At 34.3% G+C, this 288,358-nt stretch overlaps 84 non-coding genes across 84 annotated transcripts; all 84 read left to right on the top strand.

Annotated features, from left to right (window-relative positions):
• Positions 1–1,983: 1,983 nt before the first annotated feature.
• Positions 1,984–2,092, top strand: TRNAL-CAA (transfer RNA leucine (anticodon CAA)). Its single transcript has 2 exons — positions 1,984–2,021; positions 2,047–2,092. It is a non-coding gene; the product is annotated as a tRNA-Leu (tRNA).
• Positions 2,093–5,441: 3,349 nt separating this feature from the next.
• On the top strand, positions 5,442–5,550 carry TRNAL-CAA (transfer RNA leucine (anticodon CAA)). Its single transcript has 2 exons — positions 5,442–5,479; positions 5,505–5,550. It is a non-coding gene; the product is annotated as a tRNA-Leu (tRNA).
• Positions 5,551–10,053: 4,503 nt separating this feature from the next.
• TRNAL-CAA (transfer RNA leucine (anticodon CAA)) lies at positions 10,054–10,162 on the top strand. Its single transcript has 2 exons — positions 10,054–10,091; positions 10,117–10,162. It is a non-coding gene; the product is annotated as a tRNA-Leu (tRNA).
• Positions 10,163–48,100: 37,938 nt separating this feature from the next.
• On the top strand, positions 48,101–48,209 carry TRNAL-CAA (transfer RNA leucine (anticodon CAA)). The gene is made up of 2 exons: positions 48,101–48,138; positions 48,164–48,209. It is a non-coding gene; the product is annotated as a tRNA-Leu (tRNA).
• A 1,043-nt stretch (positions 48,210–49,252) lies between these two features.
• TRNAL-CAA (transfer RNA leucine (anticodon CAA)) lies at positions 49,253–49,361 on the top strand. The gene is made up of 2 exons: positions 49,253–49,290; positions 49,316–49,361. It is a non-coding gene; the product is annotated as a tRNA-Leu (tRNA).
• Positions 49,362–52,711: 3,350 nt separating this feature from the next.
• TRNAL-CAA (transfer RNA leucine (anticodon CAA)) lies at positions 52,712–52,820 on the top strand. Its single transcript has 2 exons — positions 52,712–52,749; positions 52,775–52,820. It is a non-coding gene; the product is annotated as a tRNA-Leu (tRNA).
• Positions 52,821–53,863: 1,043 nt separating this feature from the next.
• TRNAL-CAA (transfer RNA leucine (anticodon CAA)) lies at positions 53,864–53,972 on the top strand. The gene is made up of 2 exons: positions 53,864–53,901; positions 53,927–53,972. It is a non-coding gene; the product is annotated as a tRNA-Leu (tRNA).
• Positions 53,973–57,322: 3,350 nt separating this feature from the next.
• On the top strand, positions 57,323–57,431 carry TRNAL-CAA (transfer RNA leucine (anticodon CAA)). The gene is made up of 2 exons: positions 57,323–57,360; positions 57,386–57,431. It is a non-coding gene; the product is annotated as a tRNA-Leu (tRNA).
• Positions 57,432–58,474: 1,043 nt separating this feature from the next.
• On the top strand, positions 58,475–58,583 carry TRNAL-CAA (transfer RNA leucine (anticodon CAA)). Its single transcript has 2 exons — positions 58,475–58,512; positions 58,538–58,583. It is a non-coding gene; the product is annotated as a tRNA-Leu (tRNA).
• Positions 58,584–60,780: 2,197 nt separating this feature from the next.
• TRNAL-CAA (transfer RNA leucine (anticodon CAA)) lies at positions 60,781–60,889 on the top strand. The gene is made up of 2 exons: positions 60,781–60,818; positions 60,844–60,889. It is a non-coding gene; the product is annotated as a tRNA-Leu (tRNA).
• A 1,043-nt stretch (positions 60,890–61,932) lies between these two features.
• Positions 61,933–62,041, top strand: TRNAL-CAA (transfer RNA leucine (anticodon CAA)). Its single transcript has 2 exons — positions 61,933–61,970; positions 61,996–62,041. It is a non-coding gene; the product is annotated as a tRNA-Leu (tRNA).
• Positions 62,042–64,237: 2,196 nt separating this feature from the next.
• TRNAL-CAA (transfer RNA leucine (anticodon CAA)) lies at positions 64,238–64,346 on the top strand. The gene is made up of 2 exons: positions 64,238–64,275; positions 64,301–64,346. It is a non-coding gene; the product is annotated as a tRNA-Leu (tRNA).
• Positions 64,347–65,389: 1,043 nt separating this feature from the next.
• On the top strand, positions 65,390–65,498 carry TRNAL-CAA (transfer RNA leucine (anticodon CAA)). Its single transcript has 2 exons — positions 65,390–65,427; positions 65,453–65,498. It is a non-coding gene; the product is annotated as a tRNA-Leu (tRNA).
• Positions 65,499–67,695: 2,197 nt separating this feature from the next.
• TRNAL-CAA (transfer RNA leucine (anticodon CAA)) lies at positions 67,696–67,804 on the top strand. The gene is made up of 2 exons: positions 67,696–67,733; positions 67,759–67,804. It is a non-coding gene; the product is annotated as a tRNA-Leu (tRNA).
• A 3,349-nt stretch (positions 67,805–71,153) lies between these two features.
• TRNAL-CAA (transfer RNA leucine (anticodon CAA)) lies at positions 71,154–71,262 on the top strand. The gene is made up of 2 exons: positions 71,154–71,191; positions 71,217–71,262. It is a non-coding gene; the product is annotated as a tRNA-Leu (tRNA).
• Positions 71,263–73,459: 2,197 nt separating this feature from the next.
• On the top strand, positions 73,460–73,568 carry TRNAL-CAA (transfer RNA leucine (anticodon CAA)). The gene is made up of 2 exons: positions 73,460–73,497; positions 73,523–73,568. It is a non-coding gene; the product is annotated as a tRNA-Leu (tRNA).
• Positions 73,569–75,765: 2,197 nt separating this feature from the next.
• TRNAL-CAA (transfer RNA leucine (anticodon CAA)) lies at positions 75,766–75,874 on the top strand. The gene is made up of 2 exons: positions 75,766–75,803; positions 75,829–75,874. It is a non-coding gene; the product is annotated as a tRNA-Leu (tRNA).
• Positions 75,875–78,070: 2,196 nt separating this feature from the next.
• TRNAL-CAA (transfer RNA leucine (anticodon CAA)) lies at positions 78,071–78,179 on the top strand. Its single transcript has 2 exons — positions 78,071–78,108; positions 78,134–78,179. It is a non-coding gene; the product is annotated as a tRNA-Leu (tRNA).
• A 2,196-nt stretch (positions 78,180–80,375) lies between these two features.
• TRNAL-CAA (transfer RNA leucine (anticodon CAA)) lies at positions 80,376–80,484 on the top strand. The gene is made up of 2 exons: positions 80,376–80,413; positions 80,439–80,484. It is a non-coding gene; the product is annotated as a tRNA-Leu (tRNA).
• A 1,044-nt stretch (positions 80,485–81,528) lies between these two features.
• TRNAL-CAA (transfer RNA leucine (anticodon CAA)) lies at positions 81,529–81,637 on the top strand. The gene is made up of 2 exons: positions 81,529–81,566; positions 81,592–81,637. It is a non-coding gene; the product is annotated as a tRNA-Leu (tRNA).
• A 2,197-nt stretch (positions 81,638–83,834) lies between these two features.
• TRNAL-CAA (transfer RNA leucine (anticodon CAA)) lies at positions 83,835–83,943 on the top strand. The gene is made up of 2 exons: positions 83,835–83,872; positions 83,898–83,943. It is a non-coding gene; the product is annotated as a tRNA-Leu (tRNA).
• A 2,196-nt stretch (positions 83,944–86,139) lies between these two features.
• On the top strand, positions 86,140–86,248 carry TRNAL-CAA (transfer RNA leucine (anticodon CAA)). The gene is made up of 2 exons: positions 86,140–86,177; positions 86,203–86,248. It is a non-coding gene; the product is annotated as a tRNA-Leu (tRNA).
• Positions 86,249–87,291: 1,043 nt separating this feature from the next.
• On the top strand, positions 87,292–87,400 carry TRNAL-CAA (transfer RNA leucine (anticodon CAA)). The gene is made up of 2 exons: positions 87,292–87,329; positions 87,355–87,400. It is a non-coding gene; the product is annotated as a tRNA-Leu (tRNA).
• A 2,196-nt stretch (positions 87,401–89,596) lies between these two features.
• On the top strand, positions 89,597–89,705 carry TRNAL-CAA (transfer RNA leucine (anticodon CAA)). The gene is made up of 2 exons: positions 89,597–89,634; positions 89,660–89,705. It is a non-coding gene; the product is annotated as a tRNA-Leu (tRNA).
• Positions 89,706–91,901: 2,196 nt separating this feature from the next.
• TRNAL-CAA (transfer RNA leucine (anticodon CAA)) lies at positions 91,902–92,010 on the top strand. Its single transcript has 2 exons — positions 91,902–91,939; positions 91,965–92,010. It is a non-coding gene; the product is annotated as a tRNA-Leu (tRNA).
• A 1,043-nt stretch (positions 92,011–93,053) lies between these two features.
• On the top strand, positions 93,054–93,162 carry TRNAL-CAA (transfer RNA leucine (anticodon CAA)). Its single transcript has 2 exons — positions 93,054–93,091; positions 93,117–93,162. It is a non-coding gene; the product is annotated as a tRNA-Leu (tRNA).
• A 2,196-nt stretch (positions 93,163–95,358) lies between these two features.
• On the top strand, positions 95,359–95,467 carry TRNAL-CAA (transfer RNA leucine (anticodon CAA)). Its single transcript has 2 exons — positions 95,359–95,396; positions 95,422–95,467. It is a non-coding gene; the product is annotated as a tRNA-Leu (tRNA).
• Positions 95,468–96,511: 1,044 nt separating this feature from the next.
• Positions 96,512–96,620, top strand: TRNAL-CAA (transfer RNA leucine (anticodon CAA)). Its single transcript has 2 exons — positions 96,512–96,549; positions 96,575–96,620. It is a non-coding gene; the product is annotated as a tRNA-Leu (tRNA).
• Positions 96,621–98,816: 2,196 nt separating this feature from the next.
• On the top strand, positions 98,817–98,925 carry TRNAL-CAA (transfer RNA leucine (anticodon CAA)). The gene is made up of 2 exons: positions 98,817–98,854; positions 98,880–98,925. It is a non-coding gene; the product is annotated as a tRNA-Leu (tRNA).
• Positions 98,926–99,969: 1,044 nt separating this feature from the next.
• On the top strand, positions 99,970–100,078 carry TRNAL-CAA (transfer RNA leucine (anticodon CAA)). Its single transcript has 2 exons — positions 99,970–100,007; positions 100,033–100,078. It is a non-coding gene; the product is annotated as a tRNA-Leu (tRNA).
• A 2,197-nt stretch (positions 100,079–102,275) lies between these two features.
• TRNAL-CAA (transfer RNA leucine (anticodon CAA)) lies at positions 102,276–102,384 on the top strand. Its single transcript has 2 exons — positions 102,276–102,313; positions 102,339–102,384. It is a non-coding gene; the product is annotated as a tRNA-Leu (tRNA).
• A 1,043-nt stretch (positions 102,385–103,427) lies between these two features.
• Positions 103,428–103,536, top strand: TRNAL-CAA (transfer RNA leucine (anticodon CAA)). Its single transcript has 2 exons — positions 103,428–103,465; positions 103,491–103,536. It is a non-coding gene; the product is annotated as a tRNA-Leu (tRNA).
• A 2,196-nt stretch (positions 103,537–105,732) lies between these two features.
• TRNAL-CAA (transfer RNA leucine (anticodon CAA)) lies at positions 105,733–105,841 on the top strand. Its single transcript has 2 exons — positions 105,733–105,770; positions 105,796–105,841. It is a non-coding gene; the product is annotated as a tRNA-Leu (tRNA).
• A 1,043-nt stretch (positions 105,842–106,884) lies between these two features.
• Positions 106,885–106,993, top strand: TRNAL-CAA (transfer RNA leucine (anticodon CAA)). The gene is made up of 2 exons: positions 106,885–106,922; positions 106,948–106,993. It is a non-coding gene; the product is annotated as a tRNA-Leu (tRNA).
• Positions 106,994–109,189: 2,196 nt separating this feature from the next.
• On the top strand, positions 109,190–109,298 carry TRNAL-CAA (transfer RNA leucine (anticodon CAA)). The gene is made up of 2 exons: positions 109,190–109,227; positions 109,253–109,298. It is a non-coding gene; the product is annotated as a tRNA-Leu (tRNA).
• A 2,196-nt stretch (positions 109,299–111,494) lies between these two features.
• TRNAL-CAA (transfer RNA leucine (anticodon CAA)) lies at positions 111,495–111,603 on the top strand. The gene is made up of 2 exons: positions 111,495–111,532; positions 111,558–111,603. It is a non-coding gene; the product is annotated as a tRNA-Leu (tRNA).
• Positions 111,604–117,256: 5,653 nt separating this feature from the next.
• On the top strand, positions 117,257–117,364 carry TRNAL-CAA (transfer RNA leucine (anticodon CAA)). The gene is made up of 2 exons: positions 117,257–117,294; positions 117,319–117,364. It is a non-coding gene; the product is annotated as a tRNA-Leu (tRNA).
• Positions 117,365–118,407: 1,043 nt separating this feature from the next.
• On the top strand, positions 118,408–118,516 carry TRNAL-CAA (transfer RNA leucine (anticodon CAA)). The gene is made up of 2 exons: positions 118,408–118,445; positions 118,471–118,516. It is a non-coding gene; the product is annotated as a tRNA-Leu (tRNA).
• A 1,043-nt stretch (positions 118,517–119,559) lies between these two features.
• Positions 119,560–119,668, top strand: TRNAL-CAA (transfer RNA leucine (anticodon CAA)). The gene is made up of 2 exons: positions 119,560–119,597; positions 119,623–119,668. It is a non-coding gene; the product is annotated as a tRNA-Leu (tRNA).
• A 2,194-nt stretch (positions 119,669–121,862) lies between these two features.
• Positions 121,863–121,970, top strand: TRNAL-CAA (transfer RNA leucine (anticodon CAA)). The gene is made up of 2 exons: positions 121,863–121,900; positions 121,925–121,970. It is a non-coding gene; the product is annotated as a tRNA-Leu (tRNA).
• Positions 121,971–123,013: 1,043 nt separating this feature from the next.
• Positions 123,014–123,122, top strand: TRNAL-CAA (transfer RNA leucine (anticodon CAA)). Its single transcript has 2 exons — positions 123,014–123,051; positions 123,077–123,122. It is a non-coding gene; the product is annotated as a tRNA-Leu (tRNA).
• Positions 123,123–124,165: 1,043 nt separating this feature from the next.
• TRNAL-CAA (transfer RNA leucine (anticodon CAA)) lies at positions 124,166–124,274 on the top strand. Its single transcript has 2 exons — positions 124,166–124,203; positions 124,229–124,274. It is a non-coding gene; the product is annotated as a tRNA-Leu (tRNA).
• A 1,043-nt stretch (positions 124,275–125,317) lies between these two features.
• On the top strand, positions 125,318–125,426 carry TRNAL-CAA (transfer RNA leucine (anticodon CAA)). The gene is made up of 2 exons: positions 125,318–125,355; positions 125,381–125,426. It is a non-coding gene; the product is annotated as a tRNA-Leu (tRNA).
• A 1,043-nt stretch (positions 125,427–126,469) lies between these two features.
• On the top strand, positions 126,470–126,578 carry TRNAL-CAA (transfer RNA leucine (anticodon CAA)). Its single transcript has 2 exons — positions 126,470–126,507; positions 126,533–126,578. It is a non-coding gene; the product is annotated as a tRNA-Leu (tRNA).
• A 1,043-nt stretch (positions 126,579–127,621) lies between these two features.
• TRNAL-CAA (transfer RNA leucine (anticodon CAA)) lies at positions 127,622–127,730 on the top strand. Its single transcript has 2 exons — positions 127,622–127,659; positions 127,685–127,730. It is a non-coding gene; the product is annotated as a tRNA-Leu (tRNA).
• A 1,044-nt stretch (positions 127,731–128,774) lies between these two features.
• On the top strand, positions 128,775–128,883 carry TRNAL-CAA (transfer RNA leucine (anticodon CAA)). Its single transcript has 2 exons — positions 128,775–128,812; positions 128,838–128,883. It is a non-coding gene; the product is annotated as a tRNA-Leu (tRNA).
• Positions 128,884–129,926: 1,043 nt separating this feature from the next.
• TRNAL-CAA (transfer RNA leucine (anticodon CAA)) lies at positions 129,927–130,035 on the top strand. The gene is made up of 2 exons: positions 129,927–129,964; positions 129,990–130,035. It is a non-coding gene; the product is annotated as a tRNA-Leu (tRNA).
• Positions 130,036–132,232: 2,197 nt separating this feature from the next.
• Positions 132,233–132,341, top strand: TRNAL-CAA (transfer RNA leucine (anticodon CAA)). The gene is made up of 2 exons: positions 132,233–132,270; positions 132,296–132,341. It is a non-coding gene; the product is annotated as a tRNA-Leu (tRNA).
• Positions 132,342–133,384: 1,043 nt separating this feature from the next.
• TRNAL-CAA (transfer RNA leucine (anticodon CAA)) lies at positions 133,385–133,493 on the top strand. Its single transcript has 2 exons — positions 133,385–133,422; positions 133,448–133,493. It is a non-coding gene; the product is annotated as a tRNA-Leu (tRNA).
• Positions 133,494–135,689: 2,196 nt separating this feature from the next.
• TRNAL-CAA (transfer RNA leucine (anticodon CAA)) lies at positions 135,690–135,798 on the top strand. The gene is made up of 2 exons: positions 135,690–135,727; positions 135,753–135,798. It is a non-coding gene; the product is annotated as a tRNA-Leu (tRNA).
• Positions 135,799–136,841: 1,043 nt separating this feature from the next.
• On the top strand, positions 136,842–136,950 carry TRNAL-CAA (transfer RNA leucine (anticodon CAA)). The gene is made up of 2 exons: positions 136,842–136,879; positions 136,905–136,950. It is a non-coding gene; the product is annotated as a tRNA-Leu (tRNA).
• A 2,197-nt stretch (positions 136,951–139,147) lies between these two features.
• TRNAL-CAA (transfer RNA leucine (anticodon CAA)) lies at positions 139,148–139,256 on the top strand. Its single transcript has 2 exons — positions 139,148–139,185; positions 139,211–139,256. It is a non-coding gene; the product is annotated as a tRNA-Leu (tRNA).
• Positions 139,257–140,299: 1,043 nt separating this feature from the next.
• On the top strand, positions 140,300–140,408 carry TRNAL-CAA (transfer RNA leucine (anticodon CAA)). Its single transcript has 2 exons — positions 140,300–140,337; positions 140,363–140,408. It is a non-coding gene; the product is annotated as a tRNA-Leu (tRNA).
• A 2,196-nt stretch (positions 140,409–142,604) lies between these two features.
• Positions 142,605–142,713, top strand: TRNAL-CAA (transfer RNA leucine (anticodon CAA)). Its single transcript has 2 exons — positions 142,605–142,642; positions 142,668–142,713. It is a non-coding gene; the product is annotated as a tRNA-Leu (tRNA).
• Positions 142,714–143,756: 1,043 nt separating this feature from the next.
• TRNAL-CAA (transfer RNA leucine (anticodon CAA)) lies at positions 143,757–143,865 on the top strand. The gene is made up of 2 exons: positions 143,757–143,794; positions 143,820–143,865. It is a non-coding gene; the product is annotated as a tRNA-Leu (tRNA).
• Positions 143,866–146,062: 2,197 nt separating this feature from the next.
• On the top strand, positions 146,063–146,171 carry TRNAL-CAA (transfer RNA leucine (anticodon CAA)). Its single transcript has 2 exons — positions 146,063–146,100; positions 146,126–146,171. It is a non-coding gene; the product is annotated as a tRNA-Leu (tRNA).
• A 2,197-nt stretch (positions 146,172–148,368) lies between these two features.
• Positions 148,369–148,477, top strand: TRNAL-CAA (transfer RNA leucine (anticodon CAA)). The gene is made up of 2 exons: positions 148,369–148,406; positions 148,432–148,477. It is a non-coding gene; the product is annotated as a tRNA-Leu (tRNA).
• Positions 148,478–150,674: 2,197 nt separating this feature from the next.
• On the top strand, positions 150,675–150,783 carry TRNAL-CAA (transfer RNA leucine (anticodon CAA)). Its single transcript has 2 exons — positions 150,675–150,712; positions 150,738–150,783. It is a non-coding gene; the product is annotated as a tRNA-Leu (tRNA).
• Positions 150,784–151,826: 1,043 nt separating this feature from the next.
• Positions 151,827–151,935, top strand: TRNAL-CAA (transfer RNA leucine (anticodon CAA)). Its single transcript has 2 exons — positions 151,827–151,864; positions 151,890–151,935. It is a non-coding gene; the product is annotated as a tRNA-Leu (tRNA).
• Positions 151,936–154,132: 2,197 nt separating this feature from the next.
• Positions 154,133–154,241, top strand: TRNAL-CAA (transfer RNA leucine (anticodon CAA)). The gene is made up of 2 exons: positions 154,133–154,170; positions 154,196–154,241. It is a non-coding gene; the product is annotated as a tRNA-Leu (tRNA).
• A 2,197-nt stretch (positions 154,242–156,438) lies between these two features.
• On the top strand, positions 156,439–156,547 carry TRNAL-CAA (transfer RNA leucine (anticodon CAA)). The gene is made up of 2 exons: positions 156,439–156,476; positions 156,502–156,547. It is a non-coding gene; the product is annotated as a tRNA-Leu (tRNA).
• A 2,197-nt stretch (positions 156,548–158,744) lies between these two features.
• On the top strand, positions 158,745–158,853 carry TRNAL-CAA (transfer RNA leucine (anticodon CAA)). Its single transcript has 2 exons — positions 158,745–158,782; positions 158,808–158,853. It is a non-coding gene; the product is annotated as a tRNA-Leu (tRNA).
• Positions 158,854–159,897: 1,044 nt separating this feature from the next.
• TRNAL-CAA (transfer RNA leucine (anticodon CAA)) lies at positions 159,898–160,006 on the top strand. The gene is made up of 2 exons: positions 159,898–159,935; positions 159,961–160,006. It is a non-coding gene; the product is annotated as a tRNA-Leu (tRNA).
• Positions 160,007–161,050: 1,044 nt separating this feature from the next.
• TRNAL-CAA (transfer RNA leucine (anticodon CAA)) lies at positions 161,051–161,159 on the top strand. Its single transcript has 2 exons — positions 161,051–161,088; positions 161,114–161,159. It is a non-coding gene; the product is annotated as a tRNA-Leu (tRNA).
• Positions 161,160–162,203: 1,044 nt separating this feature from the next.
• Positions 162,204–162,312, top strand: TRNAL-CAA (transfer RNA leucine (anticodon CAA)). Its single transcript has 2 exons — positions 162,204–162,241; positions 162,267–162,312. It is a non-coding gene; the product is annotated as a tRNA-Leu (tRNA).
• Positions 162,313–163,356: 1,044 nt separating this feature from the next.
• On the top strand, positions 163,357–163,465 carry TRNAL-CAA (transfer RNA leucine (anticodon CAA)). The gene is made up of 2 exons: positions 163,357–163,394; positions 163,420–163,465. It is a non-coding gene; the product is annotated as a tRNA-Leu (tRNA).
• Positions 163,466–164,509: 1,044 nt separating this feature from the next.
• TRNAL-CAA (transfer RNA leucine (anticodon CAA)) lies at positions 164,510–164,618 on the top strand. The gene is made up of 2 exons: positions 164,510–164,547; positions 164,573–164,618. It is a non-coding gene; the product is annotated as a tRNA-Leu (tRNA).
• A 2,197-nt stretch (positions 164,619–166,815) lies between these two features.
• TRNAL-CAA (transfer RNA leucine (anticodon CAA)) lies at positions 166,816–166,924 on the top strand. Its single transcript has 2 exons — positions 166,816–166,853; positions 166,879–166,924. It is a non-coding gene; the product is annotated as a tRNA-Leu (tRNA).
• A 2,197-nt stretch (positions 166,925–169,121) lies between these two features.
• Positions 169,122–169,230, top strand: TRNAL-CAA (transfer RNA leucine (anticodon CAA)). The gene is made up of 2 exons: positions 169,122–169,159; positions 169,185–169,230. It is a non-coding gene; the product is annotated as a tRNA-Leu (tRNA).
• Positions 169,231–171,427: 2,197 nt separating this feature from the next.
• On the top strand, positions 171,428–171,536 carry TRNAL-CAA (transfer RNA leucine (anticodon CAA)). The gene is made up of 2 exons: positions 171,428–171,465; positions 171,491–171,536. It is a non-coding gene; the product is annotated as a tRNA-Leu (tRNA).
• A 6,809-nt stretch (positions 171,537–178,345) lies between these two features.
• On the top strand, positions 178,346–178,454 carry TRNAL-CAA (transfer RNA leucine (anticodon CAA)). The gene is made up of 2 exons: positions 178,346–178,383; positions 178,409–178,454. It is a non-coding gene; the product is annotated as a tRNA-Leu (tRNA).
• A 3,350-nt stretch (positions 178,455–181,804) lies between these two features.
• TRNAL-CAA (transfer RNA leucine (anticodon CAA)) lies at positions 181,805–181,913 on the top strand. Its single transcript has 2 exons — positions 181,805–181,842; positions 181,868–181,913. It is a non-coding gene; the product is annotated as a tRNA-Leu (tRNA).
• A 2,197-nt stretch (positions 181,914–184,110) lies between these two features.
• TRNAL-CAA (transfer RNA leucine (anticodon CAA)) lies at positions 184,111–184,219 on the top strand. Its single transcript has 2 exons — positions 184,111–184,148; positions 184,174–184,219. It is a non-coding gene; the product is annotated as a tRNA-Leu (tRNA).
• A 2,197-nt stretch (positions 184,220–186,416) lies between these two features.
• Positions 186,417–186,525, top strand: TRNAL-CAA (transfer RNA leucine (anticodon CAA)). Its single transcript has 2 exons — positions 186,417–186,454; positions 186,480–186,525. It is a non-coding gene; the product is annotated as a tRNA-Leu (tRNA).
• Positions 186,526–189,875: 3,350 nt separating this feature from the next.
• On the top strand, positions 189,876–189,984 carry TRNAL-CAA (transfer RNA leucine (anticodon CAA)). The gene is made up of 2 exons: positions 189,876–189,913; positions 189,939–189,984. It is a non-coding gene; the product is annotated as a tRNA-Leu (tRNA).
• Positions 189,985–192,180: 2,196 nt separating this feature from the next.
• TRNAL-CAA (transfer RNA leucine (anticodon CAA)) lies at positions 192,181–192,289 on the top strand. The gene is made up of 2 exons: positions 192,181–192,218; positions 192,244–192,289. It is a non-coding gene; the product is annotated as a tRNA-Leu (tRNA).
• Positions 192,290–193,333: 1,044 nt separating this feature from the next.
• On the top strand, positions 193,334–193,442 carry TRNAL-CAA (transfer RNA leucine (anticodon CAA)). The gene is made up of 2 exons: positions 193,334–193,371; positions 193,397–193,442. It is a non-coding gene; the product is annotated as a tRNA-Leu (tRNA).
• Positions 193,443–197,943: 4,501 nt separating this feature from the next.
• Positions 197,944–198,052, top strand: TRNAL-CAA (transfer RNA leucine (anticodon CAA)). The gene is made up of 2 exons: positions 197,944–197,981; positions 198,007–198,052. It is a non-coding gene; the product is annotated as a tRNA-Leu (tRNA).
• A 3,350-nt stretch (positions 198,053–201,402) lies between these two features.
• On the top strand, positions 201,403–201,511 carry TRNAL-CAA (transfer RNA leucine (anticodon CAA)). The gene is made up of 2 exons: positions 201,403–201,440; positions 201,466–201,511. It is a non-coding gene; the product is annotated as a tRNA-Leu (tRNA).
• Positions 201,512–203,707: 2,196 nt separating this feature from the next.
• Positions 203,708–203,816, top strand: TRNAL-CAA (transfer RNA leucine (anticodon CAA)). Its single transcript has 2 exons — positions 203,708–203,745; positions 203,771–203,816. It is a non-coding gene; the product is annotated as a tRNA-Leu (tRNA).
• A 1,044-nt stretch (positions 203,817–204,860) lies between these two features.
• On the top strand, positions 204,861–204,969 carry TRNAL-CAA (transfer RNA leucine (anticodon CAA)). Its single transcript has 2 exons — positions 204,861–204,898; positions 204,924–204,969. It is a non-coding gene; the product is annotated as a tRNA-Leu (tRNA).
• A 33,295-nt stretch (positions 204,970–238,264) lies between these two features.
• TRNAL-CAA (transfer RNA leucine (anticodon CAA)) lies at positions 238,265–238,373 on the top strand. The gene is made up of 2 exons: positions 238,265–238,302; positions 238,328–238,373. It is a non-coding gene; the product is annotated as a tRNA-Leu (tRNA).
• An 11,422-nt stretch (positions 238,374–249,795) lies between these two features.
• TRNAL-CAA (transfer RNA leucine (anticodon CAA)) lies at positions 249,796–249,904 on the top strand. The gene is made up of 2 exons: positions 249,796–249,833; positions 249,859–249,904. It is a non-coding gene; the product is annotated as a tRNA-Leu (tRNA).
• Positions 249,905–257,865: 7,961 nt separating this feature from the next.
• Positions 257,866–257,974, top strand: TRNAL-CAA (transfer RNA leucine (anticodon CAA)). Its single transcript has 2 exons — positions 257,866–257,903; positions 257,929–257,974. It is a non-coding gene; the product is annotated as a tRNA-Leu (tRNA).
• Positions 257,975–288,358: the final 30,384 nt, after the last annotated feature.

The raw sequence follows: 288,358 nt of genomic DNA on the forward strand, positions 1-288,358 counted from the left end.
TCCAATCAAGATCAAATTACATTAGAGTTAAATTAATTAAATTATTCTTAAATGATAAAGACACTATGATTAGTTTTAAAATTCTAAAGTTCAGTTCATATAGAAATTGGCTATTGAAATAATGTATTACATAGAAACAGAATTTGATGGCAGATAAGAACCACTTGGCCCATGTAGTCTGCTCCTTTTCATGTATCCTTTAGGCAACTTCAACCATATTTGCTCCTTACATTTCTCTTAAGGATATTCTTATGCCTATCCGAAGCGTGTTTAAATTGTTTCACCGTTTAGCTTCAACAACATTGGATGGGAGGCTTTTCTATTTATCAACTACCCTTTCTGTGAAGTAATTTTTCTTCAAATTTCCTCTAAGTCTACCTCCCTCCAGTTTCAGTGCATGTCCTCATGTTCTTGTACTTCTCTTCCTTTGAAGAATAAGTATTGTTTGCACAACATTCTTTTAGTATTCAGTAATCTAAACATAAAACACAAGAATAATTGGCATCGAAAGTATTTTAAGGCTCTTAGACTTTACATATAACATGATATACTATTTACTTCTAAGACAAACTAATCTGTTCTGCTAGGATGAAGACGTTAGTAAAGGGTGGCAACAGTAATTTTGAAGGATAACACTTTAGCTTGAGCCATTTTTCCTAAATAATGTTATTTAAGAAACAGCTTTTAGAGGAAATGCATTAATCTAAGATCTTGATTTAATGACCCCATTTTCAACAAGGCCAAATTATTTGTCAAAAACACAATCAAAAATATAAATAGTAAAATGATAAACCCTAACAGGAAGCAGGTTTGGACATACTGATGTGCATGTCAGGATGGCCGAGCGGTCTAAGACACCAGACTCAAGATTCTACTCTTCCAATTAATGGGAATTCTGGTCTCTGTAAAGAGGCGTAGGTTCAAATCCCACTTCTGACAATATATTCATGCTCTTTGGTTATGTTTTACACTCAAAATGACCGACATTGAGAAGTATGCTCAGGACATCCACAGTCTTTCAATCTTTCCTCTCCCAGACATTGATATCTTGATCCCATTTATTTCTAAGCAATATGAAGCACAATGATTGAATGAATTAAAGGGCATAGAAACTTTTAAAGACCTAAGAATTGATCGATTTTCCCATCTACATTCCAATAAAGATCAAATTACATTAGACTTAAATTAATTTAATTATTCTTAAATGATAAAGACACTATGATTAGTTTTAAAATTCTAAAGTTCAGATCATGTAGAAATTGGCGGTTGAAATAATGTTTTACATAGAAACAGAATTTGATGGCAGATAAGAACCACTTGGCCCACGTAGTCTGCTCCTTTTCATGTATCCTTTAGGAAACTTCAATCCTATTTGCTCCTTACATTTCTCTTAAGGATATTCTTATGCCTATCCCAAGCGTGTTTAAATTGTTTCACCATTTAGCTTCAACAACATCGGATGGGAGGCTTTTCTATTTATCAACTACCCTTTCTGTGAAGTAATTTTTCTTCAAATTTTCTCTAAGTCTACCTCCCTCCAGTTTCAGTGCATGTCCTCGTGTTCTTGTACATCTCTTCCTTTGAAGAATAAGTATTGTTTGCACAACATTCTTTTAGTATTCAGTAATCTAAACATAAAACAAAAGAATAATTGGCATCGAAAGTATTTTAAGGCTCTTAGACTTTACATATAACATGATATACAATTTACTTCTAAGACAAACTAATCTGTTCTGCTAGGATGAAGACCTTAGTAAAGGGTGGCAACAGTAATTTTGAAGGATAACACTTTAGCTTGAGCCATTTTTCCTTAGTAATGTTATTTAAGAAACAGCTTTTAGAGGAAATGCATTAATCTAAGATCTTGATTTAATGACCCCTTTTTCAACAAGTCCAAATTATTTGTCAAAATCACAATCAAAAATATAAATAGTAAAATGAAAAACCCTAACAGGAAGAAGGTTCGGATATACTGATGTGCTTGTCAGGATGGCCGAGTGGTCTAAGGCGCCAGACTCAAGATTCTACTCTTCCAGTTAATGGGAATTCTGGTCTCTGTAAAGAGGCGTGGGCTCAAATCCCACTTCTGACAATATTTTCTTACTCTTTGGTTATGTTTTACACTCAAAATGACCGACATTGAGAAGTATGCTCAGGACATCCACAGACTTTCAATCTTTCCTCTCCCAGACATTGATATCTTGATCCCATTTATTTCTAAGCAATATGAAGCACAATGATTGAATGAATTAAAGGGCATAGAAACTTTTAAAGACCTAAGAATTGATCGATTTTCCCATCTGCATTCCAATCAAGATCAAATTACATTAGAGTTAAATTAATTAAATTATTCTTAAATGATAAAGACACTATGATTAGTTTTAAAATTCTAAAGTTCAGTTCATATAGAAATTGGCTATTGAAATAATGTATTACATAGAAACAGAATTTGATGGCAGATAAGAACCACTTGGCCCATGTAGTCTGCTCCTTTTCATGTATCCTTTAGGCAACTTCAACCATATTTGCTCCTTACATTTCTCTTAAGGATATTCTTATGCCTATCCGAAGCGTGTTTAAATTGTTTCACCGTTTAGCTTCAACAACATTGGATGGGAGGCTTTTCTATTTATCAACTACCCTTTCTGTGAAGTAATTTTTCTTCAAATTTCCTCTAAGTCTACCTCCCTCCAGTTTCAGTGCATGTCCTCATGTTCTTGTACTTCTCTTCCTTTGAAGAATAAGTATTGTTTGCACAACATTCTTTTAGTATTCAGTAATCTAAACATAAAACACAAGAATAATTGGCATCAAAAGTATTTTAAGGCTCTTAGACTTTACATATAACATGATATACTATTTACTTCTAAGACAAACTAATCTGTTCTGCTAGGATGAAGACCTTAGTAAAGGGTGGCAACAGTAATTTTGAAGGATAACACTTTAGCTTGAGCCATTTTTCCTAAATAATGTTATTTAAGAAACAGCTTTTAGAGGAAATGCATTAATCTAAGATCTTGATTTAATGACCCCATTTTCAACAAGGCCAAATTATTTGTCAAAAACACAATCAAAAATATAAATAGTAAAATGATAAACCCTAACAGGAAGCAGGTTTGGACATACTGATGTGCATGTCAGGATGGCCGAGCGGTCTAAGACACCAGACTCAAGATTCTACTCTTCCAGTTAATGGGAATTCTGGTATCTGTAAAGAGGCATAGGTTCAAATCCCACTTCTGACAATATATTCATGCTCTTTGGTTATGTTTTACACTCAAAATGACCGACATTGAGAAGTATGCTCAGGACATCCACAGTCTTTCAATCTTTCCTCTCCAAGACATTGATATCTTGATCCCATTTATTTCTCAGCAATATGAAGCACAATGATTGAATGAATTAAAGGGCATAGAAACTTTTAAAGACCTAAGAATTGAGCGATTTTCCCATCTACATTCCAATCAAGATCAAATTACATTAGAGTTAAATTAATTAAATTATTCTTAAATGATAAAGACACTATGATTAGTTTTAAAATTCTAAAGTTCAGTTCATATAGAAATTGGCTATTGAAATAATGTATTACATAGAAACAGAATTTGATGGCAGATAAGAACCACTTGGCCCATGTAGTCTGCTCCTTTTCATGTATCCTTTAGGCAACTTCAACCTTATTTGCTCCTTACATTTCTCTTAAGGATATTCTTATGCCTATCCGAAGCGTGTTTAAATTGTTTCACCATTTAGCTTCAACAACATCGGATGGGAGGCTTTTCTTTTTATCAACTACCCTTTCTGTGAAGTAATTTTTCTTCAAATTTCCTCTAAGTCTACCTCCCTCCAGTTTCAGTGCATGTCCTCGTGTTCTTGTACATCTCTTCCTTTGAAGAATAAGTATTGCTTGCACAACATTCTTTTAGTATTCAGTAATCTAAACATAAAACACAAGAATAATTGGCATCGAAAGTATTTTAAGGCTCTTAGACTTTACATATAACGTGATATACAATTTACTTCTAAGACAAACTAATCTGTTCTGCTAGGATGAAGACCTTAGTAAAGGGTGGCAATAGTAATTTTGAAGGATAACACTTTAGCTTGAGCTTTTTTCCTAAATAATGTTATTTAAGAAACAGCTTTAAGAGGAAATGCATTAATCAAAGATCTTGATTTAATGACCCCTTTTTCAACAAGTCGAAATTATTTGTCAAAATCACAATCAAAAATATAAATAGTAAAATGATAAACCCTAACAGGAAGCAGGTTTGGAAATACTGATGTGCTTGTCAGGATGGCCGAGCGGTCTGAGGCGCCAGACTCAAGGTTCTACTTTTTCAGTTAATGGTGATTCTGGTCTCTGTAAAGAGGTATAGGTTCAAATCCCACTTCTGACAATATATTCATGCTCTTTGGTTATGTTTTACACTCAAAATGACCGACATTGAGAAGTATGCTCAGGACATCCACAGTCTTTCAATCTTTCCTCTCCCAGACATTGATATCTTGATCCCATTTATTTCTAAGCAATATGAAGCACAATGATTGAATGAATTAAAGGGCATAGAAACTTTTAAAGACCTAAGAATTGATCGATTTTCCCATCTACATTTTAATCAAGATCAAATTACATTAGAGTTAAATTAATTAAATTATTCTTAAATGATAAAGACACTATGATTAGTTTTAAAATTCTAAAGTTCAGTTCATGTAGAAATTGGCTATTGAAATAATGTATTACATAGAAACAGAATTTGATGGCAGATAAGAACCACTTGGCCCATGTAGTCTGCTCCTTTTCATGTATCCTTTAGGCAACTTCAACCCTATTTGCTCCTTACATTTCTCTTAAGGATATTCTTATGCCTATCCGAAGCGTGTTTAAATTGTTTCACCATTTAGCTTCAACAACATCGGATGGGAGGCTTTTCTTTTTATCAACTACCCTTTCTGTGAAGTAATTTTTCTTCAAATTTCCTCTAAGTCTACCTCCCTCCAGTTTCAGTGCATGTCCTCGTGTTCTTGTACATCTCTTCCTTTGAAGAATAAGTATTGTTTGCACAACATTCTTTTAGTATTCAGTAATCTAAACATAAAACACAAGAATAATTGGCATCGAAAGTATTTTAAGGCTCTTAGACTTTACTTATAACGTGATATACAATTTACTTCTAAGACAAACTAATCTGTTCTGCTAGGATGAAGACCTTAGTAAAGGGTGGCAACAGTAATTTTGAAGGATAACACTTTAGCTTGAGCCATTTTTCCTAAATTATGTTATTTAAGAAACAGCTTTTAGAGGAAATGCATTAATCTAAGATCTTGATTTAATGACCCCTTTTTCAACAAGTCCAAATTATTTGTCAAAATCACAATCAAAAATATAAATAGTAAAATGAAAAACCCTAACAGGAAGAAGGTTCGGATATACTGATGTGCTTGTCAGGATGGCCGAGTGGTCTAAGGCGCCAGACTCAAGATTCTACTCTTCCAGTTAATGGGAATTCTGGTCTCTGTAAAGAGGCGTGGGCTCAAATCCCACTTCTGACAATATTTTCTTACTCTTTGGTTATGTTTTACACTCAAAATGACCGACATTGAGAAGTATGCTCAGGACATCCACAGACTTTCAATCTTTCCTCTCCCAGACATTGATATCTTGATCCCATTTATTTCTCAGCAATATGAAGCACAATGATTGAATGAATTAAAGGGCATAGAAACTTTTAAAGACCTAAGAATTGATCGATTTTCCCATCTGCATTCCAATCAAGATCAAATTACATTAGAGTTAAATTAATTAAATTATTCTTAAATGATAAAGACACTATGATTAGTTTTAAAATTCTAAAGTTCAGTTCATATAGAAATTGGCTATTGAAATAATGTATTACATAGAAACTGAATTTGATGGCAGATAAGAACCACTTGGCCCATGTAGTCTGCTCCTTTTCATGTATCCTTTAGGCAACTTCAACCATATTTGCTCCTTACATTTCTCTTAAGGATATTCTTATGCCTATCCGAAGCGTGTTTAAATTGTTTCACCGTTTAGCTTCAACAACATTGGATGGGAGGCTTTTCTTTTTATCAACTACCCTTTCTGTGAAGTAATTTTTCTTCAAATTTCCTCTAAGTCTACCTCCCTCCAGTTTCAGTGCATGTCCTCGTGTTCTTGTACATCTCTTCCTTTGAAGAATAAGTATTGTTTGCACAACATTCTTTTAGTATTCAGTAATCTAAACATAAAACACAAGAATAATTGGCATCGAAAGTATTTTAAGGCTCTTAGACTTTACTTATAACGTGATATACAATTTACTTCTAAGACAAACTAATCTGTTCTGCTAGGATGAAGACCTTAGTAAAGGGTGGCAACAGTAATTTTGAAGGATAACACTTTAGCTTGAGCCATTTTTCCTAAATAATGTTATTTAAGAAACAGCTTTTAGAGGAAATGCATTAATCTAAGATCTTGATTTAATGACCCCTTTTTCAACAAGGCCAAATTATTTGTCAAAATCACAATCAAAAATATAAATAGTAAAATGATAAACCCTAACAGGAAGCAGGTTTGGACATACTGATGTGCTTGTCAGGATGGCCGAGCGGTCTAAGACACCAGACTCAAGATTCTACTCTTCCAGTTAATGGGAATTCTGGTCTCTGTAAAGAGGCGTAGGTTCAAATCTCACTTCTGACAATATATTTTTGCTCTTTGGTTATGTTTTACACTCAAAATGACTGACATTGAGAAGTATGCTCAGGACATCCACAGTCTTTCAATCTTTCCTCTCCCAGACATTGATATCTTGATCCCATTTATTTCTCAGCAATATGAAGCACAATGATTGAATGAATTAAAGGGCATAGAAACTTTTAAAGACCTAAGAATTGATCGATTTTCCCATCTGCATTCCAATCAAGATCAAATTACATTAGAGTTAAATTAATTAAATTATTCTTAAATGATAAAGACACTATGATTAGTTTTAAAATTCTAAAGTTCAGTTCATATAGAAATTGGCTATTGAAATAATGTATTACATAGAAACAGAATTTGATGGCAGATAAGAACCACTTGGCCCATGTAGTCTGCTCCTTTTCATGTATCCTTTAGGCAACTTCAACCATATTTGCTCCTTACATTTCTCTTAAGGATATTCTTATGCCTATCCGAAGCGTGTTTAAATTGTTTCACCGTTTAGCTTCAACAACATTGGATCGGAGGCTTTTCTATTTATCAACTACCCTTTCTGTGAAGTAATTTTTCTTCAAATTTCCTCTAAGTCTACCTCCCTCCAGTTTCAGTGCATGTCCTCATGTTCTTGTACTTCTCTTCCTTTGAAGAATAAGTATTGTTTGCACAACATTCTTTTAGTATTCAGTAATCTAAACATAAAACACAAGAATAATTGGCATCGAAAGTATTTTAAGGCTCTTAGACTTTACATATAACATGATATACTATTTACTTCTAAGACAAACTAATCTGTTCTGCTAGGATGATGACCTTAGTAAAGGGTGGCAACAGTAATTTTGAAGGATAACACTTTAGCTTGAGCCATTTTTCCTAAATAATGTTATTTAAGAAACAGCTTTTAGAGGAAATGCATTAATCTAAGATCTTGATTTAATGACCCCATTTTCAACAAGGCCAAATTATTTGTCAAAAACACAATCAAAAATATAAATAGTAAAATGATAAACCCTAACAGGAAGCAGGTTTGGACATACTGATGTGCATGTCAGGATGGCCGAGCGGTCTAAAACACCAGACTCAAGATTCTACTCTTCCAGTTAATGGGAATTCTGGTCTCTGTAAAGAGGCGTAGGTTCAAATCCCACTTCTGACAATATATTCATGCTCTTTGGTTATGTTTTACACTCAAAATGACCGACATTGAGAAGTATGCTCAGGACATCCACAGTCTTTCAATCTTTCCTCTCCCAGACATTGATATCTTGATCCCATTTATTTCTAAGCAATATGAAGCACAATGATTGAATGAATTAAAGGGCATAGAAACTTTTAAAGACCTAAGAATTGATCGATTTTCCCATCTACATTCCAATCAAGATCAAATTACATTAGAGTTAAATTAATTAAATTATTCTTAAATGATAAAGACACTATGCTTAGTTTTAAAATTCTAAAGTTCAGTTCATGTAGAAATTGGCTATTGAAATAATGTATTACATAGAAACAGAATTTGATGGCAGATAGGAACCACTTGGCCCATGTAGTCTGCTCCTTTTCATGTATCCTTTAGGCAACTTCAACCCTATTTGCTCCTTACATTTCTCTTAAGGATATTCTTATGCCTATCCGAAGCGTGTTTAAATTGTTTCACCATTTAGCTTCAACAACATCGGATGGGAGGCTTTTCTTTTTATCAACTACCCTTTCTGTGAAGTAATTTTTCTTCAAATTTCCTCTAAGTCTACCTCCCTCCAGTTTCAGTGCATGTCCTCGTGTTCTTGTACATCTCTTCCTTTGAAGAATAAGTATTGTTTGCACAACATTCTTTTAGTATTCAGTAATCTAAACATAAAACACAAGAATAATTGGCATCGAAAGTATTTTAAGGCTCTTAGACTTTACTTATAACGTGATATACAATTTACTTCTAAGACAAACTAATCTGTTCTGCTAGGATGAAGACCTTAGTAAAGGGTGGCAACAGTAATTTTGAAGGATAACACTTTAGCTTGAGCCATTTTTCCTAAATAATGTTATTTAAGAAACAGCTTTTAGAGGAAATGCATTAATCTAAGATCTTGATTTAATGACCCCTTTTTCAACAAGGCCAAATTATTTGTCAAAATCACAATCAAAAATATAAATAGTAAAATGATAAACCCTAACAGGAAGCAGGTTTGGACATACTGATGTGCTTGTCAGGATGGCCGAGCGGTCTAAGACACCAGACTCAAGATTCTACTCTTCCAGTTAATGGGAATTCTGGTCTCTGTAAAGAGGCGTAGGTTCAAATCTCACTTCTGACAATATATTTTTGCTCTTTGGTTATGTTTTACACTCAAAATGACTGACATTGAGAAATATGCTCAGGACATCCACAGTCTTTCAATCTTTCCTCTCCCAGACATTGATATCTTGATCCCATTTATTTCTAAGCAATATGAAGCACAATGATTGAATGAATTAAAGGACATAGAATCTTTTAAAGACCTAAGAATTGATCGATTTTCCCATCTACATTCCAATCAAGATCAAATTACATTAGAGTTAAATTAATTAAATTATTCTTAAATGATAAAGACACTATGATTAGTTTTAAAATTCTAAAGTTCAGTTCATGTAGAAATTGGAGATTGAAATAATGTATTACATAGAAACAGAATTTGATGGCAGATAAGAACCACTTGGCCCATGTAGTCTGCTCCTTTTCATGTATCCTTTAGGCAACTTCAACCCTATTTGCTCCTTACATTTCTCTTAAGGATATTCTTATGCCTATCCGAAGCGTGTTTAAATTGTTTCACCATTTAGCTTCAACAACATCGGATGGGAGGCTTTTCTTTTTATCAACTACCCTTTCTGTGAAGTAATTTTTCTTCAAATTTCCTCTAAGTCTACCTCCCTCCAGTTTCAGTGCATGTCCTCGTGTTCTTGTACATCTCTTCCTTTGAAGAATAAGTATTGTTTGCACAACATTCTTTTAGTATTCAGTAATCTAAACATAAAACACAAGAATAATTGGCATCGAAAGTATTTTAAGGCTCTTAGACTTTACTTATAACGTGATATACAATTTACTTCTAAGACAAACTAATCTGTTCTGCTAGGATGAAGACCTTAGTAAAGGGTGGCAACAGTAATTTTGAAGGATAACACTTTAGCTTGAGCCATTTTTCCTAAATTATGTTATTTAAGAAACAGCTTTTAGAGGAAATGCATTAATCTAAGATCTTGATTTAATGACCCCTTTTTCAACAAGTCCAAATTATTTGTCAAAATCACAATCAAAAATATAAATAGTAAAATGAAAAACCCTAACAGGAAGAAGGTTCGGATATACTGATGTGCTTGTCAGGATGGCCGAGTGGTCTAAGGCGCCAGACTCAAGATTCTACTCTTCCAGTTAATGGGAATTCTGGTCTCTGTAAAGAGGCGTGGGCTCAAATCCCACTTCTGACAATATTTTCTTACTCTTTGGTTATGTTTTACACTCAAAATGACCGACATTGAGAAGTATGCTCAGGACATCCACAGACTTTCAATCTTTCCTCTCCCAGACATTGATATCTTGATCCCATTTATTTCTCAGCAATATGAAGCACAATGATTGAATGAATTAAAGGGCACAGAAACTTTTAAAGACCTAAGAATTGATCGATTTTCCCATCTGCATTCCAATCAAGATCAAATTACATTAGAGTTAAATTAATTAAATTATTCTTAAATGATAAAGACACTATGATTAGTTTTAAAATTCTAAAGTTCAGTTCATATAGAAATTGGCTATTGAAATAATGTATTACATAGAAACTGAATTTGATGGCAGATAAGAACCACTTGGCCCATGTAGTCTGCTCCTTTTCATGTATCCTTTAGGCAACTTCAACCATATTTGCTCCTTACATTTCTCTTAAGGATATTCTTATGCCTATCCGAAGCGTGTTTAAATTGTTTCACCGTTTAGCTTCAACAACATTGGATGGGAGGCTTTTCTATTTATCAACTACCCTTTCTGTGAAGTAATTTTTCTTCAAATTTCCTCTAAGTCTACCTCCCTCCAGTTTCAGTGCATGTCCTCATGTTCTTGTACTTCTCTTCCTTTGAAGAATAAGTATTGTTTGCACAACATTCTTTTAGTATTCAGTAATCTAAACATAAAACACAAGAATAATTGGCATCGAAAGTATTTTGAGGCTCTTAGACTTTACATATAACATGATATACTATTTACTTCTAAGACAAACTAATCTGTTCTGCTAGGATGAAGACCTTAGTAAAGGGTGGCAACAGTAATTTTGAAGGATAACACTTTAGCTTGAGCCATTTTTCCTAAATAATGTTATTTAAGAAACAGCTTTTAGAGGAAATGCATTAATCTAAGATCTTGATTTAATGACCCCATTTTCAACAAGGCCAAATTATTTGTCAAAAACACAATCAAAAATATAAATAGTAAAATGATAAACCCTAACAGGAAGCAGGTTTGGACATACTGATGTGCATGTCAGGATGGCCGAGCGGTCTAAGACACCAGACTCAAGATTCTACTCTTCCAGTTAATGGGAATTCTGGTCTCTGTAAAGAGGCGTAGGTTCAAATCCCACTTCTGACAATATATTCATGCTCTTTGGTTATGTTTTACACTCAAAATGACCGACATTGAGAAGTATGCTCAGGACATCCACAGTCTTTCAATCTTTCCTCTCCCAGACATTTATATCTTGATCCCATTTATTTCTAAGCAATATGAAGCACAATGATTGAATGAATTAAAGGGCATAGAAACTTTTAAAGACCTAAGAATTGATCGATTTTCCCATCTACATTCCAATCAAGATCAAATTACATTAGAGTTAAATTAATTAAATTATTCTTAAATGATAAAGACACTATGCTTAGTTTTAAAATTCTAAAGTTCAGTTCATGTAGAAATTGGCTATTGAAATAATGTATTACATAGAAACAGAATTTGATGGCAGATAAGAACCACTTGGCCCATGTAGTCTGCTCCTTTTCATGTATCCTTTAGGCAACTTCAACCCTATTTGCTCCTTACATTTCTCTTAAGGATATTCTTATGCCTATCCGAAGCGTGTTTAAATTGTTTCACCATTTAGCTTCAACAACATCGGATGGGAGGCTTTTCTTTTTATCAACTACCCTTTCTGTGAAGTAATTTTTCTTCAAATTTCCTCTAAGTCTACCTCCCTCCAGTTTCAGTGCATGTCCTCGTGTTCTTGTACATCTCTTCCTTTGAAGAATAAGTATTGTTTGCACAACATTCTTTTAGTATTCAGTAATCTAAACATAAAACACAAGAATAATTGGCATCGAAAGTATTTTAAGGCTCTTAGACTTTACTTATAACGTGATATACAATTTACTTCTAAGACAAACTAATCTGTTCTGCTAGGATGAAGACCTTAGTAAAGGGTGGCAACAGTAATTTTGAAGGATAACACTTTAGCTTGAGCCATTTTTCCTAAATAATGTTATTTAAGAAACAGCTTTTAGAGGAAATGCATTAATCTAAGATCTTGATTTAATGACCCCTTTTTCAACAAGGCCAAATTATTTGTCAAAATCACAATCAAAAATATAAATAGTAAAATGATAAACCCTAACAGGAAGCAGGTTTGGACATACTGATGTGCTTGTCAGGATGGCTGAGCGGTCTAAGACACCAGACTCAAGATTCTACTCTTCCAGTTAATGGGAATTCTGGTCTCTGTAAAGAGGCGTAGGTTCAAATCTCACTTCTGACAATATATTTTTGCTCTTTGGTTATGTTTTACACTCAAAATGACTGACATTGAGAAGTATGCTCAGGACATCCACAGTCTTTCAATCTTTCCTCTCCCAGACATTGATATCTTGATCCCATTTATTTCTAAGCAATATGAAGCACAATGATTGAATGATTTAAAGGACATAGAATCTTTTAAAGACCTAAGAATTGATCGATTTTCCCATCTACATTCCAATCAAGATCAAATTACATTAGAGTTAAATTAATTAAATTATTCTTAAATGATAAAGACACTATGATTAGTTTTAAGATTCTAAAGTTCAGTTCATGTAGAAATTGGCTATTGAAATAATGTATTACATAGAAACAGAATTTGATGGCAGATAAGAACCACTTGGCCCATGTAGTCTGCTCCTTTTCATGTATCCTTTAGGCAACTTCAACCCTATTTGCTCCTTACATTTCTCTTAAGGATATTCTTATGCCTATCCGAAGCGTGTTTAAATTGTTTCACCGTATAGCTTCAACAACATCGGATGGGAGGCTTTTCTATTTATCAACTACCCTTTCTGTGAAGTAATTTTTCATCAAATTTCCTCTAAGTCTACCTCCCTCCAGTTTCAGTGCATGTCCTCGTGTTCTTGTACATCTCTTCCTTTGAAGAATAAGTATTGTTTGCACAACATTCTTTTAATATTCAGTAATCTAAACATAAAACACAAGAATAATTAGCATTGAAAGTATTTTAAGGCTCTTAGACTTTACATATAACATGATATACAATTTACTTCTAAGACAAACTAATCTGTTCTGCTAGGATAAAGACCTTAGTAAAGGGTGGCAACAGTAATTTTGAAGGATAACACTTTAGCTTGAGCCATTTTTCCTAAATAATGTTATTTAAGAAACAGCTTTTAGAGGAAATGCATTAATCTAAGATCTTGATTTAATGACCCCATTTTCAACAAGGCCAAATTATTTGTCAAAAACACAATCAAAAATATAAATAGTAAAATGATAAACCCTAACAGGAAGCAGGTTTGGACATACTGATGTGCATGTCAGGATGGCCGAGCGGTCTAAGACACCAGACTCAAGATTCTACTCTTCCAGTTAATGGGAATTCTGGTCTCTGTAAATAGGCATAGGTTCAAATCCCACTTCTGACAATATATTCATGCTCTTTGGTTATGTTTTACACTCAAAATGACCGACATTGAGAAGTATGCTCAGGACATCCACAGTCTTTCAATCTTTCCTCTCCCAGACATTGATATCTTGATCCCATTTATTTCTAAGCAATATGAAGCACAATGATTGAATGAATTAAAGGGCATAGAAACTTTTAAAGACCTAAGAATTGATCGATTTTCCCATCTACATTCCAATCAAGATCAAATTACATTAGAGTTAAATTAATTAAATTATTCTTAAATGATAAAGACACTATGCTTAGTTTTAAAATTCTAAAGTTCAGTTCATGTAGAAATTGGCTATTGAAATAATGTATTACATAGAAACAGAATTTGATGGCAGATAAGAACCACTTGGCCCATGTAGTCTGCTCCTTTTCATGTATCCTTTAGGCAACTTCAACCCTATTTGCTCCTTACATTTCTCTTAAGGATATTCTTATGCCTATCCGAAGCGTGTTTAAATTGTTTCACTATTTAGCTTCAACAACATCGGATGGGAGGCTTTTCTTTTTATCAACTACCCTTTCTGTGAAGTAATTTTTCTTCAAATTTCCTCTAAGTCTACCTCCCTCCAGTTTCAGTGCATGTCCTCATGTTCTTGTACATCTCTTCCTTTGAAGAATAAGTATTGTTTGCACAACATTCTTTTAGTATTCAGTAATCTAAACATAAAACACAAGAATAATTGGCATCGAAAGTATTTTAAGGCTCTTAGACTTTACTTATAACGTGATATACAATTTACTTCTAAGACAAACTAATCTGTTCTGCTAGGATGAAGACCTTAGTAAAGGGTGGCAATAGTAATTTTGAAGGATAACACTTTAGCTTGAGCCATTTTTCCTAAATAATGTTATTTAAGAAACAGCTTTTAGAGGAAATGCATTAATCTAAGATCTTGATTTAATGACCCCTTTTTCAACAAGGCCAAATTATTTGTCAAAATCACAATCAAAAATATAAATAGTAAAATGATAAACCCTAACAGGAAGCAGGGAATGGACATACTGATGTGCTTGTCAGGATGGCCGAGCGGTCTAAGACACCAGACTCAAGATTCTACTCTTCCAGTTAATGGGAATTCTGGTCTCTGTAAAGAGGCGTAGGTTCAAATCTCACTTCTGACAATATATTTTTGCTCTTTGGTTATGTTTTACACTCAAAATGACTGACATTGAGAAGTATGCTCAGGACATCCACAGTCTTTCAATCTTTCCTCTCCCAGACATTGATATCTTGATCCCATTTATTTCTAAGCAATATGAAGCACAATGATTGAATGAATTAAAGGACATAGAATCTTTTAAAGACCTAAGAATTGATCGATTTTCCCATCTACATTCCAATCAAGATCAAATTACATTAGAGTTAAATTAATTAAATTATTCTTAAATGATAAAGACACTATGATTAGTTTTAAGATTCTAAAGTTCAGTTCATGTAGAAATTGGCTATTGAAATAATGTATTACATAGAAACAGAATTTGATGGCAGATAAGAACCACTTGGCCCATGTAGTCTGCTCCTTTTCATGTATCCTTTAGGCAACTTCAACCCTATTTGCTCCTTACATTTCTCTTAAGGATATTCTTATGCCTATCCGAAGCGTGTTTAAATTGTTTCACCGTATAGCTTCAACAACATCGGATGGGAGGCTTTTCTATTTATCAACTACCCTTTCTGTGAAGTAATTTTTCATCAAATTTCCTCTAAGTCTACCTCCCTCCAGTTTCAGTGCATGTCCTCGTGTTCTTGTACATCTCTTCCTTTGAAGAATAAGTATTGTTTGCACAACATTCTTTTAATATTCAGTAATCTAAACATAAAACACAAGAATAATTAGCATTGAAAGTATTTTAAGGCTCTTAGACTTTACATATAACATGATATACAATTTACTTCTAAGACAAACTAATCTGTTCTGCTAGGATGAAGACCTTAGTAAAGGGTGGCAACAGTAATTTTGAAGGATAACACTTTAGCTTGAGCCATTTTTCCTAAATAATGTTATTTAAGAAACAGCTTTTAGAGGAAATGCATTAATCTAAGATCTTGATTTAATGACCCCATTTTCAACAAGGCCAAATTATTTGTCAAAAACACAATCAAAAATATAAATAGTAAAATGATAAACCCTAACAGGAAGCAGGTTTGGACATACTGATGTGCATGTCAGGATGGCCGAGCGGTCTAAGACACCAGACTCAAGATTCTACTCTTCCAGTTAATGGGAATTCTGGTCTCTGTAAATAGGCGTAGGTTCAAATCCCACTTCTGACAATATATTCATGCTCTTTGGTTATGTTTTACACTCAAAATGACCGACATTGAGAAGTATGCTCAGGACATCCACAGTCTTTCAATCTTTCCTCTCCCAGACATTGATATCTTGATCCCATTTATTTCTAAGCAATATGAAGCACAATGATTGAATGAATTAAAGGGCATAGAAACTGTTAAAGACCTAAGAATTGATCGATTTTCCCATCTACATTCCAATCAAGATCAAATTACATTAGAGTTAAATTAATTAAATTATTCTTAAATGATAAAGACACTATGATTAGTTTTAAAATTCTAAAGTTCAGTTCATGTAGAAATTGACTGTTGAAATAATGTTTTACATAGAAACAGAATTTGATGGCAGATAAGAACCACTTGGCCCACGTAGTCTGCTCCTTTTCATGTATCCTTTAGGCAACTTCAATCCTATTTGCTCCTTACATTTCTCTTAAGGATATTCTTATGCCTATCCCAAGCATGTTTAAATTGTTTCACCATTTAGCTTTAACAACATCGGATGGGAGGCTTTTCTATTTATCAACTACCCTTTCTGTGAAGTAATTTTTCTTCAAATTTCCTCTAAGTCTACCTCCCTCCAGTTTCAGTGCATGTCCTCGTGTTCTTGTACATCTCTTCCTTTGAAGAATAAGTATTGTTTGCACAACATTCTTTTAGTATTCAGTAATCTAAACATAAAACACAAGAATAATTGGCATCGAAAGTATTTTAAGGCTCTTAGACTTTACTTATAACGTGATATACAATTTACTTCTAAGACAAACTAATCTGTTCTGCTAGGATGAAGACCTTAGTAAAGGGTGGCAACAGTAATTTTGAAGGATAACACTTTAGCTTGAGCCATTTTTCCTAAATAATGTGATTTAAGAAACAGCTTTTAGAGGAAATGCATTAATCTAAGATCTTGATTTAATGACCCCTTTTTCAACAAGGCCAAATTATTTGTCAAAATCACAATCAAAAATATAAATAGTAAAATGATAAACCCTAACAGGAAGCAGGTTTGGACATACTGATGTGCTTGTCAGGATGGCCGAGCGGTCTAAGACACCAGACTCAAGATTCTACTCTTCCAGTTAATGGGAATTCTGGTCTCTGTAAAGAGGCGTAGGTTCAAATCTCACTTCTGACAATATATTTTTGCTCTTTGGTTATGTTTTACACTCAAAATGACTGACATTGAGAAGTATGCTCAGGACATCCACAGTCTTTCAATCTTTCCTCTCCCAGACATTGATATCTTGATCCCATTTATTTCTAAGCAATATGAAGCACAATGATTGAATGAATTAAAGGACATAGAATCTTTTAAAGACCTAAGAATTGATCGATTTTCCCATCTACATTCCAATCAAGATCAAATTACATTAGAGTTAAATTAATTAAATTATTCTTAAATGATAAAGACACTATGATTAGTTTTAAGATTCTAAAGTTCAGTTCATGTAGAAATTGGCTATTGAAATAATGTATTACATAGAAACAGAATTTGATGGCAGATAAGAACCACTTGGCCCATGTAGTCTGCTCCTTTTCATGTATCCTTTAGGCAACTTCAACCCTATTTGCTCCTTACATTTCTCTTAAGGATATTCTTATGCCTATCCGAAGCGTGTTTAAATTGTTTCACCGTATAGCTTCAACAACATCGGATGGGAGGCTTTTCTATTTATCAACTACCCTTTCTGTGAAGTAATTTTTCATCAAATTTCCTCTAAGTCTACCTCCCTCCAGTTTCAGTGCATGTCCTCGTGTTCTTGTACATCTCTTCCTTTGAAGAATAAGTATTGTTTGCACAACATTCTTTTAGTATTCAGTAATCTAAACATAAAACACAAGAATAATTAGCATTGAAAGTATTTTAAGGCTCTTAGACTTTACATATAACATGATATACAATTTACTTCTAAGACAAACTAATCTGTTCTGCTAGGATGAAGACCTTAGTAAAGGGTGGCAACAGTAATATTGAAGGATAACACTTTAGCTTAAGCCATTTTTCCTAAATAATGTTATTTAAGAAACAGCTTTTAGAGGAAATGCATTAATCTAAGATCTTGATTTAATGACCCCATTTTCAACAAGGCCAAATTATTTGTCAAAAACACAATCAAAAATATAAATAGTAAAATGATAAACCCTAACAGGAAGCAGGTTTGGACATACTGATGTGCATGTCAGGATGGCCGAGCGGTCTAAGACACCAGACTCAAGATTCTACTCTTCCAGTTAATGGGAATTCTGGTCTCTGTAAATAGGCGTAGGTTCAAATCCCACTTCTGACAATATATTCATGCTCTTTGGTTATGTTTTACACTCAAAATGACCGACATTGAGAAGTATGCTCAGGACATCCACAGTCTTTCAATCTTTCCTCTCCCAGACATTGATATCTTGATCCCATTTATTTCTAAGCAATATGAAGCACAATGATTGAATGAATTAAAGGGCATAGAAACTTTTAAAGACCTAAGAATTGATCGATTTTCCCATCTGCATTCCAATCAAGATCAAATTACATTAGAGTTAAATTAATTAAATTATTCTTAAATGATAAAGACACTATGATTAGTTTTAAAATTCTAAAGTTCAGTTCATGTAGAAATTGGCTATTGAAATAATGTATTACATAGAAACAGAATTTGATGGCAGATAAGAACCACTTGGCCCATGTAGTCTGCTCCTTTTTATGTATCCTTTAGGCAACTTCAACCCTATTTGCTCCTTACATTTCTCTTAAGGATATTCTTATGCCTATCCGAAGCGTGTTTAAATTGTTTCACCATTTAGCTTCAACAACATCGGATGGGAGGCTTTTCTTTTTATCAACTACCCTTTCTGTGAAGTAATTTTTCTTCAAATTTCCTCTAAGTCTACCTCCCTCCAGTTTCAGTGCATGTCCTCGTGTTCTTGTACATCTCTTCCTTTGAAGAATAAGTATTGCTTGCACAACATTCTTTTAGTATTCAGTAATCTAAACATAAAACACAAGAATAATTGGCATCAAAAGTATTTTAAGGATCTTAGACTTTACATATAACGTGATATACAATTTACTTCTAAGACAAACTAATCTGTTCTGCTAGGATGAAGACCTTAGTAAAGGGTGGCAACAGTAATTTTGAAGGATAACACTTTAGCTTGAGCTTTTTTCCTAAATAATGTTATTTAAGAAACAGCTTTTAGAGGAAATGCATTTATCAAAGATCTTGATTTAATGACCCCTTTTTCAACAAGTCCAAATTATTTGTCAAAATCACAATCAAAAATATAAATAGTAAAATGATAAACCCTAACAGGAAGCAGGTTTGGAAATACTGATGTGCTTGTCAGGATGGCCGAGCGGTCTGAGGCACCAGACTCAAGATTCTACTCTTCCAGTTAATGGGAATTCTGGTCTCTGTAAAGAGGCATGGGTTCAAATCCCACTTCTGACAATATTTTCTTGCTCTTTGGTTATGTTTTACACTCAAAATGACCGACATTGAGTGGTATGCTCAGGACATCCACAGTCTTTCAATCTTTCCTCTCCCAGACATTGATATCTTGATCCCATTTATTTCTAAGCAATATGAAGCACAATGATTGAATGAATTAAAGGGCATAGAAACTGTTAAAGACCTAAGAATTGATCGATTTTCCCATCTACATTCCAATCAAGATCAAATTACATTAGAGTTAAATTAATTAAATTATTCTTAAATGATAAAGACACTATGATTAGTTTTAAAATTCTAAAGTTCAGTTCATGTAGAAATTGACTGTTGAAATAATGTTTTACATAGAAACAGAATTTGATGGCAGATAAGAACCACTTGGCCCACGTAGTCTGCTCCTTTTCATGTATCCTTTAGGCAACTTCAATCCTATTTGCTCCTTACATTTCTCTTAAGGATATTCTTATGCCTATCCCAAGCATGTTTAAATTGTTTCACCATTTAGCTTCAACAACATCGGATGGGAGGCTTTTCTATTTATCAACTACCCTTTCTGTGAAGTAATTTTTCTTCAAATTTCCTCTAAGTCTACCTCCCTCCAGTTTCAGTGCATGTCCTCGTGTTCTTGTACATCTCTTCCTTTGAAGAATAAGTATTGTTTGCACAACATTCTTTTAGTATTCAGTAATCTAAACATAAAACACAAGAATAATTGGCATCGAAAGTATTTTAAGGCTCTTAGACTTTACTTATAACGTGATATACAATTTACTTCTAAGACAAACTAATCTGTTCTGCTAGGATGAAGACCTTAGTAAAGGGTGGCAACAGTAATTTTGAAGGATAACACTTTAGCTTGAGCCATTTTTCCTAAATAATGTTATTTAAGAAACAGCTTTTAGAGGAAATGCATTAATCTAAGATCTTGATTTAATGACCCCTTTTTCAACAAGGCCAAATAATTTGTCAAAATCACAATCAAAAATATAAATAGTAAAATGATAAACCCTAACAGGAAGCAGGTTTGGACATACTGATGTGCTTGTCAGGATGGCCGAGCGGTCTAAGACACCAGACTCAAGATTCTACTCTTCCAGTTAATGGGAATTCTTGTCTCTTTAAAGAGGCGTAGGTTCAAATCTCACTTCTGACAATATATTTTTGCTCTTTGGTTATGTTTTACACTCAAAATGACTGACATTGAGAAGTATGCTCAGGACATCCACAGTCTTTCAATCTTTCCTCTCCCAGACATTGATATCTTGATCCCATTTATTTCTAAGCAATATGAAGCACAATGATTGAATGAATTAAAGGACATAGAATCTTTTAAAGACCTAAGAATTGATCGATTTTCCCATCTAAATTCCAATCAAGATCAAATTACATTAGAGTTAAATTAATTAAATTATTCTTAAATGATAAAGACACTATGATTAGTTTTAAGATTCTAAAGCTCAGTTCATGTAGAAATTGGCTATTGAAATAATGTATTACATAGAAACAGAATTTGATGGCAGATAAGAACCACTTGGCCCATGTAGTCTGCTCCTTTTCATGTATCCTTTAGGCAACTTCAACCCTATTTGCTCCTTACATTTCTCTTAAGGATATTCTTATGCCTATCCGAAGCGTGTTTAAATTGTTTCACCGTATAGCTTCAACAACATCGGATGGGAGGCTTTTCTATTTATCAACTACCCTTTCTGTGAAGTAATTTGTCATCAAATATCCTCTAAGTCTACCTCCCTTCAGTTTCAGTGCATGTCCTCATGTTCTTGTACATCTCTTCCTTTGAAGAATAAATATTGTTTGCACAACATTCTTTTAGTATTCAGTAATCTAAACATAAAACACAAGAATAATTGGCATCGAAAGTATTTTAAGGCTCTTAGACTTTACATATAACATGATATACAATTTTCTTGTAAGACAAACTAATCTGTTCTGCTAGGATGAAGACCTTAGTAAAGGGTGGCAACAGTAATTTTGAAGGATAACACTTTAGCTTGAGCCATTTTTCCTAAATAATGTTATTTAAGAAACAGATTTTAGAGGAAATGCATTAATCTAAGATCTTGATTTAATGACCCCATTTTCAACAAGGCCAAATTATTTGTCAAAAACACAATCAAAAATATAAATAGTAAAATGATAAACCCTAACAGGAAGCAGGTTTGGACATACTGATGTGCATGTCAGGATGGCCGAGTGGTCTAAGACACCAGACTCAAGTTTCTACGCTTCCAGTTAATGGGAATTCTGGTCTCTGTAAAGAGGCGTAGGTTCAAATCCCACTTCTGACAATATATATATGCTCTTTGGTTATGTTTTACACTCAAAATGACCGACATTGAGAAGTATGCTCAGGACATCCACAGTCTTTCAATCTTTCCTCTCCCAGACATTGATATCTTGATCCCATTTATTTCTAAGCAATATGAAGCACAATGATTGAATGAATTAAAGGGCATAGAAACTTTTAAAGACCTAAGAATTGATCGATTTTCCCATCTGCATTCCAATCAAGATCAAATTACATTAGAGTTAAATTAATTAAATTATTCTTAAATGATAAAGACACTATGATTAGTTTTAAAATTATAAAGTTCAGTTCATGTAGAAATTGGCTATTGAAATAATGTATTACATAGAAACAGAATTTGATGGCAGATAAGAACCACTTGGCCCATGTAGTCTGCTCCTTTTTATGTATCCTTTAGGCAACTTCATCCCTATTTGCTCCTTACATTTCTCTTAAGGATATTCTTATGCCTATCCGAAGCGTGTTTAAATTGTTTCACCATTTAGCTTCAACAACATCGGATGGGAGGCTTTTCTTTTTATCAACTACCCTTTCTGTGAAGTAATTTTTCTTCAAATTTCCTCTAAGTCTACCTCCCTCCAGTTTCAGTGCATGTCCTCGTGTTCTTGTACATCTCTTCCTTTGAAGAATAAGTATTGCTTGCACAACATTCTTTTAGTATTCAGGAATCTAAACATAAAACACAAGAATAATTGGCATCAAAAGTATTTTAAGGATCTTAGACTTTACATATAACGTGATATACAATTTACTTCTAAGACAAACTAATCTGTTCTGCTAGGATGAAGACCTTAGTAAAGGGTGGCAACAGTAATTTTGAAGGATAACACTTTAGCTTGAGCTTTTTTCCTAAATAATTTTATTTAAGAAACAGCTTTTAGAGGAAATGCATTAATCAAAGATCTTGATTTAATGACCCCTTTTTCAACAAGTCGAAATTATTTGTCAAAATCACAATCAAAAATATAAATAGTAAAATGATAAACCCTAACAGGAAGCAGGTTTGGAAATACTGATGTGCTTGTCAGGATGGCCGAGCGGTCTGAGGCACCAGATTCAAGATTCTACTCTTCCAGTTAATGGGAATTCTGGTCTCTGTAAAGAGGCGTGGGTTCAAATCCCACTTCTGACAATATTTTCTTGCTCTTTGGTTATGTTTTACACTCAAAATGACCGACATTGAGAAGTATGCTCAGGACATCCACAGTCTTTCAATCTTTCCTCTCCCAGACATTGATATCTTGATCCCATTTATTTCTAAGCAATATGAAGCACAATGATTGAATGAATTAAAGGGCATAGAAACTGTTAAAGACCTAAGAATTGATCGATTTTCCCATCTACATTCCAATCAAGATCAAATTACATTAGAGTTAAATTAATTAAATTATTCTTAAATGATAAAGACACTATGATTAGTTTTAAAATTCTAAAGTTCAGTTCATGTAGAAATTGACTGTTGAAATAATGTTTTACATAGAAACAGAATTTGATGGCAGATAAGAACCACTTGGCCCACGTAGTCTGCTCCTTTTCATGTATCCTTTAGGCAACTTCAATCCTATTTGCTCCTTACATTTCTCTTAAGGATATTCTTATGCCTATCCCAAGCATGTTTAAATTGTTTCACCATTTAGCTTCAACAACATCGGATGGGAGGCTTTTCTATTTATCAACTACCCTTTCTGTGAAGTAATTTTTCTTCAAATTTCCTCTAAGTCTACCTCCCTCCAGTTTCAGTGCATGTCCTCGTGTTCTTGTACATCTCTTCCTTTGAAGAATAAGTATTGTTTGCACAACATTCTTTTAGTATTCAGTAATCTAAACATAAAACACAAGAATAATTGGCATCGAAAGTATTTTAAGGCTCTTAGACTTTACTTATAACGTGATATACAATTTACTTCTAAGACAAACTAATCTGTTCTGCTAGGATGAAGACCTTAGTAAAGGGTGGCAACAGTAATTTTGAAGGATAACACTTTAGCTTGAGCCATTTTTCCTAAATAATGTTATTTAAGAAACAGCTTTTAGAGGAAATGCATTAATCTAAGATCTTGATTTAATGACCCCTTTTTCAACAAGGCCAAATTATTTGTCAAAATCACAATCAAAAATATAAATAGTAAAATGATAAACCCTAACAGGAAGCAGGTTTGGACATACTGATGTGCTTGTCAGGATGGCCGAGCGGTCTAAGACACCAGACTCAAGATTCTACTCTTCCAGTTAATGGGAATTCTTGTCTCTTTAAAGAGGCGTAGGTTCAAATCTCACTTCTGACAATATGTTTTTGCTCTTTGGTTATGTTTTACACTCAAAATGACTGACATTGAGAAGTATGCTCAGGAAATCCACAGTCTTTCAATCTTTCCTCTCCCAGACATTGATATCTTGATCCCATTTATTTCTAAGCAATATGAAGCACAATGATTGAATGAATTAAAGGACATAGAATCTGTTAAAGACCTAAGAATTGATCGATTTTCCCATCTAAATTCCAATCAAGATCAAATTACATTAGAGTTAAATTAATTAAATTATTCTTAAATGATAAAGACACTATGATTAGTTTTAAGATTCTAAAGTTCAGTTCATGTAGAAATTGGCTATTGAAATAATGTATTACATAGAAAAGAATTTGATGGCAGATAAGAACCACTTGGCCCATGTAGTCTGCTCCTTTTCATGTATCCTTTAGGCAACTTCAACCCTATTTGCTCCTTACATTTCTCTTAAGGATATTCTTATGCCTATCCGAAGCGTGTTTAAATTGTTTCACCGTATAGCTTCAACAACATCAGATGGGAGGCTTTTCTATTTATCAACTACCCTTTCTGTGAAGTAATTTGCCATCAAATTTCCTCTAAGTCTACCTCCCTCCAGTTTCAGTGCATGTCCTCGTGTTCTTGTACATCTCTTCCTTTGAAGAATAAGTATTGTTTGCACAACATTCTTTTAGTATTCAGTAATCTAAACATAAAACACAAGAAACATTGGCATTGAAAGTATTTTAAGGCTCTTAGACTTTACATATAACATGATATACAATTTACTTCTAAGACAAACTAATCTGTTCTGCTAGGATGAAGACCTTAGTAAAGGGAGGCAACAGTAATTTTGAAGGATAACACTTTAGCTTGAGCCATTTTTCCTAAATAATGTTATTTAAGAAACAGCTTTTAGAGGAAATGCATTAATCTAAGATCTTGATTTAATGACCCCATTTTCAACAAGGCCAAATTATTTGTCAAAAACACAATCAAAAATATAAATAGTAAAATGATAAACCCTAACAGGAAGCAGGTTTGGACATACTGATGTGCATGTCAGGATGGCCGAGCGGTCTAAGACACCAGACTCAAGATTCTACTCTTTCAGTTTATGGGAATTCTGGTCTCTGTAAATGGGCGTAGGTTCAAATCCCACTTCTGACAATATATTCATGCTCTTTGGTTATGTTTTACACTCAAAATGACCGACATTGAGAAGTATGCTCAGGACATCCACAGTCTTTCAATCTTTCCTCTCCCAGACATTGATATCTTGATCCCATTTATTTCTAAGCAATATGAAGCACAATGATTGAATGAATTAAAGGGCATAGAAACTTTTAAAGACCTAAGAATTGATCGATTTTCCCATCTGCATTCCAATCAAGATCAAATTACATTAGAGTTAAATTAATTAAATTATTCTTAAATGATAAAGACACTATGATTAGTTTTAAAATTCTAAAGTTCAGTTCATGTAGAAATTGACTGTTGAAATAATGTTTTACATAGAAACAGAATTTGATGGCAGATAAGAACCACTTGGCCCACGTAGTCTGCTCCTTTTCATGTATCCTTTAGGCAACTTCAATCCTATTTGCTCCTTACATTTCTCTTAAGGATATTCTTATGCCAATCCCAAGCATGTTTAAATTGTTTCACCATTTAGCTTCAACAACATCGGATGGGAGGCTTTTCTATTTATCAACTACCCTTTCTGTGAAGTAATTTTTCTTCAAATTTCCTCTAAGTCTACCTCCCTCCAGTTTCAGTGCATGTCCTCGTGTTCTTGTACATCTCTTCCTTTGAAGAATAAGTATTGCTTGCACAACATTCTTTTAGTATTCAGTAATCTAAACATAAAACACAAGAATAATTGGCATCGAAAGTATTTTAAGGCTCTTAGACTTTACATATAACATGATATACAATTTACTTCTAAGACAAACTAATCTGTTCTGCTAGGATGAAGACCTTAGTAAAGGGTGGCAACAGTAATTTTGAAGGATAACACTTTAGCTTGAGCCATTTTTCCTAAATAATGTTATTTTAGAAACAGCTTTTAGAGGAAATGCATTAATCTAAGATCTTGATTTAATGACCCCTTTTTCAACAAGTCCAAATTATTTGTCAAAATCACAATCAAAAATATAAATAGTAAATTGATAAACCCTAACAGACAGCAGGTTCGGACATACTGATGTGCTTGTCAGGATGGCCGAGCGGTCTAAGACACCAGACTCAAGATTCTACTCTTCCAGTTAATGGGAATTCTAGTCTCTGTAAAGAGGCGTAGGTTCAAATCCCACTTCTGACAATATATTCATGCTCTTTGGTTATGTTTTACACTCAAAATGACCGACATTGAGAAGTATGCTCAGGACATCCACAGTCTTTCAATCTTTCCTCTCCCAGACATTGATATCTTGATCCCATTTATTTCTAAGCAATATGAAGCACAATGATTGAATGAATTAAAGGGCATAGAAACTTTTAAAGACCTAAGAATTGATCGATTTTCCCATCTACATTCCAATCAAGATCAAATTACATTAGAGTTAAATTAATTAAATTATTCTTAAATGATAAAGACACTATGATTAGTTTTAAAATTCTAAAGTTCAGTTCATGTAGAAATTGGCTATTGAAATAATGTATTACATAGAAACAGAATTTGATGGCAGATAAGAACCACTTGGCCCATGTAGTCTGCTCCTTTTCATGTATCCTTTAGGCAACTTCAACCCTATTTGCTCCTTACATTTCTCTTAAGGATATTCTTATGCCTATCCGAAGCGTGTTTAAATTGTTTCACCGTTTAGCTTCAACAACATCCGATGGGAGGCTTTTCTATTTATCAACTACCCTTTCTGTGAAGTAATTTTTCATCAAATTTCCTCTAAGTCTACCTCCCTCCAGTTTCAGTGCATGTCCTCGTGTTCTTGTACATCTCTTCCTTTGAAGAATAAGTATTGTTTGCACAACATTCTTTTAGTATTCAGTAATCTAAACATAAAACACAAGAATAATTGGCATTGAAAGTATTTTAAGGCTCTTAGACTTTACATATAACGTGATATACAATTTACTTCTAAGACAAACTAATCTGTTCTGCTAGGATGAAGACCTTAGTAAAGGGTGGCAACAGTAATTTTGAAGGATAACACTTTAGCTTGAGCCATTTTTCCTAAATAATGTTATTTAAGAAACAGCTTTTAGAGGAAATGCATTAATCTAAGATCTTGATTTAATGACCCCATTTTCAACAAGGCCAAATTATTTGTCAAAATCACAATCAAAAATATAAATAGTAAAATGATAAACCCTAACAGGAAGCAGGTTTGGACATACTGATGTGCTTGTCAGGATGGCCGAGCGGTCCAAGACACCAGACTCAAGATTCTACTCTTCCAGTTAATGGGAATTCTGGTCTCTGTAAAGAGGCGTAGGTTCAAATCCCACTTCTGACAATATATTTTTGCTCTTTGGTAATGTTTTACACTCACAATGACTGACATTGAGAAGTATGCTCAGGACATCCACAGTCTTTCAATCTTTCCTCTCCCAGACATTGATATCTTGATCCCATTTATTTCTAAGCAATATGAAGCACAATGATTGAATGAATTAAAGGGCATAGAAACTTTTAAAGACCTAAGAATTGATCGATTTTCCCATCTACATTCCAATCAAGATCAAATTACATTAGACTTAAATTAATTAAATTATTCTTAAATGATAAAGACACTATGATTAGTTTTAAGATTCTAAAGTTCAGTTCATGTAGAAATTGGCGGTTGAAATAATGTTTTACATAGAAACAGAATTTGATGGCAGATAAGAACCATTTGGCCCACGTAGTCTGCTACTTTTCATGTATCCTTTAGGCAACTTCAACCCTATTTGCTCCTTACATTTCTTTTAAGGATATTCTTATGCCTATCCCAAGCGTATTTAAATTGTTTCACCATTTAGCTTCAACAACATCGGATGGGAGGCTTTTCTATTTATCAATTACCCTTTCTGTGAAGTAATTTTTCTTCAAATTTCCTCTAAGTCTACCTCCCTTCAGTTTCAGTGCATGTCCTCATGTTCTTGTACATCTCTTCCTTTGAAGAATAAATATTGTTTGCACAACATTCTTTTAGTATTCAGTAATCTAAACATAAAACACAAGAATAATTGGCATCGAAAGTATTTTAAGGCTCTTAGACTTTACATATAACATGATATACAATTTTCTTGTAAGACAAACTAATCTGTTCTGCTAGGATGAAGACCTTAGTAAAGGGTGGCAACAGTAATTTTGAAGGATAACACTTTAGCTTGAGCCATTTTTCCTAAATAATGTTATTTAAGAAACAGCTTTTAGAGGAAATGCATTAATCTAAGATCTTGATTTAATGACTCCTTTTTCAACTATTCCATATTATTTGTCAAAATCACAATCAAAAATATAAATAGTAAAATGAAAAACCCTAACAGGAAGCAGGTTCGGATATACTGATGTGCTTTTCAGGATGGCCGAGTGGTCTAAGGCGCCAGACTCAAGATTCTACTCTTCCAGTTAATGGGAATTCTGGTCTCTGTAAAGAGGCGTGGGCTCAAATCCCACTTCTGATAATATTTTCTTACTCTTTGGTTATGTTTTACACTCAAAATGACCGACATTGAGAAGTATGCTCAGGACATCCACAGTCTTTCAATCTTTCCTCTCCCAGACATTGATATCTTGATCCCATTTATTTCTCAGCAATATGAAGCACAATGATTGAATGAATTAAAGGGCATAGAAACTTTTAAAGACCTAAGAATTGATCGATTTTCCCATCTGCATTCCAATCAAGATCAAATTACATTAGAGTTAAATTAATTAAATTATTCTTAAATGATAAAGACACTATGATTAGTTTTAAAATTCTAAAGTTCAGTTCATATAGAAATTGGCTATTGAAATAATGTATTACATAGAAACAGAATTTGATGGCAGATAAGAACCACTTGGCCAATGTAGTCTGCTCCTTTTCATGTATCCTTTAGGCAACTTCAACCATATTTGCTCCTTACATTTCTCTTAAGGATATTCTTATGCCTATCCGAAGCGTGTTTAAATTGTTTCACCATTTAGCTTCAACAACATTGGATGGGAGGCTTTTCTATTTATCAACTACCCTTTCTGTGAAGTAATTTGTCATCAAATTTCCTCTAAGTCTACCTCCCTCCAGTTTCAGTGCATGTCCTCGTGTTCTTGTACATCTCTTCCTTTGAAGAATAAGTATTGTTTGCACAACATTCTTTTAGTATTCAGTAATCTAAACATAAAACACAAGAATAATTGGCATCGAAAGTATTTTAAGGCTCTTAGACTTTACATATAACATGATATACAATTTACTTCTAAGACAAACTAATCTGTTCTGCTAGGATGAAGACCTTAGTAAAGGGTGGCAACAGTAATTTTGAAGGATAACACTTTAGCTTGAGCCATTTTTCCCAAAATATTGTTATTTTAGAAACAGCTTTTAGAGGAAATGCATTAATCTAAGATCTTGATTTAATGACCCCTTTTTCAACAAGTCCAAATTATTTGTCAAAATCACAATCAAAAATATAAATATTAAATTGATAAACCCTAACAGACAGCAGGTTCGGACATACTGATGTGCTTGTCAGGATGGCCGAGCGGTCTAAGACACCAGACTCAAGATTCTACTCTTCCAGTTAATGGGAATTCTGGTCTCTGTAAAGAGGCGTAGGTTCAAATCCCACTTCTGACAATATATTCATGCTCTTTGGTTATGTTTTACACTCAAAATGACCGACATTGAGAAGTATGCTCAGGACATCCACAGTCTTTCAATCTTTCCTCTCCCAGACATTGATATCTTGATCCCATTTATTTCTAAGCAATATGAAGCACAATGATTGAATGAATTAAAGGGCATAGAAACTTTTAAAGACCTAAGAATTGATCGATTTTCCCATCTACATTCCAATCAAGATCAAATTACATTAGAGTTAAATTAATTAAATTATTCTTAAATGATAAAGACACTATGATTAGTTTTAAAATTCTAAAGTTCAGTTCATGTAGAAATTGGCTATTGAAATAATGTATTACATAGAAACAGAATTTGATGGCAGATAAGAACCACTTGGCCCATGTAGTCTGCTCCTTTTCATGTATCCTTTAGGCAACTTCAACCCTATTTGCTCCTTACATTTCTCTTAAGGATATTCTTATGCCTATCCGAAGCGTGTTTAAATTGTTTCACCGTTTAGCTTCAACAACATCGGATGGGAGGCTTTTCTATTTATCAACTACCCTTTCTGTGAAGTAATTTTTCATCAAATTTCCTCTAAGTCTACCTCCCTCCAGTTTCAGTGCATGTCCTCGTGTTCTTGTACATCTCTTCCTTTGAAGAATAAGTATTGTTTGCACAACATTCTTTTAGTATTCAGTAATCTAAACATAAAACACAAGAATAATTGGCATTGAAAGTATTTTAAGGCTCTTAGACTTTACATATAACGTGATATACAATTTACTTCTAAGACAAACTAATCTGTTCTGCTAGGATGAAGACCTTAGTAAAGGGTGGCAACAGTAATTTTGAAGGATAACACTTTAGCTTGAGCCATTTTTCCTAAATAATGTTATTTAAGAAACAGCTTTTAGAGGAAATGCATTAATCTAAGATCTTGATTTAATGACCCCTTTTTCAACAAGGCCAAATTATTTGTCAAAATCACAATCAAAAATATAAATAGTAAAATGATAAACCCTAACAGGAAGCAGGTTTGGACATACTGATGTGCTTGTCAGGATGGCCGAGCGGTCTAAGACACCAGACTCAAGATTCTACTCTTCCAGTTAATGGGAATTCTTGTCTCTTTAAAGAGGCGTAGGTTCAAATCTCACTTCTGACAATATATTTTTGCTCTTTGGTTATGTTTTACACTCAAAATGACTGACATTGAGAAGTATGCTCAGGAAATCCACAGTCTTTCAATCTTTCCTCTCCCAGACATTGATATCTTGATCCCATTTATTTCTAAGCAATATGAAGCACAATGATTGAATGAATTAAAGGACATAGAATCTGTTAAAGACCTAAGAATTGATCGATTTTCCCATCTAAATTCCAATCAAGATCAAATTACATTAGAGTTAAATTAATTAAATTATTCTTAAATGATAAAGACACTATGATTAGTTTTAAGATTCTAAAGTTCAGTTCATGTAGAAATTGGCTATTGAAATAATGTATTACATAGAAAAGAATTTGATGGCAGATAAGAACCACTTGGCCCATGTAGTCTGCTCCTTTTCATGTATCCTTTAGGCAACTTCAACCCTATTTGCTCCTTACATTTCTCTTAAGGATATTCTTATGCCTATCCGAAGCGTGTTTAAATTGTTTCACTGTATAGCTTCAACAACATCAGATGGGAGGCTTTTCTATTTATCAACTACCCTTTCTGTGAAGTAATTTGCCATCAAATTTCCTCTAAGTCTACCTCCCTCCAGTTTCAGTGCATGTCCTCGTGTTCTTGTACATCTCTTCCTTTGAAGAATAAGTATTGTTTGCACAACATTCTTTTAGTATTCAGTAATCTAAACATAAAACACAAGAATAATTGGCATTGAAAGTATTTTAAGGCTCTTAGACTTTACATATAACATGATATACAATTTACTTCTAAGACAAACTAATCTGTTCTGCTAGGATGAAGACCTTAGTAAAGGGAGGCAACAGTAATTTTGAAGGATAACACTTTAGCTTGAGCCATTTTTCCTAAATAATGTTATTTAAGAAACAGCTTTTAGAGGAAATGCATTAATCTAAGATCTTGATTTAATGACCCCTTTTTCAACAAGTCGAAATTATTTGTCAAAATCACAATCAAAAATATAAATAGTAAAATGATAAACCCTAACAGGAAGCAGGTTTGGAAATACTGATGTGCTTGTCAGGTTGGCCGAGCGGTCTGAGACACCAGACTCAAGATTCTACTCTTCCAGTTAATGGGAATTCTGGTCTCTGTAAAGAGGCGTGGGTTCAAATCCCACTTCTGACAATATTTTCTTGCTCTTTGGTTATGTTTTACACTCAAAATGACCGACATTGAGAAGTATGCTCAGGACATCCACAGTCTTTCAATCTTTCCTCTCCCAGACATTGATATCTTGATCCCATTTATTTCTAAGCAATATGAAGCACAATGATTGAATGAATTAAAGGGCATAGAAACTGTTAAAGACCTAAGAATTGATCGATTTTCCCATCTACATTCCACTCAAGATCAAATTACATTAGAGTTAAATTAATTAAATTATTCTTAAATGATAAAGACACTATGATTAGTTTTAAAATTCTAAAGTTCAGTTCATGTAGAAATTGACTGTTGAAATAATGTTTTACATAGAAACAGAATTTGATGGCAGATAAGAACCACTTGGCCCACGTAGTCTGCTCCTTTTCATGTATCCTTTAGGCAACTTCAATCCTATTTGCTCCTTACATTTCTCTTAAGGATATTCTTATGCCAATCCCAAGCATGTTTAAATTGTTTCACCATTTAGCTTCAACAACATCGGATGGGAGGCTTTTCTATTTATCAACTACCCTTTCTGTGAAGTAATTTTTCTTCAAATTTCCTCTAAGTCTACCTCCCTCCAGTTTCAGTGCATGTCCTCGTGTTCTTGTACATCTCTTCCTTTGAAGAATAAGTATTGCTTGCACAACATTCTTTTAGTATTCAGTAATCTAAACATAAAACACAAGAATAATTGGCATCGAAAGTATTTTAAGGCTCTTAGACTTTACATATAATGTGATATACAATTTACTTCTAAGACAAACTAATCTGTTCTGCTAGGATGAAGACCTTAGTAAAGGGTGGCAGCAGTAATTTTGAAGGATAACACTTTAGCTTAAGCCATTTTTCCTAAGTAATGTTATTTAAGAAACAGCTTTTAGAGGAAATGCATTAATCTAAGATCTTGATTTAATGACCCCTTTTTCAACTATTCCATATTATTTGTCAAAATCACAATCAAAAATATAAATAGTAAAATGAAAAACCCTAACAGGAAGCAGGTTCGGATATACTGATGTGCTTGTCAGGATGGCCGAGTGGTCTAAGGCGCCAGACTCAAGATTCTACTTTTCCAGTTAATGGGAATTCTGGTCTCTGTAAAGAGGCGTGGGCTCAAATCCCACTTCTGATAATATTTTCTTACTCTTTGGTTATATTTTACACTCAAAATGACCGACATTGAGAAGTATGCTCAGGACATCCACAGTCTTTCAATCTTTCCTCTCCCAGACATTGATATCTTGATCCCATTTATATCTCAGCAATATGAAGCACAATGATTGAATGAAGTAAAGGGCATAGAAACTTTTAAAGACCTAAGAATTGATCGATTTTCCCATCTGCATTCCAATCAAGATCAAATTACATTAGAGTTAAATTAATTAAATTATTCTTAAATGATGAAGACACTATGATTAGTTTCAAAATTCTAAAGTTCAGTTCATATAGAAATTGGCTATTGAAATAATGTATTACATAGAAACAGAATTTGATGGCAGATAAGAACCACTTGGCCAATGTAGTCTGCTCCTTTTCATGTATCCTTTAGGCAACTTCAACCATATTTGCTCCTTACATTTCTCTTAAGGATATTCTTATGCCTATCCGAAGCGTGTTTAAATTGTTTCACCATTTAGCTTCAACAACATTGGATGGGAGGCTTTTCTATTTATCAACTACCCTTTCTGTGAAGTAATTTGTCATCAAATTTCCTCTAAGTCTACCTCCCTCCAGTTTCAGTGCATGTCCTCGTGTTCTTGTACATCTCTTCCTTTGAAGAATAAGTATTGTTTGCACAACATTCTTTTAGTATTCAGTAATCTAAACATAAAACACAAGAATAATTGGCATCGAAAGTATTTTAAGGCTCTTAGACTTTACATATAACATGATATACAATTTACTTCTAAGACAAACTAATCTGTTCTGCTACGATGAAGACCTTAGTAAAGGGTGGCAACAGTAATTTTGAAGGATAACACTTTAGCTTGAGCCATTTTTCCTAAATAATGTTATTTTAGAAACAGCTTTTAGAGGAAATGCATTAATCTAAGATCTTGATTTAATGACCCCTTTTTCAACAAGTCCAAATTATTTGTCAAAATCACAATCAAAAATATAAATAGTAAATTGATAAACCCTAACAGACAGCAGGTTCGGACATACTGATGTGCTTGTCAGGATGGCCGAGCGGTCTAAGACACCAGACTCAAGATTCTACTCTTCCAGTTAATGGGAATTCTGGTCTCTGTAAAGAGGCGTAGGTTCAAATCCCACTTCTGACAATATATTCATGCTCTTTGGTTATGTTTTACACTCAAAATGACCGACATTGAGAAGTATGCTCAGGACATCCACAGTCTTTCAATCTTTCCTCTCCCAGACATTGATATCTTGATCCCATTTATTTCTAAGCAATATGAAGCACAATGATTGAATGAATTAAAGGGCATAGAAACTTTTAAAGACCTAAGAATTGATCGATTTTCCCATCTACATTCCAATCAAGATCAAATTACATTAGAGTTAAATTAATTAAATTATTCTTAAATGATAAAGACACTATGATTAGTTTTAAAATTCTAAAGTTCAGTTCATGTAGAAATTGGCTATTGAAATAATGTATTACATAGAAACAGAATTTGATGGCAGATAAGAACCACTTGGCCCATGTAGTCTGCTCCTTTTCATGTATCCTTTAGGCAACTTCAACCCTATTTGCTCCTTACATTTCTCTTAAGGATATTCTTATGCCTATCCGAAGCGTGTTTAAATTGTTTCACCGTTTAGCTTCAACAACATCGGATGGGAGGCTTTTCTATTTATCAACTACCCTTTCTGTGAAGTAATTTTTCATCAAATTTCCTCTAAGTCTACCTCCCTCCAGTTTCAGTGCATGTCCTCGTGTTCTTGTACATCTCTTCCTTTGAAGAATAAGTATTGTTTGCACAACATTCTTTTAGTATTCAGTAATCTAAACATAAAACACAAGAATAATTGGCATTGAAAGTATTTTAAGGCTCTTAGACTTTACATATAACGTGATATACAATTTACTTCTAAGACAAACTAATCTGTTCTGCTAGGATGAAGACCTTAGTAAAGGGTGGCAACAGTAATTTTGAAGGATAACACTTTAGCTTGAGCCATTTTTCCTAAATAATGTTATTTAAGAAACAGCTTTTAGAGGAAATGCATTAATCTAAGATCTTGATTTAATGACCCCATTTTCAACAAGGCCAAATTATTTGTCAAAATCACAATCAAAAATATAAATAGTAAAATGATAAACCCTAACAGGAAGCAGGTTTGGACATACTGATGTGCTTGTCAGGATGGCCGAGCGGTCCAAGACACCAGACTCAAGATTCTATTCTTCCAGTTAATGGGAATTCTGGTCTCTGTAAAGAGGCGTAGGTTCAAATCCCACTTCTGACAATATATTTTTGCTCTTTGGTAATGTTTTACACTCACAATGACTGACATTGAGAAGTATGCTCAGGACATCCACAGTCTTTCAATCTTTCCTCTCCCAGACATTGATATCTTGATCCCATTTATTTCTAAGCAATATGAAGCACAATGATTGAATGAATTAAAGGGCATAGAAACTTTTAAAGACCTAAGAATTGATCGATTTTCCCATCTACATTCCAATCAAGATCAAATTACATTAGACTTAAATTAATTAAATTATTCTTAAATGATAAAGACACTATGATTAGTTTTAAGATTCTAAAGTTCAGTTCATGTAGAAATTGGCGGTTGAAATAATGTTTTACATAGAAACAGAATTTGATGGCAGATAAGAACCATTTGGCCCACGTAGTCTGCTACTTTTCATGTATCCTTTAGGCAACTTCAACCCTATTTGCTCCTTACATTTCTTTTAAGGATATTCTTATGCCTATCCCAAGCGTATTTAAATTGTTTCACCATTTAGCTTCAACAACATCGGATGGGAGGCTTTTCTATTTATCAATTACCCTTTCTGTGAAGTAATTTTTCTTCAAATTTCCTCTAAGTCTACCTCCCTTCAGTTTCAGTGCATGTCCTCATGTTCTTGTACATCTCTTCCTTTGAAGAATAAATATTGTTTGCACAACATTCTTTTAGTATTCAGTAATCTAAACATAAAACACAAGAATAATTGGCATCGAAAGTATTTTAAGGCTCTTAGACTTTACATATAACATGATATACAATTTTCTTGTAAGACAAACTAATCTGTTCTGCTAGGATGAAGACCTTAGTAAAGGGTGGCAACAGTAATTTTGAAGGATAACACTTTAGCTTGAGCCATTTTTCCTAAATAATGTTATTTAAGAAACAGCTTTTAGAGGAAATGCATTAATCTAAGATCTTGATTTAATGACCCCTTTTTCAACTATTCCATATTATTTGTCAAAATCACAATCAAAAATATAAATAGTAAAATGAAAAACCCTAACAGGAAGCAGGTTCGGATATACTGATGTGCTTGTCAGGATGGCCGAGTGGTCTAAGGCGCCAGACTCAAGATTCTACTCTTCCAGTTAATGGGAATTCTGGTCTCTGTAAAGAGGCGTGGGCTCAAATCCCACTTCTGATAATATTTTCTTACTCTTTGGTTATGTTTTACACTCAAAATGACCGACATTGAGAAGTATGCTCAGGACATCCACAGTCTTTCAATCTTTCCTCTCCCAGACATTGATATCTTGATCCCATTTATTTCTCAGCAATATGAAGCACAATGATTGAATGAATTAAAGGGCATAGAAACTTTTAAAGACCTAAGAATTGATCGATTTTCCCATCTGCATTCCAATCAAGATCAAATTACATTAGAGTTAAATTAATTAAATTATTCTTAAATGATAAAGACACTATGATTAGTTTTAAAATTCTAAAGTTCAGTTCATATAGAAATTGGCTATTGAAATAATGTATTACATAGAAACAGAATTTGATGGCAGATAAGAACCACTTGGCCAATGTAGTCTGCTCCTTTTCATGTATCCTTTAGGCAACTTCAACCATATTTGCTCCTTACATTTCTCTTAAGGATATTCTTATGCCTATCCGAAGCGTGTTTAAATTGTTTCACCATTTAGCTTCAACAACATTGGATGGGAGGCTTTTCTATTTATCAACTACCCTTTCTGTGAAGTAATTTGTCATCAAATTTCCTCTAAGTCTACCTCCCTCCAGTTTCAGTGCATGTCCTCGTGTTCTTGTACATCTCTTCCTTTGAAGAATAAGTATTGTTTGCACAACATTCTTTTAGTATTCAGTAATCTAAACATAAAACACAAGAATAATTGGCATCGAAAGTATTTTAAGGCTCTTAGACTTTACATATAACATGATATACAATTTACTTCTAAGACAAACTAATCTGTTCTGCTAGGATGAAGACCTTAGTAAAGGGTGGCAACAGTAATTTTGAAGGATAACACTTTAGCTTGAGCCATTTTTCCTAAATAATGTTATTTTAGAAACAGCTTTTAGAGGAAATGCATTAATCTAAGATCTTGATTTAATGACCCCTTTTTCAACAAGTCCAAATTATTTGTCAAAATCACAATCAAAAATATAAATATTAAATTGATAAACCCTAACAGACAGCAGGTTCGGACATACTGATGTGCTTGTCAGGATGGCCGAGCGGTCTAAGACACCAGACTCAAGATTCTACTCTTCCAGTTAATGGGAATTCTGGTCTCTGTAAAGAGGCGTAGGTTCAAATCCCACTTCTGACAATATATTCATGCTCTTTGGTTATGTTTTACACTCAAAATGACCGACATTGAGAAGTATGCTCAGGACATCCACAGTCTTTCAATCTTTCCTCTCCCAGACATTGATATCTTGATCCCATTTATTTCTAAGCAATATGAAGCACAATGATTGAATGAATTAAAGGGCATAGAAACTTTTAAAGACCTAAGAATTGATCGATTTTCCCATCTACATTCCAATCAAGATCAAATTACATTAGAGTTAAATTAATTAAATTATTCTTAAATGATAAAGACACTATGATTAGTTTTAAAATTCTAAAGTTCAGTTCATGTAGAAATTGGCTATTGAAATAATGTATTACATAGAAACAGAATTTGATGGCAGATAAGAACCACTTGGCCCATGTAGTCTGCTCCTTTTCATGTATCCTTTAGGCAACTTCAACCCTATTTGCTCCTTACAATTCTCTTAAGGATATTCTTATGCCTATCCGAAGCGTGTTTAAATTGTTTCACCGTTTAGCTTCAACAACATCGGATGGGAGGCTTTTCTATTTATCAACTACCCTTTCTGTGAAGTAATTTTTCATCAAATTTCCTCTAAGTCTACCTCCCTCCAGTTTCAGTGCATGTCCTCGTGTTCTTGTACATCTCTTCCTTTGAAGAATAAGTATTGTTTGCACAACATTCTTTTAGTATTCAGTAATCTAAACATAAAACACAAGAATAATTGGCATTGAAAGTATTTTAAGGCTCTTAGACTTTACATATAACGTGATATACAATTTACTTCTAAGACAAACTAATCTGTTCTGCTAGGATGAAGACCTTAGTAAAGGGTGGCAACAGTAATTTTGAAGGATAACACTTTAGCTTGAGCCATTTTTCCTAAATAATGTTATTTAAGAAACAGCTTTTAGAGGAAATGCATTAATCTAAGATCTTGATTTAATGACCCCTTTTTCAACAAGGCCAAATTATTTGTCAAAATCACAATCAAAAATATAAATAGTAAAATGATAAACCCTAACAGGAAGCAGGTTTGGACATACTGATGTGCTTGTCAGGATGGCCGAGCGGTCCAAGACACCAGACTCAAGTTTCTACTCTTCCAGTTAATGGGAATTCTGGTCTCTGTAAAGAGGCGTAGGTTCAAATCCCACTTCTGACAATATATTTTTGCTCTTTGGTAATGTTTTACACTCACAATGACTGACATTGAGAAGTATGCTCAGGACATCCACAGTCTTTCAATCTTTCCTCTCCCAGACATTGATATCTTGATCCCATTTATTTCTAAGCAATATGAAGCACAATGATTGAATGAATTAAAGGGCATAGAAACTTTTAAAGACCTAAGAATTGATCGATTTTCCCATCTACATTCCAATCAAGATCAAATTACATTAGACTTAAATTAATTAAATTATTCTTAAATGATAAAGACACTATGATTAGTATTAAGATTCTAAAGTTCAGTTCATGTAGAAATTGGCGGTTGAAATAATGTTTTACATAGAAACAGAATTTGATGGCAGATAAGAACCATTTGGCCCACGTAGTCTGCTACTTTTCATGTATCCTTTAGGCAACTTCAACCCTATTTGCTCCTTACATTTCTTTTAAGGATATTCTTATGCCTATCCCAAGCGTATTTAAATTGTTTCACCATTTAGCTTCAACAACATCGGATGGGAGGCTTTTCTATTTATCAATTACCCTTTCTGTGAAGTAATTTTTCTTCAAATTTCCTCTAAGTCTACCTCCCTTCAGTTTCAGTGCATGTCCTCATGTTCTTGTACATCTCTTCCTTTGAAGAATAAATATTGTTTGCACAACATTCTTTTAGTATTCAGTAATCTAAACATAAAACACAAGAATAATTGGCATCGAAAGTATTTTAAGGCTCTTAGACTTTACATATAACATGATATACAATTTTCTTGTAAGACAAACTAATCTGTTCTGCTAGGATGAAGACCTTAGTAAAGGGTGGCAACAGTAATTTTGAAGGATAACACTTTAGCTTGAGCCATTTTTCCTAAATAATGTTATTTAAGAAACAGCTTTTAGAGGAAATGCATTAATCTAAGATCTTGATTTAATGACCCCTTTTTCAACTATTCCATATTATTTGTCAAAATCACAATCAAAAATATAAATAGTAAAATGAAAAACCCTAACAGGAAGCAGGTTCGGATATAATGATGTGCTTGTCAGGATGGCCGAGTGGTCTAAGGCGCCAGACTCAAGATTCTACTCTTCCAGTTAATGGGAATTCTGGCCTCTGTAAAGAGGCGTGGGCTCAAATCCCACTTCTGATAATATTTTCTTACTCTTTGGTTATGTTTTACACTCAAAATGACCGACATTGAGAAGTATGCTCAGGACATCCACAGTCTTTCAATCTTTCCTCTCCCAGACATTGATATCTTGATCCCATTTATTTCTCAGCAATATGAAGCACAATGATTGAATGAATTAAAGGGCATAGAAACTTTTAAAGACCTAAGAATTGATCGATTTTCCCATCTGCATTCCAATCAAGATCAAATTACATTAGAGTTAAATTAATTAAATTATTCTTAAATGATAAAGACACTATGATTAGTTTTAAAATTCTAAAGTTCAGTTCATATAGAAATTGGCTATTGAAATAATGTATTACATAGAAACAGAATTTGATGGCAGATAAGAACCACTTGGCCAATGTAGTCTGCTCCTTTTCATGTATCCTTTAGGCAACTTCAACCATATTTGCTCCTTACATTTCTCTTAAGGATATTCTTATGCCTATCCGAAGCGTGTTTAAATTGTTTCACCATTTAGCTTCAACAACATTGGATGGGAGGCTTTTCTATTTATCAACTACCCTTTCTGTGAAGTAATTTGTCATCAAATTTCCTCTAAGTCTACCTCCCTCCAGTTTCAGTGCATGTCCTCGTGTTCTTGTACATCTCTTCCTTTGAAGAATAAGTATTGTTTGCACAACATTCTTTTAGTATTCAGTAATCTAAACATAAAACACAAGAATAATTGGCATCGAAAGTATTTTAAGGCTCTTAGACTTTACATATAACATGATATACAATTTACTTCTAAGACAAACTAATCTGTTCTGCTAGGATGAAGACCTTAGTAAAGGGTGGCAACAGTAATTTTGAAGGATAACACTTTAGCTTGAGCCATTTTTCCTAAATAATGTTATTTTAGAAACAGCTTTTAGAGGAAATGCATTAATCTAAGATCTTGATTTAATGACCCCTTTTTCAACAAGTCCAAATTATTTGTCAAAATCACAATCAAAAATATAAATAGTAAATTGATAAACCCTAACAGACAGCAGGTTCGGACATACTGATGTGCTTGTCAGGATGGCCGAGCGGTCTAAGACACCAGACTCAAGATTCTACTCTTCCAGTTAATGGGAATTCTGGTCTCTGTAAAGAGGCATAGGTTCAAATCCCACTTCTGACAATATATTCATGCTCTTTGGTTATGTTTTACACTCAAAATGACCGACATTGAGAAGTATGCTCAGGACATCCACAGTCTTTCAATCTTTCCTCTCCCAGACATTGATATCTTGATCCCATTTATTTCTAAGCAATATGAAGCACAATGATTGAATGAATTAAAGGGCATAGAAACTTTTAAAGACCTAAGAATTGATCGATTTTCCCATCTACATTCCAATCAAGATCAAATTACATTAGAGTTAAATTAATTAAATTATTCTTAAATGATAAAGACACTATGATTAGTTTTAAAATTCTAAAGTTCAGTTCATGTAGAAATTGGCTATTGAAATAATGTATTACATAGAAACAGAATTTGATGGCAGATAAGAACCACTTGGCCCATGTAGTCTGCTCCTTTTCATGTATCCTTTAGGCAACTTCAACCCTATTTGCTCCTTACATTTCTCTTAAGGATATTCTTATGCCTATCCGAAGCGTGTTTAAATTGTTTCACCGTTTAGCTTCAACAACATCGGATGGGAGACTTTTCTATTTATCAACTACCCTTTCTGTGAAGTAATTTTTCATCAAATTTCCTCTAAGTCTACCTCCCTCCAGTTTCAGTGCATGTCCTCGTGTTCTTGTACATCTCTTCCTTTGAAGAATAAGTATTGTTTGCACAACATTCTTTTAGTATTCCGTAATCTAAACATAAAACACAAGAATAATTGGCATTGAAAGTATTTTAAGGCTCTTAGACTTTACATATAACGTGATATACAATTTACTTCTAAGACAAACTAATCTGTTCTGCTAGGATGAAGACCTTAGTAAAGGGTGGCAACAGAAATTTTGAAGGATAACACTTTAGCTTGAGCCATTTTTCCTAAATAATGTTATTTAAGAAACAGATTTTAGAGGAAATGCATTAATCTAAGATCTTGATTTAATGACCCCAATTTCAACAAGGCCAAATTATTTGTCAAAATCACAATCAAAAATATAAATAGTAAAATGATAAACCCTAACAGGAAGCAGGTTTGGACATACTGATGTGCTTGTCAGGATGGCCGAGCGGTCCAAGACACCAGACTCAAGATTCTACTCTTCCAGTTAATGGGAATTCTGGTCTCTGTAAAGAGGCGTAGGTTCAAATCCCACTTCTGACAATATATTTTTGCTCTTTGGTAATGTTTTACACTCACAATGACTGACATTGAGAAGTATGCTCAGGACATCCACAGTCTTTCAATCTTTCCTCTCCCAGACATTGATATCTTGATCCCATTTATTTCTAAGCAATATGAAGCACAATGATTGAATGAATTAAAGGGCATAGAAACTTTTAAAGACCTAAGAATTGATCGATTTTCCCATCTACATTCCAATCAAGATCAAATTACATTAGACTTAAATTAATTAAATTATTCTTAAATGATAAAGACACTATGATTAGTTTTAAAATTCTAAAGTTCAGTTCATGAAGAAATTGGCGGTTGAAATAATGTTTTACATAGAAACAGAATTTGATGGCAGATAAGAACCATTTGGCCCACGTAGTCTGCTACTTTTCATGTATCCTTTAGGCAACTTCAACCCTATTTGCTCCTTACATTTCTTTTAAGGATATTCTTATGCCTATCCCAAGCGTATTTAAATTGTTTCACCATTTAGCTTCAACAACATCGGATGGGAGGCTTTTCTATTTATCAATTACCCTTTCTGTGAAGTAATTTTTCTTCAAATTTCCTCTAAGTCTACCTCCCTTCAGTTTCAGTGCATGTCCTCATGTTCTTGTACATCTCTTCCTTTGAAGAATAAGTATTGTTTGCACAACATTCTTTTAGTATTCAGTAATCTAAACATAAAACACAAGAATAATTGGCATCGAAAGTATTTTAAGGCTCTTAGACTTTACATATAACATGATATACAATTTACTTCTAAGACAAACTAATCTGTTCTGCTAGGATGAAGACCTTAGTAAAGGGTGGCAACAGTAATTTTGAAGGATAACACTTTAGCTTGAGCCATTTTTCCTAAATAATGTTATTTTAGAAACAGCTTTTAGAGGAAATGCATTAATCTAAGATCTTGATTTAATGACCCCTTTTTCAACAAGTCCAAATTATTTGTCAAAATCACAATCAAAAATATAAATAGTAAATTGATAAACCCTAACAGACAGCAGGTTCGGACATACTGATGTGCTTGTCAGGATGGCCGAGCGGTCTAAGACACCAGACTCAAGATTCTACTATTCCAGTTAATGGGAATTCTGGTCTCTGTAAAGAGGCGTAGGTTCAAATCCCACTTCTGACAATATATTCATGCTCTTTGGTTATGTTTTACACTCAAAATGACCGACATTGAAAAGTATGCTCAGGACATCCACAGTCTTTCAATCTTTCCTCTCCCAGACATTGATATCTTGATCCCATTTATTTCTAAGCAATATGAAGCACAATGATTGAATGAATTAAAGGGCATAGAAACTTTTAAAGACCTAAGAATTGATCGATTTTCCCATCTACATTCCAATCAAGATCAAATTACATTAGAGTTAAATTAATTAAATTATTCTTAAATGATAAAGACACTATGATTAGTTTTAAAATTCTAAAGTTCAGTTCATGTAGAAATTGGCTATTGAAATAATGTATTACATAGAAACAGAATTTGATGGCAGATAAGAACCACTTGGCCCATGTAGTCTGCTCCTTTTCATGTATCCTTTAGGCAACTTCAACCCTATTTGCTCCTTACATTTCTCTTAAGGATATTCTTATGCCTATCCGAAGCGTGTTTAAATTGTTTCACCGTTTAGCTTCAACAACATCGGATGGGAGACTTTTCTATTTATCAACTACCCTTTCTGTGAAGTAATTTTTCATCAAATTTCCTCTAAGTCTACCTCCCTCCAGTTTCAGTGCATGTCCTCGTGTTCTTGTACATCTCTTCCTTTGAAGAATAAGTATTGTTTGCACAACATTCTTTTAGTATTCAGTAATCTAAACATAAAACACAAGAATAATTGGCATTGAAAGTATTTTAAGGCTCTTAGACTTTACATATAACGTGATATACAATTTACTTCTAAGACAAACTAATCTGTTCTGCTAGGATGAAGACCTTAGTAAAGGGTGGCAACAGAAATTTTGAAGGATAACACTTTAGCTTGAGCCATTTTTCCTAAATAATGTTATTTAAGAAACAGATTTTAGAGGAAATGCATTAATCTAAGATCTTGATTTAATGACCCCTTTTTCAACAAGTCCAAATTATTTGTCAAAATCACAATCAAAAATATAAATAGTAAAATGATAAACCCTAACAGGAAGCAGGTTTGGACATACTGATGTGCTTGTCAGGATGGCCGAGCGGTCCAAGACACCAGACTCAAGAATCTACTCTTCCAGTTAATGGGAATTCTGGTCTCTGTAAAGAGGCGTAGGTTCAAATCCCACTTCTGACAATATATTTTTGCTCTTTGGTAATGTTTTACACTCACAATGACTGACATTGAGAAGTATGCTCAGGACATCCACAGTCTTTCAATCTTTCCTCTCCCAGACATTGATATCTTGATCCCATTTATTTCTAAGCAATATGAAGCACAATGATTGAATGAATTAAAGGGCATAGAAACTTTTAAAGACCTAAGAATTGATCGATTTTCCCATCTACATTCCAATCAAGATCAAATTACATTAGACTTAAATTAATTAAATTATTCTTAAATGATAAAGACACTATGATTAGTTTTAAAATTCTAAAGTTCAGTTCATGTAGAAATTGGCGGTTGAAATAATGTTTTACATAGAAACAGAATTTGATGGCAGATAAGAACCATTTGGCCCACGTAGTCTGCTACTTTTCATGTATCCTTTAGGCAACTTCAACCCTATTTGCTCCTTACATTTCTTTTAAGGATATTCTTATGCCTATCCCAAGCGTATTTAAATTGTTTCACCATTTAGCTTCAACAACATCGGATGGGAGGCTTTTCTATTTATCAATTACCCTTTCTGTGAAGTAATTTTTCTTCAAATTTCCTCTAAGTCTACCTCCCTTCAGTTTCAGTGCATGTCCTCATGTTCTTGTACATCTCTTCCTTTGAAGAATAAATATTGTTTGCACAACATTCTTTTAGTATTCAGTAATCTAAACATAAAACACAAGAATAATTGGCATCGAAAGTATTTTAAGGCTCTTAGACTTTACATATAACATGATATACAATTTTCTTGTAAGACAAACTAATCTGTTCTGCTAGGATGAAGATCTTAGTAAAGGGTGGCAACAGTAATTTTGAAGGATAACACTTTAGCTTGAGCCATTTTTCCTAAATAATGTTATTTAAGAAACAGCTTTTAGAGGAAATGCATAAATCTAAGATCTTGATTTAATGACCCCTTTTTCAACAAGTCCAAATTATTTGTCAAAATCACAATCAAAAATATAAATAGTAAAATGATAAACCCTAACAGACAGCAGGTTCGGACATACTGATGTGCTTGTCAGGATGGCCGAGCGGTCTAAGACACCAGACTCAAGATTCTACTATTCCAGTTAATGGGAATTCTGGTCTCTGTAAAGAGGCGTAGGTTCAAATCCCACTTCTGACAATATATTCATGCTCTTTGGTTATGTTTTACACTCAAAATGACCGACATTGAGAAGTATGCTCAGGACATCCACAGTCTTTCAATCTTTCCTCTCCCAGACATTGATATCTTGATCCCATTTATTTCTAAGCAATATGAAGCACAATGATTGAATGAATTAAAGGGCATAGAAACTTTTAAAGACCTAAGAATTGATCGATTTTCCCATCTACATTCCAATCAAGATCAAATTACATTAGAGTTAAATTAATTAAATTATTCTTAAATGATAAAGACACTATGATTAGTTTTAAAATTCTAAAGTTCAGTTCATGTAGAAATTGGCTATTGAAATAATGTATTACATAGAAACAGAATTTGATGGCAGATAAGAACCACTTGGCCCATGTAGTCTGCTCCTTTTCATGTATCCTTTAGGCAACTTCAACCCTATTTGCTCCTTACATTTCTCTTAAGGATATTCTTATGCCTATCCGAAGCGTGTTTAAATTGTTTCACCGTTTAGCTTCAACAACATCGGATGGGAGACTTTTCTATTTATCAACTACCCTTTCTGTGAAGTAATTTTTCATCAAATTTCCTCTAAGTCTACCTCCCTCCAGTTTCAGTGCATGTCCTCGTGTTCTTGTACATCTCTTCCTTTGAAGAATAAGTATTGTTTGCACAACATTCTTTTAGTATTCAGTAATCTAAACATAAAACACAAGAATAATTGGCATTGAAAGTATTTTAAGGCTCTTAGACTTTACATATAACGTGATATACAATTTACTTCTAAGACAAACTAATCTGTTCTGCTAGGATGAAGACCTTAGTAAAGGGTGGCAACAGAAATTTTGAAGGATAACACTTTAGCTTGAGCCATTTTTCCTAAATAATGTTATTTAAGAAACAGATTTTAGAGGAAATGCATTAATCTAAGATCTTGATTTAATGACCCCTTTTTCAACAAGTCCAAATTATTTGTCAAAATCACAATCAAAAATATAAATAGTAAAATGATAAACCCTAACAGGAAGCAGGTTTGGACATACTGATGTGCTTGTCAGGATGGCCGAGCGGTCCAAGACACCAGACTCAAGAATCTACTCTTCCAGTTAATGGGAATTCTGGTCTCTGTAAAGAGGCGTAGGTTCAAATCCCACTTCTGACAATATATTTTTGCTCTTTGGTAATGTTTTACACTCACAATGACTGACATTGAGAAGTATGCTCAGGACATCCACAGTCTTTCAATCTTTCCTCTCCCAGACATTGATATCTTGATCCCATTTATTTCTAAGCAATATGAAGCACAATGATTGAATGAATTAAAGGGCATAGAAACTTTTAAAGACCTAAGAATTGATCGATTTTCCCATCTACATTCCAATCAAGATCAAATTACATTAGACTTAAATTAATTAAATTATTCTTAAATGATAAAGACACTATGATTAGTTTTAAAATTCTAAAGTTCAGTTCATGTAGAAATTGGCGGTTGAAATAATGTTTTACATAGAAACAGAATTTGATGGCAGATAAGAACCATTTGGCCCACGTAGTCTGCTACTTTTCATGTATCCTTTAGGCAACTTCAACCCTATTTGCTCCTTACATTTCTTTTAAGGATATTCTTATGCCTATCCCAAGCGTATTTAAATTGTTTCACCATTTAGCTTCAACAACATCGGATGGGAGTCTTTTCTATTTATCAATTACCCTTTCTGTGAAGTAATTTTTCTTCAAATTTCCTCTAAGTCTACCTCCCTTCAGTTTCAGTGCATGTCCTCATGTTCTTGTACATCTCTTCCTTTGAAGAATAAATATTGTTTGCACAACATTCTTTTAGTATTCAGTAATCTAAACATAAAACACAAGAATAATTGGCATCGAAAGTATTTTAAGGCTCTTAGACTTTACATATAACATGATATACAATTTTCTTGTAAGACAAACTAATCTGTTCTGCTAGGATGAAGATCTTAGTAAAGGGTGGCAACAGTAATTTTGAAGGATAACACTTTAGCTTGAGCCATTTTTCCTAAATAATGTTATTTAAGAAACAGCTTTTAGAGGAAATGCATAAATCTAAGATCTTGATTTAATGACCCCTTTTTCAACAAGTCCAAATTATTTGTCAAAATCACAATCAAAAATATAAATAGTAAAATGATAAACCCTAACAGGAAGCAGGTTCGGATATACTGATGTGCTTGTCAGGATGGCCGAGTGGTCTAAGGCGCCAGACTCAAGATTCTACTCTTCCAGTTAATGGGAATTCTGGTCTCTGTAAAGAGGCGTGGGTTCAAATCCCACTTCTGACAATATTTTCTTACTCTTTGGTTATGTTTTACACTCAAAATGACCAACATTGAGAAGTATGCTCAGGACATCCACAGTCTATCAGTCTTTCCTCTCCCAGACATTGATATCTTGATCCCATTTATTTCTCAGCAATATGAAGCACAATGATTGAATGAATTAAAGGGCATAGAAACTTTTAAAAACCTAAGAATTGATCGATTTTCCCATCTGCATTCCAATCAAGATCAAATTACATTAGAGTTAAATTAATTAAATTATTCTTAAATGATAAAGACACTATGATTAGTTTTAAAATTCTAAAGTTCAGTTCATATAGAAATTGGCTATTGAAATAATGTATTACATAGAAACAGAATTTGATGGCAGATAAGAACCACTTGGCCCATGTAGTCTGCTCCTTTTCATGTATCCTTTAGGCAACTTCAACCATATTTGCTCCTTACATTTCTCTTAAGGATATTCTTATGCCTATCCGAAGCGTGTTTAAATTGTTTCACCGTTTAGCTTCAACAACATTGGATGGGAGGCTTTTCTATTTATCAACTACCCTTTCTGTGAAGTAATTTTCTTCAAATTTCCTCTAAGTCTACCTCCCTCCAGTTTCAGTGCATGTCCTCGTGTTCTTGTACATCTCTTCCTTTGAAGAATAAGTATTGTTTGCTCAACATTCTTTTAGTATTCAGTAATCTAAACATAAAACACAAGAATAATTGGCATCGAAAGTATTTTAAGGCTCTTAGACTTTACATATAACATGATATACAATTTACTTCTAAAACAAACTAATCTGTTCTGCTAGGATGAAGACCTTAGTAAAGGGTGGCAACAGTAATTTTGAAGGATAACACTTTAGCTTGATCCATTTTTCCTAAATAATGTTATTTTAGAAACAGCTTTTAGAGGAAATGCATTAATCTAAGATCTTGATTTAATGACCCCTTTTTCAACAAGTCCAAATTATTTGTCAAAATCACAATCAAAAATATAAATAGTAAATTGATAAACCCTAACAGACAGCAGGTTCGGATATACTGATGTGCTTGTCAGGATGGCCGAGCGGTCTAAGGCGCCAGACTCAAGATTCTACTCTTCCAGTTAATGGGAATTCTGGTCTCTGTAAAGAGGCGTGGGTTCAAATCCCACTTCTGACAATATTTTCTTGCTCTTTGGTTATGTTTTACACTCAAAATGACCGACATTGAGAAGTATGCTCAGGACATCCACAGTCTTTCAATCTTTCCTCTCCCAGACATTGATATCCTGATCCCATTTATTTCTAAGCAATATGACGCACAATGATTGAATGAATTAAAGGGCATAGAAACTGTTAAAGACCTAAGAATTGTTCGATTTTCCCATCTACATTCCAATCAAGATCAAATTACATTAGACTTAAATTAATTAAATTATTCTTAAATGATAAAGACACTATGATTAGTTTTAAAATTCTAATGTTCAGTTCATGTAGAAATTGACTGTTGAAATAATGTTTTACATAGAAACAGAATTTGATGGCAGATAAGAACCACTTGGCCCATGTAGTCTGCTCCTTTTCATGTATCCTTTAGGCAACTTCAATCCTATTTGCTCCTTACATTTCTCTTAAGGATATTCTTATGCCTATCCCAAGCGTGTTTAAATTGTTTCACCATTTAGCTTCAACAACATCGGATGGGAGGCTTTTCTATTTATCAACTACCCTTTCTGTGAAGTAATTTTTCTTCAAATTTCCTCTAAGTCTACCTCCCTCCAGTTTCAGTGCATGTCCTCGTGTTCTTGTACATCTCTTCCTTTGAAGAATAAGTATTGTTTGCACAACATTCTTTTAGTATTCAGTAATCTAAACATAAAACACAAGAATAATTGGCATCGAAGGTATTTTAAGGCTCTTAGACTTTACATATAACGTGATATACAATTTACTTCTAAGACAAACTAATCTGTTCTGCTAGGATGAAGACCTTAGTAAAGGGTGGCAACAGTAATTTTGAAGGATAACACTTTAGCTTGAGCCATTTTTCCTAAATAATGTTATTTAAGAAACAGCTTTTAGAGGAAATGCATTAATCTAAGATCTTGATTTAATGACCCCTTTTTCAACAAGGCCAATTTATTTGTCAAAATCACAATCAAAAATATAAATAGTAAAATGATAAACCCTAACAGGAAGCAGGTTTGGACATACTGATGTGCTTGTCAGGATGGCCGAGCGGTCCAAGACACCAGACTCAAGATTCTACTCTTCCAGTTAATGGGAATTCTGGTCTCTGTAAAGAGACGTGGGTTCAAATCCCTCTTCCGACAATATTTTCTTACTCTTTGGTTATGTTTTACACTCAAAATGACCGACATTGAGAAGTATGCTCAGGACATCCACAGTCTTTCAGTCTTTCCTCTCCCAGACATTGATATCTTGATCCCATTTATTTCTCAGCAATATGAAGCACAATGATTGAATGAATTAAAGGGCATATAAACTTTTAAAGACCTAAGAATTGATCGATTTTCCCATCTGCATTCCAATCAAGATCAAATTACATTAGAGTTAAATTAATTAAATTATTCTTAAATGATAAAGACACTATGATTAGTTTTAAAATTCTAAAGTTCAGTTCATATAGAAATTGGCTATTGAAATAATGTATTACATAGAAACAAAATTTGATGGCAGATAAGAACCACTTGGCCCATGTAGTCTGCTCCTTTTCATGTATCCTTTAGGCAACTTCAATCCTATTTGCTCCTTACATTTCTCTTAAGGATATTCTTATGCCTATCCCAAGCGTGTTTAAATTGTTTCACCATTTAGCTTCAACAACATTGGATGGGAGGCTTTTCTATTTATCAACTACCCTTTCTGTGAAGTAATTTTTCTTCAAATTTCCTCTAAGTCTACCTCCCTCCAGTTTCAGTGCATGTCCTCGTGTTCTTGTACATCTCTTCCTTTGAAGAATAAGTATTGTTTGCACAACATTCTTTTAGTATTCAGTAATCTAAACATAAAACACAAGAATAATTGGCATCGAAGGTATTTTAAGGCTCTTAGACTTTACATATAACGTGATATACAATTTACTTCTAAGACAAACTAATCTGTTCTGCTAGGATGAAGACCTTAGTAAAGGGTGGCAACAGTAATTTTGAAGGATAACACTTTAGCTTGAGCCATTTTTCCTAAATAATGTTATTTAAGAAACAGCTTTTAGAGGAAATGCATTAATCTAAGATCTTGATTTAATGACCCCTTTTTCAACAAGGCCAAATTATTTGTCAAAATCACAATCAAAAATATAAATAGTAAAATGATAAACCCTAACAGGAAGCAGGTTTGGACATACTGATGTGCTTGTCAGGATGGCTGAGCTGTCCAAGACACCAGACTCAAGATTCTACTCTTCCAGTTAATGGGAATTCTGCTCTCTGTAAAGAGGCGTAGGTTCAAATCCCACTTCTGATAATATATTTTTGCTCTTTGGTTATGTTTTACACTCAAAATGACTGACATTGAGAAGTATGCTCTGGACATCCACAGTCTTTCAATCTTTCCTCTCCCAGACATTGATATCTTGATCCCATTTATTTCTAAGCAATATGAAGCACAATGATTGAATGAATTAAAGGGCATAGAAACTTTTAAAGACCTAAGAATTGATCGATTTTCCCATCTACATTCCAATCAAGATCAAATTACATTAGACTTAAATTAATTAAATTATTCTTAAATGATAAAGACACTATGATTAGTTTTAAAATTCTAAAGTTCAGTTCATGTAGAAATTGGCGGTTGAAATAATGTTTTACATAGAAACAGAATTTGATGGCAGATAAGAACCACTTGGCCCATGTAGTCTGCTCCTTTTCATGTATCCTTTAGGCAACTTCAACCCTATTTGCTCCTTACATTTCTTTTAAGGATATTCTTATGCCTATCCCAAGCGTATTTAAATTGTTTCACCATTTAGCTTCAACAACATCGGATGGGAGGCTTTTCTATTTATCAATTACCCTTTCTGTGAAGTAATTTTTCTTCAAATTTCCTCTAAGTCTACCTCCCTTCAGTTTCAGTGCATGTCCTCATGTTCTTGTACATCTCTTCCTTTGAAGAATAAATATTGTTTGCACAACATTCTTTTAGTATTCAGTAATCTAAACATAAAACACAAGAATAATTGGCATCGAAAGTATTTTAAGGCTCTTAGACTTTACATATAACATGATATACAATTTTCTTGTAAGACAAACTAATCTGTTCTGCTAGGATGAAGACGTTAGTAAAGGGTGGCAACAGTAATTTTGAAGGATAACACTTTAGCTTGAGCCATTTTTCCTAAATAATGTTATTTAAGAAACAGCTTTTAGAGGAAATGCATAAATCTAAGATCTTGATTTAATGACCCCTTTTTCAACAAGTCCAAATTATTTGTCAAAATCACAATCAAAAATATAAATAGTAAAATGATAAACCCTAACAGGAAGCAGGTTCGGATATACTGATGTGCTTGTCAGGATGGCCGAGTGGTCTAAGGCGCCAGACTCAAGATTCTACTCTTCCAGTTAATGGGAATTCTGGTCTCTGTAAAGAGACGTGGGTTCAAATCCTACTTCCGACAATATTTTCTTACTCTTTGGTTATGTTTTACACTCAAAATGACCGACATTGAGAAGTATGCTCAGGACATCCACAGTCTTTCAGTCTTTCCTCTCCCAGACATTGATATCTTGATCCCATTTATTTCTCAGCAATATGAAGCACAATGATTGAATGAATTAAAGGGCATAGAAACTTTTAAAGACCTAAGAATTGATCGATTTTCCCATCTGCATTCCAATCAAGATCAAATTACATTAGAGTTAAATTAATTAAATTATTCTTAAATGATAAAGACACTATGATTAGTTTTAAAATTCTAAAGTTCAGTTCATATAGAAATTGGCTATTGAAATAATGTATTACATAGAAACAGAATTTGATGGCAGATAAGAACCACTTGGCCCATGTAGTCTGCTCCTTTTCATGTATCCTTTAGGCAACTTCAACCATATTTCCTCCTTACATATCTCTTAAGGATATTCTTATGCCTATCCGAAGCGTGTTTAAATTGTTTCACCGTTTAGCTTCAACAACATTGGATGGGAGGCTTTTCTATTTATCAACTACCCTTTCTGTGAAGTAATTTTCTTCAAATTTCCTCTAAGTCTACCTCCCTCCAGTTTCAGTGCATGTCCTCGTGTTCTTGTACATCTCTTCCTTTGAAGAATAAGTATTGTTTGCTCAACATTCTTTTAGTATTCAGTAATCTAAACATAAAACACAAGAATAATTGGCATCGAAAGTATTTTAAGGCTCTTAGACTTTACATATAACATGATATACAATTTACTTCTAAGACAAACTAATCTGTTCTGCTAGGATGAAGACCTTAGTAAAGGGTGGCAACAGTAATTTTGAAGGATAACACTTTAGCTTGAGCCATTTTTCCTAAATAATGTTATTTAAGAAACAGCTTTTAGAGGAAATGCATTAATCTAAGATCTTGATTTAATGACCCCTTTTTCAACAAGTCCAAATTATTTGTCAAAATCACAATCAAAAATATAAATAGTAAATTGATAAACCCTAACAGACAGCAGGTTCGGATATACTGATGTGCTTGTCAGGATGGCCGAGCGGTCTAAGGCGCCAGACTCAAGATTCTACTCTTCCAGTTAATGGGAATTCTGGTCTCTGTAAAGAGGCGTGGGTTCAAATCCCACTTCTGACAATATTTTCTTGCTCTTTGGTTATGTTTTACACTCAAAATGACCGACATTGAGAAGTATGCTCAGGACATCCACAGTCTTTCAATCTTTCCTCTCCCAGACATTGATATCCTGATCCCATTTATTTCTAAGCAATATGAAGCACAATGATTGAATGAATTAAAGGGCATAGAAACTGTTAAAGACCTAAGAATTGTTCGATTTTCCCATCTACATTCCAATCAAGATCAAATTATATTAGACTTAAATTAATTAAATTATTCTTAAATGATAAAGACACTATGATTAGTTTTAAAATTCTAATGTTCAGTTCATGTAGAAATTGACTGTTGAAATAATGTTTTACATAGAAACAGAATTTGATGGCAGATAAGAACCACTTGGCCCATGTAGTCTGCTCCTTTTCATGTATCCTTTAGGCAACTTCAATCCTATTTGCTCCTTACATTTCTCTTAAGGATATTCTTATGCCTATCCCAAGCGTGTTTAAATTGTTTCACCATTTAGCTTCAACAACATCGGATGGGAGGCTTTTCTATTTATCAACTACCCTTTCTGTGAAGTAATTTTTCTTCAAATTTCCTCTAAGTCTACCTCCCTCCAGTTTCAGTGCATGTCCTCGTGTTCTTGTACATCTCTTCCTTTGAAGAATAAGTATTGTTTGCACAACATTCTTTTAGTATTCAGTAATCTAAACATAAAACACAAGAATAATTGGCATCGAAGGTATTTTAAGGCTCTTAGACTTTACATATAACGTGATATACAATTTACTTCTAAGACAAACTAATCTGTTCTGCTACGATGAAGACCTTAGTAAAGGGTGGCAACAGTAATTTTGAAGGATAACACTTTAGCTTGAGCCATTTTTCCTAAATAATGTTATTTAAGAAACAGCTTTTAGAGGAAATGCATTAATCTAAGATCTTGATTTAATGACCCCTTTTTCAACAAGGCCAATTTATTTGTCAAAATCACAATCAAAAATATAAATAGTAAAATGATAAACCCTAACAGGAAGCAGGTTTGGACATACTGATGTGCTTGTCAGGATGGCCGAGCGGTCCAAGACACCAGACTCAAGATTCTACTCTTCCAGTTAATGGGAATTCTGGTCTCTGTAAAGAGACGTGGGTTCAAATCCCTCTTCCGACAATATTTTCTTACTCTTTGGTTATGTTTTACACTCAAAATGACCGACATTGAGAAGTATGCTCAGGACATCCACAGTCTTTCAGTCTTTCCTCTCCCAGACATTGATATCTTGATCCCATTTATTTCTCAGCAATATGAAGCACAATGATTGAATGAATTAAAGGGCATATAAACTTTTAAAGACCTAAGAATTGATCGATTTTCCCATCTGCATTCCAATCAAGATCAAATTACATTAGAGTTAAATTAATTAAATTATTCTTAAATGATAAAGACACTATGATTAGTTTTAAAATTCTAAAGTTCAGTTCATATAGAAATTGGCTATTGAAATAATGTATTACATAGAAACAAAATTTGATGGCAGATAAGAACCACTTGGCCCATGTAGTCTGCTCCTTTTCATGTATCCTTTAGGCAACTTCAATCCTATTTGCTCCTTACATTTCTCTTAAGGATATTCTTATGCCTATCCCAAGCGTGTTTAAATTGTTTCACCATTTAGCTTCAACAACATTGGATGGGAGGCTTTTCTATTTATCAACTACCCTTTCTGTGAAGTAATTTTTCTTCAAATTTCCTCTAAGTCTACCTCCCTCCAGTTTCAGTGCATGTCCTCGTGTTCTTGTACATCTCTTCCTTTGAAGAATAAGTATTGTTTGCACAACATTCTTTTAGTATTCAGTAATCTAAACATAAAACACAAGAATAATTGGCATCGAAGGTATTTTAAGGCTCTTAGACTTTACATATAACGTGATATACAATTTACTTCTAAGACAAACTAATCTGTTCTGCTAGGATGAAGACCTTAGTAAAGGGTGGCAACAGTAATTTTGAAGGATAACACTTTAGCTTGAGCCATTTTTCCTAAATAATGTTATTTAAGAAACAGCTTTTAGAGGAAATGCATTAATCTAAGATCTTGATTTAATGACCCCTTTTTCAACAAGGCCAAATTATTTGTCAAAATCACAATCAAAAATATAAATAGTAAAATGATAAACCCTAACAGGAAGCAGGTTTGGACATACTGATGTGCTTGTCAGGATGGCTGAGCTGTCCAAGACACCAGACTCAAGATTCTACTCTTCCAGTTAATGGGAATTCTGCTCTCTGTAAAGAGGCGTAGGTTCAAATCCCACTTCTGATAATATATTTTTGCTCTTTGGTTATGTTTTACACTCAAAATGACTGACATTGAGAAGTATGCTCTGGACATCCACAGTCTTTCAATCTTTCCTCTCCCAGACATTGATATCTTGATCCCATTTATTTCTAAGCAATATGAAGCACAATGATTGAATGAATTAAAGGGCATAGAAACTTTTAAAGACCTAAGAATTGATCGATTTTCCCATCTACATTCCAATCAAGATCAAATTACATTAGACTTAAATTAATTAAATTATTCTTAAATGATAAAGACACTATGATTAGTTTTAAAATTCTAAAGTTCAGTTCATGTAGAAATTGGCGGTTGAAATAATGTTTTACATAGAAACAGAATTTGATGGCAGATAAGAACCACTTGGCCCATGTAGTCTGCTCCTTTTCATGTATCCTTTAGGCAACTTCAACCCTATTTGCTCCTTACATTTCTTTTAAGGATATTCTTATGCCTATCCCAAGCGTATTTAAATTGTTTCACCATTTAGCTTCAACAACATCGGATGGGAGGCTTTTCTATTTATCAATTACCCTTTCTGTGAAGTAATTTTTCTTCAAATTTCCTCTAAGTCTACCTCCCTTCAGTTTCAGTGCATGTCCTCATGTTCTTGTACATCTCTTCCTTTGAAGAATAAATATTGTTTGCACAACATTCTTTTAGTATTCAGTAATCTAAACATAAAACACAAGAATAATTGGCATCGAAAGTATTTTAAGGCTCTTAGACTTTACATATAACATGATATACAATTTTCTTGTAAGACAAACTAATCTGTTCTGCTAGGATGAAGACGTTAGTAAAGGGTGGCAACAGTAATTTTGAAGGATAACACTTTAGCTTGAGCCATTTTTCCTAAATAATGTTATTTAAGAAACAGCTTTTAGAGGAAATGCATAAATCTAAGAACTTGATTTAATGACCCCTTTTTCAACAAGTCCAAATTATTTGTCAAAATCACAATCAAAAATATAAATAGTAAAATGATAAACCCTAACAGGAAGCAGGTTCGGATATACTGATGTGCTTGTCAGGATGGCCGAGTGGTCTAAGGCGCCAGACTCAAGATTATACTCTTCCAGTTAATGGGAATTCTGGTCTCTGTAAAGAGACGTGGGTTCAAATCCCACTTCCGACAATATTTTCTTACTCTTTGGTTATGTTTTACACTCAAAATGACCGACATTGAGAAGTATGCTCAGGACATCCACAGTCTTTCAGTCTTTCCTCTCCCAGACATTGATATCTTGATCCCATTTATTTCTCAGCAATATGAAGCACAATGATTGAATGAATTAAAGGGCATAGAAACATTTAAAGACCTAAGAATTGATCGATTTTCCCATCTGCATTCCAATCAAGATCAAATTACATTAGAGTTAAATTAATTAAATTATTCTTAAATGACAAAGACACTATGATTAGTTTTAAAATTCTAAAGTTCAGTTCATATAGAAATTGGCTATTGAAATAATGTATTACATAGAAACAGAATTTGATGGCAGATAAGAACCACTTGGCCCATGTAGTCTGCTCCTTTTCATGTACCCTTTAGGCAACTTCAACCATATTTGCTCCTTACATTTCTCTTAAGGATATTCTTATGCCTATCCGAAGCGTGTTTAAATTGTTTCACCGTTTAGCTTCAACAACATTGGATGGGAGGCTTTTCTATTTATCAACTACCCTTTCTGTGAAGTAATTTTCTTCAAATTTCCTCTAAGTCTACCTCCCTCCAGTTTCAGTGCATGTCCTCGTGTTCTTGTACATCTCTTCCTTTGAAGAATAAGTATTGTTTGCTCAACATTCTTTTAGTATTCAGTAATCTAAACATAAAACACAAGAATAATTGGCATCGAAAGTATTTTAAGGCTCTTAGACTTTACATATAACATGATATACAATTTACTTCTAAGACAAACTAATCTGTTCTGCTAGGATGAAGACCTTAGTAAAGGGTGGCAACAGTAATTTTGAAGGATAACACTTTAGCTTGAGCCATTTTTCCTAAATAATGTTATTTAAGAAACAGCTTTTAGAGGAAATGCATTAATCTAAGATCTTGATTTAATGACCCCTTTTTCAACAAGTCCAAATTATTTGTCAAAATCACAATCAAAAATATAAATAGTAAATTGATAAACCCTAACAGACAGCAGGTTCGGATATACTGATGTGCTTGTCAGGATGGCCGAGCGGTCTAAGGCGCCAGACTCAAGATTCTACTCTTCCAGTTAATGGGAATTCTGGTCTCTGTAAAGAGGCGTGGGTTCAAATCCCACTTCTGACAATATTTTCTTGCTCTTTGGTTATGTTTTACACTCAAAATGACCGACATTGAGAAGTATGCTCAGGACATCCACAGTCTTTCAATCTTTCCTCTCCCAGACATTGATATCCTGATCCCATTTATTTCTAAGCAATATGAAGCACAATGATTGAATGAATTAAAGGGCATAGAAACTGTTAAAGACCTAAGAATTGTTCGATTTTCCCATCTACATTCCAATCAAGATCAAATTATATTAGACTTAAATTAATTAAATTATTCTTAAATGATAAAGACACTATGATTAGTTTTAAAATTCTAATGTTCAGTTCATGTAGAAATTGACTGTTGAAATAATGTTTTACATAGAAACAGAATTTGATGGCAGATAAGAACCACTTGGCCCATGTAGTCTGCTCCTTTTCATGTATCCTTTAGGCAACTTCAATCCTATTTGCTCCTTACATTTCTCTTAAGGATATTCTTATGCCTATCCCAAGCGTGTTTAAATTGTTTCACCATTTAGCTTCAACAACATCGGATGGGAGGCTTTTCTATTTATCAACTACCCTTTCTGTGAAGTAATTTTTCTTCAAATTTCCTCTAAGTCTACCTCTCTCCAGTTTCAGTGCATGTCCTCGTGTTCTTGTACGTCTCTTCCTTTGAAGAATAAGTATTGTTTGCACAACATTCTTTTAGTATTCAGTAATCTAAACATAAAACACAAGAATAATTGGCATCGAAGGTATTTTAAGGCTCTTAGACTTTACATATAACGTGATATACAATTTACTTCTAAGACAAACTAGTCTGTTCTGCTAGGATGAAGACCTTAGTAAAGGGTGGCAACAGTAATTTTGAAGGATAACACTTTAGCTTGAGCCATTTTTCCTAAATAATGTTATTTAAGAAACAGCTTTTAGAGGAAATGCATTAATCTAAGATCTTGATTTAATGACCCCTTTTTCAACAAGGCCAAATTATTTGTCAAAATCACAATCAAAAATATAAATAGTAAAATGATAAACCCTAACAGGAAGCAGGTTTGGACATACTGATGTGCTTGTCAGGATGGCTGAGCTGTCCAAGACACCAGACTCAAGATTCTACTCTTCCAGTTAATGGGAATTCTGCTCTCTGTAAAGAGGCGTAGGTTCAAATCCCACTTCTGATAATATATTTTTGCTCTTTGGTTATGTTTTACACTCAAAATGACTGACATTGAGAAGTATGCTCTGGACATCCACAGTCTTTCAATCTTTCCTCTCCCAGACATTGATATCTTGATCCCATTTATTTCTAAGCAATATGAAGCACAATGATTGAATGAATTAAAGGGCATAGAAACTTTTAAAGACCTAAGAATTGATCGATTTTCCCATCTACATTCCAATCAAGATCAAATTACATTAGACTTAAATTAATTAAATTATTCTTAAATGATAAAGACACTATGATTAGTTTTAAAATTCTAAAGTTCAGTTCATGTAGAAATTGGCGGTTGAAATAATGTTTTACATAGAAACAGAATTTGATGGCAGATAAGAACCACTTGGCCCATGTAGTCTGCTACTTTTCATGTATCCTTTAGGCAACTTCAACCCTCTTTGCTCCTTACATTTCTTTTAAGGATATTCTTATGCCTATCCCAAGCATATTTAAATTGTTTCACCATTTAGCTTCAACAACATCGGATGGGAGGCTTTTCTATTTATCAATTACCCTTTCTGTGAAGTAATTTTTCTTCAAATTTCCTCTAAGTCTACCTCCCTTCAGTTTCAGTGCATGTCCTCATGTTCTTGTACATCTCTTCCTTTGAAGAATAAATATTGTTTGCACAACATTCTTTTAGTATTCAGTAATCTAAACATAAAACACAAGAATAATTGGCATCGAAAGTATTTTAAGGCTCTTAGACTTTACATATAACATGATATACAATTTTCTTGTAAGACAAACTAATCTGTTCTGCTAGGATGAAGACCTTAGTAAAGGGTGGCAACAGTAATTTTGAAGGATAACACTTTAGCTTGAGCCATTTTTCCTAAATAATGTTATTTAAGAAACAGCTTTTAGAGGAAATGCATAAATCTAAGATCTTGATTTAATGACCCCTTTTTCAACAAGTCCAAATTATTTGTCAAAATCACAATCAAAAATATAAATAGTAAAATGATAAACCCTAACAGGAAGCAGGTTCGGATATACTGATGTGCTTGTCAGGATGGCCGAGTGGTCTAAGGCGCCAGACTCAAGATTCTACTCTTCCAGTTAATGGGAATTCTGGTCTCTGTAAAGAGGCGTGGGTTCAAATCCCACTTCTGACAATATTTTCTTACTCTTTGGTTATGTTTTACACTCAAAATGACCGACATTGAGAAGTATGCTCAGGACATCCACAGTCTTTCAGTCTTTCCTCTCCCAGACATTGATATCTTGATCCCATTTATTTCTCAGCAATATGAAGCACAATGATTGAATGAATTAAAGGGCATAGAAACTTTTAAAGACCTAAGAATTGATCGATTTTCCCATCTACATTCCAATCAAGATCAAATTACATTAGACTTAAATTAATTAAATTATTCTTAAATGATAAAGACACTATGATTAGTTTTAAAATTCTAAAGTTCAGTTCATATAGAAATTGGCTATTGAAATAATGTATTACATAGAAACAGAATTTGATGGCAGATAAGAACCACTTGGCCCATGTAGTCTGCTCCTTTTCATGTATCCTTTAGGCAACTTCAACCATATTTGCTCCTTACATTTCTCTTAAGGATATTCTTATGCCTATCCGAAGCGTGTTTAAATTGTTTCACCGTTTAGCTTCAACAACATTGGATGGGAGGCTTTTCTATTTATCAACTACCCTTTCTGTGAAGTAATTTTCTTCAAATTTCCTCTAAGTCTACCTCCCTCCAGTTTCAGTGCATGTCCTCGTGTTCTTGTACATCTCTTCCTTTGAAGAATAAGTATTGTTTGCTCAACATTCTTTTAGTATTCAGTAATCTAAACATAAAACACAAGAATAATTGGCATCGAAAGTATTTTAAGGCTCTTAGACTTTACATATAACATGATATACAATTTACTTCTAAGACAAACTAATCTGTTCTGCTAGGATGAAGACCTTAGTAAAGGGTGGCAACAGTAATTTTGAAGGATAACACTTTAGCTTGATCCATTTTTCCTAAATAATGTTATTTTAGAAACAGCTTTTAGAGGAAATGCATTAATCTAAGATCTTGATTTAATGACCCCTTTTTCAACAAGTCCAAATTATTTGTCAAAATCACAATCAAAAATATAAATAGTAAATTGATAAACCCTAACAGACAGCAGGTTCGGATATACTGATGTGCTTGTCAGGATGGCCGAGCGGTCTAAGGCGCCAGACTCAAGATTCTACTCTTCCAGTTAATGGGAATTCTGGTCTCTGTAAAGAGGCGTGGGTTCAAATCCCACTTCTGACAATATTTTCTTGCTCTTTGGTTATGTTTTACACTCAAAATGACCGACATTGAGAAGTATGCTCAGGACATCCACAGTCTTTCAATCTTTCCTCTCCCAGACATTGATATCCTGATCCCATTTATTTCTAAGCAATATGAAGCACAATGATTGAATGAATTAAAGGGCATAGAAACTGTTAAAGACCTAAGAATTGTTCGATTTTCCCATCTACATTCCAATCAAGATCAAATTATATTAGACTTAAATTAATTAAATTATTCTTAAATGATAAAGACACTATGATTAGTTTTAAAATTCTAATGTTCAGTTCATGTAGAAATTGACTGTTGAAATAATGTTTTACATAGAAACAGAATTTGATGGCAGATAAGAACCACTTGGCCCATGTAGTCTGCTCCTTTTCATGTATCCTTTAGGCAACTTCAATCCTATTTGCTCCTTACATTTCTCTTAAGGATATTCTTATGCCTATCCCAAGCGTGTTTAAATTGTTTCACCATTTAGCTTCAACAACATCGGATGGGAGGCTTTTCTATTTATCAACTACCCTTTCTGTGAAGTAATTTTTCTTCAAATTTCCTCTAAGTCTACCTCCCTCCAGTTTCAGTGCATGTCCTCGTGTTCTTGTACATCTCTTCCTTTGAAGAATAAGTATTGTTTGCACAACATTCTTTTAGTATTCAGTAATCTAAACATAAAACACAAGAATAATTGGCATCGAAGGTATTTTAAGGCTCTTAGACTTTACATATAACGTGATATACAATTTACTTCTAAGACAAACTAATCTGTTCTGCTAGGATGAAGACCTTGGTAAAGGGTGGCAACAGTAATTTTGAAGGATAACACTTTAGCTTGAGCCATTTTTCCTAAATAATGTTATTTAAGAAACAGCTTTTAGAGGAAATGCATTAATCTAAGATCTTGATTTAATGACCCCTTTTTCAACAAGGCCAAATTATTTGTCAAAATCACAATCAAAAATATAAATAGTAAAATGATAAACCCTAACAGGAAGCAGGTTTGGACATGCTGATGTGCTTGTCAGGATGGCCGAGCGGTCCAAGACACAGACTCAAGATTCTACTCTTCCAGTTAATGGGAATTCTGGTCTCTGTAAAGAGGCGTAGGTTCAAATCCCACTTCTGACAATATATTTTTGCTCTTTGGTTATGTTTTACACTCAAAATGACTGACATTGAGAAGTATGCTCTGGACATCCACAGTCTTTCAATCTTTCCTCTCCCAGACATTGATATCTTGATCCCATTTAATTCTAAGCAATATGAAGCACAATGATTGAATGAATTAAAGGGCATAGAAACTTTTAAAGACCTAAGAATTGATCGATTTTCTCATCTACATTCCAATCAAGATCAAATTACATTAGACTTAAATTAATTAAATTATTCTTAAATGATAAAGACACTATGATTAGTTTTAAAATTCTTAAGTTCAGTTCATGTAGAAATTGGCGGTTGAAATAATGTTTTACATAGAAACAGAATTTGATGGCAGATAAGAACCACTTGGCCCACGTAGTCTGCTACTTTTCATGTATCCTTTAGGCAACTTCAACCCTTTTTGCTCCTTACATTTCTTTTAAGGATATTCTTATGCCTATCCCAAGCGTATTTAAATTGTTTCACCATTTAGCTTCAACAACATCGGATGGGAGGCTTTTCTATTTATCAATTACCCTTTCTGTGAAGTAATTTTTCTTCAAATTTCCTCTAAGTCTACCTCCCTTCAGTTTCAGTGCATGTCCTCATGTTCTTGTACATCTCTTCCTTTGAAGAATAAATATTGTTTGCACAACATTCTTTTAGTATTCAGTAATCTAAACATAAAACACAAGAATAATTGGCATCGAAAGTATTTTAAGGCTCTTAGACTTTACATATAACATGATATACAATTTTCTTGTAAGACAAACTAATCTGTTCTGCTAGGATGAAGACGTTAGTAAAGGGTGGCAACAGTAATTTTGAAGGATAACACTTTAGCTTGAGCCATTTTTCCTAAATAATGTTATTTAAGAAACAGCTTTTAGAGGAAATGCATAAATCTAAGATCTTGATTTAATGACCCCTTTTTCAACAAGTCCAAATTATTTGTCAAAATCACAATCAAAAATATAAATAGTAAAATGATAAACCCTAACAGGAAGCAGGTTCGGATATACTGATGTGCTTGTCAGGATGGCCGAGTGGTCTAAGGCGCCAGACTCAAGATTCTACTCTTCCAGTTAATGGGAATTCTGGTCTCTGTAAAGAGATGTGGGTTCAAATCCCACTTCCGACAATATTTTCTTACTCTTTGGTTATGTTTTACACTCAAAATGACCGACATTGAGAAGTATGCTCAGGACATCCACAGTCTTTCAGTCTTTCCTCTCCCAGACATTGATATCTTGATCCCATTTATTTCTCAGCAATATGAAGCACAATGATTGAATGAATTAAAGGGCATAGAAACTTTTAAAGACCTAAGAATTGATCGATTTTCCCATCTGCATTCCAATCAAGATCAAATTACATTAGAGTTAAATTAATTAAATTATTCTTAAATGATAAAGACACTATGATTAGTTTTAAAATTCTAAAGTTCAGTTCATATAGAAATTGGCTATTGAAATAATGTATTACATAGAAACAGAATTTGATGGCAGATAAGAACCACTTGGCCCATGTAGTCTGCTCCTTTTCATGTATCCTTTAGGCAACTTCAACCATATTTGCTCCTTACATTTCTCTTAAGGATATTCTTATGCCTATCCGAAGCGTGTTTAAATTGTTTCACCGTTTAGCTTCAACAACATTGGATGGGAGGCTTTTCTATTTATCAACTACCCTTTCTGTGAAGTAATTTTCTTCAAATTCCCTCTAAGTCTACCTCCCTCCAGTTTCAGTGCATGTCCTCGTGTTCTTGTACATCTCTTCCTTTGAAGAATAAGTATTGTTTGCTCAACATTCTTTTAGTATTCAGTAATCTAAACATAAAACACAAGAATAATTGGCATCGAAAGTATTTTAAGGCTCTTAGACTTTACATATAACATGATATACAATTTACTTCTAAGACAAACTAATCTGTTCTGCTAGGATGAAGACCTTAGTAAAGGGTGGCAACAGTAATTTTGAAGGATAACACTTTAGCTTGAGCCATTTTTCCTAAATAATGTTATTTAAGAAACAGCTTTTAGAGGAAATGCATTAATCTAAGATCTTGATTTAATGACCCCTTTTTCAACAAGTCCAAATTATTTGTCAAAATCACAATCAAAAATATAAATAGTAAATTGATAAACCCTAACAGACAGCAGGTTCGGATATACTGATGTGCTTGTCAGGATGGCCGAGCGGTCTAAGGCGCCAGACTCAAGATTCTACTCTTCCAGTTAATGGGAATTCTGGTCTCTGTAAAGAGGCGTGGGTTCAAATCCCACTTCTGACAATATTTTCTTGCTCTTTGGTTATGTTTTACACTCAAAATGACCGACATTGAGAAGTATGCTCAGGACATCCACAGTCTTTCAATCTTTCCTCTCCCAGACATTGATATCCTGATCCCATTTATTTCTAAGCAATATGAAGCACAATGATTGAATGAATTAAAGGGCATAGAAACTGTTAAAGACCTAAGAATTGTTCGATTTTCCCATCTACATTCCAATCAAGATCAAATTATATTAGACTTAAATTAATTAAATTATTCTTAAATGATAAAGACACTATGATTAGTTTTAAAATTCTAATGTTCAGTTCATGTAGAAATTGACTGTTGAAATAATGTTTTACATAGAAACAGAATTTGATGGCAGATAAGAACCACTTGGCCCATGTAGTCTGCTCCTTTTCATGTATCCTTTAGGCAACTTCAATCCTATTTGCTCCTTACATTTCTCTTAAGGATATTCTTATGCCTATCCCAAGCGTGTTTAAATTGTTTCACCATTTAGCTTCAACAACATCGGATGGGAGGCTTTTCTATTTATCAACTACCCTTTCTGTGAAGTAATTTTTCTTCAAATTTCCTCTAAGTCTACCTCCCTCCAGTTTCAGTGCATGTCCTCGTGTTCTTGTACATCTCTTCCTTTGAAGAATAAGTATTGTTTGCACAACATTCTTTTAGTATTCAGTAATCTAAACATAAAACACAAGAATAATTGGCATCGAAGGTATTTTAAGGCTCTTAGACTTTACATATAACGTGATATACAATTTACTTCTAAGACAAACTAATCTGTTCTGCTAGGATGAAGACCTTAGTAAAGGGTGGCAACAGTAATTTTGAAGGATAACACTTTAGCTTGAGCCATTTTTCCTAAATAATGTTATTTAAGAAACAGCTTTTAGAGGAAATGCATTAATCTAAGATCTTGATTTAATGACCCCTTTTTCAACAAGGCCAAATTATTTGTCAAAATCACAATCAAAAATATAAATAGTAAAATGATAAACCCTAACAGGAAGCAGGTTTGGACATACTGATGTGCTTGTCAGGATGGCCGAGCGGTCCAAGACACCAGACTCAAGATTCTACTCTTCCAGTTAATGGGAATTCTTGTCTCTGTAAAGAGGCGTAGGTTCAAATCCCACTTCTGACAATATATTTTTGCTCTTTGGTTATGTTTTACACTCAAAATGACTGACATTGAGAAGTATGCTCTGGACATCCACAGTCTTTCAATCTTTCCTCTCCCAGACATTGATATCTTGATCCCATTTATTTCTAAGCAATATGAAGCACAATGATTGAATGAATTAAAGGGCATAGAAACTTTTAAAGACCTAAGAATTGATCGATTTTCCCATCTACATTCCAATCAAGATCAAATTACATTAGACTTAAATTAATTAAATTATTCTTAAATGATAAAGACACTATGATTAGTTTTAAAATTCTAAAGTTCAGTTCATGTAGAAATTGGCGGTTGAAATAATGTTTTACATAGAAACAGAATTTGATGGCAGATAAGAACCACTTGGCCCACGTAGTCTGCTACTTTTCATGTATCCTTTAGGCAACTTCAACCCTATTTGCTCCTTACATTTCTTTTAAGGATATTCTTATGCCTATCCCAAGCGTATTTAAATTGTTTCACCATTTAGCTTCAACAACATCGGATGGGAGGCTTTTCTATTTATCAATTACCCTTTCTGTGAAGTAATTTTTCTTCAAATTTCCTCTAAGTCTACCTCCCTTCAGTTTCAGTGCATGTCCTCATGTTCTTGTACATCTCTTCCTTTGAAGAATAAATATTGTTTGCACAACATTCTTTTAGTATTCAGTAATCTAAACATAAAACACAAGAATAATTGGCATCGAAAGTATTTTAAGGCTCTTAGACTTTACATATAACATGATATACAATTTTCTTGTAAGACAAACTAATCTGTTCTGCTAGGATGAAGACGTTAGTAAAGGGTGGCAACAGTAATTTTGAAGGATAACACTTTAGCTTGAGCCATTTTTCCTAAATAATGTTATTTAAGAAACAGCTTTTAGAGGAAATGCATAAATCTAAGATCTTGATTTAATGACCCCTTTTTCAACAAGTCCAAATTATTTGTCAAAATCACAATCAAAAATATAAATAGTAAAATGATAAACCCTAACAGGAAGCAGGTTCGGATATACTGATGTGCTTGTCAGGATGGCCGAGTGGTCTAAGGCGCCAGACTCAAGATTCTACTCTTCCAGTTAATGGGAATTCTGGTCTCTGTAAAGAGACGTGGGTTCAAATCCCACTTCCGACAATATTTTCTTACTCTTTGGTTATGTTTTACACTCAAAATGACCGACATTGAGAAGTATGCTCAGGACATCCACAGTCTTTCAGTCTTTCCTCTCCCAGACATTGATATCTTGATCCCATTTATTTCTCAGCAATATGAAGCACAATGATTGAATGAATTAAAGGGCATAGAAACTTTTAAAGACCTAAGAATTGATCGATTTTCCCATCTGCATTCCAATCAAGATCAAATTACATTAGAGTTAAATTAATTAAATTATTCTTAAATGATAAAGACACTATGATTAGTTTTAAAATTCTAAAGTTCAGTTCATATAGAAATTGGCTATTGAAATAATGTATTACATAGAAACAGAATTTGATGGCAGATAAGAACCACTTGGCCCATGTAGTCTGCTCCTTTTCATGTATCCTTTAGGCAACTTCAATCCTATTTGCTCCTTACATTTCTCTTAAGGATATTCTTATGCCTATCCCAAGCGTGTTTAAATTGTTTCACCATTTAGCTTCAACAACATCGGATGGGAGGCTTTTCTATTTATCAACTACCCTTTCTGTGAAGTAATTTTTCTTCAAATTTCCTCTAAGTCTACCTCCCTCCAGTTTCAGTGCATGTCCTCTTGTTCTTGTACATCTCTTCCTTTGAAGAATAAGTATTGTTTGCACAACATTCTTTTAGTATTCAGTAATCTAAACATAAAACACAAGAATAATTGGCATCGAAGGTATTTTAAGGCTCTTAGACTTTACATATAACGTGATATACAATTTACTTCTAAGACAAACTAATCTGTTCTGCTAGGATGAAGACCTTAGTAAAGGGTGGCAACAGTAATTTTGAAGGATAACACTTTAGCTTGAGCCATTTTTCCTAAATAATGTTATTTAAGAAACAGCTTTTAGAGGAAATGCATTAATCTAAGATCTTGATTTAATGACCCCTTTTTCAACAAGGCCAAATTATTTGTCAAAATCACAATCAAAAATATAAATAGTAAAATGATAAACCCTAACAGGAAGCAGGTTTGGACATACTGATGTGCTTGTCAGGATGGCCGAGCGGTCCAAGACACCAGACTCAAGATTCTACTCTTCCAGTTAATGGGAATTCTGGTCTCTGTAAAGAGACGTGCGTTCAAATCCCACTTCCGACAATATTTTCTTACTCTTTGGTTATGTATTACACTCAAAATGACCGACATTGAGAAGTATGCTCAGGACATCCACAGTCTTTCAGTCTTTCCTCTCCCAGACATTGATATCTTGATCCCATTTATTTCTAAGCAATATGAAGCACAATGATTGAATGAATTAAAGGGCATAGAAACTGTTAAAGACCTAAGAATTGATCGATTTTCCCATCTACATTCCAATCAAGATCAAATTACATTAGAGTTAAATTAATTAAATTATTCTTAAATGATAAAGACACTATGATTAGTTTTAAAATTCTAAAGTTCAGTTCATATAGAAATTGGCTATTGAAATAATGTATTACATAGAAACAGAATTTGATGGCAGATAAGAACCACTTGGCCCATGTAGTCTGCTCCTTTTCATGTATCCTTTAGGCAACTTCAATCCTATTTGCTCCTTACATTTCTCTTAAGGATATTCTTATGCCAATCCCAAGTGTGTTTAAATTGTTTCACCATTTAGCTTCAACAACATCGGATGGGAGGCTTTTCTATTTATCAACTACCCTTTCTGTGAAGTAATTTTTCTTCAAATTTCCTCTAAGTCTACCTCCCTCCAGTTCAGTGCATGTCCTCGTGTTCTTGTACATCTCTTCCTTTGAAGAATAAGTATTGTTTGCACAACATTCTTTTAGTATTCAGTAATCTAAACATAAAACACAAGAATAATTGGCATCGAAAGTATTTTAAGGCTCTTAGACTTTACATATAACGTGATATACAATTTACTTCTAAGACAAACTAATCTGTTCTGCTAGGATGAAGACCTTAGTAAAGGGTGGCAACAGTAATTTTGAAGGATAACACTTTAGCATGAGCCATTTTTCCTAAATAATGTTATTTAAGAAACAGCTTTTAGAGGAAATGCATTAATCTAAGATCTTGATTTAATGACCCCTTTTTCAACAAGGCCAAATTATTTGTCAAAATCACAATCAAAAATATAAATAGTAAAATGATAAACCCTAACAGGAAGCAGGTTTGGACATACTGATGTGCTTGTCAGGATGGCCGAGCGGTCCAAGACACCAGACTCAAGATTCTACTCTTCCAGTTAATGGGAATTCTTGTCTCTGTAAAGAGGCGTAGGTTCAAATCCCACTTCTGACAATATTTTTTTGCTCTTTGGTTATGTTTTACACTCACAATGACTGACATTGAGAAGTATGCTCAGGACATCCACAGTCTTTCAATCTTTCCTCTCCCAGACATTGATATCTTGATCCCATTTATTTCTAAGCAATATGAAGCACAATGATTGAATGAATTAAAGGGCATAGAAACTTTTAAAGACCTAAGAATTGATCGATTTTCCCATCTACATTCCAATCAAGATCAAATTACATTAGACTTAAATTAATTAAATTATTCTTAAATGATAAAGACACTATGATTAGTTTTAAAATTCTAAAGTTCAGTTCATGTAGAAATTGGCGGTTGAAATAATGTTTTACATAGAAACAGAATTTGATGGCAGATAAGAACCACTTGGCCCACGTAGTCTGCTACTTTTCATGTATCCTTTAGGCAACTTCAACCCTATTTGCTCCTTACATTTCTTTTAAGGATATTCTTATGCCTATCCCAAGCGTATTTAAATTGTTTCACCATTTAGCTTCAACAACATCGGATGGGAGGCTTTTCTATTTATCAATTACCCTTTCTGTGAAGTAATTTTTCTTCAAATTTCCTCTAAGTCTACCTCCCTTCAGTTTCAGTGCATGTCCTCATGTTCTTGAACATCTCTTCCTTTGAAGAATAAATATTGTTTGCACAACATTCTTTTAGTATTCAGTAATCTAAACATAAAACACAAGAATAATTGGCATCGAAAGTATTTTAAGGCTCTTAGACTTTACATATAACATGATATACAATTTTCTTGTAAGACAAACTAATCTGTTCTGCTAGGATGAAGACCTTAGTAAAGGGTGGCAACAGTAATTTTGAAGGATAACACTTTAGCTTGAGCCATTTTTCCTAAATAATGTTATTTAAGAAACAGCTTTTAGAGGAAGTGCATAAATCTAAGATCTTGATTTAATGACCCCTTTTTCAACAAGTCCAAATTATTTGTCAAAATCACAATCAAAAATATAAATAGTAAAATGATAAACCCTAACAGGAAGCAGGTTCGGATATACTGATGTGCTTGTCAGGATGGCCGAGTGGTCTAAGGCGCCAGACTCAAGATTCTACTTTTCCAGTTAATGGGAATTCTGGTCTCTGTAAAGAGACGTGGGTTCAAATCCCACTTCCGACAATATTTTCTTACTCTTTGGTTATGTTTTACACTCAAAATGACCGACATTGAGAAGTATGCTCAGGACATCCACAGTCTTTCAGTCTTTCCTCTCCCAGACATTGATATCTTGATCCCATTTATTTCTCAGCAATATGAAGCACAATGATTGAATGAATTAAAGGGCATAGAAACTTTTAAAGACCTAAGAATTGATCGATTTTCCCATCTGCATTCCAATCAAGATCAAATTACATTAGAGTTAAATTAATTAAATTATTCTTAAATGATAAAGACACTATGATTAGTTTTAAAATTCTAAAGTTCAGTTCATATAGAAATTGGCTATTGAAATAATGTATTACATAGAAACAGAATTTGATGGCAGATAAGAACCACTTGGCCCATGTAGTCTGCTCCTTTTCATGTATCCTTTAGGCAACTTCAATCCTATTTGCTCCTTACATTTCTCTTAAGGATATTCTTATGCCTATCCCAAGCGTGTTTAAATTGTTTCACCATTTAGCTTCAACAACATCGGATGGGAGGCTTTTCTATTTATCAACTACCCTTTCTGTGAAGTAATTTTTCTTCAAATTTCCTCTAAGTCTACCTCCCTCCAGTTTCAGTGCATGTCCTCGTGTTCTTGTACATCTCTTCCTTTGAAGAATAAGTATTGTTTGCACAACATTCTTTTAGTATTCAGTAATCTAAACATAAAACACAAGAATAATTGGCATCGAAGGTATTTTAAGGCTCTTAGACTTTACATATAACGTGATATACAATTTACTTCTAAGACAAACTAATCTGTTCTGCTAGGATGAAGACCTTAGTAAAGGGTGGCAACAGTAATTTTGAAGGATAACACTTTAGCTTGAGCCATTTTTCCTAAATAATGTTATTTAAGAAACAGCTTTTAGAGGAAATGCATTAATCTAAGATCTTGATTTAATGACCCCTTTTTCAACAAGGCCAAATTATTTGTCAAAATCACAATCAAAAATATAAATAGTAAAATGATAAACCCTAACAGGAAGCAGGTTTGGACATACTGATGTGCTTGTCAGGATGGCCGAGCGGTCCAAGACACCAGACTCAAGATTCTACTCTTCCAGTTAATGGGAATTCTTGTCTCTGTAAAGAGGCGTAGGTTCAAATCCCACTTCTGACAATATATTTTTGCTCTTTGGTTATGTTTTACACTCAAAATGACTGACATTGAGAAGTATGCTCTGGACATCCACAGTCTTTCAATCTTTCCTCTCCCAGACATTGATATCTTGATCCCATTTATTTCTAAGCAATATGAAGCACAATGATTGAATGAATTAAAGGGCATAGAAACTTTTAAAGACCTAAGAATTGATCGATTTTCCCATCTACATTCCAATCAAGATCAAATTACATTAGACTTAAATTAATTAAATTATTCTTAAATGATAAAGACACTATGATTAGTTTTAAAATTCTAAAGTTCAGTTCATGTAGAAATTGGCGGTTGAAATAATGTTTTACATAGAAACAGAATTTGATGGCAGATAAGAACCACTTGGCCCACGTAGTCTGCTACTTTTCATGTATCCTTTAGGCAACTTCAACCCTATTTGCTCCTTACATTTCTTTTAAGGATATTCTTATGCCTATCCCAAGCGTATTTAAATTGTTTCACCATTTAGCTTCAACAACATCGGATGGGAGGCTTTTCTATTTATCAATTACCCTTTCTGTGAAGTAATTTTTCTTCAAATTTCCTCTAAGTCTACCTCCCTTCAGTTTCAGTGCATGTCCTCATGTTCTTGTACATCTCTTCCTTTGAAGAATAAATATTGTTTGCACAACATTCTTTTAGTATTCAGTAATCTAAACATAAAACACAAGAATAATTGTCATCGAAAGTATTTTAAGGCTCTTAGACTTTACATATAACATGATATACAATTTTCTTGTAAGACAAACTAATCTGTTCTGCTAGGATGAAGACGTTAGTAAAGGGTGGCAACAGTAATTTTGAAGGATAACACTTTAGCTTGAGCCATTTTTCCTAAATAATGTTATTTAAGAAACAGCTTTTAGAGGAAATGCATAAATCTAAGATCTTGATTTAATGACCCCTTTTTCAACAAGTCCAAATTATTTGTCAAAATCACAATCAAAAATATAAATAGTAAAATGATAAACCCTAACAGGAAGCAGGTTCGGATATACTGATGTGCTTGTCAGGATGGCCAAGTGGTCTAAGGCGCCAGACTCAAGATTCTACTCTTCCAGATAATGGGAATTCTGGTCTCTGTAAAGAGACGTGGGTTCAAATCCCACTTCCGACAATATTTTCTTACTCTTTGGTTATGTTTTACACTCAAAATGACCGACATTGAGAAGTATGCTCAGGACATCCACAGTCTTTCAGTCTTTCCTCTCCCAGACATTGATATCTTGATCCCATTTATTTCTCAGCAATATGAAGCACAATGATTGAATGAATTAAAGGGCATAGAAACTTTTAAAGACCTAAGAATTGATCGATTTTCCCATCTGCATTCCAATCAAGATCAAATTACATTAGAGTTAAATTAATTAAATTATTCTTAAATGATAAAGACACTATGATTAGTTTTAAAATTCTAAAGTTCAGTTCATATAGAAATTGGCTATTGAAATAATGTATTACATAGAAACAGAATTTGATGGCAGATAAGAACCACTTGGCCCATGTAGTCTGCTCCTTTTCATGTATCCTTTAGGCAACTTCAATCCTATTTGCTCCTTACATTTCTCTTAAGGATATTCTTATGCCTATCCCAAGCGTGTTTAAATTGTTTCACCATTTAGCTTCAACAACATCGGATGGGAGGCTTTTCTATTTATCAACTACCCTTTCTGTGAAGTAATTTTTCTTCAAATTTCCTCTAAGTCTACCTCCCTCCAGTTTCAGTGCATGTCCTCTTGTTCTTGTACATCTCTTCCTTTGAAGAATAAGTATTGTTTGCACAACATTCTTTTAGTATTCAGTAATCTAAACATAAAACACAAGAATAATTGGCATCGAAGGTATTTTAAGGCTCTTAGACTTTACATATAACGTGATATACAATTTACTTCTAAGACAAACTAATCTGTTCTGCTAGGATGAAGACCTTAGTAAAGGGTGGCAACAGTAATTTTGAAGGATAACACTTTAGCTTGAGCCATTTTTCCTAAATAATGTTATTTAAGAAACAGCTTTTAGAGGAAATGCATTAATCTAAGATCTTGATTTAATGACCCCTTTTTCAACAAGGCCAAATTATTTGTCAAAATCACAATCAAAAATATAAATAGTAAAATGATAAACCCTAACAGGAAGCAGGTTTGGACATACTGATGTGCTTGTCAGGATGGCCGAGCGGTCCAAGACACCAGACTCAAGATTCTACTCTTCCAGTTAATTTGAATTCTTGTCTCTGTAAAGAGGCGTAGGTTCAAATCCCACTTCTGACAATATTTTTTTGCTCTTTGGTTATGTTTTACACTCACAATGACTGACATTGAGAAGTATGCTCAGGACATCCACAGTCTTTCAATCTTTCCTCTCCCAGACATTGATATCTTGATCCCATTTATTTCTAAGCAATATGAAGCACAATGATTGAATGAATTAAAGGGCATAGAAACTTTTAAAGACCTAAGAATTGATCGATTTTCCCATCTACATTCCAATCAAGATCAAATTACATTAGACTTAAATTAATTTAATTATTCTTAAATGATAAAGACACTATGATTAGTTTTAAAATTCTAAAGTTCAGTTCATGTAGAAATTGGCGGTTGAAATAATGTTTTACATAGAAACAGAATTTGATGGCAGATAAGAACCACTTGGCCCACGTAGTCTGCTACTTTTCATGTATCCTTTAGGCAACTTCAACCCTATTTGCTCCTTACATTTCTTTTAAGGATATTCTTATGCCTATCCCAAGCGTATTTAAATTGTTTCACCATTTAGCTTCAACAACATCGGATGGGAGGCTTTTCTATTTATCAATTACCCTTTCTGTGAAGTAATTTTTCTTCAAATTTCCTCTAAGTCTACCTCCCTTCAGTTTCAGTGCATGTCCTCATGTTCTTGAACATCTCTTCCTTTGAAGAATAAATATTGTTTGCACAACATTCTTTTAGTATTCAGTAATCTAAACATAAAACACAAGAATAATTGGCATCGAAAGTATTTTAAGGCTCTTAGACTTTACATATAACATGATATACAATTTTCTTGTAAGACAAACTAATCTGTTCTGCTAGGATGAAGACCTTAGTAAAGGGTGGCAACAGTAATTTTGAAGGATAACACTTTAGCTTGAGCCATTTTTCCTAAATAATGTTATTTAAGAAACAGCTTTTAGAGGAAGTGCATAAATCTAAGATCTTGATTTAATGACCCCTTTTTCAACAAGTCCAAATTATTTGTCAAAATCACAATCAAAAATATAAATAGTAAAATGATAAACCCTAACAGGAAGCAGGTTCGGATATACTGATGTGCTTGTCAGGATGGCCGAGTGGTCTAAGGCGCCAGACTCAAGATTCTACTTTTCCAGTTAATGGGAATTCTGGTCTCTGTAAAGAGACGTGGGTTCAAATCCCACTTCCGACAATATTTTCTTACTCTTTGGTTATGTTTTACACTCAAAATGACCGACATTGAGAAGTATGCTCAGGACATCCACAGTCTTTCAGTCTTTCCTCTCCCAGACATTGATATCTTGATCCCATTTATTTCTCAGCAATATGAAGCACAATGATTGAATGAATTAAAGGGCATAGAAACTTTTAAAGACCTAAGAATTGATCGATTTTCCCATCTGCATTCCAATCAAGATCAAATTACATTAGAGTTAAATTAATTAAATTATTCTTAAATGATAAAGACACTATGATTAGTTTTAAAATTCTAAAGTTCAGTTCATATAGAAATTGGCTATTGAAATAATGTATTACATAGAAACAGAATTTGATGGCAGATAAGAACCACTTGGCCCATGTAGTCTGCTCCTTTTCATGTATCCTTTAGGCAACTTCAATCCTATTTGCTCCTTACATTTCTCTTAAGGATATTCTTATGCCTATCCCAAGCGTGTTTAAATTGTTTCACCATTTAGCTTCAACAACATCGGATGGGAGGCTTTTCTATTTATCAACTACCCTTTCTGTGAAGTAATTTTTCTTCAAATTTCCTCTAAGTCTACCTCCCTCCAGTTTCAGTGCATGTCCTCGTGTTCTTGTACATCTCTTCCTTTGAAGAATAAGTATTGTTTGCACAACATTCTTTTAGTATTCAGTAATCTAAACATAAAACACAAGAATAATTGGCATCGAAGGTATTTTAAGGCTCTTAGACTTTACATATAACATGATATACAATTTACTTCTAAGACAAACTAATCTGTTCTGCTAGGATGAAGACCTTAGTAAAGGGTGGCAACAGTAATTTTGAAGGATAACACTTTAGCTTGAGCCATTTTTCCTAAATAATGTTATTTAAGAAACAGCTTCTAGAGGAAATGCATTAATCTAAGATCTTGATTTAATTACCCCTTTTTCAACAAGGCCAAATTATTTGTCAAAATCACAATCAAAAATCTAAATAGTAAAATGATAAACCCTAACAGGAAGCAGGTTTGGACATACTGATGTGCTTGTCAGGATGGCCGAGCGGTCCAAGACACCAGACTCAAGATTCTACTCTTCCAGTTAATGGGAATTCTGGTCTCTGTAAAGAGGCGTAGGTTCAAATCCCACTTCTGATAATATATTTTTGCTCTTTGGTTATGTTTTACACTCAAAATGACTGACATTGAGAAGTATGCTCAGGACATCCACAGTCTTTCAGTCTTTCCTCTCCCAGACATTGATATCTTGATCCCATTTATTTCTCAGCAATATGAAGCACAATGATTGAATGAATTAAAGGGCATAGAAACTTTTAAAGACCTAAGAATTGATCGATTTTCCCATCTGCATTCCAATCAAGATCAAATTACATTAGAGTTAAATTAATTAAATTATTCTTAAATGATAAAGACACTATGATTAGTTTTAAAATTCTAAAGTTCAGTTCATATAGAAATTGGCTATTGAAATAATGTATTACATAGAAACAGAATTTGATGGCAGATAAGAACCACTTGGCCCATGTAGTCTGCTCCTTTTCATGTATCCTTTAGGCAACTTCAACCATATTTGCTCCTTACATTTCTCTTAAGGATATTCTTATGCCTATCCGAAGCGTGTTTAAATTGTTTCACCGTTTAGCTTCAACAACATTGGATGGGAGGCTTTTCTATTTATCAACTACCCTTTCTGTGAAGTAATTTTCTTCAAATTTCCTCTAAGTCTACCTCCCTCCAGTTTCAGTGCATGTCCTCGTGTTCTTGTACATCTCTTCCTTTGAAGAATAAGTATTGTTTGCTCAACATTCTTTTAGTATTCAGTAATCTAAACATAAAACACAAGAATAATTGGCATCGAAAGTATTTTAAGGCTCTTAGACTTTACATATAACATGATATACAATTTACTTCTAAGACAAACTAATCTGTTCTGCTAGGATGAAGACCTTAGTAAAGGGTGGCAACAGTAATTTTGAAGGATAACACTTTAGCTTGAGCCATTTTTCCTAAATAATGTTATTTTAGAAACAGCTTTTAGAGGAAATGCATTAATCTAAGATCTTGATTTAATGACCCCTTTTTCAACAAGTCCAAATTATTTGTCAAAATCACAATCAAAAATATAAATAGTAAATTGATAAACCCTAACAGACAGCAGGTTCGGATATACTGATGTGCTTGTCAGGATGGCCGAGCGGTCTAAGGCGCCAGACTCAAGATTCTACTCTTCCAGTTAATGGGAATTCTGGTCTCTGTAAAGAGGCGTGGGTTCAAATCCCACTTCTGACAATATTTTCTTGCTCTTTGGTTATGTTTTACACTCAAAATGACCGACATTGAGAAGTATGCTCAGGACATCCACAGTCTTTCAATCTTTCCTCTCCCAGACATTGATATCCTGATCCCATTTATTTCTAAGCAATATGAAGCACAATGATTGAATGAATTAAAGGGCATAGAAACTGTTAAAGACCTAAGAATTGTTCGATTTTCCCATCTACATTCCAATCAAGATCAAATTATATTAGACTTAAATTAATTAAATTATTCTTAAATGATAAAGACACTATGATTAGTTTTAAAATTCTAATGTTCAGTTCATGTAGAAATTGACTGTTGAAATAATGTTTTACATAGAAACAGAATTTGATGGCAGATAAGAACCACTTGGCCCATGTAGTCTGCTCCTTTTCATGTATCCTTTAGGCAACTTCAATCCTATTTGCTCCTTACATTTCTCTTAAGGATATTCTTATGCCTATCCCAAGCGTGTTTAAATTGTTTCACCATTTAGCTTCAACAACATCGGATGGGAGGCTTTTCTATTTATCAACTACCCTTTCTGTGAAGTAATTTTTCTTCAAATTTCCTCTAAGTCTACCTCCCTCCAGTTTCAGTGCATGTCCTCGTGTTCTTGTACATCTCTTCCTTTGAAGAATAAGTATTGTTTGCACAACATTCTTTTAGTATTCAGTAATCTAAACATAAAACACAAGAATAATTGGCATCGAAGGTATTTTAAGGCTCTTAGACTTTACATATAACGTGATATACAATTTACTTCTAAGACAAACTAATCTGTTCTGCTAGGATGAAGACCTTAGTAAAGGGTGGCAACAGTAATTTTGAAGGATAACACTTTAGCTTGAGCCATTTTTCCTAAATAATGTTATTTAAGAAACAGCTTTTAGAGGAAATGCATTAATCTAAGATCTTGATTTAATGACCCCTTTTTCAACAAGGCCAAATTATTTGTCAAAATCACAATCAAAAATATAAATAGTAAAATGATAAACCCTAACAGGAAGCAGGTTTGGACATACTGATGTGCTTGTCAGGATGGCCGAGCGGTCCAAGACACCAGACTCAAGATTCTACTCTTCCAGTTAATGGGAATTCTGGTCTCTGTAAAGAGGCGTAGGTTCAAATCCCACTTCTGACAATATGTTTTTGCTCTTTGGTTATGTTTTACACTCAAAATGACTGACATTGAGAAGTATGCTCTGGACATCCACAGTCTTTCAATCTTTCCTCTCCCAGACATTGATATCTTGATCCCATTTATTTCTAAGCAATATGAAGCACAATGATTGAATGAATTAAAGGGCATAGAAACTTTTAAAGACCTAAGAATTGATCGATTTTCCCATCTGCATTCCAATCAAGATCAAATTACATTAGAGTTAAATTAATTAAATTATTCTTAAATGATAAAGACACTATGATTAGTTTTAAAATTCTAAAGTTCAGTTCATATAGAAATTGGCTATTGAAATAATGTATTACATAGAAACAGAATTTGATGGCAGATAAGAACCACTTGGCCCATGTAGTCTGCTCCTTTTCATGTATCCTTTAGGCAACTTCAACCATATTTGCTCCTTACATTTCTCTTAAGGATATTCTTATGCCTATCCGAAGCGTGTTTAAATTGTTTCACCGTTTAGCTTCAACAACATTGGATGGGAGGCTTTTCTATTTATCAACTACCCTTTCTGTGAAGTAATTTTCTTCAAATTTCCTCTAAGTCTACCTCCCTCCAGTTTCAGTGCATGTCCTCGTGTTCTTGTACATCTCTTCCTTTGAAGAATAAGTATTGTTTGCTCAACATTCTTTTAGTATTCAGTAATCTAAACATAAAACACAAGAATAATTGGCATCGAAAGTATTTTAAGGCTCTTAGACTTTACATATAACATGATATACAATTTACTTCTAAGACAAACTAATCTGTTCTGCTAGGATGAAGACCTTAGTAAAGGGTGGCAACAGTAATTTTGAAGGATAACACTTTAGCTTGAGCCATTTTTCCTAAATAATGTTATTTTAGAAACAGCTTTTAGAGGAAATGCATTAATCTAAGATCTTGATTTAATGACCCCTTTTTCAACAAGTCCAAATTATTTGTCAAAATCACAATCAAAAATATAAATAGTAAATTGATAAACCCTAACAGACAGCAGGTTCGGATATACTGATGTGCTTGTCAGGATGGCCGAGCGGTCTAAGGCGCCAGACTCAAGATTCTACTCTTCCAGTTAATGGGAATTCTGGTCTCTGTAAAGAGGCGTGGGTTCAAATCCCACTTCTGACAATATTTTCTTGCTCTTTGGTTATGTTTTACACTCAAAATGACCGACATTGAGAAGTATGCTCAGGACATCCACAGTCTTTCAATCTTTCCTCTCCCAGACATTGATATCCTGATCCCATTTATTTCTAAGCAATATGAAGCACAATGATTGAATGAATTAAAGGGCATAGAAACTGTTAAAGACCTAAGAATTGTTCGATTTTCCCATCTACATTCCAATCAAGATCAAATTATATTAGACTTAAATTAATTAAATTATTCTTAAATGATAAAGACACTATGATTAGTTTTAAAATTCTAAAGTTCAGTTCATGTAGAAATTGGCGGTTGAAATAATGTTTTACATAGAAACAGAATTTGATGGCAGATAAGAACCACTTGTCCCACGTAGTCTGCTACTTTTCATGTATCCTTTAGGCAACTTCAACCCTATTTGCTCCTTACATTTCTTTTAAGGATATTCTTATGCCTATCCCAAGCGTATTTAAATTGTTTCACCATTTAGCTTCAACAACATCGGATGGGAGGCTTTTCTATTTATCAATTACCCTTTCTGTGAAGTAATTTTTCTTCAAATTTCCTCTAAGTCTACCTCCCTTCAGTTTCAGTGCATGTCCTCATGTTCTTGTACATCTCTTCCTTTGAAGAATAAATATTGTTTGCACAACATTCTTTTAGTATTCAGTAATCTAAACATAAAACACAAGAATAATTGGCATCGAAAGTATTTTAAGGCTCTTAGACTTTACATATAACATGATATACAATTTTCTTGTAAGACAAACTAATCTGTTCTGCTAGGATGAAGACGTTAGTAAAGGGTGGCAACAGTAATTTTGAAGGATAACACTTTAGCTTGAGCCATTTTTCCTAAATAATGTTATTTAAGAAACAGCTTTTAGAGGAAATGCATTAATCTAAGATCTTGATTTAATGACCCCTTTTTCAACAAGTCCAAATTATTTGTCAAAATCACAATCAAAAATATAAATAGTAAAATGATAAACCCTAACAGGAAGCAGGTTCGGATATACTGATGTGCTTGTCAGGATGGCCGAGTGGTCTAAGGCGCCAGACTCAAGATTCTACTCTTCCAGTTAATGGGAATTCTGGTCTCTGTAAAGAGACGTGGGTTCAAATCCCACTTCCGACAATATTTTCTTACTCTTTGGTTATGTTTTACACTCAAAATGACCGACATTGAGAAGTATGCTCAGGACATCCACAGTCTTTCAGTCTTTCCTCTCCCAGACATTGATATCTTGATCCCATTTATTTCTCAGCAATATGAAGCACAATGATTGAATGAATTAAAGGGCATAGAAACTTTTAAAGACCTAAGAATTGATCGATTTTCCCATCTGCATTCCAATCAAGATCAAATTACATTAGAGTTAAATTAATTAAATTATTCTTAAATGATAAAGACACTATGATTAGTTTTAAAATTCTAAAGTTCAGTTCATATAGAAATTGGCTATTGAAATAATGTATTACATAGAAACAGAATTTGATGGCAGATAAGAACCACTTGGCCCATGTAGTCTGCTCCTTTTCATGTATCCTTTAGGCAACTTCAATCCTATTTGCTCCTTACATTTCTCTTAAGGATATTCTTATGCCTATCCCAAGCATGTTTAAATTGTTTCACCATTTAGCTTCAACAACATCGGATGGGAGGCTTTTCTATTTATCAACTACCCTTTCTGTGAAGTAATTTTTCTTAAAATTTCCTCTAAGTCTACCTCCCTCCAGTTTCAGTGCATGTCCTCGTGTTCTTGTACATCTCTTCCTTTGAAGAATAAGTATTGTTTGCACAACATTCTTTTAGTATTCAGTAATCTAAACATAAAACACAAGAATAATTGGCATCGAAGGTATTTTAAGGCTCTTAGACTTTACATATAACGTGATATACAATTTACTTCTAAGACAAACTAATCTGTTCTGCTAGGATGAAGACCTTAGTAAAGGGTGGCAACAGTAATTTTGAAGGATAACACTTTAGCTTGAGCCATTTTTCCTAAATAATGTTATTTAAGAAACAGCTTTTAGAGGAAATGCATTAATCTAAGATCTTGATTTAATGACCCCTTTTTCAACAAGGCCAAATTATTTGTCAAAATCACAATCAAAAATATAAATAGTAAAATGATAAACCCTAACAGGAAGCAGGTTTGGACATACTGATGTGCTTGTCAGGATGGCCGAGTGGTCCAAGACACCAGACTCAAGATTCTACTCTTCCAGTTAATGGGAATTCTGGTCTCTGTAAAGAGGCGTAGGTTCAAATCCCACTTCTGATAATATATTTTTGCTCTTTGGTTATGTTTTACACTCAAAATGACTGACATTGAGAAGTATGCTCTGGACATCCACAGTCTTTCAATCTTTCCTCTCCCAGACATTGATATCTTGATCCCATTTATTTCTAAGCAATATGAAGCACAATGATTGAATGAATTAAAGGGCATAGAAACTTTTAAAGACCTAAGAATTGATCGATTTTCCCATCTACATTCCAATCAAGATCAAATTACATTAGACTTAAATTAAATAAATTATTCTTAAATGATAAAGACACTATGATTAGTTTTAAAATTCTAAAGTTCAGTTCATGTAGAAATTGGCGGTTGAAATAATGTTTTACATAGAAACAGAATTTGATGGCAGATAAGAACCACTTGGCCCACGTAGTCTGCTACTTTTCATGTATCCTTTAGGCAACTTCAACCCTATTTGCTCCTTACATTTCTTTTAAGGATATTCTTATGCCTATCCCAAGCGTATTTAAATTGTTTCACCATTTAGCTTCAACAACATCGGATGGGAGGCTTTTCTATTTATCAATTACACTTTCTGTGAAGTAATTTTTCATCAAATTTCCTCTAAGTCTACCTCCCTTCAGTTTCAGCGCATGTCCTCATGTTCTTGTACATCTCTTCCTTTGAAGAATAAATATTGTATGCTCAACATTCTTTTAGTATTCAGTAATCTAAACATAAAACACAAGAATAATTGGCATCGAAAGTATTTTAAGGCTCTTAGACTTTACATATAACATGATATACAATTTTCTTGTAAGACAAACTAATCTGTTCTGCTAGGATGAAGACCTTAGTAAAGGGTGGCAACAGTAATTTTGAAGGATAACACTTTAGCTTGAGCCATTTTTCCTAAATAATGTTATTTAAGAAACAGCTTTTAGAGGAAATGCATAAATCTAAGATCTTGATTTAATGACCCCTTTTTCAACAAGTCCAAATTATTTGTCAAAATCACAATCAAAAATATAAATAGTAAAATGATAAACCCTAACAGGAAGCAGGTTCGGATATACTGATGTGCTTGTCAGGATGGCCGAGTGGTCTAAGGCGCCAGACTCAAGATTCTACTCTTCCAGTTAATGGGAATTCTGGTCTCTGTAAAGAGACGTGGGTTCAAATCCCACTTCCGACAATATTTTCTTACTCTTTGGTTATGTATTACACTCAAAATGACCGACATTGAGAAGTATGCTCAGGACATCCACAGTCTTTCAGTCTTTCCTCTCCCAGACATTGATATCTTGATCCCATTTATTTCTAAGCAATATGAAGCACAATGATTGAATGAATTAAAGGGCATAGAAACTGTTAAAGACCTAAGAATTGATCGATTTTCCCATCTACATTCCAATCAAGATCAAATTACATTAGAGTTAAATTAATTAAATTATTCTTAAATGATAAAGACACTATGATTAGTTTTAAAATTCTAAAGTTCAGTTCATATAGAAATTGGCTATTGAAATAATGTATTACATAGAAACAGAATTTGATGGCAGATAAGAACCACTTGGCCCATGTAGTCTGCTCCTTTTCATGTATCCTTTAGGCAACTTCAATCCTATTTGCTCCTTACATTTCTCTTAAGGATATTCTTATGCCAATCCCAAGCATGTTTAAATTGTTTCACCATTTAGCTTCAACAACATCGGATGGGAGGCTTTTCTATTTATCAACTACCCTTTCTGTGAAGTAATTTTTCTTCAAATTTCCTCTAAGTCTACCTCCCTCCAGTTCAGTGCATGTCCTCGTGTTCTTGTACATCTCTTCCTTTGAAGAATAAGTATTGTTTGCACAACATTCTTTTAGTATTCAGTAATCTAAACATAAAACACAAGAATAATTGGCATCGAAAGTATTTTAAGGCTCTTAGACTTTACATATAACGTGATATACAATTTACTTCTAAGACAAACTAATCTGTTCTGCTAGGATGAAGACCTTAGTAAAGGGTGGCAACAGTAATTTTGAAGGTTAACACTTTAGCATGAGCCATTTTTCCTAAATAATGTTATTTAAGAAACAGCTTTTAGAGGAAATGCATTAATCTAAGATCTTGATTTAATGACCCCTTTTTCAACAAGGCCAAATTATTTGTCAAAATCACAATCAAAAATATAAATAGTAAAATGATAAACCCTAACAGGAAGCAGGTTTGGACATACTGATGTGCTTGTCAGGATGGCCGAGCGGTCCAAGACACCAGACTCAAGATTCTACTCTTCCAGTTAATGGGAATTCTTGTCTCTGTAAAGAGGCGTAGGTTCAAATCCCACTTCTGACAATATTTTTTTGCTCTTTGGTTATGTTTTACACTCACAATGACTGACATTGAGAAGTATGCTCAGGACATCCACAGTCTTTCAATCTTTCCTCTCCCAGACATTGATATCTTGATCCCATTTATTTCTAAGCAATATGAAGCACAATGATTGAATGAATTAAAGGGCATAGAAACTTTTAAAGACCTAAGAATTGATCGATTTTCCCATCTACATTCCAATCAAGATCAAATTACATTAGACTTAAATTAATTAAATTATTCTTAAATGATAAAGACACTATGATTAGTTTTAAAATTCTAAAGTTCAGTTCATGTAGAAATTGGCGGTTGAAATAATGTTTTACATAGAAACAGAATTTGATGGCAGATAAGAACCACTTGGCCCACGTAGTCTGCTACTTTTCATGTATCCTTTAGGCAACTTCAACCCTATTTGCTCCTTACATTTCTTTTAAGGATATTCTTATGCCTATCCCAAGCGTATTTAAATAGTTTCACCATTTAGCTTCAACAACATTGGATGGGAGGCTTTTCTATTTATCAATTACCCTTTCTGTGAAGTAATTTTTCTTCAAATTTCCTCTAAGTCTACCTCCCTTCAGTTTCAGTGCATGTCCTCATGTTCTTGAACATCTCTTCCTTTGAAGAATAAATATTGTTTGCACAACATTCTTTTAGTATTCAGTAATCTAAACATAAAACACAAGAATAATTGGCATCGAAAGTATTTTAAGGCTCTTAGACTTTACATATAACATGATATACAATTTTCTTGTAAGACAAACTAATCTGTTCTGCTAGGATGAAGACCTTAGTAAAGGGTGGCAACAGTAATTTTGAAGGATAACACTTTAGCTTGAGCCATTTTTCCTAAATAATGTTATTTAAGAAACAGCTTTTAGAGGAAGTGCATAAATCTAAGATCTTGATTTAATGACCCCTTTTTCAACAAGTCCAAATTATTTGTCAAAATCACAATCAAAAATATAAATAGTAAAATGATAAACCCTAACAGGAAGCAGGTTCGGACATACTGATGTGCTTGTCAGGATGGCCGAGTGGTCTAAGGCGCCAGACTCAAGATTCTACTCTTCCAGTTAATGGGAATTCTGGTCTCTGTAAAGAGACGTGGGTTCAAATCCCACTTCCGACAATATTTTCTTACTCTTTGGTTATGTTTTACACTCAAAATGACCGACATTGAGAAGTATGCTCAGGACATCCACAGTCTTTCAGTCTTTCCTCTCCCAGACATTGATATCTTGATCCCATTTATTTCTAAGCAATATGAAGCACAATGATTGAATGAATTAAAGGGCATAGAAACTTTTAAAGACCTAAGAATTGATCGATTTTCCCATCTGCATTCCAATCAAGATCAAATTACATTAGAGTTAAATTAATTAAATTATTCTTAAATGATAAAGACACTATGATTAGTTTTAAAATTCTAAAGTTCAGTTCATATAGAAATTGGCTATTGAAATAATGTATTACATAGAAACAGAATTTGATGGCAGATAAGAACCACTTGGCCCATGTAGTCTGCTCCTTTTCATGTATCCTTTAGGCAACTTCAACCATATTTGCTCCTTACATTTCTCTTAAGGATATTCTTATGCCTATCCGAAGCGTGTTTAAATTGTTTCACCGTTTAGCTTCAACAACATTGGATGGGAGGCTTTTCTATTTATCAACTACCCTTTCTGTGAAGTAATTTTCTTCAAATTTCCTCTAAGTCTACCTCCCTCCAGTTTCAGTGCATGTCCTTTTGTTCTTGTATATCTCTTCCTTTGAAGAATAAGTATTGTTTGCTCAACATTCTTTTAGTATTCAGTAATCTAAACATAAAACACAAGAATAATTGGCATCGAAAGTATTTTAAGGCTCTTAGACTTTACATATAACATGATATACAATTTACTTCTAAGACAAACGAATCTGTTCTGCTAGGATGAAGACCTTAGTAAAGGGTGGCAACAGTAATTTTGAAGGATAACACTTTAGCTTGAGCCATTTTTCCTAAATAATGTTATTTTAGAAACAGCTTTTAGAGGAAATGCATTAATCTAAGATCTTGATTTAATGACCCCTTTTTCAACAAGTCCAAATTATTTGTCAAAATCACAATCAAAAATATAAATAGTAAATTGAGAAACCCTAACAGACAGCAGGTTCGGACATACTGATGTGCTTGTCTGGATGGCCGAGTGGTCTAAGGCGCCAGACTCAAGATTCTACTCTTCCAGTTAATGGGAATTCTGGTCTCTGTAAAGAGGCGTGGGTTCAAATCCCACTTCTGACAATATTTTCTTGCTCTTTGGTTATGTTTGACACTCAAAATGACCGACATTGAGAAGTATGCTCAGGACATCCACAGTCTTTCAATCTTTCCTCTCCCAGACATTGATATCTTGATCCCATTTATTTCTAAGCAATATGAAGCACAATGATTGAATGAATTAAAGGGCATAGAAACTGTTAAAGACCTAAGAATTGATCGATTTTCCCATCTACATTCCAATCAAGATCAAATTACATTAGAGTTAAATTAATTAAATTATTCTTAAATGATAAAGACACTATGATTAGTTTTAAAATTCTAAAGTTCAGTTCATGTAGAAATTGACTGTTGAAATAATGTTTTACATAGAAACAGAATTTGATGGCAGATAAGAACCACTTGGCCCACGTAGTCTGCTCCTTTTCTTGTATCCTTTAGGCAACTTCAATCCTATTTGCTCCTTACATTTCTCTTAAGGATATTCTTATGCCAATCCCAAGCGTGTTTAAATTGTTTCACCATTTAGCTTCAACAACATCGGATGGGAGGCTTTTCTATTTATCAACTACCCTTTCTGTGAAGTAATTTTTCTTCAAATTTCCTCTAAGTCTACCTCCCTCCAGTTCAGTGCATGTCCTCGTGTTCTTGTACATCTCTTCCTTTGAAGAATAAGTATTGTTTGCACAACATTCTTTTAGTATTCAGTAATCTAAACATAAAACACAAGAATAATTGGCATCGAAAGTATTTTAAGGCTCTTAGACTTTACATATAACGTGATATACAATTTACTTCTAAGACAAACTAATCTGTTCTGCTAGGATGAAGACCTTAGTAAAGGGTGGCAACAGTAATTTTGAAGGATAACACTTTAGCATGAGCCATTTTTCCTAAATAATGTTATTTAAGAAACAGCTTTTAGAGGAAATGCATTAATCTAAGATCTTGATTTAATGACCCCTTTTTCAACAAGGCCAAATTATTTGTCAAAATCACAATCAAAAATATAAATAGTAAAATGATAAACCCTAACAGGAAGCAGGTTTGGACATACTGATGTGCTTGTCAGGATGGCCGAGCGGTCCAAGACACCAGACTCAAGATTCTACTCTTCCAGTTAATGGGAATTCTGGTCTCTGTAAAGAGGCGTAGGTTCAAATCCCACTTCTGACAATATATTTTTGCTCTTTGGTTATGTTTTACACTCACAATGACTGACATTGAGAAGTATGCTCAGGACATCCACAGTCTTTCAATCTTTCCTCTCCCAGACATTGATATCTTGATCCCATTTATTTCTAAGCAATATGAAGCACAATGATTGAATGAATTAAAGGGCATAGAAACTTTTAAAGACCTAAGAATTGATCGATTTTCCCATCTACATTCCAATCAAGATCAAATTACATTAGACTTAAATTAATTAAATTATTCTTAAATGATAAAGACACTATGATTAGTTTTAAAATTCTAAAGTTCAGTTCATGTAGAAATTGGCGGTTGAAATAATGTTTTACATAGAAACAGAATTTGATGGCAGATAAGAACCATTTGGCCCACGTAGTCTGCTCCTTTTCATGTATCCTTTAGGCAACTTCAACCCTATTTGCTCCTTACATTTCTTTTAAGGATATTCTTATGCCTATCCCAAGCATATTTAAATTGTTTCACCATTTAGCTTCAACAACATCGGATGGGAGGCTTTTCTATTTATCAATTACCCTTTCTGTGAAGTAATTTTTCTTCAAATTTCCTCTAAGTCTACCTCCCTTCAGTTTCAGTGCATGTCCTCATGTTCTTGTACATCTCTTCCTTTGAAGAATAAATATTGTTTGCACAACATTCTTTTAGTATTCAGTAATCTAAACATAAAACACAAGAATAATTGGCATCGAAAGTATTTTAAGGCTCTTAGACTTTACATATAACATGATATACAATTTTCTTGTAAGACAAACTAATCTGTTCTGCTAGGATGAAGACCTTAGTAAAGGGTGGCAACAGTAATTTTGAAGGATAACACTTTAGCTTGAGCCATTTTTCCTAAATAATGTTATTTAAGAAACAGCTTTTAGAGGAAGTGCATAAATCTAAGATCTTGATTTAATGACCCCTTTTTCAACAAGTCCAAATTATTTGTCAAAATCACAATCAAAAATATAAATAGTAAAATGATAAACCCTAACAGGAAGCACGTTCGGATATACTGATGTGCTTGTCAGGATGGCCGAGTGGTCTAAGGTGCCAGACTCAAGATTCTACTCTTCCAGTTAATGGGAATTCTGGTCTCTGTAAAGAGACGTGGGTTCAAATCCCACTTCCGACAATATTTTCTTACTCTTTGGTTATGTTTTACACTCAAAATGACCGACATTGAGAAGTATGCTCAGGACATCCACAGTCTTTCAGTCTTTCCTCTCCCAGACATTGATATCTTGATCCCATTTATTTCTAAGCAATATGAAGCACAATGATTGAATGAATTAAAGGGCATAGAAACTTTTAAAGACCTAAGAATTGATCGATTTTCCCATCTACATTCCAATCAAGATCAAATTACATTAGACTTAAATTAATTAAATTATTCTTAAATGATAAAGACACTATGATTAGTTTTAAAATTCTAAAGTTCAGTTCATGTAGAAATTGGCGGTTGAAATAATGTTTTACATAGAAACAGAATTTGATGGCAGATAAGAACCACTTGGCCCATGTAGTCTGCTCCTTTTCATGTATCCTTTAGGCAACTTCAACCATATTTGCTCCTTACATTTCACTTAAGGATATTCTTATGCCTATCCGAAGCGTGTTTAAATTGTTTCACCATTTAGCTTCAACAACATTGGATGGGAGGCTTTTCTATTTATCAACTACCCTTTCTGTGAAGTAATTTTCTTCAAATTTCCTCTAAGTCTACCTCCCTCCAGTTTCAGTGCATGTCCTCGTGTTCTTGTACATCTCTTCCTTTGAAGAATAAGTATTGTTTGCTCAACATTCTTTTAGTATTCAGTAATCTAAACATAAAACACAAGAATAATTGGCATCGAAAGTATTTTAAGGCTCTTAGACTTTACATATAACATGATATACAATTTACTTCTAAGACAAACTAATCTGTTCTGCTAGGATGAAGACCTTAGTAAAGGGTGGCAACAGTAATTTTGAAGGATAACACTTTAGCTTGAGCCATTTTTCCTAAATAATGTTATTTTAGAAACAGCTTTTAGAGGAAATGCATTAATCTAAGATCTTGATTTAATGACCCCTTTTTCAACAAGTCCAAATTATTTGTCAAAATCACAATCAAAAATATAAATAGTAAATTGATAAACCCTAACAGGAAGCAGGTTTGGACATACTGATGTGCTTGTCAGGATGGCCGAGTGGTCCAAGACACCAGACTCAAGATTCTACTCTTCCAGTTAATGGGAATTCTGGTCTCTGTAAAGAGGCGTAGGTTCAAATCCCACTTCTGACAATATATTTTTGCTCTTTGGTTATGTTTTACACTCACAATGACTGACATTGAGAAGTATGCTCAGGACATCCACAGTCTTTCAATCTTTCCTCTCCCAGACATTGATACCTTGATCCCATTTATTTCTAAGCAATATGAAGCACAATGATTGAATGAATTAAAGGGCATAGAAACTTTTAAAGACCTAAGAATTGATCGATTTTCCCATCTACATTCCAATCAACATCAAATTACATTAGACTTAAATTAATTAAATTATTCTTAAATGATAAAGACACTATGATTAGTTTTAAAATTCTAAAGTTCAGTTCATGTAGAAATTGGCGGTTGAAATAATGTTTTACATAGAAACAGAATTTGATGGCAGATAAGAACCATTTGGCCCATGTAGTCTGCTCCTTTTCATGTATCCTTTAGGCAACTTCAACCCTATTTGCTCCTTACATTTCTTTTAAGGCTATTCTTATGCCTATCCCAAGCGTATTTAAATTGTTTCACCATTTAGCTTCAACAACATCGGATGGGAGGCTTTTCTATTTATCAATTACCCTTTCTGTGAAGTAATTTTTCTTCAAATTTCCTCTAAGTCTACCTCCCTTCAGTTTCAGTGCATGTCCTCATGTTCTTGTACATCTCTTCCTTTGAAGAATAAATATTGTTTGCACAACATTCTTTTAGTATTCAGTAATCTAAACATAAAACACAAGAATAATTGGCATCGAAAGTATTTTAAGGCTCTTAGACTTTACATATAACATGATATACAATTTTCTTGTAAGACAAACTAATCTGTTCTGCTAGGATGAAGACCTTAGTAAAGGGTGGCAACAGTAATTTTGAAGGATAACACATTAGCTTGAGCCATTTTTCCTAAATAATGTTATTTAAGAAACAGCTTTTAGAGGAAGTGCATAAATCTAAGATCTTGATTTAATGACCCCTTTTTCAACAAGTCCAAATTATTTGTCAAAATCACAATCAAAAATATAAATAGTAAAATGATAAACCCTAACAGGAAGCAGGTTCGGATATACTGATGTGCTTGTCAGGATGGCCGAGTGGTCTAAGGCGCCAGACTCAAGATTCTACTCTTCCAGTTAATGGGAATTCTGGTCTCTGTAAAGAGACGTGGGTTCAAATCCCACTTCCGACAATATTTTCTTACTCTTTGGTTATGTTTTACACTCAAAATGACCGACATTGAGAAGTATGCTCAGGACATCCACAGTCTTTCAGTCTTTCCTCTCCCAGACATTGATATCTTGATCCCATTTATTTCTAAGCAATATGAAGCACAATGATTGAATGAATTAAAGGGCATAGAAACTTTTAAAGACCTAAGAATTGATCGATTTTCCCATCTGCATTCCAATCAAGATCAAATTACATTAGAGTTAAATTAATTAAATTATTCTTAAATGATAAAGACACTATGATTAGTTTTAAAATTCTAAAGTTCAGTTCATATAGAAATTGGCTATTGAAATAATGTATTACATAGAAACAGAATTTGATGGCAGATAAGAACCACTTGGCCCATGTAGTCTGCTCCTTTTCATGTATCCTTTAGGCAACTTCAACCATATTTGCTCCTTACATTTCTCTTAAGGATATTCTTATGCCTATCCGAAGCGTGTTTAAATTGTTTCACCGTTTAGCTTCAACAACATTGGATGGGAGGCTTTTCTATTTATCAACTACCCTTTCTGTGAAGTAATTTTCTTCAAATTTCCTCTAAGTCTACCTCCCTCCAGTTTCAGTGCATGTCCTCGTGTTCTTGTACATCTCTTCCTTTGAAGAATAAGTATTGTTTGCTCAACATTCTTTTAGTATTCAGTAATCTAAACATAAAACACAAGAATAATTGGCATCGAAAGTATTTTAAGGCTCTTAGACTTTACATATAACATGATATACAATTTACTTCTAAGACAAACTAATCTGTTCTGCTAGGATGAAGACCTTAGTAAAGGGTGGCAACAGTAATTTTGAAGGATAACACTTTAGCTTGAGCCATTTTTCCTAAATAATGTTATTTTAGAAACAGCTTTTAGAGGAAATGCATTAATCTAAGATCTTGATTTAATGACCCCTTTTTCAACAAGTCCAAATTATTTGTCAAAATCACAATCAAAAATATAAATAGTAAATTGATAAACCCTAACAGACAGCAGGTTCGGATATACTGATGTGCTTGTCAGGATGGCCGAGCGGTCTAAGGCGCCAGACTCAAGATTCTACTCTTCCAGTTAATGGGAATTCTGGTCTCTGTAAAGAGGCGTGGGTTCAAATCCCACTTCTGACAATATTTTCTTGCTCTTTGGTTATGTTTTACACTCAAAATGACCGACATTGAGAAGTATGCTCAGGACATCCACAGTCTTTCAATCTTTCCTCTCCCAGACATTGATATCCTGATCCCATTTATTTCTAAGCAATATGAAGCACAATGATTGAATGAATTAAAGGGCATAGAAACTGTTAAAGACCTAAGAATTGTTCGATTTTCCCATCTACATTCCAATCAAGATCAAATTATATTAGACTTAAATTAATTAAATTATTCTTAAATGATAAAGACACTATGATTAGTTTTAAAATTCTAATGTTCAGTTCATGTAGAAATTGACTGTTGAAATAATGTTTTACATAGAAACAGAATTTGATGGCAGATAAGAACCACTTGGCCCATGTAGTCTGCTCCTTTTCATGTATCCTTTAGGCAACTTCAATCCTATTTGCTCCTTACATTTCTCTTAAGGATATTCTTATGCCTATCCCAAGCGTGTTTAAATTGTTTCACCATTTAGCTTCAACAACATCGGATGGGAGGCTTTTCTATTTATCAACTACCCTTTCTGTGAAGTAATTTTTCTTCAAATTTCCTCTAAGTCTACCTCCCTCCAGTTTCAGTGCATGTCCTCGTGTTCTTGTACATCTCTTCCTTTGAAGAATAAGTATTGTTTGCACAACATTCTTTTAGTATTCAGTAATCTAAACATAAAACACAAGAATAATTGGCATCGAAGGTATTTTAAGGCTCTTAGACTTTACATATAACGTGATATACAATTTACTTCTAAGACAAACTAATCTGTTCTGCTAGGATGAAGACCTTAGTAAAGGGTGGCAACAGTAATTTTGAAGGATAACACTTTAGCTTGAGCCATTTTTCCTAAATAATGTTATTTAAGAAACAGCTTTTAGAGGAAATGCATTAATCTAAGATCTTGATTTAATGACCCCTTTTTCAACAAGGCCAAATTATTTGTCAAAATCACAATCAAAAATATAAATAGTAAAATGATAAACCCTAACAGGAAGCAGGTTTGGACATACTGATGTGCTTGTCAGGATGGCCGAGCGGTCCAAGACACCAGACTCAAGATTCTACTCTTCCAGTTAATGGGAATTCTGGTCTCTGTAAAGAGGCGTAGGTTCAAATCCCACTTCTGACAATATGTTTTTGCTCTTTGGTTATGTTTTACACTCAAAATGACTGACATTGAGAAGTATGCTCTGGACATCCACAGTCTTTCAATCTTTCCTCTCCCAGACATTGATATCTTGATCCCATTTATTTCTAAGCAATATGAAGCACAATGATTGAATGAATTAAAGGGCATAGAAACTTTTAAAGACCTAAGAATTGATCGATTTTCCCATCTGCATTCCAATCAAGATCAAATTACATTAGAGTTAAATTAATTAAATTATTCTTAAATGATAAAGACACTATGATTAGTTTTAAAATTCTAAAGTTCAGTTCATATAGAAATTGGCTATTGAAATAATGTATTACATAGAAACAGAATTTGATGGCAGATAAGAACCACTTGGCCCATGTAGTCTGCTCCTTTTCATGTATCCTTTAGGCAACTTCAACCATATTTGCTCCTTACATTTCTCTTAAGGATATTCTTATGCCTATCCGAAGCGTGTTTAAATTGTTTCACCGTTTAGCTTCAACAACATTGGATGGGAGGCTTTTCTATTTATCAACTACCCTTTCTGTGAAGTAATTTTCTTCAAATTTCCTCTAAGTCTACCTCCCTCCAGTTTCAGTGCATGTCCTCGTGTTCTTGTACATCTCTTCCTTTGAAGAATAAGTATTGTTTGCTCAACATTCTTTTAGTATTCAGTAATCTAAACATAAAACACAAGAATAATTGGCATCGAAAGTATTTTAAGGCTCTTAGACTTTACATATAACATGATATACAATTTACTTCTAAGACAAACTAATCTGTTCTGCTAGGATGAAGACCTTAGTAAAGGGTGGCAACAGTAATTTTGAAGGATAACACTTTAGCTTGAGCCATTTTTCCTAAATAATGTTATTTTAGAAACAGCTTTTAGAGGAAATGCATTAATCTAAGATCTTGATTTAATGACCCCTTTTTCAACAAGTCCAAATTATTTGTCAAAATCACAATCAAAAATATAAATAGTAAATTGATAAACCCTAACAGACAGAAGGTTCGGATATACTGATGTGCTTGTCAGGATGGCCGAGCGGTCTAAGGCGCCAGACTCAAGATTCTACTCTTCCAGTTAATGGGAATTCTGGTCTCTGTAAAGAGGCGTGGGTTCAAATCCCACTTCTGACAATATTTTCTTGCTCTTTGGTTATGTTTTACACTCAAAATGACCGACATTGAGAAGTATGCTCAGGACATCCACAGTCTTTCAATCTTTCCTCTCCCAGACATTGATATCCTGATCCCATTTATTTCTAAGCAATATGAAGCACAATGATTGAATGAATTAAAGGGCATAGAAACTGTTAAAGACCTAAGAATTGTTCGATTTTCCCATCTACATTCCAATCAAGATCAAATTATATTAGACTTAAATTAATTAAATTATTCTTAAATGATAAAGACACTATGATTAGTTTTAAAATTCTAAAGTTCAGTTCATGTAGAAATTGGCGGTTGAAATAATGTTTTACATAGAAACAGAATTTGATGGCAGATAAGAACCACTTGTCCCACGTAGTCTGCTACTTTTCATGTATCCTTTAGGCAACTTCAACCCTATTTGCTCCTTACATTTCTTTTAAGGATATTCTTATGCCTATCCCAAGCGTATTTAAATTGTTTCACCATTTAGCTTCAACAACATCGGATGGGAGGCTTTTCTATTTATCAATTACCCTTTCTGTGAAGTAATTTTTCTTCAAATTTCCTCTAAGTCTACCTCCCTTCAGTTTCAGTGCATGTCCTCATGTTCTTGTACATCTCTTCCTTTGAAGAATAAATATTGTTTGCACAACATTCTTTTAGTATTCAGTAATCTAAACATAAAACACAAGAATAATTGGCATCGAAAGTATTTTAAGGCTCTTAGACTTTACATATAACATGATATACAATTTTCTTGTAAGACAAACTAATCTGTTCTGCTAGGATGAAGACGTTAGTAAAGGGTGGCAACAGTAATTTTGAAGGATAACACTTTAGCTTGAGCCATTTTTCCTAAATAATGTTATTTAAGAAACAGCTTTTAGAGGAAATGCATAAATCTAAGATCTTGATTTAATGACCCCTTTTTCAACAAGTCCAAATTATTTGTCAAAATCACAATCAAAAATATAAATAGTAAAATGATAAACCCTAACAGGAAGCAGGTTCGGATATACTGATGTGCTTGTCAGGATGGCCGAGTGGTCTAAGGCGCCAGACTCAAGATTCTACTCTTCCAGTTAATGGGAATTCTGGTCTCTGTAAAGAGACGTGGGTTCAAATCCCACTTCCGACAATATTTTCTTACTCTTTGGTTATGTTTTACACTCAAAATGACCGACATTGAGAAGTATGCTCAGGACATCCACAGTCTTTCAGTCTTTCCTCTCCCAGACATTGATATCTTGATCCCATTTATTTCTCAGCAATATGAAGCACAATGATTGAATGAATTAAAGGGCATAGAAACTTTTAAAGACCTAAGAATTGATCGATTTTCCCATCTGCATTCCAATCAAGATCAAATTACATTAGAGTTAAATTAATTAAATTATTCTTAAATGATAAAGACACTATGATTAGTTTTAAAATTCTAAAGTTCAGTTCATATAGAAATTGGCTATTGAAATAATGTATTACATAGAAACAGAATTTGATGGCAGATAAGAACCACTTGGCCCATGTAGTCTGCTCCTTTTCATGTATCCTTTAGGCAACTTCAATCCTATTTGCTCCTTACATTTCTCTTAAGGATATTCTTATGCCTATCCCAAGCGTGTTTAAATTGTTTCACCATTTAGCTTCAACAACATCGGATGGGAGGCTTTTCTATTTATCAACTACCCTTTCTGTGAAGTAATTTTTCTTAAAATTTCCTCTAAGTCTACCTCCCTCCAGTTTCAGTGCATGTCCTCGTGTTCTTGTACATCTCTTCCTTTGAAGAATAAGTATTGTTTGCACAACATTCTTTTAGTATTCAGTAATCTAAACATAAAACACAAGAATAATTGGCATCGAAGGTATTTTAAGGCTCTTAGACTTTACATATAACGTGATATACAATTTACTTCTAAGACAAACTAATCTGTTCTGCTAGGATGAAGACCTTAGTAAAGGGTGGCAACAGTAATTTTGAAGGATAACACTTTAGCTTGAGCCATTTTTCCTAAATAATGTTATTTAAGAAACAGCTTTTAGAGGAAATGCATTAATCTAAGATCTTGATTTAATGACCCCTTTTTCAACAAGGCCAAATTATTTGTCAAAATCACAATCAAAAATATAAATAGTAAAATGATAAACCCTAACAGGAAGCAGGTTTGGACATACTGATGTGCTTGTCAGGATGGCCGAGCGGTCCAAGACACCAGACTCAAGATTCTACTCTTCCAGTTAATGGGAATTCTGGTCTCTGTAAAGAGGCGTAGGTTCAAATCCCACTTCTGACAATATGTTTTTGCTCTTTGGTTATGTTTTACACTCAAAATGACTGACATTGAGAAGTATGCTCTGGACATCCACAGTCTTTCAATCTTTCCTCTCCCAGACATTGATATCTTGATCCCATTTATTTCTAAGCAATATGAAGCACAATGATTGAATGAATTAAAGGGCATAGAAACTTTTAAAGACCTAAGAATTGATCGATTTTCCCATCTGCATTCCAATCAAGATCAAATTACATTAGAGTTAAATTAATTAAATTATTCTTAAATGATAAAGACACTATGATTAGTTTTAAAATTCTAAAGTTCAGTTCATATAGAAATTGGCTATTGAAATAATGTATTACATAGAAACAGAATTTGATGGCAGATAAGAACCACTTGGCCCATGTAGTCTGCTCCTTTTCATGTATCCTTTAGGCAACTTCAACCATATTTGCTCCTTACATTTCTCTTAAGGATATTCTTATGCCTATCCGAAGCGTGTTTAAATTGTTTCACCGTTTAGCTTCAACAACATTGGATGGGAGGCTTTTCTATTTATCAACTACCCTTTCTGTGAAGTAATTTTCTTCAAATTTCCTCTAAGTCTACCTCCCTCCAGTTTCAGTGCATGTCCTCGTGTTCTTGTACATCTCTTCCTTTGAAGAATAAGTATTGTTTGCTCAACATTCTTTTAGTATTCAGTAATCTAAACATAAAACACAAGAATAATTGGCATCGAAAGTATTTTAAGGCTCTTAGACTTTACATATAACATGATATACAATTTACTTCTAAGACAAACTAATCTGTTCTGCTAGGATGAAGACCTTAGTAAAGGGTGGCAACAGTAATTTTGAAGGATAACACTTTAGCTTGAGCCATTTTTCCTAAATAATGTTATTTTAGAAACAGCTTTTAGAGGAAATGCATTAATCTAAGATCTTGATTTAATGACCCCTTTTTCAACAAGTCCAAATTATTTGTCAAAATCACAATCAAAAATATAAATAGTAAATTGATAAACCCTAACAGACAGAAGGTTCGGATATACTGATGTGCTTGTCAGGATGGCCGAGCGGTCTAAGGCGCCAGACTCAAGATTCTACTCTTCCAGTTAATGGGAATTCTGGTCTCTGTAAAGAGGCGTGGGTTCAAATCCCACTTCTGACAATATTTTCTTGCTCTTTGGTTATGTTTTACACTCAAAATGACCGACATTGAGAAGTATGCTCAGGACATCCACAGTCTTTCAATCTTTCCTCTCCCAGACATTGATATCCTGATCCCATTTATTTCTAAGCAATATGAAGCACAATGATTGAATGAATTAAAGGGCATAGAAACTGTTAAAGACCTAAGAATTGTTCGATTTTCCCATCTACATTCCAATCAAGATCAAATTATATTAGACTTAAATTAATTAAATTATTCTTAAATGATAAAGACACTATGATTAGTTTTAAAATTCTAAAGTTCAGTTCATGTAGAAATTGGCGGTTGAAATAATGTTTTACATAGAAACAGAATTTGATGGCAGATAAGAACCACTTGTCCCACGTAGTCTGCTACTTTTCATGTATCCTTTAGGCAACTTCAACCCTATTTGCTCCTTACATTTCTTTTAAGGATATTCTTATGCCTATCCCAAGCGTATTTAAATTGTTTCACCATTTAGCTTCAACAACATCGGATGGGAGGCTTTTCTATTTATCAATTACCCTTTCTGTGAAGTAATTTTTCTTCAAATTTCCTCTAAGTCTACCTCCCTTCAGTTTCAGTGCATGTCCTCATGTTCTTGTACATCTCTTCCTTTGAAGAATAAATATTGTTTGCACAACATTCTTTTAGTATTCAGTAATCTAAACATAAAACACAAGAATAATTGGCATCGAAAGTATTTTAAGGCTCTTAGACTTTACATATAACATGATATACAATTTTCTTGTAAGACAAACTAATCTGTTCTGCTAGGATGAAGACGTTAGTAAAGGGTGGCAACAGTAATTTTGAAGGATAACACTTTAGCTTGAGCCATTTTTCCTAAATAATGTTATTTAAGAAACAGCTTTTAGAGGAAATGCATAAATCTAAGATCTTGATTTAATGACCCCTTTTTCAACAAGTCCAAATTATTTGTCAAAATCACAATCAAAAATATAAATAGTAAAATGATAAACCCTAACAGGAAGCAGGTTCGGATATACTGATGTGCTTGTCAGGATGGCCGAGTGGTCTAAGGCGCCAGACTCAAGATTCTACTCTTCCAGTTAATGGGAATTCTGGTCTCTGTAAAGAGACGTGGGTTCAAATCCCACTTCCGACAATATTTTCTTACTCTTTGGTTATGTTTTACACTCAAAATGACCGACATTGAGAAGTATGCTCAGGACATCCACAGTCTTTCAGTCTTTCCTCTCCCAGACATTGATATCTTGATCCCATTTATTTCTCAGCAATATGAAGCACAATGATTGAATGAATTAAAGGGCATAGAAACTTTTAAAGACCTAAGAATTGATCGATTTTCCCATCTGCATTCCAATCAAGATCAAATTACATTAGAGTTAAATTAATTAAATTATTCTTAAATGATAAAGACACTATGATTAGTTTTAAAATTCTAAAGTTCAGTTCATATAGAAATTGGCTATTGAAATAATGTATTACATAGAAACAGAATTTGATGGCAGATAAGAACCACTTGGCCCATGTAGTCTGCTCCTTTTCATGTATCCTTTAGGCAACTTCAATCCTATTTGCTCCTTACATTTCTCTTAAGGATATTCTTATGCCTATCCCAAGCGTGTTTAAATTGTTTCACCATTTAGCTTCAACAACATCGGATGGGAGGCTTTTCTATTTATCAACTACCCTTTCTGTGAAGTAATTTTTCTTAAAATTTCCTCTAAGTCTACCTCCCTCCAGTTTCAGTGCATGTCCTCGTGTTCTTGTACATCTCTTCCTTTGAAGAATAAGTATTGTTTGCACAACATTCTTTTAGTATTCAGTAATCTAAACATAAAACACAAGAATAATTGGCATCGAAGGTATTTTAAGGCTCTTAGACTTTACATATAACGTGATATACAATTTACTTCTAAGACAAACTAATCTGTTCTGCTAGGATGAAGACCTTAGTAAAGGGTGGCAACAGTAATTTTGAAGGATAACACTTTAGCTTGAGCCATTTTTCCTAAATAATGTTATTTAAGAAACAGCTTTTAGAGGAAATGCATTAATCTAAGATCTTGATTTAATGACCCCTTTTTCAACAAGGCCAAATTATTTGTCAAAATCACAATCAAAAATATAAATAGTAAAATGATAAACCCTAACAGGAAGCAGGTTTGGACATACTGATGTGCTTGTCAGGATGGCCGAGCGGTCCAAGACACCAGACTCAAGATTCTACTCTTCCAGTTAATGGGAATTCTGGTCTCTGTAAAGAGGCGTAGGTTCAAATCCCACTTCTGATAATATATTTTTGCTCTTTGGTTATGTTTTACACTCACAATGACTGACATTGAGAAGTATGCTCAGGACATCCACAGTCTTTCAATCTTTCCTCTCCCAGACATTGATATCTTGATCCCATTTATTTCTAAGCAATATGAAGCACAATGATTGAATGAATTAAAGGGCATAGAAACTTTTAAAGACCTAAGAATTGATCGATTTTCCCATCTACATTCCAATCAAGATCAAATTACATTAGACTTAAATTAATTAAATTATTCTTAAATGATAAAGACACTATGATTAGTTTTAAAATTCTAAAGTTCAGTTCATGTAGAAATTGGCGGTTGAAATAATGTTTTACATAGAAACAGAATTTGATGGCAGATAAGAACCACTTGGCCCACGTAGTCTGCTACTTTTCATGTATCCTTTAGGCAACTTCAACCCTATTTGCTCCTTACATTTCTTTTAAGGATATTCTTATGCCTATCCCAAGCGTATTTAAATAGTTTCACCATTTAGCTTCAACAACATTGGATGGGAGGCTTTTCTATTTATCAATTACCCTTTCTGTGAAGTAATTTTTCTTCAAATTTCCTCTAAGTCTACCTCCCTTCAGTTTCAGTGCATGTCCTCATGTTCTTGAACATCTCTTCCTTTGAAGAATAAATATTGTTTGCACAACATTCTTTTAGTATTCAGTAATCTAAACATAAAACACAAGAATAATTGGCATCGAAAGTATTTTAAGGCTCTTAGACTTTACATATAACATGATATACAATTTTCTTGTAAGACAAACTAATCTGTTCTGCTAGGATGAAGACCTTAGTAAAGGGTGGCAACAGTAATTTTGAAGGATAACACTTTAGCTTGAGCCATTTTTCCTAAATAATGTTATTTAAGTAACAGCTTTTAGAGGAAGTGCATAAATCTAAGATCTTGATTTAATGACCCCTTTTTCAACAAGTCCAAATTATTTGTCAAAATCACAATCAAAAATATAAATAGTAAAATGATAAACCCTAACAGGAAGCAGGTTCGGACATACTGATGTGCTTGTCAGGATGGCCGAGTGGTCTAAGGCGCCAGACTCAAGATTCTACTCTTCCAGTTAATGGGAATTCTGGTCTCTGTAATGAGACGTGGGTTCAAATCCCACTTCCGACAATATTTTCTTACTCTTTGGTTATGTTTTACACTCAAAATGACCGACATTGAGAAGTATGCTCAGGACATCCACAGTCTTTCAGTCTTTCCTCTCCCAGACATTGATATCTTGATCCCATTTATTTCTAAGCAATATGAAGCACAATGATTGAATGAATTAAAGGGCATAGAAACTTTTAAAGACCTAAGAATTGATCGATTTTCCCATCTGCATTCCAATCAAGATCAAATTACATTAGAGTTAAATTAATTAAATTATTCTTAAATGATAAAGACACTATGATTAGTTTTAAAATTCTAAAGTTCAGTTCATATAGAAATTGGCTATTGAAATAATGTATTACATAGAAACAGAATTTGATGGCAGATAAGAACCACTTGGCCCATGTAGTCTGCTCCTTTTCATGTATCCTTTAGGCAACTTCAACCATATTTGCTCCTTACATTTCTCTTAAGGATATTCTTATGCCTATCCGAAGCGTGTTTAAATTGTTTCACCGTTTAGCTTCAACAACATTGGATGGGAGGCTTTTCTATTTATCAACTACCCTTTCTGTGAAGTAATTTTCTTCAAATTTCCTCTAAGTCTACCTCCCTCCAGTTTCAGTGCATGTCCTTTTGTTCTTGTATATCTCTTCCTTTGAAGAATAAGTATTGTTTGCTCAACATTCTTTTAGTATTCAGTAATCTAAACATAAAACACAAGAATAATTGGCATCGAAAGTATTTTAAGGCTCTTAGACTTTACATATAACATGATATACAATTTACTTCTAAGACAAACGAATCTGTTCTGCTAGGATGAAGACCTTAGTAAAGGGTGGCAACAGTAATTTTGAAGGATAACACTTTAGCTTGAGCCATTTTTCCTAAATAATGTTATTTTAGAAACAGCTTTTAGAGGAAATGCATTAATCTAAGATCTTGATTTAATGACCCCTTTTTCAACAAGTCCAAATTATTTGTCAAAATCACAATCAAAAATATAAATAGTAAATTGAGAAACCCTAACAGACAGCAGGTTCGGACATACTGATGTGCTTGTCTGGATGGCCGAGTGGTCTAAGGCGCCAGACTCAAGATTCTACTCTTCCAGTTAATGGGAATTCTGGTCTCTGTAAAGAGGCGTGGGTTCAAATCCCACTTCTGACAATATTTTCTTGCTCTTTGGTTATGTTTGACACTCAAAATGACCGACATTGAGAAGTATGCTCAGGACATCCACAGTCTTTCAATCTTTCCTCTCCCAGACATTGATATCTTGATCCCATTTATTTCTAAGCAATATGAAGCACAATGATTGAATGAATTAAAGGGCATAGAAACTGTTAAAGACCTAAGAATTGATCGATTTTCCCATCTACATTCCAATCAAGATCAAATTACATTAGAGTTAAATTAATTAAATTATTCTTAAATGATAAAGACACTATGATTAGTTTTAAAATTCTAAAGTTCAGTTCATGTAGAAATTGACTGTTGAAATAATGTTTTACATAGAAACAGAATTTGATGGCAGATAAGAACCACTTGGCCCACGTAGTCTGCTCCTTTTCTTGTATCCTTTAGGCAACTTCAATCCTATTTGCTCCTTACATTTCTCTTAAGGATATTCTTATGCCAATCCCAAGCGTGTTTAAATTGTTTCACCATTTAGCTTCAACAACATCGGATGGGAGGCTTTTCTATTTATCAACTACCCTTTCTGTGAAGTAATTTTTCTTCAAATTTCCTCTAAGTCTACCTCCCTCCAGTTCAGTGCATGTCCTCGTGTTCTTGTACATCTCTTCCTTTGAAGAATAAGTATTGTTTGCACAACATTCTTTTAGTATTCAGTAATCTAAACATAAAACACAAGAATAATTGGCATCGAAAGTATTTTAAGGCTCTTAGACTTTACATATAACGTGATATACAATTTACTTCTAAGACAAACTAATCTGTTCTGCTAGGATGAAGACCTTAGTAAAGGGTGGCAACAGTAATTTTGAAGGATAACACTTTAGCATGAGCCATTTTTCCTAAATAATGTTATTTAAGAAACAGCTTTTAGAGGAAATGCATTAATCTAAGATCTTGATTTAATGACCCCTTTTTCAACAAGGCCAAATTATTTGTCAAAATCACAATCAAAAATATAAATAGTAAAATGATAAACCCTAACAGGAAGCAGGTTTGGACATACTGATGTGCTTGTCAGGATGGCCGAGCGGTCCAAGACACCAGACTCAAGATTCTACTCTTCCAGTTAATGGGAATTCTGGTCTCTGTAAAGAGGCGTAGGTTCAAATCCCACTTCTGACAATATATTTTTGCTCTTTGGTTATGTTTTACACTCACAATGACTGACATTGAGAAGTATGCTCAGGACATCCACAGTCTTTCAATCTTTCCTCTCCCAGACATTGATATCTTGATCCCATTTATTTCTAAGCAATATGAAGCACAATGATTGAATGAATTAAAGGGCATAGAAACTTTTAAAGACCTAAGAATTGATCGATTTTCCCATCTACATTCCAATCAAGATCAAATTACATTAGACTTAAATTAATTAAATTATTCTTAAATGATAAAGACACTATGATTAGTTTTAAAATTCTAAAGTTCAGTTCATGTAGAAATTGGCGGTTGAAATAATGTTTTACATAGAAACAGAATTTGATGGCAGATAAGAACCACTTGGCCCACGTAGTCTGCTACTTTTCATGTATCCTTTAGGCAACTTCAACCCTATTTGCTCCTTACATTTCTTTTAAGGATATTCTTATGCCTATCCCAAGCGTATTTAAATAGTTTCACCATTTAGCTTCAACAACATTGGATGGGAGGCTTTTCTATTTATCAATTACCCTTTCTGTGAAGTAATTTTTCTTCAAATTTCCTCTAAGTCTACCTCCCTTCAGTTTCAGTGCATGTCCTCATGTTCTTGAACATCTCTTCCTTTGAAGAATAAATATTGTTTGCACAACATTCTTTTAGTATTCAGTAATCTAAACATAAAACACAAGAATAATTGGCATCGAAAGTATTTTAAGGCTCTTAGACTTTACATATAACATGATATACAATTTTCTTGTAAGACAAACTAATCTGTTCTGCTAGGATGAAGACCTTAGTAAAGGGTGGCAACAGTAATTTTGAAGGATAACACTTTAGCTTGAGCCATTTTTCCTAAATAATGTTATTTAAGAAACAGCTTTTAGAGGAAGTGCATAAATCTAAGATCTTGATTTAATGACCCCTTTTTCAACAAGTCCAAATTATTTGTCAAAATCACAATCAAAAATATAAATAGTAAAATGATAAACCCTAACAGGAAGCAGGTTCGGACATACTGATGTGCTTGTCAGGATGGCCGAGTGGTCTAAGGCGCCAGACTCAAGATTCTACTCTTCCAGTTAATGGGAATTCTGGTCTCTGTAATGAGACGTGGGTTCAAATCCCACTTCCGACAATATTTTCTTACTCTTTGGTTATGTTTTACACTCAAAATGACCGACATTGAGAAGTATGCTCAGGACATCCACAGTCTTTCAGTCTTTCCTCTCCCAGACATTGATATCTTGATCCCATTTATTTCTAAGCAATATGAAGCACAATGATTGAATGAATTAAAGGGCATAGAAACTTTTAAAGACCTAAGAATTGATCGATTTTCCCATCTGCATTCCAATCAAGATCAAATTACATTAGAGTTAAATTAATTAAATTATTCTTAAATGATAAAGACACTATGATTAGTTTTAAAATTCTAAAGTTCAGTTCATATAGAAATTGGCTATTGAAATAATGTATTACATAGAAACAGAATTTGATGGCAGATAAGAACCACTTGGCCCATGTAGTCTGCTCCTTTTCATGTATCCTTTAGGCAACTTCAACCATATTTGCTCCTTACATTTCTCTTAAGGATATTCTTATGCCTATCCGAAGCGTGTTTAAATTGTTTCACCGTTTAGCTTCAACAACATTGGATGGGAGGCTTTTCTATTTATCAACTACCCTTTCTGTGAAGTAATTTTCTTCAAATTTCCTCTAAGTCTACCTCCCTCCAGTTTCAGTGCATGTCCTTTTGTTCTTGTATATCTCTTCCTTTGAAGAATAAGTATTGTTTGCTCAACATTCTTTTAGTATTCAGTAATCTAAACATAAAACACAAGAATAATTGGCATCGAAAGTATTTTAAGGCTCTTAGACTTTACATATAACATGATATACAATTTACTTCTAAGACAAACGAATCTGTTCTGCTAGGATGAAGACCTTAGTAAAGGGTGGCAACAGTAATTTTGAAGGATAACACTTTAGCTTGAGCCATTTTTCCTAAATAATGTTATTTTAGAAACAGCTTTTAGAGGAAATGCATTAATCTAAGATCTTGATTTAATGACCCCTTTTTCAACAAGTCCAAATTATTTGTCAAAATCACAATCAAAAATATAAATAGTAAATTGAGAAACCCTAACAGACAGCAGGTTCGGACATACTGATGTGCTTGTCTGGATGGCCGAGTGGTCTAAGGCGCCAGACTCAAGATTCTACTCTTCCAGTTAATGGGAATTCTGGTCTCTGTAAAGAGGCGTGGGTTCAAATCCCACTTCTGACAATATTTTCTTGCTCTTTGGTTATGTATGACACTCAAAATGACCGACATTGAGAAGTATGCTCAGGACATCCACAGTCTTTCAATCTTTCCTCTCCCAGACATTGATATCTTGATCCCATTTATTTCTAAGCAATATGAAGCACAATGATTGAATGAATTAAAGGGCATAGAAACTGTTAAAGACCTAAGAATTGATCGATTTTCCCATCTACATTCCAATCAAGATCAAATTACATTAGAGTTAAATTAATTAAATTATTCTTAAATGATAAAGACACTATGATTAGTTTTAAAATTCTAAAGTTCAGTTCATGTAGAAATTGACTGTTGAAATAATGTTTTACATAGAAACAGAATTTGATGGCAGATAAGAACCACTTGGCCCACGTAGTCTGCTCCTTTTCTTGTATCCTTTAGGCAACTTCAATCCTATTTGCTCCTTACATTTCTCTTAAGGATATTCTTATGCCAATCCCAAGCGTGTTTAAATTGTTTCACCATTTAGCTTCAACAACATCGGATGGGAGGCTTTTCTATTTATCAACTACCCTTTCTGTGAAGTAATTTTTCTTCAAATTTCCTCTAAGTCTACCTCCCTCCAGTTCAGTGCATGTCCTCGTGTTCTTGTACATCTCTTCCTTTGAAGAATAAGTATTGTTTGCACAACATTCTTTTAGTATTCAGTAATCTAAACATAAAACACAAGAATAATTGGCATCGAAAGTATTTTAAGGCTCTTAGACTTTACATATAACGTGATATACAATTTACTTCTAAGACAAACTAATCTGTTCTGCTAGGATGAAGACCTTAGTAAAGGGTGGCAACAGTAATTTTGAAGGATAACACTTTAGCATGAGCCATTTTTCCTAAATAATGTTATTTAAGAAACAGCTTTTAGAGGAAATGCATTAATCTAAGATCTTGATTTAATGACCCCTTTTTCAACAAGGCCAAATTATTTGTCAAAATCACAATCAAAAATATAAATAGTAAAATGATAAACCCTAACAGGAAGCAGGTTTGGACATACTGATGTGCTTGTCAGGATGGCCGAGCGGTCCAAGACACCAGACTCAAGATTCTACTCTTCCAGTTAATGGGAATTCTGGTCTCTGTAAAGAGGCGTAGGTTCAAATCCCACTTCTGACAATATATTTTTGCTCTTTGGTTATGTTTTACACTCACAATGACTGACATTGAGAAGTATGCTCAGGACATCCACAGTCTTTCAATCTTTCCTCTCCCAGACATTGATATCTTGATCCCATTTATTTCTAAGCAATATGAAGCACAATGATTGAATGAATTAAAGGGCATAGAAACTTTTAAAGACCTAAGAATTGATCGATTTTCCCATCTACATTCCAATCAAGATCAAATTACATTAGACTTAAATTAATTAAATTATTCTTAAATGATAAAGACACTATGATTAGTTTTAAAATTCTAAAGTTCAGTTCATGTAGAAATTGGCGGTTGAAATAATGTTTTACATAGAAACAGAATTTGATGGCAGATAAGAACCATTTGGCCCACGTAGTCTGCTCCTTTTCATGTATCCTTTAGGCAACTTCAACCCTATTTGCTCCTTACATTTCTTTTAAGGATATTCTTATGCCTATCCCAAGCATATTTAAATTGTTTCACCATTTAGCTTCAACAACATCGGATGGGAGGCTTTTCTATTTATCAATTACCCTTTCTGTGAAGTAATTTTTCTTCAAATTTCCTCTAAGTCTACCTCCCTTCAGTTTCAGTGCATGTCCTCATGTTCTTGTACATCTCTTCCTTTGAAGAATAAATATTGTTTGCACAACATTCTTTTAGTATTCAGTAATCTAAACATAAAACACAAGAATAATTGGCATCGAAAGTATTTTAAGGCTCTTAGACTTTACATATAACATGATATACAATTTTCTTGTAAGACAAACTAATCTGTTCTGCTAGGATGAAGACCTTAGTAAAGGGTGGCAACAGTAATTTTGAAGGATAACACTTTAGCTTGAGCCATTTTTCCTAAATAATGTTATTTAAGAAACAGCTTTTAGAGGAAGTGCATAAATCTAAGATCTTGATTTAATGACCCCTTTTTCAACAAGTCCAAATTATTTGTCAAAATCACAATCAAAAATATAAATAGTAAAATTATAAACCCTAACAGGAAGCACGTTCGGATATACTGATGTGCTTGTCAGGATGGCCGAGTGGTCTAAGGTGCCAGACTCAAGATTCTACTCTTCCAGTTAATGGGAATTCTGGTCTCTGTAAAGAGACGTGGGTTCAAATCCCACTTCCGACAATATTTTCTTACTCTTTGGTTATGTTTTACACTCAAAATGACCGACATTGAGAAGTATGCTCAGGACATCCACAGTCTTTCAGTCTTTCCTCTCCCAGACATTGATATCTTGATCCCATTTATTTCTAAGCAATATGAAGCACAATGATTGAATGAATTAAAGGGCATAGAAACTTTTAAAGACCTAAGAATTGATCGATTTTCCCATCTACATTCCAATCAAGATCAAATTACATTAGACTTAAATTAATTAAATTATTCTTAAATGATAAAGACACTATGATTAGTTTTAAAATTCTAAAGTTCAGTTCATGTAGAAATTGGCGGTTGAAATAATGTTTTACATAGAAACAGAATTTGATGGCAGATAAGAACCACTTGGCCCATGTAGTCTGCTCCTTTTCATGTATCCTTTAGGCAACTTCAACCATATTTGCTCCTTACATTTCACTTAAGGATATTCTTATGCCTATCCGAAGCGTGTTTAAATTGTTTCACCATTTAGCTTCAACAACATTGGATGGGAGGCTTTTCTATTTATCAACTACCCTTTCTGTGAAGTAATTTTCTTCAAATTTCCTCTAAGTCTACCTCCCTCCAGTTTCAGTGCATGTCCTCGTGTTCTTGTACATCTCTTCCTTTGAAGAATAAGTATTGTTTGCTCAACATTCTTTTAGTATTCAGTAATCTAAACATAAAACACAAGAATAATTGGCATCGAAAGTATTTTAAGGCTCTTAGACTTTACATATAACATGATATACAATTTACTTCTAAGACAAACTAATCTGTTCTGCTAGGATGAAGACCTTAGTAAAGGGTGGCAACAGTAATTTTGAAGGATAACACTTTAGCTTGAGCCATTTTTCCTAAATAATGTTATTTTAGAAACAGCTTTTAGAGGAAATGCATTAATCTAAGATCTTGATTTAATGACCCCTTTTTCAACAAGTCCAAATTATTTGTCAAAATCACAATCAAAAATATAAATAGTAAATTGATAAACCCTAACAGGAAGCAGGTTTGGACATACTGATGTGCTTGTCAGGATGGCCGAGTGGTCCAAGACACCAGACTCAAGATTCTACTCTTCCAGTTAATGGGAATTCTGGTCTATGTAAAGAGGCGTAGGTTCAAATCCCACTTCTGACAATATATTTTTGCTCTTTGGTTATGTTTTACACTCACAATGACTGACATTGAGAAGTATGCTCAGGACATCCACAGTCTTTCAATCTTTCCTCTCCCAGACATTGATACCTTGATCCCATTTATTTCTAAGCAATATGAAGCACAATGATTGAATGAATTAAAGGGCATAGAAACTTTTAAAGACCTAAGAATTGATCGATTTTCCCATCTACATTCCAATCAACATCAAATTACATTAGACTTAAATTAATTAAATTATTCTTAAATGATAAAGACACTATGATTAGTTTTAAAATTCTAAAGTTCAGTTCATGTAGAAATTGGCGGTTGAAATAATGTTTTACATAGAAACAGAATTTGATGGCAGATAAGAACCATTTGGCCCACGTAGTCTGCTCCTTTTCATGTATCCTTTAGGCAACTTCAACCCTATTTGCTCCTTACATTTCTTTTAAGGATATTCTTATGCCTATCCCAAGCGTATTTAAATTGTTTCACCATTTAGCTTCAACAACATCGGATGGGAGGCTTTTCTATTTATCAATTACCCTTTCTGTGAAGTAATTTTTCTTCAAATTTCCTCTAAGTCTACCTCCCTTCAGTTTCAGTGCATGTCCTCATGTTCTTGTACATCTCTTCCTTTGAAGAATAAATATTGTTTGCACAACATTCTTTTAGTATTCAGTAATCTAAACATAAAACACAAGAATAATTGGCATCGAAAGTATTTTAAGGCTCTTAGACTTTACATATAACATGATATACAATTTTCTTGTAAGACAAACTAATCTGTTCTGCTAGGATGAAGACCTTAGTAAAGGGTGGCAACAGTAATTTTGAAGGATAACACATTAGCTTGAGCCATTTTTCCTAAATAATGTTATTTAAGAAACAGCTTTTAGAGGAAGTGCATAAATCTAAGATCTTGATTTAATGACCCCTTTTTCAACAAGTCCAAATTATTTGTCAAAATCACAATCAAAAATATAAATAGTAAAATGATAAACCCTAACAGGAAGCAGGTTCGGATATACTGATGTGCTTGTCAGGATGGCCGAGTGGTCTAAGGCGCCAGACTCAAGATTCTACTCTTCCAGTTAATGGGAATTCTGGTCTCTGTAAAGAGACGTGGGTTCAAATCCCACTTCCGACAATATTTTCTTACTCTTTGGTTATGTTTTACACTCAAAATGACCGACATTGAGAAGTATGCTCAGGACATCCACAGTCTTTCAGTCTTTCCTCTCCCAGACATTGATATCTTGATCCCATTTATTTCTAAGCAATATGAAGCACAATGATTGAATGAATTAAAGGGCATAGAAACTTTTAAAGACCTAAGAATTGATCGATTTTCCCATCTGCATTCCAATCAAGATCAAATTACATTAGAGTTAAATTAATTAAATTATTCTTAAATGATAAAGACACTATGATTAGTTTTAAAATTCTAAAGTTCAGTTCATATAGAAATTGGCTATTGAAATAATGTATTACATAGAAACAGAATTTGATGGCAGATAAGAACCACTTGGCCCATGTAGTCTGCTCCTTTTCATGTATCCTTTAGGCAACTTCAACCATATTTGCTCCTTACATTTCTCTTAAGGATATTCTTATGCCTATCCGAAGCGTGTTTAAATTGTTTCACCGTTTAGCTTCAACAACATTGGATGGGAGGCTTTTCTATTTATCAACTACCCTTTCTTTGAAGTAATTTTCTTCAAATTTCCTCTAAGTCTACCTCCCTCCAGTTTCAGTGCATGTCCTTTTGTTCTTGTATATTTCTTCCTTTGAAGAATAAGTATTGTTTGCTCAACATTCTTTTAGTATTCAGTAATCTAAACATAAAACACAAGAATAATTGGCATCGAAAGTATTTTAAGGCTCTTAGACTTTACATATAACATGATATACAATTTACTTCTAAGACAAACTAATCTGTTCTGCTAGGATGAAGACCTTAGTAAAGGGTGGCAACAGTAATTTTGAAGGATAACACTTTAGCTTGAGCCATTTTTCCTAAATAATGTTATTTTAGAAACAGCTTTTAGAGGAAATGCATTAATCTAAGATCTTGATTTAATGACCCCTTTTTCAACAAGTCCAAATTATTTGTCAAAATCACAATCAAAAATATAAATAGTAAATTGAGAAACCCTAACAGACAGCAGGTTCGGACATACTGATGTGCTTGTCTGGATGGCCGAGTGGTCTAAGGCGCCAGACTCAAGATTCTACTCTTCCAGTTAATGGGAATTCTGGTCTCTGTAAAGAAGCGTGGGTTCAAATCCCACTTCTGACAATATTTTCTTGCTCTTTGGTTATGTTTGACACTCAAAATGACCGACATTGAGAAGTATGCTCAGGACATCCACAGTCTTTCAATCTTTCCTCTCCCAGACATTGATATCTTGATCCCATTTATTTCTAAGCAATATGAAGCACAATGATTGAATGAATTAAAGGGCATAGAAACTGTTAAAGACCTAAGAATTGATCGATTTTCCCATCTACATTCCAATCAAGATCAAATTACATTAGACTTAAATTAATTAAATTATTCTTAAATGATAAAGACACTATGATTAGTTTTAAAATTCTAAAGTTCAGTTCATGTAGAAATTGACTGTTGAAATAATGTTTTACATAGAAACAGAATTTGATGGCAGATAAGAACCACTTGGCCCACGTAGTCTGCTCCTTTTCTTGTATCCTTTAGGCAACTTCAATCCTATTTGCTCCTTACATTTCTCTTAAGGATATTCTTATGCCAATCCCAAGCGTGTTTAAATTGTTTCACCATTTAGCTTCAACAACATCGGATGGGAGGCTTTTCTATTTATCAACTACCCTTTCTGTGAAGTAATTTTTCTTCAAATTTCCTCTAAGTCTACCTCCCTCCAGTTCAGTGCATGTCCTCGTGTTCTTGTACATCTCTTCCTTTGAAGAATAAGTATTGTTTGCACAACATTCTTTTAGTATTCAGTAATCTAAACATAAAACACAAGAATAATTGGCATCGAAAGTATTTTAAGGCTCTTAGACTTTACATATAACGTGATATACAATTTACTTCTAAGACAAACTAATCTGTTCTGCTAGGATGAAGACCTTAGTAAAGGGTGGCAACAGTAATTTTGAAGGATAACACTTTAGCATGAGCCATTTTTCCTAAATAATGTTATTTAAGAAACAGCTTTTAGAGGAAATGCATTAATCTAAGATCTTGATTTAATGACCCCTTTTTCAACAAGGCCAAATTAATTGTCAAAATCACAATCAAAAATATAAATAGTAAAATGATAAACCCTAACAGGAAGCAGGTTTGGACATACTGATGTGCTTGTCAGGATGGCCGAGCGGTCCAAGACACCAGACTCAAGATTCTACTCTTCCAGTTAATGGGAATTCTGGTCTCTGTAAAGAGGCGTAGGTTCAAATCCCACTTCTGACAATATATTTTTGCTCTTTGGTTATGTTTTACACTCACAATGACTGACATTGAGAAGTATGCTCAGGACATCCACAGTCTTTCAATCTTTCCTCTCCCAGACATTGATATCTTGATCCCATTTATTTCTAAGCAATATGAAGCACAATGATTGAATGAATTAAAGGGCATAGAAACTTTTAAAGACCTAAGAATTGATCGATTTTCCCATCTACATTCCAATCAAGATCAAATTACATTAGACTTAAATTAATTAAATTATTCTTAAATGATAAAGACACTATGATTAGTTTTAAAATTCTAAAGTTCAGTTCATGTAGAAATTGGCGGTTGAAATAATGTTTTACATAGAAACAGAATTTGATGGCAGATAAGAACCATTTGGCCCACGTAGTCTGCTACTTTTCATGTATCCTTTAGGCAACTTCAACCCTATTTGCTCCTTACATTTCTTTTAAGGATATTCTTATGCCTATCCCAAGCGTATTTAAATTGTTTCACCATTTAGCTTCAACAACATCGGATGGGAGGCTTTTCTATTTATCAATTACCCTTTCTGTGAAGTAATTTTTCTTCAAATTTCCTCTAAGTCTACCTCCCTTCAGTTTCAGTGCATGTCCTCGTGTTCTTGTACATCTCTTCCTTTGAAGAATAAATATTGTTTGCACAACATTCTTTTAGTATTCAGTAATCTAAACATAAAACACAAGAATAATTGGCATCGAAAGTATTTTAAGGCTCTTAGACTTTACATATAACATGATATACAATTTTCTTGTAAGACAAACTAATCTGTTCTGCTAGGATGAAGACCTTAGTAAAGGGTGGCAACAGTAATTTTGAAGGATAACACTTTAGCTTGAGCCATTTTTCCTAAATAATGTTATTTAAGAAACAGCTTTTAGAGGAAATGCATAAATCTAAGATCTTGATTTAATGACCCCTTTTTCAACAAGTCCAAATTATTTGTCAAAATCACAATCAAAAATATAAATAGTAAAATGATAAACCCTAACAGGAAGCAGGTTCGGATATACTGATGTGCTTGTCAGGATGGCCGAGTGGTCTAATGCGCCAGACTCAAGATTCTACTCTTCCAGTTAATGGGAATTCTGGTCTCTCTAAAGAGGCATGGGTTCAAATCCCACTTCTGACAATATTTTCTTACTCTTTGGTTATGTTTTACACTCAAAATGACCGACATTGAGAAGTATGCTCAGGACATCCACAGTTTTTCAGTCTTTCCTCTCCCAGACATTGATATCTTGATCCCATTTATTTCTCAGCAATATGAAGCACAATGATTGAATGAATTAAAGGGCATAGAAACTTTTAAAGACCTAAGAATTGATCGATTTTCCCATCTGCATTCCAATCAAGATCAAATTACATTAGAGTTAAATTAATTAAATTATTCTTAAATGATAAAGACACTATGATTAGTTTTAAAATTCTAAAGTTCAGTTCATATAGAAATTGACTATTGAAATAATGTATTACATAGAAACAGAATTTGATCGCAGATAAGAACCACTTGGCCCATGTAGTCTGCTCCTTTTCATGTATCCTTTAGGCAACTTCAACCATATTTGCTCCTTACATTTCACTTAAGGATATTCTTATGCCTATCCGAAGCGTGTTTAAATTGTTTCACCATTTAGCTTCAACAACATTGGATGGGAGGCTTTTCTATTTATCAACTACCCTTTCTGTGAAGTAATTTTCTTCAAATTTCCTCTAAGTCTACCTCCCTCCAGTTTCAGTGCATGTCCTCGTGTTCTTGTACATCTCTTCCTTTGAAGAATAAGTATTGTTTGCTCAACATTCTTTTAGTATTCAGTAATCTAAACATAAAACACAAGAATAATTGGCATCGAAAGTATTTTAAGGCTCTTAGACTTTACATATAACATGATATACAATTTACTTCTAAGACAAACTAATCTGTTCTGCTAGGATGAAGACCTTAGTAAAGGGTGGCAACAGTAATTTTGAAGGATAACACTTTAGCTTGAGCCATTTTTCCTAAATAATGTTATTTTAGAAACAGCTTTTAGAGGAAATGCATTAATCTAAGATCTTGATTTAATGACCCCTTTTTCAACAAGTCCAAATTATTTGTCAAAATCACAATCAAAAATATAAATAGTAAATTGATAAACCCTAACAGGAAGCAGGTTTGGACATACTGATGTGCTTGTCAGGATGGCCGAGTGGTCCAAGACACCAGACTCAAGATTCTACTCTTCCAGTTAATGGGAATTCTGGTCTCTGTAAAGAGGCGTAGGTTCAAATCCCACTTCTGACAACATATTTTTGCTCTTTGGTTATGTTTTACACTCACAATGACTGACATTGAGAAGTATGCTCAGGACATCCACAGTCTTTCAATCTTTCCTCTCCCAGACATTGATATCTTGATCCCATTTATTTCTAAGCAATATGAAGCACAATGATTGAATGAATTAAAGGGCATAGAAACTTTTAAAGACCTAAGAATTGATCGATTTTCCCATCTACATTCCAATCAAGATCAAATTACATTAGACTTAAATTAATTAAATTATTCTTAAATGATAAAGACACTATGATTAGTTTTAAAATTCTAAAGTTCAGTTCATGTAGAAATTGGCGGTTGAAATAATGTTTTACATAGAAACAGAATTTGATGGCAGATAAGAACCATTTGGCCCACGTAGTCTGCTCCTTTTCATGTATCCTTTAGGCAACTTCAACCCTATTTGCTCCTTACATTTCTTTTAAGGATATTCTTATGCCTATCCCAAGCGTATTTAAATTGTTTCACCATTTAGCTTCAACAACATCGGATGGGAGGCTTTTCTATTTATCAATTACCCTTTCTGTGAAGTCATTTTTCTTCAAATTTCCTCTAAGTCTACCTCCCTTCAGTTTCAGTGCATGTCCTCATGTTCTTGTACATCTCTTCCTTTGAAGAATAAATATTGTTTGCACAACATTCTTTTAGTATTCAGTAATCTAAACATAAAACACAAGAATAATTGGCATCGAAAGTATTTTAAGGCTCTTAGACTTTACATATAACATGATATACAATTTTCTTGTAAGACAAACTAATCTGTTCTGCTAGGATGAAGACCTTAGTAAAGGGTGGCAACAGTAATTTTGAAGGATAACACTTTAGCTTGAGCCATTTTTCCTAAATAATGTTATTTAAGAAACAGCTTTTAGAGGAAATGCATAAATCTAAGATCTTGATTTAATGACCCCTTTTTCAACAAGTCCAAATTATTTGTCAAAATCACAATCAAAAATATAAATAGTAAAATGATAAACCCTAACAGGAAGCAGGTTCGGATATACTGATGTGCTTGTCAGGATGGCCGAGTGGTCTAAGGCGCCAGACTCAAGATTCTACTCTTCCAGTTATGGGAATTCTGGTCTCTGTAAAGAGGCATGGGTTCAAATCCCACTTCTGACAATATTTTCTTACTCTTTGGTTATGTTTTACACTCAAAATGACCGACATTGAGAAGTATGCTCAGGACATCCACAGTCTTTCAGTCTTTCCTCTCCCAGACATTGATATCTTGATCCCATTTATTTCTCAGCAATATGAAGCACAATGATTGAATGAATTAAAGGGCATAGAAACTTTTAAAGACCTAAGAATTGATCGATTTTCCCATCTGCATTCCAATCAAGATCAAATTACATTAGAGTTAAATTAATTAAATTATTCTTAAATGATAAAGACACTATGATTAGTTTTAAAATTCTAAAGTTCAGTTCATATAGAAATTGGCTATTGAAATAATGTATTACATAGAAACAGAATTTGATCGCAGATAAGAACCACTTGGCCCATGTAGTCTGCTCCTTTTCATGTATCCTTTAGGCAACTTCAACCATATTTGCTCCTTACATTTCACTTAAGGATATTCTTATGCCTATCCGAAGCGTGTTTAAATTGTTTCACCATTTAGCTTCAACAACATTGGATGGGAGGCTTTTCTATTTATCAACTACCCTTTCTGTGAAGTAATTTTCTTCAAATTTCCTCTAAGTCTACCTCCCTCCAGTTTCAGTGCATGTCCTCGTGTTCTTGTACATCTCTTCCTTTGAAGAATAAGTATTGTTTGCTCAACATTCTTTTAGTATTCAGTAATCTAAACATAAAACACAAGAATAATTGGCATCGAAAGTATTTTAAGGCTCTTAGACTTTACATATAACATGATATACAATTTACTTCTAAGACAAACTAATCTGTTCTGCTAGGATGAAGACCTTAGTAAAGGGTGGCAACAGTAATTTTGAAGGATAACACTTTAGCTTGAGCCATTTTTCCTAAATAATGTTATTTTAGAAACAGCTTTTAGAGGAAATGCATTAATCTAAGATCTTGATTTAATGACCCCTTTTTCAACAAGTCCAAATTATTTGTCAAAATCACAATCAAAAATATAAATAGTAAATTGATAAACCCTAACAGACAGCAGGTTCGGACATACTGATGTGCTTGTCAGGATGGCCGAGCGGTCTAAGGCGCCAGACTCAAGATTCTACTCTTCCAGTTAATGGGAATTCTGGTCTCTGTAAAGAGACGTGGGTTCAAATCCCACTTCTGACAATATTTTCTTGCTCTTTGGTTATGTTTTACACTCAAAATGACCGACATTGAGAAGTATGCTCAGGACATCCACAGTCTTTCAATCTTTCGTCTCCCAGACATTGATATCTTTATCCCATTTATTTCTAAGCAATATGAAGCACAATGATTGAATGAATTAAAGGGCATAGAAACTGTTAAAGACCTAAGAATTGATCGAATTTCCCAGTTACATTCCAATCAAGATCAAATTACATTAGAGTTAAATTAATTAAATTATTCTTAAATGATAAAGACACTATGATTAGTTTTAAAATTCTAAAGTTCAGTTCATGTAGAAATTGACTGTTGAAATAATGTTTTACATAGAAACAGAATTTGATGGCAGATAAGAACCACTTGGCCCACGTAGTCTGCTCCTTTTCTTGTATCCATTAGGCAACTTCAATCCTATTTGCTCCTTACATTTCTCTTAAGGATATTCTTATGCCTATCCCAAGCGTGTTTAAATTGTTTCACCATTTAGCTTCAACAACATCGGATGGGAGGCTTTTCTATTTATCAACTACCCTTTCTGTGAAGTAATTTTTCTTCAAATTTCCTCTAAGTCTACCTCCCTCCAGTTCAGTGCATGTCCTCGTGTTCTTGTACATCTCTTCCTTTGAAGAATAAGTATTGTTTGCACAACATTCTTTTAGTATTCAGTAATCTAAACATAAAACACAAGAATAATTGGCATCGAAAGTATTTTAAGGCTCTTAGACTTTACATATAACATGATATACAATTTTCTTGTAAGACAAACTAATCTGTTCTGCTAGGATGAAGACCTTAGTAAAGGGTGGCAACAGTAATTTTGAAGGATAACACTTTAGCTTGAGCCATTTTTCCTAAATAATGTTATTTAAGAAACAGCTTTTAGAGGAAATGCATAAATCTAAGATCTTGATTTAATGACCCCTTTTTCAACAAGTCCAAATTATTTGTCAAAATCACAATCAAAAATATAAATAGTAAAATGATAAACCCTAACAGGAAGCAGGTTCGGATATACTGATGTGCTTGTCAGGATGGCCGAGTGGTCTAAGGCGCCAGACTCAAGATTCTACTCTTCCAGTTAATGGGAATTCTGGTCTCTCTAAAGAGGCATGGGTTCAAATCCCACTTCTGACAATATTTTCTTACTCTTTGGTTATGTTTTACACTCAAAATGACCGACATTGAGAAGTATGCTCAGGACATCCACAGTCTTTCAGTCTTTCCTCTCCCAGACATTGATATCTTGATCCCATTTATTTCTCAGCAATATGAAGCACAATGATTGAATGAATTAAAGGGCATAGAAACTTTTAAAGACCTAAGAATTGATCGATTTTCCCATCTGCATTCCAATCAAGATCAAATTACATTAGAGTTAAATTAATTAAATTATTCTTAAATGATAAAGACACTATGATTAGTTTTAAAATTCTAAAGTTCAGTTCATATAGAAATTGACTATTGAAATAATGTATTACATAGAAACAGAATTTGATCGCAGATAAGAACCACTTGGCCCATGTAGTCTGCTCCTTTTCATGTATCCTTTAGGCAACTTCAACCATATTTGCTCCTTACATTTCACTTAAGGATATTCTTATGCCTATCCGAAGCGTGTTTAAATTGTTTCACCATTTAGCTTCAACAACATTGGATGGGAGGCTTTTCTATTTATCAACTACCCTTTCTGTGAAGTAATTTTCTTCAAATTTCCTCTGTCTACCTCCCTCCAGTTTCAGTGCATGTCCTCGTGTTCTTGTACATCTCTTCCTTTGAAGAATAAGTATTGTTTGCTCAACATTCTTTTAGTATTCAGTAATCTAAACATAAAACACAAGAATAATTGGCATCGAAAGTATTTTAAGGCTCTTAGACTTTACATATAACATGATATACAATTTACTTCTAAGACAAACTAATCTGTTCTGCTAGGATGAAGACCTTAGTAAAGGGTGGCAACAGTAATTTTGAAGGATAACACTTTAGCTTGAGCCATTTTTCCTAAATAATGTTATTTTAGAAACAGCTTTTAGAGGAAATGCATTAATCTAAGATCTTGATTTAATGACCCCTTTTTCAACAAGTCCAAATTATTTGTCAAAATCACAATCAAAAATATAAATAGTAAATTGATAAACCCTAACAGGAAGCAGGTTTGGACATACTGATGTGCTTGTCAGGATGGCCGAGTGGTCCAAGACACCAGACTCAAGATTCTACTCTTCCAGTTAATGGGAATTCTGGTCTCTGTAAAGAGTCGTAGGTTCAAATCCCACTTCTGACAACATATTTTTGCTCTTTGGTTATGTTTTACACTCACAATGACTGACATTGAGAAGTATGCTCAGGACATCCACAGTCTTTCAATCTTTCCTCTCCCAGACATTGATATCTTGATCCCATTTATTTCTAAGCAATATGAAGCACAATGATTGAATGAATTAAAGGGCATAGAAACTTTTAAAGACCTAAGAATTGATCGATTTTCCCATCTACATTCCAATCAAGATCAAATTACATTAGACTTAAATTAATTAAATTATTCTTAAATGATAAAGACACTATGATTAGTTTTAAAATTCTAAAGTTCAGTTCATGTAGAAATTGGCGGTTGAAATAATGTTTTACATAGAAACAGAATTTGATGGCAGATAAGAACCATTTGGCCCACGTAGTCTGCTCCTTTTCATGTATCCTTTAGGCAACTTCAACCCTATTTGCTCCTTACATTTCTTTTAAGGATATTCTTATGCCTATCCCAAGCGTATTTAAATTGTTTCACCATTTAGCTTCAACAACATCGGATGGGAGGCTTTTCTATTTATCAATTACCCTTTCTGTGAAGTCATTTTTCTTCAAATTTCCTCTAAGTCTACCTCCCTTCAGTTTCAGTGCATGTCCTCATGTTCTTGTACATCTCTTCCTTTGAAGAATAAATATTGTTTGCACAACATTCTTTTAGTATTCAGTAATCTAAACATAAAACACAAGAATAATTGGCATCGAAAGTATTTTAAGGCTCTTAGACTTTACATATAACATGATATACAATTTTCTTGTAAGACAAACTAATCTGTTCTGCTAGGATGAAGACCTTAGTAAAGGGTGGCAACAGTAATTTTGAAGGATAACACTTTAGCTTGAGCCATTTTTCCTAAATAATGTTATTTAAGAAACAGCTTTTAGAGGAAATGCATAAATCTAAGATCTTGATTTAATGACCCCTTTTTCAACAAGTCCAAATTATTTGTCAAAATCACAATCAAAAATATAAATAGTAAAATGATAAACCCTAACAGGAAGCAGGTTCGGATATACTGATGTGCTTGTCAGGATGGCCGAGTGGTCTAAGGCGCCAGACTCAAGATTCTACTCTTCCAGTTATGGGAATTCTGGTCTCTGTAAAGAGGCATGGGTTCAAATCCCACTTCTGACAATATTTTCTTACTTTTTGGTTATGTTTTACACTCAAAATGACCGACATTGAGAAGTATGCTCAGGACATCCACAGTCTTTCAGTCTTTCCTCTCCCAGACATTGATATCTTGATCCCATTTATTTCTCAGCAATATGAAGCACAATGATTGAATGAATTAAAGGGCATAGAAACTTTTAAAGACCTAAGAATTGATCGATTTTCCCATCTGCATTCCAATCAAGATCAAATTACATTAGAGTTAAATTAATTAAATTATTCTTAAATGATAAAGACACTATGATTAGTTTTAAAATTCTAAAGTTCAGTTCATATAGAAATTGGCTATTGAAATAATGTATTACATAGAAACAGAATTTGATCGCAGATAAGAACCACTTGGCCCATGTAGTCTGCTCCTTTTCATGTATCCTTTAGGCAACTTCAACCATATTTGCTCCTTACATTTCACTTAAGGATATTCTTATGCCTATCCGAAGCGTGTTTAAATTGTTTCACTATTTAGCTTCAACAACATTGGATGGGAGGCTTTTCTATTTATCAACTACCCTTTCTGTGAAGTAATTTTCTTCAAATTTCCTCTAAGTCTACCTCCCTCCAGTTTCAGTGCATGTCCTCGTGTTCTTGTACATCTCTTCCTTTGAAGAATAAGTATTGTTTGCTCAACATTCTTTTAGTATTCAGTAATCTAAACATAAAACACAAGAATAATTGGCATCGAAAGAATTTTAAGGCTCTTAGACTTTACATATAACATGATATACAATTTACTTCTAAGACAAACTAATCTGTTCTGCTAGGATGAAGACCTTAGTAAAGGGTGGCAACAGTAATTTTGAAGGATAACACTTTAGCTTGAGCCATTTTTCCTAAATAATGTTATTTTAGAAACAGCTTTTAGAGGAAATGCATTAATCTAAGATCTTGATTTATTGACCCCTTTTTCAACAAGTCCAAATTATTTGTCAAAATCACAATCAAAAATATAAATAGTAAATTGATAAACCCTAACAGACAGCAGGTTCGGACATACTGATGTGCTTGTCAGGATGGCCGAGCGGTCTAAGGCGCCAGACTCAAGATTCTACTCTTCCAGTTAATGGGAATTCTGGTCTCTGTAAAGAGACGTGGGTTCAAATCCCACTTCTGACAATATTTTCTTGCTCTTTGGTTATGTTTTACACTCAAAATGACCGACATTGAGAAGTATGCTCAGGACATCCACAGTCTTTCAATCTTTCCTCTCCCAGACATTGATATCTTTATCCCATTTATTTCTAAGCAATATGAAGCACAATGATTGAATGAATTAAAGGGCATAGAAACTGTTAAAGACCTAAGAATTGATCGAATTTCCCATCTACATTCCAATCAAGATCAAATTACATTAGAGTTAAATTAATTAAATTATTCTTAAATGATAAAGACACTATGATTAGTTTTAAAATTCTAAAGTTCAGTTCATGTAGAAATTGACTGTTGAAATAATGTTTTACATAGAAACAGAATTTGATGGCAGATAAGAACCACTTGGCCCACGTAGTCTGCTCCTTTTCTTGTATCCTTTAGGCAACTTCAATCCTATTTGCTCCTTACATTTCTCTTAAGGATATTCTTATGCCTATCCCAAGCGTGTTTAAATTGTTTCACCATTTAGCTTCAACAACATCGGATGGGAGGCTTTTCTATTTATCAACTACCCTTTCTGTGAAGTAATTTTTCTTCAAATTTCCTCTAAGTCTACCTCCCTCCAGTTCAGTGCATGTCCTCGTGTTCTTGTACATCTCTTCCTTTGAAGAATAAGTATTGTTTGCACAACATTCTTTTAGTATTCAGTAATCTAAACATAAAATACAAGAATAATTGGCATCGAAAGTATTTTAAGGCTCTTAGACTTTACATATAACGTGATATACAATTTACTTCTAAGACAAACTAATCTGTTCTGCTAGGATGAAGACCTTAGTAAAGGGTGGCAACAGTAATTTTGAAGGATAACACTTTAGCATGAGCCATTTTTCCTAAATAATGTTATTTAAGAAACAGCTTTTAGAGGAAATGCATTAATCTAAGATCTTGATTTAATGACCCCTTTTTCAACAAGGCCAAATTATTTGTCAAAATCACAATCAAAAATATAAATAGTAAAATGATAAACCCTAACAGGAAGCAGGTTCGGATATACTGATGTGCTTGTCAGGATGGCCGAGTGGTCTAAGGCGCCAGACTCAAGATTCTACTCTTCCAGTTAATGGGAATTCTGGTCTCTGTAAAGAGGCATGGGTTCAAATCCCACTTCTGACAATATTTTCTTACTTTTTGGTTATGTTTTACACTCAAAATGACCGACATTGAGAAGTATGCTCAGGACATCCACAGTCTTTCAGTCTTTCCTCTCCCAGACATTGATATCTTGATCCCATTTATTTCTCAGCAATATGAAGCACAATGATTGAATGAATTAAAGGGCATAGAAACTTTTAAAGACCTAAGAATTGATCGATTTTCCCATCTGCATTCCAATCAAGATCAAATTACATTAGAGTTAAATTAATTAAATTATTCTTAAATGATAAAGACACTATGATTAGTTTTAAAATTCTAAAGTTCAGTTCATATAGAAATTGGCTATTGAAATAATGTATTACATAGAAACAGAATTTGATCGCAGATAAGAACCACTTGGCCCATGTAGTCTGCTCCTTTTCATGTATCCTTTAGGCAACTTCAACCATATTTGCTCCTTACATTTCACTTAAGGATATTCTTATGCCTATCCGAAGCGTGTTTAAATTGTTTCACTATTTAGCTTCAACAACATTGGATGGGAGGCTTTTCTATTTATCAACTACCCTTTCTGTGAAGTAATTTTCTTCAAATTTCCTCTAAGTCTACCTCCCTCCAGTTTCAGTGCATGTCCTCGTGTTCTTGTACATCTCTTCCTTTGAAGAATAAGTATTGTTTGCTCAACATTCTTTTAGTATTCAGTAATCTAAACATAAAACACAAGAATAATTGGCATCGAAAGAATTTTAAGGCTCTTAGACTTTACATATAACATGATATACAATTTACTTCTAAGACAAACTAATCTGTTCTGCTAGGATGAAGACCTTAGTAAAGGGTGGCAACAGTAATTTTGAAGGATAACACTTTAGCTTGAGCCATTTTTCCTAAATAATGTTATTTTAGAAACAGCTTTTAGAGGAAATGCATTAATCTAAGATCTTGATTTATTGACCCCTTTTTCAACAAGTCCAAATTATTTGTCAAAATCACAATCAAAAATATAAATAGTAAATTGATAAACCCTAACAGACAGCAGGTTCGGACATACTGATGTGCTTGTCAGGATGGCCGAGCGGTCTAAGGCGCCAGACTCAAGATTCTACTCTTCCAGTTAATGGGAATTCTGGTCTCTGTAAAGAGACGTGGGTTCAAATCCCACTTCTGACAATATTTTCTTGCTCTTTGGTTATGTTTTACACTCAAAATGACCGACATTGAGAAGTATGCTCAGGACATCCACAGTCTTTCAATCTTTCCTCTCCCAGACATTGATATCTTTATCCCATTTATTTCTAAGCAATATGAAGCACAATGATTGAATGAATTAAAGGGCATAGAAACTGTTAAAGACCTAAGAATTGATCGAATTTCCCATCTACATTCCAATCAAGATCAAATTACATTAGAGTTAAATTAATTAAATTATTCTTAAATGATAAAGACACTATGATTAGTTTTAAAATTCTAAAGTTCAGTTCATGTAGAAATTGACTGTTGAAATAATGTTTTACATAGAAACAGAATTTGATGGCAGATAAGAACCACTTGGCCCACGTAGTCTGCTCCTTTTCTTGTATCCTTTAGGCAACTTCAATCCTATTTGCTCCTTACATTTCTCTTAAGGATATTCTTATGCCTATCCCAAGCGTGTTTAAATTGTTTCACCATTTAGCTTCAACAACATCGGATGGGAGGCTTTTCTATTTATCAACTACCCTTTCTGTGAAGTAATTTTTCTTCAAATTTCCTCTAAGTCTACCTCCCTCCAGTTCAGTGCATGTCCTCGTGTTCTTGTACATCTCTTCCTTTGAAGAATAAGTATTGTTTGCACAACATTCTTTTAGTATTCAGTAATCTAAACATAAAATACAAGAATAATTGGCATCGAAAGTATTTTAAGGCTCTTAGACTTTACATATAACGTGATATACAATTTACTTCTAAGACAAACTAATCTGTTCTGCTAGGATGAAGACCTTAGTAAAGGGTGGCAACAGTAATTTTGAAGGATAACACTTTAGCATGAGCCATTTTTCCTAAATAATGTTATTTAAGAAACAGCTTTTAGAGGAAATGCATTAATCTAAGATCTTGATTTAATGACCCCTTTTTCAACAAGGCCAAATTATTTGTCAAAATCACAATCAAAAATATAAATAGTAAAATGATAAACCCTAACAGGAAGCAGGTTCGGATATACTGATGTGCTTGTCAGGATGGCCGAGTGGTCTAAGGCGCCAGACTCAAGATTCTACTCTTCCAGTTAATGGGAATTCTGGTCTCTGTAAAGAGGCATGGGTTCAAATCCCACTTCTGACAATATTTTCTTACTCTTTGGTTATGTTTTACACTCAAAATGACCGACATTGAGAAGTATGCTCAGGACATCCACAGTCTTTCAGTCTTTCCTCTCCCAGACATTGATATCTTGATCCCATTTATTTCTCAGCAATATGAAGCACAATGATTGAATGAATTAAAGGGCATAGAAACTTTTAAAGACCTAAGAATTGATCGATTTTCCCATCTGCATTCCAATCAAGATCAAATTACATTAGAGTTAAATTAATTAAATTATTCTTAAATGATAAAGACACTATGATTAGTTTTAAAATTCTAAAGTTCAGTTCATATAGAAATTGGCTATTGAAATAATGTATTACATAGAAACAGAATTTGATCGCAGATAAGAACCACTTGGCCCATGTAGTCTGCTCCTTTTCATGTATCCTTTAGGCAACTTCAACCATATTTGCTCCTTACATTTCACTTAAGGATATTCTTATGCCTATCCGAAGCGTGTTTAAATTGTTTCACCATTTAGCTTCAACAACATTGGATGGGAGGCTTTTCTATTTATCAACTACCCTTTCTGTGAAGTAATTTTCTTCAAATTTCCTCTAAGTCTACCTCCCTCCAGTTTCAGTGCATGTCCTCGTGTTCTTGTACATCTCTTCCTTTGAAGAATAAGTATTGTTTGCACAACATTCTTTTAGTATTCAGTAATCTAAACATAAAACACAAGAATAATTGGCATCGAAAGTATTTTAAGGCTCTTAGACTTTACATATAACGTGATATACAATTTACTTCTAAGACAAACTAATCTGTTCTGCTAGGATGAAGACCTTAGTAAAGGGTGGCAACAGTAATTTTGAAGGATAACACTTTAGCTTGAGCCATTTTTCCTAAATAATGTTATTTTAGAAACAGCTTTTAGAGGAAATGCATTAATCTAAGATCTTGATTTAATGACCCCTTTTTCAACAAGTCCAAATTATTTGTCAAAATCACAATCAAAAATATAAATAGTAAATTGATAAACCCTAACAGACAGCAGGTTCGGACATACTGATGTGCTTGTCAGGATGGCCGAGCGGTCTAAGGTGCCAGACTCAAGATTCAACTCTTCCAGTTAATGGGAATTCTGGTCTCTGTAAAGAGGCATGGGTTCAAATCCCACTTCTGACAATATTTTCTTGCTCTTTGGTTATGTTTTACACTCAAAATGACCGACATTGAGAAGTATGCTCAGGACATCCACAGTCTTTCAATCTTTCCTCTCCCAGACATTGATATCTTGATCCCATTTATTTCTAAGCAATATGAAGCACAATGATTGAATGAATTAAAGGGCATAGAAACTGTTAAAGACCTAAGACTTGATCGATTTTCCCATCTACATTCCAATCAAGATCAAATTACATTAGACTTAAATTAATTAAATTATTCTTAAATGATAAAGACACTATGATTAGTTTTAAAATTCTAAAGTTCAGTTCATGTAGAAATTGACTGTTGAAATAATGTTTTACATAGAAACAGAATTTGATGGCAGATAAGAACCACTTGGCCCACGTAGTCTGCTCCTTTTCATGTATCCTTTAGGCAACTTCAATCCTATTTGCTCCTTACATTTCTCTTAAGGATATTCTTATGCAAATCCCAAGCGTGTTTAAATTGTTTCACCATTTAGCTTCAACAACATCGGATGGGAGGCTTTTCTATTTATCAACTACCCTTTCTGTGAAGTAATTTTTCTTCAAATTTCCTCTAAGTCTACCTCCCTCCAGTTTCAGTGCATGTCCTCGTGTTCTTGTACATCTCTTCCTTTGAAGAATAAGTATTGTTTGCACAACATTCTTTTAGTATTCAGTAATCTAAACATAAAACACAAGAATAATTGGCATCGAAAGTATTTTAAGGCTCATAGACTTTACATATAACGTGATATACAATTTACTTCTAAGACAAACTAATCTGTTCTGCTAGGATGAAGACCTTAGTAAAGGGTGGCAACAGTAATTTTGAAGGATAACACTTTAGCTTGAGCCATTTTTCCTAAATAATGTTATTTTAGAAACAGCTTTTAGAGGAAATGCTTAAATCTAAGATCTTGATTTAATGACCCCTTTTTCAACAAGTCCAAATTATTTGTCAAAATCACAATCAAAAATATAAATAGTAAAATGATAAACCCTAACAGGAAGCTGGTTTGGGTATACTGATGTGCTTGTCAGGATGGCCGAGTGGTCTAAGGCACCAGACTCAAGATTCTACTCTTCCAGTTGATGGGAATTCTGGTCTCTGTAAAGAGGTGTGGGTTCAAATCCCACTTCTGACAATATTTTCTTACTCTTTGGTTATGTTTTACACTCAAAATGACCGACATTGAGAAGTATGCTCAGGACATCCACAGTCTTTCAGTCTTTCCTCTCCCAGACATTGATATCTTGATCCCATTTATTTCTCAGCAATATGAAGCACAATGATTGAATGAATTAAAGGGCATAGAAACTGTTAAAGACCTAAGAATTGATCGATTTTCCCATCTGCATTCCAATCAAGATCAAATTACATTAGAGTTAAATTAATTAAATTATTCTTAAATGATAAAGACACTATGATTAGTTTTAAAATTCTAAAGTTCAGTTCATATAGAAATTGGCTATTGAAATAATGTATTACATAGAAACAGAATTTGATGGCAGATAAGAACCACTTGGCCCATGTAGTCTGCTCCTTTTCATGTATCCTTTAGGCAACTTCAACCATATTTGCTCCTTACATTTCTCTTAAGGATATTCTTATGCCTATCCGAAGCGTGTTTAAATTGTTTCACCGTTTAGCTTCAACAACATTGGATGGGAGGCTTTTCTATTTATCAACTACCCTTTCTGTGAAGTAATTTTCTTCAAATTTCCTCTAAGTCTACCTCCCTCCAGTTTCAGTGCATGTCCTCGTGTTCTTGTACATCTCTTCCTTTGAAGAATAAGTATTGTTTGCACAACATTCTTTTAGTATTCAGTAATCTAAACATAAAACACAAGAATAATTGGCATCAAAAGTATTTTAAGGCTCTTAGACTTTACATATAAGATGATATACAATTTACTTCTAAGACAAACTAATCTGTTCTGCTAGGATGAAGACCTTAGTAAAGGGTGGCAACAGTAATTTTGAAGGATAACACTTTAGCTTGAGCCATTTTTCCTAAATAATGTTATTTTAGAAACAGCTTTTAGAGGAAATGCATTAATCTAAGATCTTGATGTAATGACCCCTTTTTCAACAAGTCCAAATTATTTGTCAAAATCACAATCAAAAATATAAATAGTAAATTGAGAAACCCTAACAGACAGCAGGTTCGGACATACTGATGTGCTTGTCAGGATGGCCGAGCGGTTTAAGGCGCCAGACTCAAGATTCAACTCTTCCAGTTAATGGAAATTCTGGTCTCTGTAAAGAGGCATGGGTTCAAATCCCACTTCTGACAATATTTTCTTGCTCTTTGGTTATGTTTTACACTCAAAATGACCGACATTGAGAAGTATGCTCAGGACATCCACAGTCTTTCAATCTTTCCTCTCCCAGACATTGATATCTTGATCCCATTTATTTCTAAGCAATATGAAGCACAATGATTGAATGAATTAAAGGGCATAGAAACTGTTAAAGACCTAAGAATTGATTGATTTTCCCATCTACATTCCAATCAAGATCAAATTACATTAGACTTAAATTAATTAAATTATTCTTAAATGATAAAGACACTATGATTAGTTTTAAAATTCTAAAGTTCAGTTCATGTAGAAATTGACTGTTGAAATAATGTTTTACATAGAAACAGAATTTGATGGCAGATAAGAACCACTTGGCCCACGTAGTCTGCTCCTTTTCATGTATCCTTTAGGCAACTTCAATCCTATTTGCTCCTTACATTTCTCTTAAGGATATTCTTATGCCAATCCCAAGCGTGTTTAAATTGTTTCACCATTTAGCTTCAACAACATCGGATGGGAGGCTTTTCTATTTATCAACTACCCTTTCTGTGAAGTAATTTTTCTTCAAATTTCCTCTAAGTCTACCTCCCTCCAGTTTCAGTGCATGTCCTTGTGTTCTTGTACATCTCTTCCTTTGAAGAATAAGTATTGTTTGCACAACATTCTTTTAGTATTCAGTAATCTAAACATAAAACACAAGAATAATTGGCATCGAAAGTATTTTAAGGCTCTTAGACTTTACATATAACGTGATATACAATTTACTTCTAAGACAAACTAATCTGTTCTGCTAGGATGAAGACCTTAGTAAAGGGTGGCAACAGTAATTTTGAAGGATAACACTTTAGCTTGAGCCATTTTTCCTAAATAATGTTATTTAAGAAACAGCTTTTAGAGGAAATGCATTAATCTAAGATCTTGATTTAATGACCCCTTTTTCAACAAGGCCAAATTATTTGTCAAAATCACAATCAAAAATATAAATAGTAAAATGATAAACCCTAACAGGAAGCAGGTGTGGACATACTGATGTGCTTGTCAGGATGGCCGAGCGGTCTAAGACACCAAACTCATGATTCTACTCTTCCAGTTAATGGGAATTCAGGTCTCTGTAAAGAGGCGTAGGTTCAAATCCCACTTCTGACAATATATTTTTGCTCTTTGGTTATGTTTTACACTCAAAATGACTGACATTGAGAAGTATGCTCAGGACATCCACAGTTTTTCAATCTTTCCTCTCCCAGACATTGATATCTTGATCCCATTTATTTCTAAGCAATATGAAGCACAATGATTGAATGAATTAAAGGGCATAGAAACTTTTAAAGACCTAAGAATTGATCGATTTTCCCATCTACATTCCAATCAAGATCAAATTACATTAGACATAAATTAATTTAATTATTCTTAAATGATAAAGACACTATGATTAGTTTTAAAATTCTAAAGTTCAGTTCATGTAGAAATTGGCTATTGAAATAATGTATTACATAGAAACAGAATTTGATGGCAGATAAGAACCACTTGGCCCATGTAGTCTGCTCCTTTTCATGTATCCTTTAGGCAACTTCAACCCTATTTGCTCCTTACATTTCTCTTAAGGATATTCTTATGCCTATCCGAAGCGTGTTTAAATTGTTTCACCATTAGGCTTCAACAACATCGGATGGGAGGCTTTTCTATTTATCAACTACCCTTTCTGTGAAGTAATTTTTCATCAAATTTCCTCTAAGTCTACCTCCCTCCAGTTTCAGTGCATGTCCTCGTGTTCTTGTACATCTCTTCCTTTGAAGAATAAGTATTGTTTGCACAACATTCTTTTAGTATTCAGTAATCTAAACATAAAACACAAGAATAATTGGCATTGAAAGTATTTTAAGGCTCTTAGACTTTACATATAACGTGATATACAATTTACTTCTAAGACAAACTAATCTGTTCTGCTAGGATGAAGACCTTAGTAAAGGGTGGCAACAGTAATTTTGAAGGATAACACTTTAGCTTGAGCCATTTTTCCTAAATAATGTTATTTTAGAAACAGCTTTTAGAGGAAATGCATTAATCTAAGATCTTGATTTAATGACCCCTTTTTCAACAAGTCCAAATTATTTGTCAAAATCACAATCAAAAATATAAATAGTAAATTGATAAACCCTAACAGACAGCAGGTTCGAACATACTGATGTGCTTGTCAGGATGGCCGAGCAGTCTAAGGCGCCAGATTCAAGTTTCAGCTCTTCCAGTTAATGGGAATTCTGGTCTCTGTAAAGAGGCGTGGGTTCAAATCCCACTTCTGACAATATTTTCTTGCTCTTTGGTTATGTTTTACACTCAAAATGACCGACATTGAGAAGTATGCTCAGGACATCCACAGTCTTTCAGTCTTTCCTCTCCCAGACATTGATATCTTGATCCCATTTATTTCTCAGCAATATGAAGCACAATGATTGAATGAATTAAAGGGCATAGAAACTTTTAAAGACCTAAGAATTGATCGATTTTCCCATCTGCATTCCAATCAAGATCAAATTACATTAGAGTTAAATTAATTAAATTATTCTTAAATGATAAAGACACTATGATTAGTTTTAAAATTCTAAAGTTCAGTTCATATAGAAATTGGCTATTGAAATAATGTATTACATAGAAACAGAATTTGATGGCAGATAAGAACCACTTGGCCCATGTAGTCTGCTCCTTTTCATGTATCCTTTAGGCAACTTCAACCATATTTGCTCCTTACATTTCTCTTAAGGATATTCTTATGCCTATCCGAAGCGTGTTTAAATTGTTTCACCGTTTAGCTTCAACAACATTGGATGGGAGGCTTTTCTATTTATCAACTACCCTTTCTGTGAAGTAATTTTATTCAAATTTCCTCTAAGTCTACCTCCCTCCAGTTTCAGTGCATGTCCTCGTGTTCTTGTACATCTCTTCCTTTGAAGAATAAGTATTGTTTGCTCAACATTCTTTTAGTATTCAGTAATCTAAACATAAAACACAAGAATAATTGGCATCGAAAGTATTTTAAGGCTCTTAGACTTTACATATAACATGATATACAATTTACTTCTAAGACAAACTAATCTGTTCTGCTAGGATGAAGACCTTAGTAAAGGGTGGCAACAGTAATTTTGAAGGATAACACTTTAGCTTGAGCCATTTTTCCTAAATAATGTTATTTTAGAAACAGCTTTTAGAGGAAATGCATTAATCTAAGATCTTGATTTAACGACCCCTTTTTCAACAAGTCCAAATTATTTGTCAAAATCACAATCAAAAATATAAATAGTAAAATGATAAACCCTAACAGGAAGCTGGTTTGGGTATACTGATGTGCTTGTCAGGATGGCCGAGTGGTCTAAGGCGCCAGACTCAAGATTCTACTCTTCCAGTTAATGGGAATTCTGGTCTCTGTAAAGAGGCGTGGGTTCAAATCCCACTTCTGACAATATTTTCTTACTCTTTGGTTATGTTTTACACTCAAAATGACCGACATTGAGAAGTATGCTCAGGACATCCACAGTCTTTCAGTCTTTCCTCTCCCAGACATTGATATCTTGATCCCATTTATTTCTCAGCAATATGAAGCACAATGATTGAATGAATTAAAGGGCATAGAAACTTTTAAAGACCTAAGAATTGATCGATTTTCCCATCTGCATTCCAATCAAGATCAAATTACATTAGAGTTAAATTAATTAAATTATTCTTAAATGATAAAGACACTATGATTAGTTTTAAAATTCTAAAGTTCAGTTCATATAGAAATTGGCTATTGAAATAATGTATTACATAGAAACAGAATTTGATGGCAGATAAGAACCACTTGGCCCATGTAGTCTGCTCCTTTTCATATATCCTTTAGGCAACTTCAACCATATTTGCTCCTTACATTTCTCTTAAGGATATTCTTATGCCTATCCGAAGCGTGTTTAAATTGTTTCACCGTTTAGCTTCAACAACATTGGATGGGAGGCTTTTCTATTTATCAACTACCCTTTCTGTGAAGTAATTTTCTTCAAATTTCCTCTAAGTCTACCTCCCTCCAGTTTCAGTGCATGTCCTCGTGTTCTTGTACATCTCTTCCTTTGAAGAATAAGTATTGTTTGCTCAACATTCTTTTAGTATTCAGTAATCTAAACATAAAACACAAGAATAATTGGCATCGAAAGTATTTTAAGGCTCTTAGACTTTACATATAAGATGATATACAATTTACTTCTAAGACAAACTAATCTGTTCTGCTAGGATGAAGACCTTAGTAAAGGGTGGCAACAGTAATTTTGAAGGATAACACTTTAGCTTGAGCCATTTTTCCTAAATAATGTTATTTTAGAAACAGCTTTTAGAGGAAATGCATTAATCTAAGATCTTGATGTAATGACCCCTTTTTCAACAAGTCCAAATTATTTGTCAAAATCACAATCAAAAATATAAATAGTAAATTGATAAACCCTAACAGACAGCAGGTTCGGACATACTGATGTGCTTGTCAGGATGGCCGAGCGGTCTAAGGCACCAGACTCAAGATTCAACTCTTCCAGTTAATGGGAATTCTGGTCTCTGTAAAAAGGCATGGGTTCATATCCCACTTCTGACAATATTTTCTTGCTCTTTGGTTATGTTTTACACTCAAAATGACTGACATTGAGAAGTATGCTCAGGACATCCACAGTCTTTCAATCTTTCCTCTCCCAGACATTGATATCTTGATCCCATTTATTTCTAAGCAATATGAAGCACAATGATTGAATGAATTAAAGGGCATAGAAACTGTTAAAGACCTAAGAATTGATCGATTTTCCCATCTACATTCCAATCAAGATCAAATTACATTAGACTTAAATTAATTAAATTATTCTTAAATGATAAAGACACTATGATTAGTTTTAAAATTCTAAAGTTCAGTTCATGTAGAAATTGACTGTTGAAATAATGTTTTACATAGAAACAGAATTTGATGGCAGATAAGAACCACTTGGCCCACGTAGTCTGCTCCTTTTCATGTATCCTTTAGGCAACTTCAATCCTATTTGCTCCTTACATTTCTCTTAAGGATATTCTTATGCAAATCCCAAGCGTGTTTAAATTGTTTCACCATTTAGCTTCAACAACATCGGATGGGAGGCTTTTCTATTTATCAACTACCCTTTCTGTGAAGTAATTTTTCTTCAAATTTCCTCTAAGTCTACCTCCCTCCAGTTTCAGTGCATGTCCTCGTGTTCTTGTACATCTCTTCCTTTGAAGAATAAGTATTGTTTGCACAACATTCTTTTAGTATTCAGTAATCTAAACATAAAACACAAGAATAATTGGCATCGAAAGTATTTTAAGGCTCATAGACTTTACATATAACGTGATATACAATTTACTTCTAAGACAAACTAATCTGTTCTGCTAGGATGAAGACCTTAGTAAAGGGTGGCAACAGTAATTTTGAAGGATAACACTTTAGCTTGAGCCATTTTTCCTAAATAATGTTATTTTAGAAACAGCTTTTAGAGGAAATGCTTAAATCTAAGATCTTGATTTAATGACCCCTTTTTCAACAAGTCCAAATTATTTGTCAAAATCACAATCAAAAATATAAATAGTAAAATGATAAACCCTAACAGGAAGCTGGTTTGGGTATACTGATGTGCTTGTCAGGATGGCCGAGTGGTCTAAGGCACCAGACTCAAGATTCTACTCTTCCAGTTGATGGGAATTCTGGTCTCTGTAAAGAGGTGTGGGTTCAAATCCCACTTCTGACAATATTTTCTTACTCTTTGGTTATGTTTTACACTCAAAATGACCGACATTGAGAAGTATGCTCAGGACATCCACAGTCTTTCAGTCTTTCCTCTCCCAGACATTGATATCTTGATCCCATTTATTTCTCAGCAATATGAAGCACAATGATTGAATGAATTAAAGGGCATAGAAACTTTTAAAGACCTAAGAATTGATCGATTTTCCCATCTGCATTCCAATCAAGATCAAATTACATTAGAGTTAAATTAATTAAATTATTCTTAAATGATAAAGACACTATGATTAGTTTTAAAATTCTAAAGTTCAGTTCATATAGAAATTGGCTATTGAAATAATGTATTACATAGAAACAGAATTTGATGGCAGATAAGAACCACTTGGCCCATGTAGTCTGCTCCTTTTCATGTATCCTTTAGGCAACTTCAACCATATTTGCTCCTTACATTTCTCTTAAGGATATTCTTATGCCTATCCGAAGCGTGTTTAAATTGTTTCACCGTTTAGCTTCAACAACATTGGATGGGAGGCTTTTCTATTTATCAACTACCCTTTCTGTGAAGTAATTTTCTTCAAATTTCCTCTAAGTCTACCTCCCTTCAGTTTCAGTGCATGTCCTCGTGTTCTTGTACATCTCTTCCTTTGAAGAATAAGTATTGTTTGCACAACATTCTTTTAGTATTCAGTAATCTAAACATAAAACACAAGAATAATTGGCATCGAAAGTATTTTAAGGCTCTTAGACTTTACATATAAGATGATATACAATTTACTTCTAAGACAAACTAATCTGTTCTGCTAGGATGAAGACCTTAGTAAAGGGTGGCAACAGTAATTTTGAAGGATAACACTTTAGCTTGAGCCATTTTTCCTAAATAATGTTATTTTAGAAACAGCTTTTAGAGGAAATGCATTAATCTAAGATCTTGATGTAATGACCCCTTTTTCAACAAGTCCAAATTATTTGTCAAAATCACAATCAAAAATATAAATAGTAAATTGAGAAACCCTAACAGACAGCAGGTTCGGACATACTGATGTGCTTGTCAGGATGGCCGAGCGGTTTAAGGCGCCAGACTCAAGATTCAACTCTTCCAGTTAATGGGAATTCTGGTCTCTGTAAAGAGGCATGGGTTCAAATCCCACTTCTGACAATATTTTCTTGCTCTTTGGTTATGTTTTACACTCAAAATGACCGACATTGAGAAGTATGCTCAGGACATCCACAGTCTTTCAATCTTTCCTCTCCCAGACATTGATATCTTGATCCCATTTATTTCTAAGCAATATGAAGCACAATGATTGAATGAATTAAAGGGCATAGAAACTGTTAAAGACCTAAGAATTGATTGATTTTCCCATCTACATTCCAATCAAGATCAAATTACATTAGACTTAAATTAATTAAATTATTCTTAAATGATAAAGACACTATGATTAGTTTTAAAATTCTAAAGTTCAGTTCATGTAGAAATTGACTGTTGAAATAATGTTTTACATAGAAACAGAATTTGATGGCAGATAAGAACCACTTGGCCCACGTAGTCTGCTCCTTTTCATGTATCCTTTAGGCAACTTCAATCCTATTTGCTCCTTACATTTCTCTTAAGGATATTCTTATGCCAATCCCAAGCGTGTTTAAATTGTTTCACCATTTAGCTTCAACAACATCGGATGGGAGGCTTTTCTATTTATCAACTACCCTTTCTGTGAAGTAATTTTTCTTCAAATTTCCTCTAAGTCTACCTCCCTCCAGTTTCAGTGCATGTCCTTGTGTTCTTGTACATCTCTTCCTTTGAAGAATAAGTATTGTTTGCACAACATTCTTTTAGTATTCAGTAATCTAAACATAAAACACAAGAATAATTGGCATCGAAAGTATTTTAAGGCTCTTAGACTTTACATATAACGTGATATACAATTTACTTCTAAGACAAACTAATCTGTTCTGCTAGGATGAAGACCTTAGTAAAGGGTGGCAACAGTAATTTTGAAGGATAACACTTTAGCTTGAGCCATTTTTCCTAAATAATGTTATTTAAGAAACAGCTTTTAGAGGAAATGCATTAATCTAAGATCTTGATTTAATGACCCCTTTTTCAACAAGGCCAAATTATTTGTCAAAATCACAATCAAAAATATAAATAGTAAAATGATAAACCCTAACAGGAAGCAGGTGTGGACATACTGATGTGCTTGTCAGGATGGCCGAGCGGTCTAAGACACCAAACTCATGATTCTACTCTTCCAGTTAATGGGAATTCAGGTCTCTGTAAAGAGGCGTAGGTTCAAATCCCACTTCTGACAATATATTTTTGCTCTTTGGTTATGTTTTACACTCAAAATGACTGACATTGAGAAGTATGCTCAGGACATCCACAGTTTTTCAATCTTTCCTCTCCCAGACATTGATATCTTGATCCCATTTATTTCTAAGCAATATGAAGCACAATGATTGAATGAATTAAAGGGCATAGAAACTTTTAAAGACCTAAGAATTGATCGATTTTCCCATCTACATTCCAATCAAGATCAAATTACATTAGACATAAATTAATTTAATTATTCTTAAATGATAAAGACACTATGATTAGTTTTAAAATTCTAAAGTTCAGTTCATGTAGAAATTGGCTATTGAAATAATGTATTACATAGAAACAGAATTTGATGGCAGATAAGAACCACTTGGCCCATGTAGTCTGCTCCTTTTCATGTATCCTTTAGGCAACTTCAACCCTATTTGCTCCTTACATTTCTCTTAAGGATATTCTTATGCCTATCCGAAGCGTGTTTAAATTGTTTCACCATTAGGCTTCAACAACATCGGATGGGAGGCTTTTCTATTTATCAACTACCCTTTCTGTGAAGTAATTTTTCATCAAATTTCCTCTAAGTCTACCTCCCTCCAGTTTCAGTGCATGTCCTCGTGTTCTTGTACATCTCTTCCTTTGAAGAATAAGTATTGTTTGCACAACATTCTTTTAGTATTCAGTAATCTAAACATAAAACACAAGAATAATTGGCATTGAAAGTATTTTAAGGCTCTTAGACTTTACATATAACGTGATATACAATTTACTTCTAAGACAAACTAATCTGTTCTGCTAGGATGAAGACCTTAGTAAAGGGTGGCAACAGTAATTTTGAAGGATAACACTTTAGCTTGAGCCATTTTTCCTAAATAATGTTATTTTAGAAACAGCTTTTAGAGGAAATGCATTAATCTAAGATCTTGATTTAATGACCCCTTTTTCAACAAGTCCAAATTATTTGTCAAAATCACAATCAAAAATATAAATAGTAAATTGATAAACCCTAACAGACAGCAGGTTCGAACATACTGATGTGCTTGTCAGGATGGCCGAGCAGTCTAAGGCGCCAGATTCAAGTTTCAGCTCTTCCAGTTAATGGGAATTCTGGTCTCTGTAAAGAGGCGTGGGTTCAAATCCCACTTCTGACAATATTTTCTTGCTCTTTGGTTATGTTTTACACTCAAAATGACCGACATTGAGAAGTATGCTCAGGACATCCACAGTCTTTCAGTCTTTCCTCTCCCAGACATTGATATCTTGATCCCATTTATTTCTCAGCAATATGAAGCACAATGATTGAATGAATTAAAGGGCATAGAAACTTTTAAAGACCTAAGAATTGATCGATTTTCCCATCTGCATTCCAATCAAGATCAAATTACATTAGAGTTAAATTAATTAAATTATTCTTAAATGATAAAGACACTATGATTAGTTTTAAAATTCTAAAGTTCAGTTCATATAGAAATTGGCTATTGAAATAATGTATTACATAGAAACAGAATTTGATGGCAGATAAGAACCACTTGGCCCATGTAGTCTGCTCCTTTTCATGTATCCTTTAGGCAACTTCAACCATATTTGCTCCTTACATTTCTCTTAAGGATATTCTTATGCCTATCCGAAGCGTGTTTAAATTGTTTCACCGTTTAGCTTCAACAACATTGGATGGGAGGCTTTTCTATTTATCAACTACCCTTTCTGTGAAGTAATTTTATTCAAATTTCCTCTAAGTCTACCTCCCTCCAGTTTCAGTGCATGTCCTCGTGTTCTTGTACATCTCTTCCTTTGAAGAATAAGTATTGTTTGCTCAACATTCTTTTAGTATTCAGTAATCTAAACATAAAACACAAGAATAATTGGCATCGAAAGTATTTTAAGGCTCTTAGACTTTACATATAACATGATATACAATTTACTTCTAAGACAAACTAATCTGTTCTGCTAGGATGAAGACCTTAGTAAAGGGTGGCAACAGTAATTTTGAAGGATAACACTTTAGCTTGAGCCATTTTTCCTAAATAATGTTATTTTAGAAACAGCTTTTAGAGGAAATGCATTAATCTAAGATCTTGATTTAACGACCCCTTTTTCAACAAGTCCAAATTATTTGTCAAAATCACAATCAAAAATATAAATAGTAAAATGATAAACCCTAACAGGAAGCTGGTTTGGGTATACTGATGTGCTTGTCAGGATGGCCGAGTGGTCTAAGGCGCCAGACTCAAGATTCTACTCTTCCAGTTAATGGGAATTCTGGTCTCTGTAAAGAGGCGTGGGTTCAAATCCCACTTCTGACAATATTTTCTTACTCTTTGGTTATGTTTTACACTCAAAATGACCGACATTGAGAAGTATGCTCAGGACATCCACAGTCTTTCAGTCTTTCCTCTCCCAGACATTGATATCTTGATCCCATTTATTTCTCAGCAATATGAAGCACAATGATTGAATGAATTAAAGGGCATAGAAACTTTTAAAGACCTAAGAATTGATCGATTTTCCCATCTGCATTCCAATCAAGATCAAATTACATTAGAGTTAAATTAATTAAATTATTCTTAAATGATAAAGACACTATGATTAGTTTTAAAATTCTAAAGTTCAGTTCATATAGAAATTGGCTATTGAAATAATGTATTACATAGAAACAGAATTTGATGGCAGATAAGAACCACTTGGCCCATGTAGTCTGCTCCTTTTCATATATCCTTTAGGCAACTTCAACCATATTTGCTCCTTACATTTCTCTTAAGGATATTCTTATGCCTATCCGAAGCGTGTTTAAATTGTTTCACCGTTTAGCTTCAACAACATTGGATGGGAGGCTTTTCTATTTATCAACTACCCTTTCTGTGAAGTAATTTTCTTCAAATTTCCTCTAAGTCTACCTCCCTCCAGTTTCAGTGCATGTCCTCGTGTTCTTGTACATCTCTTCCTTTGAAGAATAAGTATTGTTTGCTCAACATTCTTTTAGTATTCAGTAATCTAAACATAAAACACAAGAATAATTGGCATCGAAAGTATTTTAAGGCTCTTAGACTTTACATATAAGATGATATACAATTTACTTCTAAGACAAACTAATCTGTTCTGCTAGGATGAAGACCTTAGTAAAGGGTGGCAACAGTAATTTTGAAGGATAACACTTTAGCTTGAGCCATTTTTCCTAAATAATGTTATTTTAGAAACAGCTTTTAGAGGAAATGCATTAATCTAAGATCTTGATGTAATGACCCCTTTTTCAACAAGTCCAAATTATTTGTCAAAATCACAATCAAAAATATAAATAGTAAATTGATAAACCCTAACAGACAGCAGGTTCGGACATACTGATGTGCTTGTCAGGATGGCCGAGCGGTCTAAGGCACCAGACTCAAGATTCAACTCTTCCAGTTAATGGGAATTCTGGTCTCTGTAAAAAGGCATGGGTTCATATCCCACTTCTGACAATATTTTCTTGCTCTTTGGTTATGTTTTACACTCAAAATGACTGACATTGAGAAGTATGCTCAGGACATCCACAGTCTTTCAATCTTTCCTCTCCCAGACATTGATATCTTGATCCCATTTATTTCTAAGCAATATGAAGCACAATGATTGAATGAATTAAAGGGCATAGAAACTGTTAAAGACCTAAGAATTGATCGATTTTCCCATCTACATTCCAATCAAGATCAAATTACATTAGACTTAAATTAATTAAATTATTCTTAAATGATAAAGACACTATGATTAGTTTTAAAATTCTAAAGTTCAGTTCATGTAGAAATTGACTGTTGAAATAATGTTTTACATAGAAACAGAATTTGATGGCAGATAAGAACCACTTGGCCCACGTAGTCTGCTCCTTTTCATGTATCCTTTAGGCAACTTCAATCCTATTTGCTCCTTACATTTCTCTTAAGGATATTCTTATGCAAATCCCAAGCGTGTTTAAATTGTTTCACCATTTAGCTTCAACAACATCGGATGGGAGGCTTTTCTATTTATCAACTACCCTTTCTGTGAAGTAATTTTTCTTCAAATTTCCTCTAAGTCTACCTCCCTCCAGTTTCAGTGCATGTCCTCGTGTTCTTGTACATCTCTTCCTTTGAAGAATAAGTATTGTTTGCACAACATTCTTTTAGTATTCAGTAATCTAAACATAAAACACAAGAATAATTGGCATCGAAAGTATTTTAAGGCTCATAGACTTTACATATAACGTGATATACAATTTACTTCTAAGACAAACTAATCTGTTCTGCTAGGATGAAGACCTTAGTAAAGGGTGGCAACAGTAATTTTGAAGGATAACACTTTAGCTTGAGCCATTTTTCCTAAATAATGTTATTTTAGAAACAGCTTTTAGAGGAAATGCTTAAATCTAAGATCTTGATTTAATGACCCCTTTTTCAACAAGTCCAAATTATTTGTCAAAATCACAATCAAAAATATAAATAGTAAAATGATAAACCCTAACAGGAAGCTGGTTTGGGTATACTGATGTGCTTGTCAGGATGGCCGAGTGGTCTAAGGCACCAGACTCAAGATTCTACTCTTCCAGTTGATGGGAATTCTGGTCTCTGTAAAGAGGTGTGGGTTCAAATCCCACTTCTGACAATATTTTCTTACTCTTTGGTTATGTTTTACACTCAAAATGACCGACATTGAGAAGTATGCTCAGGACATCCACAGTCTTTCAGTCTTTCCTCTCCCAGACATTGATATCTTGATCCCATTTATTTCTCAGCAATATGAAGCACAATGATTGAATGAATTAAAGGGCATAGAAACTTTTAAAGACCTAAGAATTGATCGATTTTCCCATCTGCATTCCAATCAAGATCAAATTACATTAGAGTTAAATTAATTAAATTATTCTTAAATGATAAAGACACTATGATTAGTTTTAAAATTCTAAAGTTCAGTTCATATAGAAATTGGCTATTGAAATAATGTATTACATAGAAACAGAATTTGATGGCAGATAAGAACCACTTGGCCCATGTAGTCTGCTCCTTTTCATGTATCCTTTAGGCAACTTCAACCATATTTGCTCCTTACATTTCTCTTAAGGATATTCTTATGCCTATCCGAAGCGTGTTTAAATTGTTTCACCGTTTAGCTTCAACAACATTGGATGGGAGGCTTTTCTATTTATCAACTACCCTTTCTGTGAAGTAATTTTCTTCAAATTTCCTCTAAGTCTACCTCCCTTCAGTTTCAGTGCATGTCCTCGTGTTCTTGTACATCTCTTCCTTTGAAGAATAAGTATTGTTTGCACAACATTCTTTTAGTATTCAGTAATCTAAACATAAAACACAAGAATAATTGGCATCGAAAGTATTTTAAGGCTCTTAGACTTTACATATAAGATGATATACAATTTACTTCTAAGACAAACTAATCTGTTCTGCTAGGATGAAGACCTTAGTAAAGGGTGGCAACAGTAATTTTGAAGGATAACACTTTAGCTTGAGCCATTTTTCCTAAATAATGTTATTTTAGAAACAGCTTTTAGAGGAAATGCATTAATCTAAGATCTTGATGTAATGACCCCTTTTTCAACAAGTCCAAATTATTTGTCAAAATCACAATCAAAAATATAAATAGTAAATTGAGAAACCCTAACAGACAGCAGGTTCGGACATACTGATGTGCTTGTCAGGATGGCCGAGCGGTTTAAGGCGCCAGACTCAAGATTCAACTCTTCCAGTTAATGGGAATTCTGGTCTCTGTAAAGAGGCATGGGTTCAAATCCCACTTCTGACAATATTTTCTTGCTCTTTGGTTATGTTTTACACTCAAAATGACCGACATTGAGAAGTATGCTCAGGACATCCACAGTCTTTCAATCTTTCCTCTCCCAGACATTGATATCTTGATCCCATTTATTTCTAAGCAATATGAAGCACAATGATTGAATGAATTAAAGGGCATAGAAACTGTTAAAGACCTAAGAATTGATTGATTTTCCCATCTACATTCCAATCAAGATCAAATTACATTAGACTTAAATTAATTAAATTATTCTTAAATGATAAAGACACTATGATTAGTTTTAAAATTCTAAAGTTCAGTTCATGTAGAAATTGACTGTTGAAATAATGTTTTACATAGAAACAGAATTTGATGGCAGATAAGAACCACTTGGCCCACGTAGTCTGCTCCTTTTCATGTATCCTTTAGGCAACTTCAATCCTATTTGCTCCTTACATTTCTCTTAAGGATATTCTTATGCCAATCCCAAGCGTGTTTAAATTGTTTCACCATTTAGCTTCAACAACATCGGATGGGAGGCTTTTCTATTTATCAACTACCCTTTCTGTGAAGTAATTTTTCTTCAAATTTCCTCTAAGTCTACCTCCCTCCAGTTTCAGTGCATGTCCTTGTGTTCTTGTACATCTCTTCCTTTGAAGAATAAGTATTGTTTGCACAACATTCTTTTAGTATTCAGTAATCTAAACATAAAACACAAGAATAATTGGCATCGAAAGTATTTTAAGGCTCTTAGACTTTACATATAACGTGATATACAATTTACTTCTAAGACAAACTAATCTGTTCTGCTAGGATGAAGACCTTAGTAAAGGGTGGCAACAGTAATTTTGAAGGATAACACTTTAGCTTGAGCCATTTTTCCTAAATAATGTTATTTAAGAAACAGCTTTTAGAGGAAATGCATTAATCTAAGATCTTGATTTAATGACCCCTTTTTCAACAAGGCCAAATTATTTGTCAAAATCACAATCAAAAATATAAATAGTAAAATGATAAACCCTAACAGGAAGCAGGTGTGGACATACTGATGTGCTTGTCAGGATGGCCGAGCGGTCTAAGACACCAAACTCATGATTCTACTCTTCCAGTTAATGGGAATTCAGGTCTCTGTAAAGAGGCGTAGGTTCAAATCCCACTTCTGACAATATATTTTTGCTCTTTGGTTATGTTTTACACTCAAAATGACTGACATTGAGAAGTATGCTCAGGACATCCACAGTTTTTCAATCTTTCCTCTCCCAGACATTGATATCTTGATCCCATTTATTTCTAAGCAATATGAAGCACAATGATTGAATGAATTAAAGGGCATAGAAACTTTTAAAGACCTAAGAATTGATCGATTTTCCCATCTACATTCCAATCAAGATCAAATTACATTAGACATAAATTAATTTAATTATTCTTAAATGATAAAGACACTATGATTAGTTTTAAAATTCTAAAGTTCAGTTCATGTAGAAATTGGCTATTGAAATAATGTATTACATAGAAACAGAATTTGATGGCAGATAAGAACCACTTGGCCCATGTAGTCTGCTCCTTTTCATGTATCCTTTAGGCAACTTCAACCCTATTTGCTCCTTACATTTCTCTTAAGGATATTCTTATGCCTATCCGAAGCGTGTTTAAATTGTTTCACCATTAGGCTTCAACAACATCGGATGGGAGGCTTTTCTATTTATCAACTACCCTTTCTGTGAAGTAATTTTTCATCAAATTTCCTCTAAGTCTACCTCCCTCCAGTTTCAGTGCATGTCCTCGTGTTCTTGTACATCTCTTCCTTTGAAGAATAAGTATTGTTTGCACAACATTCTTTTAGTATTCAGTAATCTAAACATAAAACACAAGAATAATTGGCATTGAAAGTATTTTAAGGCTCTTAGACTTTACATATAACGTGATATACAATTTACTTCTAAGACAAACTAATCTGTTCTGCTAGGATGAAGACCTTAGTAAAGGGTGGCAACAGTAATTTTGAAGGATAACACTTTAGCTTGAGCCATTTTTCCTAAATAATGTTATTTTAGAAACAGCTTTTAGAGGAAATGCATTAATCTAAGATCTTGATTTAATGACCCCTTTTTCAACAAGTCCAAATTATTTGTCAAAATCACAATCAAAAATATAAATAGTAAATTGATAAACCCTAACAGACAGCAGGTTCGAACATACTGATGTGCTTGTCAGGATGGCCGAGCGGTCTAAGGCGCCAGATTCAAGTTTCAGCTCTTCCAGTTAATGGGAATTCTGGTCTCTGTAAAGAGGCGTGGGTTCAAATCCCACTTCTGACAATATTTTCTTGCTCTTTGGTTATGTTTTACACTCAAAATGACCGACATTGAGAAGTATGCTCAGGACATCCACAGTCTTTCAGTCTTTCCTCTCCCAGACATTGATATCTTGATCCCATTTATTTCTCAGCAATATGAAGCACAATGATTGAATGAATTAAAGGGCATAGAAACTTTTAAAGACCTAAGAATTGATCGATTTTCCCATCTGCATTCCAATCAAGATCAAATTACATTAGAGTTAAATTAATTAAATTATTCTTAAATGATAAAGACACTATGATTAGTTTTAAAATTCTAAAGTTCAGTTCATATAGAAATTGGCTATTGAAATAATGTATTACATAGAAACAGAATTTGATGGCAGATAAGAACCACTTGGCCCATGTAGTCTGCTCCTTTTCATGTATCCTTTAGGCAACTTCAACCATATTTGCTCCTTACATTTCTCTTAAGGATATTCTTATGCCAATCCCAAGCGTGTTTAAATTGTTTCACCATTTAGCTTCAACAACATCGGATGGGAGGCTTTTCTATTTATCAACTACCCTTTCTGTGAAGTAATTTTTCTTCAAATTTCCTCTAAGTCTACCTCCCTCCAGTTTCAGTGCATGTCCTTGTGTTCTTGTACATCTCTTCCTTTGAAGAATAAGTATTGTTTGCACAACATTCTTTTAGTATTCAGTAATCTAAACATAAAACACAAGAATAATTGGCATCGAAAGTATTTTAAGGCTCTTAGACTTTACATATAACGTGATATACAATTTACTTCTAAGACAAACTAATCTGTTCTGCTAGGATGAAGACCTTAGTAAAGGGTGGCAACAGTAATTTTGAAGGATAACACTTTAGCTTGAGCCATTTTTCCTAAATAATGTTATTTAAGAAACAGCTTTTAGAGGAAATGCATTAATCTAAGATCTTGATTTAATGACCCCTTTTTCAACAAGGCCAAATTATTTGTCAAAATCACAATCAAAAATATAAATAGTAAAATGATAAACCCTAACAGGAAGCAGGTTTGGACATACTGATGTGCTTGTCAGGATGGCCGAGCGGTCTAAGACACCAAACTCATGATTCTACTCTTCCAGTTAATGGGAATTCAGGTCTCTGTAAAGAGGCGTAGGTTCAAATCCCACTTCTGACAATATATTTTTGCTCTTTGGTTATGTTTTACACTCAAAATGACTGACATTGAGAAGTATGCTCAGGACATCCACAGTTTTTCAATCTTTCCTCTCCCAGACATTGATATCTTGATCCCATTTATTTCTAAGCAATATGAAGCACAATGATTGAATGAAATAAAGGGCATAGAAACTTTTAAAGACCTAAGAATTGGTCGATTTTCCCATCTACATTCCAATCAAGATCAAATTACATTAGACATAAATTAATTTAATTATTCTTAAATGATAAAGACACTATGATTAGTTTTAAAATTCTAAAGTTCAGTTCATGTAGAAATTGGCTATTGAAATAATGTATTACATAGAAACAGAATTTGATGGCAGATAAGAACCACTTGGCCCATGTAGTCTGCTCCTTTTCATGTATCCTTTAGGCAACTTCAACCCTATTTGCTCCTTACATTTCTCTTAAGGATATTCTTATGCCTATCCGAAGCGTGTTTAAATTGTTTCACCATTTAGCTTCAACAACATCGGATGGGAGGCTTTTCTATTTATCAACTACCCTTTCTGTGAAGTAATTTTTCATCAAATTTCCTCTAAGTCTACCTCCCTCCAGTTTCAGTGCATGTCCTCGTGTTCTTGTACATCTCTTCCTTTGAAGAATAAGTATTGTTTGCACAACATTCTTTTAGTATTCAGTAATCTAAACATAAAACACAAGAATAATTGGCATTGAAAGTATTTTAAGGCTCTTAGACTTTACATATAACGTGATATACAATTTACTTCTAAGACAAACTAATCTGTTCTGCTAGGATGAAGACCTTAGTAAAGGGTGGCAACAGTAATTTTGAAGGATAACACTTTAGCTTGAGCCATTTTTCCTAAATAATGTTATTTTAGAAACAGCTTTTAGAGGAAATGCATTAATCTAAGATCTTGATTTAATGACCCCTTTTTCAACAAGTCCAAATTATTTGTCAAAATCACAACCAAAAATATAAATAGTAAATTGATAAACCCTAACAGACAGCAGGTTCGAACATACTGATGTGCTTGTCAGGATGGCCGAGCGGTCTAAGGCGCCAGATTCAAGTTTCAGCTCTTCCAGTTAATGGGAATTCTGGTCTCTGTAAAGAGGCGTGGGTTCAAATCCCACTTCTGACAATATTTTCTTGCTCTTTGGTTATGTTTTACACTCAAAATGACCGACATTGAGAAGTATGCTCAGGACATCCACAGTCTTTCAGTCTTTCCTCTCCCAGACATTGATATCTTGATCCCATTTATTTCTCAGCAATATGAAGCACAATGATTGAATGAATTAAAGGGCATAGAAACTTTTAAAGACCTAAGAATTGATCGATTTTCCCATCTGCATTCCAATCAAGATCAAATTACATTAGAGTTAAATTAATTAAATTATTCTTAAATGATAAAGACACTATGATTAGTTTTAAAATTCTAAAGTTCAGTTCATATAGAAATTGGCTATTGAAATAATGTATTACATAGAAACAGAATTTGATGGCAGATAAGAACCACTTGGCCCATGTAGTCTGCTCCTTTTCATGTATCCTTTAGGCAACTTCAACCATATTTGCTCCTTACATTTCTCTTAAGGATATTCTTATGCCAATCCCAAGCGTGTTTAAATTGTTTCACCATTTAGCTTCAACAACATCGGATGGGAGGCTTTTCTATTTATCAACTACCCTTTCTGTGAAGTAATTTTTCTTCAAATTTCCTCTAAGTCTACCTCCCTCCAGTTTCAGTGCATGTCCTTGTGTTCTTGTACATCTCTTCCTTTGAAGAATAAGTATTGTTTGCACAACATTCTTTTAGTATTCAGTAATCTAAACATAAAACACAAGAATAATTGGCATCGAAAGTATTTTAAGGCTCTTAGACTTTACATATAACGTGATATACAATTTACTTCTAAGACAAACTAATCTGTTCTGCTAGGATGAAGACCTTAGTAAAGGGTGGCAACAGTAATTTTGAAGGATAACACTTTAGCTTGAGCCATTTTTCCTAAATAATGTTATTTAAGAAACAGCTTTTAGAGGAAATGCATTAATCTAAGATCTTGATTTAATGACCCCTTTTTCAACAAGGCCAAATTATTTGTCAAAATCACAATCAAAAATATAAATAGTAAAATGATAAACCCTAACAGGAAGCAGGTTTGGACATACTGATGTGCTTGTCAGGATGGCCGAGCGGTCTAAGACACCAAACTCATGATTCTACTCTTCCAGTTAATGGGAATTCAGGTCTCTGTAAAGAGGCGTAGGTTCAAATCCCACTTCTGACAATATATTTTTGCTCTTTGGTTATGTTTTACACTCAAAATGACTGACATTGAGAAGTATGCTCAGGACATCCACAGTTTTTCAATCTTTCCTCTCCCAGACATTGATATCTTGATCCCATTTATTTCTAAGCAATATGAAGCACAATGATTGAATGAAATAAAGGGCATAGAAACTTTTAAAGACCTAAGAATTGGTCGATTTTCCCATCTACATTCCAATCAAGATCAAATTACATTAGACATAAATTAATTTAATTATTCTTAAATGATAAAGACACTATGATTAGTTTTAAAATTCTAAAGTTCAGTTCATGTAGAAATTGGCTATTGAAATAATGTATTACATAGAAACAGAATTTGATGGCAGATAAGAACCACTTGGCCCATGTAGTCTGCTCCTTTTCATGTATCCTTTAGGCAACTTCAACCCTATTTGCTCCTTACATTTCTCTTAAGGATATTCTTATGCCTATCCGAAGCGTGTTTAAATTGTTTCACCATTTAGCTTCAACAACATCGGATGGGAGGCTTTTCTATTTATCAACTACCCTTTCTGTGAAGTAATTTTTCATCAAATTTCCTCTAAGTCTACCTCCCTCCAGTTTCAGTGCATGTCCTCGTGTTCTTGTACATCTCTTCCTTTGAAGAATAAGTATTGTTTGCACAACATTCTTTTAGTATTCAGTAATCTAAACATAAAACACAAGAATAATTGGCATTGAAAGTATTTTAAGGCTCTTAGACTTTACATATAACGTGATATACAATTTACTTCTAAGACAAACTAATCTGTTCTGCTAGGATGAAGACCTTAGTAAAGGGTGGCAACAGTAATTTTGAAGGATAACACTTTAGCTTGAGCCATTTTTCCTAAATAATGTTATGTTAGAAACAGCTTTTAGAGGAAATGCATTAATCTAAGATCTTGATTTAATGACCCCTTTTTCAACAAGTCCAAATTATTTGTCAAAATCACAATCAAAAATATAAATAGTAAATTGATAAACCCTAACAGACAGCAGGTTCGGACATACTGATGTGCTTGTCAGGATGGCCGAGCGGTCTAAGGCGCCAGACTCAAGTTTCAACTCTTCCAGTTAATGGGAATTCTGGTCTCTGTAAAGAGGCGTGGGTTCAAATCCCACTTCTGACAATATTTTCTTACTCTTTGGTTATGTTTTACACTCAAAATGACCGACATTGAGAAGTATGCTCAGGACATCCACAGTCTTTCAGTCTTTCCTCTCCCAGACATTGATATCTTGATCCCATTTATTTCTCAGCAATATGAAGCACAATGATTGAATGAATTAAAGGGCATAGAAACTTTTAAAGACCTAAGAATTGATCGATTTTCCCATCTGCATTCCAATCAAGATCAAATTACATTAGAGTTAAATTAATTAAATTATTCTTAAATGATAAAGACACTATGATTAGTTTTAAAATTCTAAAGTTCAGTTCATATAGAAATTGGCTATTGAAATAATGTATTACATAGAAACAGAATTTGATGGCAGATAAGAACCACTTGGCCCATGTAGTCTGCTCCTTTTCATGTATCCTTTAGGCAACTTCAACCATATTTGCTCCTTACATTTCTCTTAAGGATATTCTTATGCCTATCCGAAGCGTGTTTAAATTGTTTCACCGTTTAGCTTCAACAACATTGGATGGGAGGCTTTTCTATTTATCAACTACCCTTTCTGTGAAGTAATTTTCTTCAAATTTCCTCTAAGTCTACCTCCCTTCAGTTTCAGTGCATGTCCTCGTGTTCTTGTACATCTCTTCCTTTGAAGAATAAGTATTGTTTGCACAACATTCTTTTAGTATTCAGTAATCTAAACATAAAACACAAGAATAATTGGCATCGAAAGTATTTTAAGGCTCTTAGACTTTACATATAAGATGATATACAATTTACTTCTAAGACAAACTAATCTGTTCTGCTAGGATGAAGACCTTAGTAAAGGGTGGCAACAGTAATTTTGAAGGATAACACTTTAGCTTGAGCCATTTTTCCTAAATAATGTTATTTTAGAAACAGCTTTTAGAGGAAATGCATTAATCTAAGATCTTGATGTAATGACCCCTTTTTCAACAAGTCCAAATTATTTGTCAAAATCACAATCAAAAATATAAATAGTAAATTGAGAAACCCTAACAGACAGCAGGTTCGGACATACTGATGTGCTTGTCAGGATGGCCGAGCGGTTTAAGGCGCCAGACTCAAGATTCAACTCTTCCAGTTAATGGGAATTCTGGTCTCTGTAAAGAGGCATGGGTTCAAATCCCACTTCTGACAATATTTTCTTGCTCTTTGGTTATGTTTTACACTCAAAATGACCGACATTGAGAAGTATGCTCAGGACATCCACAGTCTTTCAATCTTTCCTCTCCCAGACATTGATATCTTGATCCCATTTATTTCTAAGCAATATGAAGCACAATGATTGAATGAATTAAAGGGCATAGAAACTGTTAAAGACCTAAGAATTGATTGATTTTCCCATCTACATTCCAATCAAGATCAAATTACATTAGACTTAAATTAATTAAATTATTCTTAAATGATAAAGACACTATGATTAGTTTTAAAATTCTAAAGTTCAGTTCATGTAGAAATTGACTGTTGAAATAATGTTTTACATAGAAACAGAATTTGATGGCAGATAAGAACCACTTGGCCCACGTAGTCTGCTCCTTTTCATGTATCCTTTAGGCAACTTCAATCCTATTTGCTCCTTACATTTCTCTTAAGGATATTCTTATGCCAATCCCAAGCGTGTTTAAATTGTTTCACCATTTAGCTTCAACAACATCGGATGGGAGGCTTTTCTATTTATCAACTACCCTTTCTGTGAAGTAATTTTTCTTCAAATTTCCTCTAAGTCTACCTCCCTCCAGTTTCAGTGCATGTCCTTGTGTTCTTGTACATCTCTTCCTTTGAAGAATAAGTATTGTTTGCACAACATTCTTTTAGTATTCAGTAATCTAAACATAAAACACAAGAATAATTGGCATCGAAAGTATTTTAAGGCTCTTAGACTTTACATATAACGTGATATACAATTTACTTCTAAGACAAACTAATCTGTTCTGCTAGGATGAAGACCTTAGTAAAGGGTGGCAACAGTAATTTTGAAGGATAACACTTTAGCTTGAGCCATTTTTCCTAAATAATGTTATTTAAGAAACAGCTTTTAGAGGAAATGCATTAATCTAAGATCTTGATTTAATGACCCCTTTTTCAACAAGGCCAAATTATTTGTCAAAATCACAATCAAAAATATAAATAGTAAAATGATAAACCCTAACAGGAAGCAGGTGTGGACATACTGATGTGCTTGTCAGGATGGCCGAGCGTTCTAAGACACCAAACTCATGATTCTACTCTTCCAGTTAATGGGAATTCAGGTCTCTGTAAAGAGGCGTAGGTTCAAATCCCACTTCTGACAATATATTTTTGCTCTTTGGTTATGTTTTACACTCAAAATGACTGACATTGAGAAGTATGCTCAGGACATCCACAGTTTTTCAATCTTTCCTCTCCCAGACATTGATATCTTGATCCCATTTATTTCTAAGCAATATGAAGCACAATGATTGAATGAATTAAAGGGCATAGAAACTTTTAAAGACCTAAGAATTGATCGATTTTCCCATCTACATTCCAATCAAGATCAAATTACATTAGACATAAATTAATTTAATTATTCTTAAATGATAAAGACACTATGATTAGTTTTAAAATTCTAAAGTTCAGTTCATGTAGAAATTGGCTATTGAAATAATGTATTACATAGAAACAGAATTTGATGGCAGATAAGAACCACTTGGCCCATGTAGTCTGCTCCTTTTCATGTATCCTTTAGGCAACTTCAACCCTATTTGCTCCTTACATTTCTCTTAAGGATATTCTTATGCCTATCCGAAGCGTGTTTAAATTGTTTCACCATTAGGCTTCAACAACATCGGATGGGAGGCTTTTCTATTTATCAACTACCCTTTCTGTGAAGTAATTTTTCATCAAATTTCCTCTAAGTCTACCTCCCTCCAGTTTCAGTGCATGTCCTCGTGTTCTTGTACATCTCTTCCTTTGAAGAATAAGTATTGTTTGCACAACATTCTTTTAGTATTCAGTAATCTAAACATAAAACACAAGAATAATTGGCATTGAAAGTATTTTAAGGCTCTTAGACTTTACATATAACGTGATATACAATTTACTTCTAAGACAAACTAATCTGTTCTGCTAGGATGAAGACCTTAGTAAAGGGTGGCAACAGTAATTTTGAAGGATAACACTTTAGCTTGAGCCATTTTTCCTAAATAATGTTATTTTAGAAACAGCTTTTAGAGGAAATGCATTAATCTAAGATCTTGATTTAATGACCCCTTTTTCAACAAGTCCAAATTATTTGTCAAAATCACAATCAAAAATATAAATAGAAAATTGATAAACCCTAACAGACAGCAGGTTCGAACATACTGATGTGCTTGTCAGGATGGCCGAGCGGTCTAAGGCGCCAGATTCAAGTTTCAGCTCTTCCAGTTAATGGGAATTCTGGTCTCTGTAAAGAGGCGTGGGTTCAAATCCCACTTCTGACAATATTTTCTTGCTCTTTGGTTATGTTTTACACTCAAAATGACCGACATTGAGAAGTATGCTCAGGACATCCACAGTCTTTCAGTCTTTCCTCTCCCAGACATTGATATCTTGATCCCATTTATTTCTCAGCAATATGAAGCACAATGATTGAATGAATTAAAGGGCATAGAAACTTTTAAAGACCTAAGAATTGATCGATTTTCCCATCTGCATTCCAATCAAGATCAAATTACATTAGAGTTTAATTAATTAAATTATTCTTAAATGATAAAGACACTATGATTAGTTTTAAAATTCTAAAGTTCAGTTCATATAGAAATTGGCTATTGAAATAATGTATTACATAGAAACAGAATTTGATGGCAGATAAGAACCACTTGGCAAATGTAGTCTGCTCCTTTTCATGTATCCTTTAGGCAACTTCAACCATATTTGCTCCTTACATTTCTCTTAAGGATATTCTTATGCCAATCCCAAGCGTGTTTAAATTGTTTCACCATTTAGCTTCAACAACATCGGATGGGAGGCTTTTCTATTTATCAACTACCCTTTCTGTGAAGTAATTTTTCTTCAAATTTCCTCTAAGTCTACCTCCCTCCAGTTTCAGTGCATGTCCTTGTGTTCTTGTACATCTCTTCCTTTGAAGAATAAGTATTGTTTGCACAACATTCTTTTAGTATTCAGTAATCTAAACATAAAACACAAGAATAATTGGCATCGAAAGTATTTTAAGGCTCTTAGACTTTACATATAACGTGATATACAATTTACTTCTAAGACAAACTAATCTGTTCTGCTAGGATGAAGACCTTAGTAAAGGGTGGCAACAGTAATTTTGAAGGATAACACTTTAGCTTGAGCCATTTTTCCTAAATAATGTTATTTAAGAAACAGCTTTTAGAGGAAATGCATTAATCTAAGATCTTGATTTAATGACCCCTTTTTCAACAAGGCCAAATTATTTGTCAAAATCACAATCAAAAATATAAATAGTAAAATGATAAACCCTAACAGGAAGCAGGTTTGGACATACTGATGTGCTTGTCAGGATGGCCGAGCGGTCTAAGACACCAAACTCATGATTCTACTCTTCCAGTTAATGGGAATTCAGGTCTCTGTAAAGAGGCGTAGGTTCAAATCCCACTTCTGACAATATATTTTTGCTCTTTGGTTATGTTTTACACTCAAAATGACTGACATTGAGAAGTATGCTCAGGACATCCACAGTTTTTCAATCTTTCCTCTCCCAGACATTGATATCTTGATCCCATTTATTTCTAAGCAATATGAAGCACAATGATTGAATGAAATAAAGGGCATAGAAACTTTTAAAGACCTAAGAATTGGTCGATTTTCCCATCTACATTCCAATCAAGATCAAATTACATTAGACATAAATTAATTTAATTATTCTTAAATGATAAAGACACTATGATTAGTTTTAAAATTCTAAAGTTCAGTTCATGTAGAAATTGGCTATTGAAATAATGTATTACATAGAAACAGAATTTGATGGCAGATAAGAACCACTTGGCCCATGTAGTCTGCTCCTTTTCATGTATCCTTTAGGCAACTTCAACCCTATTTGCTCCTTACATTTCTCTTAAGGATATTCTTATGCCTATCCGAAGCGTGTTTAAATTGTTTCACCATTTAGCTTCAACAACATCGGATGGGAGGCTTTTCTATTTATCAACTACCCTTTCTGTGAAGTAATTTTTCATCAAATTTCCTCTAAGTCTACCTCCCTCCAGTTTCAGTGCATGTCCTCGTGTTCTTGTACATCTCTTCCTTTGAAGAATAAGTATTGTTTGCACAACATTCTTTTAGTATTCAGTAATCTAAACATAAAACACAAGAATAATTGGCATTGAAAGTATTTTAAGGCTCTTAGACTTTACATATAACGTGATATACAATTTACTTCTAAGACAAACTAATCTGTTCTGCTAGGATGAAGACCTTAGTAAAGGGTGGCAACAGTAATTTTGAAGGATAACACTTTAGCTTGAGCCATTTTTCCTAAATAATGTTATTTTAGAAACAGCTTTTAGAGGAAATGCATTAATCTAAGATCTTGATTTAATGACCCCTTTTTCAACAAGTCCAAATTATTTGTCAAAATCACAACCAAAAATATAAATAGTAAATTGATAAACCCTAACAGACAGCAGGTTCGAACATACTGATGTGCTTGTCAGGATGGCCGAGTGGTCTAAGGCGCCAGATTCAAGTTTCAGCTCTTCCAGTTAATGGGAATTCTGGTCTCTGTAAAGAGGCGTGGGTTCAAATCCCACTTCTGACAATATTTTCTTGCTCTTTGGTTATGTTTTACACTCAAAATGACCGACATTGAGAAGTATGCTCAGGACATCCACAGTCTTTCAGTCTTTCCTCTCCCAGACATTGATATCTTGATCCCATTTATTTCTCAGCAATATGAAGCACAATGATTGAATGAATTAAAGGGCATAGAAACTTTTAAAGACCTAAGAATTGATCGATTTTCCCATCTGCATTCCAATCAAGATCAAATTACATTAGAGTTAAATTAATTAAATTATTCTTAAATGATAAAGACACTATGATTAGTTTTAAAATTCTAAAGTTCAGTTCATATAGAAATTGGCTATTGAAATAATGTATTACATAGAAACAGAATTTGATGGCAGATAAGAACCACTTGGCCCATGTAGTCTGCTCCTTTTCATGTATCCTTTAGGCAACTTCAACCATATTTGCTCCTTACATTTCTCTTAAGGATATTCTTATGCCAATCCCAAGCGTGTTTAAATTGTTTCACCATTTAGCTTCAACAACATCGGATGGGAGGCTTTTCTATTTATCAACTACCCTTTCTGTGAAGTAATTTTTCTTCAAATTTCCTCTAAGTCTACCTCCCTCCAGTTTCAGTGCATGTCCTTGTGTTCTTGTACATCTCTTCCTTTGAAGAATAAGTATTGTTTGCACAACATTCTTTTAGTATTCAGTAATCTAAACATAAAACACAAGAATAATTGGCATCGAAAGTATTTTAAGGCTCTTAGACTTTACATATAACGTGATATACAATTTACTTCTAAGACAAACTAATCTGTTCTGCTAGGATGAAGACCTTAGTAAAGGGTGGCAACAGTAATTTTGAAGGATAACACTTTAGCTTGAGCCATTTTTCCTAAATAATGTTATTTAAGAAACAGCTTTTAGAGGAAATGCATTAATCTAAGATCTTGATTTAATGACCCCTTTTTCAACAAGGCCAAATTATTTGTCAAAATCACAATCAAAAATATAAATAGTAAAATGATAAACCCTAACAGGAAGCAGGTTTGGACATACTGATGTGCTTGTCAGGATGGCCGAGCGGTCTAAGACACCAAACTCATGATTCTACTCTTCCAGTTAATGGGAATTCAGGTCTCTGTAAAGAGGCGTAGGTTCAAATCCCACTTCTGACAATATATTTTTGCTCTTTGGTTATGTTTTACACTCAAAATGACTGACATTGAGAAGTATGCTCAGGACATCCACAGTTTTTCAATCTTTCCTCTCCCAGACATTGATATCTTGATCCCATTTATTTCTAAGCAATATGAAGCACAATGATTGAATGAAATAAAGGGCATAGAAACTTTTAAAGACCTAAGAATTGGTCGATTTTCCCATCTACATTCCAATCAAGATCAAATTACATTAGACATAAATTAATTTAATTATTCTTAAATGATAAAGACACTATGATTAGTTTTAAAATTCTAAAGTTCAGTTCATGTAGAAATTGGCTATTGAAATAATGTATTACATAGAAACAGAATTTGATGGCAGATAAGAACCACTTGGCCCATGTAGTCTGCTCCTTTTCATGTATCCTTTAGGCAACTTCAACCCTATTTGCTCCTTACATTTCTCTTAAGGATATTCTTATGCCTATCCGAAGCGTGTTTAAATTGTTTCACCATTTAGCTTCAACAACATCGGATGGGAGGCTTTTCTATTTATCAACTACCCTTTCTGTGAAGTAATTTTTCATCAAATTTCCTCTAAGTCTACCTCCCTCCAGTTTCAGTGCATGTCCTCGTGTTCTTGTACATCTCTTCCTTTGAAGAATAAGTATTGTTTGCACAACATTCTTTTAGTATTCAGTAATCTAAACATAAAACACAAGAATAATTGGCATTGAAAGTATTTTAAGGCTCTTAGACTTTACATATAACGTGATATACAATTTACTTCTAAGACAAACTAATCTGTTCTGCTAGGATGAAGACCTTAGTAAAGGGTGGCAACAGTAATTTTGAAGGATAACACTTTAGCTTGAGCCATTTTTCCTAAATAATGTTATGTTAGAAACAGCTTTTAGAGGAAATGCATTAATCTAAGATCTTGATTTAATGACCCCTTTTTCAACAAGTCCAAATTATTTGTCAAAATCACAATCAAAAATATAAATAGTAAATTGATAAACCCTAACAGACAGCAGGTTCGGACATACTGATGTGCTTGTCAGGATGGCCGAGCGGTCTAAGGCGCCAGACTCAAGTTTCAACTCTTCCAGTTAATGGGAATTCTGGTCTCTGTAAAGAGGCGTGGGTTCAAATCCCACTTCTGACAATATTTTCTTGCTCTTTGGTTATGTTTTACACTCAAAATGACCGACATTGAGAAGTATGCTCAGGACATCCACAGTCTTTCAATCTTTCCTCTCCCAGACATTGATATCTTGATCCCATTTATTTCTAAGCAATATGAAGCACAATGATTGAATGAATTAAAGGGCATAGAAACTGTTAAAGACCTAAGAATTGATCGATTTTCCCATCTACATTCCAATCAAGATCAAATTACATTAGACTTAAATTAATTAAATTATTCTTAAATGATAAAGACACTATGATTAGTTTTAAAATTCTAAAGTTCAGTTCATGTAGAAATTGACTGTTGAAATAATGTTTTACATAGAAACAGAATTTGATGGCAGATAAGAACCACTTGGCCCACGTAGTCTGCTCCATTTCATGTATCCTTTAGGCAACTTCAACCCTATTTGCTCCTTACATTTCTCTTAAGGATATTCTTATGCCTATCCGAAGCGTGTTTAAATTGTTTCACCATTTAGCTTCAACAACATCGGATGGGAGGCTTTTCTATTTATCAACTACCCTTTCTGTGAAGTAATTTTTCATCAAATTTCCTCTAAGTCTACCTCCCTCCAGTTTCAGTGCATGTCTTCGTGTTCTTGTACATCTCTTCCTTTGAAGAATAAGTATTGTTTGCACAACATTCTTTTAGTATTCAGTAATCTAAACATAAAACACAAGAATAACTGGCATTGAAAGTATTTTAAGGCTCTTAGACTTTACATATAACGTGATATACAATTTACTTCTAAGACAAACTAATCTGTTCTGCTAGGATGAAGACCTTAGTAAAGGGTGGCAACAGTAATTTTGAAGGATAACACTTTAGCTTGAGCCATTTTTCCTAAATAATGTTATTTTAGAAACAGCTTTTAGAGGAAATGCATTAATCTAAGATCTTGATTTATTGACCCCTTTTTCAACAAGTCCAAATTATTTGTCAAAATCACAATCAAAAATATAAATAGTAAATTGATAAACCCTAACAGACAGCAGGTTCGGACATACTGATGTGCTTGTCAGGATGGCCGAGCGGTCTAAGGCGCCAGACTCAAGTTTCAACTCTTCCAGTTAATGGGAATTCTGGTCTCTGTAAAGAGGCGTGGGTTCAAATCCCACTTCTGACAATATTTTCTTGCTCTTTGGTTATGTTTTACACTCAAAATGACCGACATTGAGAAGTATGCTCAGGACATCCACAGTCTTTCAATCTTTCCTCTCCCAGACATTGATATCTTGATCCCATTTATTTCTAAGCAATATGAAGCACAATGATTGAATGAATTAAAGGGCATAGAAACTGTTAAAGACCTAAGAATTGATCGATTTTCCCATCTACATTCCAATCAAGATCAAATTACATTAGACTTAAATTAATTTAATTATTCTTAAATGATAAAGACACTATGATTAGTTTTAAAATTCTAAAGTTCAGTTCATGTAGAAATTGACTGTTGAAATAATGTTTTACATAGAAACAGAATTTGATGGCAGATAAGAACCACTTGGCCCACGTAGTCTGCTCCATTTCATGTATCCTTTAGGCAACTTCAATCCTATTTGCTCCTTACATTTCTCTTAAGGATATTCTTATGCCAATCCCAAGCGTGTTTAAATTGTTTCACCATTTAGCTTCAAAAACATCGGATGGGAGGCTTTTCTATTTATCAACTACCCTTTCTGTGAAGTAATTTTTCTTCAAATTTCCTCTAAGTCTACCTCCCTCCATTTTCAGTGCATGTCCTCGTGTTCTTGTACATCTCTTCCTTTGAAGAATAAGTATTGTTTGCACAACATTCTTTTAGTATTCAGTAATCTAAACATAAAACACAAGAATAATTGGCATTGAAAGTATTTTAAGGCTCTTAGACTTTACATATAACGTGATATACAATTTACTTCTAAGACAAACTAATCTGTTCTGCTAGGATGAAGACCTTAGTAAAGGGTGGCAACAGTAATTTTGAAGGATAACACTTTAGCTTGAGCCATTTTTCCTAAATAATGTTATTTTAGAAACAGCTTTTAGAGGAAATGCATTAATCTAAGATCTTGATTTAATGACCCCTTTTTCAACAAGTCCAAATTATTTGTCAAAATCACAATCAAAAATATAAATAGTAAATTGATAAACCCTAACAGACAGCAGGTTCGGACATACTGATGTGCTTGTCAGGATGGCCGAGCGGTCTAAGGCGCCAGACTCAAGTTTCAACTCTTCCAGTTAATGGGAATTCTGATCTCTGTAAAGAGGCGTGGGTTCAAATCCCACTTCTGACAATATTTTCTTGCTCTTTGGTTATGTTTTACACTCAAAATGACTGACATTGAGAAGTATGCTCAGGACATCCACAGTTTTTCAATCTTTCCTCTCCCAGACATTGATATCTTGATCCCATTTATTTCTAAGCAATATGAAGCACAATGATTGAATGAATTAAAGGGCATAGAAACTTTTAAAGACCTAAGAATTTATCGATTTTCCCATCTACATTCCAATCAAGATCAAATTACATTAGACATAAATTAATTTAATTATTCTTAAATGATAAAGACACTATGATTAGTTTTAAAATTCTAAAGTTCAGTTCATGTAGAAATTGGCTATTGAAATAATGTATTACATAGAAACAGAATTTGATGGCAGATAAGAACCACTTGGCCCATGTAGTCTGCTCCTTTTCATGTATCCTTTAGGCAACTTCAACCCTATTTGCTCCTTACATTTCTCTTAAGGATATTCTTATGCCTATCCGAAGCGTGTTTAAATTGTTTCACCATTTAGCTTCAACAACATCGGATGGGAGGCTTTTCTATTTATCAACTACCCTTTCTGTGAAGTAATTTTTCATCAAATTTCCTCTAAGTCTACCTCCCTCCAGTTTCAGTGCATGTCCTCGTGTTCTTGTACATCTCTTCCTTTGAAGAATAAGTATTGTTTGCACAACATTCTTTTAGTATTCAGTAATCTAAACATAAAACACAAGAATAATTGGCATTGAAAGTATTTTAAGGCTCTTAGACTTTACATATAACGTGATATACAATTTACTTCTAAGACAAACTAATCTGTTCTGCTAGGATGAAGACCTTAGTAAAGGGTGGCAACAGTAATTTTGAAGGATAACACTTTAGCTTGAGCCATTTTTCCTAAATAATGTTATGTTAGAAACAGCTTTTAGAGGAAATGCATTAATCTAAGATCTTGATTTAATGACCCCTTTTTCAACAAGTCCAAATTATTTGTCAAAATCACAATCAAAAATATAAATAGTAAATTGATAAACCCTAACAGACAGCAGGTTCGGACATACTGATGTGCTTGTCAGGATGGCCGAGCGGTCTAAGGCGCCAGACTCAAGTTTCAACTCTTCCAGTTAATGGGAATTCTGGTCTCTGTAAAGAGGCGTGGGTTCAAATCCCACTTCTGACAATATTTTCTTGCTCTTTGGTTATGTTTTACACTCAAAATGACCGACATTGAGAAGTATGCTCAGGACATCCACAGTCTTTCAATCTTTCCTCTCCCAGACATTGATATCTTGATCCCATTTATTTCTAAGCAATATGAAGCACAATGATTGAATGAATTAAAGGGCATAGAAACTGTTAAAGACCTAAGAATTGATCGATTTTCCCATCTACATTCCAATCAAGATCAAATTACATTAGACTTAAATTAATTAAATTATTCTTAAATGATAAAGACACTATGATTAGTTTTAAAATTCTAAAGTTCAGTTCATGTAGAAATTGACTGTTGAAATAATGTTTTACATAGAAACAGAATTTGATGGCAGATAAGAACCACTTGGCCCACGTAGTCTGCTCCATTTCATGTATCCTTTAGGCAACTTCAACCCTATTTGCTCCTTACATTTCTCTTAAGGATATTCTTATGCCTATCCGAAGCGTGTTTAAATTGTTTCACCATTTAGCTTCAACAACATCGGATGGGAGGCTTTTCTATTTATCAACTACCCTTTCTGTGAAGTAATTTTTCATCAAATTTCCTCTAAGTCTACCTCCCTCCAGTTTCAGTGCATGTCCTCGTGTTCTTGTACATCTCTTCCTTTGAAGAATAAGTATTGTTTGCACAACATTCTTTTAGTATTCAGTAATCTAAACATAAAACACAATAATAATTGGCATTGAAAGTATTTTAAGGCTCTTAGACTTTACATGTAACGTGATATACAATTTACTTCTAAGACAAACTAATCTGTTCTGCTAGGATGAAGACCTTAGTAAAGGGTGGCAACAGTAATTTTGAAGGATAACACTTTAGCTTGAGCCATTTTTCCTAAATAATGTTATTTTAGAAACAGCTTTTAGAGGAAATGCATTAATCTAAGATCTTGATTTAATGACCCCTTTTTCAACAAGTCCAAATTATTTGTCAAAATCACAATCAAAAATATAAATAGTAAATTGATAAACCCTAACAGACAGCAGGTTCGGACATACTGATGTGCTTGTCAGGATGGCCGAGCGGTCTAAGGTGCCAGACTCAAGTTTCAACTCTTCCAGTTAATGGGAATTCTGGTCTCTGTAAAGAGGCGTGGGTTCAAATCCCACTTCTGACAATATTTTCTTGCTCTTTGGATATGTTTTACACTCAAAATGACTGACATTGAGAAGTATGCTCAGGACATCCACAGTTTTTCAATCTTTCCTCTCCCAGACATTGATATCTTGATCCCATTTATTTCTAAGCAATATGAAGCACAATGATTGAATGAATTAAAGGGCATAGAAACTTTTAAAGACCTAAGAATTTATCGATTTTCCCATCTACATTCCAATCAAGATCAAATTACATTAGACATAAATTAATTTAATTATTCTTAAATGATAAAGACACTATGATTAGTTTTAAAATTCTAAAGTTCAGTTCATGTAGAAATTGGCTATTGAAATAATGTATTACATAGAAACAGAATTTGATGGCAGATAAGAACCACTTGGCCCATGTAGTCTGCTCCTTTTCATGTATCCTTTAGGCAACTTCAACCCTATTTGCTCCTTACATTTCTCTTAAGGATATTCTTATGCCTATCCGAAGCGTGTTTAAATTGTTTCACCATTTAGCTTCAACAACATCGGATGGGAGGCTTTTCTATTTATCAACTACCCTTTCTGTGAAGTAATTTTTCATCAAATTTCCTCTAAGTCTACCTCCCTCCAGTTTCAGTGCATGTCCTCGTGTTCTTGTACATCTCTTCCTTTGAAGAATAAGTATTGTTTGCTCAACATTCTTTTAGTATTCAGTAATCTAAACATAAAACACAAGAATAATTGGCATCGAAAGTATTTTAAGGCTCTTAGACTTTACATATAAGATGATATACAATTTGCTTCTAAGACAAACTAATCTGTTCTGCTAGGATGAAGACCTTAGTAAAGGGTGGCAACAGTAATTTTGAAGGATAACACTTTAGCTTGAGCCATTTTTCCTAAATAATGTTATTTTAGAAACAGCTTTTAGAGGAAATGCATTAATCTAAGATCTTGATGTAATGACCCCTTTTTCAACAAGTCCAAATTATTTGTCAAAATCACAATCAAAAATATAAATAGTAAATTGATAAACCCTAACAGACAGCAGGTTCGGACATACTGATGTGCTTGTCAGGATGGCCGAGCGGTCTAAGGCGCCAGACTCAAGATTCAACTCTTCCAGTTAATGGGAATTCTGGTCTCTGTAAAGAGGCATGGGTTCAAATCCCACTTCTGACAATATTTTCTTGCTCTTTGGTTATGTTTTACACTCAAAATTACCGACATTGAGAAGTATGCTCAGGACATCCACAGTCTTTCAATCTTTCCTCTCCCAGACATTGATATCTTGATCCCATTTATTTCTAAGCAATATGAAGCACAATGATTGAATGAATTAAAGGGCATAGAAACTGTTAAAGACCTAAGAATTGATCGATTTTCCCATCTACATTCCAATCAAGATCAAATTACATTAGACTTAAATTAATTAAATTATTCTTAAATGATAAAGACACTATGATTAGTTTTAAAATTCTAAAGTTCAGTTCATGTAGAAATTGACTGTTGAAATAATGTTTTACATAGAAACAGAATTTGATGGCAGATAAGAACCACTTGGCCCACGTAGTCTGCTCCTTTTCATGTATCCTTTAGGCAACTTCAATCCTATTTGCTCCTTACATTTCTCTTAAGGATATTCTTATGCCAATCCCAAGCGTGTTTAAATTGTTTCACCATTTAGCTTCAACAACATCGGATGGGAGGCTTTTCTATTTATCAACTACCCTTTCTGTGAAGTAATTTTACTTCAAATTTCCTCTAAGTCTACCTCCCTCCAGTTTCAGTGCATGTCCTCGTGTTCTTGTACATCTCTTCCTTTGAAGAATAAGTATTGTTTGCACAACATTCTTTTAGTATTCAGTAATCTAAACATAAAACACAAGAATAATTGGCATCGAAAGTATTTTAAGGCTCTTAGACTTTACATATAACGTGATATACAATTTACTTCTAAGACAAACTAATCTGTTCTGCTAGGATGAAGACCTTAGTAAAGGGTGGCAACAGTAATTTTGAAGGATAACACTTTAGCTTGAGCCATTTTTCCTAAATAATGTTATTTAAGAAACAGCTTTTAGAGGAAATGCATTAATCTAAGATCTTGATTTAATGACCCCTTTTTCAACAAGGCCAAATTATTTGTCAAAATCACAATCAAAAATATAAATAGTAAAATGATAAACCCTAACAGGAAGCAGGTTTGGACATACTGATGTGTTTGTCAGGATAGCCGAGCGGTCTAAGACACCAAACTCATGATTCTACTCTTCCAGTTAATGGGAATTCAGGTCTCTATAAAGAGGCGTAGGTTCAAATCCCACTTCTGACAACATATTTTTGCTCTTTGGTTATGTTTTACACTCAAAATGACTGACATTGAGAAGTATGCTCAGGACATCCACAGTTTTTCAATCTTTCCTCTCCCAGACATTGATATCTTGATCCCATTTATTTCTCAGCAATATGAAGCACAATGATTGAATGAATTAAAGGGCATAGAAACTTTTAAAGACCTAAGAATTGATCGATTTTCCCATCTACATTCCAATCAAGATCAAATTACATTAGACATAAATTAATTTAATTATTCTTAAATGATAAAGACACTATGATTAGTTTTAAAATTCTAAAGTTCAGTTCATGTAGAAATTGGCTATTGAAATAATGTATTACATAGAAACAGAATTTGATGGCAGATAAGAACCACTTGGCCCATGTAGTCTGCTCCTTTTCATGTATCCTTTAGGCAACTTCAACCCTATTTGCTCCTTACATTTCTCTTAAGGATATTCTTATGCCTATCCGAAGCGTGTTTAAATTGTTTCACCATTAGGCTTCAACAACATCGGATGGGAGGCTTTTCTATTTATCAACTACCCTTTCTGTGAAGTAATTTTTCATCAAATTTCCTCTAAGTCTACCTCCCTCCAGTTTCAGTGCATGTCCTCGTGTTCTTGTACATCTCTTCCTTTGAAGAATAAGTATTGTTTGCACAACATTCTTTTAGTATTCAGTAATCTAAACATAAAACACAAGAATAATTGGCATTGAAAGTATTTTAAGGCTCTTAGACTTTACATATAACGTGATATACAATTTACTTCTAAGACAAACTAATCTGTTCTGCTAGGATGAAGACCTTAGTAAAGGGTGGCAACAGTAATTTTGAAGGATAACACTTTAGCTTGAGCCATTTTTCCTAAATAATGTTATTTTAGAAACAGCTTTTAGAGGAAATGCATTAATCTAAGATCTTGATTTAATGACCCCTTTTTCAACAAGTCCAAATTATTTGTCAAAATCACAATCAAAAATATAAATAGTAAATTGATAAACCCTAACAGACAGCAGGTTCGAACATACTGATGTGCTTGTCAGGATGGCCGAGCGGTCTAAGGCGCCAGATTCAAGTTTCAGCTCTTCCAGTTAATGGGAATTCTGGTCTCTGTAAAGAGGCGTGGGTTCAAATCCCACTTCTGACAATATTTTCTTGCTCTTTGGTTATGTTTTACACTCAAAATGACCGACATTGAGAAGTATGCTCAGTACATCCACAGTTTTTCAGTCTTTCCTCTCCCAGACATTGATATCTTGATCCCATTTATTTCTCAGCAATATGAAGCACAATGATTGAATGAATTAAAGGGCATAGAAACTTTTAAAGACCTAAGAATTGATCGATTTTCCCATCTGCATTCCAATCAAGATCAAATTACATTAGAGTTAAATTAATTAAATTATTCTTAAATGATAAAGACACTATGATTAGTTTTAAAATTCTAAAGTTCAGTTCATATAGAAATTGGCTATTGAAATAATGTATTACATAGAAACAGAATTTGATGGCAGATAAGAACCACTTGGCCCATGTAGTCTGCTCCTTTTCATGTATCCTTTAGGCAACTTCAACCATATTTGCTCCTTACATTTCTCTTAAGGATATTCTTATGCCAATCCCAAGCATGTTTAAATTGTTTCACCATTTAGCTTCAACAACATCGGATGGGAGGCTTTTCTATTTATCAACTACCCTTTCTGTGAAGTAATTTTTCTTCACATTTCCTCTAAGTCTACCTCCCTCCAGTTTCAGTGCATGTCCTTGTGTTCTTGTACATCTCTTCCTTTGAAGAATAAGTATTGTTTGCACAACATTCTTTTAGTATTCAGTAATCTAAACATAAAACACAAGAATAATTGGCATCGAAAGTATTTTAAGGCTCTTAGACTTTACATATAACGTGATATACAATTTACTTCTAAGACAAACTAATCTGTTCTGCTAGGATGAAGACCTTAGTAAAGGGTGGCAACAGTAATTTTGAAGGATAACACTTTAGCTTGAGCCATTTTTCCTAAATAATGTTATTTAAGAAACAGCTTTTAGAGGAAATGCATTAATCTAAGATCTTGATTTAATTACCCCTTTTTCAACAAGGCCAAATTATTTGTCAAAATCACAATCAAAAATATAAATAGTAAAATGATAAACCCTAACAGGAAGCAGGTTTGGACATACTGATGTGCTTGTCAGGATGGCCGAGCGGTCTAAGACACCAAACTCATGATTCTACTCTTCCAGTTAATGGGAATTCAGGTCTCTGTAAAGAGGCGTAGGTTCAAATCCCACTTCTGACAATATATTTTTGCTCTTTGGTTATGTTTTACACTCAAAATGACTGACATTGAGAAGTATGCTCAGGACATCCACAGTTTTTCAATCTTTCCTCTCCCAGACATTGATATCTTGATCCCATTTATTTCTAAGCAATATGAAGCACAATGATTGAATGAATTAAAGGGCATAGAAACTTTTAAAGACCTAAGAATTGATCGATTTTCCCATCTACATTCCAATCAAGATCAAATTACATTAGACATAAATTAATTTAATTATTCTTAAATGATAAAGACACTATGATTAGTTTTAAAATTCTAAAGTTCAGTTCATGTAGAAATTGGCTATTGAAATAATGTATTACATAGAAACAGAATTTGATGGCAGATAAGAACCACTTGGCCCATGTAGTCTGCTCCTTTTCATGTATCCTTTAGGCAACTTCAACCCTATTTGCTCCTTACATTTCTCTTAAGGATATTCTTATGCCTATCCGAAGCGTGTTTAAATTGTTTCACCATTTAGCTTCAACAACATCGGATGGGAGGCTTTTCTATTTATCAACTACCCTTTCTGTGAAGTAATTTTTCATCAAATTTCCTCTAAGTCTACCTCCCTCCAGTTTCAGTGCATGTCCTCGTGTTCTTGTACATCTCTTCCTTTGAAGAATAAGTATTGTTTGCACAACATTCTTTTAGTATTCAGTAATCTAAACATAAAACACAAGAATAATTGGCATTGAAAGTATTTTAAGGCTCTTAGACTTTACATATAACGTGATATACAATTTACTTCTAAGACAAACTAATCTGTTCTGCTAGGATGAAGACCTTAGTAAAGGGTGGCAACAGTAATTTTGAAGGATAACACTTTAGCTTGAGCCATTTTTCCTAAATAATGTTATGTTAGAAACAGCTTTTAGAGGAAATGCATTAATCTAAGATCTTGATTTAATGACCCCTTTTTCAACAAGTCCAAATTATTTGTCAAAATCACAATCAAAAATATAAATAGTAAATTGATAAACCCTAACAGACAGCAGGTTCGGACATACTGATGTGCTTGTCAGGATGGCCGAGCGGTCTAAGGCGCCAGACTCAAGTTTCAACTCTTCCAGTTAATGGGAATTCTGGTCTCTGTAAAGAGGCGTGGGTTCAAATCCCACTTCTGACAATATTTTCTTGCTCTTTGGTTATGTTTTACACTCAAAATGACCGACATTGAGAAGTATGCTCAGGACATCCACAGTCTTTCAATCTTTCCTCTCCCAGACATTGATATCTTGATCCCATTTATTTCTAAGCAATATGAAGCACAATGATTGAATGAATTAAAGGGCATAGAAACTGTTAAAGACCTAAGAATTGATCGATTTTCCCATCTACATTCCAATCAAGATCAAATTACATTAGACTTAAATTAATTAAATTATTCTTAAATGATAAAGACACTATGATTAGTTTTAAAATTCTAAAGTTCAGTTCATGTAGAAATTGACTGTTGAAATAATGTTTTACATAGAAACAGAATTTGATGGCAGATAAGAACCACTTGGCCCACGTAGTCTGCTCCATTTCATGTATCCTTTAGGCAACTTCAACCCTATTTGCTCCTTACATTTCTCTTAAGGATATTCTTATGCCTATCCGAAGCGTGTTTAAATTGTTTCACCATTTAGCTTCAACAACATCGGATGGGAGGCTTTTCTATTTATCAACTACCCTTTCTGTGAAGTAATTTTTCATCAAATTTCCTCTAAGTCTACCTCCCTCCAGTTTCAGTGCATGTCCTCGTGTTCTTGTACATCTCTTCCTTTGAAGAATAAGTATTGTTTGCACAACATTCTTTTAGTATTCAGTAATCTAAACATAAAACACAAGAATAATTGGCATTGAAAGTATTTTAAGGCTCTTAGACTTTACATATAACGTGATATACAATTTACTTCTAAGACAAACTAATCTGTTCTGCTAGGATGAAGACCTTAGTAAAGGGTGGCAACAGTAATTTTGAAGGATAACACTTTAGCTTGAGCCATTTTTCCTAAATAATGTTATTTTAGAAACAGCTTTTAGAGGAAATGCATTAATCTAAGATCTTGATTTAATGACCCCTTTTTCAACAAGTCCAAATTATTTGTCAAAATCACAATCAAAAATATAAATAGTAAATTGATAAACCCTAACAGACAGCAGGTTCGGACATACTGATGTGCTTGTCAGGATGGCCGAGCGGTCTAAGGCGCCACACTCAAGTTTCAACTCTTCCAGTTAATGGGAATTCTGGTCTCTGTAAAGAGGCGTGGGTTCAAATCCCACTTCTGACAATATTTTCTTGCTCTTTGGTTATGTTTTACACTCAAAATGACTGACATTGAGAAGTATGCTCAGGACATCCACAGTTTTTCAATCTTTCCTCTCCCAGACATTGATATCTTGATCCCATTTATTTCTAAGCAATATGAAGCACAATGATTGAATGAATTAAAGGGCATAGAAACTTTTAAAGACCTAAGAATTGATCGATTTTGCCATCTACATTCCAATCAAGATCAAATTACATTAGACATAAATTAATTTAATTATTCTTAAATGATAAAGACACTATGATTAGTTTTAAAATTCTAAAGTTCAGTTCATGTAGAAATTGGCTATTGAAATAATGTATTACATAGAAACAGAATTTGATGGCAGATAAGAACCACTTGGCCCATGTAGTCTGCTCCTTTTCATATATCCTTTAGGCAACTTCAACCCTATTTGCTCCTTACATTTCTCTTAAGGATATTCTTATGCCTATCCGAAGCGTGTTTAAATTGTTTCACCATTTAGCTTCAACAACATCGGATGGGAGGCTTTTCTATTTATCAACTACCCTTTCTGTGAAGTAATTTTTCATCAAATTTCCTCTAAGTCTACCTCCCTCCAGTTTCAGTGCATGTCCTCGTGTTCTTGTACATCTCTTCCTTTGAAGAATAAGTATTGTTTGCTCAACATTCTTTTAGTATTCAGTAATCTAAACATAAAACACAAGAATAATTGGCATCGAAAGTATTTTAAGGCTCTTAGACTTTACATATAAGATGATATACAATTTGCTTCTAAGACAAACTAATCTGTTCTGCTAGGATGAAGACCTTAGTAAAGGGTGGCAACAGTAATTTTGAAGGATAACACTTTAGCTTGAGCCATTTTTCCTAAATAATGTTATTTTAGAAACAGCTTTTAGAGGAAATGCATTAATCTAAGATCTTGATGTAATGACCCCTTTTTCAACAAGTCCAAATTATTTGTCAAAATCACAATCAAAAATATAAATAGTAAATTGATAAACCCTAACAGACAGCAGGTTCGGACATACTGATGTGCTTGTCAGGATGGCCGAGTGGTCTAAGGCGCCAGACTCAAGATTCAACTCTTCCAGTTAATGGGAATTCTGGTCTCTGTAAAGAGGCATGGGTTCAAATCCCACTTCTGACAATATTTTCTTGCTCTTTGGTTATGTTTTACACTCAAAATGACCAACATTGAGAAGTATGCTCAGGACATCCACAGTCTTTCAATCTTTCCTCTCCCAGACATTGATATCTTGATCCCATTTATTTCTAAGCAATATGAAGCACAATGATTGAATGAATTAAAGGGCATAGAAACTGTTAAAGACCTAAGAATTGATCGATTTTCCCATCTACATTCCAATCAAGATCAAATTACATTAGACTTAAATTAATTAAATTATTCTTAAATGATAAAGACACTATGATTAGTTTTAAAATTCTAAAGTTCAGTTCATGTAGAAATTGACTGTTGAAATAATGTTTTACATAGAAACAGAATTTGATGGCAGATAAGAACCACTTGGCCCACGTAGTCTGCTCCTTTTCATGTATCCTTTAGGCAACTTCAATCCTATTTGCTCCTTACATTTCTCTTAAGGATATTCTTATGCCAATCCCAAGCGTGTTTAAATTGTTTCACCATTTAGCTTCAACAACATCGGATGGGAGGCTTTTCTATTTATCAACTACCCTTTCTGTGAAGTAATTTTTCTTCAAATTTCCTCTAAGTCTACCTCCCTCCAGTTTCAGTGCATGTCCTCGTGTTCTTGTACATCTCTTCCTTTGAAGAATAAGTATTGTTTGCACAACATTCTTTTAGTATTCAGTAATCTAAACATAAAACACAAGAATAATTGGCATCGAAAGTATTTTAAGGCTCTTAGACTTTACATATAACGTGATATACAATTTACTTCTAAGACAAACTAATCTGTTCTGCTAGGATGAAGACCTTAGTAAAGGGTGGCAACAGTAATTTTGAAGGATAACACTTTAGCTTGAGCCATTTTTCCTAAATAATGTTATTTAAGAAACAGCTTTTAGAGGAAATGCATTAATCTAAGATCTTGATTTAATGACCCCTTTTTCAACAAGGCCAAATTATTTGTCAAAATCACAATCAAAAATATAAATAGTAAAATGATAAACCCTAACAGGAAGCAGGTTTGGACATACTGATGTGCTTGTCAGGATAGCCGAGCGGTCTAAGACACCAAACTCATGATTCTACTCTTCCAGTTAATGGGAATTCAGGTCTCTGTAAAGAGGCGTAGGTTCAAATCCCACTTCTGACAATATATTTTTGCTCTTTGGTTATGTTTTACACTCAAAATGACTGACATTGAGAAGTATGCTCAGGACATCCACAGTCTTTCAATCTTTCCTCTCCCAGACATTGATATCTTGATCCCATTTATTTCTAAGCAATATGAAGCACAATGATTGAATGAATTAAAGGGCATAGAAACTTTTAAAGACCTAAGAATTGATCGATTTTCCCATCTACATTCCAATCAAGATCAAATTACATTAGACATAAATTAATTTAATAATTCTTAAATGATAAAGACACTATGATTAGTTTTAAAATTCTAAAGTTCAGTTCATGTAGAAATTGGCTATTGAAATAATGTATTACATAGAAACAGAATTTGATGGCAGATAAGAACCACTTGGCCCATGTAGTCTGCTCCTTTTCATGTATCCTTTAGGCAACTTCAACCCTATTTGCTCCTTACATTTCTCTTAAGGATATTCTTATGCCTATCCGAAGCGTGTTTAAATTGTTTCACCGTTTAGCTTCAACAACATCGGATGGGAGGCTTTTCTATTTATCAACTACCCTTTCTGTGAAGTAATTTTTCTTCAAATTTCCTCTAAGTCTACCTCCCTCCAGTTTCAGTGCATGTCCTTGTGTTCTTGTGCATCTCTTCCTTTGAAGAATAAGTATTGTTTGCACAACATTCTTTTAGTATTTAGTAATCTAAACATAAAACACAAGAATAATTGGCATTGAAAGTATTTTAAGGCTCTTAGACTTTACATATAACGTGATATACAATTTACTTCTAAGACAAACTAATCTGTTCTGCTAGGATGAAGACCTTTGTAAAGGGTGGCAACAGTAATTTTGAAGGATAACACTTTAGTTTGAGCCATTTTTCCTAAATAATGTTATTTAAGAAACAGCTTTTAAAGGAAATGCATTAATCTAAGATCTTGATTTAATGACCCCATTTTCAACAAGGCCAAATTATTTGTCAAAATCACAATCAAAAATATAAATAGTAAAATGATAAACCCTAACAGGAAGCAGGTTTGGACATACTGATGTGCTTGTCAGGATGGCCGAGCGGTCTAAGACACCAGACTCAAGATTCTATTCTTCCAGTTAATGGGAATTCTGGTCTCTGTAAAGAGGCGTAGGTTCAAATCCCACTTCTGACAATATATTTTTGCTCTTTGGTTATGTTTTACACTCAAAATGACTGACATTGAGAAGTATGCTCAGGACATCCACAGTCTTTCAATCTTCCCTCTCCCAGACATTGATATCTTGATCCCATTTATTTCTAAGCAATATGATGCACAATGATTGAATGAATTAAAGGGCATAGAAACTTTTAAAGACCTAAGAATTGATCGATTTTCCCATCTACATTCCAATCAAGATCAAATTACATTAGACTTAATTTAATTAAATTATTCTTAAATGATAAAGACACTATGATTAGTTTTAAAATTCTAAAGTTCAGTTCATGTAGAAATTGGCGGTTGAAATAATGTTTTACATAGAAACAGAATTTGATGGCAGATAAGAACCACTTGGCCCACGTAGTCTGCTACTTTTCATGTATCCTTTAGGCAACTTCAACCCTATTTGCTCCTTACATTTCTCTTAAGGATATTCTTATGCCTATCCGAAGCGTGTTTAAATTGTTTCACCGTTTAGCTTCAACAACATCGGATGGGAGGCTTTTCTATTTATCAACTACCCTTTCTGTGAAGTAATTTTTCATCAAATTTCCTCTAAGTCTACCTCCCTCCAGTTTCAGTGCATGTCCTCGTGTTCTTGTACATCTCTTCCTTTGAAGAATAAGTATTGTTTGCACAACATTCTTTTAGTATTCAGTAATCTAAACATAAAACACAAGAATAATTGGCATTGAAAGTATTTTAAGGCTCTTAGACTTTACATATAACGTGATATACAATTTACTTCTAAGACAAACTAATCTGTTCTGCTAGGATGAAGACCTTAGTAAAGGGTGGCAAAAGTAATTTTGAAGGATAACACTTTATCTTGAGCCATTTTTCCTAAATAATGTTATTTTAGAAACAGCTTTTAGAGGAAATGCATTAATCTAAGATCTTGATGTAATGACCCCTTTTTCAACAAGTCCAAATTATTTGTCAAAATCACAATCAAAAATATAAATAGTAAATTGATAAACCCTAACAGACATCAGGTTCGGACATACTGATGTGCTTGTCAGGAAGGCCGAGCGGTCTAAGGCGCCAGACTCAAGTTTCAATTCTTCCAGTTAATGGGAATTCTGGTCTCTGTAAAGAGGCGTGGGTTCAAATCCCACTGCTGACAATATTTTCTTACTCTTTGGTTATGTTTTACACTCAAAATGACCGACATTGAGAAGTATGCTCAGGACATCCACAGTCTTTCAATCTTTCCTCTCCCAGACATTGATATCTTGATCCCATTTATTTCTAAGCAATATGAAGCACAATGATTGAATGAATTAAAGGGCATAGAAACTTTTAAAGACCTAAGAATTGATCGATTTTCCCAACTACATTCCAATCAAGATCAAATTACATTAGACTTAAATTAATTAAATTATTCTTAAATGATAAAGACACTATGATTAGTTTTGAAATTCTAAAGTTCAGTTCATGTAGAAATTGGCTATTGAAATAATGTATTACATAGAAACAGAATTTGATGGCAGATAAGAACCACTTGGCCCATGTAGTCTGCTCCTTTTCATGTATCCTTTAGGCAACTTCAACCCTATTTGCTCCTTACATTTCTCTTAAGGATATTCTTATGCCAATCCCAAGCGTGTTTAAATTGTTTCACCGTTTAGCTTCAACAACATCGGATGGGAGGCTTTTCTATTTATCAACTACCCTTTCTGTGAAGTAATTTTTCTTCAAATTTCCTCTAAGTCTACCTCCCTCCATTTTCAGTGCATGTCCTCGTGTTCTTGTACATCTCTTCCTTTGAAGAATAAGTATTGTTTGCACAACATTCTTTTAGTATTCAGTAATCTAAACATAAAACACAAGAATAATTGGCATCGAAAGTATTTTAAGGCTCTTAGACTTTACATATAACGTGATATACAATTTACTTCTAAGACAAACTAATCTGTTCTGCTAGGATGAAGACCTTAGTAAAGGGTGGCAACAGTAATTTTGAAGGATAACACTTTAGCTTGAGCCATTTTTCCTAAATAATGTTATTTAAGAAACAGCTTTTAGAGGAAATGCATTAATCTAAGATCTTGATTTAATGACCCCTTTTTCAACAAGGCCAAATTATTTGTCAAAATAACAATCAAAAATATAAATAGTAAAATGATAAACCCTAACAGGAAGCAGGTTTGGACATACTGATGTGCTTGTCAGGATGGCCGAGCGGTCTAAGACACCAAACTCAAGATTCTACTCTTCCAGTTAATGGGAATTCAGGTCTCTGTAAAGAGGCGTAGGTTCAAATCCCACTTCTGACAATATATTTTTGCTCTTTGGTTATGTTTTACACTCAAAATGACTGACATTGAGTAGTATGCTCAGGACATCCACAGTCTTTCAATCTTTCCTCTCCCAGACATTGATATCTTGATCCCATTTATTTCTAAGCAATATGAAGCACAATGATTGAATGAATTAAAGGGCATAGAAACTTTTAAAGACCTAAGAATTGATCGATTTTCCCATCTACATTCCAATCAAGATCAAATTACATTAGACTTAAATTAATTTAATTATTCTTAAATGATAAAGACACTATGATTAGTTTTAAAATTCTAAAGTTCAGTTCATGTAGAAATTGGCTATTGAAATAATGTATTACATAGAAACAGAATTTGATGGCAGATAAGAACCACTTGGCCCATGTAGTCTGCTCCTTTTCATGTATCCTTTAGGCAACTTCAACCCTATTTGCTCCTTACATTTCTCTTAAGGATATTCTTATGCCTATCCGAAGCGTGTTTAAATTGTTTCACCGTTTAGCTTCAACAACATCGGATGGGAGGCTTTTCTATTTATCAACTACCCTTTCTGTGAAGTAATTTTTCATCAAATTTCCTCTAAGTCTACCTCCCTCCAGTTTCAGTGCATGTCCTCGTGTTCTTGTGCATCTCTTCCTTTGAAGAATAAGTATTGTTTGCACAACATTCTTTTAGTATTCAGTAATCTAAACATAAAACACAAGAATAATTGGCATTGAAAGTATTTTAAGGCTCTTAGACTTTACATATAACGTGATATACAATTTACTTCTAAGACAAACTAATCTGTTCTGCTAGGATGAAGACCTTTGTAAAGGGTGGCAACAGTAATTTTGAAGGATAACACTTTAGCTTGAGCCATTTTTCCTAAATAATGTTATTTAAGAAACAGCTTTTAAAGGAAATGCATTAATCTAAGATCTTGATTTAATGACCCCATTTTCAACAAGGCCAAATTATTTGTCAAAATCACAATCAAAAATATAAATAGTAAAATGATAAACCCTAACAGGAAGCAGGTTTGGACATACTGATGTGCTTGTCAGGATGGCCGAGCGGTCTAAGACACCAGACTCAAGATTCTATTCTTCCAGTTAATGGGAATTCTGGTCTCTGTAAAGAGGCGTAGGTTCAAATCCCACTTCTGACAATATATTTTTGCTCTTTGGTTATGTTTTACACTCAAAATGACTGACATTGAGAAGTATGCTCAGGACATCCACAGTCTTTCAATCTTTCCTCTCCCAGACATTGATATCTTGATCCCATTTATTTCTAAGCAATATGATGCACAATGATTGAATGAATTAAAGGGCATAGAAACTTTTAAAGACCTAAGAATTGATCGATTTTCCCATCTACATTCCAATCAAGATCAAATTACATTAGACTTAATTTAATTAAATTATTCTTAAATGATAAAGACACTATGATTAGTTTTAAAATTCTAAAGTTCAGTTCATGTAGAAATTGGCGGTTGAAATAATGTTTTACATAGAAACAGAATTTGATGGCAGATAAGAACCACTTGGCCCATGTAGTCTGCTCCTTTTCATGTATCCTTTAGGCAACTTCAACCCTATTTGCTCCTTACATTTCTCTTAAGGATATTCTTATGCCTATCCGAAGCGTGTTTAAATTTTTTCACCGTTTAGCTTCAACAACATCGGATGGGAGGCTTTTCTATTTATCAACTACCCTTTCTGTGAAGTAATTTTTCATCAAATTTCCTCTAAGTCTACCTCCCTCCAGTTTCAGTGCATGTCCTCGTGTTCTTGTACATCTCTTCCTTTGAAGAATAAGTATTGTTTGCACAACATTCTTTTAGTATTCAGTAATCTAAACATAAAACACAAGAATAATTGGCATTGAAAGTATTTTAAGGCTCTTAGACTTTACATATAACGTGATATACAATTTACTTCTAAGACAAACTAATCTGTTCTGCTAGGATGAAGACCTTAGTAAAGGGTGGCAAAAGTAATTTTGAAGGATAACACTTTATCTTGAGCCATTTTTCCTAAATAATGTTATTTTAGAAACAGCTTTTAGAGGAAATGCATTAATCTAAGATCTTGATGTAATGACCCCTTTTTCAACAAGTCCAAATTATTTGTCAAAATCACAATCAAAAATATAAATAGTAAATTGATAAACCCTAACAGACATCAGGTTCGGACATACTGATGTGCTTGTCAGGAAGGCCGAGCGGTCTAAGGCGCCAGACTCAAGTTTCAATTCTTCCAGTTAATGGGAATTCTGGTCTCTGTAAAGAGGCGTGGGTTCAAATCCCACTTCTGACAATATTTTCTTACTCTTTGGTTATGTTTTACACTCAAAATGACCGACATTGAGAAGTATGCTCAGGACATCCACAGTCTTTCAATCTTTCCTCTCCCAGACATTGATATCTTGATCCCATTTATTTCTAAGCAATATGAAGCACAATGATTGAATGAATTAAAGGGCATAGAAACTTTTAAAGACCTAAGAATTGATCGATTTTCCCAACTACATTCCAATCAAGATCAAATTACATTAGACTTAAATTAATTAAATTATTCTTAAATGATAAAGACACTATGATTAGTTTTAAAATTCTAAAGTTCAGTTCATGTAGAAATTGGCTATTGAAATAATGTATTACATAGAAACAGAATTTGATGGCAGATAAGAACCACTTGGCCCATGTAGTCTGCTCCTTTTCATGTATCCTTTAGGCAACTTCAACCCTATTTGCTCCTTACATTTCTCTTAAGGATATTCTTATGCCAATCCCAAGCGTGTTTAAATTGTTTCACCGTTTAGCTTCAACAACATCGGATGGGAGGCTTTTCTATTTATCAACTACCCTTTCTGTGCAGTAATTTTTCTTCAAATTTCCTCTAAGTCTACCTCCCTCCATTTTCAGTGCATGTCCTCGTGTTCTTGTACATCTCTTCCTTTGAAGAATAAGTATTGTTTGCACAACATTCTTTTAGTATTCAGTAATCTAAACATAAAACACAAGAATAATTGGCATCGAAAGTATTTTAAGGCTCTTAGACTTTACATATAACGTGATATACAATTTACTTCTAAGACAAACTAATCTGTTCTGCTAGGATGAAGACCTTAGTAAAGGGTGGCAACAGTAATTTTGAAGGATAACACTTTAGCTTGAGCCATTTTTCCTAAATAATGTTATTTAAGAAACAGCTTTTAGAGGAAATGCATTAATCTAAGATCTTGATTTAATGACCCCTTTTTCAACAAGGCCAAATTATTTGTCAAAATAACAATCAAAAATATAAATAGTAAAATGATAAACCCTAACAGGAAGCAGGTTTGGACATACTGATGTGCTTGTCAGGATGGCCGAGCGGTCTAAGACACCAAAGTCAAGATTCTACTCTTCCAGTTAATGGGAATTCAGGTCTCTGTAAAGAGGCATAGGTTCAAATCCCACTTCTGACAATATATTTTTGCTCTTTGGTTATGTTTTACACTCAAAATGACTGACATTGAGAAGTATGCTCAGGACATCCACAGTCTTTCAATCTTTCCTCTCCCAGACATTGATATATTGATCCCATTTATTTCTAAGCAATATGAAGCACAATGATTGAATGAATTAAAGGGCATAGAAACTTTTAAAGACCTAAGAATTGATCGATTTTCCCATCTACATTCCAATCAAGATCAAATTACATTAGACTTAAATTAATTTAATTATTCTTAAATGATAAAGACACTATGATTAGTTTTAAAATTCTAAAGTTCAGTTCATGTAGAAATTGGCTATTGAAATAATGTATTACATAGAAACAGAATTTGATGGCAGATAAGAACCACTTGGCCCATGTAGTCTGCTCCTTTTCATGTATCCTTTAGGCAACTTCAACCCTATTTGCTCCTTACATTTCTCTTAAGGATATTCTTATGCCTATCCGAAGCGTGTTTAAATTGTTTCACCGTTTAGCTTCAACAACATCGGATGGGAGGCTTTTCTATTTATCAACTACCCTTTCTGTGAAGTAATTTTTCATCAAATTTCCTCTAAGTCTACCTCCCTCCAGTTTCAGTGCATGTCCTCGTGTTCTTGTACATCTCTTCCTTTGAAGAATAAGTATTGTTTGCACAACATTCTTTTAGTATTCAGTAATCTAAACATAAAACACAAGAATAATTGGCATTGAAAGTATTTTAAGGCTCTTAGACTTTACATATAACGTGATATACAATTTACTTCTAAGACAAACTAATCTGTTCTGCTAGGATGAAGACCTTTGTAAAGGGTGGCAACAGTAATTTTGAAGGATAACACTTTAGCTTGAGCCATTTTTCCTAAATAATGTTATTTAAGAAACAGCTTTTAAAGGAAATGCATTAATCTAAGATCTTGATTTAATGACCCCATTTTCAACAAGGCCAAATTATTTGTCAAAATCACAATCAAAAATATAAATAGTAAAATGATAAACCCTAACAGGAAGCAGGTTTGGACATACTGATGTGCTTGTCAGGATGGCCGAGCGGTCTAAGACACCAGACTCAAGATTCTATTCTTCCAGTTAATGGGAATTCTGGTCTCTGTAAAGAGGCGTAGGTTCAAATCCCACTTCTGACAATATATTTTTGCTCTTTGGTTATGTTTTACACTCAAAATGACTGACATTGAGAAGTATGCTCAGGACATCCACAGTCTTTCAATCTTTCCTCTCCCAGACTTTGATATCTTGATCCCATTTATTTCTAAGCAATATGATGCACAATGATTGAATGAATTAAAGGGCATAGAAACTTTTAAAGACCTAAGAATTGATCGATTTTCCCATCTACATTCCAATCAAGATCAAATTACATTAGACTTAATTTAATTAAATTATTCTTAAATGATAAAGACACTATGATTAGTTTTAAAATTCTAAAGTTCAGTTCATGTAGAAATTGGCGGTTGAAATAATGTTTTACATAGAAACAGAATTTGATGGCAGATAAGAACCACTAGGCCCACGTAGTCTGCTACTTTTCATGTATCCTTTAGGCAACTTCAACCCTATTTGCTCCTTACATTTCTCTTAAGGATATTCTTATGCCTATCCGAAGCGTGTTTAAATTGTTTCACCGTTTAGCTTCAACAACATCGGATGGGATGCTTTTCTATTTATCAACTACCCTTTCTGTGAAGTAATTTTTCATCAAATTTCCTCTAAGTCTACCTCCCTCCAGTTTCAGTGCATGTCCTCGTGTTCTTGTACATCTCTTCCTTTGAAGAATAAGTATTGTTTGCACAACATTCTTTTAGTATTCAGTAATCTAAACATAAAACACAAGAATAATTGGCATTGAAAGTATTTTAAGGCTCTTAGACTTTACATATAACGTGATATACAATTTACTTCTAAGACAAACTAATCTGTTCTGCTAGGATGAAGACCTTAGTAAAGGGTGGCAAAAGTAATTTTGAAGGATAACACTTTATCTTGAGCCATTTTTCCTAAATAATGTTATTTTAGAAACAGCTTTTAGAGGAAATGCATTAATCTAAGATCTTGATGTAATGACCCCTTTTTCAACAAGTCCAAATTATTTGTCAAAATCACAATCAAAAATATAAATAGTAAATTGATAAACCCTAACAGACATCAGGTTCGGACATACTGATGTGCTTGTCAGGAAGGCCGAGCGGTCTAAGGCGCCAGACTCAAGTTTCAATTCTTCCAGTTAATGGGAATTCTGGTCTCTGTAAAGAGGCGTGGGTTCAAATCCCACTTCTGACAATATTTTCTTACTCTTTGGTTATGTTTTACACTCAAAATGACCGACATTGAGAAGTATGCTCAGGACATCCACAGTCTTTCAATCTTTCCTCTCCCAGACATTGATATCTTGATCCCATTTATTTCTAAGCAATATGAAGCACAATGATTGAATGAATTAAAGGGCATAGAAACTTTTAAAGACCTAAGAATTGATCGATTTTCCCAACTACATTCCAATCAAGATCAAATTACATTAGACTTAAATTAATTAAATTATTCTTAAATGATAAAGACACTATGATTAGTTTTAAAATTCTAAAGTTCAGTTCATGTAGAAATTGGCTATTGAAATAATGTATTACATAGAAACAGAATTTGATGGCAGATAAGAACCACTTGGCCCATGTAGTCTGCTCCTTTTCATGTATCCTTTAGGCAACTTCAACCCTATTTGCTCCTTACATTTCTCTTAAGGATATTCTTATGCCAATCCCAAGCGTGTTTAAATTGTTTCACCGTTTAGCTTCAACAACATCGGATGGGAGGCTTTTCTATTTATCAACTACCCTTTCTGTGAAGTAATTTTTCTTCAAATTTCCTCTAAGTCTACCTCCCTCCATTTTCAGTGCATGTCCTCGTGTTCTTGTACATCTCTTCCTTTGAAGAATAAGTATTGTTTGCACAACATTCTTTTAGTATTCAGTAATCTAAACATAAAACACAAGAATAATTGGCATCGAAAGTATTTTAAGGCTCTTAGACTTTACATATAACGTGATATACAATTTACTTCTAAGACAAACTAATCTGTTCTGCTAGGATGAAGACCTTAGTAAAGGGTGGCAACAGTAATTTTGAAGGATAACACTTTAGCTTGAGCCATTTTTCCTAAATAATGTTATTTAAGAAACAGCTTTTAGAGGAAATGCATTAATCTAAGATCTTGATTTAATGACCCCTTTTTCAACAAGGCCAAATTATTTGTCAAAATAACAATCAAAAATATAAATAGTAAAATGATAAACCCTAACAGGAAGCAGGTTTGGACATACTGATGTGCTTGTCAGGATGGCCGAGCGGTCTAAGACACCAAACTCAAGATTCTACTCTTCCAGTTAATGGAAATTCAGGTCTCTGTAAAGAGGCGTAGGTTCAAATCCCACTTCTGACAATATATTTTTGCTCTTTGGTTATGTTTTACACTCAAAATGACTGACATTGAGAAGTATGCTCAGGACATCCACAGTCTTTCAATCTTTCCTCTCCCAGACATTGATATCTTGATCCCATTTATTTCTAAGCAATATGATGCACAATGATTGAATGAATTAAAGGGCATAGAAACTTTTAAAGACCTAAGAATTGATCGATTTTCCCATCTACATTCCAATCAAGATCAAATTACATTAGACTTAATTTAATTAAATTATTCTTAAATGATAAAGACACTATGATTAGTTTTAAAATTCTAAAGTTCAGTTCATGTAGAAATTGGCAGTTGAAATAATGTTTTACATAGAAACAGAATTTGATGGCAGATAAGAACCACTTGGCCCACGTAGTCTGCTACTTTTCATGTATCCTTTAGGCAACTTCAACCCTATTTGCTCCTTACATTTCTCTTAAGGATATTCTTATGCCTATCCGAAGCGTGTTTAAATTGTTTCACCGTTTAGCTTCAACAACATCGGATGGGAGGCTTTTCTATTTATCAACTACCCTTTCTGTGAAGTAATTTTTCATCAAATTTCCGCTAAGTCTACCTCCCTCCAGTTTCAGTGCATGTCCTCGTGTTCTTGTACATCTCTTCCTTTGAAGAATAAGTATTGTTTGCACAACATTCTTTTAGTATTCAGTAATCTAAACATAAAACACAAGAATAATTGGCATTGAAAGTATTTTAAGGCTCTTAGACTTTACATATAACGTGATATACAATTTACTTCTAAGACAAACTAATCTGTTCTGCTAGGATGAAGACCTTAGTAAAGGGTGGCAACAGTAATTTTGAAGGATAACACTTTAGCTTGAGCCATTTTTCCTAAATAATGTTATTTTAGAAACAGCTTTTAGAGGAAATGCATTAATCTAAGATCTTGATGTAATGACCCCTTTTTCAACAAGTCCAAATTATTTGTCAAAATCACAATCAAAAATATAAATAGTAAATTGATAAACCCTAACAGACATCAGGTTCGGACATACTGATGTGCTTGTCAGGAAGGCCGAGCGGTCTAAGGCGCCAGACTCAAGTTTCAATTCTTCCAGTTAATGGGAATTCTGGTCTCTGTAAAGAGGCGTGGGTTCAAATCCCACTTCTGACAATATTTTCTTGCTCTTTGGTTATGTTTTACACTCAAAATGACCGACATTGAGAAGTATGCTCAGGACATCCACAGTCTTTCAATCTTTCCTCTCCCAGACATTGATATCTTGATCCCATTTATTTCTAAGCAATATGAAGCACAATGATTGAATGAATTAAAGGGCATAGAAACTTTTAAAGACCTAAGAATTGATCGATTTTCCCAACTACATTCCAATCAAGATCAAATTACATTAGACTTAAATTAATTAAATTATTCTTAAATGATAAAGACACTATGATTAGTTTTAAAATTCTAAAGTTCAGTTCATGTAGAAATTGGCTATTGAAATAATGTATTACATAGAAACAGAATTTGATGGCAGATAAGAACCACTTGGCCCATGTAGTCTGCTCCTTTTCATGTATCCTTTAGGCAACTTCAACCCTATTTGCTCCTTACATTTCTCTTAAGGATATTCTTATGCCTATCCGAAGCGTGTTTAAATTGTTTCACCGTTTAGCTTCAACAACATCGGATGGGAGGCTTTTCTATTTATCAACTACCCTTTCTGTGAAGTAATTTTTCATCAAATTTCCTCTAAGTCTACCTCCCTCCAGTTTCAGTGCATGTCCTCGTGTTCTTGTACATCTCTTCCTTTGAAGAATAAGTATTGTTTGCACAACATTCTTTTAGTATTCAGTAGTCTAAACATAAAACACAAGAATAATTGGCATTGAAAGTATTTTAAGGCTCTTAGACTTTACATATAACGTGATATACAATTTACTTCTAAGACAAACTAATCTGTTCTGCTAGGATGAAGACCTTTGTAAAGGGTGGCAACAGTAATTTTGAAGGATAACACTTTAGCTTGAGCCATTTTTCCTAAATAATGTTATTTAAGAAACAGCTTTTAAAGGAAATGCATTAATCTAAGATCTTGATTTAATGACCCCATTTTCAACAAGGCCAAATTATTTGTCAAAATCACAATCAAAAATATAAATAGTAAAATGATAAACCCTAACAGGAAGCAGGTTTGGACATACTGATGTGCTTGTCAGGATGGCCGAGCGGTCTAAGACACCAGACTCAATATTCTATTCTTCCAGTTAATGGGAATTCTGGTCTCTGTAAAGAGGCGTAGGTTCAAATCCCACTTCTGACAATATATTTTTGCTCTTTGGTTATGTTTTACACTCAAAATGACTGACATTGAGAAGTATGCTCAGGACATCCACAGTCTTTCAATCTTTCCTCTCCCAGACATTGATATCTTGATCCCATTTATTTCTAAGCAATATGATGCACAATGATTGAATGAATTAAAGGGCATAGAAACTTTTAAAGACCTAAGAATTGATCGATTTTCCCATCTACATTCCAATCAAGATCAAATTACATTAGACTTAATTTAATTAAATTATTCTTAAATGATAAAGACACTATGATTAGTTTTAAAATTCTAAAGTTCAGTTCATGTAGAAATTGGCGGTTGAAATAATGTTTTACATAGAAACAGAATTTGATGGCAGATAAGAACCACTAGGCCCACGTAGTCTGCTACTTTTCATGTATCCTTTAGGCAACTTCAACCCTATTTGCTCCTTACATTTCTCTTAAGGATATTCTTATGCCTATCCGAAGCGTGTTTAAATTGTTTCACCGTTTAGCTTCAACAACATCGGATGGGATGCTTTTCTATTTATCAACTACCCTTTCTGTGAAGTAATTTTTCATCAAATTTCCTCTAAGTCTACCTCCCTCCAGTTTCAGTGCATGTCCTCGTGTTCTTGTACATCTCTTCCTTTGAAGAATAAGTATTGTTTGCACAACATTCTTTTAGTATTCAGTAATCTAAACATAAAACACAAGAATAATTGGCATTGAAAGTATTTTAAGGCTCTTAGACTTTACATATAACGTGATATACAATTTACTTCTAAGACAAACTAATCTGTTCTGCTAGGATGAAGACCTTAGTAAAGGGTGGCAAAAGTAATTTTGAAGGATAACACTTTATCTTGAGCCATTTTTCCTAAATAATGTTATTTTAGAAACAGCTTTTAGAGGAAATGCATTAATCTAAGATCTTGATGTAATGACCCCTTTTTCAACAAGTCCAAATTATTTGTCAAAATCACAATCAAAAATATAAATAGTAAATTGATAAACCCTAACAGACATCAGGTTCGGACATACTGATGTGCTTGTCAGGAAGGCCGAGCGGTCTAAGGCGCCAGACTCAAGTTTCAATTCTTCCAGTTAATGGGAATTCTGGTCTCTGTAAAGAGGCGTGGGTTCAAATCCCACTTCTGACAATATTTTCTTACTCTTTGGTTATGTTTTACACTCAAAATGACCAACATTGAGAAGTATGCTCAGGACATCCACAGTCTTTCAATCTTTCCTCTCCCAGACATTGATATCTTGATCCCATTTATTTCTAAGCAATATGAAGCACAATGATTGAATGAATTAAAGGGCATAGAAACTTTTAAAGACCTAAGAATTGATCGATTTTCCCAACTACATTTAAATCAAGATCAAATTACATTAGACTTAAATTAATTAAATTATTCTTAAATGATAAAGACACTATGATTAGTTTTAAAATTCTAAAGTTCAGTTCATGTAGAAATTGGCTATTGAAATAATGTATTACATAGAAACAGAATTTGATGGCAGATAAGAACCACTTGGCCCATGTAGTCTGCTCCTTTTCATGTATCCTTTAGGCAACTTCAACCCTATTTGCTCCTTACATTTCTCTTAAGGATATTCTTATGCCAATCCCAAGCGTGTTTAAATTGTTTCACCGTTTAGCTTCAACAACATCGGATGGGAGGCTTTTCTATTTATCAACTACCCTTTCTGTGAAGTAATTTTTCTTCAAATTTCCTCTAAGTCTACCTCCCTCCATTTTCAGTGCATGTCCTCGTGTTCTTGTACATCTCTTCCTTTGAAGAATAAGTATTGTTTGCACAACATTCTTTTAGTATTCAGTAATCTAAACATAAAACACAAGAATAATTGGCATCGAAAGTATTTTAAGGCTCTTAGACTTTACATATAACGTGATATACAATTTACTTCTAAGACAAACTAATCTGTTCTGCTAGGATGAAGACCTTAGTAAAGGGTGGCAACAGTAATTTTGAAGGATAACACTTTAGCTTGAGCCATTTTTCCTAAATAATGTTATTTAAGAAACAGCTTTTAGAGGAAATGCATTAATCTAAGATCTTGATTTAATGACCCCTTTTTCAACAAGGCCAAATTATTTGTCAAAATAACAATCAAAAATATAAATAGTAAAATGATAAACCCTAACAGGAAGCAGGTTTGGACATACTGATGTGCTTGTCAGGATGGCCGAGCGGTCTAAGACACCAAACTCAAGATTCTACTCTTCCAGTTAATGGGAATTCAGGTCTCTGTAAAGAGGCGTAGGTTCAAATCTCACTTCTGACAATATATTTTTGCTCTTTGGTTATGTTTTACACTCAAAATGACTGACATTGAGAAGTATGCTCAGGACATCCACAGTCTTTCAATCTTTCCTCTCCCAGACATTGATATCTTGATCCCATTTATTTCTAAGCAATATGAAGCACAATGATTGAATGAATTAAAGGGCATAGAAACTTTTAAAGACCTAAGAATTGATCGATTTTCCCATCTACATTCCAATCAAGATCAAATTACATTAGACTTAAATTAATTTAATTATTCTTAAATGATAAAGACACTATGATTAGTTTTAAAATTCTAAAGTTCAGTTCATGTAGAAATTGGCTATTGAAATAATGTATTACATAGAAACAGAATTTGATGGCAGATAAGAACCACTTGGCCCATGTAGTCTGCTCCTTTTCATGTATCCTTTAGGCAACTTCAACCCTATTTGCTCCTTACATTTCTCTTAAGGATATTCTTATGCCTATCCGAAGCGTGTTTAAATTGTTTCACCGTTTAGCTTCAACAACATCGGATGGGAGGCTTTTCTATTTATCAACTACCCTTTCTGTGAAGTAATTTTTCATCAAATTTCCTCTAAGTCTACCTCCCTCCAGTTTCAGTGCATGTCCTCGTGTTCTTGTACATCTCTTCCTTTGAAGAATAAGTATTGTTTGCACAACATTCTTTTAGTATTCAGTAATCTAAACATAAAACACAAGAATAATTGGCATTGAAAGTATTTTAAGGCTCTTAGACTTTACATATAACGTGATATACAATTTACTTCTAAGACAAACTAATCTGTTCTGCTAGGATGAAGACCTTTGTAAAGGGTGGCAACAGTAATTTTGAAGGATAACACTTTAGCTTGAGCCATTTTTCCAAAATAATGTTATTTAAGAAACAGCTTTTAAAGGAAATGCATTAATCTAAGATCTTGATTTAATGACCCCATTTTCAACAAGGCCAAATTATTTGTCAAAATCACAATCAAAAATATAAATAGTAAAATGATAAACCCTAACAGGAAGCAGGTTTGGACATACTGATGTGCTTGTCAGGATGGCCGAGCGGTCTAAGACACCAGACTCAAGATTCTATTCTTCCAGTTAATGGGAATTCTGGTCTCTGTAAAGAGGCGTAGGTTCAAATCCCACTTCTGACAATATATTTTTGCTCTTTGGTTATGTTTTACACTCAAAATGACTGACATTGAGAAGTATGCTCAGGACATCCACAGTCTTTCAATCTTTCCTCTCCCAGACATTGATATCTTGATCCCATTTATTTCTAAGCAATATGATGCACAATGATTGAATGAATTAAAGGGCATAGAAACTTTTAAAGACCTAAGAATTGATCGATTTTCCCATCTACATTCCAATCAAGATCAAATTACATTAGACTTAATTTAATTAAATTATTCTTAAATGATAAAGACACTATGATTAGTTTTAAAATTCTAAAGTTCAGTTCATGTAGAAATTGGCGGTTGAAATAATGTTTTACATAGAAACAGAATTTGATGGCAGATAAGAACCACTTGGCCTACGTAGTCTGCTACTTTTCATGTATCCTTTAGGCAACTTCAACCCTATTTGCTCCTTACATTTCTCTTAAGGATATTCTTATGCCTATCCGAAGCGTGTTTAAATTGTTTCACCGTTTAGCTTCAACAACATCGGAAGGGAGGCTTTTCTATTTATCAACTACCCTTTCTGTGAAGTAATTTTTCATCAAATTTCCGCTAAGTCTACCTCCCTCCAGTTTCAGTGCATGTCCTCGTGTTCTTGTACATCTCTTCCTTTGAAGAATAAGTATTGTTTGCACAACATTCTTTTAGTATTCAGTAATCTAAACATAAAACACAAGAATAATTGGCATTGAAAGTATTTTAAGGCTCTTAGACTTTACATATAACGTGATATACAATTTACTTCTAAGACAAACTAATCTGTTCTGCTAGGATGAAGACCTTAGTAAAGGGTGGCAACAGTAATTTTGAAGGATAACACTTTAGCTTGAGCCATTTTTCCTAAATAATGTTATTTTAGAAACAGCTTTTAGAGGAAATGCATTAATCTAAGATCTTGATGTAATGACCCCTTTTTCAACAAGTCCAAATTATTTGTCAAAATCACAATCAAAAATATAAATAGTAAATTGATAAACCCTAACAGACATCAGGTTCGGACATACTGATGTGCTTGTCAGGAAGGCCGAGCGGTCTAAGGCGCCAGACTCAAGTTTCAATTCTTCCAGTTAATGGGAATTCTGGTCTCTGTAAAGAGGCGTGGGTTCAAATCCCACTTCTGACAATATTTTCTTGCTCTTTGGTTATGTTTTACACTCAAAATGACCGACATTGAGAAGTATGCTCAGGACATCCACAGTCTTTCAATCTTTCCTCTCCCAGACATTGATATCTTGATCCCATTTATTTCTAAGCAATATGAAGCACAATGATTGAATGAACTAAAGGGCATAGAAACTTTTAAAGACCTAAGAATTGATCGATTTTCCCAACTACATTCCAATCAAGATCAAATTACATTAGACTTAAATTAATTAAATTATTCTTAAATGATAAAGACACTATGATTAGTTTTAAAATTCTAAAGTTCAGTTCATGTAGAAATTGGCTATTGAAATAATGTATTACATAGAAACAGAATTTGATGGCAGATAAGAACCACTTGACCCATGTAGTCTGCTCCTTTTCATGTATCCTTTAGGCAACTTCAACCCTATTTGCTCCTTACATTTCTCTTAAGGATATTCTTATGCCTATCCGAAGCGTGTTTAAATTGTTTCACCGTTTAGCTTCAACAACATCGGATGGGAGGCTTTTCTATTTATCAACTACCCTTTCTGTGAAGTAATTTTTCATCAAATTTCCTCTAAGTCTACCTCCCTCCAGTTTCAGTGCATGTCCTCGTGTTCTTGTACATCTCTTCCTTTGAAGAATAAGTATTGTTTGCACAACATTCTTTTAGTATTCAGTAATCTAAACATAAAACACAAGAATAATTGGCATTGAAAGTATTTTAAGGCTCTTAGACTTTACATATAACGTGATATACAATTTACTTCTAAGACAAACTAATCTGTTCTGCTAGGATGAAGACCTTTGTAAAGGGTGGCAACAGTAATTTTGAAGGATAACACTTTAGCTTGAGCCATTTTTCCTAAATAATGTTATTTAAGAAACAGCTTTTAGAGGAAATGCATTAATCTAAGATCTTGATTTAATGACCCCATTTTCAACAAGGCCAAATTATTTGTCAAAATCACAATCAAAAATATAAATAGTAAAATGATAAACCCTAACAGGAAGCAGGTTTGGACATACTGATGTGCTTGTCAGGATGGCCGAGCGGTCTAAGACACCAGACTCAAGATTCTATTCTTCCAGTTAATGGGAATTCTGGTCTCTGTAAAGAGGCGTAGGTTCAAATCCCACTTCTGACAATATATTTTTGCTCTTTGGTTATGTTTTACACTCAAAATGACTGACATTGAGAAGTATGCTCAGGACATCCACAGTCTTTCAATCTTTCCTCTCCCAGACATTGATATCTTGATCCCATTTATTTCTAAGCAATATGATGCACAATGATTGAATGAATTAAAGGGCATAGAAACTTTTAAAGACCTAAGAATTGATCGATTTTCCCATCTACATTCCAATCAAGATCAAATTACATTAGACTTAATTTAATTAAATTATTCTTAAATGATAAAGACACTATGATTAGTTTTAAAATTCTAAAGTTCAGTTCATGTAGAAATTGGCGGTTGAAATAATGTTTTACATAGAAACAGAATTTGATGGCAGATAAGAACCACTTGGCCCACGTAGTCTGCTACTTTTCATGTATCCTTTAGGCAACTTCAACCTATTTGCTCCTTACATTTCTCTTAAGGATATTCTTATGCCTATCCGAAGCGTGTTTAAATTGTTTCACCGTTTAGCTTCAACAACATCGGATGGGAGGCTTTTCTATTTATCAACTACCCTTTCTGTGAAGTAATTTTTCATCAAATTTCCGCTAAGTCTACCTCCCTCCAGTTTCAGTGCATGTCCTCGTGTTCTTGTACATCTCTTCCTTTGAAGAATAAGTATTGTTTGCACAACATTCTTTTAGTATTCAGTAATCTAAACATAAAACACAAGAATAATTGGCATTGAAAGTATTTTAAGGCTCTTAGACTTTACATATAAGATGATATACAATTTACTTCTAAGACAAACTAATCTGTTCTGCTAGGATGAAGACCTTAGTAAAGGGTGGCAACAGTAATTTTGAAGGATAACACTTTAGCTTGAGCCATTTTTCCTAAATAATGTTATTTTAGAAACAGCTTTTAGAGGAAATGCATTAATCTAAGATCTTGATGTAATGACCCCTTTTTCAACAAATCCAAATTATTTGTCAAAATCACAATCAAAAATATAAATAGTAAATTGATAAACCCTAACAGACATCAGGTTCGGACATACTGATGTGCTTGTCAGGAAGGCCGAGCGGTCTAAGGCGCCAGACTCAAGTTTCAATTCTTCCAGTTAATGGGAATTCTGGTCTCTGTAAAGAGGCGTGGGTTCAAATCCCACTTCTGACAATATTTTCTTGCTCTTTGGTTATGTTTTACACTCAAAATGACCGACATTGAGAAGTATGCTCAGGACATCCACAGTCTTTCAATCTTTCCTCTCCCAGACATTGATATCTTGATCCCATTTATTTCTAAGCAATATGAAGCACAATGATTGAATGAATTAAAGGGCATAGAAACTTTTAAAGACCTAAGAATTGATCGATTTTCCCAACTACATTCCAATCAAGATCAAATTACATTAGACTTAAATTAATTAAATTATTCTTAAATGATAAAGACACTATGATTAGTTTTAAAATTCTAAAGTTCAGTTCATGTAGAAATTGGCTATTGAAATAATGTATTACATAGAAACAGAATTTGATGGCAGATAAGAACCACTTGGCCCATGTAGTCTGCTCCTTTTCATGTATCCTTTAGGCAACTTCAACCCTATTTGCTCCTTACATTTCTCTTAAGGATATTCTTATGCCTATCCGAAGCGTGTTTAAATTGTTTCACCGTTTAGCTTCAACAACATCGGATGGGAGGCTTTTCTATTTATCAACTACCCTTTCTGTGAAGTAATTTTTCATCAAATTTCCTCTAAGTCTACCTCCCTCCAGTTTCAGTGCATGTCCTCGTGTTCTTGTACATCTCTTCCTTTGAAGAATAAGTATTGTTTGCACAACATTCTTTTAGTATTCAGTAATCTAAACATAAAACACAAGAATAATTGGCATTGAAAGTATTTTAAGGCTCTTAGACTTTACATATAACGTGATATACAATTTACTTCTAAGACAAACTAATCTGTTCTGCTAGGATGAAGACCTTTGTAAAGGGTGGCAACAGTAATTTTGAAGGATAACACTTTAGCTTGAGCCATTTTTCCTAAATAATGTTATTTAAGAAACAGCTTTTAGAGGAAATGCATTAATCTAAGATCTTGATTTAATGACCCCATTTTCAACAAGGCCAAATTATTTGTCAAAATCACAATCAAAAATATAAATAGTAAAATGATAAACCCTAACAGGAAGCAGGTTTGGACATACTGATGTGCATGTCAGGATGGCCGAGCGGTCTAAGGCCCCAGACTCAAGGTTCTACTCTTCCAGTTAGTGGGAATTCTGGTCTCTGTAAAGAGGCGTGGGTTCAAATCCCACTTCTGACAATATTTTCTTGCTCTTTGGTTATGTTTTTCACTCAAAATGACTGACATTGAGAAGTATGCTCAGGACAACCACAGTCTTTCAATCTTTCCTCTCCCAGACATTGATATCTTGATCCCATTTATTTCTAAGCAATATGAAGCACAATGATTGAATGAATTAAAGGGCATAGAAACTGTTAAAGACCTAAGAATTGATCGATTTTCCCATCTACATTCCAATCAAGATCAAATTACATTAGACTTAAATTAATTTAATTATTCTTAAATGATAAAGACACTATGATTAGTTTTAAAATTCTAAAGTTCAGTTCATGTAGAAATTGGCGGTTGAAATAATGTTTTACATAGAAACAGAATTTGATGGCAGATAAGAACCACTTGGCCCACGTAGTCTGCTACTTTTCATGTATCCTTTAGGCAACTTCAACCCTATTTGCTCCTTAAATTTCTCTTAAGGATATTCTTATGCCTATCCGATGCGTGTTTAAATTGTTTCACCATTTAGCTTCAACAACATCGGATGGGAGGCTTTTCTTTTTATCAACTACCCTTTCTGTGAAGTAATTTTTCTTCAAATTTCCTCTAAGTCTACCTCCCTCCAGTTTCAGTGCATGTCCTCGTGTTCTTGTACATCTCTTCCTTTGAAGAATAAGTATTGCTTGCACAACATTCTTTTAGTATTCAGTAATCTAAACATAAAACACAAGAATAATTGGCATCGAAAGTATTTTAAGGCTCTTAGACTTTACATATAACGTGATATACAATTTACTTCTAAGACAAACTAATCTGTTCTGCTAGGATGAAGACCTTAGTAAAGGGTGGCAAAAGTAATTTTGAAGGATAACACTTAAGCTTGAGCTTTTTTCCTAAATAATGTTATTTATGAAACAGCTTTTAGAGGAAATGCATTAATCGAAGATCTTGATTTAATGACCCCTTTTTCAACAAGTCGAAATTATTTGTCAAAATCACAATCAAAAATATAAATAGTAAAATGATAAACCCTAACAGGAAGCAGGTTTGGACATACTGATGTACTTGTCAGGATGTCCGAGCGGTCTAAGAAACCAGACTCAAGATTCTACTCTTCCAGTTAATGGTAATTCTGGTCTCTGTAAAGAGGTATAGGTTCAAATCCCACTTCTGACAATATTTTCTTGCTCTTTGGTTATGTTTTACACTCAAAATGACCGACATTGAGAGGTATGCTCAGGACATCCACAGTCTTTCAATCTTTCCTCTCCCAGACATTGATATCTTGATCCCATTTATTTCTAAGCAATATGAAGAACAATGATTGAATGAATTAAAGGGTATAGAAACTGTTAAAGACCTAAGAATTGATCGATTTTCCCATCTACATTCCAATCAAGATCAAATTACATTAGACTTAAATTAATTTAATTCTTCTTAAATGATAAAGACACTATGATTAGTTTTAAAATTCTAAAGTTCAGTTCATGTAGAAATTGGCGGTTGAAATAATGTTTTACATAGAAACAGAATTTGATGGCAGATAAGAACCACTTGGACCACGTAGTCTGCTCCTTTTCATGTATCCTTTAGGCAACTTCAACCCTATTTGTTCCTTACATTTCTCTTAAGGATATTCTTATGCCTATCCCAACCGTGTTTAAATTGTTTCACCATTTAGCTTCAACAACATCGGATGGGAGGCTTTTCTATTTATCAACTACCCTTTCTGTGAAGTAATTTTTCTTCAAATTTCCTCTAAGTCTACCTCCCTCCAGTTTCTGTGCATGTCCTCGTGTTCTTGTACATCTCTTCCTTTGAAGAATAAGTATTGTTTGCACAACATTCTTTTAGTATTCAGTAATCTAAACATAAAACACAAGAATAATTGGCATCGAAAGTATTTTAAGGCTCTTAGACTTTACATATAACGTGATATACAATTTACTTCTAAGACAAACTAATCTGTTCTGCTAGGATGAAGACCTTAGTAAAGGGTGGCAACAGTAATTTTGAAGGATAACACTTTAGCTTGAGCTATTTTTCCTAAGTAATGTTATTTAAGAAACAGCTTTTAGAGGAAATGCATTAATCTAAGATCTTGATTTAATGACCCCTTTTTCAACAAGTCCAAATTATTTGTCAAAATCACAATCAAAAATATAAATAGTAAAATGATAAACCCTAACAGGAAGCAGGTTTGGACATACTGATGTGCTTGTCAGGTTGGCCGAGCGGTCTAAGACACCAGACTCAAGATTCTACTCTTCCAGTTAATGGGAATTCTTGTCTCTGTAAAGAGGCGTAGGTTCAAATCCCACTTCTGACAATTTATTTTTGCTCTTTGGTTATGCTTTACACTCAAAATGACCTACATTGAGAAGTATGCTCAGGACATCCACAGTCTTTCAATCTTTCCTCTCCAAAACATTGATATCTTGATCCCATTTATTTCTAAGCAATATGAAGCACAATGATTGAATGAATTAAAGGGCATAGAAACTTTTAAAGACCTAAGAATTGATTGATTTTCCCATCTACATTCCAATCAAGATCAAATTACATTAGAGTTAAATTAATTAAATTATTCTTAAATGATAAAGACACTATGATTAATTTTAAAATTCTAAAGTTCAGTTCATGTAGAAATTGGCTATTGAAATAATGTATTACATAGAAACAGAATTTGATGGCAGATAAGAACCACTTGGCCCATGTAGTCTGCTCCTTTTCATGTATCCTTTAGGCAACTTCAACCATATTTGCTCCTTACATTTCTCTTAAGGATATTCTTATGCCTATCCGAAGCGTGTTTAAATTGTTTCACCATTTAGCTTCAACAACATCGGATGGGAGGCTTTTCTTTTTATCAACTACCCTTTCTGTGAAGTAATTTTTCTTCAAATTTCCTCTAAGTCTACCTCCCTCCAGTTTCAGTGCATGTCCTCGTGTTCTTGTACATCTCTTCCTTTGAAGAATAAGTATTGCTTGCACAACATTCTTTTAGTATTCAGTAATCTAAACATAAAACACAAGAATAATTGGCATCGAAAGTATTTTAAGGCTCTTAGACTTTACATATAACGTGATATACAATTTACTTCTTAGACAAACTAATCTGTTCTGCTAGGATGAAGACCTTAGTAAAGGGTGGCAAAAGTAATTTTGAAGGATAACACTTTAGCTTGAGCTTTTTTCCTAAATAATGTTATTTAAGAAACAGCTTTTAGAGGAAATGCATTAATCTAAGATCTTGATGTAATGACCCCTTTTTCAACAAGTCGAAATTATTTGTCAAAATCACAATCAAAAATATAAATAGTAAAATGATAAACCCTAACAGGAAGCAGGTTTGGAAATACTGATGTGCTTGTCAGGATGGCCGAGCGGTCTGAGGCGCCAGACTCAAAGTTCTACTTTTTCAGTTAATGGTGATTCTGGTCTCTGTAAAGAGGTATAGGTTCAAATCCCATTTCTGACAATATTTTCTTGCTCTTTGGTTATGTTTTACACTCAAAATGACTGACATTGAGAAGTATGCTCAGGACATCCACAGTCTTTCAATCTTTCCTCTCCCAGACATTGATATCTTGATCCCATTTATTTCTAAGCAATATGATGCACAATGATTGAATGAATTAAAGGGCATAGAAACTTTTAAAGACCTAAGAATTGATCGATTTTCCCATCTACATTCCAATCAAGATCAAATTACATTAGACTTAATTTAATTAAATTATTCTTAAATGATAAAGACACTATGATTAGTTTTAAAATTCTAAAGTTCAGTTCATGTAGAAATTGGCTATTGAAATAATGTTTTACATAGAAACAGAATTTGATGGCAGATAAGAACCACTAGGCCCACGTAGTCTGCTACTTTTCATGTATCCTTTAGGCAACTTCAACCCTATTTGCTCCTTACATTTCTCTTAAGGATATTCTTATGCCTATCCGAAGCGTGTTTAAATTGTTTCACCGTTTAGCTTCAACAACATCGGATGGGATGCTTTTCTATTTATCAACTACCCTTTCTGTGAAGTAATTTTTCATCAAATTTCCTCTAAGTCTACCTCCCTCCAGTTTCAGTGCATGTCCTCGTGTTCTTGTACATCTCTTCCTTTGAAGAATAAGTATTGTTTGCACAACATTCTTTTAGTATTCAGTAATCTAAACATAAAACACAAGAATAATTGGCATTGAAAGTATTTTAAGGCTCTTAGACTTTACATATAACGTGATATACAATTTACTTCTAAGACAAACTAATCTGTTCTGCTAGGATGAAGACCTTAGTAAAGGGTGGCAAAAGTAATTTTGAAGGATAACACTTTATCTTGAGCCATTTTTCCTAAATAATGTTATTTTAGAAACAGCTTTTAGAGGAAATGCATTAATCTAAGATCTTGATGTAATGACCCCTTTTTCAACAAGTCCAAATTATTTGTCAAAATCACAATAAAAAATATAAATAGTAAATTGATAAACCCTAACAGACATCAGGTTCGGACATACTGATGTGCTTGTCAGGAAGGCCGAGCGGTCTAAGGCGCCAGACTCAAGTTTCAATTCTTCCAGTTAATGGGAATTCTGGTCTCTGTAAAGAGGCGTGGGTTCAAATCCCACTTCTGACAATATTTTCTTACTCTTTGGTTATGTTTTACACTCAAAATGACCAACATTGAGAAGTATGCTCAGGACATCCACAGTCTTTCAATCTTTCCTCTCCCAGACATTGATATCTTGATCCCATTTATTTCTAAGCAATATGAAGCACAATGATTGAATGAATTAAAGGGCATAGAAACTTTTAAAGACCTAAGAATTGATCGATTTTCCCAACTACATTCCAATCAAGATCAAATTACATTAGACTTAAATTAATTAAATTATTCTTAAATGATAAAGACACTATGATTAGTTTTAAAATTCTAAAGTTCAGTTCATGTAGAAATTGGCTATTGAAATAATGTATTACATAGAAACAGAATTTGATGGCAGATAAGAACCACTTGGCCCATGTAGTCTGCTCCTTTTCATGTATCCTTTAGGCAACTTCAACCCTATTTGCTCCTTACATTTCTCTTAAGGATATTCTTATGCCAATCCCAAGCGTGTTTAAATTGTTTCACCGTTTAGCTTCAACAACATCGGATGGGAGGCTTTTCTATTTATCAACTACCCTTTCTGTGAAGTAATTTTTCTTCAAATTTCCTCTAAGTCTACCTCCCTCCATTTTCAGTGCATGTCCTCGTGTTCTTGTACATCTCTTCCTTTGAAGAATAAGTATTGTTTGCACAACATTCTTTTAGTATTCAGTAATCTAAACATAAAACACAAGAATAATTGGCATCGAAAGTATTTTAAGGCTCTTAGACTTTACATATAACGTGATATACAATTTACTTCTAAGACAAACTAATCTGTTCTGCTAGGATGAAGACCTTAGTAAAGGGTGGCAACAGTAATTTTGAAGGATAACACTTTAGCTTGAGCCATTTTTCCTAAATAATGTTATTTAAGAAACAGCTTTTAGAGGAAATGCATTAATCTAAGATCTTGATTTAATGACCCCTTTTTCAACAAGGCCAAATTATTTGTCAAAATAACAATCAAAAATATAAATAGTAAAATGATAAACCCTAACAGGAAGCAGGTTTGGACATACTGATGTGCTTGTCAGGATGGCCGAGCGGTCTAAGACACCAAACTCAAGATTCTACTCTTCCAGTTAATGGGAATTCAGGTCTCTGTAAAGAGGCGTAGGTTCAAATCCCACTTCTGACAATATATTTTTGCTCTTTGGTTATGTTTTACACTCAAAATGACTGACATTGAGAAGTATGCTCAGGACATCCACAGTCTTTCAATCTTTCCTCTCCCAGACATTGATATCTTGATCCCATTTATTTCTAAGCAATATGAAGCACAATGATTGAATGAATTAAAGGGCATAGAAACTTTTAAAGACCTAAGAATTGATCGATTTTCCCATCTACATTCCAATCAAGATCAAATTACATTAGACTTAAATTAATTTAATTATTCTTAAATGATAAAGACACTATGATTAGTTTTAAAATTCTAAAGTTCAGTTCATGTAGAAATTGGCTATTGAAATAATGTATTACATAGAAACAGAATTTGATGGCAGATAAGAACCACTTGGCCCATGTAGTCTGCTCCTTTTCATGTATCCTTTAGGCAACTTCAACCCTATTTGCTCCTTACATTTCTCTTAAGGATATTCTTATGCCTATCCGAAGCGTGTTTAAATTGTTTCACCGTTTAGCTTCAACAACATCGGATGGGAGGCTTTTCTATTTATCAACTACCCTTTCTGTGAAGTAATTTTTCATCAAATTTCCTCTAAGTCTACCTCCCTCCAGTTTCAGTGCATGTCCTCGTGTTCTTGTACATCTCTTCCTTTGAAGAATAAGTATTGTTTGCACAACATTCTTTTAGTATTCAGTAATCTAAACATAAAACACAAGAATAATTGGCATTGAAAGTATTTTAAGGCTCTTAGACTTTACATATAACGTGATATACAATTTACTTCTAAGACAAACTAATCTGTTCTGCTAGGATGAAGACCTTTGTAAAGGGTGGCAACAGTAATTTTGAAGGATAACACTTTAGCTTGAGCCATTTTTCCAAAATAATGTTATTTAAGAAACAGCTTTTAAAGGAAATGCATTAATCTAAGATCTTGATTTAATGACCCCATTTTCAACAAGGCCAAATTATTTGTCAAAATCACAATCAAAAATATAAATAGTAAAATGATAAACCCTAACAGGAAGCAGGTTTGGACATACTGATGTGCTTGTCAGGATGGCCGAGCGGTCTAAGACACCAGACTCAAGATTCTATTCTTCCAGTTAATGGGAATTCTGGTCTCTGTAAAGAGGCGTAGGTTCAAATCCCACTTCTGACAATATATTTTTGCTCTTTGGTTATGTTTTACACTCAAAATGACTGACATTGAGAAGTATGCTCAGGACATCCACAGTCTTTCAATCTTTCCTCTCCCAGACATTGATATCTTGATCCCATTTATTTCTAAGCAATATGATGCACAATGATTGAATGAATTAAAGGGCATAGAAACTTTTAAAGACCTAAGAATTGATCGATTTTCCCATCTACATTCCAATCAAGATCAAATTACATTAGACTTAATTTAATTAAATTATTCTTAAATGATAAAGACACTATGATTAGTTTTAAAATTCTAAAGTTCAGTTCATGTAGAAATTGGCGGTTGAAATAATGTTTTACATAGAAACAGAATTTGATGGCAGATAAGAACCACTTGGCCTACGTAGTCTGCTACTTTTCATGTATCCTTTAGGCAACTTCAACCCTATTTGCTCCTTACATTTCTCTTAAGGATATTCTTATGCCTATCCGAAGCGTGTTTAAATTGTTTCACCGTTTAGCTTCAACAACATCGGATGGGAGGCTTTTCTATTTATCAACTACCCTTTCTGTGAAGTAATTTTTCATCAAATTTCCGCTAAGTCTACCTCCCTCCAGTTTCAGTGCATGTCCTCGTGTTCTTGTACATCTCTTCCTTTGAAGAATAAGTATTGTTTGCACAACATTCTTTTAGTATTCAGTAATCTAAACATAAAACACAAGAATAATTGGCATTGAAAGTATTTTAAGGCTCTTAGACTTTACATATAACGTGATATACAATTTACTTCTAAGACAAACTAATCTGTTCTGCTAGGATGAAGACCTTAGTAAAGGGTGGCAACAGTAATTTTGAAGGATAACACTTTAGCTTGAGCCATTTTTCCTAAATAATGTTATTTTAGAAACAGCTTTTAGAGGAAATGCATTAATCTAAGATCTTGATGTAATGACCCCTTTTTCAACAAGTCCAAATTATTTGTCAAAATCACAATCAAAAATATAAATAGTAAATTGATAAACCCTAACAGACATCAGGTTCGGACATACTGATGTGCTTGTCAGGAAGGCCGAGCGGTCTAAGGCGCCAGACTCAAGTTTCAATTCTTCCAGTTAATGGGAATTCTGGTCTCTGTAAAGAGGCGTGGGTTCAAATCCCACTTCTGACAATATTTTCTTGCTCTTTGGTTATGTTTTACACTCAAAATGACCGACATTGAGAAGTATGCTCAGGACATCCACAGTCTTTCAATCTTTCCTCTCCCAGACATTGATATCTTGATCCCATTTATTTCTAAGCAATATGAAGCACAATGATTGAATGAACTAAAGGGCATAGAAACTTTTAAAGACCTAAGAATTGATCGATTTTCCCAACTACATTCCAATCAAGATCAAATTACATTAGACTTAAATTAATTAAATTATTCTTAAATGATAAAGACACTATGATTAGTTTTAAAATTCTAAAGTTCAGTTCATGTAGAAATTGGCTATTGAAATAATGTATTACATAGAAACAGAATTTGATGGCAGATAAGAACCACTTGACCCATGTAGTCTGCTCCTTTTCATGTATCCTTTAGGCAACTTCAACCCTATTTGCTCCTTACATTTCTCTTAAGGATATTCTTATGCCTATCCGAAGCGTGTTTAAATTGTTTCACCGTTTAGCTTCAACAACATCGGATGGGAGGCTTTTCTATTTATCAACTACCCTTTCTGTGAAGTAATTTTTCATCAAATTTCCTCTAAGTCTACCTCCCTCCAGTTTCAGTGCATGTCCTCGTGTTCTTGTACATCTCTTCCTTTGAAGAATAAGTATTGTTTGCACAACATTCTTTTAGTATTCAGTAATCTAAACATAAAACACAAGAATAATTGGCATTGAAAGTATTTTAAGGCTCTTAGACTTTACATATAACGTGATATACAATTTACTTCTAAGACAAACTAATCTGTTCTGCTAGGATGAAGACCTTTGTAAAGGGTGGCAACAGTAATTTTGAAGGATAACACTTTAGCTTGAGCCATTTTTCCTAAATAATGTTATTTAAGAAACAGCTTTTAGAGGAAATGCATTAATCTAAGATCTTGATTTAATGACCCCATTTTCAACAAGGCCAAATTATTTGTCAAAATCACAATCAAAAATATAAATAGTAAAATGATAAACCCTAACAGGAAGCAGGTTTGGACATACTGATGTGCTTGTCAGGATGGCCGAGCGGTCTAAGACACCAGACTCAAGATTCTATTCTTCCAGTTAATGGGAATTCTGGTCTCTGTAAAGAGGCATAGGTTCAAATCCCACTTCTGACAATATATTTTTGCTCTTTGGTTATGTTTTACACTCAAAATGACTGACATTGAGAAGTATGCTCAGGACATCCACAGTCTTTCAATCTTTCCTCTCCCAGACATTGATATCTTGATCCCATTTATTTCTAAGCAATATGATGCACAATGATTGAATGAATTAAAGGGCATAGAAACTTTTAAAGACCTAAGAATTGATCGATTTTCCCATCTACATTCCAATCAAGATCAAATTACATTAGACTTAATTTAATTAAATTATTCTTAAATGATAAAGACACTATGATTAGTTTTAAAATTCTAAAGTTCAGTTCATGTAGAAATTGGCGGTTGAAATAATGTTTTACATAGAAACAGAATTTGATGGCAGATAAGAACCACTTGGCCCACGTAGTCTGCTACTTTTCATGTATCCTTTAGGCAACTTCAACCTATTTGCTCCTTACATTTCTCTTAAGGATATTCTTATGCCTATCCGAAGCGTGTTTAAATTGTTTCACCGTTTAGCTTCAACAACATCGGATGGGAGGCTTTTCTATTTATCAACTACCCTTTCTGTGAAGTAATTTTTCATCAAATTTCCGCTAAGTCTACCTCCCTCCAGTTTCAGTGCATGTCCTCGTGTTCTTGTACATCTCTTCCTTTGAAGAATAAGTATTGTTTGCACAACATTCTTTTAGTATTCAGTAATCTAAACATAAAACACAAGAATAATTGGCATTGAAAGTATTTTAAGGCTCTTAGACTTTACATATAAGATGATATACAATTTACTTCTAAGACAAACTAATCTGTTCTGCTAGGATGAAGACCTTAGTAAAGGGTGGCAACAGTAATTTTGAAGGATAACACTTTAGCTTGAGCCATTTTTCCTAAATAATGTTATTTTAGAAACAGCTTTTAGAGGAAATGCATTAATCTAAGATCTTGATGTAATGACCCCTTTTTCAACAAATCCAAATTATTTGTCAAAATCACAATCAAAAATATAAATAGTAAATTGATAAACCCTAACAGACATCAGGTTCGGACATACTGATGTGCTTGTCAGGAAGGCCGAGCGGTCTAAGGCGCCAGACTCAAGTTTCAATTCTTCCAGTTAATGGGAATTCTGGTCTCTGTAAAGAGGCGTGGGTTCAAATCCCACTTCTGACAATATTTTCTTGCTCTTTGGTTATGTTTTACACTCAAAATGACCGACATTGAGAAGTATGCTCAGGACATCCACAGTCTTTCAATCTTTCCTCTCCCAGACATTGATATCTTGATCCCATTTATTTCTAAGCAATATGAAGCACAATGATTGAATGAATTAAAGGGCATAGAAACTTTTAAAGACCTAAGAATTGATCGATTTTCCCAACTACATTCCAATCAAGATCAAATTACATTAGACTTAAATTAATTAAATTATTCTTAAATGATAAAGACACTATGATTAGTTTTAAAATTCTAAAGTTCAGTTCATGTAGAAATTGGCTATTGAAATAATGTATTACATAGAAACAGAATTTGATGGCAGATAAGAACCACTTGGCCCATGTAGTCTGCTCCTTTTCATGTATCCTTTAGGCAACTTCAACCCTATTTGCTCCTTACATTTCTCTTAAGGATATTCTTATGCCTATCCGAAGCGTGTTTAAATTGTTTCACCGTTTAGCTTCAACAACATCGGATGGGAGGCTTTTCTATTTATCAACTACCCTTTCTGTGAAGTAATTTTTCATCAAATTTCCTCTAAGTCTACCTCCCTCCAGTTTCAGTGCATGTCCTCGTGTTCTTGTACATCTCTTCCTTTGAAGAATAAGTATTGTTTGCACAACATTCTTTTAGTATTCAGTAATCTAAACATAAAACACAAGAATAATTGGCATTGAAAGTATTTTAAGGCTCTTAGACTTTACATATAACGTGATATACAATTTACTTCTAAGACAAACTAATCTGTTCTGCTAGGATGAAGACCTTTGTAAAGGGTGGCAACAGTAATTTTGAAGGATAACACTTTAGCTTGAGCCATTTTTCCTAAATAATGTTATTTAAGAAACAGCTTTTAGAGGAAATGCATTAATCTAAGATCTTGATTTAATGACCCCATTTTCAACAAGGCCAAATTATTTGTCAAAATCACAATCAAAAATATAAATAGTAAAATGATAAACCCTAACAGGAAGCAGGTTTGGACATACTGATGTGCATGTCAGGATGGCCGAGCGGTCTAAGGCCCCAGACTCAAGGTTCTACTCTTCCAGTTAGTGGGAATTCTGGTCTCTGTAAAGAGGTGTGGGTTCAAATCCCACTTCTGACAATATTTTCTTGCTCTTTGGTTATGTTTTTCACTCAAAATGACTGACATTGAGAAGTATGCTCAGGACAACCACAGTCTTTCAATCTTTCCTCTCCCAGACATTGATATCTTGATCCCATTTATTTCTAAGCAATATGAAGCACAATGATTGAATGAATTAAAGGGCATAGAAACTGTTAAAGACCTAAGAATTGATCGATTTTCCCATCTACATTCCAATCAAGATCAAATTACATTAGACTTAAATTAATTTAATTATTCTTAAATGATAAAGACACTATGATTAGTTTTAAAATTCTAAAGTTCAGTTCATGTAGAAATTGGCGGTTGAAATAATGTTTTACATAGAAACAGAATTTGATGGCAGATAAGAACCACTTGGCCCACGTAGTCTGCTACTTTTCATGTATCCTTTAGGCAACTTCAACCCTATTTGCTCCTTAAATTTCTCTTAAGGATATTCTTATGCCTATCCGATGCGTGTTTAAATTGTTTCACCATTTAGCTTCAACAACATCGGATGGGAGGCTTTTCTTTTTATCAACTACCCTTTCTGTGAAGTAATTTTTCTTCAAATTTCCTCTAAGTCTACCTCCCTCCAGTTTCAGTGCATGTCCTCGTGTTCTTGTACATCTCTTCCTTTGAAGAATAAGTATTGCTTGCACAACATTCTTTTAGTATTCAGTAATCTAAACATAAAACACAAGAATAATTGGCATCGAAAGTATTTTAAGGCTCTTAGACTTTACATATAACGTGATATACAATTTACTTCTAAGACAAACTAATCTGTTCTGCTAGGATGAAGACCTTAGTAAAGGGTGGCAAAAGTAATTTTGAAGGATAACACTTAAGCTTGAGCTTTTTTCCTAAATAATGTTATTTATGAAACAGCTTTTAGAGGAAATGCATTAATCGAAGATCTTGATTTAATGACCCCTTTTTCAACAAGTCGAAATTATTTGTCAAAATCACAATCAAAAATATAAATAGTAAAATGATAAACCCTAACAGGAAGCAGGTTTGGACATACTGATGTACTTGTCAGGATGTCCGAGCGGTCTAAGAAACCAGACTCAAGATTCTACTCTTCCAGTTAATGGTAATTCTGGTCTCTGTAAAGAGGTATAGGTTCAAATCCCACTTCTGACAATATTTTCTTGCTCTTTGGTTATGTTTTACACTCAAAATGACCGACATTGAGAGGTATGCTCAGGACATCCACAGTCTTTCAATCTTTCCTCTCCCAGACATTGATATCTTGATCCCATTTATTTCTAAGCAATATGAAGAACAATGATTGAATGAATTAAAGGGTATAGAAACTGTTAAAGACCTAAGAATTGATCGATTTTCCCATCTACATTCCAATCAAGATCAAATTACATTAGACTTAAATTAATTTAATTCTTCTTAAATGATAAAGACACTATGATTAGTTTTAAAATTCTAAAGTTCAGTTCATGTAGAAATTGGCGGTTGAAATAATGTTTTACATAGAAACAGAATTTGATGGCAGATAAGAACCACTTGGACCACGTAGTCTGCTCCTTTTCATGTATCCTTTAGGCAACTTCAACCCTATTTGTTCCTTACATTTCTCTTAAGGATATTCTTATGCCTATCCCAACCGTGTTTAAATTGTTTCACCATTTAGCTTCAACAACATCGGATGGGAGGCTTTTCTATTTATCAACTACCCTTTCTGTGAAGTAATTTTTCTTCAAATTTCCTCTAAGTCTACCTCCCTCCAGTTTCTGTGCATGTCCTCATGTTCTTGTACATCTCTTCCTTTGAAGAATAAGTATTGTTTGCACAACATTCTTTTAGTATTCAGTAATCTAAACATAAAACACAAGAATAATTGGCATCGAAAGTATTTTAAGGCTCTTAGACTTTACATATAACGTGATATACAATTTACTTCTAAGACAAACTAATCTGTTCTGCTAGGATGAAGACCTTAGTAAAGGGTGGCAACAGTAATTTTGAAGGATAACACTTTAGCTTGAGCTATTTTTCCTAAGTAATGTTATTTAAGAAACAGCTTTTAGAGGAAATGCATTAATCTAAGATCTTGATTTAATGACCCCTTTTTCAACAAGTCCAAATTATTTGTCAAAATCACAATCAAAAATATAAATAGTAAAATGATAAACCCTAACAGGAAGCAGGTTTGGACATACTGATGTGCTTGTCAGGTTGGCCGAGCGGTCTAAGACACCAGACTCAAGATTCTACTCTTCCAGTTAATGGGAATTCTTGTCTCTGTAAAGAGGCGTAGGTTCAAATCCCACTTCTGACAATTTATTTTTGCTCTTTGGTTATGCTTTACACTCAAAATGACCTACATTGAGAAGTATGCTCAGGACATCCACAGTCTTTCAATCTTTCCTCTCCAAAACATTGATATCTTGATCCCATTTATTTCTAAGCAATATGAAGCACAATGATTGAATGAATTAAAGGGCATAGAAACTTTTAAAGACCTAAGAATTGATTGATTTTCCCATCTACATTCCAATCAAGATCAAATTACATTAGAGTTAAATTAATTAAATTATTCTTAAATGATAAAGACACTATGATTAATTTTAAAATTCTAAAGTTCAGTTCATGTAGAAATTGGCTATTGAAATAATGTATTACATAGAAACAGAATTTGATGGCAGATAAGAACCACTTGGCCCATGTAGTCTGCTCCTTTTCATGTATCCTTTAGGCAACTTCAACCATATTTGCTCCTTACATTTCTCTTAAGGATATTCTTATGCCTATCCGAAGCGTGTTTAAATTGTTTCACCATTTAGCTTCAACAACATCGGATGGGAGGCTTTTCTTTTCATCAACTACCCTTTCTGTGAAGTAATTTTTCTTCAAATTTCCTCTAAGTCTACCTCCCTCCAGTTTCAGTGCATGTCCTCGTGTTCTTGTACATCTCTTCCTTTGAAGAATAAGTATTGCTTGCACAACATTCTTTTAGTATTCAGTAATCTAAACATAAAACACAAGAATAATTGGCATCGAAAGTATTTTAAGGCTCTTAGACTTTACATATAACGTGATATACAATTTACTTCTTAGACAAACTAATCTGTTCTGCTAGGATGAAGACCTTAGTAAAGGGTGGCAAAAGTAATTTTGAAGGATAACACTTTAGCTTGAGCTTTTTTCCTAAATAATGTTATTTAAGAAACAGCTTTTAGAGGAAATGCATTAATCTAAGATCTTGATGTAATGACCCCTTTTTCAACAAGTCGAAATTATTTGTCAAAATCACAATCAAAAATATAAATAGTAAAATGATAAACCCTAACAGGAAGCAGGTTTGGAAATACTGATGTGCTTGTCAGGATGGCCGAGCGGTCTGAGGCGCCAGACTCAAAGTTCTACTTTTTCAGTTAATGGTGATTCTGGTCTCTGTAAAGAGGTATAGGTTCAAATCCCATTTCTGACAATATTTTCTTGCTCTTTGGTTATGTTTTACACTCAAAATGACCGACATTGAGAGGTATGCTCAGGACATCCACAGTCTTTCAATCTTTCCTCTCCCAGACATTGATATCATGATCCCATTTATTTCTAAGCAATATGAAGCACAATGATTGAATGAATTAAAGGGCATAGAAACTTTTAAAGACCTAAGAATTGATCGATTTTCCCATCTACATTCCAATCAAGATCAAATTACATTAGACTTAAATTAATTTAATTATTCTTAAATGATAAAGACACTATGATTAGTTTTAAAATTCTAAAGTTCAGTTCATGTAGAAATTGGCGGTTGAAATAATGTTTTACATAGAAACAGAATTTGATGGCAGATAAGAACCACTTGGCCCACGTAGTCTGCTCCTTTTCATGTATCCTTTAGGCAACTTCAACCCTATTTGCTCCTTACATTTCACTTAAGGATATTCTTATGCCTATCCCAAGCGTGTTTAAATTGTTTCACCATTTAGCTTCAACAACATCGGATGGGAGGCTTTTCTATTTATCAACTACCCTTACTGTGAAGTAATTTTTCTTCAAATTTCCTCTAAGTCTACCTCCCTCCAGTTTCAGTGCATGTCCTCGTGTTCTTGTACATCTCTTCCTTTGAAGAATAAGTATTGTTTGCACAACATTCTTTTAGTATTCAGTAATTTAAACATAAAACACAAGAATAATTGGCATTGAAAGTATTTTAAGGCTCTTAGACTTTACATATAACGTGATATACAATTTACTTCTAAGACAAACTAATCTGTTCTGCTAGGATGAAGACCTTAGTAAAGGGTGGCAACAGTAATTTTGAAGGATAACACTTTAGCTTGAGCCATTTCTCCTAAGTAATGTTATTTAAGAAACAGCTTTTAGAGGAAATGCATTAATCTAAGATCTTGATTTAATGACCCCTTTTTCAACAAGTCCTAATTATTTGTCAAAATCACAATCAAAAATATAAATAGTAAAATGATAAACCCTAACAGGAAGCAGGTTTGGACATACTGATGTGCTTGTCAGGATGGCCGAGCGGTCTAAGACACCAGACTCAAGATTCTACTCTTCCAGTTAATGGGAATTCTTGTCTCTGTAAAGAGGCGTAGGTTCAAATCCCACTTCTGACAATTTATTTTTGCTCTTTGGTTATGCTTTACACTCAAAATGACCTACATTGAGAAGTATGCTCAGGACATCCACAGTCTTTCAATCTTTCCTCTCCAAAACATTGATATCTTGATCCCATTTATTTCTAAGCAATATGAAGCACAATGATTGAATGAATTAAAGGGCATAGAAACTTTTAAAGACCTAAGAATTGATTGATTTTCCCATCTACATTCCAATCAAGATCAAATTACATTAGAGTTAAATTAATTAAATTATTCTTAAATGATAAAGACACTATGATTAGTTTTAAAATTCTAAAGTTCAGTTCATGTAGAAATTGGCTATTGAAATAATGTATTACATAGAAACAGAATTTGATGGCAGATAAGAACCACTTGGCCCATGTAGTCTGCTCCTTTTCATGTATCCTTTAGGCAACTTCAACCATATTTGCTCCTTACATTTCTCTTAAGGATATTCTTATGCCTATCCGAAGCGTGTTTAAATTGTTTCACCATTTAGCTTCAACAACATCGGATGGGAGGCTTTTCTTTTTATCAACTACCCTTTCTGTGAAGTAATTTTTCTTCAAATTTCCTCTAAGTCTACCTCCCTCCAGTTTCAGTGCATGTCCTCGTGTTCTTGTACATCTCTTCCTTTGAAGAATAAGTATTGCTTGCACAACATTCTTTTAGTATTCAGTAATCTAAACATAAAACACAAGAATAATTGGCATCGAAAGTATTTTAAGGCTCTTAGACTTTACATATAACGTGATATACAATTTACTTCTTAGACAAACTAATCTGTTCTGCTAGGATGAAGACCTTAGTAAAGGGTGGCAAAAGTAATTTTGAAGGATAACACTTTAGCTTGAGCTTTTTTCCTAAATAATGTTATTTAAGAAACAGCTTTTAGAGGAAATGCATTAATATAAGATCTTGATTTAATGACCCCTTTTTCAACAAGTCGAAATTATTTGTCAAAATCACAATCAAAAATATAAATAGTAAAATGATAAACCCTAACAGGAAGCAGGTTTGGAAATACTGATGTGCTTGTCAGAATGGCCGAGCGGTCTGAGGCGCCAGACTCAAACTTCTACTTTTTCAGTTAATGGTGATTCTGGTCTCTGTAAAGAGGTATAGGTTCAAATCCCACTTCTGACAATATTTTCTTGCTCTTTGGTTATGTTTTACACTCAAAATGACCGACATTGAGAGGTATGCTCAGGACATCCAAAGTCTTTCAATCTTTCCTCTCCCAGACATTGATATCATGATCCCATTTATTTCTAAGCAATATGAAGCACAATGATTGAATGAATTAAAGGGCATAGAAACTTTTAAAGACCTAAGAATTGATCGATTTTCCCATCTACATTCCAATCAAGATCAAATTACATTAGACTTAAATTAATTTAATTATTCTTAAATGATAAAGACACTATGATTAGTTTTAAAATTCTAAAGTTCAGTTCATGTAGAAATTGGCGGTTGAAATAATGTTTTACATAGAAACAGAATTTGATGGCAGATAAGAACCACTTGGCCCACGTAGTCTGCTCCTTTTCATGTATCCTTTAGGCAACTTCAACCCTATTTGCTCCTTACATTTCACTTAAGGATATTCTTATGCCTATCCCAAGCGTGTTTAAATTGTTTCACCATTTAGCTTCAACAACATCGGATGGGAGGCTTTTCTATTTATCAACTACCCTTACTGTGAAGTAATTTTTCTTCAAATTTCCTCTAAGTCTACCTCCCTCCAGTTTCAGTGCATGTCCTCGTGTTCTTGTACATCTCTTCCTTTGAAGAATAAGTATTGTTTGCACAACATTCTTTTAGTATTCAGTAATTTAAACATAAAACACAAGAATAATTGGCTTCGAAAGTATTTTAAGGCTCTTAGACTTTACATATAACGTGATATACAATTTACTTCTAAGACAAACTAATCTGTTCTGCTAGGATGAAGACCTTAGTAAAGGGTGGCAACAGTAATTTTGAAGGATAACACTTTAGCTTGAGCCATTTCTCCTAAGTAATGTTATTTAAGAAACAGCTTTTAGAGGAAATGCATTAATCTAAGATCTTGATTTAATGACCCCTTTTTCAACAAGTCCAAATTATTTGTCAAAATCACAATCAAAAATATAAATAGTAAAATGATAAACCCTAACAGGAAGCAGGTTTGGACATACTGATGTGCTTGTCAGGATGGCCGAGCGGTCTAAGACACCAGACTCAAGATTCTACTCTTCCAGTTAATGGTAATTCTGGTCTCTGTAAAGAGGTATAGGTTCAAATCCCACTTCTGACAATATTTTCTTGCTCTTTGGTTATGTTTTACACTCAAAATGACCGACATTGAGAGGTATGCTCAGGACATCCACAGTCTTTCAATCTTTCCTCTCCCAGACATTGATATCTTGATCCCATTTATTTCTAAGCAATATGAAGCACAATGATTGAATGAATTAAAGGGTATAGAAACTGTTAAAGACCTAAGAATTGATCGATTTTCCCATCTACATTCCAATCAAGATCAAATTACATTAGACTTAAATTAATTTAATTATTCTTAAATGATAAAGACACTATGATTAGTTTTAAAATTCTAAAGTTCAGTTCATGTAGAAATTGGCGGTTAGAATAATGTTTTACATAGAAACAGAATTTGATGGCAGATAAGAACCACTTGGCCCACGTAGTCTGCTCCTTTTCATGTATCCTTTAGGCAACTTCAACCCTATTTGCTCCTTACATTTCTCTTAAGGATATTCTTATGCCTATCCCAAGCGTGTTTAAATTGTTTCACCATTTAGCTTCAACAACATCGGATGGGAGGCTTTTCTATTTATCAACTACCCTTTCTGTGAAGTAATTTTTCTTCAAATTTCCTCTAAGTCTACCTCCCTCCAGTTTCAGTGCATGTCCTCGTGTTCTTGTACATCTCTTCCTTTGAAGAATAAGTATTGTTTGCACAACATTCTTTTAGTATTCAGTAATCTAAACATAAAACACAAGAATAATTGGCATCGAAAGTATTTTAAGGCTCTTAGACTTTACATATAACATGATATACAATTTACTTCTAAGACAAACTAATCTGTTCTGCTAGGATGAAGACCTTAGTATAGGGTGGCAACAGTAATTTTGAAGGATTACACTTTAGCTTGAGCTATTTTTCCTAAGTAATGTTATTTAAGAAACAGCTTTTAGAGGAAATGCATTAATCTAAGATCTTGATTTAATGACCCCTTTTTCAACAAATCCAAATTATTTGTCAAAATCACAATCAAAAATATAAATAGTAAAATGATAAACCCTAACAGGAAGCAGGTTTGGACATACTGATGTGCTTGTCAGGATGGCCGAGCGGTCTAAGACACCAGACTCAAGATTCTACTCTTCCAGTTAATGGGAATTCTGGTCTCTGTAAAGAGGCGTAGGTTCAAATCCCATTTCTGACTATTTATTTTTGCTCTTTGGTTATGCTTTACACTCAAAATGACCTACATTGAGAAGTATGCTCAGGACATCCACAGTCTTTCAATCTTTCCTCTCCCAGACATTGATATCTTGATCCCATTTATTTCTAAGCAATATGAAGCACAATGATGGAATGAATTAAAGGGCATAGAAACTTTTAAAGACCTAAGAATTGATTGATTTTCCCATCTACATTCCAATCAAGATCAAATTACATTAGAGTTAAATTAATTAAATTATTCTTAAATGATAAAGACACTATGATTAGTTTTAAAATTCTAAAGTTCAGTTCATGTAGAAATTGGCTATTGAAATAATGTATTACATAGAAACAGAATTGATGGCAGATAAGAACCACTTGGCCCATGTAGTCTGCTCCTTTTCATGTATCCTTTAGGCAACTTCAACCCTATTTGCTCCTTACATTTCTCTTAAGGATATTCTTATGCCTATCCCAAGCGTGTTTAAATTGTTTCACCATTTAGCTTCAACAACATCGGATGGGAGGCTTTTCTATTTATCAACTACCCTTTCTGTGAAGTAATTTTTCTTCAAATTTCCTCTAAGTCTACCTCCCTCCAGTTTCAGTGCATGTCCTCGTGTTCTTGTACATCTCTTCCTTTGAAGAATAAGTATTGTTTGCACAACATTCTTTTAGTATTCAGTAATCTAAACATAAAACACAAGAATAATTGGCATCGAAAGTATTTTAAGGCTCTTAGACTTTACATATAACGTGATATACAATTTACTTCTAAGACAAACTAATCTGTTCTGCTAGGATGAAGACCTTAGTAAAGGGTGGCAACAGTAATTTTGAAGGATAACACTTTAGCTTGAGCCATTTTTCCTAAATAATGTTATTTATGAAACAGCTTTTAGAGGAAATGCATTAATCTTAGATCTTGATTTAATGACCCCTTTTTCAACAAGGCCAAATTATTTGTCAAAATCACAATCAAAAATATAAATAGTAAAATGATAAACCCTAACAGGAAGCAGGTTTGGACATACTGACGTGCTTGTCAGTATGGCCGAGTGGTCTAAGACTCCAGGCTCAAGATTCTACTCTTCCAGTTAATGGGAATTCAGGTCTCTGTAAAGAGGCGTAGGTTCAAATCCCACTTCTGACAATATATTCATGCTCTTTGGTTATGTTTTACACTCAAAATGACCGACATTGAGAAGTATGCTCAGGACATCCACAGTCTTTCAATATTTCCTCTCCCAGACATTGATATCTTGATCCCATTTATTTCTAAGCAATATGAAGCACAATGATTGAATGAATTAAAGGGCATAGAAACTGTTAAAGACCTAAGAATTGATCGATTTTCCCATCTACAATCCAAACAAGATCAAATTACATTAGAGTTAAATTAATTAAATTATTCTTAAATGATAAAGACACTATGATTAGTTTTAAAATTCTAAAGTTCAGTTCATGTAGAAATTGGCTATTGAAATAATGTATTACATAGAAACAGAATTTGATGGCAGATAAGAACCACTTGGCCCATGTAGTCTGCTCCTTTTCATGTATCCTTTAGGCAACTTCAACCCTATTTGCTCCTTACATTTCTCTTAAGGATATTCTTATGCCTATCCGAAGCATGTTTAAATTGTTTCACCGTTTAGCTTCAACAACATTGGATGGGAGGCTTTTCTATTTATCAACTACCCTTTCTGTGAAGTAATTTTTCTTCAAATTTCCTCTAAGTCTACCTCCCTCCAGTTTCAGTGCATGTCCTCGTGTTCTTGTACATCTCTTCCTTTGAAGAATAAGTATTGTTTGCACAACATTCTTTTAGTATTCAGTAATCTAAACATAAAACACAAGAATAATTGGCATCGAAAGTATTTTAAGGCTCTTAGACTTTACATATAACGTGATATACAATTTACTTCTAAGACAAACTAATCTGTTCTGCTAGGATGAAGACCTTAGTAAAGGGTGGCAACAGTAATTTTGAAGGATAACACTTTAGCTTGAGCCATTTTTCCTAAATAATGTTATTTAAGAAACAGCTTTTAGAGGAAATGCATTAATCTAAGATCTTGATTTAATGACCCCTTTTTGAACAAGTCCAAATTATTTGTCAAAATTACAATCAAAATTATAAATGGTAAAATGATAAACCCTAACAGGCAGAAGGTTTGGACATACTAATGTGCTTGTCAGGATGGCTGAGTGGACTAAGGCACCAGACTCAAGATTCTATTCTTCCAGTTAATGGGAATTCTGGTCTCTGTAAAGAGGCGTGGGTTCAAATCCCATTTCTGACAATATTTTCTTACTCTTTGCTTATGTTTTAGACTCAAAATGACCGACATTGAGAAGTATGCTCAGGACATCCACAGTCTTTCAATCTTTCCTCTCCCAGACATTGATATCTTGATCCCATTTATTTCTAAGCAATGTGAAGTGCAATGATTGAATGAATTAAAGGGCATAGAAACTGTTAAACACCTAAGAATTGATCAATTTTCCCATCTACATTCCAATCAAGATCAAATTACATTAGACTTAAATTAATTAAATTATTCTTAAATGATAAAGACACTATGATCAGTTTTAAAATTCTAAAGTTCAGTTCATATAGAAATTGGCTATTGAAATAATGTATTACATAGAAACAGAATTTGATGGCAGATAAGAACCACTTGGCCCATGTAGTCTGCTCCTTTTCATGTATCCTTTAGGCAACTTCAACCCTATTTGCTCCTTACATTTCTCTTAAGGATATTCTTATGCCTATCCAAAGCATGTTTAAATTGTTTCACCATTTAGCTTCAACAACATCGGATGGGAGGCTTTTCTTTTTATCAACTACCCTTTCTGTGAATTAATTTTTCTTCAAATTTCCTCTAAGTCTACCTCCCTCCAGTTTCAGTGCATGTCCTCGTGTTCTTGTACATCTCTTCCTTTGAAGAATAAGTATTGCTTGCACAACATTCTTTTAGTATTCTGTAATCTAAACATAAAACACAAGAATAATTGGCATCGAAAGTATTTTAAGGCTCTTAGACTTTACATATAACGTGATATACAATTTACTTCTAAGACAAACTAATCTGTTCTGCTAGGAAGAAGACCTTTGTAAAGGGTGGCAACAGTAATTTTGAAAGATAACACTTTAGCTTGAGCTTTTTTACTAAATAATGTTATTTAAGAAACAGCTTTTAGAGGAAATGCATTAATCGAAGATCTTGATTTAATGACCCCTTTTTCAACAAGTCGAAATTATTTGTCAAATTCACAATCAAAAAAATAAATAGTAAAATGATAAACCCTAACAGGAAGCAGGTTTGGAAATACTGATGTGCTTGTCAGGATGGCCGAGCGGTCTGAAGAGCCAGACTCAAGTTTCTTCTCTTTCAGTTAATGGTAATTCTGGTCTCTGTAAAGAGGTATAGGTTCAAATCCCACTTCTGACAATATTTTCTTGCTCTTTGGTTATGTTTTACACTCAAAATGACCGAAATTGAGAGGTATGCTCAGGACATCCACAGTCTTTCAATCTTTTCTCTCCCTGACATTGATATCTTGATCCCATTTATTTCTAAGCAATATGAAGCACAATGATTGAATGAATTAAAGGGCATAGAAACTGTTAAACACCTAAGAATTGATCAATTTTCCCATCTACATTCCAATCAAGATCAAATTACATTAGACTTAAATTAATTAAATTATTCTTAAATGATAAAGACACTATGATTAGTTTTAAAATTCTAAAGTTCAGTTCATGTAGAAATTGACTGTTGAAATAATGTTTTACATAGAAACAGAATTTGATGGCAGATAAGAACCACTTGGCCCATGTAGTCTGCTCCTTTTCATGTATCCTTTAGGCAACTTCAACCCTATTTGCTCCTTACATTTCTTTTAAGGATATTCTTATGCCTATCTGAAGCGTGTTTAAATTGTTTCACCATTTAGCTTCAACAACATCTGATGGGAAGCTTTTCTATTTATCAACTACCCTTTCTGTGAAGTAATTTTTCTTCAAATTTCCTCTAAGTCTACCTCCCTCCAGTTTCAGTGCATGTCCTCGTGTTCTTGTACATCTCTTCCTTTGAAGAATAAGTATTGTTTGCACAACATTCTTTTAGTATTCAGTAATCTAAACATAAAACACAAGAATAATTGGCATCGAAAGTATTTTAAGGCTCTTAGACTTTACATATAACGTGATATACAATTTACTTCTAAGACAAACTAATCTGTTCTGCTAGGATGAAGACCTTAGTAAAGGGTGGCAACAGTAATTTTGAAGGATAACACTTTAGCTTGAGCCATTTTTCCTAAATAATGTTATTTATGAAACAGCTTTTAGAGGAAATGCATTAATCTTAGATCTTGATTTAATGAACCCTTTTTCAACAAGGCCAAATTATTTGTCAAAATCACAATCAAAAATATAAATAGTAAAATGATAAACCCTAACAGGAAGCAGGTTTGGACATACTGACGTGCTTGTCAGTATGGCCGAGCGGTCTAAGACTCCAGACTCAAGATTCTACTCTTCCAGTTAATGGGAATTCAGGTCTCTGTAAAGAGGCGTAGGTTCAAATCCCACTTCTGACAATATATTCATGCTCTTTGGTTATGTTTTACACTCAAAATGATCAACATTGAGAAGTATGCTCAGGACATCCACAGTCTTTCAATATTTCCTCTCCCAGACATTGATATCTTGATCCCATTTATTTCTAAGCAATATGAAGCACAATGATTGAATGAATTAAAGGGCATAGAAACTGTTAAAGACCTAAGAATTGATCGATTTTCCCATCTACAATCCAAACAAGATCAAATTACATTAGAGTTAAATTAATTAAATTATTCTTAAATGATAAAGACACTATGATTAGTTTTAAAATTCTAAAGTTCAGTTCATGTAGAAATTGGCTATTGAAATAATGTATTACATAGAAACAGAATTTGATGGCAGATAAGAACCACTTGGCCCATGTAGTCTGCTCCTTTTCATGTATCCTTTAGGCAACTTCAACCCTATTTGCTCCTTACATTTCTCTTAAGGATATTCTTATGCCTATCCAAAGCATGTTTAAATTGTTTCACCATTTAGCTTCAACAACATCGGATGGGAGGCTTTTCTTTTTATCAACTACCCTTTCTGTGAAGTAATTTTTCTTCAAATTTCCTCTAAGTCTACCTCCCTCCAGTTTCAGTGCATGTCCTCGTGTTCTTGTACATCTCTTCCTTTGAAGAATAAGTATTGCTTGCACAACATTCTTTTAGTATTCTGTAATCTAAACATAAAACACAAGAATAATTGGCATCGAAAGTATTTTAAGGCTCTTAGACTTTACATATAACGTGATATACAATTTACTTCTAAGACAAACTAATCTGTTCTGCTAGGATGAAGACCTTTGTAAAGGGTGGCAACAGTAATTTTGAAGGATAACACTTTAGCTTGAGCTTTTTTCCTAAATAATGTTATTTAAGAAACAGCTTTTAGAGGAAATGCATTAATCGAAGATCTTGATTTAATGACCCCTTTTTCAACAAGTCGAAATTATTTGTCAAATTCACAATCAAAAAAATAAATAGTAAAATGATAAACCCTAACAGGAAGCAGGTTTGGAAACACTGATGTGCTTGTCAGGATGGCCGAGCAGTCTGAAGAGCCAGACTCAAGTTTCTTCTCTTTCAGTTAATGGTAATTCTGGTCTCTGTAAAGAGGTATAGGTTCAAATCCCACTTCTGACAATATTTTCTTGCTCTTTGGTTATGTTTTACACTCAAAATGACCGACATTGAGAGGTATGCTCAGGACATCCACAGTCTTTCAATCTTTTCTCTCCCTGACATTGATATCTTGATCCCATTTATTTCTAAGCAATATGAAGCACAATGATTGAATGAATTAAAGGGCATAGAAACTGTTAAACACCTAAGAATTGATCAATTTTCCCATCTACATTCCAATCAAGATCAAATTACATTAGACTTAAATTAATTAAATTATTCTTAAATGATAAAGACACTATGATTAGTTTTAAAATTCTAAAGTTCAGTTCATGTAGAAATTGACTGTTGAAATAATGTTTTACATAGAAACAGAATTTGATGGCAGATAAGAACCACTTGGCCCATGTAGTCTGCTCCTTTTCATGTATCCTTTAGGCAACTTCAACCCTATTTGCTCCTTACATTTCTCTTAAGGATATTCTTATGCCTATCCCAAGCGTGTTTAAATTGTTTCACCATTTAGCTTCAACAACATCGGATGGGAGGCTTTTCTATTTATCAACTACCCTTTCTGTGAAGTAATTTTTCTTCAAATTTCCTCTAAGTCTACCTCCCTCCAGTTTCAGTGCATGTCCTCGTGTTCTTGTACATCTCTTCCTTTGAAGAATAAGTATTGTTTGCACAACATTCTTTTAGTATTCAGTAATCTAAACATAAAACACAAGAATAATTGGCATCGAAAGTATTTTAAGGCTCTTAGACTTTACATATAACGTGATATACAATTTACTTCTAAGACAAACTAATCTGTTCTGCTAGGATGAAGACCTTAGTAAAGGGTGGCAACAGTAATTTTGAAGGATAACACTTTAGCTTGAGCCATTTTTCCTAAATAATGTTATTTAAGAAACAGCTTTTAGAGGAAATGCATTAATCTTAGATCTTGATTTAATGACCCCTTTTTCAACAAGGCCAAATTATTTGTCAAAATCACAATCAAAAATATAAATAGTAAAATGATAAACCCTAACAGGAAGCAGGTTTGGACATACTGACGTGCTTGTCAGGATGGCCGAGCGGTCTAAGACTCCAGACTCAAGATTCTACTCTTCCAGTTAATGGGAATTCAGGTCTCTGTAAAGAGGCATAGGTTCAAATCCCACTTCTGACAATATATTCATGCTCTTTGGTTATGTTTTACACTCAAAATGACCGACATTGAGAAGTATGCTCAGGACATCCACAGTCTTTCAATATTTCCTCTCCCAGACATTGATATCTTGATCCCATTTATTTCTAAGCAATATGAAGCACAATGATTGAATGAATTAAAGGGCATAGAAACTGTTAAAGACCTAAGAATTGATCGATTTTCCCATCTACAATCCAAACAAGATCAAATTACATTAGAGTTAAATTAATTAAATTATTCTTAAATGATAAAGACACTATGATTAGTTTTAAAATTCTAAAGTTCAGTTCATGTAGAAATTTGCTATTGAAATAATGTATTACATAGAAACAGAATTTGATGGCAGATAAGAACCACTTGGCCCATGTAGTCTGCTCCATTTCATGTATACTTTAGGCAACTTCAACCCTATTTGCTCCTTACATTTCTCTTAAGGATATTCTTATGCCTATCCGAAGCGTGTTTAAATTGTTTCACCGTTTAGCTTCAACAACATTGGATGGGAGGCTTTTCTATTTATCAACTACCCTTTCTGTGAAGTAATTTTTCTTCAAATTTCCTCTAAGTCTACCTCCCTCCAGTTTCAGTGCATGTCCTCGTCTTCTTGTACATCTCTTCCTTTGAAGAATAAGTATTGCTTGCACAACATTCTTTTAGTATTCATGTAATCTAAACATAAAACACAAGAATAATTGGCATCGAAAGTATTTTAAGGCTCTTAGACTTTACATATAACGTGATATACAATTTACTTCTAAGACAAACTAATCTGTTCTGCTAGGATGAAGACCTTAGTAAAGGGTGGCAACAGTAATTTTGAAGGATAACACTTTAGCTTGAGCCATTTTTCCTAAATAATGTTATTTAAGAAACAGCTTTTAGAGGAAATGCATTAATCTAAGATCTTGATTTAATGACCCCTTTTTGAACAAGTCCAAATTATTTGTCAAAATTACAATAAAAAATATAAATAGTAAAATGATAAACCCTAACAGGCAGCAGGTTTGGACATACTGATGTGCTTGTCAGGAAGGCTGAGCGGACTAAGGCACCAGACTCAAGATTCTATTCTTCCAGTTAATGGGAATTCTGGTCTCTGTAAAGAGGCGTGGGTTCAAATCCCGTTTCTGACGATATTTTCTTACTCTTTGGTTATGTTTTACACTCAAAATGACCGACATTGAGAAGTATGCTCAGGACATCCACAGTCTTTCAATCTTTCCTCTCCCAGACATTGATATCTTGATCCCATTTATTTCTAAGCAATATGAAGCACAATGATTGAATGAATTAAAGGGCATAGAAACTTTTAAAGACCTAAGAATTGATCGATTTTCCCATCTACATTCCAATCAAGATCAAATTACATTAGAGTTAAATTAATTAAATTATTCTTAAATGATAAAGACACTATGATTAGTTTTAAAATTCTAAAGTTCAGTTCATGTAGAAATTGGCTATTGAAATAATGTATTACATAGAAACAGAATTTGATGGCAGATAAGAATCACTTGGCCCATGTAGTCTGCTCCTTTTCATGTATCCTTTAGGCAACTTCAACCATATTTGCTCCTTACATTTTTCTTAAGGATATTCTTATGCCTATCCCAAGCGTGTTTAAATTGTTTCACCATTTAGCTTCAACAACATCGGATGGGAGGCTTTTCTTTTTATCAACTACCCTTTCTGTGAAGTAATTTTTCTTCAAATTTCCTCTAAGTCTACCTCCCTCCAGTTTCAGTGCATGTCCTCGTGTTCTTGTACATCTCTTCCTTTGAAGAATAAGTATTGCTTGCACAACATTCTTTTAGTATTCAGTAATCTAAACATAAAACACAAGAATAATTGGCATCGAAAGTATTTTAAGGCTCTTAGACTTTACATATAACATGATATACAATTTACTTCTAAGACAAACTAATCTGTTCTGCTAGGATGAAGACCTTAGTAAAGAGTGGCAAAAGTAATTTTGAAGGATAACACTTTAGCTTGAGCTTTTTTCCTAAATAATGTTATTTAAGAAACAGCTTTTAGAGGAAATGCATTAATCGAAGATCTTGATTTAATGACCCCTTTTTCAACAAGTCGAAATTATTTGTCAAAATCACAATCAAAAATATAAATAGTAAAATGATAAACCCTAACAGGAAGCAGGTTTGGAAATACTGATGTGCTTGTCAGGATGGCCGAGCGGTCTGAGGCGCCAGACTCAAGGTTCTACTTTTTCAGTTAATGGTGATTCTGGTCTCTGTAAAGAGGTATAGGTTCAAATCCCACTTCTGACAATATTTTCTTGCTCTTTTGTTATGTTTTACACTCAAAATGACCGACATTGAGAAGTATGCTCAGGACATCCACAGTCTTTCAATCTTTCCTCTCCCAGACATTGATATCTTGATCCCATTTATTTCTAAGCAATATGAAGCACAATGATTGAATGAATTAAAGGGTATAGAAACTTTTAAAGACCTAAGAATTGATCGATTTTCCCATCTACATTCCAATCAAGATCAAATTACATTAGACTTAAATTAATTTAATTATTCTTAAATGATAAAGACACTATGATTAGTTTTAAAATTCTAAAGTTCAGTTCATGTAGAAATTGGCGGTTGAAATAATGTTTTACATAGAAACAGAATTTGATGGCAGATAAGAACCACTTGGCCCACGTAGTCTGCTCCTTTTCATGTGTCCTTTAGGCAACTTCAACCCTATTTGCTCCTTACATTTCTCTTAAGGATATTCTTATGCCTATCCCAAGCGTGTTTAAATTGTTTCACCATTTAGCTTCAACAACATCGGATGGGAGGCTTTTCTATTTATCAACTACCCTTTCTGTGAAGTAATTTTTCTTCAAATTTCCTCTAAGTCTACCTCCCTCCAGTTTCAGTGCATGTCCTCGTGTTCTTGTACATCTCTTCCTTTGAAGAATAAGTATTGTTTGCACAACATTCTTTTAGTATTCAGTAATTTAAACATAAAACACAAGAATAATTGGCTTCGAAAGTATTTTAAGGCTCTTAGACTTTACACATAACGTGATATACAATTTACTTCTAAGACAAACTAATCTGTTCTGCTACGATGAAGACCTTAGTAAAGGGTGGCAACAGTAATTTTGAAGGATAACACTTTAGCTTGAGCCATTTCTCCTAAGTAATGTTATCTAAGAAACAGCTTTTAGAGGAAATGCATTAATCTAAGATCTTGATTTAATGACCCCTTTTTCAACAAGTCCAAATCATTTGTCAAAATCACAATCAAAAATATAAATAGTAAAATGATAAACCCTAACAGGAAGCAGGTTTGGACATACTGACGTGCTTGTCAGTATGTCCGAGCCGTCTAAGGCACCATACTCAAGATTCTACTCTTCCAGTTAATGGTAATTCTGGTCTCTGTAAAGAGGTATAGGTTCAAATCCCACTTCTGACAATATTTTCTTGCTCTTTGGTTATGTTTTACACTCAAAATGACCGACATTGAGAGGTATGCTCAGGACATCCACAGTCTTTCAATCTTTCCTCTCCCAGACATTGATATCTTGATCCCATTTATTTCTAAGCAATATGAAGCACAATGATTGAATGAATTAAAGGGTATAGAAACTGTTAAAGACCTAAGAATTGATCGATTTTCCCATCTACATTCCAATCAAGATCAAATTACATTAGACTTAAATTAATTTAATTATTCTTAAATGATAAAGACACTATGATTAGTTTTAAAATTCTAAAGTTCAGTTCATGTAGAAATTGGTGGTTGAAATAATGTTTTACATAGAAACAGCATTTGATGGCAGATAAGAACCACTTGGCCCACGTAGTCTGCTCCTTTTCATGTATCCTTTAGGCAACTTCAACCCTATTTGCTCCTTACATTTCTCTTAAGGATATTCTTATGCCTATCCCAAGCGTGTTTAAATTGTTTCACCATTTAGCTTCAACAACATCGGATGGGAGGCTTTTCTATTTATCAACTACCCTTTCTGTGAAGTAATTTTTCTTCAAATTTCCTCTAAGTCTACCTCCCTCCAGTTTCAGTGCATGTCCTCATGTTCTTGTACATCTCTTCCTTTGAAGAATAAGTATTGTTTGCACAAAATTCTTTTAGTATTCAGTAATCTAAACATAAAACACAAGAATAATTGGCATCGAAAGTATTTTAAGGCTCTTAGACTTTACATATAACGTGATATACAATTTACTTCTAAGACAAACTAATCTGTTCTGCTAGGATGAAGACCTTAGTAAATGGTGGCAACAGTAATTTTGAAGGATAACACTTTAGCTTGAGCTATTTTTCCTAAGTAATGTTATTTAAGAAACAGCTTTTAGAGGAAATGCATTAATCTAAGATCTTGATTTAATGACCCCTTTTTCAACAAGTCCAAATTATTTGTCAAAATCACAATCAAAAATATAAATAGTAAAATGATAAACCCTAACAGGAAGCAGGTTTGGACATACTGATGTGCTTGTCAGGATGGCCGAGCGGTCTGAGGCGCCAGACTCAAACTTCTACTCTTCCAGTTAATGGGAATTCTGGTCTCTGTAAAGAGGTGAAGGTTCAAATCCCACTTCTGACAATATTTTCTTGCTCTTTGGTTATGTTTTACACTCAAAATGACCGACATTGAGAAGTATGCTCAGGACATCCACAGTCTTTCAATCTTTCCTCTCCCAGACATTGATATCTTGATCCCATTTATTTCTAAGCAATATGAAGCACAATGATTGAATGAATTAAAGGGTATAGAAACTGTTAAAGACCTAAGAATTGATCGATTTTCCCATCTACATTCCAATCAAGATCAAATTACATTAGACTTAAATTAATTAAATTATTCTTAAATGATAAAGACACTATGATTAGTTTTAAAATTCTAAAGTTCAGTTCATGTAGAAATTGGCGGTTGAAATAATGTTTTACATAGAAACAGAGTTTGATGGCAGATAAGAACCACTTTGCCCACGTAGTCTGCTCCTTTTCATGTATCCTCTAGGCAACTTCAACCCTATTTGCTCCTTACATTTCTCTTAAGGATATTCTTATGCCTATCCCAAGCGTGTTTAAATTGTTTCACCATTTAGCTTCAACAACATTGGATGGGAGGCTTTTCTATTTATCAACTACCCTTTCTGTGAAGTAATTTTTCTTCATATTTCCTCTAAGTCTACCTCCCTCCAGTTTCAGTGCATGTCCTCGTGTTCTTGTACATCTCTTCCTTTGAAGAATAAGTATTGTTTGCACAACATTCTTTTAGTATTCAGTAATCTAAACATAAAACACAAGAATAATTGGCATCGAAAGTATTTTAAGTCTCTTAGACTTTACATATAACGTGATATACAATTTACTTCTAAGTCAAACTAATCTGTTCTGCTAGGATTAAGACCTTAGTAAAGGGTGGCAACAGTAATTTTGAAGGATAACACTTTAGCTTGAGCCATTTTTCCTAAGTAATGTTATTTAAGAAACAGCTTTTAGAGGAAATGCATTAATCTAAGATCTTGATTTAATGACCCCTTTTTGAACAAGTCCAAATTATTTGTCAAAATCACAATCAAAAATATAAATAGTAAAATGATAAACCCTAACAGGAAGCAGGTTTGGACATACTGATGTGCTTGTCAGGATGGCCGAGCGGTCTAAGACACCAGACTCAAGATTCTACTCTTCCAGTTAATGGGAATACTGGACTCTGTAAAGAGGCGTAGGTTCAAATCCCACTTCTGACAATTTATTTTTGCTCTTTGGTTATGCTTTACACTCAAAATGACCTACATTGAGAAGTATGCTCAGGATATCCACAGTCTTTCAATCTTTCCTCTCCAAGACATTGATATCTTGATCCCATTTATTTCTAAGCAATATGATGCACAATGATTGAATTAATTAAAGGGCATAGAAACTTTTAAAGACCTAAGAATTGATCGATTTTCCCATCTACATTCCAATCAAGATCAAATTACATTAGAGTTAAATTAATTAAATTATTCTTAAATGATAAAGACACTATGATTAGTTTTAAAATTCTAAAGTTCAGTTCATGTAGAAATTGGCTATTGAAATAATGTATTACATAGAAACAGAATTTGATGGCAGATAAGAACCACTTGGCCCATGTAGTCTGCTCCTTTGCATGTATCCTTTAGGCAACTTCAACCCTATTTGCTCCTTACATTTCTCTTAAGGATATTCTTATGCCTATCCGAAGCGTGTTTAAATTGTTTCACCGTTTAGCTTCAACAACATTGGATGGGAGGCTATCAACTACCCTTTCTGTGAAGTAATTTTTCTTCAAATTTCCTCTAAGTCTACCTCCCTCCAGTTTCAGTGCATGTCCTCGTGTTCTTGTACATCTCTTCCTTTGAAGAATAAGTATTGTTTGCACAACATTCTTTTAGTATTCAGTAATCTAAACATAAAACACAAGAGAAATTGGCATCAAAAGTATTTTAAGGCTCTTAGACTTTACATATAACGTGATATACAATTTACTTCTAAGACAAACTAATCCGTTCTGCTAGGATGAAGAGCTTAGTAAAGGGTGGCAACAGTAATTTTGAAGGATAACACCTTAGCTTGAGCCATTTTTCCTAAATAATGTTATTTAAGAAACAGCTTTTAGAGGAAATGCATTAATCTAAGATCTTGATTTAATGACCCCTTTTTGAACAAGTCCAAATTATTTGTCAAAATTACAATAAAAAATATAAATAGTAAAATGATAAACCCTAACAGGCAGCAGGTTTGGACATACTGATGTGCTTGTCAGGATGGCTGAGCGGACTAAGGCGCCAGACTCAAGATTCTATTCTTCCAGTTAATGGGAATTCTGGTCTCTGTAAAGAGGCGTGGGTTCAAATCCCATTTCTGACAATATTTTCTTGCTCTTTGCTTATGTTTTAGACTCAAAATGACCGACATTGAGAAGTATGCTCAGGACAGCCACAGTCTTTCAATCTTTCCTCTCCCAGACATTGATATCTTGATCCCATTTATTTCTAAGCAATGTGAAGTGCAATCATTGAATGAATTAAATGGCATAGAAACTGTTAAACACCTAAGAATTGATCAATTTTCCCATCTACATTCCAATCAAGATCAAATTACATTAGACTTAAATTAATTAAATTATTCTTAAATGATAAAGACACTATGATCAGTATTAAAATTCTAAAGTTCAGTTCATATAGAAATTGGCTATTGAAATAATGTATTACATAGAAACAGAATTTGATGGCAGATAAGAACCACTTGGCCCATGTAGTCTGCTCCTTTTCATGTATCCTTTAGGCATCTTCAACCCTATTTGCTCCTTACATTTCTCTTAAGGATATTCTTATGCCTATCCGAAGCGTGTTTAAATTGTTTCACCATTTAGCTTCAACAACATCGGATGGGAGGCTTTTCTTTTTATCAACTACCCTTTCTGTGAAGTAATTTTTCTTCAAATTTCCTCTAAGTCTACCTCCCTCCAGTTTCAGTGCATGTTCTCGTGTTCTTGTACATCTCTTCCTTTGAAGACTAAGTATTGCTTGCACAACATTCTTTTAGTATTCAGTAATCTAAACATAAAACACAAGAATAATTGGCATCGAAAGTATTTTAAGGCTCTTAGACTTTACATATAACGTGATATACAATTTACTTCTAAGACAAACTAATCTGTTCTGCTAGGATGAAGACCTTTGTAAAGGGTGGCAACAGTAATTTTGAAGGATAACACTTTAGCTTGAGCTTTTTTCCTAAATAATGTTATTTAAGAAACAGCTTTTAGAGGAAATGCATTAATCGAAGATCTTGATTTAATGACCCCTTTTTCAACAAGTCGAAATTATTTGTCAAAATCACAATCAAAAATATAAATAGTAAAATGATAAACCCTAACAGGAAGCAGGTTTGGAAATACTGATGTGCTTGTCAGGATGGCCGAGCGGTCTGAAGAGCCAGACTCACGGTTCTACTCTTCCAGTTAATGGTAATTCTGGTCTCTGTAAAGAGGTATAGGTTCAAATCCCACTTCTGACAATATTTTCTTGCTCTTTGGTTATGTTTTACACTCAAAATGACCGACATTGAGAGGTATGCTCAGGACATCCACAGTCTTTCATTCTTTCCTCTCCCAGACATTGATATCTTGATCCCATTTATTTCTAAGCAATATGAAGCACAATGATTGAATGAATTAAAGGGCATAGAAACTGTTAAAGACCTAAGAATTGATTGATTTTCCCATCTACATTCCTATCAAGATCAAATTACATTAGACTTAAATTAATTAAATTATTCTTAAATGATAAAGACACTATGATTAGTTTTAAAATTCTAAAGTTCAGTTCATGTAGAAATTGACTGTTGAAATAATGTTTTACATAGAAACAGAATTTGATGGCAGATAAGAACCACTTGGCCCATGTAGTCTGCTCTTTTTCATGTATCCTTTAGGCAACTTCAACCCTATTTGCTCCTTACATTTCTCTTAAGGATATTCTTATGCCTATCCCAAGCGTGTTTAAATTGTTTCACCATTTAGCTTCAACAACATCGGATGGGAGGCTTTTCTTTTTATCAACTACCCTTTCTGTGAAGTAATTTTTCTTCAAATTTCCTCTAAGTCTACCTCCCTCCAGTTTCAGTGCATGTCCTCGTGTTCTTGTACATCTCTTCCTTTGAAGAATAAGTATTGCTTGCACAACATTCTTTTAGTATTCAGTAATCTAAACATAAAACACAAGAATAATTGGCATCAAAAGTATTTTAAGGCTCTTAGACTTTACATATAACGTGATATACAATTTACTTCTAAGACAAACTAATCTGTTTGCTAGGATGAAGACCTTAGTAAAGGGTGGCAACAGTAATTTTGAAGGATAACACTTTAGCTTGAGCCATTTTTCCTAAATAATGTTATTTAAGAAACAGCTTTTAGAGGAAATGCATTAATCGAAGATCTTGATTTAATGACCCCTTTTTCAACAAGTCCAAATTATTTGTCAAGATCACAATCAAAAATATAAATAGTAAAATGATAAACCCTAACAGGAAGCAGGTTTGGAAATACTGATGTGATTGTCATGATGGCCGAGCGGTTTGAGGCGCCAGACTCAAAGTTCTACTCTTCCAGTTAATGGGAATTCTGGTCTCTGTAAAGAGGTGAAGGTTCAAATCCCACTTCTGACAATATGTTCTTGCTCTTTGGTTATGTTTTACACTCAAAATGACCGACATTGAGAAGTATGCTCAGGACATCCACAGTCTTTCAATCTTTACTCTCCCAGACATTGATATCTTGATCCCATTTATTTCTAAGCAATATGAAGCACAATGATTGAATTAATTAAAGGGCATAGAAACTTTTAAAGACCTAAGAATTGATCGATTTTCCCATCTACATTCCAATCAAGATCAAATTACATTAGAGTTAAATTAATTAAATTATTCTTAAATGATAAAGACACTATGATTAGTTTTAAAATTCTAAAGTTCAGTTCATGTAGAAATTGGCTATTGAAATAATGTATTACATAGAAACAGAATTTGATGGCAGATAAGAACCACTTGGCCCATGTAGTCTGCTCCTTTGCATGTATCCTTTAGGCAACTTCAACCCTATTTGCTCCTTACATTTCTCTTAAGGATATTCTTATGCCTATCCGAAGCGTGTTTAAATTGTTTCACCGTTTAGCTTCAACAACATTGGATGGGAGGCTATCAGCTACCCTTTCTGTGAAGTAATTTTTCTTCAAATTTCCTCTAAGTCTACCTCCCTCCAGTTTCAGTGCATGTCCTCGTGTTCTTGTACATCTCTTCCTTTGAAGAATAAGTATTGTTTGCACAACATTCTTTTAGTATTCAGTAATCTAAACATAAAACACAAGAATAATTGGCATCGAAAGTATTTTAAGGCTCTTAGACTTTACATATAACGTGATATACAATTTACTTCTAAGACAAACTAATCTGTTCTGCTAGGATGAAGACCTTAGTAAAGGGTGGCAACAGTAATTTTGAAGGATAACACCTTAGCTTGAGCCATTTTTCCTAAATAATGTTATTTAAGAAACAGCTTTTAGAGGAAATGCATTAATCTAAGATCTTGATTTAATGACCCCTTTTTGAACAAGTCCAAATTATTTGTCAAAATTACAATCAAAAATATAAATAGTAAAATGATAAACCCTAACAGGCAGCAGGTTTGGACATACTGATGTGCTTGTCAGGATGGCTGAGCGGACTATGGCGCCAGACTCAAGATTCTATTCTTCCAGTTCATGGGAATTCTGGTCTCTGTAAAGAGGCGTGGGTTCAAATCCCATTTCTGACAATATTTTCTTGCTCTTTGCTTATGTTTTAGACTCAAAATGACCGACATTGAGAAGTATGCTCAGGACATCCACAGTCTTTCAATCTTTCCTCTCCCAGACATTGATATCTTGATCCCATTTATTTCTAAGCAATGTGAAGTGCAATGATTGAATGAATTAAAGGGCATAGAAACTGTTAAACACCTAAGAATTGATCAATTTTCCCATCTACATTCCAATCAAGATCAAATTACATTAGACTTAAATTAATTAAATTATTCTTAAATGATAAAGACACTATGATCAGTTTTAAAATTCTAAAGTTCTGTTCATATAGAAATTGGCTATTGAAATAATGTATTACATAGAAACAGAATTTGATGGCAGATAAGAACCACTTGGCCCATGTAGTCTGCTCCTTTTCATGTATCCTTTAGGCAACTTCAACCCTATTTGCTCCTTACATTTCTCTTAAGGATATTCTTATGCCTATCCGAAGCGTGTTTAAATTGTTTCACCATTTAGCTTCAACAACATCGGATGGGAGGCTTTTCTTTTTATCAACTACCCTTTCTGTGAAGTAATTTTTCTTCAAATTTCCTCTAAGTCTACCTCCCTCCAGTTTCAGTGCATGTCCTCGTGTTCTTGTACATCTCTTCCTTTGAAGAATAAGTATTGCTTGCACAACATTCTTTTAGTATTCAGTAATCTAAACATAAAACACAAGAATAATTGGCATCAAAAGTATTTTAAGGCTCTTAGACTTTACATATAACGTGATATACAATTTACTTCTAAGACAAACTAATCTGTTTGCTAGGATGAAGACCTTAGTAAAGGGTGGCAACAGTAATTTTGAAGGATAACACTTTAGCTTGAGCCATTTTTCCTAAATAATGTTATTTAAGAAACAGCTTTTAGAGGAAATGCATTAATCGAAGATCTTGATTTAATGACCCCTTTTTCAACAAGTCCAAATTATTTGTCAAGATCACAATCAAAAATATAAATAGTAAAATGATAAACCCTAACAGGAAGCAGGTTTGGAAATACTGATGTGATTGTCATGATGGCCGAGCGGTTTGAGGCGCCAGACTCAAAGTTCTACTCTTCCAGTTAATGGTAATTCTGGTCTCTGTAAAGAGGTGAAGGTTCAAATCCCACTTCTGACAATATGTTCTTGCTCTTTGGTTATGTTTTACACTCAAAATGACCGACATTGAGAAGTATGCTCAGGACATCCACAGTCTTTCAATCTTTACTCTCCCAGACATTGATATCTTGATCCCATTTATTTCTAAGCAATATGAAGCACAATGATTGAATTAATTAAAGGGCATAGAAACTTTTAAAGACCTAAGAATTGATCGATTTTCCCATCTACATTCCAATCAAGATCAAATTACATTAGAGTTAAATTAATTAAATTATTCTTAAATGATAAAGACACTATGATTAGTTTTAAAATTCTAAAGTTCAGTTCATGTAGAAATTGGCTATTGAAATAATGTATTACATAGAAACAGAATTTGATGGCAGATAAGAACCACTTGGCCCATGTAGTCTGCTCCTTTGCATGTATCCTTTAGGCAACTTCAACCCTATTTGCTCCTTACATTTCTCTTAAGGATATTCTTATGCCTATCCGAAGCGTGTTTAAATTGTTTCACCGTTTAGCTTCAACAACATTGGATGGGAGGCTATCAACTACCCTTTCTGTGAAGTAATTTTTCTTCAAATTTCCTCTAAGTCTACCTCCCTCCAGTTTCAGTGCATGTCCTCGTGTTCTTGTACATCTCTTCCTTTGAAGAATAAGTATTGTTTGCACAACATTCTTTTAGTATTCATGTAATCTAAACATAAAACACAAGAATAATTGGCATCGAAAGTATTTTAAGGCTCTTAGACTTTACATATAACGTGATATACAATTTACTTCTAAGACAAACTAATCTGTTCTGCTAGGATGAAGACCTTAGTAAAGGGTGGCAACAGTAATTTTGAAGGATAACACCTTAGCTTGAGCCATTTTTCCTAAATAATGTTATTTAAGAAACAGCTTTTAGAGGAAATGCATTAATCTAAGATCTTGATTTAATGACCCCTTTTTGAACAAGTCCAAATTATTTGTCAAAATTACAATCAAAAATATAAATAGTAAAATGATAAACCCTAACAGGCAGCAGGTTTGGACATACTGATGTGCTTGTCAGGATGGCTGAGCGGACTATGGCGCCAGACTCAAGATTCTATTCTTCCAGTTCATGGGAATTCTGGTCTCTGTAAAGAGGCGTGGGTTCAAATCCCATTTCTGACAATATTTTCTTGCTCTTTGCTTATGTTTTAGACTCAAAATGACCGACATTGAGAAGTATGCTCAGGACATCCACAGTCTTTCAATCTTTCCTCTCCCAGACATTGATATCTTGATCCCATTTATTTCTAAGCAATGTGAAGTGCAATGATTGAATGAATTAAAGGGCATAGAAACTGTTAAACACCTAAGAATTGATCAATTTTCCCATCTACATTCCAATCAAGATCAAATTACATTAGACTTAAATTAATTAAATTATTCTTAAATGATAAAGACACTATGATCAGTTTTAAAATTCTAAAGTTCAGTTCATATAGAAATTGGCTATTGAAATAATGTATTACATAGAAACAGAATTTGATGGCAGATAAGAACCACTTGGCCCATGTAGTCTGCTCCTTTTCATGTATCCTTTAGGCAACTTCAACCCTATTTGCTCCTTACATTTCTCTTAAGGATATTCTTATGCCTATCCGAAGCGTGTTTAAATTGTTTCACCATTTAGCTTCAACAACATCGGATGGGAGGCTTTTCTTTTTATCAACTACCCTTTCTGTGAAGTAATTTTTCTTCAAATTTCCTCTAAGTCTACCTCCCTCCAGTTTCAGTGCATGTCCTCGTGTTCTTGTACATCTCTTCCTTTGAAGAATAAGTTTTGCTTGCACAACATTCTTTTAGTATTCAGTAATCTAAACATAAAACACAAGAATAATTGGCATCGAAAGTATTTTAAGGCTCTTAGACTTTACATATAACGTGATATACAATTTACTTCTAAGACAAACTAATCTGTTCTGCTAGGATTAAGACCTTAGTAAAGGGTGGCAACAGTAATTTTGAAGGATAACACTTTAGCTTGAGCCATTTTTCCTAAGTAATGTTATTTAAGAAACAGCTTTTAGAGGAAATGCATTAATCTAAGATCTTGATTTAATGACCCCTTTTTCAACAAGTCCAAATTATTTGTCAAAATCACAATCAAAAATATAAATAGTAAAATGATAAACCCTAACAGGAAGCAGGTTTGGACATACTGATGTGCTTGTCAGGATGGCCGAGCGGTCTAAGACACCAGACTCAAGATTCTACTCTTCCAGTTAATGGGAATTCTGGTCTCTGTAAGGAGGCGTAGGTTCAAATCCCACTTCTGACAATTTATTTTTGCTCTTTGGTTATGCTTTACACTCAAAATTACCTACATTGAGAAGTATGCTCAGGACATCCACAGTCTTTCAATCTTTCCTCTCCAAGACATTGATATCTTGATCCCATTTATTTCTAAGCAATATGAAGCACAATGATTGAATTAATTAAAGGGCATAGAAACTGTTAAAGACCTAAGAATTGATTGATTTTCCCATCTACATTCCAATCAAGATCAAATTACATTAGACTTAAATTAATTAAATTATTCTTAAATGATAAAGACACTATGATTAGTTTTAAAATTCTAAAGTTCAGTTCATGTAGAAATTGACTGTTGAAATAATGTTTTACATAGAAACAGAATTTGATGGCAGATAAGAACCACTTGGCCCATGTAGTCTGCTCCTTTTCATGTATCCTTTAGGCAACTTCAACCCTATTTGCTCCTTACATTTCTCTTAAGGATATTCTTATGCCTATCCGAAGTGTGTTTAAATTGTTTCACCATTTAGCTTCAACAACATCGGATGGGAGGCTTTTCTTTTTATCAACTACCCTTTCTGTGAAGTAATTTTTCTTCAAATTTCCTCTAAGTCTACCTCCCTCCAGTTTCAGTGCATGTCCTCGTGTTCTTGTACATCTCTTCCTTTGAAGAATAAGTATTGCTTGCACAACATTCTTTTAGTATTCATGTAATCTAAACATAAAACACAAGAATAATTGGCATCGAAAGTATTTTAAGGCTCTTAGACTTTACATATAACGTGATATACAATTTACTTCTAAGACAAACTAATCTGTTCTGCTAGGATGAAGACCTTAGTAAATGGTGGCAACAGTAATTTTGAAGGATAACACTTTAGCTTGAGCCATTTTTCCTAAATAATGTTATTTAAGAAACAGCTTTTAGACGAAATGCTTAAATCTAAGATCTTGATTTAATGACCCCTTTTTCAACAAGTCAAAATTATTTGTCAAAATCACAATCAAAAATATAAATAGTAAAATGATAAACCCTAACAGGAAGCAGGTTCGGGTATACTGATGTGCTTGTCAGGATGGCTGAGCGGTCTAAGGCGCCAAACTCAAGATTCTACTCTTCCAGTTAATGGGAATTCTGGTCTCTGTAAAGAGGCGTGGGTTCAAATCCCACTTCTGACGATATTTTCTTACTCTTTGGTTATGTTTTACACTCAAAATGACCGACATTGAGAAGTTTGCTCAGGACATCCACAGTCTTTCAATCTTTCCTCTCCCAGACATTGATATCTTGATCCCATTTATTTCTAAGCAATATGAAGCACAATGATTGAATGAATTAAAGGGCATAGAAACTTTTAAAGACCTAAGAATTGATCGATTTTCCCATCTACATTCCAATCAAGATCAAATTACATTAGAGTTAAATTAATTAAATTATTCTTAAATGATAAAGACACTATGATTAGTTTTAAAATTCTAAAGTTCAGTTCATGTAGAAATTGGCTATTGAAATAATGTATTACATAGAAACAGAATTTGATGGCAGATAAGAATCACTTGGCCCATGTAGTCTGCTCCTTTTCATGTATCCTTTAGGCAACTTCAACCATATTTGCTCCTTACATTTCTCTTAAGGATATTCTTATGCCTATCCCAAGCATGTTTAAATTGTTTCACCATTTAGCTTCAACAACATCGGATGGGAGGCTTTTCTTTTTATCAACTACCCTTTCTGTGAAGTAATTTTTCTTCAAATTTCCTCTAAGTCTACCTCCCTCCAGTTTCAGTGCATGTCCTCGTGTTCTTGTACATCTCTTCCTTTGAAGAATAAGTATTGCTTGCACAACATTCTTTTAGTATTCAGTAATCTAAACATAAAACACAAGAATAATTGGCATCGAAAGTATTTTAAGGCTCTTAGACTTTACATATAACATGATATACAATTTACTTCTAAGACAAACTAATCTGTTCTGCTAGGATGAAGACCTTAGTAAAGAGTGGCAAAAGTAATTTTGAAGGATAACACTTTAGCTTGAGCCATTTTTCCTAAATAATGTTATTTAAGAAACAGCTTTTAGAGGAAATGCATTAATCGAAGATCTTGATTTAATGACCCCTTTTTCAACAAGTCGAAATTATTTGTCAAAATCACAATCAAAAATATAAATAGTAAAATGATAAACCCTAACAGGAAGCAGGTTTGGAAATACTGATGTGCTTGTCAGGATGGCCGAGCGGTCTGAGGCGCCAGACTCAAGGTTCTACTTTTTCAGTTAATGGTGATTCTGTTCTCTGTAAAGAGGTATAGGTTCAAATCCCACTTCTGACAATATTTTCTTGCTCTTTGGTTATGTTTTACACTCAAAATGACCGACATTGAGAGGTATGCTCAGGACATCCACAGTCTTTCAATCTTTCCTCTCCCAGACATTGATATCTTGATCCCATTTATTTCTAAGCAATATGAAGCACAATGATTGAATGAATTAAAGGGTATAGAAACTTTTAAAGACCTAAGAATTGATCGATTTTCCCATCTACATTCCAATCAAGATCAAATTACATTAGACTTAAATTAATTTAATTATTCTTAAATGATAAAGACACTATGATTAGTTTTAAAATTCTAAAGTTCAGTTCATGTAGAAATTGGCGGTTGAAATAATGTTTTACATAGAAACAGAATTTGATGGCAGATAAGAACCACTTGGCCCACGTAGTCTGCTCCTTTTCATGTGTCCTTTAGGCAACTTCAACCCTATTTGCTCCTTACATTTCTCTTAAGGATATTCTTATGCCTATCCCAAGCGTGTTTAAATTGTTTCACCATTTAGCTTCAACAACATCGGATGGGAGGCTTTTCTATTTATCAACTACCCTTTCTGTGAAGTAATTTTTCTTCAAATTTCCTCTAAGTCTACCTCCCTCCAGTTTCAGTGCATGTCCTCGTGTTCTTGTACATCTCTTCCTTTGAAGAATAAGTATTGTTTGCACAACATTCTTTTAGTATTCAGTAATTTAAACATAAAACACAAGAATAATTGGCTTCGAAAGTATTTTAAGGCTCTTAGACTTTACATATAACGTGATATACAATTTACTTCTAAGACAAACTAATCTGTTCTGCTAGGATGAAGACCTTAGTAAAGGGTGGCAACAGTAATTTTGAAGGATAACACTTTAGCTTGAGCCATTTCTCCTAAGTAATGTTATCTAAGAAACAGCTTTTAGAGGAAATGCATTAATCTAAGATCTTGATTTAATGACCCCATTTTCAACAAGTCCAAATTATTTGTCAAAATCACAAACAAAAATATAAATAGTAAAATGATAAACCCTAACAGGAAGCAGGTTTGGACATACTGACGTGCTTGTCAGGATGGCCGAGCCGTCTAAGGCACCATACTCAAGATTCTACTCTTCCAGTTAATGGTAATTCTGGTCTCTGTAAAGAGGTATAGGTTCAAATCCCACTTCTGACAATATTTTCTTGCTCTTTGGTTATGTTTTACACTCAAAATGACTGACATTGAGAGGTATGCTCAGGACATCCACAGTCTTTCAATCTTTCCTCTCCCAGACATTGATATCTTGATCCCATTTATTTCTAAGCAATATGAAGCACAATGATTGAATGAATTAAAGGGTATAGAAACTGTTAAAGACCTAAGAATTGATCGATTTTCCCATCTACATTCCAATCAAGATCAAATTACATTAGACTTAAATTAATTTAATTATTCTTAAATGATAAAGACACTATGATTAGTTTTAAAATTCTAAAGTTCAGTTCATGTAGAAATTGACTGTTGAAATAATGTTTTACATAGAAACAGAATTTGATGGCAGATAAGAACCACTTGGCCCATGTAGTCTGCTCCTTTTCATGTATCCTTTAGGCAACTTCAACCCTATTTGCTCCTTACATTTCTCTTAAGGATATTCTTATGCCTATCCGAAGTGTGTTTAAATTGTTTCACCATTTAGCTTCAACAACATCGGATGGGAGGCTTTTCTTTTTATCAACTACCCTTTCTGTGAAGTAATTTTTCTTCAAATTTCCTCTAAGTCTACCTCCCTCCAGTTTCAGTGCATGTCCTCGTGTTCTTGTACATCTCTTCCTTTGAAGAATAAGTATTGCTTGCACAACATTCTTTTAGTATTCATGTAATCTAAACATAAAACACAAGAATAATTGGCATCGAAAGTATTTTAAGGCTCTTAGACTTTACATATAACGTGATATACAATTTACTTCTAAGACAAACTAATCTGTTCTGCTAGGATGAAGACCTTAGTAAATGGTGGCAACAGTAATTTTGAAGGATAACACTTTAGCTTGAGCCATTTTTCCTAAATAATGTTATTTAAGAAACAGCTTTTAGACGAAATGCTTAAATCTAAGATCTTGATTTAATGACCCCTTTTTCAACAAGTCAAAATTATTTGTCAAAATCACAATCAAAAATATAAATAGTAAAATGATAAACCCTAACAGGAAGCAGGTTCGGGTATACTGATGTGCTTGTCAGGATGGCCGAGCGGTCTAAGGCGCCAAACTCAAGATTCTACTCTTCCAGTTAATGGGAATTCTGGTCTCTGTAAAGAGGCGTGGGTTCAAATCCCACTTCTGACGATATTTTCTTACTCTTTGGTTATGTTTTACACTCAAAATGACCGACATTGAGAAGTTTGCTCAGGACATCCACAGTCTTTCAATCTTTCCTCTCCCAGACATTGATATCTTGATCCCATTTATTTCTAAGCAATATGAAGCACAATGATTGAATGAATTAAAGGGCATAGAAACTTTTAAAGACCTAAGAATTGATCGATTTTCCCATCTACATTCCAATCAAGATCAAATTACATTAGAGTTAAATTAATTAAATTATTCTTAAATGATAAAGACACTATGATTAGTTTTAAAATTCTAAAGTTCAGTTCATGTAGAAATTGGCTATTGAAATAATGTATTACATAGAAACAGAATTTGATGGCAGATAAGAATCACTTGGCCCATGTAGTCTGCTCCTTTTCATGTATCCTTTAGGCAACTTCAACCATATTTGCTCCTTACATTTCTCTTAAGGATATCCTTATGCCTATCCCAAGCGTGTTTAAATTGTTTCACCATTTAGCTTCAACAACATCGGATGGGAGGCTTTTCTTTTTATCAACTACCCTTTCTGTGAAGTAATTTTTCTTCAAATTTCCTCTAAGTCTACCTCCCTCCAGTTTCAGTGCATGTCCTCGTGTTCTTGTACATCTCTTCCTTTGAAGAATAAGTATTGCTTGCACAACATTCTTTTAGTATTCAGTAATCTAAACATAAAACACAAGAATAATTGGCATCGAAAGTATTTTAAGGCTCTTAGACTTTACATATAACATGATATACAATTTACTTCTAAGACAAACTAATCTGTTCTGCTAGGATGAAGACCTTAGTAAAGAGTGGCAAAAGTAATTTTGAAGGATAACACTTTAGCTTGAGCTTTTTTCCTAAATAATGTTATTTAAGAAACAGCTTTTAGAGGAAATGCATTAATCGAAGATCTTGATTTAATGACCCCTTTTTCAACAAGTCGAAATTATTTGTCAAAATCACAATCAAAAATATAAATAGTAAAATGATAAACCCTAACAGGAAGCAGGTTTGGAAATACTGATGTGCTTGTCAGGATGGCCGAGCGGTCTGAGGCGCCAGACTCAAGGTTCTACTTTTTCAGTTAATGGTGATTCTGTTCTCTGTAAAGAGGTATAGGTTCAAATCCCACTTCTGACAATATTTTCTTGCTCTTTGGTTATGTTTTACACTCAAAATGACCGACATTGAGAGGTATGCTCAGGACATCCACAGTCTTTCAATCTTTCCTCTCCCAGACATTGATATCTTGATCCCATTTATTTCTAAGCAATATGAAGCACAATGATTGAATGAATTAAAGGGTATAGAAACTTTTAAAGACCTAAGAATTGATCGATTTTCCCATCTACATTCCAATCAAGATCAAATTACATTAGACTTAAATTAATTTAATTATTCTTAAATGATAAAGACACTATGATTAGTTTTAAAATTCTAAAGTTCAGTTCATGTAGAAATTGGCGGTTGAAATAATGTTTTACATAGAAACAGAATTTGATGGCAGATAAGAACCACTTGGCCCACGTAGTCTGCTCCTTTTCATGTGTCCTTTAGGCAACTTCAACCCTATTTGCTCCTTACATTTCTCTTAAGGATATTCTTATGCCTATCCCAAGCGTGTTTAAATTGTTTCACCATTTAGCTTCAACAACATCGGATGGGAGGCTTTTCTATTTATCAACTACCCTTTCTGTGAAGTAATTTTTCTTCAAATTTCCTCTAAGTCTACCTCCCTCCAGTTTCAGTGCATGTCCTCGTGTTCTTGTACATCTCTTCCTTTGAAGAATAAGTATTGTTTGCACAACATTCTTTTAGTATTCAGTAATTTAAACATAAAACACAAGAATAATTGGCTTCGAAAGTATTTTAAGGCTCTTAGACTTTACATATAACGTGATATACAATTTACTTCTAAGACAAACTAATCTGTTCTGCTAGGATGAAGACCTTAGTAAAGGGTGGCAACAGTAATTTTGAAGGATAACACTTTAGCTTGAGCCATTTCTCCTAAGTAATGTTATCTAAGAAACAGCTTTTAGAGGAAATGCATTAATCTAAGATCTTGATTTAATGACCCCTTTTTCAACAAGTCCAAATTATTTGTCAAAATCACAAACAAAAATATAAATAGTAAAATGATAAACCCTAACAGGAAGCAGGTTTGGACATACTGACGTGCTTGTCAGGATGGCCGAGCCGTCTAAGGCACCATACTCAAGATTCTACTCTTCCAGTTAATGGTAATTCTGGTCTCTGTAAAGAGGTATAGGTTCAAATCCCACTTCTGACAATATTTTCTTGCTCTTTGGTTATGTTTTACACTCAAAATGACTGACATTGAGAGGTATGCTCAGGACATCCACAGTCTTTCAATCTTTCCTCTCCCAGACATTGATATCTTGATCCCATTTATTTCTAAGCAATATGAAGCACAATGATTGAATGAATTAAAGGGTATAGAAACTGTTAAAGACCTAAGAATTGATCGATTTTCCCATCTACATTCCAATCAAGATCAAATTACATTAGACTTAAATTAATTTAATTATTCTTAAATGATAAAGACACTATGATTAGTTTTAAAATTCTAAAGTTCAGTTCATGTAGAAATTGGCGGTTGAAATAATGTTTTACATAGAAACAGAATTTGATGGCAGATAAGAACCACTTGGCCCACGTAGTCTGCTCCTTTTCATGTGTCCTTTAGGCAACTTCAACCCTATTTGCTCCTTACATTTCTCTTAAGGATATTCTTATGCCTATCCCAAGCGTGTTTAAATTGTTTCACCATTTAGCTTCAACAACATCGGATGGGAGGCTTTTCTATTTATCAACTACACTTTCTGTGAAGTAATTTTTCTTCAAATTTCCTCTAAGTCTACCTCCCTCCAGTTTCAGTGCATGTCCTCATGTTCTTGTACATCTCTTCCTTTGAAGAATAAGTATTGTTTGCACAAAATACTTTTAGTATTCAGTAATCTAAACATAAAACACAAGAATAATTGGCATCGAAAGTATTTTAAGGCTCTTAGACTTTACATATAACGTGATATACAATTTACTTCTAAGACAAACTAATCTGTTCTGCTAGGATGAAGAGCTTAGTAAATGGTGGCAACAGTAATTTTGAAGGATAACACTTTAGCTTGAGCTATTTTTCCTAAGTAATGTTATTTAAGAAACAGCTTTTAGAGGAAATGCATTAATCTAAGATCTTGATTTAATGACCCCTTTTTCAACAAGTCCAAATTATTTGTCAAAATCAAAATCAAAAATATAAATAGTAAAATGATAAACCCTAACAGGAAGCAGGTTTGGACATACTGATGTGCTTGTCAGGATGGCCGAGCGGTCTGAGGCGCCAGACTCAAAGTTCTACTCTTCCAGTTAATGGGAATTCTGGTCTCTGTAAAGAGGTGAAGGTTCAAATCCCACTTCTGACAATATGTTCTTGCTCTTTGGTTATGTTTAACACTCAAAATGACCGACATTAAGAAGTATGCTCAGGACATCCACAGTCTTTCAATCTTTACTCTCCCAGACATTGATATCTTGATCCCATTTATTTCTAAGCAATATGAAGCACAATGATTGAATTAATTAAAGGGCATAGAAACTTTTAAAGACCTAAGAATTGATCGATTTTCCCATCTACATTCCAATCAAGATCAAATTACATTAGAGTTAAATTAATTAAATTATTCTTAAATGATAAAGACACTATGATTAGTTTTAAAATTCTAAAGTTCAGTTCATGTAGAAATTGGCTATTGAAATAATGTATTACATAGAAACAGAATTTGCTGGCAGATAAGAACCACTTGGCCCATGTAGTCTGCTCCTTTGCATGTATCCTTTAGGCAACTTCAACCCTATTTGCTCCTTACATTTCTCTTAAGGATATTCTTATGCCTATCCGAAGCGTGTTTAAATTGTTTCACCGTTTAGCTTCAACAACATCGGATGGGAGGCTTTTCTATTTATCAACTACCCTTTCTGTGAAGTAATTTTTCATCAAATTTCCTCTAAGTCTACCTCCCTCCAGTTTCAGTGCATGTCCTCGTGTTCTTGTACATCTCTTCCTTTGAAGAATAAGTATTGTTTGCACAACATTCTTTTAGTATTCAGTAATCTAAACATAAAACACAAGAATAATTGGCATCGAAAGTATTTTAAGGCTCTTAGACTTTACATATAACGTGATATACAATTTACTTCTAAGACAAACTAATCTGTTCTGCTAGGATGAAGACCTTAGTAAAGGGTGGCAACAGTAATTTTGAAGGATAACACCTTAGCTTGAGCCATTTTTCCTAAATAATGTTATTTAAGAAACAGCTTTTAGAGGAAATGCATTAATCTAAGATCTTGATTTAATGACCCCTTTTTGAACAAGTCCAAATTATTTGTCAAAATTACAATCAAAAATATAAATAGTAAAATGATAAACCCTAACAGGCAGCAGGTTTGGACATACTGATGTGCTTGTCAGGATGGCTGAGCGGACTATGGCGCCAGACTCAAGATTCTATTCTTCCAGTTCATGGGAATTTTGGTCTCTGTAAAGAGGCGTGGGTTCAAATCCCATTTCTGACAATATTTTCTTGCTCTTTGCTTATGTTTTAGACTCAAAATGACCGACATTGAGAAGTATGCTCAGGACATCCACAGTCTTTCAATCTTTCCTCTCCCAGACATTGATATCTTGATCCCATTTATTTCTAAGCAATGTGAAGTGCAATGATTGAATGAATTAAAGGGCATAGAAACTGTTAAACACCTAAGAATTGATCAATTTTCCCATCTAGATTCCAATCAAGATCAAATTACATTAGACTTAAATTAATTAAATTATTCTTAAATGATAAAGACACTATGATCAGTTTTAAAATTCTAAAGTTCAGTTCATATAGAAATTGGCTATTGAAATAATGTATTACATAGAAACAGAATTTGATGGCAGATAAGAACCACTTGGCCCATGTAGTCTGCTCCTTTTCATGTATCCTTTAGGCAACTTCAACCCTATTTGCTCCTTACATTTCTCTTAAGGATATTCTTATGCCTATCCGAAGCGTGTTTAAATTGTTTCAACATTTAGCTTCAACAACATCGGATGGGAGGCTTTTCTTTTTATCAACTACCCTTTCTGTGAAGTAATTTTTCTTCAAATTTCCTCTAAGTCTACCTCCCTCCAGTTTCAGTGCATGTCCTCGTGTTCTTGTACATCTCTTCCTTTGAAGAATAAGTTTTGCTTGCACAACATTCTTTTAGTATTCAGTAATCTAAACATAAAACACAAGAATAATTGGCATCGAAAGTATTTTAAGGCTCTTAGACTTTACATATAACGTGATATACAATTTACTTCTAAGACAAACTAATCTGTTCTGCTAGGATTAAGACCTTAGTAAAGGGTGGCAACAGTAATTTTGAAGGATAACACTTTAGCTTGAGCCATTTTTCCTAAGTAATGTTATTTAAGAAACAGCTTTTAGAGGAAATGCATTAATCTAAGATCTTGATTTAATGACCCCTTTTTCAACAAGTCCAAATTATTTGTCAAAATCACAATCAAAAATATAAATAGTAAAATGATAAACCCTAACAGGAAGCAGGTTTGGACATATTGATGTGCTTGTCAGGAAGGCCGAGCGGTCTAAGACACCAGACTCAAGATTCTACTCTTCCAGTTAATGGGAATTCTGGTCTCTGTAAGGAGGCGTAGGTTCAAATCCCACTTCTGACAATTTATTTTTGCTCTTTGGTTATGCTTTACACTCAAAATTACCTACATTGAGAAGTATGCTCAAGACATCCACAGTCTTTCAATCTTTCCTCTCCAAGACATTGATATCTTGATCCCATTTATTTCTAAGCAATATGAAGCACAATGATTGAATTAATTAAAGGGCATAGAAACTTTTAAAGACCTAAGAATTGATTGATTTTCCCACCTACATTCCAATCAAGATCAAATTACATTAGAGTTAAATTAATTAAAATATTCTTAAATGATAAAGACACTATGATTAGTTTTAAAATTCTAAAGTTCAGTTCATGTAGAAATTGGCTATTGAAATAATGTATTACATAGAAACAGAATTTGATGGCAGATAAGAACCACTTGGCCCATGTAGTCTGCTCCTTTTCATGTATCCTTTAGGCAACTTCAACCCTATTTGCTCCTTACATTTCTCTTAAGGATATTCTTATGCCTATCCCAAGCGTGTTTAAATTGTTTCACCATTTAGCTTCAACAACATCGGATGGGAGGCTTTTCTATTTATCAACTACCCTTTCTGTGAAGTAATTTTTCTTCAAATTTCCTCTAAGTCTACCTCCCTCCAGTTTCAGTGCATGTCCTCGTGTTCTTGTACATCTCTTCCTTTGAAGAATAAGTATTGTTTGCACAACATTCTTTTAGTATTCAGTAATCTAAACATAAAACACAAGAATAATTGGCATCGAAAGTATTTTAAGGCTCTTAGACTTTACATATAACGTGATATACAATTTACTTCTAAGACAAACTAATCTGTTCTGCTAGGATTAAGACCTTAGTAAAGGGTGGCAACAGTAATTTTGAAGGATAACACTTTAGCTTGAGCCATTTTTCCTAAGTAATGTTATTTAAGAAACAGCTTTTAGAGGAAATGCATTAATCTAAGATCTTGATTTAATGACCCCTTTTTCAACAAGTCCAAATTATTTGTCAAAATCACAATCAAAAATATAAATAGTAAAATGATAAACCCTAACAGGAAGCAGGTTTGGACATACTGATGTGCTTGTCAGGATGGCCGAGCGGTCTAAGACACCAGACTCAAGATTCTACTCTTCCAGTTAATGGGAATTCTGGTCTCTGTAAGGAGGCGTAGGTTCAAATCCCACTTCTGACAATTTATTTTTGCTCTTTGGTTATGCTTTACACTCAAAATTACCTACATTGAGAAGTATGCTCAGGACATCCACAGTCTTTCAATCTTTCCTCTCCAAGACATTGATATCTTGATCCCATTTATTTCTAAGCAATATGAAGCACAATGATTGAATTAATTAAAGGGCATAGAAACTGTTAAAGACCTAAGAATTGATTGATTTTCCCATCTACATTCCAATCAAGATCAAATTACATTAGACTTAAATTAATTAAATTATTCTTAAATGATAAAGACACTATGATTAGTTTTAAAATTCTAAAGTTCAGTTCATGTAGAAATTGACTGTTGAAATAATGTTTTACATAGAAACAGAATTTGATGGCAGATAAGAACCACTTGGCCCATGTAGTCTGCTCCTTTTCATGTATCCTTTAGGCAACTTCAACCCTATTTGCTCCTTACATTTCTCTTAAGGATATTCTTATGCCTATCCGAAGTGTGTTTAAATTGTTTCACCATTTAGCTTCAACAACATCGGATGGGAGGCTTTTCTTTTTATCAACTACCCTTTCTGTGAAGTAATTTTTCTTCAAATTTCCTCTAAGTCTACCTCCCTCCAGTTTCAGTGCATGTCCTCGTGTTCTTGTACATCTCTTCCTTTGAAGAATAAGTATTGCTTGCACAACATTCTTTTAGTATTCATGTAATCTAAACATAAAACACAAGAATAATTGGCATCGAAAGTATTTTAAGGCTCTTAGACTTTACATATAACGTGATATACAATTTACTTCTAAGACAAACTAATCTGTTCTGCTAGGATGAAGACCTTAGTAAATGGTGGCAACAGTAATTTTGAAGGATAACACTTTAGCTTGAGCCATTTTTCCTAAATAATGTTATTTAAGAAACAGCTTTTAGACGAAATGCTTAAATCTAAGATCTTGATTTAATGACCCCTTTTTCAACAAGTCAAAATTATTTGTCAAAATCACAATCAAAAATATAAATAGTAAAATGATAAACCCTAACAGGAAGCAGGTTCGGGTATACTGATGTGCTTGTCAGGATGGCTGAGCGGTCTAAGGCGCCAAACTCAAGATTCTACTCTTCCAGTTAATGGGAATTCTGGTCTCTGTAAAGAGGCGTGGGTTCAAATCCCACTTCTGACGATATTTTCTTACTCTTTGGTTATGTTTTACACTCAAAATGACCGACATTGAGAAGTTTGCTCAGGACATCCACAGTCTTTCAATCTTTCCTCTCCCAGACATTGATATCTTGATCCCATTTATTTCTAAGCAATATGAAGCACAATGATTGAATGAATTAAAGGGCATAGAAACTTTTAAAGACCTAAGAATTGATCGATTTTCCCATCTACATTCCAATCAAGATCAAATTACATTAGAGTTAAATTAATTAAATTATTCTTAAATGATAAAGACACTATGATTAGTTTTAAAATTCTAAAGTTCAGTTCATGTAGAAATTGGCTATTGAAATAATGTATTACATAGAAACAGAATTTGATGGCAGATAAGAATCACTTGGCCCATGTAGTCTGCTCCTTTTCATGTATCCTTTAGGCAACTTCAACCATATTTGCTCCTTACATTTCTCTTAAGGATATTCTTATGCCTATCCCAAGCATGTTTAAATTGTTTCACCATTTAGCTTCAACAACATCGGATGGGAGGCTTTTCTTTTTATCAACTACCCTTTCTGTGAAGTAATTTTTCTTCAAATTTCCTCTAAGTCTACCTCCCTCCAGTTTCAGTGCATGTCCTCGTGTTCTTGTACATCTCTTCCTTTGAAGAATAAGTATTGCTTGCACAACATTCTTTTAGTATTCAGTAATCTAAACATAAAACACAAGAATAATTGGCATCGAAAGTATTTTAAGGCTCTTAGACTTTACATATAACATGATATACAATTTACTTCTAAGACAAACTAATCTGTTCTGCTAGGATGAAGACCTTAGTAAAGAGTGGCAAAAGTAATTTTGAAGGATAACACTTTAGCTTGAGCCATTTTTCCTAAATAATGTTATTTAAGAAACAGCTTTTAGAGGAAATGCATTAATCGAAGATCTTGATTTAATGACCCCTTTTTCAACAAGTCGAAATTATTTGTCAAAATCACAATCAAAAATATAAATAGTAAAATGATAAACCCTAACAGGAAGCAGGTTTGGAAAAACTGATGTGCTTGTCAGGATGGCCGAGCGGTCTGAGGCGCCAGACTCAAGGTTCTACTTTTTCAGTTAATGGTGATTCTGTTCTCTGTAAAGAGGTATAGGTTCAAATCCCACTTCTGACAATATTTTCTTGCTCTTTGGTTATGTTTTACACTCAAAATGACCGACATTGAGAGGTATGCTCAGGACATCCACAGTCTTTCAATCTTTCCTCTCCCAGACATTGATATCTTGATCCCATTTATTTCTAAGCAATATGAAGCACAATGATTGAATGAATTAAAGGGTATAGAAACTTTTAAAGACCTAAGAATTGATCGATTTTCCCATCTACATTCCAATCAAGATCAAATTACATTAGACTTAAATTAATTTAATTATTCTTAAATGATAAAGACACTATGATTAGTTTTAAAATTCTAAAGTTCAGTTCATGTAGAAATTGGCGGTTGAAATAATGTTTTACATAGAAACAGAATTTGATGGCAGATAAGAACCACTTGGCCCACGTAGTCTGCTCCTTTTCATGTGTCCTTTAGGCAACTTCAACCCTATTTGCTCCTTACATTTCTCTTAAGGATATTCTTATGCCTATCCCAAGCGTGTTTAAATTGTTTCACCATTTAGCTTCAACAACATCGGATGGGAGGCTTTTCTATTTATCAACTACCCTTTCTGTGAAGTAATTTTTCTTCAAATTTCCTCTAAGTCTACCTCCCTCCAGTTTCAGTGCATGTCCTCGTGTTCTTGTACATCTCTTCCTTTGAAGAATAAGTATTGTTTGCACAACATTCTTTTAGTATTCAGTAATTTAAACATAAAACACAAGAATAATTGGCTTCGAAAGTATTTTAAGGCTCTTAGACTTTACATATAACGTGATATACAATTTACTTCTAAGACAAACTAATCTGTTCTGCTAGGATGAAGACCTTAGTAAAGGGTGGCAACAGTAATTTTGAAGGATAACACTTTAGCTTGAGCCATTTCTCCTAAGTAATGTTATCTAAGAAACAGCTTTTAGAGGAAATGCATTAATCTAAGATCTTGATTTAATGACCCCATTTTCAACAAGTCCAAATTATTTGTCAAAATCACAAACAAAAATATAAATAGTAAAATGATAAACCCTAACAGGAAGCAGGTTTGGACATACTGACGTGCTTGTCAGGATGGCCGAGCCGTCTAAGGCACCATACTCAAGATTCTACTCTTCCAGTTAATGGTAATTCTGGTCTCTGTAAAGAGGTATAGGTTCAAATCCCACTTCTGACAATATTTTCTTGCTCTTTGGTTATGTTTTACACTCAAAATGACTGACATTGAGAGGTATGCTCAGGACATCCACAGTCTTTCAATCTTTCCTCTCCCAGACATTGATATCTTGATCCCATTTATTTCTAAGCAATATGAAGCACAATGATTGAATGAATTAAAGGGTATAGAAACTGTTAAAGACCTAAGAATTGATCGATTTTCCCATCTACATTCCAATCAAGATCAAATTACATTAGACTTAAATTAATTTAATTATTCTTAAATGATAAAGACACTATGATTAGTTTTAAAATTCTAAAGTTCAGTTCATGTAGAAATTGACTGTTGAAATAATGTTTTACATAGAAACAGAATTTGATGGCAGATAAGAACCACTTGGCCCATGTAGTCTGCTCCTTTTCATGTATCCTTTAGGCAACTTCAACCCTATTTGCTCCTTACATTTCTCTTAAGGATATTCTTATGCCTATCCGAAGTGTGTTTAAATTGTTTCACCATTTAGCTTCAACAACATCGGATGGGAGGCTTTTCTTTTTATCAACTACCCTTTCTGTGAAGTAATTTTTCTTCAAATTTCCTCTAAGTCTACCTCCCTCCAGTTTCAGTGCATGTCCTCGTGTTCTTGTACATCTCTTCCTTTGAAGAATAAGTATTGCTTGCACAACATTCTTTTAGTATTCATGTAATCTAAACATAAAACACAAGAATAATTGGCATCGAAAGTATTTTAAGGCTCTTAGACTTTACATATAACGTGATATACAATTTACTTCTAAGACAAACTAATCTGTTCTGCTAGGATGAAGACCTTAGTAAATGGTGGCAACAGTAATTTTGAAGGATAACACTTTAGCTTGAGCCATTTTTCCTAAATAATGTTATTTAAGAAACAGCTTTTAGACGAAATGCTTAAATCTAAGATCTTGATTTAATGACCCCTTTTTCAACAAGTCAAAATTATTTGTCAAAATCACAATCAAAAATATAAATAGTAAAATGATAAACCCTAACAGGAAGCAGGTTCGGGTATACTGATGTGCTTGTCAGGATGGCCGAGCGGTCTAAGGCGCCAAACTCAAGATTCTACTCTTCCAGTTAATGGGAATTCTGGTCTCTGTAAAGAGGCGTGGGTTCAAATCCCACTTCTGACGATATTTTCTTACTCTTTGGTTATGTTTTACACTCAAAATGACCGACATTGAGAAGTTTGCTCAGGACATCCACAGTCTTTCAATCTTTCCTCTCCCAGACATTGATATCTTGATCCCATTTATTTCTAAGCAATATGAAGCACAATGATTGAATGAATTAAAGGGCATAGAAACTTTTAAAGACCTAAGAATTGATCGATTTTCCCATCTACATTCCAATCAAGATCAAATTACATTAGAGTTAAATTAATTAAATTATTCTTAAATGATAAAGACACTATGATTAGTTTTAAAATTCTAAAGTTCAGTTCATGTAGAAATTGGCTATTGAAATAATGTATTACATAGAAACAGAATTTGATGGCAGATAAGAATCACTTGGCCCATGTAGTCTGCTCCTTTTCATGTATCCTTTAGGCAACTTCAACCATATTTGCTCCTTACATTTCTCTTAAGGATATCCTTATGCCTATCCCAAGCGTGTTTAAATTGTTTCACCATTTAGCTTCAACAACATCGGATGGGAGGCTTTTCTTTTTATCAACTACCCTTTCTGTGAAGTAATTTTTCTTCAAATTTCCTCTAAGTCTACCTCCCTCCAGTTTCAGTGCATGTCCTCGTGTTCTTGTACATCTCTTCCTTTGAAGAATAAGTATTGCTTGCACAACATTCTTTTAGTATTCAGTAATCTAAACATAAAACACAAGAATAATTGGCATCGAAAGTATTTTAAGGCTCTTAGACTTTACATATAACATGATATACAATTTACTTCTAAGACAAACTAATCTGTTCTGCTAGGATGAAGACCTTAGTAAAGAGTGGCAAAAGTAATTTTGAAGGATAACACTTTAGCTTGAGCTTTTTTCCTAAATAATGTTATTTAAGAAACAGCTTTTAGAGGAAATGCATTAATCGAAGATCTTGATTTAATGACCCCTTTTTCAACAAGTCGAAATTATTTGTCAAAATCACAATCAAAAATATAAATAGTAAAATGATAAACCCTAACAGGAAGCAGGTTTGGAAATACTGATGTGCTTGTCAGGATGGCCGAGCGGTCTGAGGCGCCAGACTCAAGGTTCTACTTTTTCAGTTAATGGTGATTCTGTTCTCTGTAAAGAGGTATAGGTTCAAATCCCACTTCTGACAATATTTTCTTGCTCTTTGGTTATGTTTTACACTCAAAATGACCGACATTGAGAGGTATGCTCAGGACATCCACAGTCTTTCAATCTTTCCTCTCCCAGACATTGATATCTTGATCCCATTTATTTCTAAGCAATATGAAGCACAATGATTGAATGAATTAAAGGGTATAGAAACTTTTAAAGACCTAAGAATTGATCGATTTTCCCATCTACATTCCAATCAAGATCAAATTACATTAGACTTAAATTAATTTAATTATTCTTAAATGATAAAGACACTATGATTAGTTTTAAAATTCTAAAGTTCAGTTCATGTAGAAATTGGCGGTTGAAATAATGTTTTACATAGAAACAGAATTTGATGGCAGATAAGAACCACTTGGCCCACGTAGTCTGCTCCTTTTCATGTGTCCTTTAGGCAACTTCAACCCTATTTGCTCCTTACATTTCTCTTAAGGATATTCTTATGCCTATCCCAAGCGTGTTTAAATTGTTTCACCATTTAGCTTCAACAACATCGGATGGGAGGCTTTTCTATTTATCAACTACCCTTTCTGTGAAGTAATTTTTCTTCAAATTTCCTCTAAGTCTACCTCCCTCCAGTTTCAGTGCATGTCCTCGTGTTCTTGTACATCTCTTCCTTTGAAGAATAAGTATTGTTTGCACAACATTCTTTTAGTATTCAGTAATTTAAACATAAAACACAAGAATAATTGGCTTCGAAAGTATTTTAAGGCTCTTAGACTTTACATATAACGTGATATACAATTTACTTCTAAGACAAACTAATCTGTTCTGCTAGGATGAAGACCTTAGTAAAGGGTGGCAACAGTAATTTTGAAGGATAACACTTTAGCTTGAGCCATTTCTCCTAAGTAATGTTATCTAAGAAACAGCTTTTAGAGGAAATGCATTAATCTAAGATCTTGATTTAATGACCCCTTTTTCAACAAGTCCAAATTATTTGTCAAAATCACAAACAAAAATATAAATAGTAAAATGATAAACCCTAACAGGAAGCAGGTTTGGACATACTGACGTGCTTGTCAGGATGGCCGAGCCGTCTAAGGCACCATACTCAAGATTCTACTCTTCCAGTTAATGGTAATTCTGGTCTCTGTAAAGAGGTATAGGTTCAAATCCCACTTCTGACAATATTTTCTTGCTCTTTGGTTATGTTTTACACTCAAAATGACTGACATTGAGAGGTATGCTCAGGACATCCACAGTCTTTCAATCTTTCCTCTCCCAGACATTGATATCTTGATCCCATTTATTTCTAAGCAATATGAAGCACAATGATTGAATGAATTAAAGGGTATAGAAACTGTTAAAGACCTAAGAATTGATCGATTTTCCCATCTACATTCCAATCAAGATCAAATTACATTAGACTTAAATTAATTTAATTATTCTTAAATGATAAAGACACTATGATTAGTTTTAAAATTCTAAAGTTCAGTTCATGTAGAAATTGGCGGTTGAAATAATGTTTTACATAGAAACAGAATTTGATGGCAGATAAGAACCACTTGGCCCACGTAGTCTGCTCCTTTTCATGTATCCTTTAGGCAACTTCAACCCTATTTGCTCCTTACATTTCTCTTAAGGATATTCTTATGCCTATCCCAAGCGTGTTTAAATTGTTTCACCATTTAGCTTCAACAACATCGGATGGGAGGCTTTTCTATTTATCAACTACACTTTCTGTGAAGTAATTTTTCTTCAAATTTCCTCTAAGTCTACCTCCCTCCAGTTTCAGTGCATGTCCTCATGTTCTTGTACATCTCTTCCTTTGAAGAATAAGTATTGTTTGCACAAAATACTTTTAGTATTCAGTAATCTAAACATAAAACACAAGAATAATTGGCATCGAAAGTATTTTAAGGCTCTTAGACTTTACATATAACGTGATATACAATTTACTTCTAAGACAAACTAATCTGTTCTGCTAGGATGAAGAGCTTAGTAAATGGTGGCAACAGTAATTTTGAAGGATAACACTTTAGCTTGAGCTATTTTTCCTAAGTAATGTTATTTAAGAAACAGCTTTTAGAGGAAATGCATTAATCTAAGATCTTGATTTAATGACCCCTTTTTCAACAAGTCCAAATTATTTGTCAAAATCAAAATCAAAAATATAAATAGTAAAATGATAAACCCTAACAGGAAGCAGGTTTGGACATACTGATGTGCTTGTCAGGATGGCCGAGCGGTCTGAGGCGCCAGACTCAAAGTTCTACTCTTCCAGTTAATGGGAATTCTGGTCTCTGTAAAGAGGTGAAGGTTCAAATCCCACTTCTGACAATATGTTCTTGCTCTTTGGTTATGTTTAACACTCAAAATGACCGACATTAAGAAGTATGCTCAGGACATCCACAGTCTTTCAATCTTTACTCTCCCAGACATTGATATCTTGATCCCATTTATTTCTAAGCAATATGAAGCACAATGATTGAATTAATTAAAGGGCATAGAAACTTTTAAAGACCTAAGAATTGATCGATTTTCCCATCTACATTCCAATCAAGATCAAATTACATTAGAGTTAAATTAATTAAATTATTCTTAAATGATAAAGACACTATGATTAGTTTTAAAATTCTAAAGTTCAGTTCATGTAGAAATTGGCTATTGAAATAATGTATTACATAGAAACAGAATTTGCTGGCAGATAAGAACCACTTGGCCCATGTAGTCTGCTCCTTTGCATGTATCCTTTAGGCAACTTCAACCCTATTTGCTCCTTACATTTCTCTTAAGGATATTCTTATGCCTATCCGAAGCGTGTTTAAATTGTTTCACCGTTTAGCTTCAACAACATCGGATGGGAGGCTTTTCTATTTATCAACTACCCTTTCTGTGAAGTAATTTTTCATCAAATTTCCTCTAAGTCTACCTCCCTCCAGTTTCAGTGCATGTCCTCGTGTTCTTGTACATCTCTTCCTTTGAAGAATAAGTATTGTTTGCACAACATTCTTTTAGTATTCAGTAATCTAAACATAAAACACAAGAATAATTGGCATCGAAAGTATTTTAAGGCTCTTAGACTTTACATATAACGTGATATACAATTTACTTCTAAGACAAACTAATCTGTTCTGCTAGGATGAAGACCTTAGTAAAGGGTGGCAACAGTAATTTTGAAGGATAACACCTTAGCTTGAGCCATTTTTCCTAAATAATGTTATTTAAGAAACAGCTTTTAGAGGAAATGCATTAATCTAAGATCTTGATTTAATGACCCCTTTTTGAACAAGTCCAAATTATTTGTCAAAATTACAATCAAAAATATAAATAGTAAAATGATAAACCCTAACAGGCAGCAGGTTTGGACATACTGATGTGCTTGTCAGGATGGCTGAGCGGACTATGGCGCCAGACTCAAGATTCTATTCTTCCAGTTCATGGGAATTTTGGTCTCTGTAAAGAGGCGTGGGTTCAAATCCCATTTCTGACAATATTTTCTTGCTCTTTGCTTATGTTTTAGACTCAAAATGACCGACATTGAGAAGTATGCTCAGGACATCCACAGTCTTTCAATCTTTCCTCTCCCAGACATTGATATCTTGATCCCATTTATTTCTAAGCAATGTGAAGTGCAATGATTGAATGAATTAAAGGGCATAGAAACTGTTAAACACCTAAGAATTGATCAATTTTCCCATCTAGATTCCAATCAAGATCAAATTACATTAGACTTAAATTAATTAAATTATTCTTAAATGATAAAGACACTATGATCAGTTTTAAAATTCTAAAGTTCAGTTCATATAGAAATTGGCTATTGAAATAATGTATTACATAGAAACAGAATTTGATGGCAGATAAGAACCACTTGGCCCATGTAGTCTGCTCCTTTTCATGTATCCTTTAGGCAACTTCAACCCTATTTGCTCCTTACATTTCTCTTAAGGATATTCTTATGCCTATCCGAAGCGTGTTTAAATTGTTTCAACATTTAGCTTCAACAACATCGGATGGGAGGCTTTTCTTTTTATCAACTACCCTTTCTGTGAAGTAATTTTTCTTCAAATTTCCTCTAAGTCTACCTCCCTCCAGTTTCAGTGCATGTCCTCGTGTTCTTGTACATCTCTTCCTTTGAAGAATAAGTTTTGCTTGCACAACATTCTTTTAGTATTCAGTAATCTAAACATAAAACACAAGAATAATTGGCATCGAAAGTATTTTAAGGCTCTTAGACTTTACATATAACGTGATATACAATTTACTTCTAAGACAAACTAATCTGTTCTGCTAGGATTAAGACCTTAGTAAAGGGTGGCAACAGTAATTTTGAAGGATAACACTTTAGCTTGAGTCATTTTTCCTAAGTAATGTTATTTAAGAAACAGCTTTTAGAGGAAATGCATTAATCTAAGATCTTGATTTAATGACCCCTTTTTCAACAAGTCCAAATTATTTGTCAAAATCACAATCAAAAATATAAATAGTAAAATGATAAACCCTAACAGGAAGCAGGTTTGGACATATTGATGTGCTTGTCAGGAAGGCCGAGCGGTCTAAGACACCAGACTCAAGATTCTACTCTTCCAGTTAATGGGAATTCTGGTCTCTGTAAGGAGGCGTAGGTTCAAATCCCACTTCTGACAATTTATTTTTGCTCTTTGGTTATGCTTTACACTCAAAATTACCTACATTGAGAAGTATGCTCAGGACATCCACAGTCTTTCAATCTTTCCTCTCCAAGACATTGATATCTTGATCCCATTTATTTCTAAGCAATATGAAGCACAATGATTGAATTAATTAAAGGGCATAGAAACTTTTAAAGACCTAAGAATTGATTGATTTTCCCACCTACATTCCAATCAAGATCAAATTACATTAGAGTTAAATTAATTAAATTATTCTTAAATGATAAAGACACTATGATTAGTTTTAAAATTCTAAAGTTCAGTTCATGTAGAAATTGGCTATTGAAATAATGTATTACATAGAAACAGAATTTGATGGCAGATAAGAACCACTTGGCCCATGTAGTCTGCTCCTTTTCATGTATCCTTTAGGCAACTTCAACCCTATTTGCTCCTTACATTTCTCTTAAGGATATTCTTATGCCTATCCCAAGCGTGTTTAAATTGTTTCACCATTTAGCTTCAACAACATCGGATGGGAGGCTTTTCTATTTATCAACTACCCTTTCTGTGAAGTAATTTTTCTTCAAATTTCCTCTAAGTCTACCTCCCTCCAGTTTCAGTGCATGTCCTCGTGTTCTTGTACATCTCTTCCTTTGAAGAATAAGTATTGTTTGCACAACATTCTTTTAGTATTCAGTAATCTAAACATAAAACACAAGAATAATTGGCATCGAAAGTATTTTAAGGCTCTTAGACTTTACATATAACGTGATATACAATTTACTTCTAAGACAAACTAATCTGTTCTGCTAGGATTAAGACCTTAGTAAAGGGTGGCAACAGTAATTTTGAAGGATAACACTTTAGCTTGAGCCATTTTTCCTAAGTAATGTTATTTAAGAAACAGCTTTTAGAGGAAATGCATTAATCTAAGATCTTGATTTAATGACCCCTTTTTCAACAAGTCCAAATTATTTGTCAAAATCACAATCAAAAATATAAATAGTAAAATGATAAACCCTAACAGGAAGCAGGTTTGGACATACTGATGTGCTTGTCAGGATGGCCGAGCGGTCTAAGACACCAGACTCAAGATTCTACTCTTCCAGTTAATGGGAATTCTGGTCTCTGTAAGGAGGCGTAGGTTCAAATCCCACTTCTGACAATTTATTTTTGCTCTTTGGTTATGCTTTACACTCAAAATTACCTACATTGAGAAGTATGCTCAGGACATCCACAGTCTTTCAATCTTTCCTCTCCAAGACATTGATTTCTTGATCCCATTTATTTCTAAGCAATATGAAGCACAATGATTGAATTAATTAAAGGGCATAGAAACTTTTAAAGACCTAAGAATTGATCGATTTTCCCACCTACATTCCAATCAAGATCAAATTACATTAGAGTTAAATTAATTAAATTATTCTTAAATGATAAAGACACTATGATTAGTTTTAAAATTCTAAAGTTCAGTTCATGTAGAAATTGGCTATTGAAATAATGTATTACATAGAAACAGAATTTGATGGCAGATAGGAACCACTTGGCCCATGTAGTCTGCTCCTTTTCATGTATCCTTTAGGCAACTTCAACCCTATTTGCTCCTTACATTTCTCTTAAGGATATTCTTATGCCTATCCCAAGCGTGTTTAAATTGTTTCACCATTTAGCTTCAACAACATCGGATGGGAGGCTTTTCTATTTATCAACTACCCTTTCTGTGAAGTAATTTTTCTTCAAATTTCCTCTAAGTCTACCTCCCTCCAGTTTCAGTGCATGTCCTCGTGTTCTTGTACATCTCTTCCTTTGAAGAATAAGTATTGTTTGCACAACATTCTTTTAGTATTCAGTAATCTAAACATAAAACACAAGAATAATTGGCATCGAAAGTATTTTAAGGCTCTTAGACTTTACATATAACGTGATATACAATTTACTTCTAAGTCAAACTAATCTGTTCTGCTAGGATGAAGACCTTAGTAAAGGGTGGCAACAGTAATTTTGAAGGATAACACTTTAGCTTGAGCCATTTTTCCTAAGTAATGTTATTTAAGAAACAGCTTTTAGAGGAAATGCATTAATCTAAGATCTTGATTTAATGACCCCTTTTTCAACAAGTCCAAATTATTTGTCAAAATCACAATCAAAAATATAAATAGTAAAATGATAAACCCTAACAGGCAGTAGGTTCAGACATACTTATGTGCTTGTCAGGATGGCCGAGCGGTCTAAGGCGCCAGACTCAAGATTCGACTCTTCCACTTAATGGGAATTCTGGTCTCTGTAAAGAGGCGTAGGTTCAAATCCCACTTCTGACAATATATTTTTGCTCTTTGGTTATGTTTTACACTCAAAATGACTGACATTGAGAAGTATGCTCAGGACATCCACAGTCTTTCAATCTTTCCTCTCCAAGACATTGATATCTTGATCCCATTTATTTCTAAGCAATATGAAGCACATTGATTGAATGAATTAAAGGGCATAGAAACTTTTAAAGACCTAAGAATTGATCGATTTTCCCATCTACATTCCAATCAAGATCAAATTACATTAGAGTTAAATTAATTAAATTATTCTTAAATGATAAAGACACTATGATTAGTTTTAAAATTCTAAAGTTCAGTTCATGTATAAATTGGCTATTGAAATAATGTATTACATAGAAACAGAATTTGATGGCAGATAAGAACCACTTGGACCATGTAGTCTGCTCCTTTTCATGTATCCTTTAGGCAACTTCAACCCTATTTGCTCCTTACATTTCTCTTAAGGATATTCTTATGCCTATCCGAAGCGTGTTTAAATTGTTTCACCATTTAGCTTCAACAACATTGGATGGGAGGCTTTTCTATTTATCAACTACCCTTTCTGTGAAGTAAATTTTCTTCAAATTTCCTCTAAGTCTACATCCCTTCAGTTTCAGTGCATGTCCTCATGTTCTTGTACATCTCTTCCTTTGAAGAATAAATATTGTTTGCACGACATTCTTTTAGTATTCAGTAATCTAAACATAAAACACAAGAATAATTGGCATCGAAAGTATTTTAAGGCTCTTAGACTTTACATATAACATGATATTCAATTTACTTCTAAGACAAACTAATCTGTTCTGCTAGGATGAAGACCTTAGTAAAGGGTGGCAACAGTAATTTTGAAGGATAACACTTTAGCTTGAGCCATTTTTCCTAAATAATGTTATTTAAGAAACAGCTTTTAGAGGAAATGCATTAATCTAAGATCTTGATTTAATGACCCCTTTTTCAACAAGTCCAAATCATATTTCCTCTAAGTCTCCCTCCCTCCAGTTTCAGTGCAAGTCCTCGTGTTCTTGTACATCTCTTCCTTTGAAGAATAAGTATTGTTTGCACAACATTTGTTTAGTATTCAGTAATCTAAACATAAAACACAAGATTAATTGGCATCGAAAGTATTTCAAGGCTCTTAGACTTTACATATAACGTGATATACAATTTACTTCTAAGACAAACTAATCTGGTCTGCTAGGATGAAGACCTTAGCAAAGGGTGGCAACAGTAATTTTGAAGGATAACCCTTTAGCTTGAGCCATTTTTCCTAAATAATGTTATTTAAGAAACAGCTTTTAGAGGAAATGCATTAATCTAAGATCTTGATTTACTGACTCCTTTTTCAAGAAGTCCAAATTGTTTGTTAAAATCACACTCAAAAATATAAATAGTAAAATGATAAACCCTAACAGGAAGCAGGTTTGGACATACTGATGTGCTTGTCAGGATGGCTGAGCAGTCTAAGGCGCCAGACTAAATTTCTACTCTTCCAGTTAATGGGAATTTTGGTCTCTGTAAAGAGGTTTGGGTTCAAATCCCACTTCTGACAATATTTTCTTGCTCTTTGGTTATGTTTTAGACTCAGAATGACCGACATTGAGAAGTATGCTCAGGGCATCCACAGTCTTACAATCTTTCCTCTCCCAGACATTGATATCTTGATCCCATTTATTTCTAAGCAATGTGCAGTGCAATGATTGAATGAATTAAAGGGCATAGAAACTGTTAAAGACCGAAGAATTGATCGATTTTCCCATCTACATTCCAATCAAGATTAAATTGCTTTAGAGTTAAATTAATTAAATTATTCTATAATGATATAGACACTATGATTAGTTTTAAAATTCTAAATTTCAGTTCTTGTAGAAATTGGCTACTGGAATAATGTATTACATAGAAACATAGATCTTAATGGCAGATAAGAACTACTTGGCCCATCTAGTCTGCCTCTTTTTATGTATCCTTTATACAACTTCAACCTTATTTGCTCCTTACATCTCTCTTAAAGTTATTCTTATGCCTATCCCAAGCGTGTTTAAATTGTTTCACCATTTTAGCTTCAACAACATCTGATTTGAGGCTATTCCATTTATCCACTACCATTTCTATGAAGTAATTTATCCTTAAATTTCCTCTCAGCCTATCTCCTTCCAGTTTCAGTGCATGTCCTTGTGTTCTTGTACATCTCTTTCTTTGAAGAATGAGTATTGTTTGCACAACATTATTTTAGTATTCAGTAATCTAAACATAAAACACAAGAATTATTGGGATCGAAAGTATTTTAAGGCTTTTAGACTTTACATATTAAGTGATACACAATTTACTTGTAAGAGAACCTAATCTATTTTGCCTGGATGAAGACCTTAGTAAAGTGTGGTAACAGTAATTTTGAAGGATAACAATTTAGCTTGAGCCATTTTTCCTATATATTGTGATTTAATAAACAGCTTTTAGAGGTAATGCATTAATCCAAGATCTTGATTTAATGATTCTTTTTCAAGAAGTACAAATTATTTGTCAAAATCACACATCCACAGTTTTTCAATCTTTCCTCTCCCAGACATTGAAATCTTGATCCCATCTATGTCTAAGCAATGCGCAGTGCAATGATTTAATGAAACAAAGTGCGTAGAAACTGTTAAAGACCTAAGAATTTATTGGATTTCACATCTATTTCAAAATCATATTGCATTCGAGTTAAATTAATGAAATTATTCATAAATGATAAAGATACCATGATTAGTTTTAAAATTCTAAAGTTCAGTTAATGTGGAAGTTGGCTATTGGAATAATGCATTCTGCATACAATATTATTTTAGTATTCAGTGATCTAAACATATAACACAACAATAATTGGCATTGAAAGCATTAGAGTTTACATGTAAGTGATACACAAATTATTGTTAGACAACCTAATCTGTTCTGCCAGGATTTAGGATTCAGTAAATGGTGACAATGGTGGTTTTGATGGATAACACTATAACTTGAGCTATTTTTCCTGAATAATATTATACTCAATCAACAGCTTTTAGGGGTCAGACTATCCAATATCTTGATTTAATGATTTAATTTTTAAAAAGTACATGCAGTATTCATTGTTAGAAACACACCCAAAATCATTAACCCTAATAGGCAAACTTTTTGAAACTACTGATACATAGGCAACATTTTATAATATACAGATGTGTTTGTCAGGATAGTTGTGCTGTCTAAGGCATCAGACTCAAAAAACTTCTCTACAGTGAAAGAGATTCCTGGTCTCTGTACTGTAATGAGGCGTGGGTTCGAATCTCACTTCTGACAATATTTTCTTGCTCTTTTCATTGAAAGTACATTTATCTATGGTTAAATCTAACCGTCAAAATGACTGACATTGAAATGTGTGCTCAGGACATCTATTGTCTTTCAACCTTTTCTCTTTCAGACATTGAAATCTTGATCTCATTTAAGCAATATGCAATGCAAAGATTTAATGAAATAGAGTACACAGAACCTGTTAAAGACCTAAGGATTTATGGGTCATTCCCTTTACATACCAGTCAAGTGCATGTTGCATTATAGTTAAATTAATCAAATTATTCTTAAATTATAAGATACCATGTATAAGAAAAATTATATTAACTTCATATTTACCAGGGCCCTTAAGATACTTGCCAATTACTAAGGTCATGATTATTGAAATTATAGATTTGTTTTACATCTGTTTTCTAAATAAAATTATCTACATAACTTACCCCTGGGAGCTAATCCTTTTGTGCTGACTAATAATTACTACTTTGGAACTATTACAATTAATTTTTTTAAAGGTATTTTAGTGCAACAATAACCAAGCACATTTCCCATAGGGAGATGTATGTATATCAAGTATGTTATAAAATAAAGAACCATTAAGGAATGGAAATCTAATTTCCTAGCATGTGCTGTATTCAAACAGCATTATTATTGAACAGAAACCTGATACCTCATTCTTCACTAAAAAAGCTGTCTTGTCTTCGAACATATTATGTTCCGACAAAACCAGGTTGGCTTGTTATCGATGAGAAAGTATTCAAATATGAAAATAATTCTTAGTAATATGTTAATACTGTTACTGTTCTGTAAAGGTGCATGTCAGACTACAGTGTTTGGCTGTAGGCCTGGAACACCATATCCACAAAGACCATTTTACATGAGCGGAGATGCTATTATAGGAGGTCTGTTTGATATACATATTTGTTATAAAACAGAAGCATTTAACTTTTCAAGACCTCCACATCTACAACCACAGTTCATAAGGTTAGTATGCTTTGACTTATCCCCAAACAGTATGTAACACATTCAGCTATTATTAAAATAATATTTTCAAAAATTACCTTTAAATTAAATGAGTATAAAGTATATTAAATTTATTGAAATTACAAATGTACTGTAGCACTAAGAAATTTTTTTTTAAATTGCATCGTTAATGAATACAGGTCATAAAACATCAAATTAAAAAAAAATAACATATAATAAAAACTATTAATTCATAAAATGTACATTCACTCTAATCATTTCTTATATTGCAAAATTACATTTTAAATAAAACCATATAAAAATTGACCATATAGGGCCAAATGTAATAGGGTGTCTGTTTTGGTAAATTGTGAGTTTTGTGCTAAACTCGCAATTTTTCACAACTCTCCAATGTAATAGGGTGTCAGTTCAATAGAACTCACATTTTTTCAGTGTTACTACAAATCCCCATTCTCAAACTCGCATCCAGATGTTTTCACATTGAAAACAATCATCTCGCCCAGTGTAATAGGGTGTCTGTTTTAGACTCGCAAAAAAAAATAAACAAAAGTCCCCAAATAATAGACCTGCTTCAGGATAGCGAGTATATCCTGAGCAGGTCAGATTAACACAGAAACATGCACATATCCATGAGATACATGCATGTTTCTGTGTGTAATTAAGTAAAAGGTTATGTTCTTTTTGAAAAAAATGACGTGCAGCCCCCCCATCCACCCCTCCATATCTTTACCAGCCCTGGACTTTCTAAAGCCTGTCCTGGTTCTAAAAATACAGGGGACAAAATGCGTAGGGGTCTCCTGTATATTAAGAACCAGCACAGGGCTTTGTAGAGCCGGTCCTGGTTATGGAAAAACAGGGGACAAAAGGAGTAGAGGTCCCCTGTTACTTCCATAACCAGCACCAGACTCTTTTTAGCGGGGGGTAATGCCACAGCCAGGGAAAACCTTTCACTGGTTTCCCCGGCCAAAGCATTACCCCTGACCGCTAGTCAGCCCAGCCTGGGGATCTCTGGGGAGTTGGGGACCTCCCCAATAAAGGGGTACACCTCTCCAGGGCACCCCAGGCCTAGACTGATAGCCCGGGGCTATCCCCAGCACCCTAGGCCAGTGGGTGCCGGGTTGATAGTGTTAGTGTTTTGTGTAAATTATAGGGTTAAATATTCTCTTTAGCAAGCCTTTATCTTTCACCTTTATACCTAGTTCATTATATTATCTATATTTGAATAAAGTGACTCTATGTCACATGTAATAAATACATACGTAGATTTCCATTTAACCCCATCTACCATTTTCAGAAAACCTTTTGTATCATTGATATAGGATCTTAATTCCCTTACATATTTTGTAAGAAACTATTAACAAAACACGAAAGGTGACTAGTTATAGACCCCACACCCGAAATAATAGGTCTCCCCGGTGGACAAATTAAAGTTTTGTGAATCTTCAGTAAATAATAAAACGTAGATGTGATATAAACAAAAAATTAATAACTTCCTTGGAAATCACATTAACTGCCAGGGCATCATCCAGAATGGATATTAATTATTTCTGGAATATAGTACCTGGATTTCCCAACAATCTTTTGTAGAACAGGGTATCATTTAATTGTCTGTAAGATTCTACCAGATAGTCAGACGTATTTAGGATCACAACCCCCCCCCCCTTTGTCCGCCTGCTTGATAATAATATTTGGGTCACTGGACAATGTTTTCAGGGCCCTTCTTTCTTTTTTATCAAGATTACTTCTCATGGGTTTTTGCTCAGTCTCACTACACAATTTTTATTTTGTTCATCTGACTCTATAGCTAAAAATTGTAATATTCCTAATGCTAAATCATCAGTCAACTCCAAGATGACAGGGAACCCTGTCTTTCCTTGTTTTTTAATTGATTTTAAAGCAAAAATAGTGTTTTCTGCTAAGAGTTCTAATTAACCAATTTAGATCCACGAAAAGATCGAACAGATTAGGCCTATTTGCCAGGGCAAAGTTTAATCCTTTACCTAATAATTTTAATTCATTATCACTTAGTGTTTTAGAGGAGAGGTTGAATATACCTTTTGTATTTAATTTAGATGTACATTTTTGGGGGGGTTTACCTCTACCTCCTTTTGTTCTTCTCTTTCTTGATCCCTTGATCTTTTTACTGACCATTTTGGTCTCATTTGGGTTTGATTTGGACAATTTTGTAATCCCCGAGTTGCCCCTAAAAAATTACTCCTCTTTGGGGACTGATTATGATGATCAACTGGGCCCTTCCATTGTCTTTATTTGTTCTATCCTTTTTCCAATCTGGTGTGTAATTCCTCTGTGGTGTATCTGCTAAACTCTAGTATCTATTGCTCACAGGAATATACATTTCTCTCAATGTTTTTCTCCCCCATTGGGTTTTCAGATTTCTATTGTAGACTTCTGGTTTATACTGATAACCCTTATTAGGCCTACTATCTTTAAATCTCCATCTGTCCTGTGATCTAATGAAGCTATAAGATCATTCCCTAGTCCTAGGCTTAGATCCCATTCTTCTCCCTCTATTGAAGGAGTGTACTTCATTTCTCTCATAGTCATTTCTATCTCTATTTAATTTATCATTGAGGATTAGAGATTTTTCAAACTCTTTCATTAACTTTATAGTCTTTTTCTTGGAACCCTTTTTCACCTGTAAACCCTTTTAATAATTTCTGAACTTTCTCTATTTCTATTTGTATCTCCTTTACTCTGTTTTCCCAAAATCTAACAAGAAGCCTCATAAGAGTTATTGAACAGTTATCTAATATTAGGTTCCAGTCCTCATTAAATTGTTTATCCTCTTTAAATGTAGATGTTTTAAGGATTCAATTAAACTTGATCTAAATATTTCTGTAGGGTTAGATGGTCCCACCAACGTCTGGTCTCATTAATACATAAATTTTCTAATTTGTTAAATAAACCATGCATATCATCTGAATTTACATTATTTTCTACCTACTGTGTAGACACATCATCTTTAAGATATAAATTCCTCCTTTCAATCCTTTCAGATATACATTTCAAAGTGGCCATTTTGCCTAAAAAGACCTGATGCACCTAATAAGCAATAAATATAAAATTTAGTGGTCTCAAACTATTTTCTCAAATGTACTTATTAAATGTCCTATTCAAAATATGAATAATGTTTTAATTTAGAAATACATTAGAATTTTCTACTTTAATTCTGGAGCATTTCAAAATAAATGAAAATATAAAAAATATCTGTCTGTTTATTAAACAGCCAGTGATATTTAAAAAACAGTTTATATATGCTAACAAAAAATATAGAATAAAGAACATGAAAGAAAAACACAAATTAGTCAAATCAAACTAAGAAAAGTGAGAGATGTACTGCTACAAATAGGATTGACATAATTGAATTATTTACATACAGTACCACTACCAATGATATTGTTATTTTAATTGTAAATAATGTCTCAGCTTCTTCCTTTCCCAAAAGTATTATTATTTCTTCTAACCAATCTACTTGCATGCTGGAGATTTTACAACACATATCAAGTATTTTAAAAGATAGTAGTCTGGCCTCTCACCATCTGATTATATTTCTATTGCATCCTTATTTACTACTATAGAATTTAGCAGTCTTGTGGATTTCTGGTTTAACAAAATCATTTCTATTGCACTCTGCTAAGAAATTTATTTTAAATGTTGTTCTTCAATCATAGCAGCATATAAGTGAAAGCATTAAAAAAAATGAAAATAAATCTGAATATCATTTCAGAAAAATGAATTTGAAATATATGAAGAAATTAGAAAAGTAAAAAGCAGAATATGCATTGTATACTTTATTTTTACAATATTTTGTGCCACACATCTTGTTTGTGACATAAAATTCTAATATACATATTATATAATCACAAACTTTGGATTTAAAAAGATGGCCCAAATATATATTATAAAAAATATTTGTTGGGGGGGCGTAGCTTGGTAGCCATTCTAAGAGGCCGCATATTTTTAGAGCTCCCATTCCCAGTGCCTATACCCAACTTTAGCGCGGTTACAGTGGGTTTAATTGTGCCCCAAATACATTGACAGAGTGCCCAACTTCACAGGTGATGACCGCAGAGCACGTGGCAGGAACCCGGCCTGTGCTGTGCCTTGACCCCAGAGTGTGAGGCTGTTGTTGGTACCTGTACTTCTGGACCAAACAGCGGGACCCCAGTGCCCTCCCCATGGTGGCACCCCTCTTGCCATGTTATTCTTTACCTAAGTCGGCATCCACTTAAAGTGCCCAGCATAGTTGTGCATCCTTCACCTCCTTCACTGAGCAGCTGCCACCCTGCACTGGAGACAATAGAGCTTTGGTGTGGTCTCCCCTCACTGCACACCTGTGCCATTTCTCACCATGGTGGCCATCTTGGAGATCCCTTTCTGGCCTGCTCCACACCAGTATGCACAATCAATTAGTGATGGTGGGCAGGTCCTCGCTATAAACAACGCCACAGAGGGGACAAGTTTATATCTGAGGAAGCCAATGATGCTACAAGTAGGTGGAGAAATGCATTATTATCCCCACTATCCACAGGAGGCTGCACAGTTGGAGCAACAAACAGATAACCAAACCCAGGGAAGAAGCACACACTGGTTATATTCCCTTCCCTTCCAGATTGGCTGTATGATCTGGTTTTCTAAACCAGCAGCAGGAGGTTATGATTAGCTGACTCTCTGGGAATCTGGACTGTGTTCTTGTGCAGCTACCATCAGGAACCTACCAGAAATCATACAGTATCTGTATAGCTAAGTGCAGAATTACAAAGTAAATAATTCAACTAACAAGTTGAGAAAAGGATATTGTTGGTTCATAGTTACAAAGTGACTAACTATTAACAATAATAAAAAAGGCCTTTTTTCAATGTTTTTGTGCCCAATAAGCATGCTTTTTTTAAACATCTCATATTTTGCTTGTTGAATATATCAACTAACAAGTTGGGAAAAATAATTAATAGTTTACAGGTCATCCTAAGGACTGTTGGAAAATAATTAAGTCATTTTGTGAAGGAAAAGTATTGAGCTATCAAATCAAAGAAAAGGTTTTTAAACATATATATTGAAAGCATTCAGCTGAAAATTATTATATGGAATTGAATTAAGTGATGAATATTGTGAATGTAATATGAAGTATTGTCTTTATGTGGATATATCATTTTTATTTGATTATTTATAATAATTCTTAACAAATTGAATATTTTTATTCTTACCAGTTAAATAGCACTTTCTTTTTATGAAGGTTTCATAAAATTGGTTACATTTAATTGAATAAGGGAGCAATACCCTGTAGGAAGCTGCAATTTGACTGGTAGTTATTGTCACCAGACAGACTAGTGCCCTAATATACATTCATTTGTGTTTTTTCACATGGGAACCAGGTCGGTACACCCTCACTGCGGAACCTGCTATAGCGGTCCTGCCTTAATCCTGATATACTCCCTGAAGGTCCATGAGTTCGACTACCACCTCCCCTCCTGGTATCTGTATTCATCCATAGGCGTCACCCACAATCTCATCTTCTTGATACTGGGGCTTTCTTTGAGAAGATCTTAAAGTGTATATTTTTCCTCATCACACCTTTTTTCTAATTTGTGTTTCCAGTGCTTATTTAGAGCTCCAGAATATAGCACAGTGTGTTGGTACCAGCTAGTGTTTTTTATGCATTATTACACCCTCAGGCTTTTACACTGCTGTTAGTTTCTACAGCTCTGCGGTAACTGCTTTAATCACAATTCTACTGTCCACACAGATTTCTATTCTGACTATAATATCTATCCTGTCCATATTTTAATTTACTATTTACTATTCAACATGAACCGCATGCTGCTAGAGGGAGAGAAGTACTCAACAGGGTATAATCCCACTTCTCTCCTGTTTAGATTATCATTATTACTTGGTGTCTCCACCAGCCTCTCCTTATGGATCTACCTTCTGGTGATACTAATGCAACCAAAAGTGATATTCAACTGATGCTTGCAGAATTAAATAAAAAACTCACCTCTAATTTTCAACAACTATCTGCTGATCTACGTAACAAACTCCCCTCTCTTTCCAAATGCACCTTTGTAATGGATAATAAAGTAGAATCACTCTCCAGAGGATTGCAAGAAGCCTCTCATGATATCAACTTTTTATACAAGGAGGTGGAATTCCTTAGATATCAAAATGAGGATCTCAAAAATAGAGAGAGGCATAACAATTTGAGAATTCGTAACATACCAGAGTCAGTACCTCCCCAGACTCTTGGACCTTATTTGCTATATCTCTTTTTGATGTTGTTACCTTCACTATCCAAACAATCGCTAATTAGTGAAAGAGCTCATAGGGCCCTCAGAACAAGCCCTAAGGAAGGTGACCCACCTAGAGATGTTATACTGAAGTTCTTGTCCTTTAATACTAAGGCCCGTTTTCAATTTGAGGTGAAAAGTCGGTATCCGCGATACTTTTTCGCGAAACTTTTCCGCCTATTACATTGCATTGACTTTCCGCCTAGGTGAAAAGTCTTCCAAATTTAATATGGCGGAAGGTCAAAACAGGTGAAATGATGTCATTGGCTAAAAAGTATCGCAGATACGGACTTTTCGCCTCAAATTGAATACGGGCCTAAGGGTCAAATTGCTGCTTCCAGCAGGTCTATACCATGGATTTCATTTGAAGGTAAACAGTTACAAGATTTCAAGATCTAGCTCCAGTGACCATTATTAAATGCAGGGACATGTGTAATATCACCAAAGTATTATGGCACAATGACTACAAGTATAGATGGGGATTTCCCTTCTGCCTGATTGTGGAGGTGAATGGCCATCAGGTGTCTGTCTGTGATGCCAAAGAGGGCAAGGAACTTTTGCACAGACTTCAGTTGTCTGAAAGTGAAACCGAGGCTCCTCCTCTTGGACACGATGACTCTCCTCCTTGACTATTGGGAATATATCTTGTTATTGTTCATTTAATATCATTAGGCAGCCCCCTATGGCATATACAGCCTATTTACTGCTGACTCTCAATATGTTATTCAGATTTTCTCACTTCATGGCATTTTAATTGTGTCATTATATTCCATATTTGCTCTGTTCATGTTTTATTGGATCAGTGTTGTTTATGCTTAGCTGGATCACATGATCCATATTAGCTACAGGTGGATAGTGTTTAGTTCTCTTATATTCCTAACATCCTCCCCATTACATGGGACTATCGAGAGGTTCCATTAAGGTACTCCTCTTATCAGTTATTTGTTTAGTAACTTTGATATCAGCCCACCCAAATCAGGTGCCTGTTTGAAGCTACTCCTCTTCTGGATTGATTTCTCTCCCTCTTTCTATTTCTTTTTCTCTCCCCATCAGGCACACCCATTGGAACATTGACCCTCTCCTGAGGGTGTAGAACTGTTCACAGATCACTATCTCCTCCACCTTTTTTTTCTCTTCTTGTCCTTTCCTTTTCTCCTATACTTTTCAGCTTAGTAATTTGGTTGTTTCTCGTTGATGCTGAGCTTGCAATATTAAGTATGCCACTAACAGTATTATTACTCAATGTAAAGGGTCTCTATACCCCACAAAATGCTCACTTCTGTTTAAAATGATCCAAACTCATCAATTGACATAGTTTTTTTACAAGAAACCCACTTTAAAAAGAATTCTCACCCCTCATTAACAACAAAACATTTCCCCCACATCTTTTATTCCACTCATAGTTCTAAAAACCAAGGTGTGTCCATCATGATTCGCTCATCTGTTCCATTTCAACTTCTCTCCTCTAAAAGTGATACAGAATGGAGGTACATAATTTTAACAGCACAAATTGGTCACCAGGTCATGTCTATTGTGAATTTGTATGCGCCCAATGTAGGTCAGGACAAAATATTTGTGCTTTATTCAATTAAATTCCTGGTTCTTGTAAGAGGTGACTTTACTGCAATCCTGTCTCTGGAGCTGGATAGAAGTTTGCTAAGGCATGCTCCCTCTTCCCACTTCCCCTTTGGTACTTTACATGAGATGGTAACTGAGGCTGGTCTCTTTGATACATGGAGGGTCCACAACCCGACTTCTAGATATTTTATATTATATTAAACTCCCCATGATTCTTACTCTTTGATACATGGAGGGTCCACAACCCAACTTCTAGATATTATATATTTTATTCAACTCCCCATGATTCTTAGTCCAGTCATTGTGTGGCTTGTTTGTGTGATCCAAAAAATATCCAGAAATCATGAGGCTTGTTTGGCCAAATCTGTGGTTAATGTTGGTCTTGAACTCCCCATTTTCAAAAGGTATTTATTTTGCAGCAGGACATATTGTCTTGGCACACGGGGAAGGGTTGTAAAAATGGGTACTACTGGAAACTGACCTGGTGGTTTATCATCTTGTATGTTTTCTTCCATGGCTTCCCCCTAATCTGAGACAAGCATCGGTACCAGATGTCCAATGGGTAAGGGCCGTCTTATCTGTGTGGGACAAATTAAACAAAAGGCTAGAATTAGCACCCTACCCATCTCCCCTGACCCTGCTTTGATGCAATCCTCAGTTTCCTCTGGGTTGCATGTCCTCTTACAGATGCCCTTGGGTGTCTGTGGGGATCGCAAAATTCGTACATATTAAAGGTGACTTTGTACCCCAGACCTATGTGACAAACATGGTATGTCCCACAATTTGCCTACTTGGAAATATGTAGCTTTATTCATGCCCTCAGTAAGTCTATTGGATTGAGATAACTCAATTTATTTGAACATCATTGCTTCTATAATACAGCCTGTAAGGGCTCTATCTTAATTTTGTATTCATTGCTATCCCTCTCACCTCCTGCGTTTAAAGAATCATTTGAATTAGCTTGGGAATGAGGCCTGGGGGTCTAGAGGTAGAAGATTGGGTGGACGTCAAATGATGGGTAGCTAAATCCTCCATTAGTACTAATATAAAGGAAATTCCTACAATGTGTACTCCCATTAGTGTATGGTGCCCAAAAAGCTGCATCATATTTTCCCAGGTTCTTCTGACCTTTGCTGGAGACAATGTGTCCTTGTGGGATCTTAGTGGCATTTACTGTATGGTGGGTCTGCCCCTTGATCTCTAAATATTGGGATGTGGTCATATCCTTGGTGTTCAGAGTGATTGGCATTTCTCCTCCTAAGGACCCGTTACATATGCTTTTGTGCAAACCCCTGAGATCACTTTCTAAGTTTCAAAATAAATTCTGCGGCCATGTTTCCAATGCAGCTGAACTTCTAATTGCTTAGAATTGGAAGCATCTTGCAGCTCCATCAATGATTGCTCTGATTAATAAAATTTGGTACCTCAAAGGAGTACATAACTGCCTTGCTCCATGACAATGTGTTAAATTTTCATGCTACCTGGGACTCTTGGTACTCTATGTTTAATAGACGGTTACCTGGTACAGAGTAAAGCTGGTCTCCACTTAGTGGCGCAGTGCTCTGCAGGATGGTCCTTTTCTTTAGTTTCTCTTCTTTTTATTTTCCTTTTGTGCTCCATTTTATATGTTTCATTATAATTGTTCCTGCTCTGTTGTTGCTATTATTATATTAAAATCTATTGACAATTTACTGTGTTGTATAAACTATTTCTATGGTATAGTGTATTTATGGTACTATGCTGCACATGTATTACACTTGTTTTTTACTATACTGTATTTTATGTCAACTATTCTAAATAAGGAGATTAAAAAAAATATTGCTAACTCAATAAATTAAGTCCATAACTAGCATCAAGAATTTGTGATAGTAATTTTGATTTTGTACCAGTAATCTGGACTAAAAAAAACGGTGCTATTATTCTTCAGAGTAAATTTGTCACAAAAATGTATTTGAAATTATATTTTATTCAATGAATTTAGTGCTGTTTTTTTAAATATTTTTTTAAATAATTTTTTATTTAAGAGACGTCAGAAAGCAAATAACAGTGGGTACAGCTGACAAAGTTGGTAGCATGCAAAATCTTACATTGTAGAGATTTACAATATACATATATAAAAAAGGTGAGTATATATGGAGGGTATAGAGGGATGGGAGGAGAAGGGAAGGAGATGACATCAGTTAAAAGGGAAGGTGAGGAGTTTATCAGAATGTGCTCACATCTTTAAAGTATACCTAACTATATATATATATAGCACACAAAGGCAGCGGCACTCCAAAGAATAGATAGATAGAAGCTGGGTTATAGAAACGAGTTTTACCTCGAGTTTTACTTCAACGTTTCAATCTCATGATTTTCATCAGGAAGTATAGAACAAACAGTAAAAACACCTATCTATATAACACACCATGAGTGTAACACACAATGTCTGTTGGAGGCATCGTCTGACGTCATCGCAGCGCACAATCCAGCGGGCATGACATCTGACGTAATCCTCACCATAGCAACAGGATAAACAATACCAGAGTGACTAAACAACTGATCACCAAAAAAGACATCATTAACAGAAAAATAATACACAATTTCAATAAAGGGTATTGAAAAGGGGACACATCAGGGGATATACTGCCCATAAATAAACAACAATACAGCAAAAGAAAAAAATAAATATGAGAATATATAAACAGATATATCTGCAAAAGTGACATATGACAAAAGAACATATGGAAAAAGGAACATTGTAACACTTCCACTATTTTCGGATGTTGTTCCAGACAGGATTTATCCACGCTGTTAGTGCTGAGCATGACTCAGCATTTGGATCCCACAGAGGGTTCCGGGTTTAACTGTGTTGAATTACCTGTTGGGGACACTTTTGCATTCTCTGATATGGATGCCGAAGGTATCTTGTTTAAGGAAAATCTTACGGCTGCAGCAGGTGCTGAATCTGCAGATTTTTATTATACACAACTCTACAGATTAAAGAAAAAAGAAACAGATTATTTTTGACACGATGTGACTCTCAGGGATTACTTCAGAACTAAGAAGATTCCGAGAGGTTTCTGGATTCGTAACACCCCAACCATTGGGCGGTTTAACCCAGAATTTTGTCGCAAGTGGGCAGCGATTTTGAATAAAGCCTCTTTTGATCATATCCTCCTTGTCATAGAGGAATCGGGGAGAGAGTTAAATACCATTAGAGACAAAATGTGCTGGTACAAGTGGTATTACATCAGCACGCAGACCCACTTTAGGGGTCGTTACGAGAGCAAAAAAAGATATACCACCAGGCTCTTTACTAGAAGAGGGGGCCAATCTGAAAGGCAGAGGAAAACAAATACCCAAGAAAAAGAAATAGTATACAATCTATCGAGTAAGACTTTGACTGCAGACAAGCTCTGTGTGTTGCGTAAAGGTTTAAGCTTTGTACCTACAGTCCAACATGATATACTCAATAGCAAAATAGATGTACATCACCTGAACCGACAATTACGCCTCAAGGATTATTTTGGGGATAAATCCAATTTGAAAGTTACTCAACACTCTTTGATCCCGAGTGAATCAAGATCTTCCTTTGACTCCATTTCACAGAACTCGTCTATGAAAGGGTTCACTAATATTCTTGAAACCCACATTTGCTGATCTTAGCAGTAAGGACAAGATTCATTCCAACTTGTCCAGAAAATAATTACTGGCTCTAAGAAGTTTGGGATCTGATACCAGTATCACAATTAGCCACGCTGATAAAGGGGGCGGAATTGTGATTCAGGATATCTCTGCCTATCTTGCAGAAGCCCAGCGACAGCTATCGGACACTATGGTTTACCATAAGCTCGAATCTGATTTGACACATATATACTTACAGGACCTGGTTGCTGTGTTACAGCTAGCCCTGGATGCCCATCACATCTCTAAGTCTACCATGGAGGCTCTTGTACCTATTTGTCCCAAAGTTCCGGTATTCTATACCTTACCTAAACTACACAAAGATCCAACAAATCCATCGGGCAGGCTGATTATTGCGGCGAGGGATTCTCTGTATTATGAAGTCTCTAGATATGTTGACTTTTATTTACAGCCTGTGATTCAATCGGAATCTACCTATCTTAAAGATACGGCCTCCTTTTTACAGAAATTGAAGGATCTGGGTGATATACCTAGTGACTGCTGGCTATGTTCCATTGACATAGTCAGCTTTTATACCAGTATCCCTAACCATAGGGGGCTGTTGGCTGTTGAACAACTATTGAATAATAACCCTCATTTTGTTGGTCCAGATCTTACTTTTTTCCTTCAGCTTTTGTGCTTAACCCTTACCAGAAATTACTTTGTCTTTGATGGAGTGTTTTATTTGCAAACCCTCGACTGCGCTATGGGTTCTTGTGTAGCACCTGCATATGCCAATGCATTTATGTATCATGTGGAGAATTACTTGTTTTTTAACAAGAGTACTCATGCTGATAATATCAGGTTCTTCACACGATACATAGATTATATATTTATGGTCTGGTTAGGTAGCAGGGGTGAATTTTTACAGATGATGGTTGAAGTCAATGCCTGTGATCCTGACATTAAGTTCACTTATGAAATTAGTTCCGAAAAGATACATTTCTTGGATGTATTGGTCACGCTCTCTGAGGGCAAGATCCATACTTTATTATATAAGAAACCGACTTATCAGAATAATCTATTGTTGGCCTCCAGTTTTCATCCTAGGAACCTAGTGAGGGGCTTACCTTATTCACAGTATTTGAGAATACATAGGATTTGCAGTGACCCCGTTGATGAACTCAAACATATGGAGCAAATGACAGATAATTTTCTCAGTAGAGGATATTCACTTAGATCTTTAAAAGATGCTCAACAGAGAGCTTTTGCTGCTTCTAAAAGTGTTGAACACCCTACTAATAAAAATTATAATAGACTTAATGACAGGATGGTCTGGGTTAATAGCTACAGTGCAGGGAGCTGCTCTATAGTCAAAATGCCTAAAAGATTTTAGCCAATGATTAAAGCTGAGACCAACCTTCCAGCATAAAAAAATACCACCCTGTTACCTTGTTAGAAATAGGGTAACACCCTGTTACCTTGTTATAAAAAGGTAAAAATATTCGTGACTGGCTTGTTCACAATGACATCATGGGCTTTGGGAATTTGACCAAAACCCATTGTTTGTCCAAGAAACCTGGCAATTATAAATGCCTTGGCTGCACTATTTGCAGCTTCTTGGAAACAGGTGCCCTTGCGGACTGCTATACATTGGCAAAACCATCCACCAATTCCGTGAAAGGATGGCATTACACAGGTTGGCCATCCAACTAGCCTTAGGTGGTAAAGAAAACAAGCAACCCATGGCCTGTCATTTTAGGGATCACAGACATAATCTGTCGACCCTATGATATAAAATGATAGATCATGTTCCAGAGAGTCTCAGAGGGGGTGAAAGATCCCAAGTGCTGTTGCAGAATGAGTCGAGGTGGATACACCAACTCAATATGGTACAACCTTATGGTCTCAATGAGACCTTGCCATTATCTTGCTTTAATTGACCATGCTGTGATATACCACTTGAGTGATCTCTCCTGTCATGTATTTTGATACAATTTTTTTTGTTAAAATGTTCCTTTTCCTATAAGTTCTTTTGTCATATGTCATTTTGCAGATATATCTGTTTATATATTCTCATATTCTTTTTTCTTTTCCTGTATTGTTGTCTATTTATGGGTAGTTTATCCCCTGATGTGTCCCCTTATCAATACCCTTTATTGATATTGTTTATTATTTTTCTGTTTATGATGTCTTTTTTGGTGATCAGTTGTTCACTCACTCTGGTATTGTTTATCCTGCTGCTATGGTGAGGATTACTGTACGTCAGATGTCACGCCTGCTGGATTGTGCACTGCTATGATGTCAGACGATGCCTCCAACAGATGTTGTGTGTTACACTCATGGTGTGTTATATAGGTAGGTGTTTTTACTGTTTGTTCTATACTTCCTGATGAAAATCATGAGATTGAAACGTTGAAGTAAAACTTGATGTTTCTATAACCCAGCTTCTATCTATCTACTTTTTGGAGTGCCGCTGCCTTTGTGTGCTGTAGTTTGTGATTTCCGCAGAAGGCACCCACGTTTACCCTTAGAGGAAGAGTGCCGAGCCCATGCTGTGAATATATATATATATATATATATATATATATATGTCTAGATGAGAGCTTTTGCTGGCAATGCCAATATACTGCTTCTAAACTACAGTAGACTTGGGCTCAGTTGATCCCTGTTACATGTCACATAGCTGATCATAACATTTCTTTCAACTTTGCAAATTTATGCTGTATGCCCAGTCAAGCATTATAAATAAACATATAAATACATCAAATAAAACACATCATATATATAGATATATAGAAAGGATAATTTATTATACTCGTTTATCTGCTAAACTTCTTGAGAATATACTTGGGATGGGCATCGATTCCAGATGTACCTGAAATATCGATATTTCCACACGATTAAATGCGATACTCCACCTGATATACAGATGGGTCCACATACATCTTACTTCCTTCACAATAACAGCCCTTCTAGTCGCACCATGCCGTGGCATGACTTGGTAGTGCCAAGCATATATTTTACCTTCAAATGCATTTTATTTGCAAAGCCATGTGAACAGAACCCACAAGCAGCTTCGGCTGATTAAAATGATATGCGGCATGCCTATATTCTGTGTACAACTGCGGCTGTATCTGCATGCGAAATACTATAGCATGTTACAGTGTCAGCAGCTGTGACACTGTAATGTAGCATTTTGCATGCAGACACAGCCGCAGTTGTACACAGACTATAGGCATGCTGCATATCATTTTAATCAGAAACTGCTTGTTCATCCTATCCACATCGCTTTGCGAATAAGATGCATTTGAAGGTAAAAAGTCGCATGAAAAGATGCTTGGCACTACCATGTCACATGCATGGGCTCTGAGAGGGGGGGAGCGGGTACAGTTTACCCAGGTCCGGGCTTGCTAGAGGGGCCCGGCGGGGCCCGGGTCCGGTGTCACCCCCCCCTCCCTCACAGCAGCTTAGCACACAGCTTGTGCTGTGCTGCAGTGCGAGACTGCTCGCAGCTGCTGCAGCAGCCTGAACATTCTCCTATGGCTGTGGGAGGGAGCACTTGAGGTTTAGTCACTCTGGTATTGATCGCACCCCCCCTGCTTAGTGCCGACTGGTAGGCTTACAGTGCCCCCCTCCCCAGCGTGCAGCAAAGTGATTGAGTTTTATTTACTTTTTTCAAGGGGGCATGGCCACGCCATCCACAATTAGGCCACGCCCCCTCCTTTACCTGGGCCCAGCCGGGCTCTCTATGGCCCTGGTCACATGGCACTTACGCATTAAGTTTAATGCAACTTGTAGCGCACGGAATTAAGATTTATGTGGTCACATCTGTACATTTGGTGATATATCAGGTAGATCAATTCTAAATTTGACAGATATCTTAAAGTGCCACCCAGTTGCTTTTCCTTAGCCACCTCAACCCCAGGGCTAGTGGATATTGCTTTTGCGTTTGTGCAGCACGATCGATTGACCCTCAGACAAATATTATAATTTCATGAGATATGTTACTTTTTTAATTCACATAAGTCAATTCTGCATCGATTCAGAATATCAAGACGGAAATGGACGATTTGACATTTCTAGATTACAGTAGATGTGTTCATATTTTCATGTAGATTTCTGCAGGTATGATTTAGGGATAATATTAAATAAATGAGACAAAAATGACACAATTGGATGCTATTTAGGAAAATCATAACAGTGCAATCAGTCTTTTACATTTGTTCTGCATGCACAGCATGCATGGAGCTATATAAATAAATGGGATGCAATCAGGAAGCCGACGGTCGAAATGCCAACTGCCGGCTTCCCGACTGTCAAATCCCGGCAAGGTACTAATGACAGGCGTCGAAATCCTGGCGCCCAACCCCCGGCATACCAATCGAAGGTAAGACGGGCAGTGGGCGCGGATAGCTGTGGAGGGGGGGTTAGGTTAGGGGCTCCCAGGAGGGATTTAGGGCTTGGTACCCCTCCCGGAGGATTAGGTTTAGGCTAGGAGAAGGGGGGTTAGGGTTAGGCACCCCCGGGGTGAGGTTAGGGTTAGGCACCCCCCCGGAGAATTAGGTTTAGGCTTCAGGGATGGGGGTGTTAGGTTTAGGCACTTACGGGGGTTAGGGTTAGGCACTAGGGAGGGAGGTTGGGGTTAGGCACCCATAAGGGAAGGTTAGGGTTAGGGGGCCTAGGGTTAGTTATACTTACCTAAAGCCCCTGTCGGGATTTTCACTGCTGTCAGTCTGCTGGCGTTGGGATTTGAACTGATGGCCATAGGGCCGGCGGTCATTCATACTGAGCCAAATAAACATATACATGTATAAGATAAAGCAAGTCTCATATCTTATTTAGAAAATCTTATGGAGACTATTTTAGTGTACATATTTTTAGACAGATTTCTGCAGGCTTGATTTGGAGTTTAGTGTTAAATTAAGTAATCTTAAAAGTAATACTATTCAATACTATTTAAGGAAATAGACATGTAACCTACAGACGCATCTAATCCTGAAGATAATTACCAGTGGAATCTACAAAAGTCATTAAGTCTATTTGAGTTATTTCTGAAATCCTAAAAGGCAAAGCATTTAGAAAATGTTATTAGATTATAAACTTTTAGCCAAGATTATGGCCACTAGACTTCAGGATCCTATCCATTAGCAGATAAATTGAATGACTGCTATGTTGGTGTTAGACGTGCGTCCGGTATCCGCCATTAGTGCAGTGGGATTTAGACAATTGATGGAGGTAGTGTGTCCCCGGTTCCAAATCCCATCTAGATTCCACCTGCATCCTCAAAGCAGCAGCGACAAGCGTGCGTCTGTCTGTTAAAGGGTGGTGTAACCCTCAAAGTGCGCTCCACAAACAATAAAAAAATTCTTCTTTTTTTTTCTCTTTGTGAAATGTGTGGGCTGTAGCCACACCTGCATCCTTAAAGCAGCAGCGACAAGCGTGCATCTGTCTATTAAAGGGTGGTGTAAACCTCAAAGTGCGCTCCACAAACAATTAAAAAAAAAATTTTTTTTTTTCTCTTTGTGAAATGTGTGGGCTGTAGCCGCACCTGCATTCTTAAAGCAGCAGCGACAAGCATGCATCTGTCTGTTAAAGGGTGGTATAACCCTCAAAGTGCGCTCCGCAAACAATAAAAAAATTCTTCTTTTTTTTTCTGTCTTTGTGAAATGTGTGGGCTGTAGCCGCACCTGCATCCTTAAAGAAGCAGCGACAAGCGTGCATCTGTCTGTTAATGGGTGGTGACACCCTCAAAGTGTGCTCCACAAACAATAAAAATATTCTTCTTTTTTTTCTGTCTTTGTGAAATGTGTGGGCTGTAGCCGCATCTGCATCCTTAAAGCAGCAGCAACAAGCGTGTGTCTGTCTGTTAAAGGGTGGTGTAACCCTCAAAGTGCGCTCCACAAACAATAAAAAAATTCTTTTTTTTTCTGTCTTTGTGAAATGTTTTGGCTGTAGCCGCACCTGCATCCTTAAAGCAGCAGCGACAAGCGTGCGTCTGTCTGTTAAAGGGTGGTGTAACCCTCAAAGTGCCCTCCACAAACAATAAAAAAAATAAAAAAATTTCTGTCTTTGTGAATTGTGTGGGCTGTAGCTGCACTTGCATCCTTAAAGCAGCAGCAACAAGCGTGCATCTGTCTGTTAAAGGGTGGTGTAACCCTCAAAGTGCGCTCCACATTCAATTAAAAAATTCTTCTTTTTTTTTCTCTTTGTGAAATGTGTGGGCTGTAGCAGCACCTGCATCCTTAAAGCAGCAGCGACAAGCGTGCATCTGTCTGTTAAAGGGTGGTGTAACCCTCAAAGTGCGCTCCACAAACAATAAAAATATTCTTCTTTTTTTTCTGTCTTTGTGAAATGTGTGGGCTGTAGCCACACCTGCATCCTTAAAGCAGCAGCGACTAGCGTGCGTCTGTCTGTTAAAGGGTGGTGACACCCTCAAAGTGCGCTCCACAAACAATAAAAAAATTCTTCTTGTTTTTTATGTCTTTGTGAAATGTGTGGGCTGTAGCCGCACCTGCATCCTTAAAGCAGCAGCGACAAACGTGCGTCTGTCTGTTAAAGGATTACATCGGTGACAGCATCCAAGTAGGCATGTCAGACAGTCCGTACCTGTACTTGCAGGAAAAAGAAGCAATTTGGAGGTCCCTGTACAAGCCCGCTCTATTTTACCTGAGTTGCCCCCCCTCCAGTGTGTACTCCGAAAGAGTGTTTAGTGCAGCCGGGAACCTTGTCAGTGAAAGGCGAAGGAGGTTGCTTCCACAAAATGTGGAGAAGATGATGTTCATAAAATGAATTATCAACTCTTCCAGGGAGACCAGCCTCCAGAACGTACAGTTGGACCTGTGGTTGTGGATTCCAGCGGGGACGAATTAATACTCTGTGAGGATGAGGATGTACACAACACTGAAGAGGGTGAGGAATTGGTGGATGAGAAGGATGAGGACGACATCATGCCTCCGTAGAGCCAGTTTGTGCAGGGACAGATTAATTGCCAGCTTGTTTTGTGGGGGCCCAAACGAACCAATCATTTCAGCCACAGTCGTGTGGCAGACCCTGGCGCTGAAATGTTTGATTTGATAAAGTCTGCATGTCCTGTTTATACAACATAAGGGTTGGTGGGAGGGCCCAAGGACAATTCCATCTTGCACCTCTTTTTTTTCTTTGAATTATGTACAGTTTGGGGCCTAGTTTTTCAAAATGCCATCCTGTCTGCCACTGCAGTGTTACTCCTAGATGGGCCACGTATTTGTGCCGCCCACTCGTATCTCTTAGCATAGTCATCCAGCTACCTCGGTGCAACCTTTTGGATATAAAAACACTATTGTGAGGTGTGAGGTGTTCAGAATAGACTGGAAATGAGTGGAAATTAAGGTTATTGAGGTTAATAATAGCATAGGAGCAGAAAAACCCACAAATTCTGTGATTTTAGCTGTTTTTATGCTTTTTTAAAAAAAAATACAGATCCAAAACACAAAACCAAGAACCCAAAACACGGAAGGGTGGTTTTGGCAAAACCAATGCAGATCCAAAACACGAAGAAAGATCCAGATCCAAAACCAAAACACAAAACACGAAAAGTGGCCGGTGCACACCCCTAGTTAGTACGTTTAAATGCCATTACAGGGGCATGCATTACTTAGCCACTGCGATGGTATACGCAGCTTGAGCTCGCACTGTATGTGACAAGGTTAGCAACTACTGAGTCAGGTCTGACCTCGTGCAGTTGTGATCGAGGCTACGATGGTACTCGAAGTTACTGATGGTTTTGCTGTTTTGCTAAGTATTATGGATGTGAGTATGGGGAAGTGGGCGTCCTTATGTTAGGCTGCAATGGCATTGTGATTACAAACATTAGCATATTTTCGCAGGGGGTCTGTGTACGTAATTGCAGCTGCGATCGCAGTTGTGATCTGTAATGAATCAGGCCCTATATACATTATATGTAAGTAAAGCCTAAATATAACAGAGGCATAAACTTTCCAGGTGTGGTGATGTATAACCATGCAGCATTGTTGCAGAATTTATGCGACTGGCTGAATAATGAAACACAGATACATTTTAAGAACATGGCTTCCTGGGGACACTGCTCTGGTTTGTTTCCTCCACCAACATGACAAGGAGATATCAGAATCTATTAAAACTAATCCACTTCTGTGGACAACCAAAAACTCTGGCACATTCTGTGCCATAAGGCAGGGCTAAACACCTTTCACTCTCTACATTTACCCCTTATTCACAATCCTAATTTCCTGGACAGCGTGGCTGCTCACCCCTATACTATTTGGTGGGTGGTGTGGATAAACACACTCCAGGCTTTGATAACTGTGCAGTATAAGTGCCCTGTGACATATTCAGAAGTTTCCAATGTGTGTGAGATGGTTAGACATTACCCTTTAGCATTCCTCCAGTCCCAATTCTCAGGGCCATCTCTTCCATTGGGCTTGTTGGGCATTTGCCCAAGGGCCCGAAGCTTGTAGGGGCCCACCAACCTGCCCCCCTGCAGCAGCGGCCAGTTAGTAAATTTGTGATATTTTTATAAGACGGCCGTCAGTGCACTGTATTTTGATCTAACCTGCCCCACCTCATCCACCCCCTGGATGAGTACTCATCTCAGTCCAGTTTCATTTCATCTGCCACCTTCAGAACAGTCAGACAGCATGTGTGGGAGGTCTGATGAGCATGCAGGAGGGTTAAATTTTATTGACCATTTAGATTTTTTTCCTGTGAATGGGTGGGTAGGGGCCCTAGTGCATTGCTTTGCCCAGGGCTCACACTGCTGTTAAGACAACCCTGCCAATTCTATGTAAATCATGTCATTAGACATTTCTCAGAAGGGGATTGGGACAGTCTACTTGAGAAATTGCTGGTACAACCTCCCACTAGGTACAAAGCTATATCAATTCATTACACCAAGATATCTGGGGGAATGTCTAAATGTTCCCTCTTTATATAATTTTATCAAGGACAGCATTTCCGGGTAATATATATATATATAGTACTTTTCCTCAATACATATTATAATGCTTAGATATCCACTCTGAGATGTTTTCACATGGGGACTTCTATGAGTCACTAGTGTCCCAAATGTCACCAGGAAGATGCAGATATTTACCATTGTTTATGGGTTTGCCCTATAATTAAATACTCTTCCCATATTGTACAGCATTATGCAGAGGAAAGACTTGTCAATCACGTTCCCTTCATCACAGATTGGGTTATTTTAGGGACATTTGATCCTAAACAAAGAATAACCCTGGGGGGGAAACTATTTTGTTAGCTTTTAGCATAGCTGGACTAAAGACCATTTTGCAGGGTTGGATTCTTAACACACCACCCCAATTCTCTTTGTTTTTTTTATAAAATGCATCTTCTATTCCAATGGACTGGGTAGAAACGTTATGTAATAAGGAGGGACCTGCAGGCTGTTTTTTACATTATGGGAATCTTATATTGACACTTTACAGCTTACAACTAAAATGCAAATTCATGAAAGATTGCACAAGACCAACCGGTACCTCACTCACGTTATAGTGCAGGATCCCCTTATTCATTTCCAGTGGTGGACTGTTTGACTGACGCCTCCCACCAGGACTATTGAGCCAACTTCTCCAGTTGCACTGCTGTATATATTAATTTTCAAGATAGATGTATGTTTCAGACTCTACTGTTTTCAAAATAAATGGCTCAGATCTTAGGAGCTCATTCAGACCCGGACGCAACTCAGCGTTCACTCGTAGCTGGACGATTTTTGCTTTGTGCGCATGCGTATAAGCTGCAGTGTGCATGCGCAAGCCAGTCTTAGCGATCGGGAATCGGGCACTTGAAGTACACAGACTGAGCGCTACTTTGAGTGACAGATAGTGCCGTTTGTGGGTGGTATCAGAGGAAGGTCTATGAAAACGGGGGTGTGGATTGAACACAGGCATGCCTGTGTGTTCTAACAGCGTTTCATGGGCGTGCATAATTAGCATGGAGGTGTCATTGTACACGTCACCTGGTTGTATTTCAGCCTGCAGTGATTGCAGTGCTTTGGTAGGGTAGGGTCTACCTCAAGGGTTATGAGCAGCTCCGATGGCTCTCGATGTTACAGATATTACATACACTTCCTGGGGATGATGTGTGCTGCAAAACAAAAGGGGGTATCTTTAGACTGGTGTGCGTTCACTCTGCCGTCGCCATCTAAGACATAGAGGGCATCCTTAAGCCTTGCCGTGTGATCGCTTAATTTGCATACCCTGTCCCTGATGGCTGCAAAAGTGCACTGCGTTGCGTCTGGGTCTGAATCGTCCACTTAGTTCCTTGTTGCTCATCTGTTATTATTATTGTGTCATTATATTGCTGGAAAGAGTCAGAAATCTTATTGTAATACAGTTTTCTCTTTTCCGTCATATGTATTTCTTATTGTTCAGTATTTTATTTTTCTGTGTACTGTAATGCCTCAAATAAAAGTTTATAAAAATAAGAAAATGTTATTAGATTAACAAATATTTAAACAGTATTGTTACATTAACACCTAATATTACACATTTAGCTCATTATTTACAGTATCGTTAATATGGACAACAGAGGCACATCCCACACCTAAGGTGAACTTTGTGTTTATTAGAAGTTTGTTGTAAACATAAAATTATACACACACTTTAGAGTAGAGAGTAAAGTAAAATATAGTCCAAGTATTTAGAACATAAATACTCCTTACTCAATAGACAAAACAGTTTTAAATAAATTACAAGAACTCCTCCTAAATATAATTAATGCAATCAAACCACCTTCAACAACTGGCGTAACCTTAGGGTTCCTATGACCAATATTTCTGCAGTTTCTATGGAACTCATCCCTCCATGGTCAGTCCTTCAGTTCTTACTTTAACACTCTGGGAAACTTTACCTGAATCCACTTCTAAATGCAAATCTATTATTAACATTGACTGGTCATCTGATGTGTCATCCAGTCAGCAACAATGATACAGTAGCAGAAAGTGGTGTATTCCTTCAAATTCTCCATGATAACTAATAGTCACCAGCGGAAGCAAGGGTGGGGGGTTTCATATGCATAGGGTCCCAAGAACAGGAACACTGTGGTTTTGTGTGCAGGGGGGAGAGAATATATCACTAAATATAATTACAAATCCATTAATCCCCCTCTTGTAAAGTGATACAGATCCAAACACAGGATTTCTACATGGGGTATTTCTAAATGCTTGATTTAAGGGCGAGTGTAGCCAGTTCATGAAGAGGGAATAGTTAGTGCATAACAAGCAATAGTCTGACATACACAGAGCACAGTAATGCCACATATCCACTAGGTGATTAAACAGGCCGATTGAATGACAATGATATCGTTATCGTTCAATCGCTTGTTAATCACCCGCAAATCATCAGCAAATTGGGCATTTTAAAGTAAATAACAACCAGCGATGTGCATGCCCGCTGGTCGTTTTTTACATCTATCTTCGCCCGTACATGCTGGTCAACCTGACAATCACGTCAGGTTCAGCATGTACGGGGATGATGGCTGTGCCTCCACTGAAAGACTGAATGTTCAGTGTAGGCACATCGCAGACTGTGAAATGACAGCACAATTACAATGTCGTAATCGTGCTCTCGTTTCACAGTCTGTAAGTGGATACGCACCTTAAACCATTAGATGATGCAGTAGGGCTAACCCATCTGAGCTTAATGTTTATTTTTTTTGCATGTTGATACCATTCCCAAGGACCCTGCTCTGTGGAGCATTGAAGCAAGTCAAAGAGTCTTGGGTAGATGCAAATAAACCAAGCACCTATATGTGCATATTGGACTCTTTATACACTGGATAGTGTATGTAATACATTATTAATAATTAACAATGTACAGTATATGGTCTATAGTACAGGCCAAAGGGGAGGGAGTCTAAAAAAAATCAACTTTCTGTATCAAACACTTTTAGCTCATATAATTAACATAAGTGGTCAAGAAAAGGTTAAACATCCATAATAAATATACATACATAGTATAACCAGTACAGTAGGAGATAGGGGATTCGGTTAAATTACCACCGCCCGGAATGCCGACTATCGGGATCCGATGGTGGAAGGCCAACCCGGGACTAAGGATATGCATTGAAATTCTGATGCCTATCTTTAGCCCCATATCAAAATCCTGACGCCCGGCATCCCAAATGTGGTAAATCAGCGATAGCTAGGTTGTAGCTGTGGGGAGAGGGGGTTAGGTTTAGATAACCCCGGGAGGACAAAGGGGGTTAGGCTAGGGGAAGGGGGGTTAGGGTCAGGCACCCCCCCTGGGAGGGTTAAGTTTCTGGTGCAGGAAAGGGGGGGTTATGTTTAGGCACCTCGGGGGGGAACTTAGGGTTAGCCACCACCCCAGGAGTTTTAGGTTTAGGCACCACCAAGGGAGGGTTAGGGTTAGGGGGGAGGGTTAGCCGCTGTTAGGATGTCCTCCCTTCGGGCTTCCGGCATCAGTATGAGAACTGGCGGCTATTCATCCATCTGTATTTCATACCGATTCCAGAGATAGAGCTTATCTATCTAAACACACATTCTCTAAACTCATGCTAAGATGTCTGTCTATTCTTGCTGGCATCACACTGCAGACTTGACTTGATAAGAGATGGTGCTGCCACTGGCCATGCACAGCAGCTTTGTTCCCTCCCTTATATGACAAGTTGTAGCTGCAGCTCTAGTAAAATTGTATTATACTGTATACTATTGCTATTGTGATCATGATTTGTTTTATGTAGTGTAATGTGAATAAGGGGCACTACTTGTGGCATAATGTAAATTGGGGGTACTATAGTGTGCCCTTTCCCTATGAGACCACACCCATTTTTTGCCCCGCATGCCTGCGGCATGCACTGTCCCTGTTTGCGATGGGGGGAGGGGGCACCAAAACACTTTCTGGCACAGAGCACCAAAATATCTAGTTCCGGCTTTGTTCCATTTACATGTGATTTTGCAAATCAAATATTTGCTAAAGGCAAAATTGAATGTCAAATCAAGTATCGAACCAAATCCCCTACAAAATCAAAAATTGGTTAAACATATGGTACTTTTACATAGACACATATAGCATCCTTTGATTTACTAATATTCTATTTCAAAATCGAAAACAAATCCCCAAAATAATAGACCTTCTTCATGCTGGCGATTTTAGCATGTGCAGGTGTGAGTTCCACAGAAGCATGCCCATATCAGTGAGATCTGTGCATGCTTCTGTGTGTAAAAACCTAGAGAAGTATTAAAATAAAAAATATATATATTTGGGTTCCCCCCCTAAAAGCACAACCAGCACCATGCTTTTCTAAGCTGGTCCTGGTTGTGAAAATATGGGGACAAGAAGACGTAGGTGTCCCTGTATTTTTATCAACTAGAACCAGGCTCTGTGAGCCAATCCTAGTTGTGAAAATACAGGGGACAAAATGAGTATGGGTCCCCTATATTAGCCACAAACAGCACCAGACTCTTTCTAGCATGGGTGTAATGCCACAGCCATGGGACCCTCTTCATGGATTCTACCAGCCAAAGCATTATCACCCCACACTAGTCAGCCCAGGCCAGGTATTGGTGGGGAGGTGGGGACACCAGGCTATCAGCCCAGGCCTGGGGTGCCCTGGAGAGGGGAAACCTAATTTTTGGGGTCTATATACTAAGCCTTAGAGAGAGATAAAGTGGACGGAGATAAAGAACCTTCCAATCAGCTCCTAACTGTCACTTTACAGGTTGTTTTTGAAAAATGACAGTAAGGAACTGATTGGTTGGTATTTTAGCTCTATCCACTTTATCGATCTCCGAGGCTTAGTACATAGGGCCTGATTCAGACCCGCTCGCGAGCACTGAGTGCTCGCAAGCGGGTCGATGTTGGCCCAGTGTGCATGCGCATGACAGAGCCGGCTCCGTTGTGCGCATGCGCGGGACCCTGATAGCGACAGGCAAGCCATCGCTCCAGGTCTCGTACCAAAGGGGGCGTGCTGTCGATGGTGTGACAGCACACCCCCTTTGGTGGGTGTGCCAGGGGCATGGCTGCCCACACGGAGGCATTCCCATGGGAACACTAGTGATGTCAGTGGGAGTGCCTTCGGCTATGATGGAGCCGAAAGCACTCCAGGGCTTGCGGCAACAAGACCCTACCACAAGGGTCTCGTCGCAAGCCCAATGGTCGCGATGGTCTTGACCATCGCGACCATCTTCCTGGCCACTTGCTATAGCTGTGGGTGGTCAACCACAGCTATACGAGCGGCCTGGAGGCCTCTCTGTCAGAGCGTCCGGCTCTGAATCAGGGCCATAGACTACTTTAGCTCTCTCTCTTTGCTTTATCTCACTCCAAGCTCTGATAAATATGCCCCATAGGTTTTTTTTCATACCTGAGCACTTCAGAGCTTTTCTCTCTAAAAGGTGAAATACTGTAAAGCTGTGGTCTGCGACAGGGGAATTATGTGAATTGTTTCTGTCAATGTGGATTCATTTTTAAATCACTGAATACTAAAGACATCATCTGTACTATTATAAGAGCCACAAACTTGAATTAGTCTCATTACAGGTAAATTCAATTTAACATGTGTACTAAACAAAATGGCACCAACAATAAAGAAATAATAGTCACTGCTGTATACAGTATAGTAATATAAATACTACTAA

This window comes from Taudactylus pleione, unplaced genomic scaffold, assembly GCF_031769625.1.
Source record: "Taudactylus pleione unplaced genomic scaffold, aTauple2 ptg000612l, whole genome shotgun sequence".
NCBI lineage: Eukaryota > Metazoa > Chordata > Amphibia > Anura > Myobatrachidae > Taudactylus > Taudactylus pleione.